Source organism: Ixodes scapularis, unplaced genomic scaffold, assembly GCF_016920785.2.
Source record: "Ixodes scapularis isolate PalLabHiFi unplaced genomic scaffold, ASM1692078v2 PGA_scaffold7__128_contigs__length_106722199, whole genome shotgun sequence".
Lineage (NCBI taxonomy): Eukaryota > Metazoa > Arthropoda > Arachnida > Ixodida > Ixodidae > Ixodes > Ixodes scapularis.
In genome coordinates this window covers 92,894,165-93,182,522 of record NW_024609882.1, presented here as the reverse complement: position 1 = coordinate 93,182,522, position 288,358 = coordinate 92,894,165, and the positions used below count along the sequence as shown (strand labels likewise).

Sequence of the window (288,358 nt, the reverse complement as noted above, 5' to 3'; positions counted from 1 at the left end):
GCGCCTCGTCCAGTGGTAGAAGACCCTCTAATAATAGCTGTTCCGAATGGCACACTGCTGGTAGCTGCCGGGAATTTCGCATTACGCCTATTTTGCGAGGGAGGCTGCATAAAGAAATCCTATCTCTTCTAAACATAAATGCCATCGGTTTAAAAGAAAAAAAAAAAGTAAAGCAGCTGCACACCTTACGGCAGATCACCCTGTAAATATTGAGACTGGAATGACGTGTCACCTGGAAGGAAGCGTGCTATGCGACACTGAGCATGTTATTTCACATCCTTCAGTTATGGTTAAAGTCACGTCGCATTTTCTTTTGAAACGTTCCTGTCTTCTGAAAAAAGCCATTTGCTAGGCTCGCTTTGTGTATTACGTTGATAAAACAAGACAAAGTGATCCGCGTGGGAACTTTTGGTTTCATTATTTCATTTCATTTATTAATCCCTTAAATTCCCAGGTGGGGCCTTACATAAAGGGGGAGCAACAGTCTTTACACGATTCAGGTACACCAGTACAAACAAGAAAAACAAACAAAGAATAAAACCAAGAGGGCTGCAGGCCCTAAAACGTGGCAAGTGCTTCTCTAAATTTTCAGATATCCGATATTCTTACTATCGAGTCTGGTAATTTATTACAGTTATTAATAGAACGCTGCAGACAAGAAAATTGAAATATATTTGTCCTAGGAATGAATAAACGAAGCTTACAGGAGATATCTAAGCGACGGGAGGTGTGAGGTGCAGGAATGCACTATAAAGATCTCTGCAAAGGAAAACGGTAGTAAAATGTATGTAGAATGGTTAAGGCGGATATTGTCCGGCGTGCTTTGAGAGAGGGGAGACCAAGTTGAGTTTTGAGTGGAATGTCGCTAGCCGTGAAGTTATAATTTCGGTAATTTCTGTAAATACCACTCGGTTTTGAACTGCCTGTAACATCTCTTCTTAAATAGGGAACGCAAATTGTTAACGTACATAAAATATCGCAAAAGACCCAGCACGGTTTTTTTTAGGTACTCCGAATTAAACTACTATAAAAGACGAGCAAGTATTATTAAGGGCGACGTACTGTGTTCGGTTTAAAAGTAAATTAGCCCTATCGAGTTTATCAAAGTCTCTTCAATTTTAAGCGAACGCAATGTATCCCCAAGCATGCTTCACCACGTAGTATATATTTTGTTTTTATTACTTTCCGATGGAGCCTCTATTTACTGTTTCCTCGTAAATTTTAATCGGAACAGAATATGGAGAAGAAGTACAACATCAATCTCGAGACATTCATTGCAGATTATGCGGTAAGTTTGAATATAGTAGTATATGGCTCGTGGCAATAACACAATTGACAACATTTCTTTCCTCCGGAATGTTTGAAATATAAAGGTGCTTACCATTATACAATTGTATGACGAATTGCTGGGCACTTGTGTTGGATACGTGAAACGTTCTTGCCTCACAAACGCTAGTAACCACCAGGCATTACTTCTCGAGCTTTGACTCCAGGCTCTCCACTAATCTCCGCCGCATTGACTCATAGTCTGATTCACACCGTGACTTTCCCGTCGGGTCGGCTTGTGTCCAAAAAGTATGGGGAATGACGGGTAGCGCGTAAGCTGACTTTAGGTGTAGGTCGTTAAATCTGACGGGGAAACTTGCTTTTGCTTTTTAGGTCGCGTGACGTCCGGGCCTCAATTTTTTCGCAGCGGACAAAGTCAATTTGTGTATAGGTCACGTATAACGTCATTTTCCCCGCTAAAATTTTATGGGTAAACTGAGTTTGTGTTGAGCTCACGTAATGTCAATTTCCCCGCTAAAGCAGGCGGGGAACTGAATTTTCGTGTGCGTCACGCGACCACGTAGAGTGACGTTTAATTTTTTCGCTAAATCGAGCGGGGAAATATTGTTTTGTGTATAGGTCACGTGACATGAAGCCATGTGAAGTAATTTCCCTGCTAAATATAGCGGAGAATATTACTTCGCATGGTAATGTCATGTGACGTCACAGGCTACGGCTTCGCAAAATGCAGCTTCACGAAATCTGACTTTACGAAATCTGGTGTCACGTAATCTGCAGCAACTAGCCAAAAAACATTTCACGTTCGTATATGAAACAAATTTCAGAGCGGAATTTACCTAGGACTATATGGGAGAGCAGATTTATGCTGAGCCTAAGTCACCCGGAATTTTCGAAAAACGAAGTAGGCACAGTTGGACAAGTTACAAGATCGATTGATCGGTTACAAACATGTATTAAAGCGCAGCTCTTGGTGCCCGTTTGCGGTTTGAGCGGCGTCGCCGTCGGCGTAACTGCGCGTTCCATTATTGGACGTTTCCCATATTGACCTCACACGTGACGTCACGCGTGACGTCCCGAGGGTCATGAGTAATTTCATTAGGGTGACATTGCTTGTGACGTTACCCCCGTGATGTCACAAGGCGCCTAAACTTGGCGGAAAATATCCGCTAAATTTAGCAGTCAGATTTTCTTGCTAAATTTAGCGGCAAATGTTTCCGCTAAATTTAGCGAAATATTTTCCCGCTAGGTTTAGCAGAACATTTTCCTGCTAAATTTGGCGGAAAATTTTTCCGACAATTTCCGGCGGGACATTTCCCCACCAAAATGAGCGGGGAAATTTTTCCGCCAAATTTTGTGGGCAATTGTTTCCGCTAAATTTAGCGTGAAAAATTTTCCACCAAATTTAGCAGGGAAAGATTCCCATTAAACCTAGCGGGGACATTTTTTCGCCAAACTTACCGAGGACATTTGCAAGCAAAATTTAGCGGGGGAATTTACCGGGAAATTGTTCGTGGTTGGTCTCCTCCGTACCCTTCCCTCCTCCTCCTCAAGAGCAACACTCTAATTCGGCATTACAAAGATTTGTAAACGTCTTTCATTTTTTTTTTTTTTCATAAAAATTAGGTTATTTTTTTATGAGTTATGTGCCCTGAGACGAAGGGCTGAGGTTGTAAGGTGGGGTGAAATGCAGTAAGGCACTATTAAATGAATGAATACATTCTGAACTTCCTGATGAACTCCACCCTGAAATCAAGGAATGGCGTTCGGTGTTCTTCGCCTCTCAAGTGAGCCTGGCTTCTAGTTTCGTCGGTTTCCTCCCATACAGTTTTCCGGTGTTCTTCGAGGCCTTTCCACGCCCATAGCAAGTGGCTTAAGACTGCCGTCTTATATTCTGTGCGTGTCTTGTAGACTGATTCTAAATTTTTCAGTAGCACAAGGCTGCTATTTGGGCCGGCGCCACTGCTATCATGTTCTAATTTTTCTCCTGTCAGTTAGGTCCGGGATTTCCCCTTACTGATGCTAGTATGATGCCCAGCCAGCTGCTCTAGAGCGCCGAAGTTCTTTGCTAACGAAACAGTAAACATCTGGTCAATTTCACATTTCTTCCGACCTTCGGCGTATTCGCATGCCACATAACAACCGCCGACGAGTGATTTCGCGACTCCGGGTTTCTACTGCACTTCTGCCGTTGCAAGCAAGCCGTCGCTGACGGGATCATAACTTAAATTGGACAGGTGGAACAATTTGACGACTCTGTAAGTGATTGGACGTCCTACAAAGAGCGATACTCATGTTTGCCGTGAGCAAACTTTTAGACGCTGATAAAATGCATGCGTTTCTCAGACTCATCGGGCAAAAGACTTACGGGTTGCTGAAGGCCTTAAAGGCCCCGCATGTGCCATCGCCGAAAATGTGGAGCTGACTCAAGTTTATAGGAAGCATCTTACGCCATGACTGCCCGTCATCAGAGAACGCGCGAAATTTAACCGCCGTTTGCAGCCTGGACAACGAATCGATTTCGGAGTTCGTGGCGGAACTTCGAAGTCCTCCGACTTTCGAGCGTTTTTGTAGAAAAAGCTGCGCGACTGTTTCGTGTGCAGTGTGTTCCGTAACGACAATCAGCGTTGCTTGTTCGCAGAAGACAAAACGATCACTTTTCAAGAAGTAGTTGGACAGCCCTTAGCACAAGAAGCGGCATCTCAACACACGCATGACGCGCATGCGCCTGGCGCGAGTCGGGCGAGCGGTACGAGTGGCGAAGTTCTCAAGGTGTGAGCGGAATCTTCGACAAAAAGCTAAGCCTACTGCACAGCAGTGTTTTCGCTCCAGCTCACCGAAGCATCTTGCCGATGCATGCCCACACGTCCCGGCTATGTGTGCTTGCTGCGGAGAAAAAGGTCACCTGAATTGAGTGAGTCGTGGCAGGCAGCAGAAAAAGCAGTGTCGCGGCACGAAAACGGAAAAGCATTTGCTAATGCAACATGCCGGCGCTGGTTTACACATCGTTCGTCCTTCGACACGGTCACCTATAATGGTCGGCGTTGTCGTGCTAACTGTGCCTCTACGCCTAAAACTAAGCAAGCGTGTGACAGTCTCCGTTATTTTCCGCCAACATTAAAAGCACCTGTTTGCGTCATCCTCAATGAAGCCGACAGCGCTTCGCCTGCAGACTTGCACCGACGAGGTGAAAACATGGTGCGTCCTCCAAGTGCGTGTTGACCACAACGACCAGAAACAGCTTCTTTCTCGATACGTCCTGAACCAGCGTGCCCTTTCTCTAATGGGGCTCGAGTGTCAGCGGCACATAAAACATGAACTGGAGCGTCAATTGCGGCGTGCACAAAATTTACAACTATGGCCCTAGCGCTTCCAAGTTTGTAGTGCCGGTAAAGTTCAAATGTCTGCTGAGGCAGAACAAGCACATCTTCAAGAACGAGTTGGGAACGATTCGAGTTGAGAAGTCTTCCTTGGTGATTAAAGATCCCCGTCCGAAGTTTCCGAAAGCAAAACGTCGCTTTTCTGCTACATTCCGCGGTCTAAGCGGAGCTCAAGAAGCAGGAAAAGCTCGAAATCATTGCACAGTTCGCCACCAGCGAGTTTTTCGTGCCACTAGTACCGGTTCTCAAAAAAAGGCTGCTCGATACGCCTTTGCGGCGAGCACAAGACCACGTTGATTCTTGTTCTCGTCACCGACTAGACTGTGGCGTGCGCCGCTGGACCCCCTTCTCAAAGATATAATACATCTCGGTAGGGCCTGTAATCGAGTCGAAATGGCTCAAGTCTCCAAGTCCTTCCTCCCGATGAACACTCACAAGAGCCATTTCAGAGCGAATCGTTTGCCGTTAGAAGTGGCGTGGGTGCCAGCCCTTTTCCAGCGCGTTATGGACAACATGCTGAATGACTTCTTCGATGTAGCGTACTCTTTTGATGACATTTTGGTTACGCAGAACGCTTCAGAATCATGGAAGCGGTGCTCCGTAGGTTGTCCTAGTGCGGCGTGCGCTTGAAGCGCAATAAATACGTTTTATTCAGCGAGAGCCTCCAGTGTTTCTCCCACATCATCAGTGCGGAAGGTGTGAAGCCAAAGACGGAGAAGCTTAAAGCATTTCTGAATGCGCCAGCACCAACTAACGTAGCGCAGGTTCGTTTCTTACTCAGTCTGATCAACTACTACGGCAAGTTTACACCTCAGCTTCCAACCCTGGCGCACCCCTTCTACATACTTTGCCAGGACGTCAGTTAGTCATGGGGCTCTGCTTGCCAGGAAGGGTTTGAGAACATTGAGATTATCCTCTCATCTTCTCCTGCGTTGGTTCACTACTACCCAAACGCACCCATGCAGTTTGCATGAAACGTGTCGTCCTAGGGTGTCGGCGCGGTTCTGCCACATGTGGCAAACTGGCAAAAGACGACACGATGAGGTCAGTTACGTAAGCTGCTCGCACAGTCACTCAGGCCGAGAAAAGTACAGCCCAATCCAGAAAGAAGCTCTAGCCTTGTAGTACGATGTAAAGAAGTTCCACGTCTATGTCTACGGCCCCACCTTAACTTTGGTCACCGACCATATGCCCTTTCAGATAATTTTTGGTTCAAAGAGTGGCATAATGGCCATTGCTTCTGCTAAGCTACAGCTTTGAGCGGTCTCCCTTCCCGTTTACAAATACGTCTGCTCCACCGGACGTCCGCGAAAGAAGTATCGTGGATTGCATCCCGCGCGTTGCAGTTCCTTCTACAGCTGGAGGAGAGCTGGACAGTGAAGGTTTCTGCACACTGCGGCTGGCTTACATGCCCGTGACGGGCCAAAATATTGCAAGGCACACAGCACGTGATCCTATTTCAAGTCTGGTGCTCGACCTCACGAAAAAAAGGATGGCACTCCCACGCCAACGACGACGAGCTCAAGCTACTCTTTTACAGACGTCAAGAACTGACGGTGCATGAAGGACTCCCGATGTGTGGCATGCGTATGGTGGTGCCACCGAAGCTGCGGCCCTTGTCATCGCAGAGCTACATGGCGGACACCCAGGCATTGTTCGAAGGAAAGAACTGACCCTTAGTTTCGTCTGGTGGCCATCCGTTGACAAAGACTTCGCGAGTCAGGTGAAGTTCTGTCAAATATGTCAGCACCGACGCGCTTTGCCTTGCACGCTCCTTTCACCCTTGGGCGTGGCCATCTAAACCATGGCAACGAGTCTACCTGGACTTTGCGGGCTTTTTTTCCGTTACCCCATATTTCTAGTTGCAGTCGATGCGCACTCCGAGGTGCCTGAAGTGTGCATTATGACGTAAATGACAACTGTAAGTGGTGTTGCTCAACTACAGGAGGCCTTTAAGAGGAATGGACTGCCTGAAACCATTCCCAGCGACAATGGCGCCTAATTCAAAAGAATCTCTTTTGTTCTTCAAACTCTAATGCACACGTCAAGTCTTGACTTTGCCATATCATCTTAAAAGCAACGGTTTGTAAAACGCATCGTGCAGTCTCTGAAGAACGCTCTTCGAAAAACTTTGGCGACCGAGTCTGCTTTTCACAGTTTAGCAAAGTTTTTGTCTGTCTACCACACCGCCCCATGCGACAATACAAGAGACTTTTGCATTCTTTTTGATGGGGAGATCCCTCGGGACGCTCCCAGATTCCATGACGCTTTTGCAGGGAGCAACAATTTTAAGGCACCAGCTCCATCTTTGCGCTCGTAGGGGAGAAATATACGTCGTTTACCTTGAGAACGAATGCGTCTTGGCGCGCAACTGCAGACGAGAATCCAAGTGGTTGCGTCCAACTGTCCTGGAAAGAACAGAACCTACACTGTAAAGATCATCACACCACACAAGGCCCACCTCTGAAGGCGACACCACGACCACCTTTTTCCAGCTGCCACTACCAGAATGTGCGCTACACCAGATGTGGAGCAGGACGTGTATTCTACATTTGTACCAGCTTTTGGGAAGAATTCAATTCCGGTATCGGCAACGAATGTTCAACAGCGCCGTACATTGGGAGCGTTCGCTAAATGGGAAGAGCAAGGACCGCCGCCAGCACCGAATATTCCCCCTGCGGTTACAGTGTAAACTAAAAGTGCGACACGGCATCGACCAGTCAGCAGACCTCGACGTCACAGTATTGGAAACGACATTTAAATCGTGCAATAGAAGATTCCAATCATGCAGTAGCGATGAGCGCAACTACGGAGTTTGCTTGGGTTTGAAGCGCACGTTCGTTTATCCTATCATTGAATGTGGACGTGACAAAAACCTAACATGCGCCAAGATTTTAGTCACCAACTGTTATACCATTTTATTCTAGCGACGCTAAAACGGCTTAAATAACCGAATTGCATTTTTAGAGCTCACGACCCCCGCTAGGGGCTGTTTGGCGGCCTGTGGTAGGCCTCGAGATGCTCTCCTTTCCAAACCAATGCATGGCCACACTCTACCTATTCACGGGTCTGATCCTAGAGCCTCAACAGCGCCAGAAGCGGCGACAACGCCTCAAGTGGTGAGAAATCCACAAGCGGTAAAGACGCCTCAAACGCCAATGAGGGCAAAAGCAAGCTCTAAAAGGCCTGCCGCCGCCACGCTACACAGAGAGTTCCCGAGACCGCCCTACATATTCCTTCTAGACTAACTATTTTGAAATAAGGGAGGGGGAAAGGAGTTTTTTGTTCTGATTTTTCTCCTGCCGGCTAATTTCGGGTTTTCGCAACGACGATGCTGAATGAAGTCCAGCCAGCTGCTGCGCCGCGCAGAAGTTTTTAGGTAACGAACAATCAAGCACATTGTCAAGTTCATCTTGCTTCGAGCCTTCCGCGTACTTTCATGCCACATAACGACTGCCGTACCTGTCCTAACACTCATGAATACTTTGATTTCCCATCACAAGATTCACGAGTGGACTCGCCGAACCGCTGAGTCCACTCGTTCCGCAGAATTTCTGCGTGTCCCTGAATCAACTCTAGAGGCAAAACGATGTCTTTCGGTTTTAAGTTTATGGGGATCGCTTTGATTTATTTTTGTTTTTGCAGTTATGTTTTTTGTTTGCTTTTTCTACACGCTGGGGTGGCCTCTTGAGAGTTAGAAAATATTCCGCCTCGTTGTGGCCCTTTCGTGCGCGCTTGTACGTCTCTAGGTACTGCCATGGTTGCTCTTAGCTTTGACTGGCACAGAATTTCTCAAGCAGTATCGAGGCGCCTTCGCTTCTTTCCTTGGGGTCGACCCAAGCAGTGACCGTGATATTGCCGCGCGCAGACTTTCAGAAGGTTCTCGTTTATTTTTGCTGCGAACATAACTTCTATCGTTTATCCCTGCTTTTGTTGTTCTAGAAAATTCGTGTTCATTCTCGCCCCGACCGCGCTACGCTCCAACCTTCCCCGCCGAATCTTCGAGATAGTGACTCACTCTAGATAAGAGGCCGCCCGCGACCTTGTCCAGTCAGTCTCGCATTAGCGTTCGATCCTGCTGTTTCGCCGCCATCGACGCCTGCGACGCTATCCTTTTTCTGTTCTGTTATTTGGGCACAAGTTCACCTCATTAAACGTTTAGTTTGTTTAGTTATTCCTCGCCTCATAATTTGTCATTCGTGACATTTTGGTGGAGCTGCGGGGTGCCGCATTCTATGCCCGTGAAGCGTACCCCCCCGAAGACATCCCGGCCAAGTGAGGTGCTCAGCCCCGGAAGGCTACCCTTCGCAGAAGACGCCGACGCCCGAGCAAGCCGCCGTACCAAAGTCCAACTCCCGGGATCCGGACCCCTGCACCAGAAGCCGAAGAAGAACATCCCTACGATTACCACCCCGCCCGTCGTCGTCCTGCCCGTCGCTCCGCGGACGCCTATCCCCTTCCTCGGCGAGACCTACGAGGACGTCGAAGACTGGATCAACCAGTACGAGCGCGTGGATCGCCATAACGGGTGGAGTGACGAACAGCGCCTGCAGAACCTCTAATTCTCGCTTGAACGAACTGCAAGGCGCTGGTTCTAAAACCACGAAGCTTCCTTGACTTCATGGGAGCTTTGCAAGAACGAGCTGACGCGCACGTTCGCCAGTCAACACCGAAGATAGAGGGCCGAAGATTTGCTGCAATCCAGGACCCAGCCCCAATGAGAGCGTCACGAGTTTCGTAGAAGACGTCCTGCGCCTGAGCTCCCGCGCCGACCCTCAGGCCACCGAGGAAAAGAAGCTGCGTATTCTAATGCACGGCGTGAAGGACGACATTTTCGGTGGGCTCGTATGCAACCCAACGACGACCATTCAAGGATTTGTAACCGACGCGACGAACATCGAGCGTGCTCTGCAAGCCCGTGCCAGCCACTACCAGAAGCTACCCGGCGTCAGCGTGGTTCCGCCGTCCGCTTGCGACCTTGGCTCCAGCATCCCAGGCATTCGCGAGATCATTCGCGACGTCGTCCGGGAGGAGCTCCGAAAGCTGCTACCCGCCGCTGACCGACCAGCTTCGCTCTCCATCGCTGAGGTCGTGCGGGAAGAGGTCCAGAGAGCCATTCAACTAGAGGCTCCCATCAGCGCAGCAGTCCCCGAAGACTCCGCGCTAACTTACGCCGCAGTGGCCCGACGGCCACCGCCTCCTCCTCGAGCCTATGTCGCGCCACCCCGACGTCAGTCTCCTGCGCCGCAGAACAACCGACGCCGCGACGACCAGCTCCAGTACGCCAGCCAGGAGCCCCGTGCACCCCGGAAGACCGATGTGTGGCGAGCGCCCGACAGACGCCCTCTGTGCTTCCACTGCGGGAAAGCAGACCACACCTACCGCCGATGCCCATACCGTCGACTCGGGCTGCGCGGGTTCCACCCAAACGACCCGCGCCCTGGTATGGTGAATGCCCTCGGGAGATCGACGAGTACCTGCGACGACCTCAGTCTCCCGAGCCTGCGTCCCGCCGAGAGTTCGGTCGCCTTCGCCACGACGTCCAGCTTCGCCGATGCACCGACCCCGACGTGAAAGCCTGTCACCCCTCGCTCCTTGCCGGGGAAACTAGGCGCGGCAACCCCTAGAGGTGGAGTTGCCGAAGACGACCGACGCCAAGATCCTCCACGAACGTCGGAGGGCCCCCACTCAAACGCCTCCAGAGATCGAAACGACGCCCCTGCAACGGTGTCCAATAACCTAACCGTCGTCATCGACGGCCACGACGCATCAGCGCTCGTGGGCACCGGAGCACAGTACTCAGTCTTGAGTGGGAGGCTCTCCCGCCGCCTTCGAAAAATCACAACGCCGTGGGATGGACTTCAAATACGAACCGCCGGATGGCACCTCATCACAACGGTCGGGAGATGCACTGCTGGCGTCGAGATCCACGGTGAGACGTGCCCTGTCAAGTTCGTCATTCTGCAAGACTGTTCGAGGGACGTAATCCTCGGAATGGACTTTCTCTGCGAGTATGGCGCCGTCATCGACCTCGAAGCAAACTGGCTGACGCATCGAAAACCTGCTCCACCACAAAAAGACCCCAAAGCGACGTCATCCAAGGTACGAGTCCTCGCAAAACACGTGAACCTACCGCCGCGGTCAAGTGTTTTCGTACCCGTCGGGGTCGATGAGACTTTCTGTGGCGACGTTTTGCTCAAAGGAAGCCTCCAGTTGCTTCTAGGAAGAGGAATCGGCATCGCAAGAGGCGTCGCGGAGCTTCAAGACGGACAGACTGTCGCACTCGTAACGAACTTCCGACAGGACGCCCAGCCCCTTACGAAAGGCACCGCCGTTGGGTAACGCCGAGGAACTCCCGCACTCAGCCGCATTCGCCGAAATATTAGAAGACCTCTCTTCGTGGCCACCCAAGACAACACCGCCTTCGCAGTTTGACATCGACGCTACCCTGCCTACCCCACAACGACAACTCAGTGACCTTCTCGCCGAGTTCAATGAGTGCTTCTTTACGTCGTTGAAGGTGCGGCAAACGACCGTTGCGAAACACCGAATTGTCACTGAGGACAACGCGCTTCCTGTACATCGGTCGCCGTACCGTGTCTCTGTCAAAGAAAGAGAAGTCATCCAGTAGCAGGTCCAACAAATGCTCGATGACGACATTGTCCAGCCCTCAAGCAGTCCGTGAACTTCACCGGTAGTCCTGGTGAAAAAAAAAAAGACGGGACTCTTCGGTTCTGCGTGGACTATCGCCGACTACACGCCGTAACTAAAAAGGACGTCTACCCGCTGCCACGCATCGACGACACTCTGGACCGGCTGCGCCATGCACGATACTTTCTCCTCGACCGCGCTATGCTCCAACCTTCCCCGCCGAATCTTCGAGATAGTGACTCACTCTAGATAAGAGGCCGCCCGCTAGCTTGTCGAGTAAGTCTCGCCTTAGCGTTCGATCTTGCTGTTTCGCCGCCATCGACGCCTGCGACGCTATCCTTTTTCTGTTCTGTTATTTGGGCACAAGTTCGCCTCATTAAACGTTTCGTTTGTTTAGTTATTCTTCGCCTCATCATTTGTCATTCGTGACAATATTTTGCTTCTAAGTTGCGTCTGCGAATTGGAATTTGTCTTCAAATGGGCGTTCATTGCATTATCTGGCGTGTTTTGTGCTGTCTAAGCTCTGTGTGCTTGATTGTGGGCATCGGGCATGGGCCAATCACCAAAAATGCTTGTCTTGCCACTGTAGCTTGAGTCCTTCAGTGGACATCTGCCCTCTGCCTCGTAGCCCATAATTTTGACCAGTCCTCTGCTGTAGTTCGTTCGCTCGAGTCTTTGGAAGTGCGCTATACTCAGCGCCACCACCCGGTCTTGAACATGCTTGATTCCGGCGTTTTATTTTGAAGCCTTTTAACCCCGTATAGCTGGGTAGTCTGGTGACGAGCATCATGATTTGGTGATTTTCTCCTTCTATACGCTTTCATACCGTCCTCTTTAGTTTGAGTCAATTACAGTTATGTAGTTCCTTTGCCATTTGTAATGCATTAGTCAATATCCGCATGCCTTCCTTGTCCGCTCCCCATAACTTGTTGGTCACCTTTCGAAGTATCTTTAGAGTCAGCTCCCGCGATTTCTTCGGTTATGGTATTCACTTTGTACTTTGGGCCGATTACTCTGCTTGCGCCTGCCGTCTAGTGGCGAGCGATTTAACCTTTGTTTATGCCCCACGATGTTGTCGGCTTAACTTGCAGTGAGCGAAGTAGGCTGCTTCGAATTACCTCTTTTGAGAGCGGGTTTTCGTTTCGCAAGTGGTCTACGGCTCCTCTCTGACGTGGCACAAGGAATAGCGAAGATAAGTCGTGAAGTGTGTGAAAGTGGCGGGGTTACAGTTGTCTCCGTTGAACACCGCCGTGTTAAAAACGAGAGGACTGAGTAAGTGCGTTCGAAGGGTTAAGTTTTCTTAACTTCGCGGAAAGCTGACTTCGCCAATATGTACAGTTCGTGAAAAGATCGGGTTAATTTCCTTTGCATGTGTGCGAAGCTGCTGACTCCTTTGTTTAGATAGCTGCTTGCATGCATGTGGGACTGCCTGTAGCGCGAGGTATTTGCCTGTCTGAAATCTATGCTATTTGTTGTTCAATCGTTGCAGCGTTCAGTGTGAATGCCGACAATAAACGTAGCGTCCTTGTTAAGCCTTATTGCGCTCGATTTAAGGCCATCACAAAGGGATGAAGACGGGAAAGGAATTTTTATCTCCTGATCTCAGGGACGAACGTTTCTTTCTGTATAAACATAAGCTACACAATCGTTTTGTTTTTTCGGAAGGAGTATATATATCATTTTTTTCCTGGGAGTAGTTATCGTCCTAGATTGCTGTCGTTGGCTTACGTCGTTAATATTCGGTGTAGGTTCTCGTCCTAGGTCATCGGCGTAGGTCGGCGTTGCAGGTCGGCGTCGTCCGTCACAGCTCGCTGTTGTTTGACGCGGCTTGTCGAGGTCGCTTCTCATTGACGCTCATTATTCTCGTCTTTGGATCTTACAGACTTAGCAGCCCTCACCAAAGGTGCTAGTCGTCTTCTTAATGGGAGCATTTGACTTTGCGAAATGTTACCCCGCACTTCCACAAGAATGTCACAAATAAAGAAGGAGTTGAGCACCCGCTGCCGCTGTTTTTACAAGCGCGGCAAATTGAGGAATGTTTCGTACGACAACAAACGATGACAACCGAGTATGAGATTGAACTCTTTACAAGAGTACAAAATTATAAGGGAAAAAAAGCGAGTAAAGCCTGAATCAAACCCCATTCCTATAACTGGTAGCCGTGCCCATCAACAATTCCGAATATTTAAAAAGCCAGACTCCTGAAGCATAGTATTTAGGGAGTGACTTCTGTAAAATATTCTGTCCGCATCTTTCGCGTGTAAAAACGATGGTATTTTTATGTCTTGGGCTTAGAACTTGAACTATAGTATTTAGTGAGTGACTTGTGTAAAGGGTTCTGTTAGCACCTTTCCCGTATAAAAAAGATAGTATTTTTATGTCTAGGGCTTAGGACTTGAACTATAGTATTTATGGAGTGACTTGTGTAAAGGATTCTGTCCACATCTTTCGCGTATAAAAACTATGGTCTCTTTATGTCTTGGGCTTAGAATCGAAAGGCTGCCATAAAACTTGCATGATTGGTTAGAAATGCTCACTTGCTCAACTGAAAGTACAAGCACAGATAAATGTATAAAGCAGTACAATGGTCTAAGCAAAAAAATAAAAAGGCAATCTATTTATTAAAATATTCGCTTCTTAATTGTGGAAAAACTACAACAGTGTTTGTTTCTGAATTAGGGGTTTTCTTGGTAAAACAAAATCTAACTGAGGCGCAATGGGGACTTAAGCTGTTGTATGATATTCGTCGATTTCTTTAATTCACAGAACTGCTCAAGCCGATTCAGCACCAGGGATGTTCGATATTTCCTGCACGCCATAAATTGGGTCAAAGACTTCATCCGCGGTTAAAGTAAAAATACGTTTTGGACAAAGCAATGAACTCCTCAAGGTAAGATTCTTGCGTGTGGAGGCTAAATTTGTGCTTAATCTGTGCAGCAGAGCCTTGTTTCGTGACCATTTCCCTACCACGGGAAGAAACGCAATAGCCATAGTCCCAACAATATTTATTCATTTGGCAAAGCCAATTTAAAGACTGAAGTATCAGTTACGAAATACCTAATGACAGGAAGTGTAAATTTCGCAATGTGCGTGGAGTTGAAAAATAAATGATTAGTGTTAGGATTCTTTCCAGATCGGCCCAACGTCCAAGAATATTGTGTGTTGCCGCTCTTGCGCGTACGTAAGAAAAATAAAACAACTTCAGACACCTAAGCACTTCTTATGAGTTGTGAATACGAAAGTAAGAATGTCGTTCTTCCGTTCCCTTAGTTCGTCTGTGGCGTACTGGCGTGGACGACCACGTTTAGCTACTGCAGAGGTTGCGGCCGACGGCCAAGCGCGCGCTCTCGTGAAGTGGCCACGCCGCGCTGAGCTCGGCCGTGCAGCCTCTCCGGAGTCTGCCCGGGCGGGTAGACTCCGCGGTGCCATGGTAAGGGCTTCTCTGGTGGCGGTCCTTGGAAATATGCCCCGCGGCATCCAATGGGATCATTGTTCCTTGAAACTATGCCGCGCGCCAGCCAATGGGAGCCTATGCATCACAGCGCCGCTACAGACGACAGGCTGGACTTCATTGGGATAGGGCAGGGTGTAAGGTAGACAGGTGTGGAAACGAGAGCCAAATGAGCGACCGGATTGTGTCCCTCTCGGTTTTCTCTTTTTTTGTGGCGCCATCTATGTGGAGCACCGCGAACTCTCACTCCGGGTGGGCGAACGGTGGCGACCGGCTAAACTGATGGAGAAGGTTTCTCGTGAATTTTTAATAACGGACTGTTGTGCAGTCGGTTTATTTTGCGCACTCTCCCCATAAAGTTCCATGCAAACTCGATTCCAATTTTTTTCTTCTCGCCGCAATGTCATCTGTCGCAAATCGGGGGTACCCGCAAGCAGACGAGTACACAATCCGGTCACGGCGCTGCGGTAGGTTTCTATGGGCCGTTTCCCCACCTGTCTATCTTACACCCTGGGATAGGGCGGTTTACGTGCCGTTCGGCGCGGCTTCAAGAGCTGATAACGACGGTTTGCTCCATAAGACAGTCAACGCTTTCGAATTAAAATTTATCGGCGGGTTTTATTTTATTATGTCTGGTACGCATCTCTGATTGGTGTGTTTGCCGCGTCCTAATGCGTGGTCTCTTGATTTCCACCTGATGACGGTATCCAAGGGTCATTCTGTCGCCGGCTGCGGTAGTTGCGAATTCATAGAAGTGGTGGTGAACGTCGCAAATAATCCCTGGAGAAGGGGAAGAAGATGGATAATGGACAAACAGAAATCTCCAACGATGGGAGATTTGCGTTTGTCCTTTGTCTCTCATGTTCCCCTTCTCCAGAGTTTTTTGCGCCATTCTTCTTCAGCTCGCTTGCACCTTTGCATTTAGTTGCATTATAATCATAGTGGTGAACGTGGCTGACGCCTGCCCTTGGCCCATTTGCTTGTCGGCCCTCAACTACATTTCCCTATAGGCGGAAATTTTAGGTCACCTGACCGGGCAGAGTAGGAACGACGGGGAAATATGGCAGTGACCCTCCAAGCAAAACTCACTCGCTTTCGAGCGAATATGTCGAAGTCGCTGTATGCTTGTTAGCAATGAATGGGGCAGGAGGTTTTCGTTTTGCCTTGCCTCATAGAAATAGCAAAGAATAAGCATTGATCTTACCCCATTTTTGTAAATCGTGTTTTGATTCTGGCCATTCCTAAACCTAAAAAAACACGGTAGCGATGAAGAACTATTTCTTTAAGAGAAAATTCATGACTTTTATTTTTTTGCTTTGCAGCATCATTGATTTTATATAATTTCCGGAGGTGTTCCCTAAGTGTGTAGTAACGTTATTATAATGTATAACTATAAATTGGAAATTATAATGAAAATAAAATGTTTAAGTAACATACTTATCATTGAAAACCTTTACATTGAATTACCTAACAGAAGCACGGTGTTGTTCGTCGCTGTTCCCATAGAAACGTAGAAAAAAAATTCACGGCTTACACGACATGCGCAATAGGCAGAGAAAGTTATGCTACACAAAACGCTTCGTTGGAACGGGGAAAACACCGTGAATAAAATTATTTACGTTCTAAAGGAGCAGACAGTCCAACAAGTCATGAAGTATGCGATAATGTTTGGAACAAAGAACGCTCTACAGTAAAACTAGACGCAATGTTGACAGCACGCTAAATGTCTCGCCAAATTTTGAGCGTAACTTCACGCCGTTAGCAAAGACTATTCTTACCATAGCACTGCGGCTGAATAATGAGTGATTGCAAGCTCTCGTAGCTTTATTTTAACCAAGCGCCCAGAACACAGATGGAGCAGTCGAGGCTCTAGAGAGCTCGCTTTAAGATATCAAGAGCACGCCGTACATCGTCAACCTGCCAAACCGTTGCCGACGTCCGGCTTTCCAACGAGTCCAACGAGACGACCTGGCCGACCGGCTATCACCGTGCACAACCCAGCACCAATTAACAGGCAAGGAGAGCAACGGAGCGTTCGATAGATGTAACCAAGTGACCGCGGACACCACTCACACTCCGGTTACTCGACGCGACTCGACCCAACACTTGGACAAATATCTTTCTCAGAAAGGTGAATATGTATTTTGTTTTTACTTGTCATTAAGCCTTATTTATAGACAGTAACTAACTGCGGCTAAAGGTTCAAACACTCCTTAAACAAAAAGGTCGATGTCATCAAGAAGCATATTAAACACTTTGAACTTCAAGCATTCAATGCAAGTTGAAGTTTTAAACGTTTAATCGTGCGTGGAAGTTGCATTCAAAGTGGAAGCGGTTCTAGCGTTGGAGCTCGAACACTCGATGCTCAAAATGTACCAGATTGGCTGGCAGAAGAAATCTTTAGAGACTTCTCCGTGTGATTTTAAGGCTTAAAGTAAGCAAAATGCTCCGCCTTTCCCTCTTCTGATTTTGGATGTGTCAGATTTGCTTCAGTTGCCAGGTGGAGTGCAGGTATCGGCCGCTCTGGGTATCGGCGAACGCGGTTGCTCTGGGCGAAAAACGGCAAGCAAGGTTGTTTTTGTTTTTGCATTCACTGGTGTTATCCTTCCCATTATGTGCAAGTCCATTTTTTAACCAGATAGTTCTTGTACAAAGCGGATATTCGCAAGTGTTTCTTGGCGCGGGAGTACAACCGGATGTGTCGGCATCTGTGGTGACTTCTCGTGGCCTTGTGTGATCGCCCCATGAGCGAACGCCAGAGCAGAGTTTCTGTTGCTACCTTACAGTAGAGTCTTCTCAAGAGGCATTTTAAGTTAGCTCATGGTGACAGGGACTTTAGTTACGTTTGTGGCTAACCCAGGTAGTTTGAGAAATCGATGCTTTAGCATCGAGAAAATATTGTCTCTTTTATTAACGATTTTAACGAAAATTAAGATCTATTTTTAATGTTCGAGAGAAGTTAAATTCTCTAATTTCTATGGTTATTTGAGAAGAACCGAATTTTCTGGTGTTATAAGTCGCGGTTACTTTCCCAAATGTTCTGTCGGTACGCTTTATTCAACGACGCGCTCTATACGTGTTTTTTTCTTCAAGTATGAGCTTTAATTCTGTAAATTTGTCATGGCGTTTATATTTCCGCGCGCGGAGCTAGCCAAGTAGACAGCACGTCCGTGGCCGAATATTTATCGTGCATGGCTTTCAAGCAAAAAGCCGAGGTTCGATGGATGCACCTTTTTGTTATTTCTATGTTCTGATGTATTCGAGAGTTCTGTCGCTTATTTTAGGTCATATTAGTCTACGCGCCGTGCATTCTACACCGATTGTTCCAGAAGCTCACGTGTGTACATAAGAAACTTCGGGTGGCGAACCGGGGTCCCTCTTTCGCCCAATGCTACCGTTAAGCCCTCATCGACGCCTGCGACATCTGTTAACTTCCATTCAATCTTATTTTAGTTGCTCTAGTTATTCGCCACCTCATCATTTATCATTTGTGACATCATGGTAAAGATGCGGGGTAACGCATGCGATGAAGCGCAACCCTCCGATACCTCGCAGCGCAAGCCCAGTCCCCGGCTCGCGAAGACCTATTGAGGAGAAGACCCGATCAAGTCACCGCACCCAAGGCGGACAAGGCTTTTAGCACCCAAGACCAAGCAGCCAACGAGGCCGACGATTGCCAGCCCAGTCCCCGGCCAACGTCGTATACCCACCCGTCGCACCCCGGACACCGACATCTTTCCACGGGGAAGCCCTCGAGGACATCGAGGATTGGCTGCATCACTATGAACGTGTGGCCTGCCACAACGGGTAGTCAGCTCAGCAGTGCTTAGAGGACATCCCCAGACAACAGCCGACATCTTCAGGTAGTCCTCAAAAAGTACAAACGTCCTCACGGTTTTCAAGACGTCCTCAGGACATCCCGATAATGTCAGTCGCTAGATCATCCTAGAAGCGTCCTTCTGAGGACTTATTGAGGACAAAGGATACATAGTTAGAGGTAATATAAACGTCCTCAATACACCCTTCCCGAAATTCAGTCTGGCCACTTTGATCACTATCATCATCTGTGGGACGGCATCGGTGTCCTACCAATGGCGGCCTATCTAGTGACTGATAAAGGAAGACGTTCAAGATGCTCCTAAGCAGATGATGCGAGGCCTGTACTTTCGGGGGGGGGGGGGGGGGGGGGTTAGTACAACACGACGTAGGAATGGAACACAAGAGCTACGTGAGCGTTCATTTCTAACTTAGATTCAGTCAATTTGTGGGCGGCACACAATCGGCTTTCAGCCCCTTTGGTGGATAGAAATTTATCGAGGCATCTGTGTGGGTTGGACCTTTGTTCTGCAAGTTCTTGATCATCATCGAACTGAAAGTGGTCAAGAAAGAACTCGCATTGAACAATTCCTCGTGTGCCCTCTACTTGCGAAAGTGACGGTGTCCGATGAAATGCAAGTTCAATACCGCCATTGGTATGGCAAAAGCTAAACTCCTATTGGCGACGTGAGCGATCGAAAGCGTCGCTGTGGTCGGCCCACCACAATTGGCCGAATGCTGACTATGACGTCAGGAACGGATGTTTGATCGACGGAAATAAGAGTAATGCAAGAACTTTAATTTCGACAGTGTTGGCAGTGTTGCTTTGAGAGCGCAATGATTTCAGGCTTGCACCATGCCTATTACAAACACCAGCGAACTTGTTGTTCACAAGGTGATGACGTCACGAAAGGTAACCAAACGAGGGCGCCACCGAAACATCTCGCCGCTAATACGAACCACCAGATGGCACTGAATTTCGGAAAGGGTCTATTTGATTGCGTTTTTTTTAATAAATAAATGAAATGCGGTAGTATACACAGTTCGGAAAGTAAACATATTCGACAGATATCTGCCTGGTTGGGTGAGAGTTAAAGTCTGAAAATATATCTCCAACCAAAAAATGAAAGGCAACCCGACGTTTCAAAACCAACACGGTTTCTTCTTCAGGGGTGACTGAAGGCGCGCGGACACAGCAGCAGCTCCCAAACTCTTCGTCTTCAAAAAAGGAAAGAAAAGAAAGAAAGAGAAAAGGAAAAATTAAAAAAGAGAAGTTAGGAAATTGGAAAAATTGTAAAATAACTTGTTAGTTATGAAGATGGTCATCTCTTCAGCTTTTCCGTCAGGTCACGGAGGCCATGTGCGTACACAGAGGGCAGAGCGCCCAGCGACCTGTTTAGGTTTCCTGGGGTGTGCTGGATGTGCCACGATTCCAAGAAAACTCTTCTTCGAAAATTGGGCTCTGTGTCCACCACGTGCGCGTTCGCGAAGTCAATGCGATGGTCTAGGGTATCGCAATGTTCGGCGATGGCGCTGCGCTCACTGTCAAACTAGAGTGCCTTCATACACACGCGCGCCTTTGCTTGAGTTGTGACATCTCAGCCATTTTTCCGCTCAATTGTTTTTCATGCCTTTTGAAGTGCGCGCAATCCGGTGTCACTCAGCTCGAGCGCGTGGCTTTGGCTAATGCATAGACGCCATTTTACCGCCCAGGTCATGCAGCGAGTGCGCGAGAGCGTCACGCGCTGGCATATTCAGTGCAACAATGGATGTCTTCACCCTGAGACAGACAGACATGCAGGCACCCTATGTCAAACTTCCGCACGTCGTTCTTGTGTTGGCGGATACGCTCGGGAAAGTTCTTCGTCTCGCCGATGTAGGTTGCGGGGCACTCTGCGCAAGGAATGGTGTAAACCACGCCCTGTGCTTTTTCCTTTGGTGGACGGTCTTTCGGTCTTGGCATAAACCTTCCCAGTGTGGACGTGGGCTTGTGGGCCACTAGAATACCTTGCTTTCCCAGTACTCGTGCGAGCGCTTCGCTGGTTCCCTTTACGTAGGGAACGCTTATGCGCGCGACTCGATGGGGCTGTCGTTCTTCTACTGGCATCTTGTTTTGTCTGGCGAGACCTTGCCGTCGGGCGATGCGCTCAATAAAGCTGCTAGAGTAACCATTTTTCTTTAGGTCTTCAATTATGGTCTTCTTCTCCTTCTTTCTATCGGTTTCCGACGAGCAGATAGTCGTTGCACTACGCAGCAGGGTCGAAACCACTGAGGCCTTATGACTCGTTGGATGGTTGGAGACAAAATCGAGGTAGCGTCCGGTGTGTGTTGGTTTTCGGTACACTGCGAACGTCAGATCTTGTCCTCGTCGGTTCACCAGCACATCAAGGAACGGCAAGGTGCCGTCCGTCTCATATTCTACGGTAAATTTAATGGCCGGCTCGATAGGGTTGAGGTGCGCCAAAAAATTATTCACGTCCCGTTCCTTGAGAATGCAGAAGCAATCATCTACATAGTGCATGAATACTTTGGGGCTGTTGGGAAAAGACCTCAGCGCTTTTTGCTCGATTGCCTCCATCGTGAGGTTCGCCGTTGTGACCGAGATGGCCGCACCCATTGCAGTGCCACTGACCTGTTTGAAAAGCTCCCCTTTGAAGGTGAAGTATGTGCTGCCGAGACAAAACTCGAGCAGACGGCACAGCTCCTCCACAGTGAGGTTGGTTCTTGTGGTCAAGGAGCTGTCTTTTTCGAGGGCTTCGCGGGCTGCAGCAAATGCAAGGGGAACTGGGACACTGGTGAAGAGAGACACCACGTCGAAAGACACCATGGTGTCACCATCGCTGAGATGTATTTGCGAGGCGCGTTCCACGAAGTGGCCAGCATTTTCTTCATGGGTCGACGTGTTTCCGACAAGGGGAGCCAAAGTCCGGTGAAGATAACTGGATAGCGCCCGAAGCGGTGACGTTGTAAAGTCCACAATAGGTCGTAGAGGCACGTTGGGTTTGTGGATCTTTGGAAGGCCGTAAAAACCTGGAGCGGAGCCATTCCTGCAAATAAGTTGCAAGTAAAGGCTCTTTGACTGAGGGTATTTCTTGAAAATCTCTGCCAGGATTTTGTTCAAGTTCCTCTGAACCTGTGGCGTCGGATCTTTCTTGAGCTTTACAAAAGCATGGCTTCCAAGAAGATCCCGTACCTTTTCCTCGTATACCTCCCGATCCAGGACGACGGTCGACTTCCCTTTGTCAGTCGGCAGAAGCACAATCTCCGTATCTTCACGAAGTTTCCGAAGCGCTGTAACTTCCTCGGCCGGCAGGTTGAGTCGTTGCCGTTGTGGGAGCTTGGAAAGGATGCCCACCGCTTTAAGCCGCACTCCATCCCGGATGCTAGGGTCTAAGCGCATAATTTCATCCTCCACAGCCGCGACCATTTTTGGAAGAGGCGGCCGTTCCGTGGTCATGTTGAATCCGTGGCCTTTTGCCAAGACCGCAATCTCGCATGGCGAGAGCTGTCGAGAGGAGAGGTTCTTGACAAAGTTTGTGTCATTGGTGCCTCGACTTTTTTTTACGGCCTTCCAAAGATCCACAAACCCAACGTGCCTCTACGACCTATTGTGGACTTTACAACGTCACCGCTTCGGGCGCTATCCAGTTATCTTCACCGGACTTTGGCTCCCCTTGTCGGAAACACGTCGACCCATGTAGAAAATGCTGGCCACTTCGTGGAACGCGCCTCGCAAATACATCTCAGCGATGGTGACACCATGGTGTCTTTCGACGTGGTGTCTCTCTTCACCAGTGTCCCAGTTCCCCTTGCAGTTGCTGCAGCCCGCGAAGCCCTCGAAAAAGACAGCTCCTTGACCACAAGAACCAACCTCACTGTGGAGGAGCTGTGCCGTCTGCTCGAGTTTTGTCTCGGCAGCACATACTTCATCTTCAAAGGGGAGCTTTTCAAACAGGTCAGTGGCACTGCAATGGGTGCGGCCATCTCGGTCACGACGGCGAACCTCACGATGGAGGCAATCGAGCAAAAAGCACTGAGGTCTTTTCCCAACAGCCCCAAAGTATTCATGCGCTATGTAGATGATTGCTTCTGCATTCTCAAGGAACGGGACGTGAATAATTTTTTGGCGCACCTCAACCCTATCGAGCCGGCCATTAAATTTACCGTAGAATATGAGACGGATGGCACCTTGCCGTTCCTTGATGTGCTGGTGAACCGACGAGGACAAGATCTGACGTTTGCGGTGTACCGAAAACCAACACACACCGGACGCTACCTCGATTTTGTCTCCAACCATCCAACGAGTCATAAGGCCTCAGTGGTTTCGACCCTGCTGCGTAGGGCAACGACTATCTGCTCGTCGGAAACCGATAGAAAGAAGGAGAAGAAGACCATAATTGAAGACCTAAAGAAAAATGGTTACTCTAGCAGCTTTATTGAGCGCATCGCCCGACGGCAAGGTCTCGCCAGACAAAACCAGATGCCAGGAGAAGAACGACAGCCCCATTGAGTCGCGCGCATAAGCGTTCCCTACGTAAAGGGAACCAGCGAAGCGCTCGCACGAGTACTGGGAAAGCAAGGTATTCTGGTGGCCCACAAGCCCACGTCCACACTGGGAAGGTTTATGCCAAAACCGAAAGACCGTCCACCAAAGGAAAAAGCACAGGGCGTGGTTTACACCATTCCTTGCGCAGAGTGCCCCGCAACCTACATCGGCGAGACGAAGAACTTTCCTGAGCGTATCCGCCAACACAAGAACGACGTGCGGAAGTTTGACAGTGAGCGCAGCGCCATCGCCGAACATTGCGATACCCTAGACCATCGCATTGACTTCGCGAACGCACACGTGGTGGACACAGAGCCCAGTTTTCGAAGAAGACTTTTCTTGGAATCGTGGCACATCCAGCACACCCCAGGAAACCTAAACAGGTCGCTGGGCGCTCCGCCCTCTGTGTACGCACATGGCCTCCGTGACCTGACGGAAAAGCTGAAGAGATGACCATCTTTATAACTAACAAGTTATTTTACAATTTTTCCAATTTCCTAACTTCTCTTTTTTAATTTTTCCTTTTCTCTTTCTTTCTTTTCTTTCCTTTTTTGAAGACGAAGAGGTTGGGAGCTTCTGCTGTGTCCGCGCGCCTTCAGTCACCCCTGAAGAAGAAACCGTGTTGGTTTTGAAACGTCGGGTTGCCTTTCATTTTTCGGTTGGAGATTTATTTTCAGATTTTATATACAGTTCATATTTACTGCTAAAATAAATTTCGCAAACAAAATATTACATGTAGTAGTGCAAGTTTAGGACATCTTTTAACTATAGTTTTGATCATACAATTCTTTAATAAAACCAGAACGCGCTACAATTATTATTAGTTTTGTATTTGCGCAGTATTTCGGAATTCAGTTATATTAGCAACGTTCAATTTAGGTGGCGTAAGCTACTGCCTACTACAAGGCGTACCGTTATTGCAATCATCTATTGATCCGAAAGACCCAAGCAAGCTAAGCCAAGCCAGAACAGAAACGGAAATAGCCTCGAGGTTGGAGCTGATGGCGGCGCGGTCGTAATGGCGCGTGCGTTGGTTCGAGCGGCGGGAATTTAAGACGCCGTGTCGAACGGACGTGTTATATTCTCCGAAGTTTTTCAGCATGGAGAAGAGACTGTCACGCAAGCAGGTATACGCACGACCCCCGACTAGGAGATGGATGTCGCCGGGCCGGCGAGAAGCCAAATCCAGAACAAGGGCAATGCCGAAGCAAGTAAGTTGAGCGCAAATACGCATGGTCAAGAAGGAGCGGACATTGAGGACGCCGTAGCGGAATTGAGGACGGCTCTGGGTAACACCCCAAGGGCCGTTTTAATAATCGCACTGCTCAAGAAATTGCTGGAGGTAGACGGCAAAACACAAGAGAACAAAGCCAAGAAAAAGACGTGCAAGAACAATAGCTCGGGCCCGACCGGGGACACTCCGGCGAACGGCGACACTCCGGCGAACGGCGGGAATCGCCAAAGCCCCATGGACGTTGTTTCCGGGAAGGTGGAAGCTTCCAGAACGCTGGAAAAGGAGAGGAACGTCGATCGAGCCACCGGCAGTGGATTAGATTCCAGTTCTACACCTACTTCAGAAGAGATGGAGGCGAAAACAATAACCGGCCAAGCAGCTCCGACCACCTGCGGGGACCGGCAGTTGGACGAAGCGCCGAGGAGCGATAAAAGCAGCAACGACTCATTTGCATGGCATCAAGTAACTTACAAGGAAGCGTCGAAGAGGCCGCGGGTGGACACTGAGACGAAGCACCAGCAAAAAGCCAAGCAGCAACCCAAAAGGTATGTGGAATTGAAGGTTCGACCGGCCAAGATGTCGCTCAAACCCCACATTCAATCTGTCAAAGCTCAGTGTGTGGCCTTATTGCCCCATGGAAATCAAGCCGTGATCACTTTTCACCACATCAAAAAAGCTAATGTCATTTCGGTCCGGACAGACTCGGAAGGCATAGCTAGACAGATCCTGGGAATCAAGGTGATCAAAATTAACGACCACGAAAGAATTGACGTGCAATTCTTCCGCACGTACGGGAGCAACTACACAAAAGGGATAATCTACGACATTCTATCCCAAAAATCAAGACGATAATGACAACGTTCTGAACACTGAACTAGTTTCTGAGAAGATCACCATTGTGGCAGCGCATCGGTTGGGAAAAACCAACACTGCGGTCATTACTTTTGATGGCAACACGCTTCCCAGGTCGATATTCTACGGCAATTTCTACAAAAAGGTCTATCCCCACAGACCCAAAGCTGTGGTGTCCGACAATTGCCAGAAGATAAGCCATAAAGCTGACATCTGCTACGACCCAGAGGTATGTGGAAGGTGTGAAAGAAGGAACGAAGAGGACATCGCAGACCAGCAAGCGGGCCCCAAGGAGTGTGAAGAAGTGAGCCTATTTTACCAGGAGTGCAGGAAGACGGGTCACATGACCAGCAGCAAGGCATGCCTGACCAAGGTTGCGGCAAACAAGAAGATGCGTGAGGATCAAGCAAAATACACACTTCAAAACAAAGCCAGCCAGAACACGCAAGCATGGGACGAGGAACGTGCCACCAAGGTTCCAGTAACGCCTAGCGAAAGGGTTTGGGCAGAAAAGGTGGCACATGGCCAAGCGCCAAAGCCGTCCAAGACCAGCGGCGCATACGGCGGCGGTGCAAAATGTGGTCGCATAGAAGCGAAACTAGACAAGATGATCATGCAGTGGGAGAACTTCATAACAACCCACAAGTCCTTTTTCCCTGCAGAATCACGCTAAGAGTTCTGCAGTGGAAATGCCAGGGGCTGCGCAAGAGGGCGGCAGAGCTCAGAGCTCGACTTCTCGACATACCATCAGAACGCCCAGATATCCTACTTCTGCAGGAGACTAACACGACAGAGATTGCATTACCAGGATTCGAGGCGAACTCGTGCCCATTAATCACTAACAGAAGGTTTGGGAAGTATCCCACAGTCAGAGCAATGGTCTATGTGAGCACAGACTTACCACGCTGCCAAATCGACACCACGCAATTTTGCACCGACGACCAAGAAGTTGTTGCCATCAAGATTTCCTGGCAACAGAAGTATACAACGATGGCTTCTGTCTATTATAGGCCGCTGCCCTCAAAGAAGCAACGCCAACTAAAGAACGGTTGGATCGCTCACCTGCACGATGTGTACCCTAGAAACCATAAAGTGTACGGAGGAGATTTCAACCTACATCATCCAATGGGGGGGTACCACAATAAAAGCAATGGAGTAGAAGATGTGATTGAGGATATGACGACATATCAGCTACACCTGGCCAACTCGAAAGGAGCGAAGACGAGGATTGGCACAACAGGACAAAAGGACACCACACCGGACCTCACGTGGGTGGACAACCCATACCCACAATACCAGAAATGGAAATGCCTCGAAGACATCTGGGGAAGCGACCATCTCCCGATCGTTTTCGAATTTTCGGTCAAGAGGAAGCCTGAAGAAGAGAAAAAGAAATGACAGACAAGACGATACATTGGGACAAGTACCGAGAAAAGCTGGAAGAGTCTGACCTGGAAGATGCCCCCTTCGAGGCCCGGTCAAGGAAGGCGATCGAGGCGGCGACCATCTGTAGCACTGTGGACAAGGACGCCCCCACCCCAGACTTGCACCTCCTAAAGCTCTGGGCAACACGACTGCAGGCCGTACAAAAGTACAGGAAATGGACGAGAACACCGGAAAACAGAAGGAACATCACCCGAGCGACGGTAGAAGCAAAGGTGTACGCAGAAAAGTTGGGTATGACGAGGTGGCTCGACCACTGAACTTCACTCTCAGAAAAGACATCAATAGAACGTTTGTGGGCGACGATCCGAGCAATGCTGGGCAAAAATGAGACGACCAGAGTGACGCAATCCTTAGCACTAAAGATGGACAAGCCCGAGAAGGACCTGGCGGAAATGGCGGGAGAGCTCTTTTTTCCGCAGCCTCCACCGGACGCCACCGATGGGTTTAAACCATACATGATTGAGATGCTCGCCCCAGACCGAGGAATGGACAGCCCGTTCACGCCAGGGGAACTGAAAGCGGCGCTTCGTGTCGGAAAAGCCCATACAGCACCGTAGCCAGACAAAGTTACAATCACGATGTTAAGGAATCTGCCAGATCAATCAAAAGAGGAATATCTGAAAGAAATCAACAACGTCTGGGCGACAGGAAAGCTTCCGGAGGAATTGAAACATTCCAGCGTGGTACCCATTTCCAAACCAGGAAAAGACAAGCGATCCATCATCAACTATCGCCCCATACCCTTGACATCTTGCATATGCAAGGTAACGGAAAGTATGGTTCTGAAGCGGATCGAGTGGTTCCTTGAAACAACAGGAGGTTTCCACGCTACGCAGACGGGCTTTAGGCCGGGGCTCGGAACGCAGGAAAGCTTCATGCTCATTTCGAAGGATATTATCAAGAAAAAAAAAAGGATTATTAGAACAATCGTCGCTATTGACGTAAAAAAGCCTTCAACTCGGTACCACATGCCGCAGTCATAGGCGAAGCTCAATCACTGGGAATCTCCGGGAGACCCTTAAACTTCATTCGAAGCTTTCTCGAGGGCCGCACATACTCGGTTCGCTGCGGACGAGAGCAAGGTGGGAAGAGGACGAACAAAATTGGTGTCCCACAGGGCTCTGTGATTTCAACAATGCTCTTTAACATAGTGATGGCAGCCTTACCGCACCAACTTGAACAGATCGAAGGACTGGGTCTAACGGTTTTGCCGATGACGTGACTATTTGGACACAAACCGGAGACCTGTATCAACCACAAGAAACGCTACAAGCAGGCTTGGACGTCATCGAGAATCACCTGCGGAAGGTGGGACTCAGTGCGGCACCGTAGAAGACCAAGTATGTGGTCCTAGCCCCTTTTAAGGAGAGGACAATAAAGATTGGAGAGAAAATGACCCTGGTGCTGGCTGGGAAAATGATTTTCCCGTCTCGAGAGGTCAAAGTGCTTGGTCTGGTCTTCGAGGAGACTGGTACAGAGGACATCTGGCTTCGACCAACAAGCAGACATTGCCACTCGGCGCTGGGAGTCATCCGAAGACTATGCAGCGTCAGAGGGGGAGCGACTATAGAGGTGGCCAAGAACATGGTCAAGGCACTCGTGACATCGCGGGTTTGCTATGGCGCGAGACACTACAATTTAACCAAAGTTCACTGGAAAAGACTCGAGACACTCAATAGGCATGCATGAGAGTGATTACGGGCCTACCCTTTTTTACTAAAAAGATAGAATTAGAGAAATGGGCGCAGCTCAACACTTTACAGGACACGGTGCAGGCCGGGGTCGTGGCGCACGAAGAAAGACTTCAACACACAAAGCAAGGAAGACAGATCCTGGGGCTGCTAGGCAACAACCTACAAGACCTACCAAACCTGCCGGAATGGCTTCCGCCGTGGGAAGACATGGCAGACATCACCGAAAGGGGGCCTCTTAGAGATAAGAAAGGGGACGAAAAAAGGAACGAGCGGATCGCCAAGGCACACCGGAAGATGGTGGAGCACTGGACCGACCCGAGCGAGATTATGGCAGTAATCACAGACCACGCAAGAGATGACACACCGACGTCCGCTGGGGCAGCGGCGTTTCTCGCCCCGCTGCGGGGGTCACGGAATGCTGCCAACTACCCGCAAGAACCACGATCAAGGGAGGAAAGGTCGAAGCCGTCCTCCTGGCTTTGAACCTCTTCGCGCATCAACGGCAAGACCTACGCCCGAGGGAACTCAGGCTCTTCACAGACTCCAAACAGACAGTACGAGAGCTTTAGAAAGCCTCCAGCGCAAGCAGGAAAGTCAAGGAAATTAAGAAAACGGCAGCCGAACTACGTCAACTTGGCACCACCATCAAGATAGGTTGGATCCCTGGCCATGCAGGGATCCCCTGCAATGAAAAGGTGCATCAGCAAGCTCGCGCGGCGCTCGTTTCTTTCCGCGAGCGAGGGGGAGCACCCACATCCTCACAACCACACGACCACGGATACGCCGCACCCGTTAATGGGAAGACGTTATGTGATGACGAAGAATATGATCGTGACGAGGAGAGGTTCCTAATCAAGGAGAGGTACAAGACAAGATTGTGGGAACGCCTGCCCCAGACGCTTGACCTTCTACCGAGAGGGATAGGAAGAAGGGACAAGGTCCTTCTCACCCGTGTCATGGCAGGCGCCACCCGCTCTCCGGCACGCATGGCCGCATGGAGCAAAGGAAGACGCTCCATCAGGTGCAACAAATGCACGAACAACATAAAAGGAGGCATGACTCATCTCTTATGGGAATGCCCCTGCTATCAACAAATTCGGACCAAGTTCAAACCCATATATGCCCAGAACCTGGATGACTGGGTTCACCCAAAGAAGTCATCTGACAAAGAAAACGGCCAGCTTAGTCTCCTAAACTTCGTGCTAGAAGCGAAGCTGGAGGTACATACGTAGATTCTTTTCTCTCTCATACTCTTTCCTAGTGCCACATGCCCAGACGCAGATTTCACTCGGCATATTCCCCTCACCTTCACCTTTTATTTGTGGCAATAGAAGCGCCTTTTGAATCTATAACCTCGAGGTTGATGATGGCTTGATAATGTGGATGCTTGGGCTAGCTGGTAATTCATGCTTGGCAGGAACAGCGCGAATACAATCGCACTCACAGGCACAGAAGAAGGAAACCCGCAGCTCTCACTCGCAGCGCTGACTATCAACTCAATGATATATTTCTTCTTCCTCAAATCGTCATCTTCGCTGTTAATAAGACCATTTTAAATTTTAAACACGAGAAACAGAATACACAATAAATATTATTAAATAAATAATAAATAAATGAGTCAATGACAACTAAAAATAAATAAAACTAAAAAGGTTTAAAAAGATTAAATTCATTTTTTTTATTATAATTTTTTTCTAAAAAAAATATTTATTTTATTTTTATTATTTTTATTTTATGCTATTTATTTTAGTTGACAATCATTTATTTACTTATTTATTATTTACTTATTAATGTTTATTGGCTATTTGGTTTCCGGTCTTCAAAAATTTTAAATGTTCTCATTAACGGTGCAGGAGAAGAAGATGGCGACTTCAGGAAGAAGAAATATATAACTGAGTTTATCTTCGGATGAAATAAAAAGAACGCTTCTGGTATGAAGTATTCTCAATCTGGTTAAATTTCCTAACCTTTATTTATTATGAGCGTCCATGTGATCAAATTATTTCTTTTTAGCTGCATCAGTTCACTGACCTTGGTGGCAGATTCATAAGGTCTGGGGGGCTATGTTGCAAGTTTTGGACTCCCAGGAGACTAGGGAGAAGGAAGTGACATAGGTGTGAATGAACGTATCAACGTTGCAAAAGTATCTTCTGCAGATATCGTCATCAGCGACTCCACCAATCAACATCCAAAGAGCGTTGTTCACGTCACTTCCATCTCCCTAGTCTCCTGGGAGTCCAAAACGTGCAACATAGCCCCCCTGCTACCGGGAACATAATAGCGGTCCTGCTTAGCCAGAAAGTGGCTGTCAATTTCAGCTGGGTAGGCCAGAAAGGCAAAGGAAAGTTTCGGGATCTCAATGGGGCAGACATCATTTGCAGTAAAACAGTTTTGTTTGTCGTGCGCGAGTCATCTAAGTTATTCACTAAACTAGTTATGTAAAATCTTGCACCAGGGCCTTGTCGGGTTCAGTACTAACGTTAAATGCAGATTGCATTGAATATTATTGCCGTGACGGTAAAATTAAGGAAGACTGATTTTACATGAAGACTGACAAACTTACTTGACTCGGGAGTGGGAGAATGATACTATTTATTAAGCTCGAGCTTTGAGAATTGCTCGAGTGGCCGTATTTCTTCGAGCTCCGCTGAATAAGCTTCAATGCACCAATTCTGGGAGTCATTTGTGATGTAAAAATGGCTCCTTGACTTTCCGGAACATCACGAGAATACGCCAAGTGAGTTTTCTTGCGAAGAAATCCAATTTTCTTCGAAACCTTCAAATCTGAGAACGGCAGGCCAGCCGAACGGTAAGCCCAACGTTGGGCTTAGCGTGGCATGGCGTCGCCAAGCCCCACGGTCTTGGTACCAACCCAGCCCGCTATCGCAACCTCCGAAGCCCAGCAGGGAACTGTAATCATCCAGACCCTCTCTGAATCCAACTCTAACGTGGGGGCGAATATTTTCGCTGAGCACCGGTACATGAATCCGGCTACTACACGACACTCTATCGCCAAACCTACCCGGCGACGCGCTGCCACCGACGTTGCTTCACTGAATGAAGATGACGACAATGTCTCTAGCAAGAGATCGAGAAGACCCAGCGGAACCAGTACATGCTCAAACCTGTCTGACTTGTCGGAGCTCCAAGCTGGAACCAACATGGACACCTACGAAACGAGTAATGGGCCCGAAGATACGAACGATGGCTGTGAGCAGACGTGGCAAGAAGTCCATTATGGAAAAAAGAAGCAAAGGGCAAATAAGAATCTTTCCAATTTTCTTACTGCCGCGGCTATGGACCCCAACAGCGACCAACTAGAGGAACGCTTCAATTTCGTCTTCCACTCGAAGGAACCGTACGATCTCGGAAGCATTCTAGCAGCATCTCGACAAAGAAACTTTCTAACGAAACTAGGCCTAAACCTGGCTGCATGCCAGAAAACAGAGCTACCGTCATTCCGCGTGAACAAGGCAGCCAACACAATTACCGTAACGGTACGAGACCGAAAACACGTTGCACTACTACTCAAGGTAACGTCGATCAAAGCGCCTGAGAAAGCAGTTGAGGTCGTCGGACACGAAACGCCACCAAGGGACACGTGCAGTAGAGTAGCACATGGAATAGACCCGCATGAGACATCGAAACAGCTAGGAGAAGCTCTTTCAAGCCGATCCCACGAAATCATACAAGCTAGGCCTCTCGGCGGTCGAGGCCTCGCCCTTGTCACGTTCGTGGGCAAACGACCACCGAGAAGCATTGTGTATCATGGCCTCCTCATACGAGTCACACTCTACAAACCAACAACCATGATGTGCCAGAGGTGTCAAGGCCTCGGACACAAGGAAAACGTATGCACGCGCAAACCCCGATGCAGGGATTTCGGCTGTAGTTTTCTAGAAGGACACGTGTGCGAAGGGCAATATTGCACCAACTGCAAAGCATCAACCCACTTGGCCGCAGACCCAACCTGCCCCACACGCCAGCGTGTCAATTTGATACTTCAGGCGAGAGCACAAGGAGGAGAAGCCAGGGGAAGCAAGGAAAAAGGAGGAAGCACCTCAAACACGCAGAAACCGCCGAGGGTAACGCTCGAAGACTACTTGACACTGAAGCAACCAGGCATTCTCTCAAACAATGAGAGAACTAAGAGCGACGCCTACCACGGAGCACACACCGCTGAAGAAAAGTCTAGAAGCCAGTCGCGTCAAAAACTTGACGGAACCAATTCTCGTTACCGTTCACCATCTCTGCGGCGCAACAACCACCGAGGCCCCAGCTATGCACACACGGGCCGCAGAGACGGAAACAGGGGTTACTACGCTAACGACGAAGCAGAAATCAAGGCCTGGCAGAAGGAACTCCACGCCATGGAAGCGGAAGACAAATCAGACAGCAATCCTGAAAGAAATGAAAGCAGATCTCCTTAAATTTGAGAGGAAGATCGAAGAGGACAAACAAAAACGACAAGCCCGCAAGGCAACTATTGCCAGGCGTCTCAAGGAAGCAATGGAAACCCGCGAGGCAATCCAAGATACGAATCAACAAGAACGGGAGCAAACCCGTCGAGAAGCCTCGCAGGAACAGCGAGTAATCTCCACCAGGGAGCCCACTCCACCAAAGCAAGCGGCACTAAAGAATCAGATAAACTGGCAACAGATGTTCTTCAGTTTCAACAACAGATCCAACAACAGATGAACCAACAAATGCAGCAAACGCAACAACAGATGAACCAACAAATGCAGCAAACGCAACAACAGATGCAGCAACAAATGAAACGAACACAGCAACAAATGCAGCAGTTCCAGCAAACAATCCTCCAGAATCTTGGACCAGCACCTACGACAAGCCAGGCCATGCCCGAACATGAGTGCTAACCACGATCGGACGGGCTCGTTGCGAATCCTACAATGGAATTGTCGCAGCCTCCCACGACCCAAGTCCGAACTACTCGTGCATATCAAAAATCATAAGTTTGATATCCTCCTGCTACAAGAAACTAGAACAAACGACATCGAACTATCAGGGTACTTGAAGTTCTGAAATCCCTCCATCAAACGACAGAATCTCACAACTGCACATATCGGACCTGGGGAATGGGAAGTCAGGGCACAAGTCAACCTATTTGTAAGCAAGAACCTGCCATGCATTCAGCTGGATACATCCCAGTGGTGTTTAGACTCCCAAGAGATTTCTGCAGTAAGAATTGCTCTCCACACTACCAAGAGACGACTTGTTGCAGCGTCAGCATATACATGGCCTGGCACTCAATAGAACTTTGAATGGATCACCCACTTAAAGAATGAATACCTGGATGACTCCCTCACTCTGGGTGGAGACCTTAACACCAAACTCGAAGACTCGAACAATAACTAGCTTAAAGGGCAACTCCGCTTCCTTTCCAGTAGTGCAAAACTATACAGTTCTCTTTGTTCTACAAAACCCCCATGGCAAATATTACGACGAAATTCCGCCTAGAAGTTCATTAAAATCGCTGTCAAAGTTTGACAAGCACGAATCCGCTGGTTTTGGATGAGACGTGCGGGCCAGACAACACTGCCCGGCTGCATTTCCGCTTCCTCCAAATTCCTTCTCCCGGCACGTCCGCGACGTCATCAAGCATGTACAGCTTCTTTTTTTCTTTCAATTTTGTTTTCTTTCCCGGGGAGAGCACGGGTGGCGCCAGCGCCGTGAAAGACGTGAGTGACGCGCTCGGCCGGCCCGGCGCTCGACTATTGATACTACTGATAAGCCGTTCGCCTCGTTGAGCGCGGCCTTGTGTTACATCGCATACTTTTGAACACCAAGTAAAAGGAGGAGAGGGAAGCTGCTTTTGTAAGAATTTTGAGTGACAGGTTAATGTTCTATAATCTTCTGGGAGGAGAATAGCGACGCCTGGTGCTAATCCAGGAGGCACAAAGGAGGATCCTGATAAGAGGGAAGCTCCTTCTTCCCCTTGTATATCACGTGGGTGTACATGCTTAGTGATGCCGAATATACAATGTTGTCCGGCTTTGCCACCGTTTCGGTTTCGGTTTGTGATCATGGCTAAAGTAAAATTACACGAAAAATATTTTATTTTTCGCGAAACAAAGGATTGGGGATTGTTTTTGAGTGCTTCAAAAAGCAAAATGGGCCACTATCTCAAAAATTTTGAAATTAAGCGGAGTTGCCCTTTAACCAGAAAACCAGAAGACTCCTTGAAATCATAGAGCACAATGAACTCGAACTGGTAAGCGACACTACCAAAGCAACGAGGCATGCTACAGCAAGCAATCAAACTGACTCCATCATCGACGTCACTTTAGCAACCCCAGCCACAGCCCGCAAGCTCAGCTGGGACACGATGCGAGATGCGTTGGGTAGTGATCACTTCCCGATAATTAATGACGCGGCAATCGGAAACAACAACCTCAAACCCAAACGTCCCACTCAAACCATAATCTGGGACAAGTTTAAAGAGAACTTACAAGAGCAAAGGGAAGACCTGCAGCCACACCAGGTCACCGCACTGCTAACGGCAGCAACCCACCTGGCCACTGAAGTAAGGGAAGTCAGGGATGACACACCTGAACCACTACCACCTCCTGGCCCTTTGGGACAAGAGAACCAGAGCTCTGGAAAAGTACCGTAAAGGAAAACTAAAGAAACATCTCGACAAAGTCAACCAACTAACTGAGGAGGCTAGAAAATATTCATGACTACTAGCCACCGAACGATGGTTGGATTGCTGCGAAACCTTCAACAAGAACACCAGCATTGGGGATGTATGGAGAACGTTCAACTCTATGCTGGGCAAACGAAAGGGAGTCAGCCCCATCCCAGTAATAGCCCTTCTCTCCAACGAAGCAACAGAGGACATCCGAGACAAACTGGGGGAAACTTTCTTCCCGCAACCTACCACTAAACCAAAAGCCGGGATATATCTACCCAAGCATGCAGGACCATCAGAAAAACCTCAAGACCTCCCTTTTACTGAGTGGGAACTTGGAGCTGCGATTCACCGCTGCCGAACCAAAAGTGCACCAGGCCACGATGGCATTAGGGTCTCAATGCTTAGAAATGCACCCCATACAACCAAACTCGTCATCCTAAAATGGTTCAACGACATATGGGAATCAGGGCAGCTGCCCGAAGAATGGAAGCTCTCCCTCGTCACTCCCATAACCAAGCCAGGGAATCCAGCGAGGGACCCCAAAAACGTACGACCAATTTCGCTTACATCAATCATGGGTAAGCTCCTTGAACGTATGGTGCTTGCCAGAATCCAATACAACGCAGAAAATCTAGGCATCTTCCATCCCACGCAAACAGGTTTTAGGGAAAATCTCAGCACTCATGACAGCTTATCTATGATCTATAAAGACGTCGTAGACATGCACCCAGCCAAGAAACAAATGCGAGTGATTGCACCCGTAGATATCAAAAAGGTCTTTAAAACTGTCCCCCACGAGTCCATGATAGACAAGATGGAACAACAGGGTCTTGACGGAAAACAACTCGACTTTGTCAAATCCTTCCTCACGGGACGCACCTACAAGATTACAGCTAGTTGTGGCAAAGACGGCAGGGAAGGACGCACACACGAAAACAACATTGGCGTTCCGCAGAGAGCCGTATTATCCCTAGCTACATTCAATATAGTAATGGCACCGCTCTTATGCAAACTGTATGAAATTCCCCACCTCAAAGGGACTGCGTACACAGACGATGTGACCATAAGGACACACGAAGGGAACCCCGAACTGCAAGCAGCAGCTCTGCAAAGAGGACTCAACACCATCGAATAATATCTTAATGAAGTAGGAATGTACCCTTCACCTGAAAAACCAAAGTACACAATATGTGGAAGGAATCAGAACAACAAAAACCCAGGGCTTACCTTTGTTGGAAACCCAATCCACCGAGAAGACTCCATAAAAATTTTAGGAGTAAACTTTGGATACTCGCCAAAGAACACCACAGCCTGGATCACTGAAACACTTAAAAAATGTAAACAAGACATTAATTTGGTTAAGCGCATCTCACCCAAGATGGGCGGCGCGGGGGAAAAGACTGCAAAGAAGCTGGTCATGTCAGTGCTATTCTCAAAAATTACTTATGCGGCGGGATTTTATCCCCTCACCCGGCGACATCACAACCGACTCAAGACCTTGCTAAATGAAGCAAGAAGAACTATCCTCGGACTCCCGAAACACACCCGGAGTGAAGAGCTGGCCCAGTGTTTCTTCATCCCGGATATCGCTGATCTGATCCAGCAGCAGAAAGACGTTCAAGCCTCTCGCCTACAACATACAAACGGAGGCAGGATGATTGCGAAATTCATGGGCGTACAAATCCAGGCAGATCCTCCAATCCCCAAAAGACCTTCTCCATGGGAACTCATCGATGTGACAGAAGGCTCCAAACCCCTACGTAAGAACATGGATGCAGATAGACACAAGAAACGCCGGGAACATTACGCAAGACAACACAAGAAAGACCTAGCACAGATACTAACGACCCCTAACAACATGGTGGCTTAAGCCCAACCTGCAGTGGCCACCACAGGTTGGGCCACTGCAGTCACCTACGTCAAGAAACACGCAACCTGGAGAGTTACCCAAGGCGATCTCCTAGGCCATCACGCACCAGAATATGCGGAGTACAAGGCTGTCCTGTAGGCCATTGAAGGTGCTACACTCTACTTAGGAACTGACCAGCAGCAAGTTCTCTATACAGACTCCCAAGAAGTGGTTAGAGTACTTAGACAACACAAGTACTCTGCAAGTCCCACCATAAAAGCTATATTTGACTCCGCAATCTGACTATACCGGAACAAGGGGGCCAGGATCAGCGTCAGGAGGGTCGCCGGACTTGAGGGAATACCCGGCAACGAGCTTGCACACGAAGCCGCGCAGCAGGCGATGAGCAACCTCACGCAACCGTCCCTGCAGCCCCGGCCTTCGAACGTCAGCCCGTCACACCCGCAACCGAGCGATTGCAACGACACTCCTCATGAGGACCAGGGTACATACGACCCCGTTGAAGAACTGCGCATAGACCAACGAACAAGGAAACGCCTCCTAGAAAGATCCTGGTCCCCAGAGGAACACCTTATCCCGAAGGACACATTTCGAAGAAAAGAAATGGTGCTGCTACGGCGCATTCGCACTGGCGGAGTGGTGACTCCTAACCTCCAATACAAATTCGAACTTTATGCCCTCAAGAAAGATACCCTTACGCAGTACCACCCGACCCCCGGTGCACACTTTGCAGGGAGGAGGAATCGCGGCACAGTTTGCACCACATACACTGGGACTGTGAAGGGCTCAAAACTTACAGGTGCCTCATCATCGACCGGCCGAGCAATCTCCGGGACTGGACGCACCCGGCGGGTGATTCCCAACGAAAGACTCGGGTGCTGAGATCACTATTAGAGTATATCTCTACAGGCGGCCTGACCTCCTGCATTTAAACCCCCTTCCCCGATTTCCCCAAAAGACGACGCCAGACCACAAGGTCACCACGTTGCGATGAGTTCGGTCATCGGAGTTATTTTGCAATAAACGTTTTCATCCATCCATCAATTTTTATAAATAGATGAAACGTTTGCTCTGTTGGTGAGAGAGGCATGTATAGTTGTGCGTTAGCACTGAGGGAAATAACTTTCTGGAACATCTATTTTTATTTACATTAATTGTGATTTTTTTCTAGACCATCTTAGCTTTCTGCTTTGCATCACAAATCAATGTTTCAGGGGCAGTGGAAGCAAATGTTGAGTGTGCAAACAAAGCTAACGTGGAGGCCATCGTCAAAGTGTGGCTGCGCCACGCTGGAGAGAAACTGAATAAGCTGCAGTCAAAAGCCGGAGAAGTTCGACATGCTGGTAAGTTTCTCACATTACCTGTTATTATTAGTGCTTATGGAATTGATTTTTTTTCTAGATCCCGCTGACTATTCGGACTAGTGGTTTTCTTCTCTCCTCTTCAGAATTTATTCAGCTTTCTTCCCTGTTTTCCTTGCCCTATGTTCTTAGCCTTTCACTGACTAGTAATCTAGAATTAGTGTGTGAATTTCACTTTAAAACAGTACAGGACAATGAATTTCTTCCTGCAGGCAGCTCTTGCAGGCATGTTCAAGTTCAAAATCGAGTTCGAGAAAACCGAGAAACAATAAAAATAAAAGCATCCTAACAGCTCAGTGAATAGCTGCACCTGCAGTGCATTGTCCTAAAAATGTACTAGAAAAATCCTTGGCTGCCCTTCTGAGGAAGTTCTGAGGATATCCTGAGGCTGGACAATAGGACGTTTTCATGATGTTTCCAGTATCATTTGAGGACATCCTCAGGAGATCATAATATCCTCGAAAGGTTGTCCTGAGGACATCCTGGAGATGTCCAGGTGTTGTCTGGGAGATCTATTTCTCGCTGGAAAGGCGAGGCACTGGTTAAACAATCGCAATTCTTTCTTACCTTCGTGGGAGGTGTATAAGCAAGGCCCAAAGAAGACGTTTGACAGCCAATACCGACGCCACAGGGCCGAAGACCTGTTTTGAACAAGTATCCAAGCCCAAAATGAGAGCATGATTATTATGTTGCAGCCCTGGTCGCCGGCATAGCGAATACGAAGAAGAGATGCGTACGCCGCGAGCTTCAAACCCAAAAAGATGCTCTACATACAAAATGAGAATGTTGCCGACACAACATATTCCTCCCTAAAAACAACAAACCAAGAAACTAAATAAAAAAAAAGTAAAAAAGGAACAGTGTAACAGATAGTAAAAAACAGTAATATAGTTAGTTCATTACAAAGTCTCTCTGGCAGGCAGGCTTTGTCCTCAGCAGAGGTGCTCTCGTTGTGCTTGTTTTGATCTGGGCCGAAGCTACCTCTGACCCCGAACAAGCCACTGAGGTCTCGGATGCCGTCGGTAGCGTTGAAGCCGAAACGGACTCCATCTCCGCGGTCTCGGTTGTCGCCGAGGCAGCCACGGGACCAGTCTCTGGGATCTCGGTTACAGCCGCATCAGCCGGCTCTAGCGTTGACGCCGCTTGCTGTGATGCTGTCGACAGGCGCTTCCCCTCTTCTCCACAAACGGAAAGCTTTGACGCATTCCAAGTCCGGTTGTCGCTGAGGATGTAAGAACTTGGGCCATGTGTACCAGTAATAAGCATTGGGCGCGTATAGTGCGATGTCCGTTTCTTCAGTATGTTTAGCTTGCGAACCCTGACAAAATCGCCCGGCTTGAAAGTGGGCGCTCTTGCTTCCCTCTTGGAGTCCGTGTAGCGCTTGCTGTAAGCCTGCCACTGCTGTACTCGCGCTCTGAGGTCAGCTAATTCAGAGCTAGGGTTCACAAAGAACTTTGATGACGGGAACCCCACAATGTCCAGCCTCGACCGATTAACTCGACCATGCAGGAGAAGAGCAGGCGGCACCACCGTTGTGGCATGAGGTGTGCACCTGTAAACGCCCAGGTACTCCAGGACGGCCACTTCAAGAGGCGGGTGCTCCAGTGCTGCCACCTGGATGAACCCCTTGAAGACCTTGTTAAACCGCTCCACCTGTCCGTTGCACTGTGGGTAATAAACCGACGAGCAGTGGTGAGAAATTCCTCGTTCTTTCAGGAAGTCTTCAAAGGCTGCCGACTTGAACTGCGACCCATGGTACGTCAGAATTTCATCTGGGTAGCCTTCTCTGCTAAACGTAGCACATAAATATTTAATCACCGTCTGTGTTGTCACAACTGATGTGAAGCATACCTCTGGCCACTTTGAGTAAAAGTCTACCAATGTAATGGCATACTCGTGTCCACTCCCAGTTCTGCTGAATGGCCCAACAATATCCACAGCCAGTTTCTGCCAGGCCCGTTCAGGAAGCGGAATTGGCTGAAGCGGTGCTGTGACGGGTTTGGCAGATTTGTCTGCAGACTGGCATTCACAGCAGTTCCTGATGACTTGCTCAACCTGTTGGTCGAGACCCGGCCACCAATATCGCTCGCGCAACCTTTGCTTGGCCCTGACAATGCAAGGATGGGTCTCGTGCACCAGTCAATCATGGTGGCCATCAGCGACGCTGGGATGACCAGTCGTTCTCCTCGCAGCAGCAAGTTGTCCACCACTGCCAACTCGTCTCTCACTCGAAAGAATGGAAGTAACTTGGAAGCCAAGCTTTTCTTGTCTGGCCACCTGGTTGAAATGTACGGCATGACAAGTTGTAATGTCTCATCCTTCTGTACAGCCTGTTGTAGTTCATGCTTTGTGATACAAGATGACACGAATGATACAATTTCTTCCTCTGCTTCATGACCGGTAGGTAATGGCAACCTCGACAGAGCGTCTGCTACGTTGTTGTCGCTTCCTCGGTGATATGCAACTTCGAAGTTGTAATAAAGAAGGCGAAATGACCACCTTGAGATCCTCAGTGGACTTCGGCCATTCCCTTGAGAGGATAGGAGAGTTACTAGCGCTTGATGATCCGTGCGTAGCTTGAACCGCCGTCCCCAGAGAAACACGTGCCAATGCTCGCACGCCCACACTCAGGCAAGGGCCTCCTTCTTTCCTACGCAGTACTTCCGTTCAGCCGGCATGAGTGTTGGTGAGGCAAACGCCACTGTTCTAAAGTCATCGCCAACACCCTGCTGAAGCACAGCACCAAGCCCATGCATGGATGCATCTGCAGTGAGAACTACCGGTGGTGCAGGATCAAACATCTTAATAGCACAGCATGTAGAGAGCGATGTCTTGACTTGCTCGAAACCTTGTTCTGCTTCTTTGTTCCATATAAATGGGACCTCTTGACGCAACAACTTCCTTAGGGGCTCTGCTACTTCTGCATAATTTGGTAAAAATCTTGCGTAGTATCCGACAAGTCCCAAGAACGACCGCAAAGCAGCTGCATCTTGTGGTACTGGAGCTTTAGCCACCGCTTCTACTTTGGAGTGAAGAGGGTTTAGTCCTTCTGCACTCACGGTGTGTCCGAGGAAGCCGAGCCCTTGCACGTTGAACTCGTTCTGGTTAAACTGAAGTCCAGCAGCAGAAATTCGATGTAGAACTTCCTGCGAATTTCGCCTGTGCTCTGCTTCGGACTTGCCGAATATGATCACGTCGTCAATGTAACATAGCACCCCCTTACAGCCATCCAGGATCGTGGTCATCATTCTCTGAAACGCCACCAGAGTTGACGCCAAACCAAAGCATACTCTTCGAAAAAGAAAAAGTCCGTCATGAGTGACGAATGTCGTCAGCTCCCGGCTGTCTGCTGTCAGTTCAACTTGGTGATAGGCCGAGGCCAAATCTAGCTTCGAGAAGTGAGTCGACCCTGCAAGTCTGTGAAAAAGCTCCTCTGTATGTGGGAGTGGGAATTCATCCACTAAAATGGCCTTGGTTGCCTCGCGCAAATCTACGTACAGCTTGATAGTGCCGTCCTTTTTCTTTACGACCACGATTGGAGATATCCACTCAGAAGCTTCGACCCGTTCAATGATTCCAATTCGCTCCAATCGGCGCAGTTCCCACGGATACGGTGTCCCGCAATGCTAAAGGCAGCCGCCGCAATTTTGCCGCCACGGGCTTAACTGTTTCCCGCCTCGTGACCTGGTGAGCGAAGCCCTTCACCAGACCCAGCTTGTCGGTGAATAAGTGTGAGAATTGTTTTTCATGTCAGCAGGTAGCGGGTTCTCATCGGTTCGCGTGCGCAGACATTGCAAGGTTCCTCCTTCAATCTGAAGCTGTAAATTGCAGATTGCATCTAGTCCCATGATGGTCGTCCCCTTCGTCACCACATAAAATAGTACGCAAGTCGAACGCTCCTTGTAGCGAACGTTGGCGAGGAATCGTCCCTTCACTTGGATCATGCAGCCCGAATAGTCCAGCAGGTTGGCAGACGGCGGTGCCATAGCCAGTCGCTCGCGGAACCATTGCCGATAAATGTCATCGGTGATGATTGACACTGAAGAGCTTGTGTCTACCAGAAAGCGCAGACTCACTGTCTCTACTTCCAGATCGGCGTAGGTGCCACGTTGTTCGCTGTCCGTTTTCACCTAAGAAGTACGACGTCACAATTCGTAGACTCGCTGATTTCTTTCACGTCCAGGCCCTGCGTCGTGGTGTTTTTACAAACCTTCTCGAAGTGCCCGATCTTTTTGCATTTCCGGCACATAGCTCGTCGCGCTTTGCAGCTCACTGAACTTGCCAGCGTGACTTGCCGACTCACAACGGTAACAACGACGCTCCGTCACCTCCTCTTCATTTTTTAGAGCGCAGCTCTTAGGGGCCCGTTTCCGGCTTGAGCGGCGTCGGCGTCGCCGTCGCCGTCGGCGTAACCGCGCGGTGCATTATGGGAAATGTCCCATAATGCACTGCGCGAGCCCCCCACCGGGGTCACGTGACCTCGTGGGGGCACGTGACCCCCCGAAGTCACGTGACTCCCCTGAGGTCACGTGACCTCGAGGGGGGTCACGTGACCCCCGAGGTCACGTGACCCCCGCCGATGTCGCGTGACCCCCGGTGACGTCATCGTCACTGATGACGTCACCGGCATCCACATCGTCATCGTCATCATCACTGATGACGTCAGTAGTGACGTCACTGATGACGTCACCGGCATCCACATCGTCATCGTCATCATCACTGATGACGTCACCGGCATTCGCATCGTCATCGTCATCATCACTGATGACGTTACCGACATCCGCATCGTCATCGTCATCATCACTGATGACGTCATCAGTGAAGTCACTGATGTCGTCACCGGCATCCGCATCGTCATCGTCATCATTGATGACGTCACCGACATTTGCATCGTCATCGTCATCATCACTGGTGAAGTCATCAGTGACGTCACTAATGACGTCATCGGTATCCGCATCGTCATCGTCACTGATGACGTCATCAGTGACGTCAGTGATGACATCTTCGGCATTGGGGGGGTCACGTGACCCCAAGGTCACGTTACCCCCCCCCCCCTGGTTAGTTGAACCCCCCCCCCCAGTACCCTTTTATCCTCCTCCTCAAGAGCTGCGCTCTAATTCGGCGTTACATGGAGTTGTAAGCGGCTTTCACTTTTTTTATACTTTGCAGTAACGCGATGCACCGCCCCCTCAGCTGCAAATTCTTTCAGATTCCGCTGGGTGTCCTCGTAATGCGTTGCCATTGATACGGCCTTTTCTAGTGTCAGCAGTGCCCCTTCAAACAGCAGACGTTCCCGAAGTCTGCCAGATGAAATGCCTGATAGGAGCGGGTCCCGAATCATCACGTCGGGGGTGCTATCGTACTCGCATTTGGCGGCTATCTCGCGCAAGCTCGTGATGTATTCTTCCATCGGCTCGCCTGGCTGCTGTAATCTCTGCTTGAATCGATGTCGCTCAACGAGTACGTTAGTTGTGGCCGCAAAAATCCTCCTAAAGCGGTATCCACACGAAGGAGAACTCCGCGGACGGATGTCGTGACGTCAACAATCCGGGAAACTCCGCCTCCGGCTCCGCCGCGTGCACCTGCCGAGCTTTCGTGCTGACAGCACGAAGCCTCCACGCCTCCGCCACGGAGGAGAACGGCGCCTCGAAGTGTCAAAAAGGAATGACGTATGTCCCACGTGATGCGCGCTCCGCGGAGGAAAGGGACGGATTTCTCCTTCGTGTGGATACCCCTTTATGAGCTTCAGCGTAGTAGTGAACTCGTCCGTGGTATCCCTACTGGCAGGCTTGCTTTCTACCGTCGCACCCGCAGTCGCAAACTTGCCTTCCGCCTCAGTGGTCGGCTGCTGCTGAGGTGGTGTCGACGTGGCCACGACGTTGTACTGCCGTTGTCCCTCCACTCCAAGACAGTGCAGCAGGATGGCTGCACGCTGCGACGCCTTGAACTCGTCCGCGCCATAAGCCTCAAGAAACCTGAGGAACGTTTGTTCCCATTGCGGCCATGGAACCGGAGGCTGGCCTGGCATTTGCAGAAACGGCAGCGGCGGTGTGAGCCCGAAGTTCATGGTGACTTTTTATGGTTTTTCTCCTCATCGCCAATATTATGTTGCAGCCCTGGTCGCCAGAATAGCGACCACGAAGAAGAGATGCGAACGAGCTTGTTCGAGCTTGTTCGCATCACTCGTTCGAAGCTCGAGCGAGTGATGCGAACTCGTTCGTTCGAAGCTCGAAAGAGTTGTTCGAGCTTCGAACACAAAATCTGATCTTTATCGTGATGTGTATGCTCTATATACAAAATTACAATGTTGCCGACACAACAATGATCCAGCTTCGTCGAGGCTGTTTTTCGCCCGAGCGCCCACACCGACCCTCACGCTACCGAGGAGAAGAAGCTGCACCACCTGATGAGGTGTGTGAAGAGCGAAATATTTGGAGGTATCAACCGCAATTCCCCGACAACAGTCGACGGGTTTGTCACGGAGGCGACCATTATACGCGACTCCAGCAAAACGAATGGCACCTAGCGGGAAAACACTGAACTGGCCGGAACAGGTCCCTTCGCGATTTCTGCTCGTCTCCTCTGGCTTCCGTGTTTACATGATGTCGGTGGCTTGCGCGACAGAACAGTTCTACCGGTGACTGTGTCGTAACCGTAGTATCGCCTTGTGACCTAGGTTGCTCTGCACGCGACCTATGGAACCGCGTGAGCCAGACATCCTGCGTTTCTCAACGTTCATCAGCACCGTGGAAGGACAGTGGGCAGTCCTTTCCTCGTTTCATTGAAGAAATTCAAGCCTCTGAAAGTTCGCTTACCCCAAAACAACGCCGCAGGTTTGAAACGTGGAAGATTAAACGCGGGGTAATCAATTTTGAGCCCAATGTTCACTTGCTGGTGCCCCAGCGTTGTGCATTGAGCTGGCACATGGCACGGCACGACCTGGGGGGCTATGTTGCGCTTTTTGCACTCCCAGGAGACTAGGGAGAGGGAAGTGACGTCAACGACACAGCAAACGCAGATTGGATGTTGACAGAAGAAAACAAAATCAACATCCAATCTACGTTTGCTGTGTCGTTGACGTCACTTCCCTCTCCCTGGTCTCCTGGGAGTGCAAAAAGCGCAACATAGCCCCCCTGGATTCGACCGCCACATTTGCCCTATAGTGACGTCCACTATAGGTCGCTCGAGTCGCGAAAAGAACGCGTTATACTAGCACGTGCCAGGAGTCGCGAATAGAACGCGCCATACTAGCAGCGCCATACTAGCACTACCAGCGAATTTCCGGCGTCACTGCCCTTTCGTCTCCTAGTTCAAGCTGCAACACACCGGGTAATCGCGATATTACCAGGGACGCCCTCCGGGAGGAAGTGAAGAAGCTCCTACCTGACGCCGCAAGCACAGCTTTGCCGTCGATCGCCGATGTTGTCTTTGAAAAAGCTCAGCAAGCACTGCAGCCGGAGGCTCTCGTCAACGCCGCTCCAAAACCACCGGCCCCGAGCTACGCGGTCATACCCCGTCGCCCGCAGCTCCCGTCTTCCCGGCAGCACTTGGCGCAACGGCTCGAAGACCTTTCGCCAGAATACACATACCCACCAGGAGCAACGTGGGTTTCGAAAGACCGACGTGTGTACGGCGGCAGACTGACGCTCAATATTCTTCCATTACAGAGAGGCTGGCCATCTCTATCGCCGTTGCAGCTACCACCAGCTTGGGCTCCAAGGCTTTAAGCCAATCGATTTACGCTCAATATACACTCTAAGAAAAAAAGGGTGTAGGCGGGTGCATCAGGCGCTCATGCACCCTACTCCGTTGTCCAGCCAGTGTGCTTGTACACCGACAATGAGCATCCCCCTCTCACTTAAAAACCTCTAGGTGTACCGATGCACCGCCACGCTAGCCACGCGCCCCGATCAGCTTGTGCTTGGATTCCCCCACAGAGGGCATTTTTTGGGTTGGGCAGTTTCTTAGGAAGTATGTAGCTATCCTGTTCCCTCGGTATTGACAGTAGAGTGGACGCTATACTTGTTTTAGGCCAATCGGGTCTCCGGGTGGGATCACGTCACTACAGTCTCCAATCTAGAGATAATGCATAGCACGGCACCTGCCTGAAGGCCAAGGCCACGGATCGCATCCACTGCACTATTTAACTTTGGGTCGAACTTTCAAGAGGATATAAGCGACAAATCCTTTCATTGTTGGGTTGCCCTGAAGATAAGCCTTTGCGAGGGCGCCCCCTTTTGGCCTTGAAGGAGCTGCAATTTTCATACTCATTTCTTTTTTTTCTCTCTCCCTAAGCTGAAAGCATGGAAGAAGGCGCGCAGTTGCCGGACCAATGAACCGGAGGCGTTTTTTATTCCTCGACTCCTGTCTGAGCGCGGATAACGGCAGGACCGTGATCATGTGGTAAAGGTTTCAGGGATGACGTAGTAGCTTTTTTCGACCTCGGAATGTCTGCTTCCCGGCCTAGTTGCTTGTGTGCTGTGCTGCGACTGGCGAGACTGCCGTAGATTTCGCCCGCGACAACGTGTTCGAGTGTACAAGATTTTCAGTGTTTGAAAAGTCCTACGCGTATATCGGTAACAGGGGATTTCTTCAAAAAAGCCCAAGGAATTCATGTGATGTGTTTAGTGTTCGGTTCGGCAAATTACTGCTTCTGCCGCATCGTGTTTAATCTTCACGGACCCCTTTCTTTTCGTTTTTGTTTGTGTGGTTCAGCAGTGCCCGTGTCGACATATACAGGGTGAAACAAGGAGACGCCAGGCTCTTTAAATCGACCGGAAAATTCGGTTTCTTAACCTACCGCGCTACGATTTTGTGCAGCGTTGCCCACAGATGGTGAATTTTTTTTTCGTAAAATTTGCGAAGAGCGCACTTACCTGAGGAAAAAGTAAAGAAAGAAAAAGGCTTAGCTTCTATGAAAACGCGGCGACGCCACCGGTCTGCAAACAACACGGCGCCGTTTCGCACGGGACACAAGAGATGGCGCAACGAACGCCGCCAACGAATGAGCATACGGCGCCGAGAGCAGGCCTTTTTAGCAGACGATCTTTTCGACTCAAAAGCGGCACTCATTTCGCAGGCGGCGACAGTCGCAGAAACAAAAAAGCCAGGCGCGGTAACAGCAAGGAACTGCTGTTTCTTGTCTGCTAAAGGTGTATTCACACGCAGGACTTTGTCCGCGGACAAGTTCCTACGAAAGGCGTGACCTCACCTTTTTGGGGCTATAAAATCGGCCATTGTTCTTGCGAAAACAGCAGGCAAAACCAAGGGACATGTCCACGGACCCGAAGAACGTGTCCTCGGACCTGATATATCTTCCGTATCACGTGGACTAACGTCACAGAATATGTCCGCGGACCTGCCGGACCATGATTATAGGGGTTTTGAAAGCGATATAATTCTAACTTTTTTCGAGTCCGCTGTGGTCCTCGGACAAGACCGGGAACCGATTGCGTAGAAGTGCTCGTGGTACACTTCGTTGCACGAGCGGTTTTCTTTTTTATTTTATATGTCTCTCACGGTTCTCGTGCACGGATGGACCTTTGCTCATTTTCCTGTACGATTAGTACGCACGAGCTACAGCTGTGGAAGATGCTCGAGGATTCCTGCGCACAGTGAAAAGAGTAGCCGAAAAGAAAAAGAAAGAAAACGACTGGAAATTGTTTTCAATTCGAACATGGAGGCCAACAAGGCTTCACGAGTTGTTGTGGCTTGTGCTCTCATGATGGCGGATGAGGAAGTTGCGGAAGCACCTAATATCGACGCAAAAAACCATGGATTAAAACATGGATGTCCAAGAAGAAACTCGGTATCCAGAATCTACTCTATCAAGAACTTCTGGAGAGCGACCCCGTAGAGTACCGCCGCTTGCTGCGCGTTGACTCCAACCAGTTTGCTGACATTCTCTCGTCAATTGCGTCATGCATCCAAAAACTCGACACTGAAATGCGTCCAGCCATCCCAACCAAAGACAAACTTCAACTGACGCTGCGGTTTCTTGCCTCAGGTGTGTGGTTGTTCTTCTTACTTTTGTCCTTGTTTTAGCATATTTGAGAGCTACGCTCGACTTAGCCGTGTTTCTTGTTTTCTTGCGAAAGTCAACATTCCCTAAGCAGGCAGTTCCGCATTAGCCACAGCGCCGTCAACGGGTTCCTCGTTGAAACTTGTGACGCCATTTACAAAATGCTGGGACCAAAATATCTGGTGTCCCCGCGGACGAAACATGAGTGGCTTGCGGTAATGAAGAACTTTTACGAAAGACGGCAGTTTCCGCAATGTATTGGAGCGCTGGACGGAAAACATGTCACAATTATCAAACCTCCAAACTCTGGATCTGTGTACATTAATTACAAGAAGACCTTCAGTATCGTGCTTTTTGCTCTTGTGGACGCAGACAGCAGGTTTTTGTACATAGATGTTGGCGCACCTGGGTCTGATGGAGATGGAGGCATTTGGAGGACGACACCACTGCGGAATGCCATCGAGAACGGAACAGCCGATCTCAGGACCTGGACCGGTCGGCGTCCCATCTGTCATCGTGGGAGACGACGCCTTCCCCTTGTCTACAAACTTAATGAAGCCGTACACTGGTACGAATTTGGAGGAAGAAAAGGTTATATTTAACTACAGGTGTGTTGCCTACATCGTGTCATTTCTAAACACCGTTTTCCTTATCGTTTTATTTTATTTTTTTATTTCAGATTAAGCCGAGCCAGACGGGTAGTAGAAAATGCGTTTGGCATTCGGCAAACCGTTTTAGGTTTTTGCACGCGACTATCGATGCCGAACCAGGAAGGGTCACCTCATTCATCAAGGCGGCGTGTGTGCTGCACAACTATTTGCGAGCTGCACCTGTCCTTTTTAAAGCGTCGAGGGAGGACCACCAGCGAAGAAGGACAATCTACTTCGGGCTACGAAGTTGCAAAGGGCGCTCCGGGGCAAGAGCTCTAGAAGGCGCCATCGCGTGGCAGAGGGAAGAGGCGGGCCTTAATCTGCGGATAAATAACAAAATGTAACCTTATCTGCATGTTGAGACAAGTGCAGAAACAAAGATACCATTTCATGAGCTGTATATTGCTACATCCTTTACTTAACAATCGTTCATGCATGTGATGGCACTTTGACCACCAAAACTTTTTGTGGTATGCTCTAATTGTTCAACTTTATGTAAATAAACTTGAAAGAATCTTCAGTGTTTTCTTATTTTTTATTTCGTCATGCTATAATATTGGTTCGCAATCTAACACACTCGCCCACCCCAACAAAAGCAGCCGTCAGCTCCTAATGGAATAAGTACGAAAGGCAAAGGATACAAGCATTTGTTTGTTTTCAAGTATTCCGTTTACTTATCAGTGCGAAATACTAATTTTGGTTTAACATTTTTTTTATTTTAAATAGGGTTCGTTGAATTACATTTGTTCTCGATGTCGGTCTAGGTAACGCTTGACGAGTTCCAATACCTCTATCTGACACCCAATAAAATTGGTTCCGTTCAGGCTTCTCATGTGGCCAGCCACTACTCTTCCAAAATTATCAGCGTCGTCGCCACTTTTTTCAGTTGCAAAACTTTCGGCAATTTTAGTGAAAGCAACCGTGCGCTCTTTCCACCCAGAGCTGGAGCAGTCATCTGCTTTCTTTTTTTCCGTCATCGCACTTTGAGCGCTTCACAGGAGTGCCAGACGCTTCCACTCTGGGACTCGTTGTTCCGCGGTGTGTGTGTGTGGAATGCGTGCCAACGACGGGTTCCCTCATCTCGGTCGTAACAGACGCCAATTCTGTCTCAATGTCCATCTGGAAAGGTAAAAGAAATACGGATGCGTTATTGTAGAGGAACTATATGTAAAGTACCGCTTGCGCGGCAGAATATCGCAAGTGTCGGCCATTTACTGTTCAGAGCAATGAGGGAGAGATAAAGAGAAAGAGAGATAGTTTTAGTAGTGAAGGGAGGACGGCGATGGGTTACGTGACCAAGCGTAGATGTCACCACTGTAGTATTGTGGGAGAAGCGAGAGTTGTTTTTTATATAGACGCAGCAGGTCGGACCCATCGAAGGCTCACCGGCGGTTGGCCGTTTCACTTGCAAAATTTAATAAAAAAAAGCTTACTCAATAAAGGACCCTGTACACTGCATTTAAGGTCAAAACTGTTGCGTAGCCCTGAAATTTGAATGAAACTGCCTTGCGGCCAGGACCCGGCCCGCGAGCCACCGGTTGTCAAACCCTAGGATAGTGTCTCGCAGCTTCATCCAGAGACTATCAGCTCTTTAAGAAACCGTGATTAACACGAGTGAACGAAACAAAATTCTGAAGCCTGAACGAAAAAGAAAATGCTGAAGCGTGTAGAGCAAAGCCAGAACTCGAATGTCAGCCAAGCTAATAGGATTCAGTGACCTCCATCAACGAACGCTCGACAACGTTTTGTTCGATAGGTTTAAAAAATTAAGTTAAACGAATGGGTCAACCCGCCAAACGTTACTCACTCCACTGGGATCATTGTGTTGGTAAGATTCGTTGCACTCCCGGGAAAGGACAGGTTTGCTCCGATCCAAGAACAGGAGACTGCGGTAGAACCTCCATCTACCGTTGTACGTGTCCTCCGCAGCTTGGCCGCTCTTCGTTTTCATGATCTTTTCCTTCTCCCGTCTGTAGATGCGTCGCTTATTTTGAAAAAAGCTCCTCACTCCCTCTGAAATATCAGACAACAGTAAGCGGTCAAATACAACTCGGGGTCGACACCCACCTTCCGTGTAAGGCCCATACTGGGAGTAGCGCCGTTGCATTTCATTGGCAATTTGTTTCCAGAGCTCTGATTTTATGCCGTTGTTGCGGTACTGGTCGTTTTGAAGGCACCAAAGCTGTGGAAGCTCTTCTACGAGTGCGATTAAACACAGCGTCGCTTCATCTCTGAGATCCTTCATCGTTGTCGTCTTCAATGCCAGGTTCATCAGACGCTGGCGGGATTGGAATCGACCGTCACGTGCGTTGCGTGGCCGTTTTCTTGTAGCTTGGAACGCAGCAAAGCACCACCAAGGCTCTGGCGCGAGATGGGAGCGTTGGGAAATACAAATCCTGAACAGATATCTCGTGCAGCGAAGGCAGCGAGAAAGGTACGAGCTCGGACTCGCAGTTCTCGCCTCGGTCCACGGCAATCATGCAGTATTAATTCGTATGTCCTCGGACTTGCACAAGTCCGCGGACTAGTCCGTTGTGACATCGAAGCCACGTGATACGCATATTTCAGAGGTCCGCGGACATGGTTCCCGAAATTTGTCCGCCGTGTGAATACACCTTAAAGGGCCGGCTCTCGGCGTCGTCTGCTCGTTCGTTGGCGGCAGTTGGCGTCGCGACCGCTTGCGCCATCTCTTGTCTCGCGTGCGAAACGGCGCCGTGTTGTTTGCAGACCGGGTGCGTCCCCGCGTTTCCATAGGAGCCAAGCCTTTTTCTTTCTTTACTTTGTCCCCAGGTAAGTTCGCTCTTTGCAAATTTTACAAAAAAAAATGCACCATCTGTGGGCGGCGCTGCACGAAGTCGTAGCGCGATAGGTTAAGAAACCGAATTTTCCGGTCAATTTAAAGAGCCTGGCGTCTCCTTGTTTCACCCTGTATATCGGATTACATATTTCAAGTCCGGTATTTTCATCGTAAGTGCACTGCAACCTACTCCTTTGGAACAATTGACCTTTCCGTTCCGGATTACCTCTAGAATTAGGCAGTGTCTATTTTCTAGCAGCCGGGAGAATAATTACCCCGAACTTCTATCGGTAGTCGCTTGCCATTAGCTGTCTACAATCATGTAACAACTGCAGGTGGAATACTGACTTTCTTATTCTCCTGGCATTTTGTGAAAACACGTTTTTGTTGATACACGTTTTGAAGACACGTTTCATCGACATTAACGTTTCATCGTCACTCGTTACGCAAAAGAACGCGGTAGGGACTTTTTGTCGCGCGTGTATCTCTGAGGCGCGTGCTCACCGACCCAGCCCACCCGTTCGCGCCGCTTCGTGGCGACAGTCTGTGGCGGCACATCATAAAAATGTTAACCCACCTGTCCCACCCATACACGTCACTTCGCGGATACGTTCTGGGAAGGCTCATTACAAGAAAAGAAAGGAGAGAAGCTAATATAGAAAAGCTAATCTGAGCTGTCGATGAAACGTCGTTCGATGATAATGGCGGGATTTTTATTTATTTCCATGAAATAAATAATTATTTCATGGAAATAATTCTACCGACTGCTGGCAGAATGGACACTACCTAAGACTCACCCCCGGTTCTTGATTGCTAAGTAATCGTTTCAGTTCTGTAACAGCTTCTTCGTACCTTTCCACATCACGGATTGCTTGCAAGTTTGTACTTGTTTACGGAATAGGCTGTCTAATAAACGTCTATGAGATTTGACAACAATCCCGTGTGTCCGTTTACCTGCCTTTTTGCAACCACCGGGGCGCATACATTTTTTACTGTTTTCCTGTCTTAAATAGGTTTATAAAGTTATGAAACGGGTGCATAAAGTGGTGTGACCATGAACCTTTGAATCGGGTGCATCTGTGTTGTCTTCGAATTCAGTGAGTGTAGAAAGAGGTGTAACAGTACACTATTGAACAGGGAGCTCCTGTGTTCCCTTCGGGAGCAGTAGGTGTAGAAAGGGGAGTAATGTACACTATTGAGCGGGGTGCATCTGTGTTGCTTTTGAGTGAGGTGGGTGTATGAAGCGGTGCAATGGTACACCATCGAATGGGGTGCATCTGTGTTCCGTTTCATTTCATTGGGTGTAGAAACAGGTGTAGCCGTACACCATTGAATGGGGGGGGGAGTGCACCTGTGTTCCCTTCGAGTGAGATTTCTGTAGAAAAAGGTGTACATGTGCACCACACCAACGGGCGTACACGTACTCCCATATTTGGGGTGCACATTTATTCCCCCGAAGGGTGTAGTATATGTGACAAGCACTTACACCCCCTATGGGTGTACCCAATGACACCCTTTTTTTTTTTTTTTAGTGGACGTCGAGCGACCTCGGGACATCGACGAATACATACTCCAGTCGCCATCTCCGGGACCGTTTCACCGACGCGGTTTCCGCTCACCGTCACCCGACCGCCCCGAGTCACCTCTTCGCAGATTTTACCATAGATCTTGACTCGCGAAATGCACCTTCCCATGGGCGCGATCAGATGTCCTCCGGCACTTCGAATTTCCGGACCAACCGACGGCGTAGTAACCTCCTGAAGGCTGCGTGAGAGCTTCTCACTAATAACGGAGAAGTCCGCGACGGTATCCATGAGTGCTGATGAGTTGTGACCGTCGATGATGACATTGAGGGTGTTCGGCTTTCGCGACAACATTTTCTTGACCGATGGTCAAGAAAATTTTGTCGCGAAGCAATTTATGACTCGATCTATTAGGGAAACCTACAGAAAAATAACCACTCAGACTCAAAAATGGGCCTAACAAAGTTTTATTCCCTTCGTCCTAAGTGGGTTCAAAAACGCCCAGTTCACGAAGAATTTGTATGTGTGTACTGCGCTAACTTCGCACTGTGCTTCACTGCTCCAAAGAATGCAACAGGGCGGATTATGTCTTTTGAAGATGTCCATGAACTCTTCCTCTGCAAGTCCCCTTCGCAAGACTGCTTCTTGCTAGAATGTGAAGTCTGTTCGAAGAGGAATTGCGCATCTCTGGCTAAGCTAGGACTCGAACTCGAAGACGAACTGGAGCTTGCTTTGTGGGAGTGCGGTGGCGACTTGATAAAAAAAAATATTTGGACGCCACGACTTTTTTAACGAGTTTTAGAAGTGGACAAAAAAAATACGTTCCCCACTTCTTCATCAGACGCGCCCAGCGAAGAGCCATATGGCTCGAGAAAGCACATGTGAATTCACGCGCCGTCGTCTTGCACTTTGATTTTGCTGCAAACAGGGTAGCTAAACTCGTGGAGCAAAACATTCTTCGGTTTTTGACGTAGTGGGGGGAGTGACCAAAAGAACGCCGCAAAGTTTCCTCCTCCCTGCGCGCGCTCAACTTCGCAACTTTTGACGAAAACTCCCCCGCGATCCCTAGGCGGTGCACGAGACAGCGCGGGGAGGCGAGCGTTCACGCCGCTTGCTGTACGTTGTCTTTCAGCTCTCTAGTGCGACAATCCCGTCATGCCTCGCCCAGGCAAAAAGCGAGAGCAGACGACGAGAGTTCGTCTGCTACGATACGGCATTCGCACAGCGGAACTGAAAGAAAAAGTTGGTTTTCTGCTCGAAATCGCGTCCCGCGGGCCGCAAACTCAAACGCGAGCTTGAATTGTAAGCGTCTGCTATTTCCCGAAGGGAGGAATTGGCGTCCCTTGTTTTATTTGCAAAATTTGAGTCGTTTTGTAGCCGTACAGACGCTGAAACCTACCAGTGTGTAATGAAAGGCCCAGGACAACCACAGAGGCCGCGAGATCTAGCATCATTTGTGTATGGGTGAAAAGTGGAACATTTTTCGACAAAGCTCCCACAGAAGAAACCTGTGACGCATTCACTCAGCGTCCGGGAAGTCTAAACATGGAGACGTTGCCCGAGACTCAAGCAAAGTCATATTTGAACGGTAGCTATCTTGCCCCGTCATATTTTGTTTTGAGAAAGCTCTCGTTCTCAATGTCCTCACCAGGGAAATAAAAAGTCTCACGAAACGTATTGCTAGATGTTCCAAAGAACTAGAGTTAAGCCGTATCCTTTCAGTGGTTCACTCATAATACTATGCTTAAAACGAAGCAAGCTCTTGCGCGTAGAGTGCCATCAATTTTCTCAAGTGTACCTGTTTTGTAGTCACCTGGTTTCGGAAACGTACGCCGTCTGTAGATATCTCTGACAGCCGACTTGCTTAATTGGAGGTCATCGCAAATGTAAGTTTCACGTTGCAGCAACCAACGTTTATAGATAAAGGATGGCAGCGACTGCACTCTCGCATTCCCACCCATCACATCGAACGAAAAGGCGCTAGTTTCGGTTTGAGGTCGGTACTTTTCTACAACATCTATGGCGACAGCATCAGTCTGCACTCGGTGCATTCGGCAAGTTCGTTCGGGGCCTGTTCTCCGTGCAGCACTCCGCGGGTGTAATGCATTAGAGCTCTCACAGTGCAAGTCTGGATCGCGAATCGGGAGCCCGTCACTGGCCTCACCGGCGGCCATTGCTTGACGACAGGCAATACGTTCTCCCTTCGTTTTCGTCCTTGTTGTTTTGGCCAATTATACCATGAGGCAATACACGCAAGTCTAAGGGAGAAACACGCAGAAATTCGAAGCTTGTACGCGGTGCTCGAGGGCGAGCATTTTATGACGTGCTGCGATGATTATGTCGGGTTCTTGAAGATCAAATAGACATTCGTCAAGCGTTTGAACATCGATTAAAAAAAAAAAATCGGCCGGAGCACCATTGACTTTACCGACGTCGCTTGCTTCGGTTGCTAAATAAATGGCACGTTCAGCGACTGAACGGCACGCTCCGAGTTTCAGTTTGTCACGGAAGCCCTCACAGCAGTTCAAAGAGAAGGCTTTCACCATGAAGTACTCTGTACAAGCGCTTAAAACGATGCGAATGTCCTTAGTAAAGATCTTCTAACTTATCGTTTGCTGAGCTTTGATGACTCCACAATAACTCTCGGTAGCCATTGTCTCATTAAACACATCACAGTTAACGCCCAACAAAGTCGCCCTCGACCCTCAACCACACATTTAGTCGCCCTCGACCCTCAACCACACATTTAGTTAAAAGAGATTGGTATTCTAACGCGTTTAATATTCTTGCCCACAATATTAACTGTTATTTGCGGAAACACGATAGAAGTTTCGTGGTAGAGAACAACCTACTGACGTAATAAAATTGAGTTTTCCCGTTTCTCCTATAGCATGCATAAGATCGTGTCAAGCGATGACTGCCGGTGGTGCCGCTCGACCCCAGCAATACAGGCCCCTATCCGCGATCTAGCCTCCTAAGAAATCAGTGGTGCCAGTGCTATTAGACATAAATCGTTTATTTGCATCGGTACACCCATACCTGCCAGATCTTGGGACGATGATGCAAAACCGTACATCCGGCGAATTTTGAAGCCGGTTTTCGGCCGAAATTGCCTCGACACTCGCCAAGAAGCAACGTGCTGTTTCGACGACTCGTTTGTATAATTTATTTGTTCAGTCATATTATTCGGTCCCGGGCCACTGTGTACACCCCGAAAAAGAAAGGTACTGTGGTAATAGACCTTGACGAGAAGCAGGCACGTAGTCAGAATTTTGTTTAAGGGAGGGGGGGGGGGGGGGGGGGGGGGGGCGGCGGGCGTTGATGACAAGGTGCTCTATGAGGGGGAGGGGGGGAGAGGAGGCCCCAGCAAAATGGAAGATTTCGGGGGGGTGGGGGCCGGGCCTTATGCCCCCCCCCCCCCCCCTGGCTACGTGCCTGACAAGAAGGGGTATTGTAGTTTTACATCTTTATAAAAAGGTGTAGTGCATTATCGCACGTTTTAAGAAACGTGTTTAAAAAATCACACATTTTTAAAGGTGTGAGGTTTACATTTTTTTATAGCGTCTATTGCTACACTTATTAGGGTGTTAGTTATGGGACACCCCACTTAAATGTATAGCCTGACGAGAAGGGGTGTTGTAGTTTTACATCTTTATAAAAAGGTGTAGTGCATTATCACACGTTTTAAGAAACGTGTTTAAATATCACACATTTTTAAAGGTGTGAGGTTTACATTTCTTTTATAAGGTCCATCGCTACACTTATTAGGGTGTTAGTTATGGGACACCCCACTTACATGTATAAAGGTGTGAAAATTTTTAATGTGGATATACCTCTAACGGAAGAAAATCTCTTTCATGTGATTACATCGCGTGCCGATGAAACGATCTGTCGATGACACGTCATTCGATGAACTGATTTGACCGTCAATGAGTGACGACTGCAAGTAGAATTTCGGGTAAATAATTCTGCTGGCTGCCGGGAGACTCGACCCTACCCAAGAATTACCCCGGTGCTTGTTTGTTTCCCAACATTCTGAATTGTATACCAGCTTATTAGTACCTCTTCGGATATTACAGGAAAAAAAAAACGACAGCTGCCGCAAAAACTCTGACAGCCCGGCTTACAGTCATGTGGAAGACTGACAGGTGCTCGTCAGTCGCCACCATGCCTTGAAAGCTACCGGTTCCGGAGAACCGGAGCGCGCAGAGAACTTGTTGTTCCACGGTCATGGTAGACGGGAATGTCCGCCGCCTCGAAGTCCGGGCGCCGAACGAAGCTCGTCGCAGAGTCAACGCACAACGACTTTTCGATAGCCGGTGCTGTCGCCGAAAGTCGTCGTCGAAGAGTTGAAAGGCGTCCCCGGTGGTTTCAGGAGCGACGCCGACGGTGGCGGAAGATAAGCTCGGCCGCAGCGTACGGCATTGCCATGTTGACAAAGTTTAACTTCGCCTCGATCCGAAGCGAAGATCTCGAGCTCAAACCACGGCTCTCGCAAAGTTCGGAAACGTCACTTTGACGTCAGCGACAACTTCGACAAACGAAGTTTCTTTTTTACACAAACTTCGGAGGGATTTCGAGCGGCAGCAGGTCGCCTAGGGACAATCTGCAAAGCATTAATTTTGGCTTGGCGTAGGGATGTAGGGGCAAATGGGCGCTACGTCATCGGCGAAGCCGTTCAATCAGCGGGCTCCTCGCGCCCCTCACGCGCCGCACGCGCCCCTCGATGAACTTTGCTACATTCTGCCTCTCTCAAAGAAATGAGCGTTCAAATGATTGACACCTCGCTCGGCGCTACGTCAGCGTCGCGAGAGTCCAATTAGCGCGTTCCGCAAACTTCGGGCACAAAGTTGTGCTTGACGAGTTTAGCGACCCTGGAGTGTCGTGATCTTGCGCGCGGTGCAAGGAGATCACTGGAAGAGCAAGATGGCTTCAATTTTTACCTGCGTGGCTACGACCGAACAGGGATCGTTAAACTTCGGCGTAGTGAGCGACCACATCGTCCATGACTCGTCCCATGCGCTTTTTGCGCTCAACGTCGTCGAACGGCGGCTGGAGGAAGTATTGCCTATTTTCACGCAACTCGTTCACACTTCAGACGGTGCTCCAAGCCACTTCAAAAACAGGCGACAGATGTGCGAATTCAAGAAAATGAATGTCGTCACCAAGTGGATATTTTCCGCATCAGGGCACGGGAAAAGCTCGTGTGATGGAGTGGGCGGCGTGCTCAAGCACCAGGCATCCATGTATAACTTGACAACTACAGAATCATACTCCATAACGAACGCGCAAAGCTCCGTTGATGCACTCAGACCGAAAGTCAAAGGAATTGTTCTAATCTCAATTGCCGAAGAGATGCTCACGCGTTTCCGGGAGCTCAAGAAAAAAGATGTGAAAAGGTAAACCCACCAAGGGGCATCTGATCGTCACACGTGTGGAGGAAGACAATGGAGGAAGGTGCCTTGAACGTTGCCCTCGTAAAGATTTGCGAGAGCCCAGAGTGGCTGCCTACCCGTGTCAAGGAATACACGTACCGCTTTGCGTCCCGTAATTCAAACGATCATCAGGGAGTGCGTGCCGGCATGTTCAAAACTGCAACCATGGACTACGTGAACCCTACACAGTAGGAAAACTGATTCACAGTTACGTCGAACTAGTAAAAAAATACAGTGCCTTCGGAAAATGTGACATCGGTGTTTCTGTGTTTTTTACAAGGTTCTGTGCGCGCGTTTCTACATTACTGAGGTGCAAGAACTGTGCAGTCAACCGCCCGCGATCTCCAAGATGTGAGGAGAACAAAACCCGGCGCATATTTCCAGAAAATTTATGTACAAGATTTGAATGGTGTGAAAATTTATCATTCATTCGTAATAGGCTGGATAACGGGTAGCCACCATCGTTTATTTTAAACTTCTATATAGAAATAATTTTTGAAATGTTGCGTGGCCTTTTGATTTGTGTATACTTGTTACTCATTGCTTTCTAGTGTGCTTGCTTATGTGGTTTCTACCTTATTTCAAGTTTTAAATTACAATGAATATCACAAGTTCGCCTACTTCACGTTCTTTTTTGAACACTTAAACAAAAATAAAAATATATCTCCGAAATCGTAGAGGCGCGCAGTGATGATAAGGTTGCTGTATTTTAGTCAGATGAGCACGCATTTCACACGATTGAGGCTCAAATAGAGGACATACAACCAAAATATTATATTTCTAGATTGTTTTTCCTTTAGTCGACTAAAAGAATTTAAAAAACAAAAATTTACGAAAATGGGGTTTTTGAGAAAATCGACCTCAAACTTTCAACATTTGTTATTACTTACGAAGTTTGAGTGAAGGTAGCGGAATGGTTATTCAACAAATCATAATGATATTATTCTATCTATAATGGACTTGCTTTGGGCTTTCAATAGAGCCAAAAAACGAAAATTTACCTTAAGTACAGACAAAGTAATGACCTGTCAAACTTGACCAAAAATCAACCTGAGAGACGAGTTCGACATTTTATTTAGAAAACAATACTGTTTCTAAAAATATTTGAATACGTAAAGGTATCTTTATAGTACTTATTAAATTAGGAGAAAAGTTAAAAGAGTGTAGAAAAAACACTAGCGTCAGCAGAGGGTGTCAAACACGCGACCTGCGACGGCAGGCAAAAACACTAGTTTCTGCCACTGCGGCTTCTAGGCTTCGTAACTCGAGAACAAAAAATCTGGGGAATATGCAGTTTGCGCCCTCCTTCATTTGAGAAATGCCCCCAAAACATAATTTTTTTTTGTCAAAATTAAAAATTAGACCCTTTTAGCCTGCCCGATTTGAGATGAAAACACCAAGGTCTAAACAGTTCGCGACAGAGCAGATCAATGGTACAAAAGCTTCATAACACCGAATCTAATGCTGAGGAAGTCGCACTTTTGAGTCATGATAATCGGCACTTGCGTCTGCTCTGCGCGAAGCACGAAGATGGAGACACCCACAAGAATACCGGGAACAAAAGGCCTATACTCTAAGCTAGAGCCACTAAATGAGCTTATTTAGTGGCACTACATTCGCGATTCCAGCGTCCTATAGGGGGCGCCACTATCGGGCAAATAGGGCGGTCGAATCCAGGGGGGCTATGTTGCGCTTTTTGCACTCCCAGGATACTTGGAAGAGGGAAGTGACGTCAACAACGCAGCAAATGCAGATTGGATGTTGATTTTGTTTTCTTCTGTCAACATCCAATCTGCATTTGCTCTAGTCGTTGATGTCACTTCCCTCTTCCAAGTATCCTGGGAGTGCAAAAAGCGCAACATAGCACCCCAGGTTGTGCCGTGCCATGCGCCAGCTCAACGCACAAAGCTGGGGCAGCAGCAAGTAAGCATTGGACTCAAAATTGGTTGCCCCGCGTTTTATCTTCCACGTTTCGAACCTGCGGCAATGTGTTGGGGTAAGCGAACATCCAGAGGCTTGACCTTCTCGAGAAAATGAGGAAAGGACTGCCCACTGTCCTTCCACGGGGCTGATGAACGTTGAGAACCGCAAAATGTCTGGCTCACGCGGTTACGTAGGTCGCGTGCAGAGCAACCTGAGAACAAGGCGGTACTACGGTTACGGCACAGTCACCGCTAGAACTGTCGCGCAAACCACCGACAGCATGGAAACACGGAAGCCAGAAGAGTCGAGCAGAAATCGCGAAGGGACCTGTTCCGGCCAGTTCAGTGATTTCCAGGGCCGTTCGTTTTGCTGGAGTCGCGAATAGGTGGTGTTGGATGAGCGTCCTGGCGATGATCGTTTGACACTGCTTGATTGTCTAGATCTGTTCGCAGTGTTGGCTTCCGTCAGACTTAAAGTGAAAACAAGTATAGACCTTTCCATCACATATCACTCAAACGAAAAATGGTGAGGCACTGTGGTGTGGGAGGATAAGCAGCGTCATTTATACCGCGCAACAAAGCCATAGAGCACGCTCAGAAGCCATTCCATGGCCTAGCAGTCAAAGATGGCAGCGCGAAAGGGCAGATTTTTGGAAAGGGTTTATTAGAATAATTAAATATTTTAAACTAGCGTTTTCACGTCATCGGGGCGATATCGACCACATTGGCCGACCGGGCACGAGTGCTGCGTAACCGTTCGTGTGCGCAATGTGTCCAAGCAGAGCGTCAAACTAGTTTCACCGTGAGGCTCGGGCCTAATCTACCTTTTTTGGGAAAACGCGGGTTCGAGGAACTTGAGAAGAAAACGCGAGTGCATACCACGAGAGCTGGCAAGAGCCTCTCGCTTCAAAGCCTGTCAAGGTCGCTCGTGAATCCATGGAACGCAAACGTCTCTTTTCTCTGAAACCATGACTTCAAAAGAGGCGCATTGCTGAACGGGAACAATCAGGGTGAGGACGTTTAATAGAAAAGGAGGTAGTTCAAAGGCCTTGATCATTCTACGCACCAAAGACGCGTTATCACATAAAACAAAAAAGATTATCCTATTTTTTATGCACCCCAAAAGTAAGTTTTTGCAGGTTTTGGTTGTTAAATAAAGAAACGATGCTTTTGGGGGGATTTGCAACGTGTACGTCTTCATACAATAACGTAAATTTAATTGAAGATGCACCTCCATATATTTTTAGCTCAATCGATAAAAGGGGAAATTAGTTAAGTTGAGCAAGAAGTCGGACTTTTTTTACGGCGGTTCTTAAAGTGAATAGAAGTTTAGGTGGTGCTGACTAAGCATCGTACTGACAGCTTCACAAACCAAACGAACTGTCAATCACTTACGAGTCAAAATAGTAGCAAAAATAAATTGGGGTGTATGTTTATTCAGCCTAGAACTTAGTCTACCTCAACGGGCGACCTGTCCCTCAGCTGTAGATGGGAGCTTTAGCCAGTGCTGTACCACCACTAGCCTGGGGTCCTTAACGTACACCACGCAGTAGCGATACACGACCGCACGCCAGTACGATTCTCATACAGATTGAAACGGGCAGGGATGGGGATAGAACCCAGGATCCCTGGGTTCAGCAGCGCGAACTTTCGCTCTACGTGCTTCGAGCTGCTGCGCCACCCATCCCCTGAATGAGTAGCAACGAATACCACAGTGAGCGTTCGGCGAATCTGGCGACGCTCTTGGTTCCACTGGTGAATCCCGAATACAAACACAGATATCTTGTATTAATGCATTTTATTATACAAATGGTGGTTCATTTTTTCGGCTAAGAAAGAGCATAAGCTTCCCAAAGACTCATGTGCACCTCATCCCTTTCTTTTCTGATATACTCCCGCAAACACAAATTACATTTTCGATTGTTTGTCGTAATGGAGTCATGAATTTAGTTATTGGGAGGACAAAATAGCACACAAATTGTGCGCTGTACTTTGACATGTATACTTTATGATTTGTTAACTACCTGAAACGTCAAATCTTGTCTGCTATCCAGGGAATAGAGGAAAGCAGCCGACAGTGTTACCCTAACTTTTGCCTATTCGAGCTCACAGACACTGCACGGTAATGGCCTGACAAATCTGGGCCGTTATGCAGGTCGTCACGCCCAAAATTAAAAGACACTGTTTTTTTGTGTTTTTTGTGTTTTTTTTTTCATTGTCCGCGATTTGAGCGCTGTTTGCGGCCATTGCGTTTAATCAACTGGCACGAAACATAAGAGTAATTAAATATTTAAAAAAATGAGAGAGCGATTTTTTTTCTTGATTCTTCATTTTGGGGTATTTTTTTAGGTTTTCTTTACGATACAATTTTTGCAGCTGCTTAATTGGCTGAATCGGTTTGTAGCGCCGGCTGCGATTGTTCTTTATGTGAAACGGAGCATGGCAGTAATTATTTTTTTTCTTTCCTAGTAAATATATTTAGGCGTTTTGATTCAAAGAATTAACGATTCAATCAACTAATTTGGTGGGGCCCTTATTACACCAACCCTCCCCCTTCCAAATAGATCGCGCAAACAGCCACCGACATATTTCGACGGGATGACGAGGTGCCTAGGTCGGACGACAGCTAGGCGGTGGACGCGAACGACGACTGCGACGACACCGTCGACCTCGTCTTGGCGAAGTGCAGGAAGACTTCCGTCAGGCTTACGTCGCTGACAAGGTACTCCTGGAGCGTGCCGTCGGACCGAAGTTCTTCTAGGCCGGTGAAGAGGACGTGCCAGGCCTGACCGGGCACGTGGAATCGGAGGAGGGAGTTGGCGTGCCGACGCCGCAGGGCGGATCCGGGGAAGCGAGCGGTCATGGCCGCCGTCAGGGACTCCACGTCGACGAGGCCGCGCACCAGGACAGTGGCACCGGCGCCGAAGGAGGCCTTGAGCTCCGGCGTGGAGCCCAAGCAGACGAAGCGGCCGCCCGCCAGGATGGCCAAGCGGGAGCACAAGGCTTCACATTCTCGCATGCTGTAACCACAAACAAAAAAAAAAAAAATAATAATACGGGTTACTTAATATTTACATTTTTTGTATTCGTATTTTGCTCACTTGTATTTCCTAGGCCTAGACCAGCAAGGCGATATGGGAAAACACCTCCGTCCCTGGGACTCTCGAAATTGTACAGCCGCGGATGATATGAAGAAGCCTACGGTGAACCAACACTACCTTGACAGAAGGCCATCACACTGTCATCGCAGTCAGATCGATCGAGGTCTGAGATAGGGCACGAGTGGTGCGTCAGTGTTCGGCTGGGGCGCCTGTCCAATCAGAGCTTCAAAGGTTCGGCTCGGGCCCAATAGCCGAATTATCGCGATCCGACTCTGATGACGTCTCATGAAGGGAGAGAAGGCCATGTGGAGGCTCTTATTATTTTAGGTGTTGTTGGCTGAGGACGTGGCTTAGGGGGCCTGCACCACTATCTATATAAGAAAGAAGCTCAACGCTCGTCGATGCTTCAGCGGCTGTTACAGTTTTTGTCGTCAGTCCTTTGCTTGACTATCTGTCACTGAGTTAATGGCAATTTTAGTGCCAGTTTTAGGGGCGTTTCTTGACCAAAAGTAAAATCAATTATGGGTGAAACTTCCGGTTCGGCAGCAATCAGTTTTATGGCGTGTGATTATAGGGCCGCGGAATAAATGAGGATATACGGTGTTTATTAAAGTGATCGCTTTCAGAAGCTCGTGTCGCCAAAAAAAAACCGGCGTCGGCAGGACGGGAAAATCCAGGATTGGTCGATAGGGTCATGACGTCAGACCCACATGACCTCGCGCGAGAATTCCAAACAACCCACGGACTCACGTGAAACGCGATGTAACGTGTGGAATGAAAGGGATTAAAACACATGTATTTCGTATTGAAGGTCGCCGCATATCTTAAATAACTTCACATTATAAACCTTAAAAAAAAAGTTAAAATTCTAGGCGGAGGCGGGTTCCGACTTTACGAATCTGAGGTTTCGAGTTAAATACGCTACTGACTAGGCCAAGCATTCACTCTTTTTTTTTTCCTTATTGCCTGTATTGACAAGAATGAACCTCACCCAAAACTCGCACAAAGAAATTATATTGAAAGACGTCGGCCTCACATTGCAGACGCGAGTAGATCAAAATCTCTTCAGCTGCGCTAATTCATAAAAAATAGGCATCCAATCGGCAAGTTCATGTACGCATAGTGTGATGTTTGGGCTGTTGATATGTCTTTTGGGTAAGTGTGTGGCGCTGTGATTTAGGACACTCTTCACACTGCAGGTGAGCTGCACTCCTGTTATCATTACATTTCGCTTCACGTTCACCCTTTCAAGGGAGACTTTCTTGTAAATCCGTGGTTAACATTTTTTTTTGCTCTTTCGTATAAGTGTTTAAATAAAGGTCTGTGGCCAAGATCACTTTTTTTTCTGCAAAGCACTATGCTTCGTTTTTCTTTACGATAGACCGCAGAGAACCCTACGAGCTATCGGAGCCAATCCGATGCCGCGTGAGCGTCACGTCGACGTTGGGGCGAACGCGGCGAACCACGAGGCGCGTGGTCACGTGATAGGTTCACATGTGCTGGATTAGCTGCTACGACTTGTAGCGTCCGTTGCGGTTCATCATAAGCTGAAACGGATTACAAAAAGATACCAGGGTGGTAAATATGCTTTCCATCGCCCAGCACTTGCTCAAAAAATAGTGAACTCATTTTAATGATGAGGAGAAAAACTGCAGGAGCTGAAGATCACTTTTCTGCAAGTCAACGTACTTTCTTCTTTCTCGAAGCTATCTAAAAAAAATATATTTGTTTCCGTCAAGAACTGATGCTTCGAAGGCTGCGTGGGAGAGAGTTGCATCTAGGAAACGGCGACAATACTTTCCCCTTCGACTAACGCGGAGAAAGTTACTTGCGGCACATGTGCTTTCAAATTATCTAGATTCATTCGTTTGCTCAGAGCGACTTATTGGTAAGTTAGAAGGTTAAATACATTATGAAGCTCTAGTCATCAGCATTTACCGGAAACCAGCCTCATAAATACAAGGGCCTGAGTACGCTGTGAGTGGGAATGTTTCGGAAAAGTGCAGCTTTATTTTTGCACCGCCCGAAGAGAACAGAATATTTTTTTCTTGTTTGGCATGTCTTCCGCTAGATGGCGGCACTGTACAATGGCGAGAATTTGTTTTCCCTTGAGCCCAATACAGATCAGGCGTGGGTGGGAAGTCGATATCCCACAGCTCATGAAAGGGGTTAAATACCCCGGGTCAAAAGTCATACCACACTGGTCATATATTTCATCTTGAGGTGAGTCAACTCTCACTGTCTAAATATTCAGACACACCAATCAACTACTCGACGAGGATTCTCTGTGCCATTTTCCCGTTCCTGTGGCGAACTTTATCGCTTACAGCTTAGCCGCCTTTTTCTATGATCACATTGGGCCACTGGTATTTTATTTACGCTTTCTTCGCGTTTAAAAGACCACCGTATAAATGCAGACGCATGTCATCGATTTATTCGCAACTGCACACGAGATGTTCGTAAGTGGACAGCAACAACATGAATTGAAACACAGTCTCAAGCTCTTATGGTGGCTTGAACACAGGGTCCCTAAACTCGTCGAGCACAAAGCTGGGACAGAAGTTCGCGGAGCGTGTTGATTGGGCTCTCGCTACAATATCGTCACGCGGGACAAGATGTCAATCATCCAAACTTTCTTGGTGCTCAAATTCAAGCGAGATTAAGAACACAATGTCACAGCGAGCTTCATCAGAGCGCGTGCGAGCAACACTGTGTAGAGTGCCTTCATACTCACGCGCGCTTTTGCTTGAGTGGTGACATCTCAGCCATTTTTACGCCCAATCGTGTTTTTTTTTTTTTTTTTTTTATGCATTTGAAGTGCGCGCGATCCAGTGTCACTAAACTCGAGGGCGTAGATCTGGCTAATGCACAGGCGTCATTTCACTGCCCAAGTCACGCACCGAGTGCGCGAGTGCGTCACGCGCTGGCACATTCAGGGCAACAATGCATGTCTCCACCCTGAGATAGACAGACATGAAGGCACCCTAACACCGTGGGGCCAGCCGATTGAATGGCTTCACTGATGACGACGGGCCAACGTGTCCCTACATCCCTAGGCCGCGTTAAAGGTAACGCTGTCTAGATTGTCCTTAGGCGGCCTGTGATTACAGTGAACTTTCTCGTCGCAAGATCGCCGTTTGCGGAAGTTATCAGTGACGACAAAGTGACGTTTCACAACTTTGGGAACGAGTTATTTGAAGGCAAAATCTTCGCTTCAGAATCGAGGCGAAGATTAAACTTTGTGATACTGTGGACCCGCGCGCGGTGTACCCGGTTTTAGAGCTCATGTTCCGCCACTGTTGACAGCGTTACCTGGCCCACCGAGAGGCGATGTGGGTAGTGACGTCGGGAGAGTTTGAGAGATGAGAGAGCTATGCGGCTGGGGTTGGGGGCAAGAAAAGAACCGAGGGAAGGAACATAAAAAGGGGTACGACCAGCACACACACACACATAAACAAACCAAAAATTTCGGGTCAGGGCGTGTTGTAGAAAATGTTCGGGAGGGAGAGGGAGAGAGGGGGAGGGGAGGTAATGGTAGTAAAGAAGGGGGCCATCCCTTCCGCTGAAGTTTTTATTGTACTTTTCTGAAATGTCTGGGCACTATATAGGTCGTTATGATCTAAGGCTGAGGATCTAAGGCGTCGTTGTCGCAGTCGTCCTAGAAGTCGTCCCACCATAGCACAACTTCGCTGGTCTTCCTTCTTCGCCAAAATAGAAAGGCTGAAAGTTTTTTTTTTTTTTTTTAATGCTTCGTTTATGCCCACAAGGCAGTAAAACAGCAAAGAAATCAACAGAAGAAAAACTCAGACGACAACCCTCCGCGGCTAATTCACACAAGAGCGTTGGCTTAAATTGCGCTATGAGTCACCCAGACATTCGTGCTTCCGATTTCGCGTGCATATCTACTCCTCACATTTTTACCATTCGTAAGATACGAAGCAATAGACCGATCTCACCAGCTAGTTTGAGTACGCCACCGCTGCCGCCATGCATCGTGGGAGCTGTAGTCTTTCTGCACGCGCGACAACCCTGCTGGAGGTCTGCGCGAGCAAAGCAGGAGGTGGCATGAGCTGTCTCGTGAACTGGCGTCTGCTTCCTATGAACTACAGTTATGGCGGTGTCGCACATGCGTGGAACGCTTGGTGAGATCGGTCTATTGGAATAGAAAGCACTGCTATCGGAATCATATTCAGACACAGCCGTTCGCTCAAGCATCGTTCGTGCTGAACTAAGCTCAATCGAAGCAGCCTGCTTGGCTGCGAGGCGAAGTGCGAGACGCGAAAAAGACCAGTGAAATGCACCCATCTCACAAAGTTTGCCTCCTGCACGGACATCGAATTCTTTCTTTTTATAAAAACAAGCCCAGCACTCGTCCCCTTCTCAGTAGCGTTATTGCGTGACCAGGAGCGGAATAGACTTGTACCGTTTGCTGACCTCTTTCTACACCCCAAGGCACAGCAAGCAGGCGTGTTGGAGCCGCGGAATACCAAACATTTGTATGCGATTCCCCACAAATACGTGTGTCACGACGCTGACTCAGAAGAAATTCGAAACTTTGCAGCAGAAGCTGGCCGTCCACAAATCCGTGACTCATGGTGGCGATTAGAAACAGTGGCGAAGATAGCGATGGCGTACATTTCACGTGACTCCTGTCGTCCAATGCTACCGCAGGAAATAAAACCATACCCGGCTGGAGTGATACTGTTTTCTGAAAAGCATTAAGAAATGTGAATTTGTACTCTGACAGGGTATTCAGTAACAATGGTGGTTCCCTTGCTGCTGATCGCATACATTTTGCAGTATACATTTTGCTCCATCCAATTTGTTTTTCTCTGTAGAATAAAGTCGAAATGACCACCAGCGAGATGCCAAGACGTCACATGCAAGCCATGAATACGTCGATCTTAATTACGTCACATTAGCTGCTAATCTATTGGCCTTGCTGTGAGATGCAAGCTGTACATTCTACAGCTTGCATCTCGCACCATCGAATTTTTTTCGTTTTTGTCTAGAGCTAAAGTGTTTGGCAAGGTGAGAATGGCAGGGAAGCCTGTCTGTTGTCCCGCCCCCAGGGCGAGCTTCCTCAGTGAAGAAATAAAATGGCCTCGAAAAAATGACCCTAAACTAACGGGTCCGGAAGGAAAACGCCCCAGACAAAAATGATTTTCCAAAGTGTTATCCCAGGTGCCAGGTAGGAAAAATGGCCGCAAGGGGTAAGAGAAATATTTCCCAGGACCCCATTTTGAAATGGGATATAGACACTTTACACACGCGCCAAATTACAGCCGCCATTGCTGACCTTCTCTTGTCTTACCGAGATGCCGAGCAACTGAAACGGTACTTGACGATCCTCTACAAAGGCCGATGCTCTAGAAAATGACACAGTTGAGTCTAATATGGCAATAACCTGGCCCGCTATGGTAATGATGAAGTGAAATAAACGAAATAAGAGGAAACAAAAACTGAAGGTCAGTTATGGCGGCGTCCATGCGGAGCTGCTGCAAAGCGTCTATAATAACCTAGCAAATCTTCTTATCACAGGAAACGAAGTGAGGTTTGAAGTGCAGTTTTTTGTTCGAAAAACAAAAAAAAACCGAGAGGTGAACCTTAACATACTGCCGTGTACAATTTAATACACGCAGAAACGTTAGGATCAAGTGGTATAGCCGACTGCGGGCAGAAAGCCCTTAATAGGTACTATCAGAGGCTCGGCGCCACCTTTAGGCTTTTCCACCGTCCCTGCCGCCCGCCGCAGTACGAAGCCCTCTCCCCGCGCTATGTATGTATGTATGTATGTATGTATGCATGTATGTATGTGTGTGTGTGTGTGTGTGTGCGTGTGCGTGCGTGTGTGTGTGTGTGTGTGTGTATGTTTGAGAATAAGTTACGAGTATTAGGCGCAAGATTGTTTTCAGGAGTTTCACTAAGAATCTCTTTTTATAAAAAAATAGCTTCATTTCAGCACCAAAGTAGGTCGACTCACGCACTTTTTTTTAGTCGTGCGTTAACTTGCCTGACAACCTGATTGCGACTGTTCGCACACGGACGATTTGTGGGATATATTAAGCAGGCCGTCAGCTTCTGTGTGAGAGTTTGTCTTCATTTGGCATTCGCAGCTGCGGGTCTACAGAATGCGAGGAGTTCTTCACCAGGGTTTTAAAGTACCTAGGTACAAGTAACTGTAAATCGGTGTCTAGGTACTTTTGTTGCACCTGAGGTACAAACCTAGGTACTTTAATTTCTCAGTATCTGTATCTGTATCTTAGGTACATTTTCCAGTAACTTGTAACTAAGTGAAGTTACTTTTTACAGGTACTTTCTATTCACTTCGTCAAAATCGTAGAAAATACAATATAACATATAACTGAAAATAAATTATAATTACAGTCGTAAAGCACGTGGTGTTTCCACTCAATAAATCAAACTCAAATTTTGCACTTCACAAAACTGAACATGTTTGTGAAGAAAAAAAATTGGGTGTACGATTAACCCTCGCCTTTAAGAGTTGAAGGCGATAGGGTTATCGGGCCCCGTTCGCATGGCCTTCTCAATCGCTTCTCATGCTCTTGGGTCACACAACGACCTAGTTTTTATGATACAACACTCCCGGCGCCATTGAGGAGCTTTTGCCAGTGCTTTGGATGCCATTTTACCCCGCAAGGTTTATTTATGTGTTTGCTCGGCACGCGCTAACAACACTCGATGCGATAATGCCTTCACCCTGACACAAACAGACATCGAGGCACTCTAATGACGTCAGGATCGCAGTGCCATTCCCAAGCCCTCCGTTGCCTAGTCGGTATCATGTCTGGCTCGCAGCCGAAGGGTCGTGGGTGCAATCCTGCGTAAATTCTTCAAATGTTTCTTTAAGGCAAAAGAATCAGTTTATTAAGTGGGATCATTTGAAACATGCTGCGACCATTAATTCGTATGTCTCTAACCACCTTCATTCCACGCGTGACGTCACGCTTCACATGAGCGTTGTGGGTTGTTTGAAATTTCCGCGCGAAGTCATGTGGCTGTGACGTCACGACCCTATCGACCATTCAGGAATTTTCCGTCACGCCACCGACACCACCGACATCCGACGGATTTTCTGTGACACGAGCTCCTAAACGCGCTCGCGTTACAATATTCTCTTCCTTCCTAAAAACGAAAGAAAAAACGTGAAAGCTTGAAGACTTTCGCGCGTCGTTGCGTTGCGAAGGTTAGGTGCGTGTGCACTCGACTCTTCGTTTCTCCATGCGGCCGACGTCTTCAGGGCTCGCGATGGCTTCGATGCCAGTGCTGGCGCTGAAGGGCAAGCCACGTCAACAAGCGAGTTTGAGCGGGACGTCTTAAACAGTCGAAGCTGTGTCCTCGGTGAGCCAATTGGATCGTGAGAGTAAGGCACGTGAGGACTCCACTCCGATCTGGACATCTGTGCAGCGCCGTCACGTGCCTCGCTCCAGTGACCTTATTGGCCCCCCGGGCCCTTCTGTTTTGCCATGTGCCAACTTCTACCGAGTTGGAGGCTCCTCCGGTGGCTGTTTCTCGCCGACTGTACAGTACACCAAACTTGCTCCGACAAGAAGTCTGGACTGTTTCAAGCACATGCCGCTGCTGAAAAGCGTCTTCTTAAAATTCAAGACAGGGCTTCCAGCGGCGGTGAAGCGCGTTTTTAGCATAGGAGGAACAATTGCTACCAAACTGCGATCGAAGATGTAGGATGAACATTTCGAAGAGTCCTGATTCTGAGGTCAAATCGAGCACTCAAGTGAAAAATGGCAAAGTCTTCGAAGGCTCTGGTGAGCGTTTTGCGTTACTTCTCCCATTGACACCAATAAAGCACGTTTATCAAACTTGTTTTTGTTTACATCTCAGTATACAAAGGATTTATTCCAATAATAATGTGACAAATTTGAGAAAAATACTTTACGTGAAAATAAAAAAAGTACCTTTGAAGTAACTCTACCTGTACCTAGGTACATTTTTAAGCAAGTAGCTAGATACGCACCTAGGTACATTTTCGTATGAGTAACTGTAACTGTATCTTAGGTACATTTTTGAAGTAACTTTTACAACCCTGTTCTTCACGCAGTGCGCCTTGACCCAGCGTGTGCAGACCCGAATCGCACAGTTCTATGATGGGGGTGTTGAACGCTTAATCTTGGTACCCCGTTGCTTAACCTTAGGAATATTGCAGATATGATTCCACGCGCACACACACAAAAAACAAATAATCATAAAATTAAATCTATTATATAAATGCGTATTCGTTTCCTTGGAAATATCACTGAATCGTAGCTCAAAACATCATTATAAGGAGTCCATGTGATACAGCACGAAGTTACGATAGTATTTTGATTGCAGGTAAAAAATAAAGACTGCATGAATATCTACACTAGCATACTCACACGAGCGTAAAAGGAAATGACCGTTGTGTCGCCGCGGTGCAAACGCGCGAAATATAACGTATTAAAAGAAAAACAAACTATTCCACGAAAACCCAGAACATTTTCCTTTTATAATAACAATAATAATAATACTGACAAATAAATTCAGTACTTGCACATATTTACTTTGTTATTCTGTGCGGTTATTTTTTTTTTCTTAGGTATCAGGATTACTATCAATATCGCAGCACTGATTGGGAGCTCGCGTCAGTCTAATGGCTGATGTTCTCTCTTTCGAGAATTATGTAAAACAAGCTACAGTCTTCCAGTGGAATGCTAGAGGGCTACGTTCTCGTCTTTCTGACTTCAGGCAGTTTATTTTCAAATATAAGTTCCCAATTTTAGCAGTTAGCGAGTCACGTGTTCCGCCAGATTTTAGACTTTCTGAATATCAAGTTTTTCAATCAAATCGAGACTCTGGCACTAGTCGGGTTTTACAGCGCAACTCTTCGGCGTCCGTTTCCAGCATGAGCGGCGTCGGCGTCGGCGTCGCCGTCGCCGTAACTGTAAGGTCACGTGACCCCCAGGTCACGTGACCCCCTGGTCATTAGACCCCCAGGTCACGTGACCTGTGGGGCCACGGACGGAGGAGGGGTCTACCCTTCCCTCCTCCTCCTCAAGAGCTGCGCTCCAATTCGGCGTTACAGGGAGTTCTAAACGGTTTTCATTTTTTTGTTTTTTCGCTCATGTAGGCTGTTTACACCCGATTGAAGGCTGATGCAAAGTGCAGAAGCGCTAGGCAATGTAACATCTGCGTTTCGCTGATGAATCATAAAGACAACGGTGCTAAAACGCAAAGGCGAACGCTTGCTTACTTTACGCTGTGTCGTTATTATCACGCGACTCTCACATTTCGAGAAACATTCTCGAGATGTAGACGAATGGATAAAAGCGGGCTCTTCTTGGCTGCTAACCTGAACCTGTTGGCGAGTTTAACAGTCGCGCTTGCTCGCTTCCCAACAGAATGGGTTCGCGCAGCGCAGCGGGAGAGGCTTTTGTGTTTGTAGCCAATACTGCAAGCCACCACATTTATGAGCACTCACCATATTCTATTGCGACTAAGCATCAAATTTAACTCTCTGTGACCGCGCTACCAGAAGGATCACATTAAAATGCCGCTGACATTTATTTATACATTTTCTCTGAAGGGCCGATGAGTATATATGCTCAAGTATGTAATATATTTGTTAGTATAATTATTGCGATTATAAAAGGAAAATGTTTCGGCTTTCCGCAGAATAGTGTTTACTTTAATACGTTATATTTTGCGTATTTGCACCGCGGCGACACGCCGGTCATTTCCTTTTACGCTTTTGTGCCTGGCATACGCTTGAGTGATATGCTATACTTTGTTTCACCTTATGATGTACCGTAGCGAAGGCTAGAAGCGCGAGCTCATAGCGTCGGCAGCTGTCCTTAATGCACGAGAGCCTGTGCCGACGAGATGTACCCTAGAGCAAGGAGCTCGAGCCTGTATAGCCTTTCCTGCGGTACCTCATAAGGTGAAGTAGAGTATAGTGTAGATCTTCAGGGTAGTTTTTCTTATTGCTCCTACGTTTCAGGGCTACTATGAATGTCATTCACCAACTCGCCTGCGTTTTTTTTTTTTGTTGTTTTTTTATTTACTATCTGAGTGATGGTGACTGGACATCGCCGTTGTTCTGTGCGAGTGAAGCTGCGATGCTAGCCAACATCAAGCTCCGAAAAAAATCACATAAAATAATAGATGCTCGCTCATGTTAAATACAGATATCATGAGCCCTTTATGACATTGTGGAAAGTGTCATATATATAAAAAAGGTTAAGGAGCCCAGTAAAAGCACACAACACTAACGCGCGGGTGCATTTTTTAGGAGCCTGAATAGAACACGAAAAATCCAAGGCTATTTAAACGTTGGCTATTATACCTTTAACTTGAAAAGAAAACACTACAATTCGAATCTTTAGATCGGTTTTCATTTTATTTGCTCGTTGAATACGTAGCGGGACAACAGAGCAGTCGTACGGACGCTGCGCGTCGCTTTCACACGCCCCAAACGGCCACAGCGCTTTGCCAGTCGCCTCAAAGATGGCGTCGGAAGGAAGGTTGGCACAACGTCCGACAGATGGCGGGCAAATCTGAATAAGGTCTATTGTCGTCCCAGCGGCTTAGTTCTGGCAGAAGTTTTTGAAAGGGCGTTGCAATTCAATAAACGCTGACTTGCTTTTTTTCTTGAGAGAAGCACCGACTTGGTCCCGGGCCATCTTTATGACTACGGTTGATCTTTCTGAGCATTATGCGTTGATGGCCTTCCAGCTGCTGGATACCTCATGACTGCGAGCGGCAATGTTTTGAAACCTTTTATTCTACGGTCCATGCATGCCAGTAAAAGTGCATTCCCATGTTGTTGCTGTTGATTATTTATTACAAAAAAAACTACAGCACTTTTAGCCAAATGTGTTGGGGGAAATCTGCGAAGTCAATGCGTGCCATTTCAAATCCGCGGGAATAACTCTTGGATCTACTTTTTTTAAACCACATGTTCCTGGACCTTTTTCTGTTGGGGGGCGTGGGACATTTTTCGGGGTGGCATTTATCCCGAAACCTTAGCTTCCTACCTTAGAAAGCGTCTCGGCGTCTCGTGCACCTCGAGGGCAAGCATTCAGTCAACACACGGCGGAAAGCACAGACCTTGTGCCAGAACCGAGTTTATCTAATAAATATTGGTCTCAGCTAACGGGTCTTTTATACTGCTAGAGACTCTACGTACCAGTGTGAGGACAGCAGAATCGCCAAGTCAAGGTGCTGCTTGGAGGCGATCAGGATCCTCCAGATGCGGCGTCTTGACGGCGGGTCCACGGCAGCCGTGGGTTCGTCAAGCAGCACCACGCTGGGGTTGCCCACAAAGGCCACGGCCAGGGACAGTTTACGGCGCGTGCCGCCACTGCCCACGAAAAGCACCACCAAATTCGGAAACCGTCAGTAGCTACATTTTAGCCATCACGATGCCTCAAATCTTTGTTGCCATTCATCTGAAGCTTTAGCTCAAATCGTCCTCCAGAAATGTTAAAACACTCCATGACAAAAAAAAAGAAAGAAAAGATATCGTCCGAATTTAGGGATTCCGCTTTTCAAGCCTGAAAAGTCGTATTTTTGACGTTTAACCATCGTCAATTGCGCCCGCTTTTCACTAAGCACTGAACCCTAGTACCGTTAAAGGATCATGCTTTCGCTACAATACGTGCACATAATCATGTAAAATATCATGTCATGTAAAATATCATATCATGTAAAATAAGTTCAACTTTATTAGAGACTTGTGTTTGTCCGTTCTTTCTTTTTCCTAGTCTCGGGGTGTTTCTACAATGTTCAACAAGAACCAGCTCGTTTGCGCTCTAACCTTCTGTCAGTTATAATCACTCGAGTAGGTATATACCGACAACAATTGTGTCAATCAAAGCTAGCACAAGGGAAAAGGTGTCGGCTTGTAGCGAGCTGCAGTACAGACTTACCGATAAACATACTATTACAGTATATAAGTCACAGTGGACTTCAATAAAGTCTGTTCTTCCGAGGGACGTCATGAGAGGAGAACAACATGTGCCGCTGCTTTTTCGTCTTCATCTGGATGTTTCGGTTGCTACAAACTTACTAAGCAAGAAGCTAACTGCTTGATTTTCACGAGAAGACATGGTTGTTGTTGTTCCTTCAGTAAAAGAAAACACGGTTGGTGATGTTTCTTTACTAAAAGAAAACAAGCCGTGTTTAATACTATAGTTTGTTGCGACATTCCGTGAAGCCCTGATCTTAGATATCAACTCTAAAACACACTCTGCGTTAGAAAAACCTTAAGCTCTAGAGCTATGACACAATGCCATACACATCATGTCCAGCCAGTGGTGATCCGAGACATTGGTTTTAGGGAAGGGGGCGAGCGAAGTCAACTGGCCACTTCCTGTGAACAAGAGCGCTCCCGTATTCTTCAAACAAATGTTCAAGAAAGCGAACGAAAAAATGTTGGCTGGGGGGGGGGGCGCCTCTCCCCCTCCCTCCCGCGTTTTGGATTGCTACTGACCTTGGCCCGCCTGCCCTCATAGAGCAAGGGCATCAACTCATGTTTCTGGCCCAGATGCAACAACAGCAAGGTGGATTGACATCACCTCCTTTCCTCATGCATGCATCTACAAACATCGGACAGAAACATCGACCTCCAGAAGTGGACTAAACTCACTTCTCAAGTGCTCCAGGAAAACTCGCTTCCTAAAAACCTCCTGGACTATGTCCACGAGGCCAAAGACCGGTGCCTTTATAAGACCCTTCATCCCTTCCTCGTGTAGCCGGCGTCAAGACCGTGGCGTACCTTATGTTTTTTCCAAACCCCTTCCTTTATCTTAAGACATGATCACCCTACTCATACATTGTCCCAAGCACACGGTGCCCGATGCAGACAAGATGGCGAAATTATCTGCGAAACATGTTAGCTTCACACGTATGTAACCTTCGAACATTTCTGCGGACAGTTTTCGTATGATTAATGTGACAGCACCGACCTTCAATGAAGGAATGGGCTCGAGAGAGTGTCCGCAGCCTGTCTCTTGTGCAATGTACTGGAAGTCTGACCGCCTCGTTATGCCCCGCACAAATTCGCTCGACTGATCACGCCCACCCGGTGACTGGTCCACAAACTGCAGAAAACAGCATCCCCAGCGAGAACGACGGCACTCACCTGTACGTCCCAATGGTGACGTCCGCGTACTCGAGCATGTCCACGAAGTGAAGCGTCTGGTGGATGACGACGGCCAGGTTCTGCTCACGGACGCCCCTGAGCCGCGCGAACAACGCCAGCATCTCCCGTCCCGTGAGCAGGTCCAAGGCCACGTCCGTCTGCGGACAGTAGCTGATCCGAGCCTGGTACTGGAAGCCAGGACGCCCACATCAATTGGGACACTCTAATGTCCTGTACTTCGCTCCACATTAAGTCCAACCGCAGAATCGCTGCCAACGCTGCGATTTAATTCAGCTGTTCAAACAGCGCCAATATAGCATCGCCACGGCGTTCGTCGTTCTTACGTGTTTGCTATCACCCGCTAAACCACTCCCGCACAAAATATTTTATAGCAAATTGTTCGGCAATTTTGTTGCACACGTGAATCGTTCCAGCATCACAAACTTTTGGCGATACTCTAAGTCTCAAACGCCAGACGACTACTTTCACGGCGCTCTTCTTCAGATGGTTTAGTGCATACCATGTGCACACTTCGTGGTTAATCCTAGACTGGAGAGATACTACCGATAATCGGGCTATCGAACCTGGCGACCTTCCAGAGCCTTCCATAATCTCAAGCTCCTCTCCCTCAGTGCACACAGGTGATGGAGCTCCTCCTCACCTATCCCTCTGGTCACTTGACCTCCCCGTTAAACTATCAGCGTCGATTACTTCACTCCTCCTCTGCCATTCGTCAACCAATCAGTGTCGAGCCTCACGGCCACGCTTTTATCCAGGCTTCACTTTTGGGCTTCACGAAATCCGAACACCTCGTCCAAGAACGTTTCACGTTAAAAAAGCCCAGGACCATGGCGAATTTTATGTGCGTGAATGGTTTAGCCGGTAATAGTGCACGCACATAGACAACGAGCACACTGACGAGACGCTTTTCGCGTTGCCAGATTACATCCACCGGTTCAGCTGCAGCGTTGGCTGCAGCCGAACTTAGAATGTGAAACGGAGTTTTTGAGCCAACATTTTTTGGTGGCGCCTTCTTATGGGTCCCGTCACGACAAGAATTCTCCTCGCCGTGACGTCTATAGTCGTAATCTTGAATACTTTCATCGGTTGCGAGCTACAAGTTCGGCGCTATGTGTAAAAATCAGAACGAAAGCTTGGACTCTTGTCGTTCTTAGACCAACAACGTCACAGTTGACACTCTGACACAGCGCTGATTTTGGTCGATGAAAAAAAAAACTCATATAATTCAAGATGTCACAATGAGCGTTCCAACAAGCGCGAATTGCGACCAAACGACGTTTTTAGTCGCGCACGTCGCTAAGACTCCGACTTGAGTGACAAACAGCAACAACCGACAGCGACAAACCTCAAGCACGGAAACTTATACCCATCTTAAATACTCGACTCGACGTACTGTATTTAAAATACGTTTGGTAGTATTTTGGTATCTTGCAAATACATTCTGTCTAAAGTACTTGCTGCTCTGTCTCCCTTACATTTCTCACTATCTTGTACTTAGTATCTTAAGTACATTTTTTAACCATTTGAAAAAAATTTCCCCGGAACACTTTATGGAGCTAGGGATCGTCAAACTCCAGGGCAAATCTGAACCGATTGCAAAGTTTGAGTCAAGCGACCGAACACAGAACAGGAAACAAGGCATGAGCAAAACGCAGTCTCCAAATTCCAAAAACCAAACGGATAGCCACAAATACGCCCGAATCTATGTGTCCTCTTGTGTTTTTTCTTTCTTTTTTTTTTTTTTTAAGCGAGCAAAGTGCTGGGGACGCCATCCGGATTGAACACTCTTACCAAACCTTATTTCTGAAGCTAGAGTGGTTTCGTCAGGGGAGGATTGTGACGCAAACGCTTGGTACGATCAAAATGAACCGTTTACGGAAATAGCCGTTCAGAAGGTTCTGGTATCACAATTCGCTGACACGTTTTCATGCGATTAGGGACACTCCCTCGGCCAAGAAAGCTAGATCCTTCTGGCTTTATTGAGCTGCAGTGGCCTAGAGTGGTCTTTCCCAAAGCTCCTTGTGTGCCTATAGTTCTTTTCGGCTGACCAGAGGGCGCGCCTGAGCAATACTGGTGGCGCCACGCCCTGGCGCAAAACCGCCCTCCATAGCAGTACGGTTTCGATTGAAATGGCGACGAACAAATTGAATTCTGCTGTGGCCGCGTTTCAATATTCTTGTGGCTTTCTGTCTCTATTGCAGCTTTCTGTCTCTTGAAACACGGTGATTATTATTAGAAAGGCGAACCACCGCAAGAAAGGTTGCGCCAGGCCTCTGGGGTGGAGGCGATAACCCAGACATACCAACAATTGTCATTCATATTAAAAATAGCGCAAAAGAGACAGGACAAAAAGACGAAGAAGCACACAAAACAAGCCTGTCCTGTGTGCTTCTTCGCCTTTCTGTCCCGTCTCTTTTGCGCTATTTTTAATATGAATGTCCACTACCAACTTGCCCAGCAGACCAAGCTTGAACAATTGTCGACAGCGAAGTGCGTCTCGCAAGTGCAAGACAGCGTCGCCTATGACATCGGCCTCAAGATAAAGGCTGTATTTTTTTATCGTGTCGCTCGCTCTTGCAAGTCAGAGCTACTCGGACAATGATGACGACGCTATAGTGTTCAAAATGTCTTTTCGCGCACAGCTGCGTTGTCGCGCACATTGCTTTAACTCGGACAAGCGCACTTAGAAAGTCGGAGTTACCGAGTGCTGGAAGTATGCTGCGGCGGTTTTAATTGACGCGAATGAAGCCAGTGATGCGTCATGCACTGCTAGACCGCAGCACAAGGTCAAGCTGTGCAAAAAAAAAACGAAGCGGAACGCAAGTACGGCCACAGCTCATCTGTTTCCAGGCATTTTGAGCAGGTCGAACAAAAAAATTAAGACTTTTACTACACGCCGCGACACTTTTTTTGTGTGTTTTTTCACAAGTGTACCGCTGCTGTCAAAGAGGTAAGTCAGATCGTGACTCACGCACGTGCGTCAGTACGTTTTTAGTAAAAAAGTGATCGCCTATAGACTTACATTTGAGCCATCACTCTTGTCGTCTTTTTTAGCTTTTGGTGTGACCCAGAAGGATGATTTTTAACCCAGTTGCGGGTGAGTAAATATAGGTTTTTTTATGTGATTTTTTTTCTTGTTTAAGCGTAATTATGCTTTTTGTATCTAGAGCCTCTGGACCATAAAAGGACGTTTAATATTACTACTTTCTCTCTGTGAAAAAATTGTAATCCATTTTAAATTTCAGTCATACATTTTCAGTAGAAGAACTTGATACATTTTCAGATATTTAACTTTGTAAGCGGTCCTGTCCCGGTCTTCTTTATGCTGTTTTTCTTTTATACATCTAACATTGCCAACACTTTGTAATGTGTCGACCAAGGAATGTTTTAGTGTCTAATTCTTTAGAGTTCCTTGGAAAGTAATTATACCTGTTGTAAGCTAACTACATAATTTGATTAATATATAGAAACACAGCTAGAGTACAGCCGTCAACTTTTTTCATTCGTGCTTTTGAATCAGTACGCAAATAGGGGCTACGATTATCTGCCTCATTAGAACTTATGTAATTTGCCGCTTTCTTGCTTTATCTTCTAAGCATCGGGGAAGAAAATTGGCGGGTATGCAAAGGGAGCTTAATTCTGAAATATGAAGTTGCTTTCTTTCATTTTTAAAAATGTTAACTAAATACTCGGCTTTCGTTTGTCGACCGCCACGGGGAACCATCGTAGCCACCACATTAGGGACTTATCGTAGAACGTCAGCTGCGGATTGCGGGTCCTACGGGCGCGAGCTCAGTCCGCCCTCGAACTGACGGCTCCCACAAGCAACGCAGAAATACTCTTGCATGGTCTTGCGAGTGACCTACGAGAAGTTCCCATTAACGTGACAAGAAAGCGTAGCTGCACTACTGAATCATGCAACAAGATACATAAAGAATAATTAAAACTGTCCGCCGCACAAATGGCGATTCATGCTTCTGGAGATTTTTCTTGAGTCACCTCCCAGGAACCGAATAAAACATTTCGAGAGACATATATTTACCTTTCTTTTAATACGATGCTGTGGCATTTGACAACACAGCACCTGGTGCCCTGCCCTTTTGCATTCGGTACATTAGTTTACAAAGCGCGAGGCCAGCACGACAAGCGCTTCTGCTCCTTGAACTGCTAACAAGTGTGGGCGCGCCTTGCCAAGGGAGGAGCGGCGCTGCGTATGCCCGGCGAAACTTCAACCCCACAGCCCCTATTGTAGCTTAACTTTGGCCCCCAAAATCTTTCAAAACCGTTTCTATTATCTGGGAGACTCTTGCGTAGAATGTGTCCAAAGTTCCTGCGTAATTTTTGTAAAGAGAGACCACTTGCCCTGCTCCTGCGAGTCACAAGGTCGGCGTCCTCGATGAACGCGTTGCCAGACGTGGGTATCAGGTCTCCAGCGAGCATGCGGAAGGTGGTCGTCTTGCCGGCGCCGTTCACTCCCAGCAGACCGAAGCATTCGTGTTTGCGCAGCGCAAAGGAGAGACCGCGCACAGCCTCGACGTCGCCGTAGTTCTTGCTCAGGTTGCTCACAAGCAGCGCAGCTTGGAGCTGCCAAGAGCGATGCCAACTTCAAAATTCACGATCTCCTAAAGCTCGAATTCCATCACTAATCTACAAGCCAAAAAACTGTGGGAGAGAAGGAGACAAGAGTGCGCGGGGACGCGCACTTTGGTCTCCTTAATACCTAAAGCTAGATGCCTTTTCCTCCAGAACTCGAGAACCAAACGGCGGACGCTCGCTTCCCGCGTTTTAAAACGTTTTACCCGTGCGTTGGAGACAATGGCTGCCTTTTTTTTTCACTGCCCACGTCGAATGCATTCTAAGGCGAAATTTATACGCCCGACTCCAGCGTTTCGCGTTTTAACGCGTTCAACGAGTGCAGTGAAGACAGAGGCAGCTAGGGCTTTAGGTCTGCCCACTAATCCTTCCAATCAGAGCTCGGTGTTCTGGCGTCGGGGAGCGCTCCCCTCTCCTTCTCTACCTGAGTTTCTCGCCGCATAGAAAACAGACTCTGCGCCTCTACCCCCTCCAATCGTCATCGCTGGTGAAGCCAAGCAGCGCCGCCTACCTTGCGTCAGCATCGTGAGCATTGCACGCGGCGGCGCCAAGACGGGCGCGCCGGCCGCTTTGCGGCGGCTTTCGTCGAGCTTTCGAGTGTTTGTCGCTTGGGGCTCGTCCGAGATTCATGAACGATCACGTAATGAGCAGGCCTTGTCTTCAAGGCGGCATTGGTTTCGTAGGCTGGAACCCACTAAAAAATATTGAGCCTCAGAGTAACGACCTTTCAGCCATCTTGGTGCTTAAAGTCGTTGTTGGCAGTTTTCTGATGCCTCCAGCTGAAATCGCAGAAAACATGTTTTTCCGTAGCGCCGAAATGATAAACCCCTCAGCGAAAAAAGAAAGCAATATCACCTGGAGTACCTGCAGCTGTGTTTTAAGCTTAGAAAGCCGCATTTACGAATTTCGACTATCGTCATTGGCGTCCACTCTGCGCTGAGCAACAAAATGGCGCCGCGCTTTAGACTGCAGGTGAAGGTAATGCCGATAATCTAAGCGTAGCTTTTTAGTGGCTCTGCAGGCTATGCGGAGTGCAAGTTCGTCTGCTTCTTGTGTAAGGGTTGCAGTGACGTCAGAACGCCGAGCTCTGGTTGGCTCAGATTGGAAAGATAGTGGGTAGAGCTCAAGGCAGCTAGCATTGAGGTTTATCCACTGTCTCTCCGTCATAGCCAAGCAGAGATCTGCGTTTTGAAGTCAGGACAATCCCAGCGCAAGGAGTAGACAACCTTGCCCCCCGGATTGGAACCCTAGTTGACATTATCCTCGCCGTTTTGACATTACTGCCTAGAAGATGACGCCGAACACCCCCCCCCCCCCCCCCCCCGAACCAAACGTCATCACTAGTGGATCCACATATCTTGCGTTGTAAGACGCGTGCTGCAGAGTGTCACAACGTGTGCGACCAGCCCCCAGTCGCATGTTTGCGGCTGGGGGCTGGTCGGGGAATCAATAACGATGATGTCATCGCACGCCTTGCCTCTAGCTGGAACGGGTCTAAGTCACCTGTTCGAGGTGTCCGTCGTAGAGGAGTCTCCGTACTCTGGAGCGCTCCTGAACCACCCCTCCGTGCTCCTGTCCGCCTCCTCGCGTTTGTGCCCGTCGGCTGGCCCACCGTGTTAGGTCCGAGTCAAGCAGAATGACCAGCAACAGGGCCATGGTGCCCACGATGAACATCAAGGCCACGTCACGGCCACTGCTCATTTGGTGCCAGGACAGGTACGACTTGTCCAGTATGCAGTCCTTGCACTTCTCTGGGGCACCGCAGGTAACGCGAGACATTTTTACCACGCGCGCAATACATCAAGTTTTTTATTTCAGTCTGGAATCTTTGATCACTATCGTCATCTAGGTGCATGGCAACTGTGAAAATAATTGCGGCATTCTTGAGGTAGTTTAAGGCGGAAGTTGATCATACAACAAGCGGAACGTGCGTGAGGCGTGCACGTTTTCAGTCGTTAGTACCACATGACGCTTGAAATAGATACAACGGTTGTGATATGGTTAATTTCAAAGTGTGCCCGGTCCAATCAATGTCTCGACACAATTTTGGTTATAAAGCCATTTGATGACAGAAATTTAATCAAGGGAAAGGCCTGTGAGTCACCATTCGTTTGTTTTTTTTTTAAAGTAGAACATTCTTTTGAGCAACCAGGTGGTACTGAATTTTAAAAGGGGTTTATCAGATGACGAGAGTCTTAGACACGTCGCTACCCTATTGGAAAACCCCAATATAAACAGCGTATTATGGATATTGGTAAACAATATATTTTTATTGTATTGCAATACAATATAGACAGTGTATTGGAAAACATTACATTTATTGTATTGTATTACAATAAGGATTTGTTATGGGATTCCAATATCCATAATACGCTGAAAATATTGGAATCCAATACCGTATAAACCCTTATTGGATCTCCATGTGTCGTATGGGGATCCAATAAGGGTTTATGATTCCAATATACTCAGCGTATTATGGATATTGGAATCCAATATATTATATCGGCTACCAATAAAACTATAAACGAGTGGGAATATTGCCGCGCCCAGGGCTGAGAAAGCAACGCTCAGTCACGGACCTCCAGAAAGTTCTCGTTTATTCATGTACCGCATGTAACTTTTCTCATTTATTCCTGCTTTTGTTGGTTCTTCGTGGACTAGGCGTCGGACTTGGACTGCGGGCCCTCGGAGGGGTACGCGGCAGGGGCATGCGGTACCCCGCACCTCCACCAAAATGTCACGGGTGGTGACCAAAAGAAACAATAAATACACAGAAAGAAATAGACGTTTAATGTGGCGAACTTGTGCCAAAAATAAAAGGAAATAGAAAAATAACAACAGAGCGTCGCGGGCGTCGAAGGCGGCGAAGCAGCAAGGTCGAACGCTGAGGCGAAACTGACTCGACAAGGTCGCGGGCGGCCTCTTATCTAGAGTGCGTCGCTATCTCGAAGATTCGGCGAAAGCGGCTCGAGCGTCGCGTGATCGGGCGAGAATGAACACGCACTTTCTAGAAAACAAAAGCAGGAATAAATGAGAGAAGTTACATGCGGTACATGAATAAACGAGAACTTTCTGGAGGTCCGTGACTGAGCGTTGCTTTCTCAGCCCTGGGCGCGGCACGGCAACGAAAGCACTTCCGAGATCCGGTTCAGTCGTCGCACCCAAGGCCTACACCCGGAATTCGGACCTCTGCCGCCCAAGACTAAGCAGCCAACGAGACCAACGATGGACAGCCAGTCGTCGCAGAACCCGTCCACCGCCAGCGTCGTCGTCCTGCCCGTCGCACCCCGGACTCCGACGCCTTTCCACGGGGAGATCCACGAAGACATCGAAGACTGGCTGCGACACTACGAACGTGTAGCCCGCCACAACGGATGGACGACTGAGCAGTGCCTCCACAACCTTTACTTCTCGCTTGAAGGCACTGCGAGGCACTGGTTTGAAAACCACGAAGCCTCCTTCCCCACATGGGAGTCCTGCGTCGCCGAACTCAAACGAACATTCATTAACCACCATCGTCGCCAGCGAGCAGAGGACCTGCTTCAAACAAGGGTGCAGGGCCCCAATGAAAGCCTGACCAGCTTTGTAGAGGATGTTCTGCGTCTAAGTGCCCGAGCAGACCCGGAGGCCGCTGAGGAAAAGAAACTTCGAATCCTCATGCGTGGCGTCAAGGCAGAAATTTTTGGAGGCCTGGTTCGCAATCCCCCGACGACCGTCGATGCATTTGTGAGTGAAGCCACGAACATCGAGCGCGCACTGACGGCCCGAGCAAGCCACTACCACCGACTCGCCGGCGCGCCTACTTCTCCAACCGTCGCAGCTACACTTCCGGACCTGAGCACCACCGGTGTCGACAGCCTTCGGGATATCGTCCGGGATATCGTCCGGGAAGAGCTCCGGAAGATTCTACCTGCTGCAGATCGCCCAGCCTCACTCTCACTCGCCGACGTCGTCCGAGAGGAAGTTCACCGAGCTTTCCATCCCGAGGTTGCCGTCACCGCAGCAGCACAGCAGGAGCCAGCCGTAAGCTACGCCGAAATGCTCCGCCGAGCACCATCAGCACCGCGTCCGTACATGGCGCCTCCCGGACGTGTGCTTCCAGAGCCGCAGCATTCCCGACGCCAGGAAGATCGGGCACACGTTCGTCCAGAACAAGTTGCGCCAAGGAAGACCGACGTGTGGAGGACGGCTGATCGACGCCCGTTGGGCTACCACTGCGGGGAAGCCGACCATATCTACCGACGATGCCCCTACCGCCAGCTCGGCCTACGAGGGTTCGCGCCCAACGACCCTCGACCACGTCTTGGAGAGCGACCTCGGGACATCGAGGACTACCTCCGCCGATCTTCAACTCCTGAGTCGTCTCCCCGCCGAGTATTCCGTTCGCCATCTCCCCGACGCTCGCCGTCGCCCTTCCGCCGGTCTCGCCGAGACAGCCTGTCACCCATTGCGTCCCGTCGGGAAAACTAGGCGCGGCAATGCCGGGAGGTGGTGTTGCCGAAGACGAACGATGCCAAGATCCTCCAAGATCGTCGGAGCTCTCCCACTCTAACGCCGCAACGCCCCGAAACGACGTTTCTGCAACAGTGTCGAATAACCTCAACGTTATCATCGACGGCCACGACGCGACAGCACTCGTCGACACCGGAGCGGATTACTCCGTTTTGAGTGGGAGACTCTCTCGTCGCCTTCGGAAAGTTACGACGTCGTGGGATGGACCACAGATACGAACCGCCGGCGGACACCTCATCACGCCTGTCGGCAGGTGCACTGCTCGCGTTGAGATCCATGGTGAAACCTGCCCTGTCAAGTTCGTCGTTCTGCAAGACTGTTCGAGAGACGTCATTCTCGGAATGGACTTTTTGTGTGAATACGGCGCCATCATCGACCTTGGGGAGAACAAGCTGACGCTTCGGAAACCTGTTCCCTCGGCGGAAGATCCCAAAGCGACGTTAGCTGCAGTGCGAGTCCTTACCAGCCACGTAAACCTGCCGCCGCTGTCCAGTGTCTTTGTCCCCGTCGGGACCGACGAAGCCACCTGCGGGATAGCACTGTTGGAAGGAAGCGTCCAACTTCTCCTTGGACGAGGGATTGGTATTGCAAGAGGCGTAACCGAGCTCCAGGACGGGCGTACCGTAGCCCTTGTCACCAACTTCCGGCAAGAGTCGCAGCACCTTACAAAGGGTACAGCTGTGGGCTACGTCGAGGAAATTCAGGACTCGGCCGCCATCGCCGTGATCTCAAAAGACGCCTCTCCGACGCACCACAAGGGAACCACGCCGTCAAAGCTCGACATCGACCCATCCCTCCCAGGCCCACAACGACGACAGCTGACTGACGTTCTCGCTGAGTTCAGTGAGTGCTTCGCCACATCGTCAAGGCTACGCCAAACAGCGGTTGCGAAGCATCGAATTGTTACTGATGATGACGTGCCCCCTATTCATCAGTCGCCGTACCGAGTTTCGGTGAAGGAGAGGGAAACCATCCAGAAACAAGTTCAAGAAATGCTCGACGACGATATTATTCAGCCTTCAAGCAGTCCGTGGGCCTCTCCAGTCGTGCTGGTGAAGAAGAAAGACGGAACCCTTAGGTTCTGCGTGGACTACAGGCGGCTGAACGCTGTTACAAAGAAAGATGTCTATCCGCTTCCCCGCATAGATGACACCCTCGACCGTTTACGCCACACCCGGTACTTTTCGTCGATGGACTTGAAGAGTGGCTACTGGCAGATTGAGGTCGATGAACGGGACCGCGGGAAGACTGCCTTTGTCACGCCCGATGGACTTTACGAGTTCAAGGTGATGCCCTTCGGACTCTGTACGGCGCCGGCGACTTTCCAGCGGGTCATGGATACTGTACTAACGGGACTGAAGTGGCAGAGCTGCCTCGTTTACCTGGATGACGTCGTCGTTTTTTCGCACGACTTCGACGAGCACTTGAAACGGCTTAGGGCCGTGCTCCAAGCCATCAAGACCGCAGGGCTCACACTCAAGCCAACGAAGTGCCGCTTCGCCTACGCCGAACTTAAGTTCCTTGGTCATGTCGTTAGTAGCGAAGGAGTACGCCCTGACCCCGCGAAGACATCCGCCGTAGCCGAATTCCCTCGACCATCGGACAAGAAGGCCATCCGCAGATTCCTGGGGCTGTGCGCGTACTACAGGCGCTTCGTTCAAGATTTCGCAAAAATTTCGGCGCCCCTCACACATCTTACGAAAGACGCCGTGAAGTTTCACTGGGCAGAAGAACAAGAACGGGCGTTCGACGAACTGAAACAAAGACTTCAGACACCTCCGATCCTCGGACATTTCGACCAGCACGCCGAAACCGAAATTCACACGGACGCAAGCAACTCCGGCCTTGGTGCGGTATTGGTACAGCTACAGGAAGGCACGGAGCGAGTTATTGCCTACGCAAGTCGGACACTGTCAAAAGCGGAGAAAAATTACTCCACGACGGAAAAAGAATGTCTCGCGGTTGTATGGGCGATCACAAAGTTTCGTCCGTACATATACGGGAACCCGTTCCGGGTGGTCACAGACCACCACTCGCTCTGTTGGCTTGCAAACCTCAAAGACCCTTCAGGACGCCTGGCTCGATGGAGTCTTCGACTGCAAGAATTTGACATGACCGTAGTCTACAAGTCAGGACGGAAACATAGCGACGCCGACTGCTTGTCCAGAGCCCCCGTCGAAACGCCAGACTGTACCGACGTGGATGATGACGAGTGTTTCCTAGGTGCCGTGGACACCAACGACATGGCAGGACTTCAACGAGACGATCCGGAGCTCCGCGCCCTGATTGAGCATCTAGAAGGACGAGGAAGTACCGTTTCTCGTGTCTTTTCACGGGTCCTGCCGACCTTCGCTATTCGAAGAGGTGTACTTTATAAGAAAAATTTTGGAACCAGTAATTCGTCGTGGCTTCTGGTAGTCCCCACCAGCCTTCGAGAAGAGATTCTTCAAGCCTGCCACGACGACCCAACTTCAGGACACCTCGGTTACAGCCGAACACTAGCCCGAATACGTGAAAAATACTACTGGCCCAAGCTGCCGAAAACCGTCCATCTCTACACGCGATCGTGCCATGAGTGCCAGCGACGCAAGAAACCGCCGTCAAAGCCAGCAGGTCGCCTTCAGCCGATTCCCCCTCCAACCAAACCGTTCCAGCAAATTGGAATGGATTTGCTGGGCCCTTTTCCACCGTCGACCCTGGGAAACCGCTGGATAATCGTCGCCACAGATTATCTTACGCGTTACGCCGAGGCGAAAGCCCTTCCTTCGGGGACTGCTGTCGAAGTCGCGAAGTTCTTCATCGAGTCCATCGTCCTCCGGCATGGCGCCCCCGAAGTCCTGATCACAGACCGAGGGTCATCGTTCATGGCGCAGTTAACCCAGGAGATCCTTCGTCTAAGCCAGACGGACCACCGTCGGACAACTGCATACCATCCGCAGACAAACGGGTTGACGGAGCGGCTCAACAAGACCATCGCCGACATGATCTCCATGTACGTCGACGTGGAGCACAAGACGTGGGACGAGGTATTGCCATACGTCACATTTGCCTACAATACGGCCGTACAAGAGACCACAAGAGTGACGCCCTTCCAGCTGGTGTATGGCCGGAAGGTGACGACTATGCTAGACTCTATGTTGCCGCACGATCCAGTCGACGACGGAAGCGATGACGCCCAGGTGGTTGCTCAACGGGCAGAAGAGGTCCGCCAACTGGCAAGACTACGAATTCAAGACCAGCAACATGTCGACGCCGGCCGATACAATCTTCGCCGGCGTGACGCCCACTATCGACCCGGAGACCGGGTATGGGTGTGGACACCAATACGGCGCCGCGGTCTCAGCGAGAAGCTTCTCAAGCGCTACTTTGGACCCTACAAGGTGCTTCGCCGTCTCGGGGACTTAAACTACGAAGTCCTTCCCGACGGAACCCGCCCATCTGCAAGACGTCAGCCGCGACCCGAGGTAGTGCACGTCGTCCGGCTGAAGCCGTATTACGAACGATAGGACTCTCCACTCTCGTCGACGAGTGAACTGTGGACTGTGAACTCCGGCTAGCAATTCTGCTGTCCTTTTGTTTTTTTGTTTTCCGTTTTTGTGCTGCATCGGGACGATGCACTTTTAAAGGGGGGGGGGATAATGCCGCGCCCAGGGCTGAGAAAGCAACGCTCAGTCACGGACCTCCAGAAAGTTCTCGTTTATTCATGTACCGCATGTAACTTCTCTCATTTATTCCTGCTTTTGTTTTCTAGAAAGTGCGTGTTCATTCTCGCCCGATCACGCGACGCTCGAGCCGCTTTCGCCGAATCTTCGAGATAGCGACGCACTCTAGATAAGAGGCCGCCCGCGACCTTGTCGAGTCAGTTTCGCCTCAGCGTTCGACCTTGCTGCTTCGCCGCCTTCGACGCCCGCGACGCTCTGTTGTTATTTTTCTATTTCCTTTTATTTTTGGCACAAGTTCGCCACATTAAACGTCTATTTCTTTCTGTGTATTTATTGTTTCTTTTGGTCACCACCCGTGACAATATCACGTTCAGCGCAACATTTCTCTGCAACGCAGTCTCTTCTTGTGTGTATTTCTGAGTGATAAATTAAAAAAATGTTGCTGTTGTGAAATTTTGAATAAAGAAGCAAAACATTGGACTTATCCATACCAAATATATTTAACATATTCCTGAACTGGAGGATCTGGCATTTACTGCGAAAGAAAGTTAATTGTTTAGGACTCTCATTCAAAAACTTGATGTTTGAAAACAGAATGTGAAATCCTCACCTTAATGAAAACAGCACATGCTAGCTGTAGCCATATAGAAACTGCAAAATAAAAATTTGTGATTAGTTCGCGACAAGTAGCAATCCTTCACCAAGCGGGTAGATTCAAAATTACGTCTGCGTTTGATTGTGGAAAAATAAGCTTCAATGCCACTGCCACAGGTCATTCTGAGCTCGGTCAATTAAATATATATATCCAATCGTCTGGCTTCACTATTCCTGCTTCGCACCTAACTAGAGTATCTGGAATGCTCACCTTTGAGGAAAAACGAACTGGTGCTTGCTTGCTTGTAGGCCGTGGAAACTGGAAGAGAGATTTGCGGTTAGTTGCGTCCAAGTAGCAGTTACTTTGGGTAGCCACATAAAGTACACTAAGTCTGAAAGATTCAAAATTACATGCGCGGGACATAGATGTCCTCTTGCGACGTAACTGGGCACGTGTCAATGTCGCCTGCTTGTATTACAGAAAACTAAGCTTCAATGCAGGAGCTCCCAGTCGTTCTGAGCTCCGTCAATTAAAAATGCTGTACCGGTCGTATGGCTTCAGTATTCCTGCTTCGGGAATCTGGAATTCTCACTTTTGAAGAAAAGCAAACTGGGACCTGCTGGCTCTTAGGCTGTAGAAACTGCCAGAAAGATTTGCGATTAGCTGCGTCCAAGTATCAATTTCTTTGACCAGCCACCTACAGCACACTAAGCCGGATAAATTCAAAATTACATGTGCGTGACATAATATGCCTCTTGTGACAAAACTGGGCACACGTTTTGTCGCCTACAGCAACACTGAAGCCAGACAGACAAGCGGTACGGCACCTTTAATTGACGGACCTCAGAACGAGTAGGGACGCTTTCACTGAAGCTTGTTTTGCTGCAATACAGACGTGTATTGCAGCAAAACAAGCTTCAGTGAAAGCGTCCCCAGTCGTTTTGTCAATTAAATATGCCGTACCGCTTGTCTGGCTTCAGTATTGCTGCTTCAGAGAAATCTAGAAAATATAGAATCCTCACCTTTGAACGAGAACGAACTGGCGCCGGCTGGCTTGTGGGCCATGGAAACTGCAAGAGAGGTTTGCGATTAGTTACGTCCAAGTAACAATTTTTTTGGGTAGCCACCTACAGCACACTCAAAATTACATGCACGGGACACAGATGCCTCATGCGACGGAACTCCCTTCGTCCTTGTTTTCTGTTAACTCTGCTCACCTTCACCACTCGCCTCCAATTTCTGCGCTACTTCTTTAATCTCGATTCCCTGGTTCCCAAAGGCCATGCCATGGCTTGCGCCAGTCACGGATCTGTCAGCTCTGCGACTGGCGCTATTGTGGCAAAGACGCCACAGCACCTGGCGCTTGATGTGCTTTTTCAATATTTTGAGCACGGCTCAAAACAGGTGGATGGGTGTCTGGTATGCCCTTTGCTTATTTGCGGATCGTTCCGAATCAGAGGGTAGGCGCTTCTGCGACCTGGCCGCATGCTCGGTATTTTACAATAGTTGAAACCGAACTCTGCAGGAATCTTGAAACATAACAAACATAATGTGCACGCCAAAAGGCATAGCAAATGAAGCACCCACCATCTATCTATTTTCGTTTCTTGTCCGCAAGAAGCTGTCGTATATGTAGCCTCCCTTGCTTAAGCCGTTCCTCCCTAGTGTCCCGGTTGGGTCTCGTCCTGATGAATCGTCGGTGGAGACCTGAGGAGCGGTCAACATCAGATTAGACCTTTTTGAGACAGAACCATATACTTGCTGAGAGGAAGTACACCCAAACAAATCTCAGGCATGACATTTATTGTGCGTTTTAAATTGAGACGAATGATGTAAAATGAGACGTCAATACTGACGCACCCCTTTTGCGAACCCAAAATTTTGAAGGCCTTGTCCCGCTCGCTAGGGGGACAAGGCACATGAATCCCGGCATGTGGATGAAATTTTTACCTTAACATCCCGACTCAATGCCCATCCCTGAATATTCGACCACCACACTTTTAGAAAAAAAAAATATTTTTTTTAGAAAACACCGAGTCATCTACCACCTTTACAAACGCCTGAACCAAGCATACTCGTACCGTGGCTTGTTTGCTCAGTGCCGCTCCCGAGTTAATTCGGGCCGACAATGTTGTGTTTTTTTTTCAAATGGAACCCACATTCTTAGTTTTGGTTTGTCTTGTAGAAGCAGGTGGATACTTTTATAAAGCTTCCTCCCTATGCGCTTCCGAGTCAACATTTTTGCAATGACCAACCCCCGGGCTTTGATTTTGCGCTCCTTGATGAATGCTGAAACTCATATAGGCGGGCAATAGCTTGCCTTGAAAATACTTGCTTTTGGTGGCCGAGAACAAACTCGTGTTCCTGATTGGCACCCACTTGCTGCCAAAAATTGCTGCACATATTCTAAAGATTAGTCTAACACAGATGCTTTGGCCGGACAGAGACACAAAAGCATGAAACAAGGCCACTATACAGACAGGTAGAGTGTCTGTGAGGAATGAAACAAACAACTCAGATAGGCATCAATCACTCACCTTGAAAACACTTGCCATGCGCGGCAAAAAACAAACTTCTGGCCTTGATTGGCTGGTTCTTGCCACCAAGACCTGCATGTGTAAGAAAGAACCCGGTCTTAATTAAACTTGGGTGCTTTTGCAGAAGAGAGACAACAAAATACTAGTGCAAGACCACTACACATAGGTTATGGCATTCAAGAGGAATGAAATACAAAACTCATATAGGCGGGCAATAGCTCACCTTGAAAATACCTGCTCTCGGTGGCCGAAAACAAACTCGTGTTCCTGATTGGAGGACATTTGCTGCGAAGAATACCTGTAGATATCCTAAACAACCCAGTCTTAGTGTAACACAGATGCTTTGGCCGGACAGAATACAAAAGTCTGATACAAACCACAAAAAGCAGGAAATAGTGTCTGCGAGAGATGAAAAAAGACCCAAGTGGAGAGGCTCGTTCTGTTTCACGTTAGTCAAATAGTGTAGCTCATTTTGCTAAAACGATGCATATTTGCTAAAAAAAGTATCTATATTTTGCCCCATTTAGCAGAGTTTACTGCCAAGGGTACCTGCACACCAGAATAAGACAGAATTAGTCCGTTTTTTTTTCTTCTTTTGATGAGCGACAACAGAATCCTAAACAGGTGATGAAACAAAATATGAACCCAGCAAGACAGGCTAGTTTGCCTTGATGCAAGCACAGTGCCTCGGCCAACCAAATGAGGTTCTATTCTTTATCACTTGTCATATTTGGTGGGAATAGTAAAGTAAATGAAAATAAGGCAACCTCTCTTCTAGCCGACAGCTGCAAACAAAATTCATATACCTCGATGAACGACCTGGAAATAAAATTGGGTGGTGACCAAGTGGTTTAAGGTGTCAAATTTCAAACTTACAGAATGTAGTTTTGGTTTAAATCCTCCTGGTGTATATTTTTATCCTTATAACTATATTTACATTGTTTTTTTGTATTTTTGAGGCACAAGTACTTAATTTATACGCTAATTCACCTTAAGGAGCGTTTTAATTACACTCCATGCCTTTCTAGTGCTCGTAATTGATTCTTGGTGAAAGCGGTCTTACATTTTTCCTTTCTTGCTGTCGCTGCTGCTTGCTTTCTCACCTTTAGAATGCTGACAACTCGACACAAAAGTAATGAAAAATGTGTTTAAAATGTCATGAAGATCAGCATTTCCAAGCTGTACCCCTGCTTCATGCCCCGACCATGCCACCATACCATAGCTGAGTGCAGTGACAAATGATCCCAGGTTTGTCACCCGACCGTTTTTTGGGCTTACGGTGTGGCGCGACTCATGAAGCACCTATGCTTCGCGATGGAGCCAGTGAGCGAGGTGTGACACACTAGAGCTGTGCAAGCCACAGCTTTACAGCCTGCAAAGCGTGGGAAGATCCCTCTCCCTTTGTAGAGCTGGCATTAGCTCACCGAGAAGCTATTGCAAGCACTAGAAAGCCACAGAGTGTGAATAAAAGCGCTTCTGAAAATAAATTAGTGTGTAAATTATGCATCTATATCTTAAAACTTAAAAAAAGTATATATGTATATATATATATATATATATATATATCTATTTAAATACTAAAAAAGGCAAAAAAGAAAAAAAATGTTTCCACGTGGGCTTGCACCCAGAGCTCCACGGCCCTTGAATTCAGTTCCCTAAAGCCCGCTTCAGACAGAACAATTTCGCCCAGCAACTTCATGTCGCAACACCAGCAACACGGGCCGCCCGCGTTCACATGCAGCAACCAAATTGCTACGACTTGCCATCATCATCATGAAATTTTATTTTTCTTACAGTATTTAGACGCACAGTTATATCCTAAAAACATGTTTTTATATCTTTAAATTGCACTGAGAATACTAACTCATCTTTTTGAAACAGTTTATTTTCAAAAATGATCCATTTCAAACCTGAACTAAGTCCTCGGTTCTCATCATCATGACCATAGTGGTGTCACATGAAAATATTGCATTCCTGATTGGCTGCTGCCGCTTCAAACATCTCCGAGTAGTCAAAGTTGCTCGTCCGCTTCGAGCCGGACCCAATCTCAGCAATTCGTGTCGATCTAGGGAAAACTAGGGAACTACCCGCCAGCAGCCCCAAAATTGCTGGAAAGGTTGCCCCGTCTGAAGCGATCCTATACTCTGTTTCATACATAGAGTGCAACGCAGTCAAAGCTAGCGCACCGGTTTGCATTGCTGACCGTGCCTACGTTCGCCCCATAAGATAGTGCGTCCCCTGCAAAAAAATTTTTAAAAGTCGGAAAATGTGTCTTCTCGGGGCTAGTAACTGATAGTGGCGTTATGATTTCAACGGAGCACAAATGTTTTTCAAGAAAAAGGAAAAGATAATGTAAACCACCTTAAATTGTTTTCGTGTTCATCCGTGTGGCAGCCGCTGTGGGTTTTCGGGTTGTGTGGCACTGGCTGGTTTTGAGAAGATGGCGTCTTATGCAGCAAGCTCAAGTACCTCTCCTGCTCGGATGTTTTCGAAGATTCGTTGTGCGAAAATCTTGAAAGAGTGCAAGCAGATGATCGCCAATGAGTACGGGAGTATAAGAACACATTCCCCGGAGAATTCGGTCGTGAAGTCCTGGAGACGGCCAGTAACGACACTGGAGTGTGCCCTGTACTGTCGCGAAGTGCAAGGCGCAGTGCCCATCTGGCAAGGTGGCGTCCCCGAAGCAAAGACCTCACAACGTGAAAGTTTCGAGCACGGGGACCGTCAAGCATGACGAGTTCACACAGAACGCCATTCGCCTGAAGGTGCATCGCAAGTGCTCCGAGAGAAAGATTCCTACCCTTGACAGCTATTTCAAAATAAACTGTACAGGCCACAACTATTGTCGATTAACGTTTTATTATAAATTTTGGGACAAGGCCCCTATCAGGGCGATTCCTCATTCCACGCTGCACGAAAGAAAATATAACTCGGTGCTGGAGGCAAATAACACTTGCAAAGCGGCAGACCAGATGGTAGAAATCTGGCCTCTCGGCGACTTATAAATAAAAATCAAGAAGGAGGAACTAAAATATGCACTTCGTCAATGTGCACAATCTTGCCCAAAAAGTATGTCTAAAAAAGAAAAAAAAAAACCAAAAACCTTTGCGCGTAAAATGGGTTCAAACCACGGCCACCGAGACGTCAATATCGCCAGAGCAGCGCCTTCTACCACTCGTCCACGAAACGCGCGGAATAACTTTTTCTATTTTTTCATGCGCACCACTTTAGCACCTTTGACAGCGTTGCACGCTAAGTATGAAACAGAGTATAAGACACCCTATTGTCTGGTACAGAGACCATTTATGAAAGCTTGGGTTTTTAAACGATGTACTACACATTTCACAAAAAGAAAAAAAAAAACATTGGGTGTTTAAACGTTGTACTACCCCTTTTTCAATAGAAAAAAGCAACAATAAAAAAAAAACACATTTCAGAAGAAAAAGTTAAGGAAACGGAATGTACCATTATGTTCAGTGAAGTTTGGTGACAAGACTCGGGACTCGAGCAGGAATGCAGTTATCCTTGGTGTGACCCCATGAGACTGTCTTGCTGCCTTTGCTGGAATTTATCTAACTGAAGTACCTGTACGAAAAGTAGAACACATGTGCAAAACACTCATTATTCACAAGAAAATTTGTCAATGTCCAAAATGACCCATGAAGAAAATTATGCGAGGAATTTTCAGGCTGCGTTGGCCGAGTCACCTCTCGTGGCCAATGTTTCATAGAAACTTTAATTGTAGTGAACAGTTATAGGGTATTTTACGAACAAAGTGCAATTTGGTTTTGTAGGAAACTATAACACACAAAACGACACTTGAATACAGTATGTTGAGGTACCTCTAAACAAACTCCAGGGTTTCATGGTGCCTCCTTCAGACACCTGATGTTGAACATGAAATATGTGCACCAAGGAGTGAGCAAACAGCGACTTCAGATTTGTCTCTAACACCAGCGACATGTCGACAAGAAGTGCAACGTGTAGAAGGTCGTCTAGAAGTGTGCCAAGATGAAAAAGCAAGATGTAATGATATCAGAATAAGATCACACCAACGAGGCACCATTGTGGTGAGACAATCCACGATGTAGAGACAGTAATCGGGAGTCAACCGACGTACGGCCGCGATTTACTTTGCGGCGACTAAAATGAAACATGGCAAAAAAAAATTGAAAATTAGAAAACGCGTTTTTTTTTTTACATTAATTGTTGAGCGAAGCCGGTAGCAGAGCAGTTGGGCGGCGTCCCGAAAATCTGACAGACTCGCTAGCTTTTCTCAACTTTGTACGGCGATAGTCGGCACCACAGATGAATGGTCGGCACTCTTAGTCTACCAGGGAAGAAAAAAGTACGAGCTCAGAGCCCAGCGTCGATCGCGACTTTCGTAAAGAGAAGCTCCGGTAACACTTCGGCGACTCGTGAGCGTTAAACAACGCCTCTTCGAACGAGCCCACGAATCCAACACGTCGAACGGTTTGCGCCGGTAAGCACGCTGGGAGCCAGGGGGCTGGAGGTTGAATATCCGAAAGAGACGAGGCGCTGGTTTCTACTTCTATTTCGCACATGAGATAACAAGCCGAGTGATAGCTAGCCGAGTGTAAACACTGACTGAAGTTACATCAGAGTACACGCAGTCGAAATGACGTCTGCAACAGAGGACAGCCAGACGCTTTCAGCAGGGGACGCATGCGTTCAAATAAGCTGCGATTTCAAAACATCATGTATCCCTTCTGTCCTTCAATGTTCACTTTGATCTGTGTATACTAAAGCAGTCAATGCTGCAAGTAATAAAGTCGTCTATACGTACCTTTCGAAGCGATTGAAAGTGCGTTGGTTTCACTTGGAATCCACAAGCAAAATGCGCGACGAACTTGACGAGCCGTTATCCGTCGGTCCCGCCATCGCCGCTGTCTCGCTGTCTCGCCGGGTTGGCGCGGTGCGCGGTCGCGGTCGCTGCGCAATGGCGTAATCTCGGCGGCTTGGCTAGGCTTGGCTGAATCGGCGGATTCGGCCACTCGCGGCTCGCTCGGCTCGCCTCCCTTTGGAATTCGAACTGCCTCGAAACTCGAGCGCTCGAGCTTTCGCGCGCGCGGGTTCACGATGGAAACTTTTCTCATAAAACGAGTCTGTAACGTATCGTTTGATGGCACAAATGCACGTATTTTTCCCGTCGTTTTTTACAGTGTGTGAATCTTGCGAAACAGGCGACGAAGAGTGGTGGGTGAAATGTGCTCGTGTGTGGTTGTGGATTTTGTGTACGACGTAGGATTACCCAGAAAGGTGGGTCAATATCGATAAATGTGCGGGTAAGAAGCACGTGACCTGTCAAGCCCATTAATCCTCATTATTTTATCGTGCGAACTGACATTGTCACGTATCGCGTTCGATTTGGGTTTCAACATCGGTAACCAAACTTTTGTTGCATTAAAACTGCAATAAACATTTGTTTGAAAACGATCACTCCAATGAGCACGTCGTTATTGGGCTTTCTCATTGAAAGGTAGGTCGCGGGTGTCCCAGCTAGTTATTCTGAATGGTTTGGTGGTTGTCTAGCATTTCAAGCGCTCGAGGCTCTGTGTACCGAGTGCCGTACGTACACTTGCGCTTTCGATCAATGTGAATGTGTTTGCAACGCGGAACGTTTGTGTTCTGTGTGCATCCACCTCCAATATCGTTCTCTCTCGTATTGCCGTATGGTAACTCCTGCTGTTCTACGATATCATTCACGCGATGTCGTATATGTGGGCGTACCGATATCCACATGTTGCTTCACGGGCGATCAATACTGTGTTACGTATCCTCTTAGTCCGCGGTATATGCCGACGTAATTCATTTTGGTAACTTGGAATTCGTTCTGAGATTTATCCACGCGATATTGTATTCTCCTTTGGGCCCGTGATCGACGACCGATATTTATATATCGTGTGGCCGCACAGTATGTCCATGTCGGTCACCAATATGCACGCGGGGTCGTATTCTATTCCAATAACCGTAAGTTCTGTCGGGATATTGTGCTTCAATATCGTGTTGTATACCAATAACCGCAAGTTATATCGGGATATTGTGCTCCAATATCCTGTTGTATACCAATAACCACATATTATATCGGGATATTGTGCTCCGATATGAATTCCCATCGTGCGTATTGGGTTAATCGGATAACAATAAGTTTTTATTGGTTTCCATCAACTTCATTGGAATACAGTATTTCCAATAAGCCGAGTTCATATTGGCCTTTTTCAATAGGGTAGATTGACCCCTGTGAAAGATACTTCGAGTGACCGATAGACTTTCAAGGAAATCCCAGAAGTCTTCGAGGTGAGGGAAATTGCGGGGCCGTTCAGGTGTACGCTCACGCATAATCGAACGCTTCGTGTATCCTACAAGCGGTACGATTCCTTCTTTTCACTTATTAAGAGTACAGAACACACACAAAATAAAGCGAACACAAAAGGAGGTCACCACACGCTTTTCTGATTTCCTTCTGCACTATCTGCGTCACAAGATTGCATATTAAACCAACGTCAACTCCGTATCGGTTCCTGTACAATCTCACGTGCCGGACATCGGAGTCACAGTGCGTCATGCAGACGGCACGGGTGCAACATCTTTCCCGGAAGGTCTATTACATTTAGGAATAGGTGAAAAGTACTTACCCAACAAATATACACTAATGTTTTACGGAAAATATTATGGTGAGCTGTCACCGAATATGGACGTCCCTGGTCAGCAACGAAACCACAAAAAAAGCTATAGCTACCTACAGTATAATCTATGTCTCCAAGGCTATAGAATCTCGACATTCTGGACCCGTTTGCTCGAAGCGCTAACCGCGCCTAAAGTTAGCCGCAGTACCTAGGAGAGGGATTTTGAAAACACGTGACTGGCTGCGGATGCCGGGAAAAATGGTGGTGCACAGGTGAGTGAGCGCCGCTCGCTTTGGAACGAATACGTCGTAGTAGCTGTAATATCGGGCGCGTTAGTCAGCAATGAACGGTGCAAGAGGCTTATTCGCTTCCTTACCTCACTTACATCGCAAGGCATAAGCAATGACCTCGCCTAATTTTTTAGATAGTCTTCGATTCTGGCCACTCCTAAGCCTAAATGAACGCAATGATTGTCGGCATGGCAACGTCTTTCGAAAGTAGATTGCCTTGACTCAATCGGCCGGGTATTGATAGCCCACAAAAGCAGACAGCGTCCCAATAGACCTTTCTCTAAATTTCCCAAGCCCCGAGATGCATGCTACGAGTGCAGTTACACGCGTTGCACGTGCTGGCGTCTGTAGCAGTAATTGTTTTGAAGCAGAAAGTCTGAAACAATTTTTGCCTTGCACGCGCGTTCGTCAAAGCCTTATCATGATTATTTACTTCAATTTTTTTCTAAGAAGAAGGCCAGCACGCGCGGACCGTAGAATTACACTTCCAGCGTTCTCTTCGATGCTTGGGTAATTTAGAAAAAGGTCTATTGGGACGCTGTCTGCTTTTGAGTGCTATCAATACCCGGCCGGTTGAGTCAAGGCAATCCACTTTCCAAAGACGTTGCCATGCCGACAATTATCGCGTTCATTTCGGCTTAGGAATGTCCAGCATCGAAATGCTATCTAAAAAATGCGGCGAGGTCATTGCTCATGCTCGGCGATTTAAGTGAGGTAAGGCAAAGCGAAAGCCTCCTGTACCGTTCGTTGGTGAGTGAGCGCCGCTGACTCACCGGGGCACCGCCATGTTTCCCCGCATCCCTACGGAGCCAGTCACGTGATTTCAAAATCCCTCTCCTAGGCACTGCGGCTAACTTTAGCCGCGGTTAGCGCTTCGAGCAAAGGGACCCAGATTTTAATAGCCGGCTATAGAATATGTGTCTAGAAAGCTATAGACTCGCGACTTTTCAATTTCCTTCAGCAAGCTATTCGCAACTTTCAGCGATGGTGGTACCACGGTGTGAGAATCGCGATCCCTAGCTCCTGTATGATCGGCTTTGCAATAGAGGTGCTTGTCAACTCCTTCCTGACGTGAAAAAAATAAACTAAGGCTCTAATACTGCTCGCATATAGCAAAACTACAATTGCTCACGCGTCGCACATCCAGTCTCGTACTGCTGTTCGACTACAATCATCCAGATGACAGTCATTTTCATAGGTACCAGTGCGCCCCCTATAGGTCGTGAAAGTTGCGAATAGAAAAATGCATGTCTTTAATGCTATAGATTCGCGAGTATTCAATCTGGTTTAGCCGCTATGATTTAGTTGGTTCTAGAGTGATGTATGTCTCTAAATATATAGGCACGCGACAACTGAATTTTCTGTAGCCGACTCAGTGGTGTTTTATGTCACCAAATCTATAAGCCTCTGACCTTTCAGTATGCTTCAGCCGGCTCGCAACCATTAATTTTTAGGCATGTATGTTTGTCAAGCTATAGGCTCGCAACCATTAATTTTTACAGCGGAGCTGCTAAGGGCTAGGTTCCCGAGGATCGTGTCTGGTACCAAACAAATGTCGACACAAACTCTGGACAGCTACCGCCATCTATCAGCAACGGCGGCAACCAGACAACCGGCATGCTGGCCTCGCTCATAGATAGCGGCAACATTTCCAGCCTTTCCACTCCTAGATGTCGTCCTCGAGGTCATCATAGAAGTCGTCCTTGAGGTCGTCCTAGACGTCGTCCTTGAGGTCGTCCTTGAGGTTGTCCTCAGGATCGTCCTAGGAGTCATCCTTGAGGTCGTCCTAGAGGTCGTCCCAGACGTTGTCCTTGGGGTCGCCCTAGAAGTCGTCTTTGAGGTCGTCCTTAAGGTCGTCCTAGAAGTCGTTTTCGAAATCGTCCTAAACGTTGTCCTCAAAGTCGTCCTTAAAATTGTCCGTGAGGTCGTCCTTGAAATCGTCCTAGACGTCGTCCCTGAGGTTGTCCGAAACATAGTCCTTGAGGTCGTCCTAGTCGTCGTCCCTGAGGTCGTCCTCGAGGTAGTCCTAAAAGCCATTCTTAAGGTCGCCCTTGACGTCATCCTTGAGGACATCCTAAACGTCGTCGTCTGGGCGTCGTCCTTGAGGTTGTCCAAGAAGTTCTTCTTGAGGTCGTCCCATCATAGTACAGCTTCGCTGGTCTTCCTTGTTCACCAGAGTGGAAAGGCTCAAAGTTTTCTTCAGCCGTCTCAATGGTGTTTCATGTCGCTGAGGCCGTAAACCCGCAACCTTAGCATCGCAGAGGTAGGAAAGTGGAAGAGAATCCTTCATGCGCTCGCTCGCCGAGAGAATTTTTTTAGCCAGTTTTATAGGGCGTGCGTCACCGGTGATATAGACCCGCGATCACAAAAGCGTCCTTAGCTGCCTATACTTCAACTCAGCTCTGTTACGTCACGGCGCGGGGGTAGCGCGTCGGGCGCACTTCCGGTATGGGGCTGTGGGCGGAAGTCACCACACGGACATGCATTCTTGTGTTGTTTTGGAAGAAACCGGACAAAAACCTGCCTCTTCGTCAAAACACCGCGACTGCGGCTGTACCAAAAAAGTCGGGAAGAGTTTGAAGGTCAAATTTCATGTTTTCTGCCTGATCGGTTTCTCCGAGAACGTTGATAGGTGCCGTGAAAAATAAAAACCAGACGCTGTCGGACCATGATTGTTTATGCGGGAAGCACTTTGGATTAAACTCACGGATACTTGCAGTCTTCAGATTTATTTGTATTGTTCCAAAATTAATACGGGAAAATCGCAAAGTTGAACTCACGGATACTTGCCGTCTTCAGATTTATTTGTATTGTTCCAAAATGAACACTGGAAAATCGCCAAGTTGTACGGGGCAGCTGCGGACTGCGTTTAGTGCGTCCCAATAGCAAACGGCTACATGATCGTTCAAACTGCCGTCTGCTCTTTCCAACTTGTCTGCTTTTTGTCGTCTGCTCCTTCAAACGACAGCGGCCCGTAGACAAAACTTTGACCCGGTAATTGCGATGGGAACTACGTTCAGGCCTCAGAAGTCTTTTAGGTTTGAAGGTAGGTTAAGGTAAGTAGGCTCGGTGTAAACAGTAGATACAAGGAGATATTGAGCATAGTTACCAGTGGCCATCACCGACTGTATTTTGCCTGATTCACTTGGTCTGATAGTGCTTGCGATTTGCTATATCGGTGTCGACCGTCTCAGCCACGGTTCACGCTTTTGCAGCACAAGCGACATCGCGACTGAAAGTAGCGAGCAGAATCTCATCATGGGAATCAGGCTTTAGCACCCATTGTGCGGCGTTGTCACGAAATGAATCGCCGTATGTCACAATATTCACGCCAAGTTTTGCGGTGTAACGAGCCTCGTTGATTTCGCTGAGGCCGCTACTGTAGTCAGACATTGCCAGGAAGACGTGGAATCAACAATTCCAGAGCGAAAAAGAGCACGGGGGCCCCCCCTCACCGACGCCGAAAACATCCGCTTCCCATGGTTTGTTTATGGACGACGACGAGCTTCTTGCCCACACCCCATGGCACATGCGCGGCGCCGGCGGCGTCCGCAAGGGGCGCAACGGTTTGTTTGTAAACATCGGTTGGTCTATAGACCTACTTCAGTTTTGCCGGCTCCTCTCTTTGCATTGCCTTACCTCAGTGTTAACATCATCTCAATCTTACGTTTTTTTTTTAATTATAATTATTATTTTTCATCTATTCCAGAGAATTTCTATTGTTTGTAAGTATATGTATCTCGTAGCGTTAACACCGTCTGCTCCGTCCGTGTACCTGCCGTGTTTGTTGCCCGTTATTATGTATTTCTTCCTGTGTGCTGTATTTTTTTTATATATTTAATGTTTTTGAATATAATTCGTCGTCCTCGATGCGGGCATCAACAAACATACAGCCGCTGCTTACGCCAATACGGAGATGAGCTCTACTCTTCCAACGGCAACCTATCGCGCTCTTAACACGTCTGTTAAACTCAAATTCAATTACGAGTAGGCTGTGTTCAATGTCCGTGCACATGTCAACAGTCTAGGATGTGCAGCAACCTAGTAATCGCGAAGCGAGAGCCGACTGCGCCTCAATCTTGTCGACCGCGCTCGCTCTGCTGAGATACAAGCGTGGGACTCAGGATTATCGTTAACTTGCTCAAGACGCAGGACGCTTCTTTGTCGTCACGGATCCTTTGCCCTTCGAACGGTTGCGAAGCCGTTCCAGCACCGTGCGGAAACGCAGCGTCTTTCAACAACCGTTCCCGCTGCATCGCAACGTTCCGTCAGCGAGCGGCAGCGGTTCATCGTCGTGAAGGGTTCATGTTCGCGGGGGTTCGTGTTCCCGGGGGTTCCTAAAATGCTCGAATTCAAGTCGCTTCAATGAACCGCCGGCGCTCGCAGACTGCCAACAGGGGCCAGAAAGTTTGCGATGCTGCGCGGACGGTTACTGACAGGTACTGCTGCCTAGGCTACGCCGAGCACTGGAACGTTTTTGCACTCGCGTTCGCTGAGCAAAGGATTTGCAACCACAAAGCACCGTTCTGCATAATTAGCAAGCTAACCCTGCTCGAGAATCTCACGCTCACATTTTCGTAGTGCGAACACGTTCAGCCAGATCGAGGCACAAAGATTGCTGCGTCGTTGCTCTGCCTATACTAAAGACACGTGTACTTATATTCAAAACAGCTCTCTGGAGAATCCATGCGCATCAAATGGACGAGTCTATAGCGCCATAGAGTGTCGTGACAACAATAGTTATTGCCTCGGCAGGGACTTAAGCAGCGATATAATGTCTGTTAACGCCCGCATCAAGAACGACGAAATATATCGGGTATTCGTGAAAAATCCGAACCCAGCTTTTCGCACCGCAAAAATCAACTAAACATTGCGGGGAGTTACAACTTCGTCAAAACATAGTCCCAGCCGTTCGAGCAAGATGCCAACGTTTCAGCACCCACTGTTATCTTCTTCAAAGGTTATAAGTGATTTTTTTAAACGTTTGATGGAAAAATGGCGGCCGACGGAGCTTTCGAATACATGGAGATCTTGTAACTTTTGAATAAAATAACAGTCGGTGCTGAAACTTTGGAATCGTGCTCGAACAGATGGGTCTATGTTCTAAGGGAGTTTGAGCTTTCCGCGATGCCTAGTTTATTTCTGCGGTGAAAAACGCTGGGTTCGGATTTTTCACAAACCCCCATTACTTAAAGATACCTGTAAAGAGTTCAAAAAATATCTGATGAGTAATATTAGGAACGCACAATTACCTCTCCATTCTAATAAATATCTAATAAATATTGTTATATTCCACTTCACCTTATGTTGTACGGCAGCGAAGTCTAGAAGCGCGAGCTCATAGCGTTGGGAGCTGCCCTTGGTGCACGAGAGCTTGTGCCGCCAAGATGTGCCCTAGAGCAAGGAGCTCGCGCTTCTAGCCTTTCCTGCCGTACAACACAAAATGAAACAGAGTATAGGCACGCACATTTCGTCGCGCGTGTATCTTTGAGGCACGTGCCCAACGACCCAGCCCAACCGTTCGCGCCTCTTCGTGGCGCCAGTCTGCGGCGGCTCATTACAAAACTGTTCACCCGCCTGGCCCAGCGTACACGCCGCTTCGCGGCGACAGTCTGGGGCTGTTCATTACAAACAAAAAGGTAATCTGAGCTGTCTATAAAACATCGCGTGTCAGTGAATCGATTCTATTGACGAAACGTCTTTCGATGAACTGATTGCACCGCCACTAAGTTGCCACTGCCATTAAAATTTCGAGGACAAAATTCTGCCGGCTGCCAGGAGAATAGACACTACCCGAGAATTACCCCGGCTCTTGATTGCTTTGTAATATACTCAGTTGTATAACAGTGCGGACATCGCACAAGTTCAGTTTCAGATCTTTTTCCAAGTTCGTGGTGGTAACAAGTCATGGTACAGAGAAAAATGAATGCAGCAGCTCTTCGAAGTTCGATTAGACATCCGGTCCTAGTTGGGTCGAAATCATTGCTTCAGTGACTACAAGATGCTATTCGTGCACGGCATCACCGTAGTCACTGAAGCAATGATTTCGATGTAACTTTGACCGGATATCCAATCTAACTTTGAAGGCTTGCTGCATGAATGTTTCTTTTCAATATCTCTTACTGAAACTTAGAAATATTAATATCCATCCCTCAGTCGTCAGATCGATCTCCGAATTCCTCACAAATTGCACCCAGTACTCATCTATTAACAACACCAAATCTACCACCTGCACAGTAACGTCTGGCGTCCCCCAGGGACCCCTGGGGCCCTCAAGGAAAATAAATGATGATGATGATGATGATCTCCTATTACGACCACGCGCAAAGAAACAAGCCCGAAACAAAACGTATGTGACGTCCACAACAGCTCTGCATTACCTCTTCACATATCACAGATTGCTTAGTTTGTACCTGTCTACGGAGTAGGCTGTGTATAATAAACTTCTAGATTTCAAAACAATCCCTTGTGTCTGTTTACCTGCCGTTTGGCAAACACCTGGGCGACTACATTTTTTAAGGGTTTTCTTGATGTTTCAAATTAAATTGTCAAGTTTGAAACTTGTTTGAGATGCTCAACCTTCTTTTTTATACCCAGGTACAAAGTCGGCGCTTTAATTTATTAAGATGTGCAGTGACAATAAATAATTTGTTTCACATTTCATACGGTTTGCGGTAAAAAGAAAAAGCAATAGGCAGCTATAGCACAATGGAAAAGAGTACCAAAGAATGAGCTACAGAATAAGCTGTAGCAGACAATATAGAGGGAAATAGGCGGCAAAAGAAACAATAGGAAAAGCTATAGGCAGCTATAGCACAAAGGGTAACGAGAATCATACGAGGAACCATATAAAAAGATAAAGCGGGCCATACAGAGGGCGATAAGCGGCTAAAGAAACCGTTAACATAGCCATAGGCTGCTATAGCACGCTGGCTAGAAAGATTCATCGAGTAAGCCATAGAGCTATCTATAGCAGACCATACAAGACGATATAGATGACTGAAGAGACCATGGGAAAGTCATGGGCAGCTATAAAACTCTGAATAAAGTGAACCATGTAGTAAGACATAGAAATATCTATTAGAGATCATGCAAGGAACTATAGAAGGCTAAAGAAACTATAAGGAAAGTCATAGGCAGCCATAGCATCCTGGCTAAGGAGAGCCAAAGGTTAAGCAATCAAAATCTTTAGAGCAGATTATACGAAAAGCTATAGATGACAAAGGAAAACATTAAAAAACAGTTAACAACTATAGCACGCTGGCTAAAGAGACCCATAGAGAAAGCCATAAAAGCTTTTATAGCAGACCATGCAAAATGCTATTGAGGACTAAAGAAACCATGGGAAAAAACCGTAAGCAGCTATACATGCTTTGTACCTGACGTCATCCCGTCAGCTCTCCATCTACCACCAGAGAAGAGGAAAAGGAGGAACTCTCATCTCACCGGAACTCTATTTTGTATATCCCAGATGTGCCCAGACGCCGCTATTTCCCCTCATAAAAATTATGGAAGATTAACCCGTCACTCTAAATTCGTACAAAAGCAGCTTCCCACTCTTTCTCTTTCGTGGTGGTCCAAAATGGGTGATGTGACGTCAATGCAAAGCATGCATAGCACGCTGGCTGAAGATGCCCAGAGAGAAAGCTCTAGAAATCTTGATAGCAGAACAAACAAAAAGCTATAGATGGCTAGCAACATCGTAAGAAAAGCCACAGGCGGCTATATATATATATGTATATATATATATATATATATATTTTATACATATATATATAAAGGTTTATTTTATGAGCCTCTTAGGAAAGGGTGCTATAGCACCCTTTCCAATAAAGGTCCATAAAATAAACCTTTAGAACTGCAATAGGTATTCATTGGAAAAGCTATAGATCGTTGAAGCTAACCATGTATAGAGCATAAAAAGCTATACACATTCATAGGGAACACCATAAAAAAGCTATGGGAAGCGATTGAAGCGGCTATAGTTCATTAAGCCATTTTTAAAGCCGGCATTACAAAAATATTTTTAGAGCCGACCATGAACCATTTTTGCATGGGGTTATTGCTTTGCCACGCAGTGCAATTCAAGCAATGAGCTGCCGTGCTTTTGTACAGTTCAAAGTCAGATCAGACCAGTGCATGAGCACTGCTGAAACGCCACGAAAAGTTGTCCCCGGGTATAAAAGGTAAGGATGTGCGAATAGTGGTCGGAATGAAACAGCACTACGTCATTCATAGCCATCAAAGGTCACGAGAGTGGCACAACAATCGGTTTTATCAACAGAGATGGACGACACTGATCAATTCCACATGAAACATATTCGCAAACACCTAATAAAAAATCGGGTATCTACATAAAAGCTGAGTGCAAGGAGGGCCAATCGTACACACTAAGACATCTACGCGTCTTCATTTCTGCAATTGACGGGAAGATGCAGTTGCTGCGATTAGCAAACCGAATAAGGGGTATTTACACGAGGGAGAAATCCCGGGGATTTCTCCCCGGCACGCGCGTATCACGAGATGAAAACGCGAGGCTTTTGCACATCGCACAGCCTGACGTTTTCGTCCTGGGATGCGCGTGCCGGGGAGAAATCCCCGGAATTTCTCCCTCGTGTGAATACCCCTATAGTGACACCCTACACCGTTTCACTCAAAAACACAACCGGTGCCTTAGGCAGGGCTGCCAACGAGAAGGAAATTTTCAAGATTGCTAATAGTCAGATCTATGTGGGAATGAAAAAAAAAAAAAAAAACTTGCTTGTCTGAGGGAACTTTTGGGCACCGTATATATATGTAATTTTATAGGTCGATTATGATTTTTTCCACTTAACATCAAATTTAAACGGCTTTGGCTATATTTCGATTATTTTCTGCAGCCGTTTGGCGGTTTGTGGTGCGAACATCTGGCGACACTAAAGAGTACTAGTCTAGGTGGTATAAGATGCCTCTTGTTCGAAAGGGTACAGCCATTAGCATCTATCTATACATCCAACGTTTTTAGTCAAAATCAGTTTTCATCGTCCCCTGAAAACTATGAAGGAAGGTGCCAGCCGAGTCGAAGATTCTGTGGCCGCTGTGCTTTTTCGAAAGATAAAAAGCTGGTGTACAAGAATAAATACTGTAATGTCTGAGGATACAGACATACTATGATTAATATTAATTCATGAAGTGCCCTCGTGTTTCGTGTATTCGAGTTTGAGAACTCTCGCTTGTGTTGGTTATGTTTTGAACTGACTATTATAAAATGCGCTAATGAAATCAATAAAGCAGTATCATGTTTGGATGAGGTGAATAACATCTAAGCCAAAGATAGGCTTTCATTCGTCAGTTTGAATCTTCCGGTAACACTTCAAACCTCGCCTGATTTCCTTTGGCCACGGTTTTTGGCGCGATAAACTAATTTATTCCGAAACATACGCGAGGCGTAAAGGCTATGCCTAGGGCAAGTCATCTGCTTCTTGCGCAAGGGTTGCGGTGACGTCAGAACGACGCCGAGCTATGATTGGCTTTGGTTTTAAGGAAAGTGGGTGGACCTCAATGGCTGGACGCCTTGAGGTCTATCCAATCTTTTTTTTTTCAATCAGCGCAATCTTGCGCAACCCTTGCGCAAGAAGCAAACGAAATTTTTTCTCGGCATGTACCATATTTCGCATAGCAAAAATAGAAGTGATACGGAAAACAACGAATATTTAGTATTCAATAATTATTTGGGCAAGTGAGGGAAATTTCAGCACGAATTTGGGAATTTCAGGCCTCAGCTGGGGAAATCTTGACTTGCCGTGTTGGCAGCCCTGGCCATAGGGCAGGTCGGGTAGCTACGGAAAATATTTATGGACCTTCTTATTGAAACAAGGCGCTTAGCAGATTGCGATGATTGCTCCACAGCCTCAACACGTTAGCGCGCAAACGCGAATTTTCTCTTTTGTCGTTTTACCCTAAAACTGCCTGCGTGCATACTTTGTTTGCAGAGCACGTGACCAACATTGGAGATCAAGGGCGCAAATCCAGCAAACGACGTTAAACATCCCGTATGCTCGTTAAAAAAAAGCGTGGCGTTTCGTTTTTGTAGCGTGAGCTACGCTGGTCGAGTTTGAGCAGTTTCGCGTGGCCCCTGGAGAGCCGTGCTGCTCATGCGCGAGAAGCAGTGACGTCACACGGCGCACAGCTGGTGCGCCGGAGCCGCCGCCGCGCGCGCCTCGCCGGTCTGCGCGTTCCAGAGGAGTGACGTCATAACCGCGGCAAACGCACTGGCGCCGCCGCGTGCCCAGCTGTGCGCCTCCGTTGCGCACTAGCCAAGTCTGACGCTGCACCGGCGCCGCTTGATAGCGCATCTCATTTTCTACGCATGCGCAGAGGTATCAGTGGGGGTATACATATAGCGGGGCGTTTGCCAATGTGGTATAGCCATGGAGAAGGGGAGCGAAATTCCTGCTCAGCGGCGCAGAAAAGCGGAGAAGCTTAACTCACTGGATCCCGAAGTAGTTGCCTGGCAATTAGCGGTTGAGCGTACGAAGAACGAACTGAAGGCTAAACGTGCTGCGGAGACACCGGAGCAAAGAGAGGAACGTCTAGCAAAGCGGCGTCGCCAGGAGGCTGAGCAACGTGCCCGACCGCTCACGCTACGTATAGGGAGTATTCACTAGACGCCATATTTGTGGGTGCTGTTTAGAGCGCATGCTCAGAACGAGCTCACATCAATAGGCTGCTAAGGCCGGCACTCTTGAGGGTGCGGAATGCATGTTGCAAGAGAACTGTGGAAGCTCGCCATCAGCACGCGCTGATCATTCGGGCACACAGCTATGGTCGCCAGTGAATACTCCCTATATCCTGGCATAGCCGAGCTAAGCCACTGCGATTTTTTTATTGTCCGCGAGCGGACCGCGCTGTCGAACCAAATCAATTCTTTATTTTCACTACGCGCTACGTATATATAGCTGTGATTGGCCCGCGATCTGCTCCGCAGCAGAGTAGATGCGCAGATAGTTTTTTTAGGGCCTAATAACTTATTACGTTTTCAAGGGACGGCAAGGGTCTTCCATGTTTCTTTCTATTTAGATGCATTTTAATCGAAGTTAGTGAGCATTTGGAGTTTTTATTGACGGCTATTTCGACCTCCAACTTCAAAATATGGGTAGGTGTCACAAAGATAGTTGAACAAAGGACAGGAGGAAATGTAATTTTGGTGACTCGACAGGTAGTTTGATGCGAATAGTTTAATTTGCTTGCTTTATTTTATCTACAGATTAACCAGAAAGAAGTTTTATAAAATACGCAAATGTAACTACAAATCACCGCCACGTTCCGATCTTAGAATTCGTAACGGGACTGCATTCCTTGTGAACCATTGGGACTTGTAGCGGGCAGACCTTCAGAGCTTGAGAAGCAACATAGAACGAGCTTTCGTTCCTCGTGTACAGGAACAAAGGCAACACTGCATGGAGCTAGCGCAGATCTTGTCTTTAACTTTCTCAAGCTTAGTACTGGAGCTCGTCAGACCTAATATTCCTGTGTACATTGAACAAAATGAGTCGCGACTGTGTGACAACCAGGGCTCTTAGATAAAAGGTGCGCTTCGCGCTTCTTGTAGGTACCGACATTTTTTTAAAGCTCCTACCGCGCAGTGGTGTAGTGTTTTAAAAAGCAAATGGCGACGCACAGCAACAAAATAAGCTAAGATTTCATCATGGCATCCCAAGATATGCTTTGTCACCCGTGTTGGCTGGGGTCTTTAAGGTGTATTACTACTGCGTGATGCAGGTTAAAGAGCCCAGGCTACTCTCAAAATAATGCCTACGCGTCTATTTACGCCAAGAACACTCAAAGATCCAATCTTTGCGATCTACGAAATCAGCTCAGCGAATGATGAGGCGGAACATCTGTTTAGACCTCAAAATTCAGTCTGTGCTGTGGCATTAAGCATGAATCTTCGCATTGCGTAATGTCGCAGCGCATACTTTATTTTTAGGTTTAAACGGATGTTCCGTTTCATCATTCGATGAGTTGATTTCGTAGACCGCAGAGATTGGCTCTTTGAGTGTTCTGCGGGTTCGTAGACGCGCAGGCGTTTTGTAGGCTGCAGCCGTAGTACCGCAGTGGTTACATTTTTCATCTACAACGTAAACTAGTGTCGCAACACCTAAATGACAGATTAAACTTACGCCGCATAGACACGAACACTGAATTACTTTTAGTTTCTTTTTTGCTGATGCTAGTTGCCAAAGAGAGTATCAGTCGGCTTTAGGAAAGCCGGGTTACTTTACTAACCTGGGCAGCACTCCTTGAAGCGGTTCAGGTGGTCAGGCACGCTGATGAAGCTGCTGTCGTGGCAGAACAGGAGGCGGTCGAACGTCGACATGTATTCGCACATCACCCGCTCCTGCGAATTCTGAGGCAAACAACGTCGCGCATTAATGGCGGCACGTCATCGCGGCGTTGTTATACGCACGGCTTACTCCAAGAGATACTGGGCAAGCTAACGCCAACAGCTTCAAAATGTGAGGAAACGTATGCCGCCACGTTATAATATGTACAAAACCCATCGATGACACCCGTGCAATGGCTGCGCGTATAATGTTATACATAGTTCTAGATAGACGCGATGATTGACGGCAAAGTTATCGGCTACTAAACCCACCTGATGCCTAGTCGCCTCAATCAACTCACACCTCCGGTTGGGATGAAAAATAAACGTATGAAGTCGGTGCCTATACACAACCGACACAGTTGCTCCACTCAGAACAGGAAGGCGGTCGCAAGCCGACATGTATTTGCACGCCACCCGCTTCTGCGACTTCTGAGGCTCCACGCAACAGCGAGGAGTTATGATCCGTTTCCCATTAAATCCCACCGCAACCAACGCTGCAATCCGATGGCGCACAGAACCGTTTATACTGAGAGAGTTTGACCAATGGGCGGAGCTTGTTGCGCGCTAGAACCAGCAGATTTTGCGATAACACAAAGTGGTGTCATTCCTTTGTCTCTTTCATTCCTGAGAAATCGCAAAGAGCTCCTATGAGTCAGAGCCACAAAATGGCGAGTGGAAGTAGTCATCTCCCGGTTGTGAGACTATGCTGCTCTGGTTGCCAGAATGTCAAAATCTCCTTAAGAAGGCAGACTCTCTCAGTATGAAACGACTTTGATGGCGCCGATCAAGCAGCGACAGAAGTGTAACGTCGTAGCACTCGTCATATTTGCGCATTTCTTATCGCCGGCTATAGACCAATCACGCACAGTGAATGCGCCTTGATCCTGCACCTTTTTTTTCTGCACGATTGGTCTGTAGAGACCGGTTATAACGAAGTCGGTTATAAGGAAATAGCGGATACAGCGAAGTGATCCCGATTTCCCATCCTCTTTGCACTTCGTTAGCCGAAGTCAGTTATAACGAAATAATGGATATAGCGAGGTGATTCCAGATTCCCGTTGACTTCGCTATAACCGATCTCCACAGTAATCTGTGATTACAAACGGACAAAAACCGCCAGCACAGTGACGATGCACTTTGGGCGCAACACGATTGGCGCCATCGGATCGTGGCGTTAGATGCATTTGTCGCACTGACAAATCCATCATCAATATTTGTTTTTATTTTTGTCGCATACGACTGTAAATGATGCCTAGAAAGCGATCTAGTCGTTTAACCCCAGAATGGTGCATTTTTTAGGTAAACAAAATACATATATTCAAAATGGTGAATATTTTGCCTTTTTTTCTGAAAGTGAAATGGAAGTCAGCATTGAGTTCCTCAAGGCAAACGTTAAGTTCCTGAAAGAGATTGCGTCGATGGAAGCTGGCAGGTACCAATGTCGGTGTTTCTGCGTATGGTGCGTGCCTCGCCTGCTTACTAAAGCGACCAACATTCTCGTGCTGGGCTGTGCGTGAGTAAAAACGCTGGAGCGGTCTGCGCACCAACACGCCGCTCTCACGTCACGCAGTTGCGGTGGCGCTGCTGTCGACGCGCCGCATGCGCAAATGTGTCACTTGACGCGGATCTGGTTCCTGCGTAGCGCCGCAGTGCCCACACGTAGCGTATGAAAACGCGGACCTCTTTGTAAACAGCATGTAAGCGCTGATCTCTATTGCATAGGCTGGACCGCGGATCGGGAGCCCGACGGTGGCACCACCGGCGTCCATCGCTCGACACCACGCAATGCATGCGGGCCTATATGAGGAATAAATAAAAAATAAAATTTTTAGAGCTTGTGTCGATTGTCTCGTAAAAAAACACTTTTATTAGGTTTTTCGGGAATAGTACGTAAAAATGTTAAATCGCCAGTGACTGCTGAGAAGGCTATTAAATTACACAAACAGCGTGCCAACCTCTGTCGTCTGTTGCCATTGACGGAAGTCGTCTGCTCCACTGTTCCCATAAAGATTCCAAAACCTCCGTTTTTGCTTAAACATTTCTCGCAACACAAACACGGTTTCTAGTAAGAATTTCCTTTTTTTAAGAAAAGTTACTAGAGCTATTTAGCGAGTAAGATTAGATTTGTCATTATATATCGTCTGACTTAATTCGGAAACCAGAATAATGCCTCAAGCTTAATATGCAACCTTCCATAAGTAAAAATACGAAGCTAATTATGGCATCGAACCAAGCCTTTCTGGCTCTTTGCATAACGGAGTGGCTACTACTGGCTTCTCGTGGGGCCCGTGGAGTAAGTCAACGAAGGATCGAGAAGTATTTTTCTCCTAAACCTTATGTGTAAGATGCGTCAACATCACAACATAAAAATGCATCATCATTCTTAGAAAACTTCGTCGAAGTTTGGTCGTCCAATGCATATATCATACAATTTTAAAAAATCTAACTTTTTCACTTTTTTTATAGCGTTCAACGCATTTCCTGGTGTGAAACAATGGCGGCTGGTGGTGCCACTCGACTCTAGCAAAGCAAGCGCCTAACCGCTATCCAGCCTACTACAGTAGACATCAGTGAGTCCAGGTCTCAGCTCATCGTCTGGTATAAACAATAGTTTTGACGGTGTGAAAGGAACTTGGTAAACGCTCCATGTCATCACGTGCTTATGTCAGAAAGGTTGCCCTATGTCTCCGCTTCTTTTATTTTTTAAAGGGCTCGTAAATAATATGGGCACCTGGTCGATTAACCTAACAATTAATCGATTACTGCTTTAATTGGTATTTATCTTTTAAAGCGCAGTTCTTAGACGCCCGTTTCCGGCCTGAGCGACGTCGCTGTCGGCGTAACCGCGCGATGCATTATGCGTAACTTTTCCCGCTAAATTTAGCGGAAATTTACCCGTTAAATTTAGCGGGGAAAATTTCACTTCTTACGGTAAAATTCCCTTCTTACGGTAGAATGCATAAATGGCGAGGTTTTGCAACGGAGTCGGTGTGTTTCGGGTACGCGCGTTGAGGCCCGAAAAATTTTGCGGTAAACCCGTTCAATCTAGCGGCAAGACAGTCTCAGGACATTATGACGTTAAAGTGTCACGTGACGTCATAGCAGATAATGTTACAATTTTCCCGCAATATTTAGTAGAGAAATCATTCCGCTATGTCTGACGGGAAAGTTTACGGTCGAAATTTAGGGGGGGAATTTCTTCACTACACTTAGCATAATTTAGTGTTGAGTGACATCATGGTACCACGTGATGTCATAGTGTTAGGTGATAATATGGTGTCAGGCGAAGTCACAGTGAAACGTGAACACTGAACGTTGAAACGTGAACATTTTACGAAAGTCAGGCAGCGAAATTTAGACACGGCATTGTAACTTTGCGCAGCAGTGCGTAGCGTCTCGGCTTTAACCGAAGTTAATTCGCAGAACCGGGCAAGAAAGGAATTCTCACTTTCTTGAGTATCAAAGGCCCCTGAAGGACGTTTCATTCACACGGGGAGAGCTTGCTCGGCAAGGAGTGGAAGACCACCACAACAAAACTCCTTACATGGGAATTACAATTAAGCGTTTTCTCTTTCTCATTGACTTACGTTACTAGCGAAACAGTCTTGGAGAGTCTGGCGAAAGGAGATAACCTCTGATGAAACCTAAGATCGAACTTTCAACAGTGGCTATCGCCACACATTCATACAAACACTAGCCAGCACTCTGGAAGCAAAGCCCGAGTGGATGGACTCGGTGTACTTGGAGGCAATTGGAGAGGCCCCAGGTGAGCGCGAAGCTGGGGATCAATCGGAAGGCAGTGAGCGCCAGGTCCAAGCCGGGGTTCTCGCTGCTGCTGTTATTCGTGGGAGGATCCAGCAGGGGCAGGGTGTACAATAGCGTCATGGCGGTATTCAGCACCAAACCTGCAATCAAAGCAGCAGCGGTCTAAAACGGAACAAATCAAATCAAACTTTGATTTGATTTAGATTTACTTTGAAGTGAGAGGATTTTCATTAAGAAATTGCCCCTCCCCACCCCCCTCAGCCGGCGGTTGAGGGTGGGGTGTGGAAATTTTCTTTAAAAGTGTTCCAGCCTTATCCCCCGAGGGCACTTCTTTTTATTAAAACAAGGGCGTATGTGACACATGTCTGTTTTTTCTTTTTTAGAAAAAATGCCTTGTTCTTTGTAAACTATGAATTACAATTGGCTGTGTCCTCAGATCCGTCCGTAAGGTTATATCACTTTGCAACCCCCCCCCCCCCCTCTCCATTCCGTCCCTCCCAACCGCCAAGCCTGAACCACAAATCCGCCCCTGAACCAAAGCTTCGAGGAATCGCACAAAGTATTACCTTACACTGTATCTTAGAGAAACGCCCTGAACATGCGTATTCGACTGGTTTTGTTTGCCACGTCCTCAGATGGGATCCCTCAATTTCTTTCTAATGATGTCTCGAACGTGCCCTACTGTTGCTTGCCGCAATACTGGTGGTTCCACCGCAGCAGAGTTAGACGCGGCAGACGCCTGCTCTGCCTCAGGTCGCTCTCGAGCGTGACAGCCCCCGAATATTTCAGCAGCCAGGAGTTGGGGACGCCGCGACGACAGCGCCACTCGAGTTTGTTCCTACTTTTTCCAAAAGTTGTACGACCAGCCGCCAGAATCGCGACATACTACATCGTGAAAAGCCCGATCTCCTGGCGTAATTTCTTGCCACTTCAGAATCACTTTCAATACGTGGGAAAGAAAGGACGACAAGCACACTAAGGCACCATGGTGCTGAGGGCGCTGTCCCTCCCGCGAAAGAGTTTCAAACACCGCGTGCCCGGGGGCAGCCGCCAGACTCGTACCGGCCACGATGCTCAGGCTGGCGATGGCCACGTATCCCGTGGAAGGCCTGTCGCACACCAGTGACGTCACGTAGGCCAATGGGATGGAGGCCCAACCGTACACCAGCATCAGCAAAAACACGAACCCTGCAGTACCAGATTAGCGCAGCGCAGTTGTTGCGCCCGCTGCCAATATCCTGCGTCGCTAACTGAGCGGCCCCTAAGATAAGCAAAAACGTAACAAAACTCATACTTTTGAAATTATAAGTTTACATAATTTTAAAGCGCGACTCTATTTGTGGGCCTTAATTTTATGTTTCTATTGGGAGTGGAGAGCGTCCCGGGAAGGATAATATAAATAATAGGAAGAACACAAAACACAGGGATGGTTGAAAAATCTCCTGCCCGTCCCTGCGTTTTGCGTTCTTTCTATTATATATATATATATATACGTATATATATATATATATATATATATATATATATATATATATATATATATATATATATATATATATATATATATATATATATATATTTCATGCGGAATGAAGTCATGAATCAAGGACGAGACAGAAATGACGATTCTACTGATCAGCTGCTCCCCCGCGTTGTAAACTCGGCAACTGAAAGGTGCTCGTTAGCAGATAAACGACTCCAGAATTATGAACGTCTCAAGTATGTTGCTTTGTTCTCGTCAACATTTCACTTCAAGTATAACAACAACCAACAATTACTCCATTTAGTTTCTAAAGCAACCTCCGCTAAAGCTGTTTGAAGCGGATGCGTTGTTGTTTCCCCGAACTGCATTCAAAACACCAGTTTCCGCACCCTCTTCATATCCATCAAAAAAAAAAATATAACTTGCAGCCTTTCCACACTGGTGAAGAAGGAAGACCAGCGAAGCTATACTATGGTGGGATGACCTCAAGCACGACTTCTTAAACGGCCTCAAGGACGACTTCTAGGAGCACCTCGAGGACGACTTCTAGGACGACGCCTAGAAAAGTTCAGCCTTTTCACTCTGGTGAAAACCAAAGACGGAAGGCCCTGGAAACTTGACGCCGTCAATAAACGACGGCGGCAACCAGACCACCGGCAAGCCGTTTGTCTTGTTGCCGCCGTCACTCATAGATGGCGGTAGCTGTCCAGAGTTTTGTGTCGACATTTACTTGGCGACGGACACCAAACTGGCGAAACTAGCCCTTAACAGCTCCGCTGTAAAAAAAAATAGAGAAAAACTAGGGCCTTGCTGCAGGGAGCTTGTCGTCCGTCGTTTACCGAGAGTCGCTGAATCCGAGTAGAGGCCGTGCCAGTCGAACACGACGAAAGGCAGGAGAAGCACCGCCGAACAGACGGCATGCACCACTATGTCCACAAGGAGGGCGGAGCCCCAGAAGGCAGCCGAAGTCGCCCCGGCGAGCAGTTGGAGCAGCTTCACGTTTCTCACTCGCTCCTGCAAAGAGCCGAGGCAAGTTCGCATCTTTCTGCCAGGCCGTGTTGGAAGAAGTGACAACGATAGCTGTTGTGGCGCGTATTCTTTTAGTCTCATTCCACACAAGTCGCGCTCGCACTACGAATGCATCCCACAAGACAGTCTTCAGTCACAGTCTGAGACATGTTTCTTTCTTGCATGAAAGTCCTGTCACATTGTTCATACAACAACTGTCTGCAGACATGTCCGAATTATGTATAGAGGAAACATACTTCAAAAATATGCTTGAGGCGTGTCCGCAGATACCTCTGCATTCATGTCTGCGGAGAAACTCTGTCTTTTTTTGTATTTTCTCAAATAGTAAAGCTAATACGTCGTTTTTGACAGTTATAATTATTAAATAGCGTGTCTCTGTTCAATCTTAATCAATTATAATGTGCATCGTGTTGAGCTAAGCAAGGGTTTTCTTTGCGTTTGAAATGGGAGGAAAGCAACTGTGTAGCACAATCTCAGTTCGCTTTGATTCAGTTATAAGTGGTACTTCGTGTCAGCTCACGATTTATCGCAACGGTCGTTACGATCCATGTTAGCAAGTTCAGCCCCCCGCGCGTAGCTCATCACTTCGCATTCCGCGCCTTGATCCACCAATTGGAAAAGTCGCGTGACAAGCTCTGCGCTACACGGAGACACGTATCTTCCGTTCTAACAGATATCATGACCTGCAACGATAATCTCTTTTTCTTTTTAATGCGAAAGCATTAACTGTTCCATGGGGCGAGCCTTTGAAGCCGCGCCAAACGGCATTTTAAATCCTTGCTCCTAGCGGAGCCAGCTCCCAGCTGTGAAACCACAGGAAAAGTCTTGCCAAATGGCACCTAGTTTCCCCGATGCCAAAGGAGCGGAGTAAAGCTGAAGGATTTCGGTTTCGATCACATTGGCTGGCGCGCGTCGACGAGGCTCCCATTGGCCGCTGCGCGTCCGTTTCAACGACTGCCACCCCATGGCGCTGCGTGTCCGTCAGCGCGACTGTAACACGAAACGTTGAAGGTCAGAGCGGCCCTGAGAAGAGGAGAGGGCGCGCTCTGGACGCGTCGACGCAAATACGCTGCAGACGAATTAAGGAAGCGGAAGAATGGCGTGCATGCTTTCGCATACACAACTCATATAAAGTGCTTAGGTGTACCTTGAGCCTTTTTCTGAACTCTGCCATCTTTGTCTCTCAGGCTGTGGAACGGATTCTGAGCTTTCCTCAGTAACTTTCTACTGCGAACTATTTCTGGAACGCTGCGCGTCCATTGACAGTCTAGCGACCCGGCATTTCTCGCCTTGGCGATAAGAGCCGAATCGGCGCATAGCGGCCGCTGTGGTCCGTCTCACATTTGAGTCCGACTGCAGCCGACGCCGAAATGCAACGGAGCCAGTCACGTAAACGGAGTGCAAGTTCGTCTGCTTCTTTCACGGCGGTTCCGATGATGTCAGAACGCCGAGCTCTTATTGGCTGATCGAAAAGAAATAGTGAGTATTTCTGGAGGCATCTACGTCTGCTCATTACCATTTCGATCGAAGCTAATCATTGCTTGGCGTCGTTCTGACGTCACCGGAACTCGTGCGCCAAAAGCAGACGACTTGCTCTCCGCACAGCTCCTAAAGTGCATCGTCATGGCGCTCGTCGTCTGTACGTTGGTCATCACCAGCGAAACGAATGAGGTATAAATACGAAGCGCCGTATCATGGGGAATGCCCTGCGTGTGATCCATTCAAACGATGATAACAGACGCAAAAAGACGATGATCTCCATGAAGACGCAGTATTGGCGCCACGTGATCGCCTCCATCGGATCAGAGCGTCAACTGCGGTTGTACCGAGGTGGGAATGGAGTACAACGGCCCTTGCCCCGCAGTTAGAACAGGTCGTGTAACTTTAGTCACTGATAACGTAAGGGCGTGGCAACATCCCGACGACATTATTAACGCTTCGCAGCCAACGAGACAGCAGCATTGGCCAGTAAGACAGCCCAAGAACCCATCGCGAAGCAAGACGCGTGAAGATGAGATGTCACGCCCTTCGTTCGTATGTTCAGCCCTCAGTGACTCCAGGGGACCTAAACTCTCCAAACACAAAGTTGGAACAAAACGTTCCTAGAGCGCGCCGATTGGACATCGGCGAAAACTAAAAGAGCTACGTCATCGTCTGGATAGGCCAATCGGTGCGCTCCATCAACTTCGGCCCCAACTTTATTTTTGGCGAGTACAGAGGCCCAGGCCATAAAGGTCGTTCGAGTATAGGTAGACCGGCAGCACCCACCTGCACTGGGAACAGGACGTAGGCGGCTGCGAGGAAGGCCAGCCCGACGGGAACGAACACGCCGCACGTCAGCCTGGTTATGAGGACCACCAGCGGCGTCGGCTCGGGTCCCGGTCTCTCCTTGGGCAGAGGGTGGTTGGCCACGCGCATGTGCCAGCCCGGGAGGAAGGCCCACGTTGCGCACGTCAGCGAGACTGCGGCCGACTGAGGCGAGAACCCGCTGTGCCACGCGGTCACCTGCACCAACGCCGATCCAGTGATTTCTTTTTTTTTTTTTTTTTGCTTTTCCTCAAATGGTTTTTTCCTCAACTGATTTTCCTCAAAATTTGCTCAACACAGCGATAGACACGGCTGTACCAGTCCCCCAGTAATGTGTGCAACGAAGAAAGAAATTGCAGAGTTATTGAATTTTTTTTATTTTGTTCTCATTGTGTTTCTCAGACCAAGAGCCCCGCCTGGCGACACTGAAGTGTGACGAAAGAAATGGTACAAAGTGGGTAGAAAAACACGTTTCCTAGCAATTACAAGATGTCCATTGGTGGGAGAAGAATGACTGGAAGCTCATTCACTGAGAAGCACGAAAAAACGCTCAGGATGCTCTGTTTACAACGACCCGCACGACCTGAACGTTTATAGCATTTGCACGTCATAACACTGGTGAGCGCGCGGAAATTTGAATGTAGGTTTCGTCATCATCTTCATTTACCATTTTCTCAATAGCTATTTTGAATTTTGAGACAATGAATAGCATACCGGGAAGAGTAAATCAGGGCATCCAGAAGATGCAATTTGTTTGGGAAGTTCGAAAAACTGCAAAATTACCCTTTAAAAATACTTCAACGGAATTTGAAATATACCCAGCATGTTCAGAAATAGGCTGAATTTGTTCCACAATACCCGTAACTGGCAATCGCACGTTTGTATTTTCGGTTTGATGGCTTTATTTTTTGTTATAAATGGCCCACTCTAGCAAGTGCTCGGAGAGCAGCAGCCAGCGGAGGGCACGTCACATCCGGCGCAATCGTGATGTAGTCTGGGTCAGGATAAGCAAAGCTGCGGTGAGGCTGATGTCGTCAGGATGCTCTAGCCGTTCCAGCCACCAAGTGGTCGAAGCTTGCCAACGATCGTGTACCGAAACTAACCGCAGAGCTGCTTTTGTGTGAATTTCAGTGAGGCGTTAATCTGTTTATAATCTTGTAGATGGAGAATAGCGACGTCTGGGGACACACAAAAGAGAGTCCCGTTGAGTGGGGAGTTTCTCTTTCCGCTTTTCTCTTGTTCTGGCCATAGAGCTGTCAGGATGACGCGAGACTAATATCGTCACTACCTGTCAAGGTTTCTAGACGGGCATTTCAAACGAAGCTTCACCGACATCAACCAGGAGCTCTCTGCTAATCGCTTCAACTAACCGCAGAGCTGCTTTTGTGTGAATTTCAGTGACGCGTTAATCTGTTTATAATCTTGTAGATGGAGAATAGCGACGTCTGGGGACACACAAAAGAGAGTCCCGTTGAGTGGGGAGTTTCTCCCTCCGCTTTTCTCTTGTTCTGGCCATAGAGCTGTCAGGATGACGCGAGACTAATATCGTCACTACCTGTCAAGCTTCCTAGACGGGCATTACAAACGAAGCTTCACCGACATCAACCAGGAGCTCTCTGCTAATCGCTTCAACTAACCGCAGAGCTGCTTTTGTGTGAATTTCAGTGACGCGTTAATCTGTTTATAATCTTGTAGATGGAGAATAGCGACGTCTGGGGACACAAAAAAGAGAGTCCCGTTGAGTGGGGAGTTTCTCCCTCCACTTTTCTCTTGTTCTGGCCATAGAGCTGTCGGGATGACGTGAGACTAATATCGTCACTACCTGTCAAGGTTCCTAGACGGGCATTACAAACGAAGCTTCACCGACATCAACCAGGAGCTCTCTGCTAATCGCTTCAACTAACCGCAGAGCTCCTTTTGTGTGAATTTCAGTGACGCGTTAATCTGTTTATAATCTTCTAGATGGAGAATAGCGACGTCTGGGGACACACAAAAGAGAGTCCCGTTGAGTGAGGAGTTTCTCCCTCCGCTTTTCTCTTGATCTGGCCATAGAGCTGTCGGGATGACGCGAGACTAATATCGTCACTACCTGTCAAGGTTCCTAGACGGGCATTACAAACGAAGCTTCACCGACATCAACCAGGAGCTCTCTGCTAATCACTTCAACTAACCGCAGAGCTGCATTTGTGTGAATTTCAGTGACGCGTTAATCTGTTTATAATCTTGTAGATGGAGAATAGCGACGTCTGGGGACACACAAAAGAGAGTCCCGTTGAGTGGGGAGTTTCTCCCTCCGCTTTTTTCTTGTTCTGGCCATAGAGCTGTCGGGATGACGCGAGACTAATATCGTCACTACCTCTCAAGGTTCCTAGACGGGCATTACAAACGAAGCTTCACCGACATCAACCAGGAGCTCTCTGCTAATCGCTTCAACTAACCGCAGAGCTGCTTTTGTGTGAATTTCAGTGACGCGTTAATCTGTTTATAATCTTCTAGATGGAGAATAGCGACGTCTGGGGACACACAAAAGAGAGTCCCGTTGAGTGGGGAGTTTCTCCCTCCGCTTTTCTCTTGATCTGGCCATAGAGCTGTCGGGATGACGCGAGACTAATATCGTCACTACCTGTCAAGGTTCCTAGACGGGCATTACAAACGAAGCTTCACCGACATCAACCAGGAGCTCTCTGCTGATCGCTTCAACTAACCGCAGAGCTGCTTTTGTGTGAATTTCAGTGACCCGTTAATCTGTTTATAATTTTGTAGATGGAAAATAGCGACGTCTGGGAACACACTAAAGAGAGTCCCGTTGAGTGAGGAGTTCCTCCCTCCGCTTTTCTCTTGTTGTGGCCATAGAGCTGTCGGGATGACGCGAGACTAATATCGTCACTACCTGTCAAGGTTCCTAGACGGGCATTACAAACGAAGCTTCAGCGACATCAACCAGGAGCTCTCTGCTAATCGCTTCAACTAACCGCAGAGCTGCTTTTGTGTGAATTTCAGTGACGCGTTAATCTGTTTATAATCTTGTAGATGGAGAATAGCGACGTCTAAGGACACACAAAAGAGAGTCCCGTTGAGTGGGGAGTTTCTCCATCCGCTTTTCTCTTGTTCTGGCCATAGAGCTGTCGGGATGACGTGAGACTAATATCGTCACTACCTGTCAAGGTTCCTAGACGGGCATTACAAACGAAGCTTCACCGACATCAACCAGGAGCTCTCTGCTAATCGCTTCAACTAACCGCAGAGCTCCTTTTGTGTGAATTTCAGTGACGCGTTAATCTGTTTATAATCTTCTAGATGGAGAATAGCGACGTCTGGGGACACACAAAAGAGAGTCCCGTTGAGTGGGGAGTTTCTCCCTCCGCTTTTCTCTTGATCTGGCCATAGAGCTGTCGGGATGACGCGAGACTAATATCGTCACTACCTGTCAAGGTTCCTAGACGGGCATTACAAACGAAGCTTCACCGACATCAACCAGGAGCTCTCTGCTAATCACTTCAACTAACCGCAGAGCTGCATTTGTGTGAATTTCAGTGACGCGTTAATCTGTTTATAATCTTGTAGATGGAGAATAGCGACGTCTGGGGACACACAAAAGAGAGTCCCGTTGAGTGGGGAGTTTCTCCCTCCGCTTTTTTCTTGTTCTGGCCATAGAGCTGTCGGGATGACGCGAGACTAATATCGTCACTACCTCTCAAGGTTCCTAGACGGGCATTACAAACGAAGCTTCACCGACATCAACCAGGAGCTCTCTGCTAATCGCTTCAACTAACCGCAGAGCTGCTTTTGTGTGAATTTCAGTGACGCGTTAATCTGTTTATAATCTTCTAGATGGAGAATAGCGACGTCTGGGGACACACAAAAGAGAGTCCCGTTGAGTGGGGAGTTTCTCCCTCCGCTTTTCTCTTGATCTGGCCATAGAGCTGTCGGGATGACGCGAGACTAATATCGTCACTACCTGTCAAGGTTCCTAGACGGGCATTACAAACGAAGCTTCAGCGACATCAACCAGGAGCTCTCTGCTAATCGCTTCAACTAACCGCAGAGCTGCTTTTGTGTGAATTTCAGTGACGCGTTAATCTGTTTATAATCTTCTAGATGGAGAATAGCGACGTCTGGGGACACACAAAAGAGAGTCCCGTTGAGTGGGGAGTTTCTCCCTCCGCTTTTCTCTTGATCTGGCCATAGAGCTGTCGGGATGACGCGAGACTAATATCGTCACTACCTCTCAAGGTTCCTAGACGGGCATTACAAACGAAGCTTCACCGACATCAACCAGGAGCTCTCTGCTAATCACTTCAACTAACCGCAGAGCTGCATTTGTGTGAATTTCAGTGACGCGTTAATCTGTTTATAATCTTCTAGATGGAGAATAGCGACGTCTGGGGACACACAAAACAGAGTCCCGTTGAGTGGGGAGTTTCTCCCTCCGCTTTTCTCTTGATCTGGCCATAGAGCTGTCGGGATGACGCGAGACTAATATCGTCACTACCTGTCAAGGTTCCTAGACGGGCATTACAAACGAAGCTTCAGCGACATCAACCAGGAGCTCTCTGCTAATCGCTTCAACTAACCGCAGAGCTGCTTTTGTGTGAATTTCAGTGACGCGTTAATCTGTTTATAATCTTGTAGATGGAGAATAGCGACGTCTGGGGACACACAAAAGAGAGTCCCGTTGAGTGGGGAGTTTCTCCCTCCGCTTTTCTCTTGTTCTGGCCATAGAGCTGTCGGGATGACGCGAGACTAATATCGTCACTACCTCTCAAGGTTCCTAGACGGGCATTACAAACGAAGCTTCACCGACATCAACCAGGAGCTCTCTGCTAATCGCTTCAACTAACCGCAGAGCTGCTTTTATGTGAATTTCAGTGACGCGTTAATCTGTTTATAATTTTGTAGATGGAGAATAGCGACGTCTGGGGACACACAAAAGAGAGTCCCGTTGAGTGGGGAGTTTCTCCCTCCGCTTTTTTCTTGTTCTGGCCATAGAGCTGTCGGGATGACGCGAGACTAATAACGTCACTACCTGTCAAGGTTCCTAGACGGGTATTACAAACGAAGCTTCAGCGACATCAACCAGGAGCTCTCTGCTAACCGCTTCAACTAACCGCAGAGCTGCTTTTGTGTGAATTTCAGTGACGCGTTAATCTGTTTATAATCTTGTAGATGGAGAATAGCGACGTCTGGGGACACACAAAAGAGAGTCCCGTTGAGTGGGGAGTTTCTCCCTCCGCTTTTCTCTTGTTCTGGCCATAGAGCTGTCGGGATGACGCGAGACTAATATCGTCACTACCTGTCAAGGTTCCTAGACGGGCATTACAAACGAAGCTTCACCGACATCAACTAGGAGCTCTCTGCTGATCGCTTCAACTAACCGCAGAGCTGCTTTTGTGTGAATTTCAGTGACGCGTTAATCTGTTTATAATTTTGTAGATGGAGAATAGCGACGTCTGGGGACACACAAAAGAGAGTCCCGTTGAGTGGGGAGTTTCTCCCTCCGCTTTTTTCTTGTTCTGGCCATAGAGCTGTCAGAATGACGCGAGACTAATATCGTCACTACCTGTCAAGGTTCCTAGACGGGCATTACAAACGAAGCTTCACCGACATCAACCAGGAGCTCTCTGCTAATCGCTTCAACAAACCGCAGAGCTGCTTTTGTGTGAATTTCAGTGACGCGTTAATCTGTTTATAATCTTGTAGATGGAGAATAGCAACGTCTGGGGACACAAAAAAGAGAGTCCCGTTGAGTGGGGAGTTTCTCCCTCCGCTTTTCTCTTGTTCTGGCCATAGAGCTGTCAGGATGACGCGAGACTAATATCGTCACTACCTGTCAAGTTTCCTACACGGGCATTACAAACGAAGCTTCAGCGACATCAACCAGGAGCTCTCTGCTAATCGCTTCAGCTAACCGCAGAACTGCTTTTGTGTGAATTTCAGTGACGCGTTAATCTGTTTATAATCTTGTAGATGGAGAATAGCGACGTCTGGGGACACACAAAAGAGAGTCCCGTTGAGTGGGGAGTTTCTCCCTCCGCTTTTCTCTTGTTCTGGCCATAGAGCTGTCGGGATGACGCGAGACTAATATCGTCACTACATGTCAAGGTTCCTAGACGGGCATTACAAACGAAGCTTCACCGACATCAACCAGGAGCTCTCTGCTAATCGCTTCAACTAACCGCAGAGCTCCTTTTGTGTGAATTTCAGTGACGCGTTAATCTGTTTATAATCTTCTAGATGGAGAATAGCGACGTCTGGGGACACACAAAAGAGAGTCCCGTTGAGTGGGGAGTTTCTCCCTCCGCTTTTCTCTTGATCTGGCCATAGAGCTGTCAGGATGACGCGAGACTAATATCGTCACTACCTGTCAAGGTTCCTAGACGGGCATTACAAACGAAGCTTCACCGACATCAACCAGGAGCTCTCTGCTAATCGCTTCAACTAACCGCAGAGCTGCATTTGTGTGAATTTCAGTGACGCGTAAATCTGTTTATAATTTTGTAGATGGAAAATAGCGACGTCTGGGAACACACTAAAGAGAGTCCCGTTGAGTGAGGAGTTCCTCCCTCCGCTTTTCTCTTGTTGTGGCCATAGAGCTGTCGGGATGACGCGAGACTAATATCGTCACTACCTGTCAAGGTTCCTAGACGGGCATTACAAACGAAGCTTCAGCGACATCAACCAGGAGCTCTCTGCTAATCGCTTCAACTAACCGCAGAGCTGCTTTTGTGTGAATTTCAGTGACGCGTTAATCTGTTTATAATCTTGTAGATGGAGAATAGCGACGTCTAAGGACACACAAAAGAGAGTCCCGTTGAGTGGGGAGTTTCTCCATCCGCTTTTCTCTTGTTCTGGCCATAGAGCTGTCGGGATGACGTGAGACTAATATCGTCACTACCTGTCAAGGTTCCTAGACGGGCATTACAAACGAAGCTTCACCGACATCAACCAGGAGCTCTCTGCTAATCGCTTCAACTAACCGCAGAGCTCCTTTTGTGTGAATTTCAGTGACGCGTTAATCTGTTTATAATCTTCTAGATGGAGAATAGCGACGTCTGGGGACACACAAAAGAGAGTCCCGTTGAGTGGGGAGTTTCTCCCTCCGCTTTTCTCTTGATCTGGCCATAGAGCTGTCGGGATGACGCGAGACTAATATCGTCACTACCTGTCAAGGTTCCTAGACGGGCATTACAAACGAAGCTTCACCGACATCAACCAGGAGCTCTCTGCTAATCACTTCAACTAACCGCAGAGCTGCATTTGTGTGAATTTCAGTGACGCGTTAATCTGTTTATAATCTTGTAGATGGAGAATAGCGACGTCTGGGGACACACAAAAGAGAGTCCCGTTGAGTGGGGAGTTTCTCCCTCCGCTTTTTTCTTGTTCTGGCCATAGAGCTGTCGGGATGACGCGAGACTAATATCGTCACTACCTCTCAAGGTTCCTAGACGGGCATTACAAACGAAGCTTCACCGACATCAACCAGGAGCTCTCTGCTAATCGCTTCAACTAACCGCAGAGCTGCTTTTGTGTGAATTTCAGTGACGCGTTAATCTGTTTATAATCTTCTAGATGGAGAATAGCGACGTCTGGGGACACACAAAAGAGAGTCCCGTTGAGTGGGGAGTTTCTCCCTCCGCTTTTCTCTTGATCTGGCCATAGAGCTGTCGGGATGACGCGAGACTAATATCGTCACTACCTGTCAAGGTTCCTAGACGGGCATTACAAACGAAGCTTCAGCGACATCAACCAGGAGCTCTCTGCTAATCGCTTCAACTAACCGCAGAGCTGCTTTTGTGTGAATTTCAGTGACGCGTTAATCTGTTTATAATCTTCTAGATGGAGAATAGCGACGTCTGGGGACACACAAAAGAGAGTCCCGTTGAGTGGGGAGTTTCTCCCTCCGCTTTTCTCTTGATCTGGCCATAGAGCTGTCGGGATGACGCGAGACTAATATCGTCACTACCTCTCAAGGTTCCTAGACGGGCATTACAAACGAAGCTTCACCGACATCAACCAGGAGCTCTCTGCTAATCACTTCAACTAACCGCAGAGCTGCATTTGTGTGAATTTCAGTGACGCGTTAATCTGTTTATAATCTTCTAGATGGAGAATAGCGACGTCTGGGGACACACAAAAGAGAGTCCCGTTGAGTGGGGAGTTTCTCCCTCCGCTTTTCTCTTGATCTGGCCATAGAGCTGTCGGGATGACGCGAGACTAATATCGTCACTACCTGTCAAGGTTCCTAGACGGGCATTACAAACGAAGCTTCAGCGACATCAACCAGGAGCTCTCTGCTAATCGCTTCAACTAACCGCAGAGCTGCTTTTGTGTGAATTTCAGTGACGCGTTAATCTGTTTATAATCTTGTAGATGGAGAATAGCGACGTCTGGGGACACACAAAAGAGAGTCCCGTTGAGTGGGGAGTTTCTCCCTCCGCTTTTCTCTTGTTCTGGCCATAGAGCTGTCGGGATGACGCGAGACTAATATCGTCACTACCTCTCAAGGTTCCTAGACGGGCATTACAAACGAAGCTTCACCGACATCAACCAGGAGCTCTCTGCTAATCGCTTCAACTAACCGCAGAGCTGCTTTTATGTGAATTTCAGTGACGCGTTAATCTGTTTATAATTTTGTAGATGGAGAATAGCGACGTCTGGGGACACACAAAAGAGAGTCCCGTTGAGTGGGGAGTTTCTCCCTCCGCTTTTTTCTTGTTCTGGCCATAGAGCTGTCGGGATGACGCGAGACTAATAACGTCACTACCTGTCAAGGTTCCTAGACGGGTATTACAAACGAAGCTTCAGCGACATCAACCAGGAGCTCTCTGCTAACCGCTTCAACTAACCGCAGAGCTGCTTTTGTGTGAATTTCAGTGACGCGTTAATCTGTTTATAATCTTGTAGATGGAGAATAGCGACGTCTGGGGACACACAAAAGAGAGTCCCGTTGAGTGGGGAGTTTCTCCCTCCGCTTTTCTCTTGTTCTGGCCATAGAGCTGTCGGGATGACGCGAGACTAATATCGTCACTACCTGTCAAGGTTCCTAGACGGGCATTACAAACGAAGCTTCACCGACATCAACTAGGAGCTCTCTGCTGATCGCTTCAACTAACCGCAGAGCTGCTTTTGTGTGAATTTCAGTGACGCGTTAATCTGTTTATAATTTTGTAGATGGAGAATAGCGACGTCTGGGGACACACAAAAGAGAGTCCCGTTGAGTGGGGAGTTTCTCCCTCCGCTTTTTTCTTGTTCTGGCCATAGAGCTGTCAGAATGACGCGAGACTAATATCGTCACTACCTGTCAAGGTTCCTAGACGGGCATTACAAACGAAGCTTCACCGACATCAACCAGGAGCTCTCTGCTAATCGCTTCAACAAACCGCAGAGCTGCTTTTGTGTGAATTTCAGTGACGCGTTAATCTGTTTATAATCTTGTAGATGGAGAATAGCAACGTCTGGGGACACAAAAAAGAGAGTCCCGTTGAGTGGGGAGTTTCTCCCTCCGCTTTTCTCTTGTTCTGGCCATAGAGCTGTCAGGATGACGCGAGACTAATATCGTCACTACCTGTCAAGTTTCCTACACGGGCATTACAAACGAAGCTTCAGCGACATCAACCAGGAGCTCTCTGCTAATCGCTTCAGCTAACCGCAGAGCTGCTTTTGTGTGAATTTCAGTGACGCGTTAATCTGTTTATAATCTTGTAGATGGAGAATAGCGACGTCTGGGGACACACAAAAGAGAGTCCCGTTGAGTGGGGAGTTTCTCCCTCCGCTTTTCTCTTGTTCTGGCCATAGAGCTGTCGGGATGACGCGAGACTAATATCGTCACTACATGTCAAGGTTCCTAGACGGGCATTACAAACGAAGCTTCACCGACATCAACCAGGAGCTCTCTGCTAATCGCTTCAACTAACCGCAGAGCTCCTTTTGTGTGAATTTCAGTGACGCGTTAATCTGTTTATAATCTTCTAGATGGAGAATAGCGACGTCTGGGGACACACAAAAGAGAGTCCCGTTGAGTGGGGAGTTTCTCCCTCCGCTTTTCTCTTGATCTGGCCATAGAGCTGTCAGGATGACGCGAGACTAATATCGTCACTACCTGTCAAGGTTCCTAGACGGGCATTACAAACGAAGCTTCACCGACATCAACCAGGAGCTCTCTGCTAATCGCTTCAACTAACCGCAGAGCTGCATTTGTGTGAATTTCAGTGACGCGTAAATCTGTTTATAATCTTGTAGATGGAGAATAGCGACGTCTGGGGACACACAAAAGAGAGTCCCGTTGAGTGGGGAGTTTCTCCCTCCGCTTTTTTCTTGTTCTGGCCATAGAGCTGTCGGGATGACGCGAGACTAATATCGTCACTACCTGTCAAGGTTCCTAGACGGGCATTACAAACGAAGCTTCAGCGACATCAACCAGCAGCTCTCTGCTAATCGCTTCAACTAACCGCAGTGCTGCTTTTGTGTGAATTTCAGTGACGCGTTAATCTGTTTATAATCTTGTAGATGGAGAATAGCGACGTCTGGGGACACACAAAAGAGAGTCCCGTTAAGTGGGGAGTTTTCCCTCCGCTTTTCTCTTGTTCTGGCCATAGAGCTGTCGGGATGACCCGAGACTAATATCGTCACTACCTGTCAAGGTTCCTAGACGCGCATTACAATCGAAGCTTCAGCGACATCAACCAGGAGCTCTCTGCTAATCGCTTCAACTAACCGCAGAGCTGCTTTTATGTGAATTTCAGTGACGCGTTAATCTGATTATAATCTTGTAGATGGAGAATAGCGACGTCTGGGGACACACAAAAGAGAGTCCCGTTGAGTGGGGAGTTTCTCCCTCCGCTTTTCTCTTGTTCTGGCCATAGAGCTGTCGGGATGACGCGAGACTAATATCGTCACTACCTGTCAAGGTTCCTAGACGGGCATTACAAACGAAGCTTCACCGACATCAACCAGGAGCTCTCTGCTAATCGCTTTAACTAACCGCAGAGCTGCTTTTATGTGAATTTCAGTGACGCGTTAATCTGTTTATAATCTTGTAGATGGAGAATAGCGACATCTGGGGACACACAAAAGAGAGTCCCGTTGAGTGGGGAGATTCTCCCTCCGCTTTTCTCTTGTTCTGGCCATAGAGCTGTCGGGATGACGCGAGACTAATATCGTCACTACCTCTCAAGGTTCCTAGACGGGCATTACAAACGAAGCTACAGCGACATCAACCAGGAGCTCTCTGCTAATCGCTTCAACTAACCGCAGAGCTGCTTTTATGTGAATTTCAGTGACGCGTTAATCTGTTTATAATCTTGTAGATGGAGAATAGCGACGTCTGGGGACACACAAAAGAGAGTCCCGTTGAGTGGGGAGTTTCTCCCTCCGCTTTTTTCTTGTTCTGGCCATAGAGCTGTCGGGACGACGCGAGACTAATATCGTCACTACCTCTCAAGGTTCCTAGACGGGCATTACAAACGAAGCTACAGCGACATCAATCAGGAGCTCTCTGCTAATCGCTTCAACTAACCGCAGAGCTGCTTCTATGTGAATTTCAGTGACGCGTTAATCTGTTTATAATCTTGTAGATGGAGAATAGCGACGTCTGGGGACACACAAAAGAGAGTCCCGTTGAGTGGGGAGTTTCTCCCTCCGCTTTTCTCTTGTTCTGGCCATAGAGCTGTCGGGATGACGCGAGACTAATATCGTCACTACCTGTCAAGGTTCCTAGACGGGCATTACAAACGAAGCTTCAGCGACATCAACCAGGAGCTCTCTGCTAATCGCTTCAACTAACCGCAGAGCTGCTTTTATGTGAATTTCAGTGACGCGTTAATCTGTTTATAATCTTGTAGATGGAGAATAGCGACGTCTGGGGACACACAAAAGAGAGTCCCGTTGAGTGGGGAGTTTCTCCCTCCGCTTTTCTCTTGTTCTGGCCATAGAGCTGTCGGGATGACGCGAGATTAATATTGTCACTACCTGTCAAGGTTCCTAGACGCGCATTACAATCGAAGCTTCAGCGACATCAACCAGGAGCTCTCTGCTAATCGCTTCAACTAACCGCAGAGCTGCTTTTGTGTGAATTTCAGTGACGCGTTAATCTGTTTATAATCTTGTAGATGGAGAATAGCGACGTCTGGGGACACACAAAAGAGAGTACCGTTGAGTGGGGAGTTTCTCCCTCCGCTTTTCTCTTGTTCTGGCCATAGAGCTGTCGGGATGACGCGAGACTAATATCGTCACTACCTGTCAAGGTTCCTAGACGGGCATTACAAACGAAGCTTCCCCGACATCAACCAGGAGCTCTCTGCTAATCGCTTCAACTAACCGCAGAGCTGCTTTTGTGTGAATTTCAGTGACGCGTTAATCTGTTTATAATCTTGTAGATGGAGAATAGCGACGTCTGTGGTCACACAAAAGAGAGTCCCGTTGAGTGGGGAGTTTCTCCCTCCGCTTTTCTCTTGTTCTGGCCATAGAGCTGTCGGGATGACGCGAGACTAATATCGTCACTACCTGTCAAGGTTCCTAGACGGGCATTACAAACGAAGCTTCAGCGACATCAACCAGGAGCTCTCTGCTAATCGCTTCAACTAACCGCAGAGCTGCTTTTATGTGAATTTCAGTGACGCGTTAATCTGTTTATAATCTTGTAGATGGAGAATAGCGACGTCTGGGGACACACAAAAAAGAGTCCCGTTGAGTGGGGAGTTTCTCCCTCCGCTTTTCTCTTGTTCGGGCCATAGAGCTGTCGGGATGACGCGAGACAAATTTCGTCACTACCTGTCAAGGTTCCTAGACGGACATTACAAACGAAGCTTCACCGACATCAACCAGGAGCTCTCTGCTAATCGCTTCAACTAACCGCAGAGCTGCTTTTGTGTGAATTTCAGTGACGCGTTAATCTGTTTATAATCTTGTAGATGGAGAATAGCGACGTCTGGGGACACAAAAAAGAGAGTCCCGTTGAGTGGGGAGTTTCTCCCTCCGCTTTTCTCTTGTTCTGGCCATAGAGCTGTCGGGATGACGCGAGACTAATATCGTCACTACCTGTCAAGGTTCCTAGACGGGCATTACAAACGAAGCTTCACCGACATCAACCAGGAGCTCTCTGCTAATCGCTTCAACTAACCGCAGAGCTGCTTTTGTGTGAATTTCAGTGACGCTTTAATCTGTTTATAATCTTCTAGATGGAGAATAGCGACGTCTGGGGACACACAAAAGAGAGTCCCGTTTAGTGGGGAGTTTCTCCCTCCGCTTTTCTCTTGATCTGGCCATAGAGCTGTCAGGATGACGCGAGACTAATATCGTCACTACCTGTCAAGGTTCCTAGACGGGCATTACAAACGAAGCTTCACCGACATCAACCAGGAGCTCTCTGCTAATCGCTTCAACTAACCGCAGAGCTGCTTTTGTGTGAATTTCAGTGACGCGTTAATCTGTTTATAATCTTGTAGATGGAGAATAGCGACGTCTGGGGACACAAAAAAGAGAGTCCCGCTGAGTGGGGAGTTTCTCCCTCCGCTTTTCTCTTGTTGTGGCCATAGAGCTGTCGGGATGACGCGAGACTAATATCGTCACTACCTGTCAAGGTTCCTAGACGGGCATTACAAACGAAGCTTCAGCGACATCAACCAGGAGCTCTCTGCTAATCGCTTCAACTAACCGCAGAGCTGCTTTTGTGTGAATTTCAGTGACGCGTTAATCTGTTTATAATCTTGTAGATGGAGAATAGCGACGTCTGGGGACACACAAAAGAGAGTCCCGTTGAGTGGGGAGTTTCTCCCTCCGCTTTTCTCTTGTTCTGGCCATAGAGCTGTCGGGATGACGCGAGACTAATATCGTCACTACCTCTCAAGGTTCCTAGACGGGCATTACAAACGAAGCTTCACCGACATCAACCAGGAGCTCTCTGCTAATCGCTTCAACTAACCGCAGAGCTGCTTTTGTGTGAATTTCAGTGACGCTTTAATCTGTTTATAATCTTCTAGATGGAGAATAGCGACGTCTGGGGACACACAAAAGAGAGTCCCGTTTAGTGGGGAGTTTCTCCCTCCGCTTTTCTCTTGATCTGGCCATAGAGCTGTCAGGATGACGCGAGACTAATATCGTCACTACCTGTCAAGGTTCCTAGACGGGCATTACAAACGAAGCTTCACCGACATCAACCAGGAGCTCTCTGCTAATCGCTTCAACTAACCGCAGAGCTGCTTTTGTGTGAATTTCAGTGACGCGTTAATCTGTTTATAATCTTGTAGATGGAGAATAGCGACGTCTGGGGACACAAAAAAGAGAGTCCCGCTGAGTGGGGAGTTTCTCCCTCCGCTTTTCTCTTGTTGTGGCCATAGAGCTGTCGGGATGACGCGAGACTAATATCGTCACTACCTGTCAAGGTTCCTAGACGGGCATTACAAACGAAGCTTCAGCGACATCAACCAGGAGCTCTCTGCTAATCGCTTCAACTAACCGCAGAGCTGCTTTTGTGTGAATTTCAGTGACGCGTTAATCTGTTTATAATCTTGTAGATGGAGAATAGCGACGTCTGGGGACACACAAAAGAGAGTCCCGTTGAGTGGGGAGTTTCTCCCTCCGCTTTTCTCTTGTTCTGGCCATAGAGCTGTCGGGATGACGCGAGACTAATATCGTCACTACCTCTCAAGGTTCCTAGACGGGCATTACAAACGAAGCTTCACCGACATCAACCAGGAGCTCTCTGCTAATCGCTTCAACTAACCGCAGAGCTGCTTTTATGTGAATTTCAGTGACGCGTTAATCTGTTTATAATTTTGTAGATGGAGAATAGCGACGTCTGGGGACACACAAAAGAGAGTCCCGTTGAGTGGGGAGTTTCTCCCTCCGCTTTTTTCTTGTTCTGGCCATAGAGCTGTCGGGATGACGCGAGACTAATAACGTCACTACCTGTCAAGGTTCCTAGACGGGTATTACAAACGAAGCTTCAGCGACATCAACCAGGAGCTCTCTGCTAACCGCTTCAACTAACCGCAGAGCTGCTTTTGTGTGAATTTCAGTGACGCGTTAATCTGTTTATAATCTTGTAGATGGAGAATAGCGACGTCTGGGGACACACAAAAGAGAGTCCCGTTGAGTGGGGAGTTTCTCCCTCCGCTTTTCTCTTGTTCTGGCCATAGAGCTGTCGGGATGACGCGAGACTAATATCGTCACTACCTGTCAAGGTTCCTAGACGGGCATTACAAACGAAGCTTCACCGACATCAACTAGGAGCTCTCTGCTGATCGCTTCAACTAACCGCAGAGCTGCTTTTGTGTGAATTTCAGTGACGCGTTAATCTGTTTATAATTTTGTAGATGGAGAATAGCGACGTCTGGGGACACACAAAAGAGAGTCCCGTTGAGTGGGGAGTTTCTCCCTCCGCTTTTTTCTTGTTCTGGCCATAGAGCTGTCAGAATGACGCGAGACTAATATCGTCACTACCTGTCAAGGTTCCTAGACGGGCATTACAAACGAAGCTTCACCGACATCAACCAGGAGCTCTCTGCTAATCGCTTCAACAAACCGCAGAGCTGCTTTTGTGTGAATTTCAGTGACGCGTTAATCTGTTTATAATCTTGTAGATGGAGAATAGCAACGTCTGGGGACACAAAAAAGAGAGTCCCGTTGAGTGGGGAGTTTCTCCCTCCGCTTTTCTCTTGTTCTGGCCATAGAGCTGTCAGGATGACGCGAGACTAATATCGTCACTACCTGTCAAGTTTCCTACACGGGCATTACAAACGAAGCTTCAGCGACATCAACCAGGAGCTCTCTGCTAATCGCTTCAGCTAACCGCAGAGCTGCTTTTGTGTGAATTTCAGTGACGCGTTAATCTGTTTATAATCTTGTAGATGGAGAATAGCGACGTCTGGGGACACACAAAAGAGAGTCCCGTTGAGTGGGGAGTTTCTCCCTCCGCTTTTCTCTTGTTCTGGCCATAGAGCTGTCGGGATGACGCGAGACTAATATCGTCACTACCTGTCAAGGTTCCTAGACGGGCATTACAAACGAAGCTTCACCGACATCAACCAGGAGCTCTCTGCTAATCGCTTCAACTAACCGCAGAGCTCCTTTTGTGTGAATTTCAGTGACGCGTTAATCTGTTTATAATCTTCTAGATGGAGAATAGCGACGTCTGGGGACACACAAAAGAGAGTCCCGTTGAGTGGGGAGTTTCTCCCTCCGCTTTTCTCTTGATCTGGCCATAGAGCTGTCAGGATGACGCGAGACTAATATCGTCACTACCTGTCAAGGTTCCTAGACGGGCATTACAAACGAAGCTTCACCGACATCAACCAGGAGCTCTCTGCTAATCGCTTCAACTAACCGCAGAGCTGCATTTGTGTGAATTTCAGTGACGCGTAAATCTGTTTATAATCTTGTAGATGGAGAATAGCGACGTCTGGGGACACACAAAAGAGAGTCCCGTTGAGTGGGGAGTTTCTCCCTCCGCTTTTTTCTTGTTCTGGCCATAGAGCTGTCGGGATGACGCGAGACTAATATCGTCACTACCTGTCAAGGTTCCTAGACGGGCATTACAAACGAAGCTTCAGCGACATCAACCAGGAGCTCTCTGCTAATCGCTTCAACTAACCGCAGTGCTGCTTTTGTGTGAATTTCAGTGACGCGTTAATCTGTTTATAATCTTCTAGATGGAGAATAGCGACGTCTGGGGACACACAAAAGAGAGTCCCGTTGAGTGGGGAGTTTCTCCCTCCGCTTTTCTCTTGATCTGGCCATAGAGCTGTCAGGATGACGCGAGACTAATATCGTCACTACCTGTCAAGGTTCCTAGACGGGCATTACAAACGAAGCTTCACCGACATCAACCAGGAGCTCTCTGCTAATCGCTTCAACTAACCGCAGAGCTGCATTTGTGTGAATTTCAGTGACGCGTAAATCTGTTTATAATCTTGTAGATGGAGAATAGCGACGTCTGGGGACACACAAAAGAGAGTCCCGTTGAGTGGGGAGTTTCTCCCTCCGCTTTTTTCTTGTTCTGGCCATAGAGCTGTCGGGATGACGCGAGACTAATATCGTCACTACCTGTCAAGGTTCCTAGACGGGCATTACAAACGAAGCTTCAGCGACATCAACCAGGAGCTCTCTGCTAATCGCTTCAACTAACCGCAGTGCTGCTTTTGTGTGAATTTCAGTGACGCGTTAATCTGTTTATAATCTTGTAGATGGAGAATAGCGACGTCTGGGGACACACAAAAGAGAGTCCCGTTAAGTGGGGAGTTTTCCCTCCGCTTTTCTCTTGTTCTGGCCATAGAGCTGTCGGGATGACCCGAGACTAATATCGTCACTACCTGTCAAGGTTCCTAGACGCGCATTACAATCGAAGCTTCAGCGACATCAACCAGGAGCTCTCTGCTAATCGCTTCAACTAACCGCAGAGCTGCTTTTATGTGAATTTCAGTGACGCGTTAATCTGATTATAATCTTGTAGATGGAGAATAGCGACGTCTGGGGACACACAAAAGAGAGTCCCGTTGAGTGGGGAGTTTCTCCCCCTCGCTTTTCTCTTGTTCTGGCCATAGAGCTGTCGGGATGACGCGAGACTAATATCGTCACTACCTGTCAAGGTTCCTAGACGGGCATTACAAACGAAGCTTCACCGACATCAACCAGGAGCTCTCTGCTAATCGCTTCAACTAACCGCAGAGCTGCTTTTATGTGAATTTCAGTGACGCGTTAATCTGTTTATAATCTTGTAGATGGAGAATAGCGACGTCTGGGGACACACAAAAGAGAGTCCCGTTGAGTGGGGAGATTCTCCCTCCGCTTTTCTCTTGTTCTGGCCATAGAGCTGTCGGGATGACGCGAGACTAATATCGTCACTACCTCTCAAGGTTCCTAGACGGGCATTACAAACGAAGCTACAGCGACATCAACCAGGAGCTCTCTGCTAATCGCTTCAACTAACCGCTGAGCTGCTTTTATGTGAATTTCAGTGACGCGTTAATCTGTTTATAATCTTGTAGATGGAGAATAGCGACGTCTGGGGACACACAAAAGAGAGTCCCGTTGAGTGGGGAGTTTCTCCCTCCGCTTTTTTCTTGTTCTGGCCATAGAGCTGTCGGGACGACGCGAGACTAATATCGTCACTACCTCTCAAGGTTCCTAGACGGGCATTACAAACGAAGCTACAGCGACATCAATCAGGAGCTCTCTGCTAATCGCTTCAACTAACCGCAGAGCTGCTTCTATGTGAATTTCAGTGACGCGTTAATCTGTTTATAATCTTGTAGATGGAGAATAGCGACGTCTGGGGACACACAAAAGAGAGTCCCGTTGAGTGGGGAGTTTCTCCCTCCGCTTTTTTCTTGTTCTGGCCATAGAGCTGTCGGGATGACGCGAGACTAATATCGTCACTACCTGTCAAGGTTCCTAGACGGGCATTACAAACGAAGCTTCAGCGACATCAACCAGGAGCTCTCTGCTAATCGCTTCAACTAACCGCAGAGCTGCTTTTATGTGAATTTCAGTGACGCGTTAATCTGTTTATAATCTTGTAGATGGAGAATAGCGACGTCTGGGGACACACAAAAGAGAGTCCCGTTGAGTGGGGAGTTTCTCCCTCCGCTTTTCTCTTGTTCTGGCCATAGAGCTGTCGGGATGACGCGAGATTAATATCGTCACTACCTGTCAAGGTTCCTAGACGCGCATTACAATCGAAGCTTCAGCGACATCAACCAGGAGCTCTCTGCTAATCGCTTCAACTAACCGCAGAGCTGCTTTTGTGTGAATTTCAGTGACGCGTTAATCTGTTTATAATCTTGTAGATGGAGAATAGCGACGTCTGGGGACACACAAAAGAGAGTCCCGTTGAGTGGGGAGTTTCTCCCTCCGCTTTTCTCTTGTTCTGGCCATAGAGCTGTCGGGATGACGCGAGACTAATATCGTCACTACCTGTCAAGGTTCCTAGACGGGCATTACAAACGAAGCTTCCCCGACATCAACCAGGAGCTCTCTGCTAATCGCTTCAACTAACCGCAGAGCTGCTTTTGTGTGAATTTCAGTGACGCGTTAATCTGTTTATAATCTTGTAGATGGAGAATAGCGACGTCTGTGGTCACACAAAAGAGAGTCCCGTTGAGTGGGGAGTTTCTCCCTCCGCTTTTCTCTTGTTCTGGCCATAGAGCTGTCGGGATGACGCGAGACTAATATCGTCACTACCTGTCAAGGTTCCTAGACGGGCATTACAAACGAAGCTTCAGCGACATCAACCAGGAGCTCTCTGCTAATCGCTTCAACTAACCGCAGAGCTGCTTTTATGTGAATTTCAGTGACGCGTTAATCTGTTTATAATCTTGTAGATGGAGAATAGCGACGTCTGGGGACACACAAAAAAGAGTCCCGTTGAGTGGGGAGTTTCTCCCTCCGCTTTTCTCTTGTTCGGGCCATAGAGCTGTCGGGATGACGCGAGACAAATTTCGTCACTACCTGTCAAGGTTCCTAGACGGACATTACAAACGAAGCTTCACCGACATCAACCAGGAGCTCTCTGCTAATCGCTTCAACTAACCGCAGAGCTGCTTTTGTGTGAATTTCAGTGACGCGTTAATCTGTTTATAATCTTGTAGATGGAGAATAGCGACGTCTGGGGACACAAAAAAGAGAGTCCCGTTGAGTGGGGAGTTTCTCCCTCCGCTTTTCTCTTGTTCTGGCCATAGAGCTGTCGGGATGACGCGAGACTAATATCGTCACTACCTGTCAAGGTTCCTAGACGGGCATTACAAACGAAGCTTCACCGACATCAACCAGGAGCTCTCTGCTAATCGCTTCAACTAACCGCAGAGCTGTTTTTGTGTGAATTTCAGTGAGGCTTTAATCTGTTTATAATCTTCTAGATGGAGAATAGCGACGTCTGGGGACACACAAAAGAGAGTCCCGTTGAGTGGGGAGTTTCTCCCTCCGCTTTTCTCTTGATCTGGCCATAGAGCTGTCAGGATGACGCGAGACTAATATCGTCACTACCTGTCAAGGTTCCTAGACGGGCATTACAAACGAAGCTTCACCGACATCAACCAGGAGCTCTCTGCTAATCGCTTCAACTAACCGCAGAGCTGCTTTTGTGTGAATTTCAGTGACGCGTTAATCTGTTTATAATCTTGTAGATGGAGAATAGCGACGTCTGGGGACACACAAAAGAGAGTCCCGTTGAGTGGGGAGTTTCTCCCTCCGCTTTTCTCTTGATCTGGCCATAGAGCTGTCAGGATGACGCGAGACTAATATCGTCACTACCTGTCAAGGTTCCTAGACGGGCATTACAAACGAAGCTTCACCGACATCAACCAGGAGCTCTCTGCTAATCGCTTCAACTAACCGCAGAGCTGCTTTTGTGTGAATTTCAGTGACGCTTTAATCTGTTTATAATCTTCTAGATGGAGAATAGCGACGTCTGGGGACACACAAAAGAGAGTCCCGTTGAGTGGGGAGTTTCTCCCTCCGCTTTTCTCTTGATCTGGCCATAGAGCTGTCAGGATGACGCGAGACTAATATCGTCACTACCTGTCAAGGTTCCTAGACGGGCATTACAAACGAAGCTTCACCGACATCAACCAGGAGCTCTCTGCTAATCGCTTCAACTAACCGCAGAGCTGCTTTTGTGTGAATTTCAGTGACGCGTTAATCTGTTTATAATCTTGTAGATGGAGAATAGCGACGTCTGGGGACACACAAAAGAGAGTCCCGTTGAGTGGGGAGTTTCTCCCTCCGCTTTTCTCTTGTTCTGGCCATAGAGCTGTCGGGATGACGCGAGACTAATATCGTCACTACCTGTCAAGGTTCCTAGACGGGCATTACAAACGAAGCTTCACCGACATCAACCAGGAGCTCTCTGCTAATCGCTTCAACTAACCGCAGAGCTGCTTTTGTGTGAATTTCAGTGACGCGTTAATCTGTTTATAATCTTGTAGATGGAGAATAGCGACGTCTGGGGACACAAAAAAGAGAGTCCCGTTGAGTGGGGAGTTTCTCCCTCCGCTTTTCTCTTGTTCTGGCCATAGAGCTGTCGGGATGACGCGAGACTAATATCGTCACTACCTGTCAAGGTTCCTAGACGGGCATTACAAACGAAGCTTCACCGACATCAACCAGGAGCTCTCTGCTAATCGCTTCAACTAACCGCAGAGCTGTTTTTGTGTGAATTTCAGTGAGGCTTTAATCTGTTTATAATCTTCTAGATGGAGAATAGCGACGTCTGGGGACACACAAAAGAGAGTCCCGTTGAGTGGGGAGTTTCTCCCTCCGCTTTTCTCTTGATCTGGCCATAGAGCTGTCAGGATGACGCGAGACTAATATCGTCACTACCTGTCAAGGTTCCTAGACGGGCATTACAAACGAAGCTTCACCGACATCAACCAGGAGCTCTCTGCTAATCGCTTCAACTAACCGCAGAGCTGCTTTTGTGTGAATTTCAGTGACGCGTTAATCTGTTTATAATCTTGTAGATGGAGAATAGCGACGTCTGGGGACACACAAAAGAGAGTCCCGTTGAGTGGGGAGTTTCTCCCTCCGCTTTTCTCTTGATCTGGCCATAGAGCTGTCAGGATGACGCGAGACTAATATCGTCACTACCTGTCAAGGTTCCTAGACGGGCATTACAAACGAAGCTTCACCGACATCAACCAGGAGCTCTCTGCTAATCGCTTCAACTAACCGCAGAGCTGCTTTTGTGTGAATTTCAGTGACGCTTTAATCTGTTTATAATCTTCTAGATGGAGAATAGCGACGTCTGGGGACACACAAAAGAGAGTCCCGTTGAGTGGGGAGTTTCTCCCTCCGCTTTTCTCTTGATCTGGCCATAGAGCTGTCAGGATGACGCGAGACTAATATCGTCACTACCTGTCAAGGTTCCTAGACGGGCATTACAAACGAAGCTTCACCGACATCAACCAGGAGCTCTCTGCTAATCGCTTCAACTAACCGCAGAGCTGCTTTTGTGTGAATTTCAGTGACGCGTTAATCTGTTTATAATCTTGTAGATGGAGAATAGCGACGTCTGGGGACACACAAAAGAGAGTCCCGTTGAGTGGGGAGTTTCTCCCTCCGCTTTTCTCTTGTTCTGGCCATAGAGCTGTCGGGATGACGCGAGACTAATATCGTCACTACCTGTCAAGGTTCCTAGACGGGCATTACAAACGAAGCTTCACCGACATCAACCAGGAGCTCTCTGCTAATCGCTTCAACTAACCGCAGAGCTGCTTTTGTGTGAATTTCAGTGACGCGTTAATCTGTTTATAATCTTGTAGATGGAGAATAGCGACGTCTGGGGACACAAAAAAGAGAGTCCCGTTGAGTGGGGAGTTTCTCCCTCCGCTTTTCTCTTGTTCTGGCCATAGAGCTGTCGGGATGACGCGAGACTAATATCGTCACTACCTGTCAAGGTTCCTAGACGGGCATTACAAACGAAGCTTCACCGACATCAACCAGGAGCTCTCTGCTAATCGCTTCAACTAACCGCAGAGCTGCTTTTGTGTGAATTTCAGTGACGCTTTAATCTGTTTATAATCTTCTAGATGGAGAATAGCGACGTCTGGGGACACACAAAAGAGAGTCCCGTTGAGTGGGGAGTTTCTCCCTCCGCTTTTCTCTTGATCTGGCCATAGAGCTGTCAGGATGACGCGAGACTAATATCGTCACTACCTGTCAAGGTTCCTAGACGGGCATTACAAACGAAGCTTCACCGACATCAACCAGGAGCTCTCTGCTAATCGCTTCAACAAACCGCAGAGCTGCTTTTGTGTGAATTTCAGTGACGCGTTAATCTGTTTATAATCTTGTAGATGGAGAATAGCAACGTCTGGGGACACAAAAAAGAGAGTCCCGTTGAGTGGGGAGTTTCTCCCTCCGCTTTTCTCTTGTTCTGGCCATAGAGCTGTCAGGATGACGCGAGACTAATATCGTCACTACCTGTCAAGTTTCCTACACGGGCATTACAAACGAAGCTTCAGCGACATCAACCAGGAGCTCTCTGCTAATCGCTTCAGCTAACCGCAGAGCTGCTTTTGTGTGAATTTCAGTGACGCGTTAATCTGTTTATAATCTTGTAGATGGAGAATAGCGACGTCTGGGGACACACAAAAGAGAGTCCCGTTGAGTGGGGAGTTTCTCCCTCCGCTTTTCTCTTGTTCTGGCCATAGAGCTGTCGGGATGACGCGAGACTAATATCGTCACTACCTGTCAAGGTTCCTAGACGGGCATTACAAACGAAGCTTCACCGACATCAACCAGGAGCTCTCTGCTAATCGCTTCAACTAACTGCAGAGCTACTTTTGTGTGAATTTCAGTGACGCGTTAATCTGTTTATAATCTTCTAGATGGAGAATAGCGACGTCTGGGGACACACAAAAGAGAGTCCCGTTGAGTGGGGAGTTTCTCCCTCCGCTTTTCTCTTGATCTGGCCATAGAGCTGTCAGGATGACGCGAGACTAATATCGTCACTACCTGTCAAGGTTCCTAGACGGGCATTACAAACGAAGCTTCACCGACATCAACCAGGAGCTCTCTGCTAATCGCTTCAACTAACCGCAGAGCTGCATTTGTGTGAATTTCAGTGACGCGTAAATCTGTTTATAATCTTGTAGATGGAGAATAGCGACGTCTGGGGACACACAAAAGAGAGTCCCGTTGAGTGGGGAGTTTCTCCCTCCGCTTTTTTCTTGTTCTGGCCATAGAGCTGTCGGGATGACGCGAGACTAATATCGTCACTACCTGTCAAGGTTCCTAGACGGGCATTACAAACGAAGCTTCAGCGACATCAACCAGGAGCTCTCTGCTAATCGCTTCAACTAACCGCAGTGCTGCTTTTGTGTGAATTTCAGTGACGCGTTAATCTGTTTATAATCTTGTAGATGGAGAATAGCGACGTCTGGGGACACACAAAAGAGAGTCCCGTTAAGTGGGGAGTTTTCCCTCCGCTTTTCTCTTGTTCTGGCCATAGAGCTGTCGGGATGACCCGAGACTAATATCGTCACTACCTGTCAAGGTTCCTAGACGCGCATTACAATCGAAGCTTAAGCGACATCAACCAGGAGCTCTCTGCTAATCGCTTCAACTAACCGCAGAGCTGCTTTTATGTGAATTTCAGTGACGCGTTAATCTGATTATAATCTTGTAGATGGAGAATAGCGACGTCTGGGGACACACAAAAGAGAGTCCCGTTGAGTGGGGAGTTTCTCCCTCCGCTTTTCTCTTGTTCTGGCCATAGAGCTGTCGGGATGACGCGAGACTAATATCGTCACTACCTGTCAAGGTTCCTAGACGGGCATTACAAACGAAGCTTCACCGACATCAACCAGGAGCTCTCTGCTAATCGCTTCAACTAACCGCAGAGCTGCTTTTATGTGAATTTCAGTGACGCGTTAATCTGTTTATAATCTTGTAGATGGAGAATAGCGACGTCTGGGGACACACAAAAGAGAGTCCCGTTGAGTGGGGAGATTCTCCCTCCGCTTTTCTCTTGTTCTGGCCATAGAGCTGTCGGGATGACGCGAGACTAATATCGTCACTACCTCTCAAGGTTCCTAGACGGGCATTACAAACGAAGCTACAGCGACATCAACCAGGAGCTCTCTGCTAATCGCTTCAACTAACCGCAGAGCTGCTTTTATGTGAATTTCAGTGACGCGTTAATCTGTTTATAATCTTGTAGATGGAGAATAGCGACGTCTGGGGACACACAAAAGAGAGTCCCGTTGAGTGGGGAGTTTCTCCCTCCGCTTTTTTCTTGTTCTGGCCATAGAGCTGTCGGGACGACGCGAGACTAATATCGTCACTACCTCTCAAGGTTCCTAGACGGGCATTACAAACGAAGCTACAGCGACATCAATCAGGAGCTCTCTGCTAATCGCTTCAACTAACCGCAGAGCTGCTTCTATGTGAATTTCAGTGACGCGTTAATCTGTTTATAATCTTGTAGATGGAGAATAGCGACGTCTGGGGACACACAAAAGAGAGTCCCGTTGAGTGGGGAGTTTCTCCCTCCGCTTTTTTCTTGTTCTGGCCATAGAGCTGTCGGGATGACGCGAGACTAATATCGTCACTACCTGTCAAGGTTCCTAGACGGGCATTACAAACGAAGCTTCAGCGACATCAACCAGGAGCTCTCTGCTAATCGCTTCAACTAACCGCAGAGCTGCTTTTATGTGAATTTCAGTGACGCGTTAATCTGTTTATAATCTTGTAGATGGAGAATAGCGACGTCTGGGGACACACAAAAGAGAGTCCCGTTGAGTGGGGAGTTTCTCCCTCCGCTTTTCTCTTGTTCTGGCCATAGAGCTGTCGGGATGACGCGAGATTAATATCGTCACTACCTGTCAAGGTTCCTAGACGCGCATTACAATCGAAGCTTCAGCGACATCAACCAGGAGCTCTCTGCTAATCGCTTCAACTAACCGCAGAGCTGCTTTTGTGTGAATTTCAGTGACGCGTTAATCTGTTTATAATCTTGTAGATGGAGAATAGCGACGTCTGGGGACACACAAAAGAGAGTCCCGTTGAGTGGGGAGTTTCTCCCTCCGCTTTTCTCTTGTTCTGGCCATAGAGCTGTCGGGATGACGCGAGACTAATATCGTCACTACCTGTCAAGGTTCCTAGACGGGCATTACAAACGAAGCTTCCCCGACATCAACCAAGAGCTCTCTGCTAATCGCTTCAACTAACCGCAGAGCTGCTTTTGTGTGAATTTCAGTGACGCGTTTATCTGTTTATAATCTTGTAGATGGAGAATAGCGACGTCTGTGGTCACACAAAAGAGAGTCCCGTTGAGTGGGGAGTTTCTCCCTCCGCTTTTCTCTTGTTCTGGCCATAGAGCTGTCGGGATGACGCGAGACTAATATCGTCACTACCTGTCAAGGTTCCTAGACGGGCATTACAAACGAAGCTTCAGCGACATCAACCAGGAGCTCTCTGCTAATCGCTTCAACTAACCGCAGAGCTGCTTTTATGTGAATTTCAGTGACGCGTTAATCTGTTTATAATCTTGTAGATGGAGAATAGCGACGTCTGGGGACACACAAAAAAGAGTCCCGTTGAGTGGGGAGTTTCTCCCTCCGCTTTTCTCTTGTTCGGGCCATAGAGCTGTCGGGATGACGCGAGACAAATTTCGTCACTACCTGTCAAGGTTCCTAGACGGACATTACAAACGAAGCTTCACCGACATCAACCAGGAGCTCTCTGCTAATCGCTTCAACTAACCGCAGAGCTGCTTTTGTGTGAATTTCAGTGACGCGTTAATCTGTTTATAATCTTGTAGATGGAGAATAGCGACGTCTGGGGACACAAAAAAGAGAGTCCCGTTGAGTGGGGAGTTTCTCCCTCCGCTTTTCTCTTGTTCTGGCCATAGAGCTGTCGGGATGACGCGAGACTAATATCGTCACTACCTGTCAAGGTTCCTAGACGGGCATTACAAACGAAGCTTCACCGACATCAACCAGGAGCTCTCTGCTAATCGCTTCAACTAACCGCAGAGCTGTTTTTGTGTGAATTTCAGTGACGCTTTAATCTGTTTATAATCTTCTAGATGGAGAATAGCGACGTCTGGGGACACACAAAAGAGAGTCCCGTTGAGTGGGGAGTTTCTCCCTCCGCTTTTCTCTTGATCTGGCCATAGAGCTGTCAGGATGACGCGAGACTAATATCGTCACTACCTGTCAAGGTTCCTAGACGGGCATTACAAACGAAGCTTCACCGACATCAACCAGGAGCTCTCTGCTAATCGCTTCAACTAACCGCAGAGCTGCTTTTGTGTGAATTTCAGTGACGCGTTAATCTGTTTATAATCTTGTAGATGGAGAATAGCGACGTCTGGGGACACACAAAAGAGAGTCCCGTTGAGTGGGGAGTTTCTCCCTCCGCTTTTCTCTTGATCTGGCCATAGAGCTGTCAGGATGACGCGAGACTAATATCGTCACTACCTGTCAAGGTTCCTAGACGGGCATTACAAACGAAGCTTCACCGACATCAACCAGGAGCTCTCTGCTAATCGCTTCAACTAACCGCAGAGCTGCTTTTGTGTGAATTTCAGTGACGCTTTAATCTGTTTATAATCTTCTAGATGGAGAATAGCGACGTCTGGGGACACACAAAAGAGAGTCCCGTTGAGTGGGGAGTTTCTCCCTCCGCTTTTCTCTTGATCTGGCCATAGAGCTGTCAGGATGACGCGAGACTAATATCGTCACTACCTGTCAAGGTTCCTAGACGGGCATTACAAACGAAGCTTCACCGACATCAACCAGGAGCTCTCTGCTAATCGCTTCAACTAACCGCAGAGCTGCTTTTGTGTGAATTTCAGTGACGCGTTAATCTGTTTATAATCTTGTAGATGGAGAATAGCGACGTCTGGGGACACACAAAAGAGAGTCCCGTTGAGTGGGGAGTTTCTCCCTCCGCTTTTCTCTTGTTCTGGCCATAGAGCTGTCGGGATGACGCGAGACTAATATCGTCACTACCTGTCAAGGTTCCTAGACGGGCATTACAAACGAAGCTTCACCGACATCAACCAGGAGCTCTCTGCTAATCGCTTCAACTAACCGCAGAGCTGCTTTTGTGTGAATTTCAGTGACGCGTTAATCTGTTTATAATCTTGTAGATGGAGAATAGCGACGTCTGAGGACACAAAAAAGAGAGTCCCATTGAGTGGGGAGTTTCTCCCTCCGCTTTTCTCTTGTTCTGGCCATAGAGCTGTCGGGATGACGCGAGACTAATATCGTCACTACCTGTCAAGGTTCCTAGACGGGCATTACAAACGAAGCTTCACCGACATCAACCAGGAGCTCTCTGCTAATCGCTTCAACTAACCGCAGAGCTGCTTTTGTGTGAATTTCAGTGACGCTTTAATCTGTTTATAATCTTCTAGATGGAGAATAGCGACGTCTGGGGACACACAAAAGAGAGTCCCGTTGAGTGGGGAGTTTCTCCCTCCGCTTTTCTCTTGATCTGGCCATAGAGCTGTCGGGATGACGCGAGACTAATATCGTCACTACCTGTCAAGGTTCCTAGACGGGCATTACAAACGAAGCTTCACCGACATCAACCAGGAGCTCTCTGCTAATCGCTTCAACTAACCGCAGAGCTGCTTTTGTGTGAATTTCAGTGACGCGTTAATCTGTTTATAATCTTGTAGATGGAGAATAGCGACGTCTGGGGACACACAAAAGAGAGTCCCGTTGAGTGGGGAGTTTCTCCCTCCGCTTTTCTCTTGATCTGGCCATAGAGCTGTCAGGATGACGCGAGACTAATATCGTCACTACCTGTCAAGGTTCCTAGACGGGCATTACAAACGAAGCTTCACCGACATCAACCAGGAGCTCTCTGCTAATCGCTTCAACTAACCGCAGAGCTGCTTTTGTGTGAATTTCAGTGACGCTTTAATCTGTTTATAATCTTCTAGATGGAGAATAGCGACGTCTGGGGACACACAAAAGAGAGTCCCGTTGAGTGGGGAGTTTCTCCCTCCGCTTTTCTCTTGATCTGGCCATAGAGCTGTCAGGATGACGCGAGACTAATATCGTCACTACCTGTCAAGGTTCCTAGACGGGCATTACAAACGAAGCTTCACCGACATCAACCAGGAGCTCTCTGCTAATCGCTTCAACTAACCGCAGAGCTGCTTTTGTGTGAATTTCAGTGACGCGTTAATCTGTTTATAATCTTGTAGATGGAGAATAGCGACGTCTGGGGACACACAAAAGAGAGTCCCGTTGAGTGGGGAGTTTCTCCCTCCGCTTTTCTCTTGTTCTGGCCATAGAGCTGTCGGGATGACGCGAGACTAATATCGTCACTACCTGTCAAGGTTCCTAGACGGGCATTACAAACGAAGCTTCACCGGCATCAACCAGGAGCTCTCTGCTAATCGCTTCAACTAACCGCAGAGCTGCTTTTGTGTGAATTTCAGTGACGCTTTAATCTGTTTATAATCTTCTAGATGGAGAATAGCGACGTCTGGGGACACACAAAAGAGAGTCCCGTTGAGTGGGGAGTTTCTCCCTCCGCTTTTCTCTTGATCTGGCCATAGAGCTGTCAGGATGACGCGAGACTAATATCGTCACTACCTGTCAAGGTTCCTAGACGGGCATTACAAACGAAGCTTCACCGACATCAACCAGGAGCTCTCTGCTAATCGCTTCAACTAACCGCAGAGCTGCATTTGTGTGAATTTCAGTGACGCGTTAATCTGTTTATAATCTTGTAGATGGAGAATAGCGACGTCTGGGGACACACAAAAGAGAGTCCCGTTGAGTGGAGAGTTTCTCCCTCCGCATTTCTCTTGTTCTGGCCATAGAGCTGTCTGGATGACGCGAGACTAATATCGTCACAACCTGTCAAGGTTCCTAGACGGGCATTACAAACGAAGCTTCACCGACATCAACCAGGAGCTCTCTGCTAATCGCTTCAACTAACCGCAGAGCTGCTTTTGTGTGAATTTCAGTGATGCCTTAATCTGTTTATAATCTTGTAGATGGAGAATAGCGACGTCTGGGGACACACAAAAGAGAGTCTCGTTGAGTGGGGAGTTTCTCCCTCCGCTTTTCTCTTGTTCTGGCCATAGAGCTGTCGGGATGACGCGAGACTAATATCGTCACTACCTGTCAAGGTTCCTAGACGGGCATTACAAACGAAGCTTCACCGACCTCAACCAGGAGCTCTCTGCTAATCGCTTCAACTAACCGCAGAGCTGCTTTTCTGTGAATTTCAGTGACGCGTTAATCTGTTTATAATCTTGTAGATGGAGAATAGCGACGTCTGGGGACACACAAAAGAGAGTCCCGTTGAGTGGGGAGTTTCTCCCTCCGCTTTTCTCTTGTTCTGGCCATAGAGCTGTCAGGATGACGCGAGACTAATATCGTCAGTACCTGTCAAGGTTCCTAGACGGGCATTACAAACGAAGCTTCACCGACATCAACCAGGAGCTCTCTGCTAATCGCTTCAACTAACCGCAGAGCTGCTTTTGTGTGAATTTCAGTGACGCGTTAATCTGTTTATAATCTTGTAGATGGAGAATAGCGACGTCTGGGGACACACAAAAGAGAGTCCCGTTGAGTGGGGAGTTTCTCCCTCCGCTTTTCTCTTGTTCTGGCCATAGAGCTGTCAGGATGACGCGAGACTAATATCGTCACTACCTGTCAAGTTTCCTACACGGGCATTACAAACGAAGCTTCACCGACATCAACCAGGAGCTCTCTGCTAATCGCTTCAACTAACCGCAGAGCTGCTTTTGTGTGAATTTCAGTGACGCGTTAATCTGTTTATAATCTTGTAGATGGAGAGTAGCGACGTCTGGGGACACACAAAAGAGAGTCCCGTTGAGTGGGGAGTTTCTCCCTCCGCTTTTCTCTTGTTCTGGCCATAGAGCTGTCAGGATGACGCGAGACTAATATCGTCACTACCTGTCAAGCTTCCTAGACGGGCATTACAAACGAAGCTTCACCGACATCAACCAGGAGCTCTCTGCTAATCGCTTCAACTAACCGCAGAGCTGCTTTTGTGTGAATTTCAGTGACGCGTTAATCTGTTTATAATCTTGTAGATGGAGAATAGCGACGTCTGGGGACACAAAAAAGAGAGTCCCGTTGAGTGGGGAGTTTCTCCCTCCGCTTTTCTCTTGATCTGGCCATAGAGCTGTCGGGATGACGCGAGACTAATATCGTCACTACCTGTCAAGCTTCCTAGACGGGCATTACAAACGAAGCTTCACCGACATCAACCAGGAGCTCTCTGCTAATCGCTTCAACTAACCGCAGAGCTGCTTTTGTGTGAATTTCAGTGACGCGTTAATCTGTTTATAATCTTGTAGATGGAGAATAGCGACGTCTGGGGACACAAAAAAGAGAGTCCCGTTGAGTGGGGAGTTTCTCCCTCCGCTTTTCTCTTGTTCTGGCCATAGAGCTGTCAGGATGACGCGAGACTAATATCGTCACTACCTGTCAAGCTTCCTAGACGGGCATTACAAACGAAGCTTCACCGACATCAACCAGGAGCTCTCTGCTAATCGCTTCAACTAACCGCAGAGCTGCTTTTGTGTGAATTTCAGTGACGCGTTAATCTGTTTATAATCTTGTAGATGGAGAATAGCGACGTCTGGGGACACACAAAAGAGAGTCCCGTTGAGTGGGGAGTTTCTCCCTCCGCTTTTCTCTTGATCTGGCCATAGAGCTGTCGGGATGACGCGAGACTAATATCGTCACTACCTGTCAAGGTTCCTAGACGGGCATTACAAACGAAGCTTCACCGACATCAACCAGGAGCTCTCTGCTAATCGCTTCAACTAACCGCAGAGCTGCTTTTGTGTGAATTTCAGTGACGCGTTAATCTGTTTATAATCTTCTAGATGGAGAATAGCGACGTCTAAGGACACACAAAAGAGAGTCCCGTTGAGTGGGGAGTTTCTCCCTCCGCATTTCTCTTGTTCTGGCCATAGAGCTGTCGGGATGACGCGAGACTAATATCGTCACTACCTGTCAAGGTTCCTAGACGGGCATTACAAACGAAGCTTCACCGACATCAACCAGGAGCTCTCTGCTAATCGCTTCAACTTATTTATTTATTTATTTATTTATTTATTTCAATACCCTCAGGGCCAACGGCATTACAGAGGGGAGTGGGTTGTATTCAACAAGAAAAATTATACAATGAATAGCTTAAAGGCAAAGCACAAATTAGTTATGAACAATACAAGTTAGAAATAGCAGTTTTAAACAAATCATCCGCCTGGATTATGGCGATGGAGGTGGGAAGGCGGTTCCAATCCAAAGACGTTTTGGGAATGAAAGATTGTTGAAATGTGTTTGTGCTACATAGTGGTACACCTACTTTATGAGGATGATCAAGACGGGATGAAACATAGAAAGGTGGTGTGAGGAGACGTTGACGGAGGAATGAGTTAGTGTGAAATACTTTATGGAAGAGAGACAAACGGGCTACCTTTCGGCGTGAGGCAAGACTAGGCAAGGATAAGTTAGACTTCATAGAGGTGACACTTGCAGTGCGTTGATAATTACTGAGGATAAAACGAGCGGAACGATTTTGAACAGCTTCTAGGGGGTTAACCAAATTTAAAAGGCTCGGGTCCCAGATAGACGACGCGTATTCAAGCTTTGAGCGCACAAGTGTTTTATAAAGAGTTAATTTCAGAGAGGAGGGAGCTAAGGAAAAATTACGTCTTAAATAGCCAAGCATGCGATTAGCATTACTAATAACGTAACCAATATGTATTTTCCAGGAAAGATCAGATGTTATGTGTACACCCAGGTACTTGTAAGACGATACAGAAAGTAAAGGAACATTGTTAAGACAGTAGCAGGGAGAAACAGAATGATTACGAGACACTCTCATTACTTTGCACTTAGTTGTGTTAAGCGCCATATGCCAAGTTTCACACCAATGAAGAATAACGTCAATGTCTGTCTTGAGTTTGATAACATCTGAATCATCAATAATTTCACGGTGAATGACACAATCATCCGCAAAAAGGTTGATTGAGGAAGAAATGTTATTCGGCAGGTCATTAATGAAGATTAAAAACAGAAGTGGGCCTAGTACAGAACCCTGAGGCACGCCGGAGGTCACTGACGCGAGAGGAGATGTATGGTTATTTGCCGTAACAAACTGGAATCGGTTAGTAAGAAAGCACTGGACCCAAGCCATAACGTTAGCATCAATGTGAAGGTTATTTAGTTTCAACAAAAGCAACTCATGTGAGACTTTATCGAACGCCTTCGAGAAATCCAAAAATACGCAGTCGATCTGGGACCCTCTATCAAGAACAGAATGCAAGTCGTTAGTAAATAATAAAAGCTGGGTCTCGCAGGAAAATGATTTTCGGAATCCATGTTGAGAGGCGTTGAAAAACATGTTAGACTCCAAAAAATTAACAAGCTGAGAATAAATGACATGTTCAAGTATCTTACATGGTATGCTAGTGAGAGAAATTGGTCTATAGTTGTTAGGGGAATGTTTATCACCTCCTTTGTGCAATGGAACCACCTTCCCAACTTTCCAATCGTCTGGGAGGACTCCGAGATCTAGCGATTGGGTGAATATTTTTGACAGTATGATGGAAGAATATACACTTGTGTTTTTTAAAAATTTGGAGTTAATATTATCGACACCAGCACTGGATGATAGTTTAAGATTATCGATTATTCGAACAATGCCAATGGGATCAATTTCGAAATGTTCCATAGGCATGAAGCTGCACTGAGGTAATGAAAAAGGTAACATGTTACATGCACTGGAAAAAGATTACGTCTTACGTAATCTTTTTTACGTAATCTTTTTTAATCTTACGTAACCGCAGAGCTGCTTTTGTGTGAATTTCAGTGACGCGTTAATCTGTTTATAATCTTGTAGATGGAGAATAGCGACGTCTGGGGACACACAAAAGAGAGTCCCGTTGAGTGGGGAGTTTCTCCCTCCGCTTTTCTCTTGTTCTGGCCATAGAGCTGTCGGGATGACGCGAGACTAATATCGTCACTACCTGTCAAGGTTCCTAGACGGGCATTACAAACGAAGCTTCACCGACATCAACCAGGAGCTCTCTGCTAATCGCTTCAACTAACCGCAGAGCTGCTTTTGTGTGAATTTCAGTGACGCGTTAATCTGTTTATAATCTTCTAGATGGAGAATAGCGACGTCTGGGGACACACAAAAGAGAGTCCCGTTGAGTGGGGAGTTTCTCCCTCCGCTTTTCTCTTGATCTGGCCATAGAGCTGTCAGGATGACGCGAGACTAATATCGTCACTACCTGTCAAGGTTCCTAGACGGGCATTACAAACGAAGCTTCACCGACATCAACCAGGAGCTCTCTGCTAATCGCTTCAACTAACCGCAGAGCTGCATTTGTGTGAATTTCAGTGACGCGTTAATCTGTTTATAATCTTGTAGATGGAGAATAGCGACGTCTGGGGACACACAAAAGAGAGTCCCGTTGAGTGGGGAGTCTCTCCCTCCGCTTTTTTCTTGTTCTGGCCATAGAGCTGTCGGGATGACGCGAGACTAATATCGTCACTACCTGTCAAGGTTCCTTGACGGGCTTTACAAACGAAGCTTCAGCGACATCAACAAGGAGCTCTCTGCTAACCGCTTCAACTAACCGCAGAGCTGCTTTTGTGTGAATTTCAGTGACGCGTTAATCTGTTTATAATCTTGTAGATGGAGAATAGCGACGTCTGGGGACACACAAAAGAGAGTCCCGTTGAGTGGGGAGTTTCTCCCTCCGCTTTTCTCTTGTTCTGGCCATAGAGCTGTCGGGATGACGCGAGACTAATATCGTCACTACCTGTCAAGGTTCCTAGACGGGCATTACAAACGAAGCTTCACCGACATCAACCAGGAGCTCTCTGCTAATCGCTTCAACTAACCACAGAGCTGCTTTTGTGTGAATTTCAGTGACGCGTTAATCTGTTTATAATCTTGTAGATGGAGAATAGCGACGTCTGGGGACACACAAAAGAGAGTCCCGTTGAGTGGGGAGTTTCTCCCTCCGCTTTTCTCTTGTTCTGGCCATAGAGCTGTCGGGATGACGCGAGACTAATATCGTCACTATCTGTCAAGGTTCCTAGACGGGCATTACAAACGAAGCTTCACCGACATCAACCAGGAGCTCTCTGCTAATCGCTTCAACTTACCGCAGAGCTGCTTTTGTGTGAATTTCAGTGACGCGTTAATCTGTTTATAATCTTGTAGATGGAGAATAGCGACGTCTGGGGACACACAAAAGAGAGTCCCGTTGAGTGGGGAGTTTCTCCCTCCGCATTTCTCTTGTTCTGGCCATAGAGCTGTCGGGATGACGCGAGACTAATATCGTCACTACCTGTCAAGGTTCCTAGACGGGCATTACAAACGAAGCTTCACCGACATCAACCAGGAGCTCTCTGCTAATCGCTTCAACTTACCGCAGAGCTGCTTTTGTGTGAATTTCAGTGACGCGTTAATCTGTTTATAATCTTGTAGATGGAGAATAGCGACGTCTGGGGACACACAAAAGAGAGTCCCGTTGAGTGGGGAGTTTCTCCCTCCGCTTTTCTCTTGTTCTGGCCATAGAGCTGTCGGGATGACGCGAGACTAATATCGTCACTACCTGTCAAGGGTCCTAGACGGGCATTACAAACGAAGCTTCACCGACATCAATCAGGAGCTCTCTGCTGATCGCTTCAACTAACCGCAGAGCTGCTTTTGTGTGAATTTCAGTGACGCGTTAATCTGTTTATAATTTTGTAGATGGAGAATAGCGACGTCTGGGGACACACAAAAGAGAGTCCCGTTGAGTGGGGAGTTCCTCCCTCCGCTTTTTTCTTGTTCTGGCCATAGAGCTGTCGGGATGACGCGAGACTAATATCGTCACTACCTGTCAAGGTTCCTAGACGGGCATTACAAACGAAGCTTCAGCGACATCAACCAGGAGCTCTCTGCTAATCGCTTCAACTAACCGCAGAGCTGCTTTTGTGTGAATTTCAGTGACGCGTTAATCTGTTTATAATCTTGTAGATGGAGAATAGCGACGTCTAAGGACACACAAAAGAGAGTCCCGTTGAGTGGGGAGTTTCTCCATCCGCTTTTCTCTTGTTCTGGCCATAGAGCTGTCGGGATGACGTGAGACTAATATCGTCACTACCTGTCAAGGTTCCTAGACGGGCATTACAAACGAAGCTTCACCGACATCAACCAGGAGCTCTCTGCTAATCGCTTCAACTAACCGCAGAGCTCCTTTTGTGTGAATTTCAGTGACGCGTTAATCTGTTTATAATCTTCTACATGGAGAATAGCGACGTCTGGGGACACACAAAAGAGAGTCCCGTTGAGTGGGGAGTTTCTCCCTCCGCTTTTCTCTTGATCTGGCCATAGAGCTGTCGGGATGACGCGAGACTAATATCGTCACTACCTGTCAAGGTTCCTTGACGGGCTTTACAAACGAAGCTTCAGCGACATCAACCAGGAGCTCTCTGCTGATCGCTTCAACTAACCGCAGAGCTGCTTTTGTGTGAATTTCAGTGACCCGTTAATCTGTTTATAATTTTGTAGATGGAGAATAGCGACGTCTGGGGACACACTAGAGAGAGTCCCGTTGAGTGAGGAGTTCCTCCCTCCGCTTTTCTCTTGTTGTGGCCATAGAGCTGTCGGGATGACGCGAGACTAATATCGTCACTACCTGTCAAGGTTCCTAGACGGGCATTACAAACGAAGCTTCAGCGACATCAACCAGGAGCTCTCTGCTAATCGCTTCAACTAACCGCAGAGCTGCTTTTGTGTGAATTTCAGTGACGCGTTAATCTGTTTATAATCTTGTAGATGGAGAATAGCGACGTCTAAGGACACACAAAAGAGAGTCCCGTTGAGTGGGGAGTGTCTCCATCCGCTTTTCTCTTGTTCTGGCCATAGAGCTGTCGGGATGACGTGAGACTAATATCGTCACTACCTGTCAAGGTTCCTAGACGGGCATTACAAACGAAGCTTCACCGACATCAACCAGGAGCTCTCTGCTAATCGCTTCAACTAACCGCAGAGCTCCTTTTGTGTGAATTTCAGTGACGCGTTAATCTGTTTATAATCTTCTACATGGAGAATAGCGACGTCTGGGGACACACAAAAGAGAGTCCCGTTGAGTGGGGAGTTTCTCCCTCCGCTTTTCTCTTGATCTGGCCATAGAGCTGTCGGGATGACGCGAGACTAATATCGTCACTACCTGTCAAGGTTCCTAGACGGGCATTACAAACGAAGCTTCACCGACATCAACCAGGAGCTCTCTGCTAATCGCTTCAACTAACCGCCGAGCTGCTTTTGTGTGAATTTCAGTGACGCGTTAATCTGTTTATAATCTTCTAGATGGAGAATAGCGACGTCTGGGGACACACAAAAGAGAGTCCCGTTGAGTGGGGAGTCTCTCCCTCCGCTTTTTTCTTGTTCTGGCCATAGAGCTGTCGGGATGACGCGAGACTACTATCGTCACTACCTGTCAAGGTTCCTTGACGGGCTTTACAAACGAAGCTTCAGCGACATCAACCAGGAGCTCTCTGCTAACCGCTTCAACTAACCGCAGAGCTGCTTTTGTGTGAATTTCAGTGACGCGTTAATCTGTTTATAATCTTGTAGATGGAGAATAGCGACGTCTGGGGACACACAAAAGAGAGTCCCGTTGAGTGGGGAGTTTCTCCCTCCGCTTTTCTCTTGTTCTGGCCATAGAGCTGTCGGGATGACGCGAGACTAATATCGTCACTACCTGTCAAGGTTCCTAGACGGGCATTACAAACGAAGCTTCAGCGACATCAACCAGGAGCTCTCTGCTAATCGCTTCAACTAACCGCAGAAGCTTCAGCGACATCAACCAGGAGCTCTCTGCTAACCGCTTCAACTTACCGCAGAGCTGCTTTTGTGTGGATTTCAGTGACGCGTTAATCTGTTTATAATCTTGTAGATGGAGAATAGCGACGTCTGGGGACACACAAAAGAGAGTCCCGTTGAGTGGGGAGTTTCTCCCTCCGCTTTTCTCTTGTTCTGGCCATAGAGCTGTCGGGATGACGCGAGACTAATATCGTCACTATCTGTCAAGGTTCCTAGACGGGCATTACAAACGAAGCCTCACCGACATCAACCAGGAGCTCTCTGCTAATCGCTTCAACTAACCGCAGAGCTGCTTTTGTGTGAATTTCACTGACGCGTTAATCTGTTTATAATCTTGTAGATGGAGAATAGCGACGTCTGGGGACACACAAAAGAGAGTCCCGTTGAGTGGGGAGTTTCTCCCTCCGCATTTCTCTTGTTCTGGCCAAAGAGCTGTCGGGATGACGCGAGACTAATATCGTCACTACCTGTCAAGGGTCCTAGACGGGCATTACAAACGAAGCTTCACCGACATCAACCAGGAGCTCTCTGCTGATCGCTTCAACTAACCGCAGAGCTGCTTTTGTGTGAATTTCAGTGACGCGTTAATCTGTTTATAATCTTGTAGATGGAGAATAGCGACGTCTGGGGACACACAAAAGAGAGTCCCGTTGAGTGGGGAGTTTCTCCCTCCGCTTTTCTCTTGTTCTGGCCATAGAGCTGTCGGGATGACGCGAGACTAATATCGTCACTACCTGTCAAGGGTCCTAGACGGGCATTACAAACGAAGCTTCACCGACATCAACCAGGAGCTCTCTGCTGATCGCTTCAACTAACCGCAGAGCTGCTTTTGTGTGAATTTCACTGACGCGTTAATCTGTTTATAATCTTGTAGATGGAGAATAGCGACGTCTGGGGACACACAAAAGAGAGTCCCGTTGAGTGGGGAGTTTCTCCCTCCGCATTTCTCTTGTTCTGGCCAAAGAGCTGTCGGGATGACGCGAGACTAATATCGTCACTACCTGTCAAGGTTCCTAGACGGGCATTACAAACGAAGCTTCAGCGACATCAACCAGGAGCTCTCTGCTAATCGCTTCAACTAACCGCAGAAGCTTCAGCGACATCAACCAGGAGCTCTCTGCTAACCGCTTCAACTTACCGCAGAGCTGCTTTTGTGTGGATTTCAGTGACGCGTTAATCTGTTTATAATCTTGTAGATGGAGAATAGCGACGTCTGGGGACACACAAAAGAGAGTCCCGTTGAGTGGGGAGTTTCTCCCTCCGCTTTTCTCTTGTTCTGGCCATAGAGCTGTCGGGATGACGCGAGACTAATATCGTCACTATCTGTCAAGGTTCCTAGACGGGCATTACAAACGAAGCCTCACCGACATCAACCAGGAGCTCTCTGCTAATCGCTTCAACTAACCGCAGAGCTGCTTTTGTGTGGATTTCAGTGACGCGTTAATCTGTTTATAATCTTGTAGATGGAGAATAGCGACGTCTGGGGACACACAAAAGAGAGTCCCGTTGAGTGGGGAGTTTCTCCCTCCGCTTTTTTCTTGTTCTGGCCATAGAGCTGTCAGGATGACGCGAGACTAATATCGTCACTACCTGTCAAGGGTCCTAGACGGGCATTACAAACGAAGCTTCACCGACATCAACCAGGAGCTCTCTGCTGATCGCTTCAACTAACCGCAGAGCTGCTTTTGTGTGAATTTCAGTGACGCGTTAATCTGTTTATAATCTTGTAGATGGAGAATAGCGACGTCTGGGGACACACAAAAGAGAGTCCCGTTGAGTGGGGAGTTTCTCCCTCCGCTTTTCTCTTGTTCTGGCCAAAGAGCTGTCGGGATGACGCGAGACTAATATCGTCACTACCTGTCAAGGGTCCTAGACGGGCATTACAAACGAAGCTTCAGCGACATCAACCAGGAGCTCTCTGCTAATCGCTTCAACTAACCGCAGAAGCTTCAGCGACATCAACCAGGAGCTCTCTGCTAACCGCTTCAACTTACCGCAGAGCTGCTTTTGTGTGAATTTCAGTGACGCGTTAATCTGTTTATAATCTTGTAGATGGAGAATAGCGACGTCTGGGGACACACAAAAGAGAGTCCCGTTGAGTGGGGAGTTTCTCCCTCCGCTTTTCTCTTGTTCTGGCCATAGAGCTGTCGGGATGACGCGAGACTAATATCGTCACTATCTGTCAAGGTTCCTAGACGGGCATTACAAACGAAGCCTCACCGACATCAACCAGGAGCTCTCTGCTAATCGCTTCAACTAACCGCAGAGCTGCTTTTGTGTGAATTTCAGTGACGCGTTAATCTGTTTATAATCTTGTAGATGGAGAATAGCGACGTCTGGGGACACACAAAAGAGAGTCCCGTTGAGTGGGGAGTTTCTCCCTCCGCATTTCTCTTGTTCTGGCCAAAGAGCTGTCGGGATGACGCGAGACTAATATCGTCACTACCTGTCAAGGGTCCTAGACGGGCATTACAAACGAAGCTTCACCGACATCAACCAGGAGCTCTCTGCTAATCGCTTCAACTAACCGCAGAGCTGCTTTTGTGTGAATTTCAGTGACGCGTTAATCTGTTTATAATCTTGTAGATGGAGAATAGCGACGTCTGGGGACACACAAAAGAGAGTCCCGTTGAGTGGGGAGTTTCTCCCTCCGCATTTCTCTTGTTCTGGCCAAAGAGCTGTCGGGATGACGCGAGACTAATATCGTCACTACCTGTCAAGGGTCCTAGACGGGCATTACAAACGAAGCTTCACCGACATCAACCAGGAGCTCTCTGCTGATCGCTTCAACTAACCGCAGAGCTGCTTTTGTGTGAATTTCAGTGACGCGTTAATCTGTTTATAATTTTGTACATGGAGAATAGCGACGTCTGGGGACACACAAAAGAGAGTCCCGTTGAGTGGGGAGTTTCACCCTCCGCTTTTTTCTTGTTCTGGCCAAAGAGCTGTCGGGATGACGCGAGACTAATATCGTCACTACCTGTCAAGGGTCCTAGACGGGCATTACAAACGAAGCTTCACCGACATCAACCAGGAGCTCTCTGCTAATCGCTTCAACTAACCGCAGAAGCTTCACCGACATCAACCAGGAGCTCTCTGCTAATCGCTTCAACTAACCGCAGAGCTCCTTTTGTGTGAATTTCAGTGACGCGTTAATCTGTTTATAATCTTCTAGATGGAGAATAGCGACGTCTGGGGACACACAAAGGAGAGTCCCGTTGAGTGGGGAGTTTCTCCCTCCGCTTTTCTCTTGATCTGGCCATAGAGCTGTCGGGATGACGCGAGACTAATATCGTCACTACCTGTCAAGGTTCCTAGACGGGCATTACAAACGAAGCTTCACCGACATCAACCAGGAGCTCTCTGCTAATCGCTTCAACTAACCGCAGAGCTGCTTTTGTGTGAATTTCAGTGATGCGTTAATCGGTTTATAATCTTGTAGATGGAGAATAGCGACGTCTGGGGACACACAAAAGAGTGTCCCGTTGAGTGGGGAGTTTCTCCCTCCGCTTTTCTCTTGTTCTGGCCATAGAGCTGTCAGGATGACGCGAGACTAATATCGTCACTACCTGTCAAGGTTCCTAGACGGGCATTACAAACGAAGCTTCCCCGACATCAACCAGGAGCTCTCTGCTAATCACTTCAACTAACCGCAGAGCTGCATTTGTGTGAATTTCAGTGACGCGTTAATCTGTTTATAATCTTGTAGATGGAGAATAGCGACGTCTGGGGACACACAAAAGAGAGTCCCGTTGAGTGGGGAGTTTCTCCCTCCGCTTTTCTCTTGTTCTGGCCATAGAGCTGTCAGGATGACGCGAGACTAATATCGTCAGTACCTGTCAAGGTTCCTAGACGGGCATTACAAACGAAGCTTCACCGACATCAACCAGGAGCTCTCTGCTCATCGCTTCAACTAACCGCAGAGCTGCTTTTGTGTGAATTTCAGTGACGCGTTAATCTGTTTATAATCTTGTAGATGGAGAATAGCGACGTCTGGGGACACACAAAAGAGAGTCCCGTTGAGTGGGGAGTTTCTCCCTCCGCTTTTCTCTTGTTCTGGCCATAGAGCTGTCAGGATGACGCGAGACTAATATCGTCACTACCTGTCAAGTTTCCTACACGGGCATTACAAACGAAGCTTCACCGACATCAACCAGGAGCTCTCTGCTAATCGCTTCAACTAACCGCAGAGCTGCTTTTGTGTGAATTTCAGTGACGCGTTAATCTGTTTATAATCTTGTAGATGGAGAATAGCGACGTCTGGGGACACACAAAAGAGAGTCCCGTTGAGTGGGGAGTTTCTCCCTCCGCTTTTCTCTTGTTCTGGCCATAGAGCTGTCAGGATGACGCGAGACTAATATCGTCACTACCTGTCAAGCTTCCTAGACGGGCATTACAAACGAAGCTTCACCGACATCAACCAGGAGCTCTCTGCTAATCGCTTCAACTAACCGCAGAGCTGCTTTTGTGTGAATTTCAGTGACGCGTTAATCTGTTTATAATCTTGTAGATGGAGAATAGCGACGTCTGGGGACACAAAAAAGAGAGTCCCGTTGAGTGGGGAGTTTCTCCCTCCACTTTTCTCTTGTTCTGGCCATAGAGCTGTCAGGATGACGCGAGACTAATATCGTCACTACCTGTCAAGTTTCCTACACGGGCATTACAAACGAAGCTTCAGCGACATCAACCAGGAGCTCTCTGCTAATCGCTTCAACTAACCGCAGAGCTGCTTTTGTGTGAATTTCAGTGACGCGTCAATCTGTTTATAATCTTGTAGATGGAGAATAGCGACGTCTGGGGACACACAAAAGAGAGTCCCGTTGAGTGGGGAGTTTCTCCCTCCGCTTTTCTCTTGATCTGGCCATAGAGCTGTCGGGATGACGCGAGACTAATATCGTCACTACCTGTCAAGGTTCCTAGACGGGCATTACAAACGAAGCTTCACCGACATCAACCAGGAACTCTCTGCTAATCGCTTCAACTAACCGCCGAGCTGCTTTTGTGTGAATTTCAGTGACGCGTTAATCTGTTTATAATCTTCTAGATGGAGAATAGCGACGTCTGGGGACACACAAAAGAGAGTCCCGTTGAGTGGGGAGTTTCTCCCTCCGCTTTTCTCTTGATCTGGCCATAGAGCTGTCAGGATGACGCGAGACTAATATCGTCACTACCTGTCAAGGTTCCTAGACGGGCATTACAAACGAAGCTTCACCGACATCAACCAGGAGCTCTCTGCTAATCGCTTCAACTAACCGCAGAGCTGCATTTGTGTGAATTTCAGTGACGCGTTAATCTGTTTATAATCTTGTAGATGGAGAATAGCGACGTCTGGGGACACACAAAAGAGAGTCCCGTTGAGTGGGGAGTCTCTCCCTCCGCTTTTTTCTTGTTCTGGCCATAGAGCTGTCGGGATGACGCGAGACTAATATCGTCACTACCTGTCAAGGTTCCTAGACGGGCATTACAAACGAAGCTTCAGCGACATCAACCAGGAGCTCTCTGCTAATCGCTTCAACTAACCGCAGAGCTGCTTTTGTGTGAATTTCAGTGACGCGTTAATCTGATTATAATCTAGTAGATGGAGAATAGCGGCGTCTGGGGACACACAAAAGAGAGTCCCGTTGAGTGGGGAGTTTCTCCCTCCGCTTTTCTCTTGTTCCGGCCATAGAGCTGTCGGGATGACGCGAGACTAATATCCTCACTACCTGTCAAGGTTCCTAGACGGGCATTACAAACGAAGCTTCAGCGACATCAACCAGGAGCTCTCTGCTAATCGCTTCAACTAACCGCAGAGCTGCTTTTGTGTGAATTTCAGTGACACGTTAATCTGTTTATATTCTTGAAGATGGAGAATAGCGGCGTCTGGGGACACACAAAAGAGAGTCCCGTTGAGTGGGGAGTTTCTCCCTCCGCTTTTCTCTTGTTCTGGCCATGGAGCTGTCGGGATGACGCGAGACTAATATCGTCACTACCTCTCAAGGTTCCTAGACGGGCATTACAAACGAAGCTTCAGCGACATCAACCAGGAGCTCTCTGCTAATCGCTTCAACTAACCGCAGAGCTGCTTTTGTGTGAATTTCAGTGACGCGTTAATCTGTTTATAATCTTGTAGATGGAGAATAGCGGCGTCTGGGGACACACAAAAGAGAGTCCCGTTGAGTGGGGAGTTTCTCCCTCCGCTTTTCTCTTGTTCCGGCCATAGAGCTGTCGGGATGACGCGAGACTAATATCGTCACTACCTGTCAAGGTTCCTAGACGGGCATTACAAACGAAGCTTCAGCGAAATCAACCAGGAGCTCTCTGCTAATCGCTTCAACTAACCGCAGAGCTGCTTTTGTGTGAATTTCAGTGACGCGTTAATCTGTTTATAATCTTGAAGATGGAGAATAGCGGCGTCTGGGGACACACAAAAGAGAGTCCCGTTGAGTGGGGAGTTTCTCCCTCCGCTTTTCTCTTGTTCTGGCCATAGAGCTGTCGGGTTGACGCGAGACTAATATCGTCACTACCTGTCAAGGTTCCTAGACGGGCATTACAAACGAAGCTTCAGCGACATCAACCAGGAGCTCTCTGCTAATCGCTTCAACTAACCGCAGAGCTGCTTTTGTGTGAATTTCAGTGACGCGTTAATCTGTTTATAATCTTGTAGAGGCAGAATAGCGACGTCTGGGGACACACAAAAGAGAGTCCCGTTGAGTGGGGAGTTTCTCCCTCCGCTTTTCTCTTGTTCTGGCCATAGAGCTGTCGGGATGACGCGAGACTAATATCGTCACTACCTGCCAAGGTTCCTAGACGGGCATTACAAACGAAGCTTCAGCGACATCAACCAGGAGCTCTCTGCTAATCGCTTCAACTAACCGCAGAGCTGCTTTTGTGTGAATTTCAGTGACGCGTTAATCTGTTTATAATCTTGTAAATGGAGAATAGCGACGTCTGCGGACACACAAAAGAGAGTCCCGTTGAGTGGGGAGTTTCTTCCTCCGCTTTTCTCTTGTTCTGGCCATAGAGCTGTCGGGATGACGCGAGACTAATATCGTCACTACCTGTCAAGGTTCCTAGACGGGCATTACAAACGAAGCTTCAGCGACATCAACCAGGAGCTCTCTGCTTATCGCTTCAACTAACCGCAGAGCTGCTTTTGTGTGAATTTCAGTGACGCGTTAATCTGTTTATAATCTTGTAGATGGAGAATAGCGGCGTCTGGGGACACACAAAAGAGAGTCCCGTTGAGTGGGGAGTTTCTCCCTCCGCTTTTCTCTTGTTCCGGCCATAGAGCTGTCGGGATGACGCGAGACTAATATCGTCACTACCTGTCAAGGTTCCTAGACGGGCATTACAAACGAAGCTTCACCGACATCAACCAGGAGCTCTCTGCTAATCGCTTCAACTAACCGCAGAGCTGCTTTTGTGTGAATTTCAGTGACGCGTTAATCTGTTTATAATCTTGTAGATGGAGAATAGCGACGTCTGGGGACACACAAAAGAGAGTCCCGTTGAGTGGGGAGTTTCTCCCTCCGCTTTTCTCTTGTTCTGGCCATAGAGCTGTCAGGATGACGCGAGACTAATATCGTCACTACCTGTCAAGTTTCCTACACGGGCATTACAAACGAAGCTTCAGCGACATCAACCAGGAGCTCTCTGCTAATCGCTTCAACTAACCGCAGAAGCTTCAGCGACATCAACCAGGAGCTCTCTGCTAACCGCTTCAACTTACCGCAGAGCTGCTTTTGTGTGAATTTCAGTGACGCGTTAATCTGTTTATAATCATGTAGATGGAGAATAGCGACGTCTGGGGACACACAAAAGAGAGTCCCGTTGAGTGGGGAGTTTCTCCCTCCGCTTTTCTCTTGTTCTGGCCATAGAGCTGTCGGGATGACGCGAGACTAATATCGTCACTATCTGTCAAGGTTCCTAGACGGGCATTACAAACGAAGCCTCACCGACATCAACCAGGAGCTCTCTGCTAATCGCTTCAACTAACCGCAGAGCTGCTTTTGTGTGAATTTCAGTGACGCGTTAATCTGTTTATAATCTTGTAGATGGAGAATAGCGACGTCTGGGGACACACAAAAGAGAGTCCCGTTGAGTGGGGAGTTTCTCCCTCCGCATTTCTCTTGTTCTGGCCAAAGAGCTGTCGGGATGACGCGAGACTAATATCGTCACTACCTGTCAAGGGTCCTAGACGGGCATTACAAACGAAGCTTCACCGACATCAACCAGGAGCTCTCTGCTAATCGCTTCAACTAACCGCAGAGCTGCATTTGTGTGAATTTCAGTGACGCGTTAATCTGTTTATAATCTTGTAGATGGAGAATAGCGACGTCTGGGGACACACAAAAGAGAGTCCCGTTGAGTGGGGAGTCTCTCCCTCCGCTTTTTTCTTGTTCTGGCCATAGAGCTGTCGGGATGACGCGAGACTAATATCGTCACTACCTGTCAAGGTTCCTAGACGGGCATTACAAACGAAGCTTCAGCGACATCAACCAGGAGCTCTCTGCTAATCGCTTCAACTAACCGCAGAGCTGCTTTTGTGTGAATTTCAGTGACGCGTTAATCTGATTATAATCTAGTAGATGGAGAATAGCGGCGTCTGGGGACACACAAAAGAGAGTCCCGTTGAGTGGGGAGTTTCTCCCTCCGCTTTTCTCTTGTTCCGGCCATAGAGCTGTCGGGATGACGCGAGACTAATATCCTCACTACCTGTCAAGGTTCCTAGACGGGCATTACAAACGAAGCTTCAGCGACATCAACCAGGAGCTCTCTGCTAATCGCTTCAACTAACCGCAGAGCTGCTTTTGTGTGAATTTCAGTGACACGTTAATCTGTTTATATTCTTGAAGATGGAGAATAGCGGCGTCTGGGGACACACAAAAGAGAGTCCCGTTGAGTGGGGAGTTTCTCCCTCCGCTTTTCTCTTGTTCTGGCCATGGAGCTGTCGGGATGACGCGAGACTAATATCGTCACTACCTCTCAAGGTTCCTAGACGGGCATTACAAACGAAGCTTCAGCGACATCAACCAGGAGCTCTCTGCTAATCGCTTCAACTAACCGCAGAGCTGCTTTTGTGTGAATTTCAGTGACGCGTTAATCTGTTTATAATCTTGTAGATGGAGAATAGCGGCGTCTGGGGACACACAAAAGAGAGTCCCGTTGAGTGGGGAGTTTCTCCCTCCGCTTTTCTCTTGTTCCGGCCATAGAGCTGTCGGGATGACGCGAGACTAATATCGTCACTACCTGTCAAGGTTCCTAGACGGGCATTACAAACGAAGCTTCAGCGAAATCAACCAGGAGCTCTCTGCTAATCGCTTCAACTAACCGCAGAGCTGCTTTTGTGTGAATTTCAGTGACGCGTTAATCTGTTTATAATCTTGAAGATGGAGAATAGCGGCGTCTGGGGACACACAAAAGAGAGTCCCGTTGAGTGGGGAGTTTCTCCCTCCGCTTTTCTCTTGTTCTGGCCATAGAGCTGTCGGGTTGACGCGAGACTAATATCGTCACTACCTGTCAAGGTTCCTAGACGGGCATTACAAACGAAGCTTCAGCGACATCAACCAGGAGCTCTCTGCTAATCGCTTCAACTAACCGCAGAGCTGCTTTTGTGTGAATTTCAGTGACGCGTTAATCTGTTTATAATCTTGTAGAGGCAGAATAGCGACGTCTGGGGACACACAAAAGAGAGTCCCGTTGAGTGGGGAGTTTCTCCCTCCGCTTTTCTCTTGTTCTGGCCATAGAGCTGTCGGGATGACGCGAGACTAATATCGTCACTACCTGCCAAGGTTCCTAGACGGGCATTACAAACGAAGCTTCAGCGACATCAACCAGGAGCTCTCTGCTAATCGCTTCAACTAACCGCAGAGCTGCTTTTGTGTGAATTTCAGTGACGCGTTAATCTGTTTATAATCTTGTAAATGGAGAATAGCGACGTCTGCGGACACACAAAAGAGAGTCCCGTTGAGTGGGGAGTTTCTTCCTCCGCTTTTCTCTTGTTCTGGCCATAGAGCTGTCGGGATGACGCGAGACTAATATCGTCACTACCTGTCAAGGTTCCTAGACGGGCATTACAAACGAAGCTTCAGCGACATCAACCAGGAGCTCTCTGCTTATCGCTTCAACTAACCGCAGAGCTGCTTTTGTGTGAATTTCAGTGACGCGTTAATCTGTTTATAATCTTGTAGATGGAGAATAGCGGCGTCTGGGGACACACAAAAGAGAGTCCCGTTGAGTGGGGAGTTTCTCCCTCCGCTTTTCTCTTGTTCCGGCCATAGAGCTGTCGGGATGACGCGAGACTAATATCGTCACTACCTGTCAAGGTTCCTAGACGGGCATTACAAACGAAGCTTCACCGACATCAACCAGGAGCTCTCTGCTAATCGCTTCAACTAACCGCAGAGCTGCTTTTGTGTGAATTTCAGTGACGCGTTAATCTGTTTATAATCTTGTAGATGGAGAATAGCGACGTCTGGGGACACACAAAAGAGAGTCCCGTTGAGTGGGGAGTTTCTCCCTCCGCTTTTCTCTTGTTCTGGCCATAGAGCTGTCAGGATGACGCGAGACTAATATCGTCACTACCTGTCAAGTTTCCTACACGGGCATTACAAACGAAGCTTCAGCGACATCAACCAGGAGCTCTCTGCTAATCGCTTCAACTAACCGCAGAAGCTTCAGCGACATCAACCAGGAGCTCTCTGCTAACCGCTTCAACTTACCGCAGAGCTGCTTTTGTGTGAATTTCAGTGACGCGTTAATCTGTTTATAATCATGTAGATGGAGAATAGCGACGTCTGGGGACACACAAAAGAGAGTCCCGTTGAGTGGGGAGTTTCTCCCTCCGCTTTTCTCTTGTTCTGGCCATAGAGCTGTCGGGATGACGCGAGACTAATATCGTCACTATCTGTCAAGGTTCCTAGACGGGCATTACAAACGAAGCCTCACCGACATCAACCAGGAGCTCTCTGCTAATCGCTTCAACTAACCGCAGAGCTGCTTTTGTGTGAATTTCAGTGACGCGTTAATCTGTTTATAATCTTGTAGATGGAGAATAGCGACGTCTGGGGACACACAAAAGAGAGTCCCGTTGAGTGGGGAGTTTCTCCCTCCGCATTTCTCTTGTTCTGGCCAAAGAGCTGTCGGGATGACGCGAGACTAATATCGTCACTACCTGTCAAGGGTCCTAGACGGGCATTACAAACGAAGCTTCACCGACATCAACCAGGAGCTCTCTGCTGATCGCTTCAACTAACCGCAGAGCTGCTTTTGTGTGAATTTCAGTGACGCGTTAATCTGTTTATAATTTTGTACATGGAGAATAGCGACGTCTGGGGACACACAAAAGAGAGTCCCGTTGAGTGGGGAGTTTCACCCTCCGCTTTTTTCTTATTCTGGCCAAAGAGCTGTCGGGATGACGCGAGACTAATATCGTCACTACCTGTCAAGGGTCCTAGACGGGCATTACAAACGAAGCTTCACCGACATCAACCAGGAGCTCTCTGCTAATCGCTTCAACTAACCGCAGAAGCTTCACCGACATCAACCAGGAGCTCTCTGCTAATCGCTTCAACTAACCGCAGAGCTCCTTTTGTGTGAATTTCAGTGACGCGTTAATCTGTTTATAATCTTCTAGATGGAGAATAGCGACGTCTGGGGACACACAAAGGAGAGTCCCGTTGAGTGGGGAGTTTCTCCCTCCGCTTTTCTCTTGATCTGGCCATAGAGCTGTCGGGATGACGCGAGACTAATATCGTCACTACCTGTCAAGGTTCCTAGACGGGCATTACAAACGAAGCTTCACCGACATCAACCAGGAGCTCTCTGCTAATCGCTTCAACTAACCGCAGAGCTGCTTTTGTGTGAATTTCAGTGATGCGTTAATCGGTTTATAATCTTGTAGATGGAGAATAGCGACGTCTGGGGACACACAAAAGAGTGTCCCGTTGAGTGGGGAGTTTCTCCCTCCGCTTTTCTCTTGTTCTGGCCATAGAGCTGTCAGGATGACGCGAGACTAATATCGTCACTACCTGTCAAGGTTCCTAGACGGGCATTACAAACGAAGCTTCCCCGACATCAACCAGGAGCTCTCTGCTAATCACTTCAACTAACCGCAGAGCTGCATTTGTGTGAATTTCAGTGACGCGTTAATCTGTTTATAATCTTGTAGATGGAGAATAGCGACGTCTGGGGACACACAAAAGAGAGTCCCGTTGAGTGGGGAGTTTCTCCCTCCGCTTTTCTCTTGTTCTGGCCATAGAGCTGTCAGGATGACGCGAGACTAATATCGTCAGTACCTGTCAAGGTTCCTAGACGGGCATTACAAACGAAGCTTCACCGACATCAACCAGGAGCTCTCTGCTCATCGCTTCAACTAACCGCAGAGCTGCTTTTGTGTGAATTTCACTGACGCGTTAATCTGTTTATAATCTTGTAGATGGAGAATAGCGACGTCTGGGGACACACAAAAGAGAGTCCCGTTGAGTGGGGAGTTTCTCCTTCCGCTTTTCTCTTGTTCTGGCCATAGAGCTGTCAGGATGACGCGAGACTAATATCGTCACTACCTGTCAAGTTTCCTACACGGGCATTACAAACGAAGCTTCACCGACATCAACCAGGAGCTCTCTGCTAATCGCTTCAACTAACCGCAGAGCTGCTTTTGTGTGAATTTCAGTGACGCGTTAATCTGTTTATAATCTTGTAGATGGAGAATAGCGACGTCTGGGGACACACAAAAGAGAGTCCCGTTGAGTGGGGAGTTTCTCCCTCCGCTTTTCTCTTGTTCTGGCCATAGAGCTGTCAGGATGACGCGAGACTAATATCGTCACTACCTGTCAAGCTTCCTAGACGGGCATTACAAACGAAGCTTCACCGACATCAACCAGGAGCTCTCTGCTAATCGCTTCAACTAACCGCAGAGCTGCTTTTGTGTGAATTTCAGTGACGCGTTAATCTGTTTATAATCTTGTAGATGGAGAATAGCGACGTCTGGGGACACAAAAAAGAGAGTCCCGTTGAGTGGGGAGTTTCTCCCTCCACTTTTCTCTTGTTTTGGCCATAGAGCTGTCAGGATGACGCGAGACTAATATCGTCACTACCTGTCAAGTTTCCTACACGGGCATTACAAACGAAGCTTCAGCGACATCAACCAGGAGCTCTCTGCTAATCGCTTCAACTAACCGCAGAGCTGCTTTTGTGTGAATTTCAGTGACGCGTCAATCTGTTTATAATCTTGTAGATGGAGAATAGCGACGTCTGGGGACACACAAAAGAGAGTCCCGTTGAGTGGGGAGTTTCTCCCTCCGCTTTTCTCTCGATCTGGCCATAGAGCTGTCGGGATGACGCGAGACTAATATCGTCACTACCTGTCAAGGTTCCTAGACGGGCATTACAAACGAAGCTTCACCGACATCAACCAGGAGCTCTCTGCTAATCGATTCAACTAACCGCCGAGCTGCTTTTGTGTGAATTTCAGTGACGCGTTAATCTGTTTATAATCTTCTAGATGGAGAATAGCGACGTCTGGGGACACACAAAAGAGAGTCCCGTTGAGTGGGGAGTTTCTCCCTCCGCTTTTCTCTTGATCTGGCCATAGAGCTGTCAGGATGACGCGAGACTAATATCGTCACTACCTGTCAAGGTTCCTAGACGGGCATTACAAACGAAGCTTCACCGACATCAACCAGGAGCTCTCTGCTAATCGCTTCAACTAATCGCAGAGCTGCATTTGTGTGAATTTCAGTGACGCGTTAATCTGTTTATAATCTTGTAGATGGAGAATAGCGACGTCTGGGGACACACAAAAGAGAGTCCCGTTGAGTGGGGAGTCTCTCCCTCCGCTTTTTTCTTGTTCTGGCCATAGAGCTGTCGGGATGACGCGAGACTAATATCGTCACTACCTGTCAAGGTTCCTAGACGGGCATTACAAACGAAGCTTCAGCGACATCAACCAGGAGCTCTCTGCTAATCGCTTCAACTAACCGCAGAGCTGCTTTTGTGTGAATTTCAGTGACGCGTTAATCTGATTATAATCTAGTAGATGGAGAATAGCGGCGTCTGGGGACACACAAAAGAGAGTCCCGTTGAGTGGGGAGTTTCTCCCTCCGCTTTTCTCTTGTTCCGGCCATAGAGCTGTCGGGATGACGCGAGACTAATATCCTCACTACCTGTCAAGGTTCCTAGACGGGCATTACAAACGAAGCTTCAGCGACATCAACCAGGAGCTCTCTGCTAATCGCTTCAACTAACCGCAGAGCTGCTTTTGTGTGAATTTCAGTGACACGTTAATCTGTTTATATTCTTGAAGATGGAGAATAGCGGCGTCTGGGGACACACTAAAGAGAGTCCCGTTGAGTGGGGAGTTTCTCCCTCCGCTTTTCTCTTGTTCTGGCCATAGAGCTGTCGGGTTGACGCGAGACTAATATCGTCACTACCTGTCAAGGTTCCTATACGGGCATTACAAACGAAGCTTCAGCGACATCAACCAGGAGCTCTCTGCTAATCGCTTCAACTAACCGCAGAGCTGCTTTTGTGTGAATTTCAGTGACGCGTTAATCTGTTTATAATCTTGTAGAGGCAGAATAGCGACGTCTGGGGACACACAAAAGAGAGTCCCGTTGAGTGGGGAGTTTCTCCCTCCGCTTTTCTCTTGTTCTGGCCATAGAGCTGTCGGGATGACGCGAGACTAATATCGTCACTACCTGCCAAGGTTCCTAGACGGGCATTACAAACGAAGCTTCAGCGACATCAACCAGGAGCTCTCTGCTAATCGCTTCAACTAACCGCAGAGCTGCTTTTGTGTGAATTTCAGTGACGCGTTAATCTGTTTATAATCTGTAGATGGAGAATAGCGACGTCTGCGGACACACAAAAGAGAGTCCCGTTGAGTGGGGAGTTTCTTCCTCCGCTTTTCTCTTGTTCTGGCCATAGAGCTGTCGGGATGACGCGAGACTAATATCGTCACTACCTGTCAAGGTTCCTAGACGGGCATTACAAACGAAGCTTCAGCGACATCAACCAGGAGCTCTCTGCTTATCGCTTCAACTAACCGCAGAGCTGCTTTTGTGTGAATTTCAGTGACGCGTTAATCTGTTTATAATCTTGTAGATGGAGAATAGCGGCGTCTGGGGACACACAAAAGAGAGTCCCGTTGAGTGGGGAGTTTCTCCCTCCGCTTTTCTCTTGTTCCGGCCATAGAGCTGTCGGGATGACGCGAGACTAATATCGTCACTACCTGTCAAGGTTCCTAGACGGGCATTACAAACGAAGCTTCACCGACATCAACCAGGAGCTCTCTGCTAATCGCTTCAACTAACCGCAGAGCTGCTTTTGTGTGAATTTCAGTGACGCGTTAATCTGTTTATAATCTTGTAGATGGAGAATAGCGACGTCTGGGGACACACAAAAGAGAGTCCCGTTGAGTGGGGAGTTTCTCCCTCCGCTTTTCTCTTGTTCTGGCCATAGAGCTGTCAGGATGACGCGAGACTAATATCGTCACTACCTGTCAAGTTTCCTACACGGGCATTACAAACGAAGCTTCACCGACATCAACCAGGAGCTCTCTGCTAATCGCTTCAACTAACCGCAGAGCTGCTTTTGTGTGAATTTCAGTGACGCGTTAATCTGTTTATAATCTTGTAGATGGAGAATAGCGACGTCTGGGGACACACAAAATAGAGTCCCGTTGAGTGGGGAGTTTCTCCCTCCGCTTTTCTCTTGTTCTGGCCATAGAGCTGTCAGGATGACGCGAGACTAATATCGTCACTACCTGTCAAGCTTCCTAGACGGGCATTACAAACGAAGTTTCACCGACATCAACCAGGAGCTATCTGCTAATCGCTTCAACTAACCGCAGAGCTGCTTTTGTGTGAATTTCAGTGACGCGTTAATCTGTTTATAATCTTGTAGATGGAGAATAGCGACGTCTGGGGACACAAAAAAGAGAGTCCCGTTGAGTGGGGAGTTTCTCTCTCCACTTTTCTCTTGTTCTGGCCATAGAGCTGTCAGGATGACGCGAGACTAATATCGTCACTACCTGTCAAGTTTCCTACACGGGCATTACAAACGAAGCTTCAGCGACATCAACCAGGAGCTCTCTGCTAATCGCTTCAACTAACCGCAGAGCTGCTTTTGTGTGAATTTCAGTGACGCGTCAATCTGTTTATAATCTTGTAGATGGAGAATAGCGACGTCTGGGGACACACAAAAGAGAGTCCCGTTGAGTGGGGAGTTTCTCCCTCCGCTTTTCTCTTGATCTGGCCATAGAGCTGTCGGGATGACGCGAGACTAATATCGTCACTACCTGTCAAGGTTCCTAGACGGGCATTACAAACGAAGCTTCACCGACATCAACCAGGAGCTCTCTGCTAATCGCTTCAACTAACCGCCGAGCTGCTTTTGTGTGAATTTCAGTGACGCGTTAATCTGTTTATAATCTTCTAGATGGAGAATAGCGACGTCTGGGGACACACAAAAGAGAGTCCCGTTGAGTGGGGAGTTTCTCCCTCCGCTTTTCTCTTGATCTGGCCATAGAGCTGTCAGGATGACGCGAGACTAATATCGTCACTACCTGTCAAGGTTCCTAGACGGGCATTACAAACGAAGCTTCGCCGACATCAACCAGGAGCTCTCTGCAAATCGCTTCAACTAACCGCAGAGCTGCATTTGTGTGAATTTCAGTGACGCGTTAATCTGTTTATAATCTTGTAGATGGAGAATAGCGACGTCTGGGGACACACAAAAGAGAGTCCCGTTGAGTGGGGAGTCTCTCCCTCCGCTTTTTTCTTGTTCTGGCCATAGAGCTGTCGGGATGACGCGAGACTAATATCGTCACTACCTGTCAAGGTTCCTTGACGGGCTTTACAAACGAAGCTTCAGCGACATCAACCAGGAGCTCTCTGCTAATCGCTTCAACTAACCGCAGAGCTGCTTTTGTGTGAATTTCAGTGACGCGTTAATCTGTTTATAATCTTGTAGATGGAGAATAGCGACGTCTGCGGACACACAAAAGAGAGTCCCGTTGAGTGGGGAGTTTCTCCCTCCGCTTTTCTCTTTCTGGCCATAGAGCTGTCGGGATGACGCGAGACTAATATCGTCACTACCTGTCAAGGTTCTTAGACGGGCATTACAAACGAAGCTTCAGCAACATCAACCAGGAGCTCTCTGCTAATCGCTTCAACTAACCGCAGAGCTGCTTTTGTGTGAATTTCAGTGACGCGTTAATCTGTTTATAATCTTGTAGATGGAGAATAGCGACGTCTGGGGACACACAAAAGAGAGTCCCGTTGAGTGGGGAGTGTCTCCCTCCGCCTTTCTCTTGTTCTGGCCATAGAGCTGTCGGGATGACGCGAGACTAATATCGTCACTACCTGTCAAGGTTCCTAGACGGGCATTACAAACGAAGCTTCAGCGACATCAACCAGGAGCTCTCTGCTAATCGCTTCAACTAACCGCAGAGCTGCTTTTGTGTGAATTTCAGTGACGCGTTAATCTGTTTATAATATTGTAGATGGAGAATAGCGACGTCTGCGGACACACAAAAGAGAGTCCCGTTGAGTGGGGAGTTTCTTCCTCCGCTTTTCTCTTTTTCTGGCCATAGAGCTGTCGGGATGACGCGAGACTAATATCGTCACTACCTGTCAAGGTTCCTAGACGGGCATTACAAACGAAGCTTCAGCGACATCAACCAGGAGCTCTCTGCTAATCGCTTCAACTAACCGCAGAGCTGCTTTTGTGTGAATTTCAGTGACGCGTTAATCTGATTATAATCTAGTAGATGGAGAATAGCGGCGTCTGGGGACACACAAAAGAGAGTCCCGTTGAGTGGGGAGTTTCCCCCTCCGCTTTTCTCTTGTTCCGGCCATAGAGCTGTCGGGATGACGCGAGACTAATATCCTCACTACCTGTCAAGGTTCCTAGACGGGCATTACAAACGAAGCTTCAGCGACATCAACCAGGAGCTCTCTGCTAATCGCTTCAACTAACCGCAGAGCTGCTTTTGTGTGAATTTCAGTGACACGTTAATCTGTTTATATTCTTGTAGATGGAGAATAGCGGCGTCTGGGGACACACAAAAGAGAGTCCCGTTGAGTGGGGAGTTTCTCCCTCCGCTTTTCTCTTGTTCTGGCCATAGAGCTGTCGGGATGACGCGAGACTAATATCGTCACTACCTCTCAAGGTTCCTAGACGGGCATTACAAACGAAGCTTCAGCGACATCAACCAGGAGCTCTCTGCTAATCGCTTCAACTAACCGCAGAGCTGCTTTTGTGTGAATTTCAGTGACGCGTTAATCTGTTTATAATCTTGTAGATGGAGAATAGCGGCGTCTGGGGACACACAAAAGAGAGTCCCGTTGAGTGGGGAGTTTCTCCCTCCGCTTTTCTCTTGTTCCGGCCATAGAGCTGTCGGGATGACGCGAGACTAATATCGTCACTACCTGTCAAGGTTCCTAGACGGGCATTACAAACGAAGCTTCAGCGACATCAACCAGGAGCTCTCTGCTAATCGCTTCAACTAACCGCAGAGCTGCTTTTGTGTGAATTTCAGTGACGCGTTAATCTGTTTATAATCTTGAAGATGGAGAATAGCGGCGTCTGGGGACACACAAAAGAGAGTCCCGTTGAGTGGGGAGTTTCTCCCTCCGCTTTTCTCTTGTTCTGGCCATAGAGCTGTCGGGTTGACGCGAGACTAATATCGTCACTACCTGTCAAGGTTCCTAGACGGGCATTACAAACGAAGCTTCAGCGACATCAACCAGGAGCTCTCTGCTAATCGCTTCAACTAACCGCAGAGCTGCTTTTGTGTGAATTTCAGTGACGCGTTAATCTGTTTATAATCTTGTAGAGGCAGAATAGCGACGTCTGGGGACACACAAAAGAGAGTCCCGTTGAGTGGGGAGTTTCTCCCTCCGCTTTTCTCTTGTTCTGGCCATAGAGCTGTCGGGATGACGCGAGACTAATATCGTCACTACCTGCCAAGGTTCCTAGACGGGCATTACAAACGAAGCTTCAGCGACATCAACCAGGAGCTCTCTGCTAATCGCTTCAACTAACCGCAGAGCTGCTTTTGTGTGAATTTCAGTGACGCGTTAATCTGTTTATAATCTTGTAGATGGAGAATAGCGACGTCTGCGGACACACAAAAGAGAGTCCCGTTGAGTGGGGAGTTTCTTCCTCCGCTTTTCTCTTGTTCTGGCCATAGAGCTGTCGGGATGACGCGAGACTAATATCGTCACTACCTGTCAAGGTTCCTAGACGGGCATTACAAACGAAGCTTCAGCGACATCAACCAGGAGCTCTCTGCTTATCGCTTCAACTAACCGCAGAGCTGCTTTTGTGTGAATTTCAGTGACGCGTTAATCTGTTTATAATCTTGTAGATGGAGAATAGCGGCGTCTGGGGACACACAAAAGAGAGTCCCGTTGAGTGGGGAGTTTCTCCCTCCGCTTTTCTCTTGTTCCGGCCATAGAGCTGTCGGGATGACGCGAGACTAATATCGTCACTACCTGTCAAGGTTCCTAGACGGGCATTACAAACGAAGCTTCAGCGACATCAACCAGGAGCTCCCTGCTAATCGCTTCAACTAACCGCAGAGCTGCTTTTGTGTGAATTTCAGTGACGCGTTAATCTGTTTATAATCTTGTAGATGGAGAATAGCGGCGTCTGGGGACACACAAAAGAGAGTCCCGTTGAGTGGGGAGTTTCTCCCTCCGCTTTTCTCTTGTTCTGGCCATAGAGCTGTCGGGATGACGCGAGACTAATATCGTCACTACCTCTCAAGGTTCCTAAACGGGCATTACAAACGAAGCTTCAGCGACATCAACCAGGAGCTCTCTGCTAATCGCTTCAACTAACCGCAGAGCTGCTTTTGTGTGAATTTCAGTGACGCGTTAATCTGTTTATAATCTTGTAGATGGAGAATAGCGGCGTCTGGGGACACACAAAAGAGAGTCCCGTTGAGTGGGGAGTTTCTCCCTCCGCTTTTCTCTTGTTCTGGCCATAGAGCTGTCGGGATGACGCGAGACTAATATCGTCACTACCTGTCAAGGTTCCTAGACGGGCATTACAAACGAAGCTTCAGCGACATCAACCAGGAGCTCTCTGCTAACCGCTTCAACTAACCGCAGAGCTGCTTTTGTGTGAATTTCAGTGACGCGTTAATCTGATTATAATCTTGTACATGGAGAATAGCGGCGTCTGGGGACACACAAAAGAGAGTCCCGTTGAGTGGGGAGTTTCTCCCTCCGCTTTTCTCTTGTTCCGGCCATAGAGCTGTCGGGATGACGCGAGACTAATATCGTCACTACCTGTCAAGGTTCCTAGACGGGCATTACAAACGAAGCTTCAGCGACATCAACCAGGAGCTCTCTGCTAATCGCTTCAACTAACCGCAGAGCTGCTTTTGTGTGAATTTCAGTGACGCGTTAATCTGTTTATAATCTTGTAGATGGAGAATAGCGGCGTCTGGGGACACACAAAAGAGAGTCCCGTTGAGTGGGGAGTTTCTCCCTCCGCTTTTCTCTTGTTCTGGCCATAGAGCTGTCGGGATGACGCGAGACTAATATCTTCACTACCTCTCAAGGTTCCTAGACGGGCATTACAAACGAAGCTTCAGCGACATCAACCAGGAGCTCTCTGCTAATCGCTTCAACTAACCGCAGAGCTGCTTTTGTGTGAATTTCAGTGACGCGTTAATCTGTTTATAATCTTGTAGATGGAGAATAGCGGCGTCTGGGGAGACACAAAAGAGAGTCCCGTTGAGTGGGGAGTTTCTCCCTCCTCTTTTCTCTTGTTCCGGCCATAGAGCTGTCGGGATGACGCGAGACTAATATCGTCACTACCTGTCAAGGTTCCTAGACGGGCATTACAAACGAAGCTTCAGCGACATCAACCAGGAGCTCTCTGCTAATCGCTTCAACTAACCGCAGAGCTGCTTTTGTGTGAATTTCAGTGACGCGTTAATCTGTTTATAATCTTGTAGAGGGAGAATAGCGACGTCTGGGGACACACAAAAGAGAGTCCCGTTGAGTGGGGAGTTTCTCCCTCCGCTTTTCTCTTGTTCTGGCCATAGAGCTGTCGGGATGACGCGAGACTAATATCGTCACTACCTGTCAAGGTTCCTAGACGGGCATTACAAACGAAGCTTCAGCGACATCAACCAGGAGCTCTCTGCTAATCGCTTCAACTAACCGCAGAGCTGCTTTTGTGTGAATTTCAGTGACGCGTTAATCTGTTTATAATCTTGTAGATGGAGAATAGCGACGTCTGGGGACACACAAAAGAAAGTCCCGTTGAGTGGGGAGTTTCTCCCTCCGCTTTTCTCTTGTTCTGGCCATAGAGCTGTCGGGATGACGCGAGACTAATATCGTCACTACCTGTCAAGGTTCCTAGACGGGCATTACAAACGAAGCTTCAGCGACATCAACCAGGAGCTCTCTGCTAATCGCTTCAACTAACCGCAGAGCTGCTTTTGTGTGAATTTCAGTGACGCGTTAATCTGTTTATAATCTTGTAGATGGAGAATAGCGACGTCTGCGGACACACAAAGAGAGTCCCGTTGAGTGGGGAGTTTCTCCCTCCGCTTTTCTCTTGTTCTGGCCATAGAGCTGTCGGGATGACGCGAGACTAATATCGTCACTACCTGTCAAGGTTCCTAGACGGGCATTACAAACGAAGCTTCAGCGACATCAACCAGGAGCTCTCTGCTAATCGCTTCAACTAACCGCAGAGCTGCTTTTGTGTGAATTTCAGTGACGCGTTAATCTGTTTATAATCTTGTAGATGGAGAATAGCGACGTCTGGGGACACACAAAAGAGAGTCCCGTTGAGTGGGGAGTTTCTCCCTCCGCTTTTCTCTTGTTCTGGCCATAGAGCTGTCGGGATGACGCGAGACTAATATCGTCACTACCTGTCAAGGTTCCTAGACGGGCGTTACAAACGAAGCTTCAGCGACATCAACCAGGAGCTCTCTGCTAATCGCTTCAACTAACCGCAGAGCTGCTTTTGTGTGAATTTCAGTGACGCGTTAATCTGTTTATAATCTTGTAGATGGAGAATAGCGACGTCTGCGGACACACAAAAGAGAGTCCCGTTGAGTGGGGAGTTTCTTCCTCCGCTTTTCTCTTTTTCTGGCAATAGAGCTGTCGGGATGACGCGAGACTAATATCGTCACTACCTGTCAAGGTTCCTAGACGGGCATTACAAACGAAGCTTCAGCGACATCAACCAGGAGCTCTCTGCTTATCGCTTCAACTAACCGCAGAGCTGCTTTTGTGTGAATTTCAGTGACGCGTTAATCTGTTTATAATCTTGTAGATGGAGAATAGCGGCGTCTGGGGACACACAAAAGAGAGTCCCGTTGAGTGGGGAGTTTCTCCCTCCGCTTTTCTCTTGTTCCGGCCATAGAGCTGTCGGGATGACGCGAGACTAATATCGTCACTACCTGTCAAGGTTCCTAGACGGGCATTACAAACGAAGCTTCAGCGACATCAACCAGGAGCTCTCTGCTAATCGCTTCAACTAACCGCAGAGCTGCTTTTGTGTGAATTTCAGTGACGCGTTAATCTGTTTATAATCTTGTAGATGGAGAATAGCGGCGTCTGGGGACACACAAATGAGAGTCCCGTTAAGTGGGGAGTTTCTCCCTCCGCTTTTCTCTTGTTCTGGCCATAGAGCTGTCGGGATGACGCGAGACTAATATCGTCACTACCTGTCAAGGTTCCTAGACGGGCATTACAAACGAAGCTTCAGCGACATCAACCAGGAGCTCTCTGCTAATCGCTTCAACTAACCGCAGAGCTGCTTTTGTGTGAATTTCAGTGACGCGTTAATCTGTTTATAATCTTGTAGATGGAGAATAGCGGCGTCTGGGGACACACAAAAGAGAGTCCCGTTGAGTGGGGAGTTTCTCCCTCCGCTTTTCTCTTGTTCTGGCCATAGAGCTGTCGGGATGATGCGAGACTAATATCGTCACTACCTGTCAAGGTTCCTAGACGGACATTACAAACGAAGCTTCAGCGACATCAACCAGGAGCTCTCTGCTAACCGCTTCAACTAACCGCAGAGCTGCTTTTGTGTGAATTTCAGTGACGCGTTAATCTGTTTATAATCTTGTAGATGGAGAATAGCGACGTCTGGGGACACACAAAAGAGAGTCCCGTCGAGTGGGGAGTTTCTCCCTCCGCTTTTTTCTTGTTCTGGCCATAGAGCTGTCGGGATGACGCGAGACTAATATCGTCACTACCTGTCAAGGTTCCTAGACGGGCATTACAAACGAAGCTTCACCGACATCAACCAGGAGCTCTTCGCTAATCGGTTCATTCGTTTTCGAATTCCTTTTCCTGACTTTTTAACAAGATATTGGTGTGCCCAATGTGATACTGCCCCTTTGACCACATATAGACCAAAAAATAAGCGCCGAAATTTCGTTGTAAGATCCCTTTAAAAGCCATTTGTTCGTGAAATGCTCATCTGCTATTCGGAATACTGAGGTTTTGCGACAAAAATACACAAGCGTAAGAAGTGAAAGGCAACACCGAAAAAAAAAAGTTTTACCCTTTTTTTTTTTTTTTTTTTTTTTTCTACAGTGAAGTAGATAAAGGTTTGTTTCCCCGGTTTCGAGTCCGCGGACCAATAAATCTCGAAACAACCCTCCGAACAGCTACCGCCATCTAAGCGACGGCGGCAACCAGACAACCGGCCTACCGGTGGTCTGGTTGCCGCCATCGCTCATAGATGGCAACACATAGTGCAGCTCCATTTGTCTTACTTCTCCACAAAAGTGGAAAGACTGGAAGTTCTGGGTGTTTTTGGCGTACAACCTCAGTATGCATCAGAACCAAATAGCCCAATTTGAAGTCTTAACTCCATTTATTTATTTTAAAACGTGCCCCTTTATACCTTATCCTGTGTCACCTGTCACTTTTTGTCACTGTGTTTCTCTCAACGAAGGACCTCCGCATGCATCAAAACCAGCTAACCCAACGTGCACTCCTAGTGGTATTATGAAGTTTTCTAGACAGTGTTTCCCAGTCCGCTACGCTTTCCGCAACAAAAACGCCGTTACTGCACAAGCGCGATACTAGTTTTGTCTAGAGTGTTCCGAATCTCGTAGTGAGCTGCGCAAACGTTGCAGCACGTCGGAAATTATCTAAGGCCCGATTATCCGCCTTATCTCACGATGTACCGCAACCAACACAACGCACCATCGGAACTAATCTATGTCGGGGAGCATATCATCTGACCTTCCTGTTGAGTGGGCCGACCCGCAGAGCGTGAAGTCACGTGGCGTGCAAGGAACGCTTGAAAAACATGGCTGTAATTTTTTCTTCTCGTTTTTTTATGCGGTATATTATGGGGTTAAATGGAGTATAGATGATACAGAGGCTACTGAGCACAAAGGAAATATGCATTATGATCGCCGCAGGTTCTGAATTTGCGGTTTCGGCAATTTACTTCCTCAGACGCGAAGAGTCAATGAACATCTAACAAATGGTGTCCTCCGTAAAAAAAAAAAAAGCGAGGAAGATTTTTTTCGGCATTGTTGTGTTTTTTGAGAACCCAGACATTATTTTTTTAATAATTATTAAGAACCTGTTTTACACGCAGCGTCATCGTTTTCTCATTATTATGCTTATTATTATTTATGGCCAACATGTCTGATTAGCTCCAAACCGCTAAGAAAATCAAAACTATACTTCGCTTCAAATTAAACGGCAACACCGGCTAATTCTAAGTAAGTTGACGTAATGACTGATTAAATATCCCGATGTGGAATTAAAAGTTTCTACGGCATTACTTTAAAAAGAAAGTGTGATATTTTTCGCGCAATCTTTATATAAAGCTCTTCACAAACCGAAACCGCTCCTGCGGCATCACCTACATCTATTACCACGTGGTACATATCGTGACGTCACGCACCGGGTGACTGAGCGCAGCTCGGCGCAAGGGCGAAAGTGTCGTCTGCCACGATCGGCAGTCTGCTACACCCGACGATGTTTGTACTACCGCGGCCGCAGCTTGTGTTTTACAAGACAGAAGAAGGAAAGTTTTCCCAAGGGATTGTTTTCAAAATATTGGTAGAAGGTCAAGTTCAGTGACATATTGAGCATGTGAATATGTCACGACGGTTTCGTAGAAGTATGCCGTGCTCAATGTCGCAAACGGTATCTCTTGCACGCTACCGCGGACGCTGCCTGCAATGACACACGCTCGCAAGGGAGCACCAAGGCCCATTCGCCTTCCGCGATTCACGTGGTCAACGATACTATCGTTGACCAAAATACTATCACGATACAAATGTATCGCGATAGTATTTTGTGGATACTTTTAAGTATCTGTATTTTTGTATTGGGATACATTTAAAAACTTTATATGTATCTCATCAGTGAAATACAATGGACCTTTTGTAGAAATACGCGGTGCGCATGCGCGGAGTATTTGATGCGCCTGGGTTCGAGAGTATCTAGTTCTAAACAAACCGCCATCTTGCTTTTCTCGCCTTTGCGCGCGTTGGAGACCATCGAGAGTCAAGTTTTGATGTTGCGAACAAGGTGAACGCGAGTCATCGTACTGACGACGCCCGTTCTAGATTATGGCGTGCACCGCAATCATGCCGGTGAACTGTGTAGCCTTCGGCTGTCACAACTATTATCGCCCGGGTTGTGGAAGTAGCTTTTTTCGCTTCCCGTGTGCTAAGCTTCATCCTGTTAAGCGGGCAGCCTGGATTCGTGGCGTCAGGGGAGTTGACAAGTTCGACCCCTCAAAGAACTGGAAGCCGAGTCAGCTGTTCAGACTATGTAGCGCCCATTTTATTACAGGTAAGTTGACTTTTAATTTTTGCAAGCGATAGAGCTTTGCGAAGTGCGGCGATGATCACATCTCTTCGATTGCAGGGAAGCTGGCGTTACACAAGGCACACCCGGACTATGTCCCTACACTGTTTACCTACTCGCGTCCGCGGCCGTCAGCCCTCGGTCGGTTTCAACACTGGCCCTCCAGATCATCTCTTTTTCTTCGTCTAACGGCAAAATAAACACTTATAAAAACCTTTTAGCCTAGTATTCAACGGGGTGTGGCAGACCGCAATCTTCTCCTTTTTCTTCGATGGCCAAGGCCTCCAGCACTTCACGCGCGAAAGGGTTCTTGTTCCTATGAACGGCGGTTATGCCGGTGAGCTCGGCATCGCATCCACAGGTCCGGCAATGAGCTGACAAATGTCCTGCTGATGTGCTTCTCACCGAGGCTGCGTGCTCCCTTGCTCTATTATTTATACATCGGCCAGTTTGGCCGATGTATAAATACGAGCAGCGAAAGAAAACTAAGAGGAGCAAAAAGAAAACGAACCGGTAGCACACAAGAAGCCTAACGTGGACGTTGTTTTCTCTACAAATACTCTCCAACGCAGTGCGCCTCAGGTTCGCCCCATAGGTGGCAGCACATATTCGCTAAAAGGTCCATTATAGTGTATCGCTTGCATCGCATTACTTTGCCAGACTTTAGCATATTGTTACATTTCTTGCTGAATTTACGGTAAATTTAGAAAATAAAAGCGACTGCTTGGGGCAAGTTCCTTCGGAATTCATCATATGAACCCGTCCTATAACATAATCTATCTCAGTCACCGACACTAGAAAAATAAAAACTGTGGTTTACAAAAGGTTCAGGGCTAGAATAACAAAATCAGCTCCTTTCACAAAGCGCTCAACGCTTTCCAATTAAGCAGAGCGAACGCTGTAAAGGAATGGAGTGGAGAAAAGGTACGGCGCTGTTGTGCAATCTCCCCACACTATGGGTGACTCGGATAAGAAAACAGTTTGAGATGCGCCCTCACGGCAAAACAGGGTTCATTTCATGCAGACGCCTTTTTATCAAGTATGGCATGCAATCTTTACTGTTCAGTAACTATGTAGTTCACAGGAGGTGGCATGTCTTTTTTTTTAGCGGCATTATTTATAAATTTAGAATTCAGGCTAAGGGGAAGTCCATAAAATGACACAAAAAGAGGAGCACATGCATAAATTAAGCATTGCATTCGCCATGAACTACCTCCCTACGTAGCACAGTTCGTGAGCAAAGGTTTTTTTATAAGTATTTGTCTCTGTATACCGGATTATATTTTCGCCGTTTGCGCATAAGTATCTTAAAGATGTGCATAAGTATCTTGGAGATATACCTTAGCATAAAAGACAAATGTATCACAGTATCTGTATTTTGTGCTTTAAAATGCATATAACTCAGTATTTGCATTTCCGAATACTTTTTCTGCCCAGACCTGGCCCTGAGCGTGACGTGGGTACACAGGTTGGGCTGCATCGACACGGAGGTATTGACTACGCGTGGTTGGCTTCGCCTCGCTCAGCCCACTAGGATTGGCAGATTTTTGTAATTTCGTGCACTTCACGCTTGGTTTACCAGTTTCATTTTCTTTTCGGCAGAATTAGATCAAAATATTTGGTGTGTGGTCTTTTTGGGCGATACGAAAACGAATAGCATAGTTTTTTTAATACGTAAAATCAACCTGAGTTCCCCTTTAAGTCCATATGCTGCTGCGGGGCAATTTTATGAATCAAGCAGCGTCAAAAGCAAAAGTCACTAGGGACTTGTTTTTTGTTTAGGATTAAATCACCGATGGTAGAACACGCACAGTAACATGACAAACACCATGATGGTGGCTGTGCTTTGTAATCAGTTTGATTAGTACCATCAGATCCTAGGATGAGCTGCGTCTGCGCATAAAAGAATCGAATTATACTCTTAAGTTTTAAACTAGCGTGCCGTATAAAAGCACTTGGTTTCACTAGTAGGTGCCGTAAGACCACAAATCTTGGGACGGATACAGAGAGAGGGTGATTCGCCTACGCACCTCAATAACGTCGTCAACGTCGTTTTCTTTGGTGCCCCGGATGACCGCCTGCTGAAGTACCTGCGTCCGGTTCCGCTTCTTGAATTGGGCCCCGATGAAGTAATGGTTGCGGTACAGCTGGTAGTTTTCGCGGGCTTGTGCCTCCAGCCAAGTCTTTGGGTCAATGCCGCCATCAAGATGCTCCACTTTTGCGCCTCCTTCGGACTCCAGCAGTCTTTGACACAAAGCATAAATTATTTTTTCATTATACTTTTACGTGCTCTAGTCACCTATTATTCTGTTAAATTAGCTTGACTGCTAAACCCGGACACTAAATGTAATGTTCGCGTTATAATATGCGTTAAATGATTTACAGTGACTCGTTACTTAAAGTGCGTAGCATTTATAGGGCCAGCCTTAGCGCACTCGTGCCCACGGATGTAGTTTCTATTGTGCGTGCAGCATGGAGCGTGCAGCGCGGAAAGTGAAGTCGCCATTTGCACGCGGCGTGCAGTTGGCGACTACTCTTGGAGCGAGTACTTTCCTCGGTGTGGTCTCGGCAGCAGCAAAGTGGAGCACATGCACTTTGAAGGCTGTAGCTCGCGGGCTTTGTGTATTACCGAAACGTAGCAGGGACGCGGCTGCAAAACGAGAGCGCAGGGCCTAACAGCGACAGGAAACAAGTTGCCGTTACACAGCGGCCAACTTGTCCTTCAAACAGGGCGGCGCTATACATGCCTTGCAAGTGACGTCAGGTTAGAAAAGGGGCGGCGCCCCTTGCCATGTTGGTGGTTGACTGGCACCGCGCGTATGCCCATGGCACGGCGTTGCGCACCGCTCGCGGCCCTCACGAGTACAGAAATGCGTCGCCTTTCCAACAAAGGTACGTAATTCCAAGTTCAAACACCGTGTTCACGCAAATCTACTATGCTGTTGAGGGAGTATGCGCAGAAGTGGCCAGCGTCGGTGCGATCGCGCTATGAGGAAAAAGTGTTGATGTGCGGCGGCAAAGATCCACTTTCGCTGTCAGTTGACGAGACCGTGACCGATACAAGCGCTTATCCCAAAGTAGAAGAGTGCGACGTGAAGGACTATCTTGTCGGCAAGACAAGCTTTATTACGCGGGAGCAGTTCAAGGCACACAAGTCACTGGAATCGCACAATTATTTGACGAGTGGGGTGGTTCAAGAGTGCGACGTGAAGGACTATCTTGTCGGCAAGACAAGCTTTATTACGCGGGAGCAGTTCAAGGCACACAAGTCACTGGAATCGCACAATTATTTGACAAGTGGGTGGGTTCAAGAGCCGCGACTGAAAGTCCTTCCAAACAACGATGTTGTCGTGATTGGCAAGGTAAAAGACTTCCAATCTAACCATAACGAAATTTCATGTTCCGGGTTGTTCGTGAAAGATCTGTCAGGCGTTCACTGTAGGTTGTAGGGTAACTTGGGCATTCCGTAAAACAAGGGGGCGGGGGCAGCGGCGGCGGCGGCGGGACCACAAAGGTGGCTAGTTCTGTGCACGTAAGCAGACGTTCAGATGCGCGAGTAGGTTCGACCGGTACATCGGGAGCCACTCTTTGCACATTAAAACGTCTGCATACAGTATCTATGTTAAAAGGTCGCTAAATGTAGTGAAATCTTCCTCTTTAATATTTTGTAGGTGAACCACTCCCAAAGTACAAGGGAAACAAACTTGCATGCAGCCATGGATACTAGTGAAGCAGGACGGTGAAGTTGTTGTTGCCCATTGCACCTGTATGGCTCGTCTCTGGGAGGCCTGCTCTCACATTGGTGCAATCTTATTCTACCTTCAAGTGGCGGTGAAGCACAGAGACTCGCTAACTTGCACTGACAAAAAGAATGAGTGGCTTCCAGCATACTGCAACAAACTAACATGCGTTCCAATAGCGAAAGTTGACTTCTCATCTGCAGTAGCTAAGAAAAGGCGAATGGATGAGGGAAAGCCATCAAACACTCTAGCACTGCGCGGACAAAGAACGGCCCCATTGAGACCGACCGACGAACAGTGGAACATATTTTTGGACGACGCTCAAGCATCAAATTTAAGGCCAGCCTTTCTTTCGCATGTTGATGGCTATGCAGAGTCCTACGTACCGACAGCTGCAAAGTACAAGTCCGCCCTTCTGTGCACTTTGTTTAAGGACTGCGCAGCACCATCATGGGAAGAAGTCTCCGAGGAATGCGACAAGTTGGCAAGCATCATCAGAGTTGAACGAGAGGTATGATCCGTGGAAATGTGATGATGGCGACGTTTTCCTAATTTTTCTCTTTTTGTGCAGGTTCTTCACCTTATTGAGAAAGAAACCAGAGCCCAGTCTTCATGTAGGAAATTGTTTTCATTTCGTGCCGGTAGGGTGACCGCATCATGCGCGAAAGCGGCCTGCTCCACATCTATCGAAGACCCCTACCAAGCCTGGTGCAGAAGATATGTTATCCTAGTAAACACATCTTCACCACAGTAGCGACAACTTGGGGCATCGACAATGAACCCCAATCAAGGGCACAGTGTGTTGAAGCAATGACTAGTCGGCATTCAAATTTCAAGTGTTGCGATTCAGGCGTGCACATCAGCTTCGATCACCAGTTCCTCGCAGCTACACCTGACGGAGTCGTGAGTTGCGATTGCTGTGGTGCAGGCGTACTCGAGGTGAAGTGCCCGTATAGCCTGCGAGAGTGTACTGTCATAGAGCTCACTTCTTGGAACAGCAGTAGTATCACTTTGCCCGATGGAGATGTCCTTCAACTAAAACGAAAACATGCACATTTTGGCAAATACAAATGCAGATGTTTGTGTGCTAGGTGAAGTATTCAGACTACGTTGTCTAGACGACGAAGGAGATCTTTATTGAAGAAATCTTTCTAGACAATGACTTTTGTGCCACAATGTTGCTGAAAAACACGCACTTCTTGAAGCGCGTGCTGTTGCCAGAGCTGCGATACAGGTATACATCACAACCTGTACAGAAACAGACATACGAGAATGTGGGAGACGAGGACGTCTACTGTCTCTGTGATGGGCCAGAGTATGGCAAGATGGTAATGTGTGATAATCCGCAATGCATACGAAAAAGGTATCACTTTGCATGCATCGGCATGAAGAAAGCACCACAAGGCCAATGACTGTGCAAAGAGTACAAATAAAGAGAAGCACCACGAGGTCAATGGCTGTACAAAGATATAAAATAAAGAAAATTGTGTTCAAATGAAAGAAGCAAAATGTTGTCTATTTAGACCTCATAATTAGGTTTCCCCTCTCAAAGAAATTTTTTCTACTAATTCAGGGGCATTTGTTTTCTGTCCATATACTGTGCTCATTCTCGATGTGGCATTGATAGAAACTTCTGCTGTAAATGAACTTCCATCTCTATAAAGCATTTTAGGAGAAAAGTATACCTAATAAACACACCTTTTTATTGCAAAATGGGTAAATGGAAACAATTTAGAGACTATGCAATAATTACTCACCACAAAAATTAAAATATTGCATCATGACACTCCTAGCAATCACAAAGGTGTCCCATGGTGCACATCAAGGAGCAATTACTTAAGCTTGTTGAGAACAATCACAATAAACAGCACGCTGTCAATAACTCGTGTGCTATATACGGCACTCGTTGCAGCTTGAAAAACGAGCAAAAACAAAAAATGCACATACCTTGTTCACTCTTAACTTAGGAAAACATAGCATAGAAAACTGGACAATGCAGTTCCTGACAAAAGAAAAAAAGACAATCTTGCAGACAGTTTAGTGAAGACAATGTTCCAAGACGCACACAAGCAGAGTTAATGAAATTGTACAACAGAGCTGCAAGCACTCGTCAAAGCACAACAAACAAAAACTATCTTGTCCAGTGTGGTTGCATCATCCTCATGAACTGCAGAGAGCATGTCTACAGGCACGATACTCTTGGTTATCATATACTTGTTCCTGAGGAGTCCTATAACTCTTTCTACGTGAATGCGCACATTGGCCAGCTTCCTTGTGGCCTCCACATTCCAAGGCGCTAGCTGGGCTTGTCCCCTGGTGAATGCATCTTGAGTCGAGCAGAGCAGAGGCCAACAGGCTCCGCAATGGTGAAGCCTCTGTCAGCAATGACCAACTCGCCAGGCTGCAGGTTACCCAGAATCCCGCAGCTTTCAGTGATGAGCTTGTCGCTCGAGCGGCCGCACCACCCCCTAGAAATATAAGTTACTGTTCCTTGAGGAGCAATTCCAATTTAGGTATTTCACCGTATTCTGGTGTTCATATTGGCTCCATGCGAGGCACCGGGCAAGATGAGAGGTTGGACGCTCGATGAAAATCTCAAAGCAGTCAAGGATGACTGCGACGTCAGTACTGAAGGCAACACGGAAGCACATCGGCATGCTGTGAACGAGCTGCTCTCTTGTCGGCCACCTGACCAGTTTTTCCAGGCCGAAGTACAGGCCGTCTATCCACTTCATCACAATCCTTGAGACGGTGGCTTCGGAGACGTCAAACCTGGGATGACAGAAAGGAGGAGGAAGTATAAAAAATAAAGACTGAGTGGTCAATACAGACGAAAAAAGAAACATTAATAGCCTTTGGAGATTGAGACAGGCCAATACAGGTTGTAACACACAATGTAAACTGTGCATGTTTTCTGACAGATAAACAAAATACAATACCTGAATGCCAAGTCCCGGAGAGGTACATTCAGCCGGAGCCGGATCAGTGTCACCACAAACTCCTGGAACTGAGGCAAGGCGTTAATGGGGCTGTGCCTCACCAGTTCCTTCACGAGTGTAAAAACACCATTCAAAAGTTTGCAGTTTGGTAGTCCCGTATAGAACTTGGTTAGTTCGTCGCTCCTCAGGAAGGCAGCATAAGTTAGGCACCGTGCGTTCAGGCTTTCCCGCAGGGAATAGACCTCCACCCGAAGTCGGTTGACCTCCTGGTTTAGGCGATGGGCAATTTCCCGCGAGCCGTCATCTGCCTGTGTTCCGGGAGAATAATGATTTGTTACCCAGACTGTTACACAAAGGTTTGGTAGCACAAGTTTGTGGGTGCTATGGTAGTTCGAAACATGTCACCAGGTTGCCGGCAGGCTATCATTTATGGCCATCTCCATGAGGTGGCCAAGGGCACTGAGACACGAGAGGGGCACTCCGCCTTTTTGAAAAGCCAGCATTAAAAGGTATGTGCAAGGGCTTTTTGGGTCATGGCACGCGACAATAACGCCAATTAATGACTACGCGCTCCACGGGTCTGTCCTGTCATTCTCCGAGGCAGACAGCAATAAAATCAATCCAATACCACTCCACATTCGACACCAGCGTCAGATTTTCCTTGCGGCTACCTGGCTCAGAGAACGACACACCGCACTGGTTCAACACTTAGTCATGGCAATCATTCATGGCATGCTGCAACCGAAAAAGCTCCTCGCTTACTTTTTCGCTGGCCTTCCATGAAAGGTGGAGCGCCCCTCGGGTGACTGAATGCCCTTGGCCCCTTTCAAATGTGGTGGTCACAAATAATTAACATGCGAGCAACCTGGTCGGATGTTTCATACAACCAGAGTGGCCACAAGCTTAATTTCTAACCAGAAGCATACCTCTAGTAATCGTTATCTGCTCAACTTGACTTCGGTCGTCCGGTAGAGCAGCGTTCCCAACCTGTTGAGTTTCGATGTCCTCAGCTGGAGGGCCATCCTCAGCGGGAGGGCCGTCCTCAGCAGGAGAGCCATTCTCGGTGGGAGGGCCATCCTCGGCGGGAAGGCCATCCTCGGCGGGAGGGACATCCTCAGCGGAAGGGGGGCAGTCTTGAGCAGCTGAAGGGCAGGCGTATGCAGCACAAGTTAGAATTCCAGAGCTGCTAGCTGCTGGCAGGTCATCAAAAAGTAAATCGGAACCAGTTAACAGGAATTATAAAAGAGGGCGAATTTGAGCACTATCTTAGGAAAGTGAGGTGGCGACATACCTTGCAGAGCCCTCTTGTTTGCAGCGCTTCTCGCCTTGCAACGGTTGTACCTGTTTGCGGAGTAAACAGAAGCATTGTACTTCATGCTAATCTTCTTTTAACTGGGACCCATCCTTTTCCCTCACAGTATGTTACGTACCTGTCATTTTTGTCAAAGACCTTTCTCTTGTACCCCAAATTCAGACTGGGGCCCAGTCACGATGGTCGATATCGAACAATGCTGATGGTTTGCCTAAAATTTCAGAACAAATAATTTTTACATGATTGAAGCCAAAATGTTAAATTTGTCGTTAGATCTTTAAACAGTGTGAGGTTAGCCTGCCAGAGATTTTGGTGACGCTGCTTATGCGCAGCACATAAGCCATTTATCCAGTGCAGGACTGCTAGCCTGGGGTGTTTAACGTGCACTACGCAGTACTGATACACGACCGCACGCCCGCACGACGCTTGTTTCCATATCGCAACGGGTAGATGAGTACCGTCCCGGCGTGCGGTCGATCCTCACCCCTGCCTGTTTCGGTCTGGATGAGCATCGTTCGCCGTAGTTTTGCATCACTGGAGTGCGGGCCCTGTGGTCGCGTTCCCAATCCGAACTCAATGTGACGGCACAAGACGGCGACGAGCGACGAGATTTGCCGTCGCTGTCTCGTCGCTCGTTTCTAGACTTCCGGAACCCATCGCCCGTCACTGCTGCTCATCACGACTTGCATGTGGTTTCGAAGGACTGAGCGGCAGCGGGTCCTGTCGCGTCGCATCGCTGCGTCGCTCGGGGGAATCGCTCATATGTAGTTTATATTCGCTCTTCCGTAACCGGCGGTGTCGATGCAAAGCTTGCACGAACATAAACACGTTAGAAAAGGTCCATTACTCACCGCTAACGAAATGTATTCTGAAAACTCGATAGTGTGTGGCCGCATCATCGAAGTCGTCTCGCTTCAGCCTCCCCCGCCACTCGCGCCTTCGTTCCCCCGACAGACGCTCTGCCTCGGGGCCCTCTGATGTCACTATCGCCGGTATACAGTAGAAACCGCCCTTCAAGTTACCGGTGTCATTTTTCTTTTTTTTTTTTTTTTTTTTTTTTTGTTACCCGAGCGGTTATTGCAGCCGAACGCGGCGCAGTTCATCATGGCTAAATGGCGGTCAACTCGACCACCTCAACCACCAGGATGGCCGTGACCTGTGTGTGACGTCAACCTATGACGTACTTGCAAGGCGTGTATAGGGATGGGCGCCCTGGGTGGTCGCCCAGGGCGTCATCAAAAGTAAGACGCCGTCGCGCCCCTTTGAAACTTTTTTTTTATTTATTTGGATACAGCGCCGGACCAACTGCCGTTCGTTTTTGGAAAGCGGTTCTCGTCTGACAAAACGTTCGTGAAGGGCCACTATTCACATGTTCACTAACAGCTGGAAGCTGAGACTGCAGTAGGAGCTACGTGCCCCCCGAACCAATAAGCCGCCTCCCTCTTATCACTTGAGCCGGTTCTCTGCGGCCGATGGGCGGGAGTGTGATGGCGTGGCGAAAGAGAGACGTATGACTTGTCCATGGAAGACGTAGCTCTGTCCGCAGTCTCAGCTTAGGGAGAACGAAATATCGATAAGGGTGCATTAAAAAAACAAGGGGGGGGGGGGGGGGGCACGGCCGGAGTTCGCCCAGGACACTTGATGGCGTTAGGCCGGCCCTGCTTTCAAGTGCCACTTCATGGACAATCCATTCGGTGCTGCGTGCAATGTGCGCGACAGACTGTGGCTTCGGGAGGACATGAGTAAAGGCGTTCCAGTTTCGATGCATTTAGAACACCTTTAAGAAATGCCAAAGAAACGACCAATTTTTGTATTTGGCTGGTGTGACCTAGTGCCTGAAGCACATGTTTTCGTGTAAACATCATATAACCGACGTAAGTTCTTCATAGTCCTCTTCATGTTTCATAAATAATATAAGGCGTCTAAGGCTCTGTGTCTTAGTAAATAGTTTTAATCTCCCGTTGGTGGAAGCCCTTTCTAGGCGTGCGCTCGCATAGCACCGCCACAAGGGGTCATGGAAAAACATTGCCTTTATCATGGGTAGTTCGTTACATTCAAGTGTTCAGGATTTGAAGAAATCAATTGGTCGTGTTCCGATTTGAATCAATCCCAGCATATTGGGTTGCGAGGATTAACCACTCGCCAACACGCAACTTTGGGATCGGCGTAAACATTGCCCCATCCAATGTGGTTCTTTTCATGCCAGGAAAATTTTGTTTGTCATGTTCATGGCGAGTCTTGGACATATTTTCATCACACAGAACCAACAAGCAGCATCAACGTCAAAAATACTCTGTCTGTCTTATGTGAAAAAAAAAAACTGTTAGATCGAGTATAAAAGATTGACGAATAGTGATCATCGACCTTTGCCTTTAAGGTCCTACAATGCATGTAATGCAATATTTCAGAAATTATTGTTTAAATTTGTTCAGAAGACATTGTGCAGTCGTTCGGGAAGTGAAGGATATAGTATTATTATTTGTGACCTGACCTCTTGGTATCACGTGGCATCAAAACCTGGAAACGTGACATCATGGCGTCATGTGACCTGACGGCATTTGACGTCTAGGTCATGGCAAACCACAGCGAAGCCACACCAGCCAAGAACAATTCTATCACCAAAAAAAATCAAGATTCAACTGTGCTCCCGTCAAAAATTTCTCAAACTTTGCTGGAATTGAGATCAGGTAGGTCCCTTTGTTGCATAGTGCCGCCACCTCTGACGCAGAAATTACTACAATGGTAACGTGCGTTTCAAGCTGTGCCTAACGTTGAAAATGGTCAGAAAAATTGATCATTTTCTCTCTGGTGTCATCAGGGATTGCAGAGAAACACCAGTAGTACAACGAATAAGCCGTGAGCCATCTCCGGGCGTTAAGCGGATTCGAGTCTCCATAGAAAACCTTCAAATCACTCTGGTCCTAGATTCGGGTTCCACAAAAAAGTCTCGTGAATGAAGCCATTTGCGAAACACTTCAGCTGACATTTTTAAACTTTTCTCATAAACTAGAAGGAGCAAGTGGGCAGACACTTGAGTATAGTGGAGAAGTGGGCGTCGAAGTCAGAGCGGACAGACAGTCATTCGACTTTATGGTTGTTCCAGACTTAGAAGGAGACCTTGGCTTGCTTGGATAATACATTTTACGCTTGCCAGGGCATTTATCGAATGGAGCACAGTTCCTCAGTTGAAGTCTAAGAACCACTCAAGGTATATACGACTGCCGCACAAGCGACACTGCCTCTTTCCAAGAAGGTGATCGAAATAATGTTGGGGGTCCCTACCAGCCAGGGCAAACAGCGAGGCATTCTGTATTACAAGCACTGAATCAGTGATTGAATGTTGCTCGCTGGAACTAAAGCCACTCAATGTGTTTACGCTTACCTTGCAAGTAGCGTCAAATGCATCAGTGCATGAGGCCGGTGCCTCGAGCGGCCTTTGGAAGCAAATATCGACGCATCCCTGAATTCAGCGCTCCTTGAAAACGAATGGCGTTAGAGCACCCGCTCGTGACACGTGTCTTCCGCTTTTCCACGACAATGGCAAGCGGTTCTTGAAAGCGTAATTTTGTAAAGATAACTTAGTTGGACTGCAGGTTACGTTCATCGACGCAGAAACAGTATAATAAAAAAACTTAAATAAACTCTTATCTTTGTCCATGTAAAATCCCTGCGTCCTTGGACATAGCAGAAAAAGTAGCTCCTGTCGAAACTTATCACGTATCTACATATCAATGGAAATCAGCCAGGCACGTAGCCCCCCGGTGGGGGGGGGGGGGGGGGGGGTTCATGGGCCTCGCTCTTTCCCGAAATCTTCCATTTTGCTGGGACCTCCTCTCCCGCCCTAGGCATCCACCCGCAGGGCGCAGCATTCCCCCTTCCGAGATCGCGACCGGCGAGGCCCTTCCCCGCGTCCTCGGTCGCAACGGGATGGAGGTGGCTCATAAGCCCGTGTCAACAATCGGTCATCGCCTCCCCTTCCCGAAGGATTGGCCCCCCAAAGAAAGGGCCCAAGGCTTGGTCTACCGCATACCATATAAAGATGCCCGGCCTCATACGTTGGCGAAAGAAGGCACTTCGCAGAGAGGCTTACGCGACACAAATATGATGTCCAGAAGAAAGATATGGAGGCAAGCGCCCTCACGGAGTACGCAGAAGCAGCCGGCCAAACAGTCGACTTCGAGGAAGGCACCGTGCTGGCCTTGGAGAGGAATTGGCGAAAGCGGCTCTTCCTTGGGTCTTGGTTCATCCAACACACAAAGGGGAACGCGAATTGTTCTTCGGGCTCCCTGCCCAGCAGCTACGTCTCGGGACTGCGTGACGTGAGCAAAGCTCCCAGATCCGTATGACGCGTGTCTTTTTCGTCACTCACCCGTGAACAAGGGACCGAACTGGTCCCGAAAAGTTAGGTAAATGTTTATTAAATTTGTGCTTAGAGCTCCTATTTTTCGCTTCGTGTCTATTTCTAACCAGGCAGAGGGCTGCCGAACGTTTACCTTCAGGTCTACACACTTATTTGCAGAAATGAAAATGCAGAACTCAACATTGAACGTGATTAATCACGCATACATAGTTCACGCAACAAAGACAAATACACGAAACAATACAGCCGCGTAAAATTGTAAGAGTAAAGTAGACGTACACAGGGTGTTTCACGAAAAGTGGACAAGTTCGATATTTCGAAAACTACGCGTCACAAAAAAAAAGGCCTGTGTCTTTTTGGTCTAGGGCCAGGGGCCTATTTAGAAAAATTATTAGAGTCCGGTATAATTAGATTGTTAATTATTTTCGCGTGCTTAACTTGTTTTAACATCGTGTTTAAGGGCTTGGTTTCAGCTGGAGATTTGCTGAGCATCACTGAAAAACACTAAATCAATAAATTGCAGAACGATAAAAGGCACACGCAGAATTCAATGACTTTTTGAAAAACCGCACGATTTCGACGGGTTTTTAAGTTTCGGTTTGCACTCGGAGCGCTTCTCGGTACCAACGGCACCGCACTCCGTGGAGAAATAGTGCAACCAACCTCTGCTGCGCTACAGTGGCACTGTGGCTGCGCTGCGCGAGGACAGTTCAGCACAGGTTGGTTGCACTATTCCTCTATGGAGGGCGGTGCAGTCGGTGCCGAGAAGCGCTCCGATCGCAAACCGAAACTTAAAAACCCGTCGAAATCGTGCGGTTTTCAGAAAGCCGTAAAATGCTGTGCGTGCCGTCCATTGTTCTGCAATTTGTTGATTTAGTGTTTTTTGATGAATTGATGCTCATCACGATCTAACTGAAGCCATGCCCGTAAACTCAATATTTAAAAAAATTAATTGCGCGAAAGTATTTAACAACTTAATTATCCCGAACTTTAATAATTTTTCTAAGTAAGCCCCTGGCCTTGGACGAAAACGACACAAGCCCTTTTTTGGTGCAATGCGTAGTTTTCGCAATATCGAATTTGTCCACCTTTCGTGAAACACACTGTGTATAAAATTGACCAACGCAAATGAAATGAAGGGAGTAAATGAAATAGGAAATTGACACTTTTAGAATTGCAAATGTAGCTTGATATAAGCATCAGAAGAACAATTCTCAAAGACCACTCAAAGATTGTTAGCAATAAGCAACCCCCCCCCCCCCCTCCCTTTTTCCTCAAACTTGTCTACTCCTAATGCGTAATGCGGCGTTTCCTCAGAAATGGCGGCGGCCGGATTCCAAAGGCGAAAGTATGGGGACCAGAAAGATGCCTAAAAGATGAGGTAGAGATAACAGTAAATCATTTTTTTCGAATTTCGCTTTAAAGGCCTCATCTCGCTCAAGGTTGATACGTCACGTCGCGTAAAAACCTGAAAGTAGGCCGCCATGTCCCGAAAAGCAAGCCATGAAAGTTCGTGCTATTTAGCTACATACTATACCAAGGGGGTGTTGAACCTGGTCACGAACGTTCTCTTCTATGTTTTCCATAAACAAAGAAGGTGGAAGGACTTCACGAATTTCATGGAGGTCAATTTGGAGCGCATATAGGGATCCGACGGACCTACGAGAAAATCCAAAGTAAATATTTGAGACCTAGATTGTACCTGGTTGTTCAACTGTTTGTCAAAGGTTGTGACTTTTGTCACCGCCTGAAGATGACTACGACGTGCCCTTACAAAATCCAGCAGTCAGTTGAAGTGGATGTGCCATTTCACACAGTCGAACCCCACATAATTCGACCGTTCCAGGTATCGCAAAGCTACAAGTTCGTAATGGTAGCAATAAACTATCTCGCGAAATTCGTTGAGGCGAAGGTTGCTCGTAACATCGAAGCTTCCACGGTGCGTAGTTCAGAGAGAGGAGAATAATCCCCAAGCACAGGTGTCCCACAGTGCTGGTTGCAGATAAGGGCACACAAATGACTTTCAGATCAACATCCTGTCTCAAATACCGTGGTATACGCCTCGCAACAACTACGGCACATCACCTGGCTGCCAACGGCCTCGTTGAGCGAGCCAACAAAACATTGAAACAGATTATGCCAATCACCACCTTTTCTGGAGAGAAGTGGGTTGATGTTCTACCTTGTGTGGTATTTTGCTTCAACACCGGATACCAAAACACGGTTCTAACTTCCCCCTTTTACCTGCTATATGTTCGTGATCCTGTTTTTTTCCTTGTATCAATACAAGAGAAAGGAGCTGCAAAAACTGCAAGCAAGCTCAAAATACGGGGTGCTCGTGCGCGAGCACTTCAACGAAGTACGCAGGTTGGCTGCGCGACATATCAACTTGGTTCAGGAGAAACAGGAAAAAAAAGTGAAAGCCGTTTACAACTCCCTGTAACACCGAATTAGAGCGCAGCTCTTGAGGAGGAGGAGGGAAGGGTACGGGGGGGTGAAGTAACCTGGGGGGGGGGGTCACGTGGCCTTGGGCGGTCACGTGACGATGCCGATGATGTCATCAGTGACGTCACTGATGACGTCATCCGTGATGATGACGATGACGATGCGGATGTCGGTGACGTCATCAGTGACGTCACTGATGACGTAATCCGTGATGATGACGATGACGATGCGGATGCCGGTGACGTCATCAGTGACGTAACTGATGACGTCATCAGTGATGATGACGATGACGATGCGGATGCCGGTGACGTCATCAGTGACGATGACGTCATCGGGGAGGTCACGTGACCTCGGCGGGGGGGGTCAGGTGACTTCGGGGGTCACGTGACTTTGGGTGTCACGTGACCTTGGGTGTCACGTGACCCTGGGGGAGGGGTCACGTGACCTTGGGGGCCACGTGACCTTGGAATGACCTTGGGGGTCGCGTGACCTTGAGGTGACCTTGGTTACGCCGACGCCGCTCAAGCCGGGTACGGGCCCCTAAGAGCTGCGCTCTAAAAAAACAATTTCACAAACGTCGAACTGACATGACGTTAAAACGAGACCAGTCGTTGTTGTTGAAGCCCCTGCAAGCGGGTCTCAAGAAACGGCCGGTATACACCGGACTTCATCGTGCTGACGCCAAACTCTAACCGGTGAACACTGATATAGAGTTCAGTGACGGTTTAGGACGGAACGTCATGCGTGTCGATAAATTGAAAACGCGTCTGGGATTTGTCGAGGAATTGTTTCTTTCCTTGAACTGCTGAGTAGAAAAAGATGCATCTGAGTCTTATAGTTAGCGCGCGGTAGTATTTGTAATTTATGTGTGCCATGGGTGACTCGCTGGGATATATCGTGCTTTGTGTGCACATAACTGTATCATAATGCTGTTTTCTTCGCGTGGTGTATACATCGGGTCGATGTCTTTTTTAGCAGTGGCATGTAAAGGAGGCGTGCGATCGGGTAAAAGAGAAGATATGGCATGAAAATTTGAACCAGCATTCCCATGCCTCAACAAAGTCGGAATAACATATTTTGATGACCCATTAATGATCGTCACACTGAGTTTTGGCGTTTTGGTTAAAACTCATTCGACGCTTAAAAACCCTACTTTCACAAATCGTTTCCCCATCACGAAAGATAAATTAACATCGCCCTACATCAGGACAAACAGACCGTCCTGCAACCTGCCGTCCCAAATATAACTTCGAGTGAAGGCGACCACAGTACGCTTCAGGTCACATATGCCACCAAGAGAACGCCCACCTGGCGTAAGCGTTGCCGATCCCGCCTTGGATGCTGTCGTCAGCCGCGTAGAAAGCGAAGCTATTGCCGTAAAGCAGAGCGAGGTCGTATTGCAGCAGCCCTGAATAGTTGAGCGCCCTCGAAATGTGGGTCTGGTTGATCCACACGAACAGAGAGAGGACCTATAAAAAAAATGTATGTTCCGACCAGATAAAAACACGCTCATTTACCCGAAAACTAAATTCAGAAACCGTTTACTCACTTAAATTGCAACCAAACTGTTATACTTAATAGCTAATCCGTTAAATAAACGAGATAACTTACCCAGTAATAAAATATTAGGCCGGTCCCTACAACCTACTCCCTTTAAAAATAACTTTCTTGCCGATGACAGAAGATGCGAATATTTTCTGAACCAAGCCGGTACACTTTCTCACAAACATCATTTTGTCATGCATAAAAGTTGCTAACAAAGTGCAAGCAGCTCGCCTGTCTTGAAGTAACGTTTCTTGAATGTCTTAAGGCCCGTTCACACTCTTGCGACCGAGTTAGACCGAAAGAGACCAAACCGGTTTTTAAGCCTCTTGCGACTTCTTAGGACCAGCTCCGCTGCATCGCATCCGGTCCTAAGAAGTCGCAAAAGGCTTAAAAACCGGTCTGGTCTCTCTCGATCGAAGTCGGTCGCAAGAGTGCGAACGGGCCTTTAGTCGCATTCGATTGTTAGTGTTGATAGACCCATCTTTCCAAGCGTTTGGCGCATGTGTAAAGCCGCCAAAACTTTAGTTAGCAGGACACAAGCCACCATAGCGGCAGCGCCCGAGACACTGTGTTTCGCCTCGGGCTCCGCATGAGCAGACTTTCAGCTAGGTTGTCGCACTTACAAAAAGGCTCCCTTAACGCCTTGCGGCATCGGCAGTGTAGCCAAACTGGACTGGGAGATTTCTCTATTTGTGGGAAAATTGTTGACAGGCTAGTCTTTATTTTGACACATACATTAAATGTTCACACTTTAAAAAGGTAATTGCCGGTTCACCCTTCGGTATTTCGAGAGGAACCGGCTATGACAAGCATCCACCCTTACAAAAACAGGTCTCAACATTCTTTTTAATTTCTTCAGACTTCTTATTGACTTTTCGGGATCCTATTGACTTTCTTTATAAACGCACTTTCTTTTGATTATTGTCAAAAAACTTTCAAAAGAAAAAATAACGACTTTTTTTTGTAGACTTATTTATACACAAATTAAAAAGAAATCCTAATGACGTTTTTCTATAGGTTATTTTCTAAAAAAATTCAAAAGGAAAATATAATGAAATTTTTTTGTAGACTTATTTATACAAAAATTAAAAAGAAATTGTAATGACGTTTTTCTATAGGTTATTTTCTAAAAAAATTCAAAAGGAAAATATAATGAAATTTTTTTGCAGACTTATTTATAAAAAAAATTAAAAGAAGTTGTAATGACGTTTTTCTATAGGTTATTTTCTAAAAAAATTCAAAAGGAAAATATAATGAAATTTTTTTGTAGACTTATTTATAAAAAAATTAAAAGAAGTTGTAATGACGTTTTCCTGTAGGTTATTTTTCAAAAAAAATTCAAAAGGAAAAAATAATGTCATTTTTTGTAGAACAATTTAAAAAAAATTAAAAAGTTGTAATTGCTTTTTGAAAGTTATTTTCAAAAAAAGTTTAAAAAAATTATCAACATTATTTTTTTATTTTATAAGAGAAAAAAAAATTTAATCTTTTACTATTCTATTAAAAAATATTGAGGACATTTTTTTATTTGGGAGAAATTTTTGAAGAATAACAGGTCACATTTTTTGAAAATATTGAAAGGGAAAATACATTTTCTATAGGTTTTTCTCTGTTGGCATATTTGTAAGAGTTCTAAAAATGATAGTAAGTTGTTTTGCACTTTTTCGTTTAATCTAGGATTTTTTTTTTTAGAATCAGACAAAAGCAAATGACCTTTTTCATTCCCTTTCCTGTTTCTATTTAATAAAACATTCCGCAAGCACAACCCTCTTAACATATGTTGAAAAATGGCTTCAACTTGACATCTGTACATAGTAAAATTCTTATTTTTATGGCAGTGCATTTTTGTTACGTCAGACATAACAAAAATAATATTAAAGTTACGTCCGACATAACATAAAAGTTTGCTGTGCCTAGCGTTAAGTCGGGACGGATACTTGCAAATGCATCTCACAGCTATGTTTCATCCTGTGCGGCTTGAATATATGCATGTGCCAGAATTATATAGATTGATGACATACTAGAGTAGTTTCGTGAGAATTCAGAAAGCATCACACACTCTGCATGCTATTCGGAGTTTGAAATGGAACACTGGTGACACAATCTGAAGAGGTGTACACGTTTTGTTCCTAGATTTGTTCTCAGTGTGTATGTGGGAATATATGTATATAAAAGTGCCAATGATTTATACTTACTGTAATTAGCAGAAGTGAAATTTCGCAGCGGCTTTAATTAACCTTCCTACAAACTCTATTCTGTGTGTGCACAGTTATACAAAACTATGAAATATAAAACCTAACTTCTCGGTTTTATCAACAGGTACTATTAAAAAAATGTACCATGATACAATGCAACAAAAGTCAAGAAGAACAAATAGTGATCCTTTATTCACAGGGCAAAGCTTGCTCAGGATAATGCCGCATTACTCTATGGTGAAACACAAAATACAACATGGTATGAAAATTGCTTTACTAGTTGCATGCACATGGAGAAACGACAGAACAATATTGCAATGGACACTCCATCTTTTAAGTAACAATATCAATCACGCTTGGCAGCCACAAGAAACTTGTCAACCTTTATGTGAAGATGAATTAGTGTTTCTATGCAGGAGCTGTCTCTTGATAGTCACCATGCAATCCAATAATAATAAAACATTCGTCTATATACACCAAATCATTGTTTATAAACACGTATGCATTTGCCCAGAGGAGCTGTGGGCACTGCACTTGTGCAAGAACTTGTTTTTTAAAGAGTGAAAGATCCTGTACATGCTCCAACAGTCCGTGCACCTGCCTTGACATGATGCCAGATACAAGTTAGTCTATAAAACAGCAGAACTGTCACATGTCAATTTGCACTGTAAGCTTCCTAATGCCATCTAACAATCTCTCAAAAGAAGGAAAATGGTGTAAATATCTAAGCCACAACATGCATTGTGACTTGTGGCAAGACAGAAAATGAATGCTCTTTGGAATCATTTATAAACATGATACACAAATATACTCTCAATCCAACACTCCTGTGCATTCATACTATCCAATAAAAGTCACGTTGGCTCTCTTCGTAGCAAATACTATAAACCAATGGTTGTAAACCGACATATGAACATCTCCAGTTTACCGAGATGGTTGGTGGCCTACTCACACTTCCACACGACTTAAGACGAGATTAGCCTACCCAAAACCCAGATTGGAAATAGGTGCATACTCTCATCACTGCCTCAAGAAAATATCATTTCACACAAAGTGCATAAGCTGCACAAAGTAGTTTTTGCAAGGTATGGGTGTCAGAGAAAAAAAAGTTTTTTTTTTCATTTAAAATGTGTTCCATTTTGATACAATCTAAATCCTAACTCATTGTAAATGCATATAACCATACGGTCACTATGTAAAAGAAAAAAAATAGGTAATGGCAAGGAGCCACTTTTTTTATATGGTTCTTGAGGTGACTACGAATCCAGAAAGACCGACATTGCATGTGGCACCATCGTGAGAAGGGAAAGAACCAGAACAAAAAGAAACAAAAGAACACTAATGGCTATATTCATGCGCAACAACAAAACAATGACTCTGTGGGAAGTTCGACTGAGTGGTCAAAAAAAAAGAGGGCACAAAGCTAGTAAGTGTTTCCAGGGCCATGGATAATCAATACCATAGCTGCCTAGGTAGAGCCCGGGTCAGTTGGTCATAGAAGATCAGGGATGGCCATACTCACACTGCCCAAGAGCGGCAAGCAAAATTGTTAATTTGTAAAGGGGAGGAGGTAATTTTGTCACAAAGGGCAGGCGAAGATTCGGCAAAGATCACTAAAGAACTGATAGCTCAATAGTTTAATGTGGAGAACTTGTGCCAGAAACAAATAAAAAACGGAGCGTCGGGAAAGCAGAAAAAAAGCAAGCATCAAGGTGCCGACGGGACGGCAGGCTCGAGTGAGACTGACTCGGCAAGGCTGACCGTTTCCCTACTGCGACGAGCAACATGCTTGAACATGTTTTTTTAACTATGCTTTCACTCACGAGCATGCACACAGAGCCGAATTGCTCAAAGTGTTGCACTCGCATCCTGCAGCTGCTGACATAAAAGGCCTAGAGTCGCAACCGCGATTCACTTGCCATATTTATCATTAATAGCCCAAAACAGTGTCGCCGTACAATGCTTCGCTGAGAGGTATACACTGCATCCTAACTTGCTTTGCTTTGCTCGCCTATGTGGTGAAAAGAAGTTACACTGCAGCATTTACTAGCCAAAGCAACAAACGAAAGCCTGGAATTAGAGAGGATTTAACCGGTAAAACTACGCTGCACGAACCATGGCACCCATGGACCATGAACCAGGTGGTTCATGGGCGCCATAATGCGGCTGCTGTGGGCCAGCTACGTCAGAATTGTGACAATGTTGCCTGGTCTCCAAATGCAAATGAGTAACATTAAAAAATTAATTTCTTGAAATAGTAAAGCTCTAAAAATTCTGAAAGTTGGTATGTATATTGAGCAACCTATCAGGGTTTCATATCAAGAGTCACCCGACTTAACTAATTTTCATGTAATGGCCCCTTTAAAGGGATACTTCAACGAAATTTGAAATATTCTCGTCGTGTTTAAAAATAGGTTGAATATGATCCACAATATCCGTAAATGACAATCGCACGTTTGTATTTTGAGCCTGGTGGCTGTATTTTTGATATAAACGGCCCACTCTGGCAAGCGCTCGGAGAAGGCCCAGCGGAGACCACGTGACATCCAACGCAATCGTGACGTAGGTCGTCCCAAGACGAGCAAAGCTACGGCTAGGCTGACGTCGAGAGGATGGCCTAGTCGTTCCAGCCACCGAAGCGGCTGCTTTTGTGTGAATTTTGAGTGACGGGTTAATCTTCTGTAATCTTGTAGGGGGACAATAGCGACTTCTGCGACATACAAAAAGCATTCCCGGGGAGAGGGGAGTTCCTGCTGCCCCACTTCTCTCGTCGTGGCCGGAGGCGAGACAACCTCCGTCAATAGCTGTCAAGGTTCCTAGACGGGCATTACAAGCGAGGCGTTAGCGACATCCACCAGGTGCTCTTTGCTAATCGTTTAATTCGTTTTAAAATTCCTTTTCGTGACTTTTTTAACAAGATATTGGTGTGTTCGATGTGATGCTGCTCCTTTGAGCACATATAGACCAAAAAATGAGCGCCGAAATTTCGTTGTAGTATCCCTTTAAGAACAGGACAGGTGCATCGGCAATGAGATCACACCTTAAGGAAGGAGCACTAAAAGGGAAGTTTTAATGCAAAAGCATTAACTGCCTCATGGAAAGAGCCGACGTCTTCAGTTTGAAGCGCGAAAACGGCACATTAAATTCTTTCTTTCATTAAATCTTATGTCCGCGAGGCAGCGGCTCCACCGCTCCACGCCCAAGGTCAGCGCGCTGTACGCCGGAGACCAAAGAAGGGAACGAAGAGCGGCATACGTGCTTTCGCATTCACAACTCATAAGAAGTACTTAGGTGCACCTCGAGGCTTTTGTATTTATGCTCCTTCCTCACTGCAAGCTTTCAGACAGACTCAAGCACATAGGTATCATTCACAACGCATAGACAGGTGCGAGAAGAATTGCAAAGAACTACGCACTTCTGAACCGATGCAGCGTCCTTTTCGATTATTGCATTAGTGTGTTGCACTTCAACAAACTGTACTAGAGAAAGAGCTCCAAAAGAGCTGAGAACAAAGTCCTTTACTTTCAGTTGTTCTAAACGCAGGGTCACATTTTTGACACAGCTACATGACGTGTGCCCCCGCTTGCACCAAGCAACAATGGCAACTAGCTGCCCGAATATGCCCCCTACAAACACGTAGGAATTCTTCCTACGGGACTTGTCCAGTGCTTTGACACAGTACGTGAAGGCACCAATTCTAACCTTCTTGAAAAGGACTTTGTCTCCTTCGGGTTGACCCTTTCCTTGGAAGATTACGGCACCATTCTTTACCACATGCTTCCTCAAGTTGTAGCCTTTCATCAGTGACCTGAGCAGTACCGCGATCTGGTCATCAGCACTGCGGTTGGAGGCGACTGCCCACAGTTTCGGAAGACTTCGGATTATTGAAAACTTATCAATAATCTGACATTGAACATATCTTGTCCCATTTACAAGTCGTACAAGTTTCCCATTCATTGACTCAAAGGGATATGCGGAGTACCCCCAGAGGGGTCCCCACAGTCTCACACTATCTATCAAGTGGAGGAGTAAGTGCGTGTTGTAAGTCATGTTGACTTGACCATAGAGTTCCTCGAACTCTTTGAGGAATGCGGTCATTGCTCTTTTCACCTGTGGAAGGCTGTCAAGTGGAACTGAGCGACTCAAGAAGAAGTGCATGATACGCACAAACTTCAGCCAGTTGTCGAAGTACTTTTTCGGGAGGAACCCCTTCAGGACCACAGGAGAATAAAAAAGCATCCAGCTGCGCCATTCCGACGACTTCCAGAACTTCATGTCCTTCAGAGATCTGGGAAGTCGGGAGATCTCCCAGATTGGCCGCAGCGCTTTTAGTTTCATGTCTATTTCAGACATGAAACTACCCAGGTGGTAGTGCTGCCCACTCCGACCTTTGAACCACATAAAGGCCGTGGATCTCACGAACCCGGAGCACACAGCGTGCATGTAATCAACAACGAAACCTGAGGCAAAGTTGAAAAATGCCAATCCGAAAAGAATGCTTGCATCCTTAACACCATGGCTTGGTGCACCTTGCTTCTCCGCCTTCTCAGAATGATGGAGAAACGACTCATGAGACCGTGTTGTGCCAACGACCGCAGGGTACACTCTTACATGGCCTCGACCTTTCTCCACGACCTCTCCTTCGGCCTCACACCAGCCGCACCCAAAAGCCCCATTAAACTGAGTCATGTTCATGAGCATACAGCGTGCAACAGTATCTACTGTACATGGCCCTGGAAACACTCTAGATACTTTTTGTGTGCCAGAAGCATCAGTCCAAGGAACACCCACAGAAGACAGTTCATTCATAACCTCCACAAATGGCTCCAAAAAACAGTTCATGTCTGGCTTTTTAGGGCCAAACCACAAACCTGCTAGCAGCAGGTTCTGCACGCGTTCGTGAAATGGCAGCTCATTCACTTGCAGAAGCAAAGGCCAAATGCTGTAATTCGAAGACTCGAAAAGCGGAACACCATCGGTATTCCACGTTACGCTGAGATCCCCCTCTTTCAGCGGAAGGCTGTGGTAGGCAGAGCTTTGTGTGATGTCCTGCACATCATACTCCAACGTTCCTGGAGTGCTCAGGCTCCCACTCAACAAAATGTCCCGAACCTGGGACTTAAGGTCCAAAAAAACAAAATAAGCACCCTTCGACACAAGATCATCTGCTCTATAAACAGTACTACAGACTGAGCAGGATACTTCTAAGAGAGATGCAGTCACTTTCCCCAGATTACATACGCATTGGGGGCAGTATAAATACATTGCCTTACTGGCTTCGTCCCCAGCAAAATGCTTAAAAAATAAAAACTTCGACCTGGGAAAAACTGTTCCCTCCGGAAGATGGGAGTCCACAAGCTTCAGAAGGCTCTCGGTTGATTCCTTCGAAGAGTCGTACCGCAGGCTGTGGCTCATCACCATTATCAGGCTTTCCGCTCTCGTCAGCTTGGCCCCTTGATACAGTGGTTCATCCTGTGAATTGTGTAGATGAATTAGAAAGACATCAATCTACAAAAATTGTGTACTTCTGAGTTTAGGGCTGAAAACAAAAGCAAGTTCTTTGCAGGACCAAGAACACTGTAGTGTTGTTCATTTCGAGTTAAAGGGATGCTGAACTGAAATCTGAATTCCACAAAACACGGCGGCAAAAGCGTGCAACAGGATGCTACAAACACCAAAACATCACTCATTCAGCGATATCTCAAATGGATGACTGTATTTTTTAAGAAAAAAGGAGGTGCACTTGACAGATATGTTTACGTCTCGTTTCTACGAGAAGGAGACGGAACGGCCTCGCGTCTTCTTCGCCTCGCCGCCTTGAGGGGGCGAAGCGAAGAGAGGAGGAAACGAGATATCTTGATGTCACGCAGTTTATCGGCCTCGCTCAATCGCGACCTCTTTTTCCAAAAATACGGCCGTCCATTCGAGATATAGCCTTATGAGTAGTGTTGTAGGGATTGTAGTGTCCCGCCTACATTTCCTGCATTTTTAAATCCAAATTCCAGGTTTTGCCCCTCATGTTATGGTTTGAGACCTGAAGCATGGCTACATTTCACATCAAGATTTCTGTACACAGAGTTAAGGCTGCACGACATAGTTCGTATAGCATTACCCAACGTGAAAAGAGTAAAGCTATACGCACTACATAGTGCACCTCGACCAGAAATGGTTATACTCACTACGCGAAGAGCTCACGCCATTTGGGTCACTCTTTCCAGGCGGCGCGTGTATCAACGGGAGACGTGTTACGGCAGCCCCCTGCCTGTGTTCACGCCGCTTGGCGGCGAGTGTGCGGCTGCTAATTACAAAACTATTAACCCACATGCCCCTTCCCCCCATACACGACACTGCGCGGCGTTCAGCCAGCAACCCGAGCCCCACTGTCCCCGATCGTACCTCCCGAAAGGGAGTCCCATACCATTTAATTCAGCAAAATTTCCTCAACGTTTCCTTTTTTTTTTTTTTTCAGTGTTAATTGTAAAAAAGAAATGTCGTAAATATTGCCAATTGCTTAACAAACATAAACGTCCTAGAAGAAAAGAAAAACAAAAAAGAGGAAGTTTACACAGGGGTTCGAACCCCATCGAATAGGGCACCGCTGCTTACAAAACAGACGCCTTACCACTAAGCCACGCCACCGCGTCGATAGTTTGTTGTAACCATTCTTGTTATACGAGTTTCGGGTAGTCCGTATAGCACTTTCCAGCCGGGGTGCACGACGTAATGCGTACAGCTCTACTCAATGTGAAAAGCGAGGTATATTACCGTTTCCCTTTTGGCCCCTGCCTCTTCTGAACTCGGGGGGTCGTCTTCGCCTTCGGACGAGGGCGACTCCGACACCGGATCTTCCGTGAAACGTTCATTTGCTACGCTTCTTTGACCAGACGTTGAGGCTACACTTGCATTTTCTTCGTCCAGAACGGTCATCGATGCGCTCCCGGGACTGTCCACTTGTGGAATGCCAGGACTCAGCTCCGAGTCGGAGAGTTCGCTGTCACTGGATGTGAGCACAAGCGCTTCCCGTTTTCTTTTTTCTGCTTCTTTTCGAAGTCGATGCTTCGTGCGGGTCGGCACTTCGGAAGAAGGGTCACACAGGTACTGCTTATACGGCCGTCTTTTCCCCATGCTGCGCTCAACCTCATACAGAGGCGTCCACGATCAAAAACAGAAGATAGGGATGTGACAGTGATGTACCAACACTACGCCACTACGCTATAGTCAAAACGATCAAACCCGATTATCGAGCGGTATCCCACACGAACACCAAACCGCCGTGAACCACTAAACCGACCGAACCGGATCGAAGCGCACGCAATAGCGGTCAGGGACTGGATTGGATATAAACTACCTACTCACTGGCTTGCACAATAATTGGTAAACTTTATAGTTCGACATATTTAATTACTTACAATTCTTTCATGCTTAATAATGTAAAACTTATTTTAATAAACCGAAACATTTATGTAAATGTAATTCCCCATCGTGTAAAACAGCGAATGTCTATGCCTCTGCTGGCAACAATGTGTTCTGTTTTCAAGTCAACACGTTGTTCGTAGTCTCGTCGTCTCGTAGTGCAGGCGTGCAGGCTTGGAGAGAACATGTCACATATTTTAGTCCGATGGCTGTCGGAGGAGAAATGGGATGTGTACCCTACACGTGTCCTTGTGGACACAGAGCTAGGGCTACGTCTGATGGCGGAGCCCAGCGCCATCAAGGACCTGCGGGGTTCTGTTGTCTTGGTGAGATGGAGCGCGGAAGAGCCGCCTGCAGAGGCGATGTTGATTGAAGCAGGTAAGTGAATGAACATGCACGTGGTTTTCCTCTGACGTCGCTAATGTCTCTAATATTTTGTGCACCGCCTAATGTTATTTTATCCCAAAACTGAATTATCTGTCGCCGGTGTTGAATGACACGAACACCATTGCTCGGAGAACCTTCGTTTCGAAGTCCGCGGCAAGAAAGTTCGACAAGGGTTGTCCCTCGCCATCAATAACATTTCTCCAAGGTCGCGTTGTCATTTCCTGCTTTCAAATCATACAAGTGACGGGAACCGGACGTTTAGGTACGCTGTCTTTCTGGCGCCGCAGGTTTCGGTGCGTGGCTATTCTGGGCTCCGCTGACCTTCCTTCTACAAAGTCATGTGGTGTTTCTGTACCCTAATCTGGATGACTTGGTATAAGCCCTTTGTGCATGCTGCCCAGTGATCTCTATGACAATTGCTGGATCGCGCTTCCCCGCTTCAGAGCCCTGTATAGAGAGTTTCGTCAATGGGAGGCGCGGGGAGTCAGGGCGTGTGCCAGATGTAGAAAGTGGGCTTGACATGCTCTCTTGGCCAACCAGAAGCCTAAAAGAATCCCCTGGCTGGCTAGCGAGAAACTGTTTAATCAAAGGTTCGTATATAGTTTTAATAAGCGCGTAAGAGTGAAATTTAGTAACTCTTCATGGTTGAAAATAGGGTGCACGTGATGTTTCGATCATGATCATTCAGAAAGATGTAAGAAATGAATGTGCCGCTCAACTCTGTTTTGCTCAGACAGTGTGACCACTCGGATGGCAGATTCCCGGCCCTCGGCGCCTGACGTACGGATTATGTCAATCGTTCCGCTAGTCACGCTCTTCCACCATAATTTTCGAAGACCGTAATTGAAACACCTCATGCGCCATATTTTCGTCGCCAAGAGTTACTCCGATGCACTTATTAAGTTAGTTTCTTGCTACCACCGCCAGGGTTTTTTTCTGACTTCTGGTTGGCCACAATCGACTTTGTGAAGACGTCCTGGAACACGCCCAGCCCTCTTTCGGCCAATGGCACCTCCTCGTTTTGTCTTTTACACTTCTCAACGAATGGCCAAACTCTCTGCATATACGCCTCTGCCCCACTTGGTCGCTGCAGCGCGAGTGAAGCCACCGGACCACCATCTTGCTCATAGGCAAATTGCGGTTTTGCTAGCGTTGCAGAGGCTGGCGGGAGCGTGCTAAAGACACGTTTTCTGCTCGTTCGTCGTCATTCGCCGAAGAACTTTTTAAGGCCCTGTGTAAGCGTTGAGACTTGCAGTTCAGGACACGTGGAAATATTTACGAAAGTGCAGTGCCGCAGGAAAAAGGCTCAACTCGTCGAAAGCAAGTTTTGCCGGTCTCGCAGCATCATCAAAGCTTCCTTTGCACGCAGAAGTGCTGCGTCTCTGTGCCTTCGCTCGCTTGGATACCAATCAAGAATCGACGCCGTGTGGATGTGTTTTGGGAGTTCAATGTGCGTGGAGCTGTATGTGCCTTGGAAGCAGCGTTTTACTTTACTCTGGCAACTGTATTTCTAGCTTACGGCACTCGCGGTCGAGAAATGAGCTTGATCCAGTGTCCAGTGGCGACGGAAAAGGGGGGGAGGGGGGGTATGGTACGTCTTTTTTTAAGTCGTTAGGCGGTTTACAGAATACCGCGCACACAGCTCCTCATCAGTCGTCTGGGGCTCATTATCAACAATTGCTTGGGACATCAACTTTGAGCACGGCTCACCTAAATGTGATTGGTTAACCGATTACCTAGCCTCAAAGATTTTCAGTCTCGTCGTCTTGTACTTTTGCCATCGAAAACCATTCTTGCTCCACAGCATTGCTCTATTTGTGCCGCCATGTGATCCATTAGAGTAGATTTGGAACATAGCCATGGTTAATAGTGCATAAGAGCAGCCATACAGATTGTTTTCCCCCCTTTATTGATAACAAATTGCCGGAACAGCTGGACGATCAAGAACTCTATGGCTGATATATGATACAAAGACAGTTACGTGCGACGCATTTTCAGAACTTTGCCACGGCACTGATTCTTGATTGGTATCCAAGCGTGTAAAGGCACAGAGATGCAGTGTTTCAGCGTGCCAAGGAAGCTTTGATCTTGCCACAAAGCCGGTGAAACATGCTTTCTACAAGTTCTGCCGTTTTCCTGCGGCACTGCGCTTTCGTAAAATTTTTCACATGTTCTCAACGGCAAGTCTCAATGCATACGCAGGGTCTTAAAAACCTTCTTCGGCCAAACATGATGAACAAGTAGACGTGTCTTCAGCACGCTGCCGCCAGCTTCTGCAACACAATTTGTCTACGAGCAAGATGGCCGTTCGGTGGCTTCACTCGCGGGAGCGGGAAGCACAATCCAGCAATTGTCATAGAGATCAGTGACTCTGCTTCATAAGGGTATATAGATTTTAAACTTAATCTTGGTTAGCATTGATAGGTTGCAGACGAGCTGGTAATGAATCGACACCTTGTAGACCCTGAGATGGGGAAATATAAAAAAACGGACGAAGGAAAACTTTTGTTTTACAAAGTGAGCTATCCTTTGTCTTTTGTTTAGTCATGATATATGTTTTACCTTTTTGTTGTGATGTTTTGATTCTTTTAAATTTTGACTGTCAGTCCTTTCTATACATGGCTTGCATGTACATCAGTTGGCCAGACACAATGAGGAAAAGGGCTCGTGAGAGCATAGCCTCTACCGTGTTAATCTTGCCATCAGAAAGGAGGGCCTTGGGGTACTCAGGGGGGGGGGGGGGGGGGGAAGGGAAGGGAAGGGAGGGAGGGTGCATGAGAGCATAGCTTCCTCTGCGCTAACGAGGCACATTTCACCACCAGAAAGGAGGGGTGGATTGACGTCACGTGCAAGCCATGTATAGTTGTTAAAAGCCTACGCGTAAAACTTGAACAAGTAGAGATACAGTCATGGTAAAAATAAATAGGGACAAGGGAGCTGCAACTGAACTACCGAAGGTTCTACCTTTACAATCTATTTTAATATGAGGGTGAACAGGCTACAATCTTTGATTGCCATTACCTGAGCGTGAGTCGCGCCAATGGGAATGAAGGCGAGAAAGTGCGCATGCGCAGAGAAAAGAAACTCATGGCCTTTATTTCTGTTGTCGTGACTTGTACAAGCTTGTAATAGATATAAAAGAAGCTAGCTTGTCCACCCTCATATTGGAGGCCATTGTTAGTTTGAAGCGACAAGTTTGTTGTTTGTTTGAAGCGACATCTGCTGCTGTTAGAGCTGCAAATTTTATTGTTAAATTTTGCCAGGTCACTCGATTGACTTCATCCTAATTCCATCTAGAAAGGGGCATCATCATGTATTAATCCGCTGGTACTGCAGCTTGCATGGTACGAATCAAAATAACACTATCTTCAGTTATGCAGTCAGATCTTAATACAGCGACCACATGCTAGCATAGGGCACATTGTACTGCGAATTACAATAGTATTTTGTGCTTCTTTTCCCACACAATCATTAGAAACATGGTTGCTTTTGTTTATGAGGAACAAAAATTATGGAGTCTCACCATCTACCAAGGAGGTAAATGTAGCATTGCCCAGATTAAACCAGAGGCGGGGTTCATAACATGGCACAAAGCACCGATTGTCTTGCTGAAGCTGCTAGAAATGCTGCTAGAAGGTCCTGGAGGTTCCAGACAGCAGGCACTCTGTACGTTCCTATTTCTTTTAGCCATGACTACAGTCACCGGCCATACAAGCTCTAGCAGCAGAATGACAACTGGAGCAGTAAAACTGTCGCATGCAGCGAGTCAAGCGTGGTTGTGCTTTGGGAGCTGGGCTATTGGAACCGACCCGTTTTGCAATCGGTGTGGAAGCGGAGCTTTTATCTGCACTCCCAGCTTTTTAAATTGGAATCTACAGGATGGCCGATTAAATTTCTGCCTTCGGGTGTTGGTACAAAGTACAAATTCACCATTTGTCAAACTGCCCAATATTGAACCAACAGCGCACTGGGATGTCCTAGCCCCTCAAGGATGGGGTTAGTTCCCTGTAGAGCATGTGTAGTAGATATGTGAAAGCTCGCTTCGTGGTGGAACCATTTCCCGCCACTTTATTAACTGGGGATAATGACAAAAGGAAGACATTTGTAGCAGTGCAGGCAACTCCTTTACAGTAAGCATAAAATTGTGCTGAAAACAGGAGACTGTTCGCATTTTGGTCACTGATATGTCTTTGTGTATACATACTCTAAACGACTAAAGTTTCGTGAGGACCTACTTTTTGCCAATTTCATGACTTGAGCAATATTGCAACAAATGGGAGATGGGAATATGTCGCCCTTTAGATACCAATACATTGCATATCATTCTCATTTGTGGAATTTTGTGCTCAATAAATATTCCTGGATCCGGCAGTTTGCCAGATTCACCAAAAATTGAGCCCATGAAAACAAAGTCGCTTGCAGTAATCATTTTACATGCCAAATTGGTGCAAGATTAATTTCAGTCATCCTTTTTACCCTGTAGGGCAGCACAGTTCTCTTGAAAAAAAGAGGACTCGGCTTGCTGACCAGGCCGACACTGCATCGTCCCAGCGGACGCCTGTGAGTTCCATTCTATTGGGGCATTGCCCTGCTTTCTTATGTTGTGCAACTAAATAAGAAGTTGCGACAGGGTGGTTTTAGAAAATATCTGAATTCCCTGTAAGCAGTTGGCGACCATCCTCGTAAACCTTTACTGCCATTTACACTGTTTATTTGCATCTGAGTAATCCTTCATTAGTGCAGCTTTTGGTGTCAATATTGCTTCTGAGCACGTCTCCAACTGGTGTGTTTTCCACATTCTTATTTGTGGTCTCCTGTTTTCCTCTTAATGACATTATCAATGGCGCATTATTAGCCAGCCGCAATCCTGGCGGTGTTGCAGTAGCAGAGGTGGTGCTGGCAGGTGCTTGTTCTACTGTAGCTATCTCTGCAGTCAGTGGACCCCACAGCACTCACAAGTTGAGATACTGCAGCAGCAGCAATAATGGCGTCTGCTCGCTTTCTCACCAGCATCTCTTAAACCAACCGCCACAGCCGAAATGTCCAACTAAATGTCCTGCAGTCTTTCGTGACATGATTTGTTGCAACTTCGGGACCACTTGATGCGCAGGCAATGTAGGACAGTAAACACACCAGTCAGAAATGGTATTCAGGCACCATGGCAGGTAGTTTTAGAATAAGGTATGCAAATCCAAAGAAATAGCATCGTCGCCACTGTGCAGATGGAGGAGCTCCAGGCAGACAACGCTGCCCTCAAGAAGGGAAACGCAACCCTCGAGGAGGAAAATGCTGCCCTCCGGGTGGAAAACGAGAGACTTCAGCTTGCTGTCCGAGAGCTTGAAGCAGTGATTGGTATGTATAGTACGAACCTCTGTTAGAGGAACATGCAAACAAGTAGCCAGCGTGTGGCCAGCACTCCGTGCAGCGCCGGCTGCCAGACCCCACAGCTGCTCAGCGCAGACGCAGTGAGTGCCGGGGGCGCTGCGTGCGGCCTGTTGCCTGCTACTGGAGCTTGTTGTGCCTGCACCAGGCTGCCCCTCGCCTCAGCAACCATCATGGCGTGGAGTGTCAGCCATGCTGTCGTGTATTCCCTCCAAAAGTGGGCCGCTCTGTACAGTGCTGTCCACTGTTGAGGGGAAGGGGAACACTGACACAAGGCATTGCATGCCATTATGCTTGCTGGGTTGAGGGGACCTTAGCACAGGTGCAGTAAGCTCCAGTAGCAGACAACGGGCCACACACAGCATCTTTGGTGCTCACTATGTCTGTGCTAATCCAGCTGAGCAAACGTAGGGAGCACTGTAGCATACTACGACTGATACACACTATCTCTGCACCAAACACCCAGTTCCTTAATTTTTTATAGCACAGCTCCTAGGTGCCCATTCTTGCATATAGCGGTGTCGGTGTTGGCATCACTACCGCCACCAAATAACGCCCCCACCGTACCCTCAACCTCCTCTCTTGTCCACCCTCAAAAAGAGTGGTCTATATTTGTAAACATATATATTTCTCTCTCGAATCCTTTGCCATGGTATATTGCAAAATCAAAAGACCCCAAAAGCTCGCTCTAATTTCGCATTACAGAGAAGCATAACTGTCTTTCATTTTTATTTTCTTTTATCTAATTATAGCCACTGAAAGTTCTCGGGGCACTAAAATCCCTAGGTCCGCTTCAGATCCTTCTCTTGGCACTGGATTCAGTGACTGCAATATGGTGGCCTGGTGCGAGCGGCGAGCGATGGGAGCCCTCTAACGTCACTAGAGCTTCGTGCTCAGTTGTTGCACGAGCCGCAGAATTTATGGAATGAGCCTTTGACGAGCCTCAAAGTAACGAAAGTGTCTCGTGTGGCTATCTGCGGAAGTGTCTCATGTGGCTATCTGGTGGAGCCTGGCAGAGCCTAGTCACACTCAGTGCTTAGCCAACCGCTTTTAGGGCTCACATTGCCCTGACGGTGCGCACCACAAATTAGTTTCTACAACGCCTACACAAACATAAATTAGTTAATACTGCAGGTTAAGCTAGTTGGTAAAACATGATTCACATACCAGTCACTCAAAAAAATCAAGCATACGAAAAAAAGTAATTTTTTCGTATGCTTGAATTTTTTTAGTGATTGACTACCTGTGCGTGAATCATGCCGCAAATTGTCTGGCTCAGCTACAGAGTAGAAGCTTTGCAACTGAACATGAAGTGCTTCTGATGACATTAGATTTGTCCTTCATCCGAGTTGTATGCGCTCTCCACAGGCATTCAGGGGAACAGTGGCTGAGAGGGCTAGTGCATCTCAGTTTGGAGCATGTGGAGCAAAAGCTCGTGATGCAGAACCCAGGGATCCTGGGTTCGATCCCCACTCCTGCCTGTTTGGATCTGGATGAGCATCGTACCGGCACGCGTTCGTGTAATCAGTACTGCGTGATGCATGTTAAAGACCCTAGGCTAGCAGTTGTACCGCACTGGCTAAATTGCTCATTTACAGTGTTCAACAATGTTGCCAAACCCAGGCAGACTAAACTTACGCTGTATAAACAACATTGACCAATTACTTTACACGGGCATTCGTCACCGCTTTGAATGTGCTCTTTGTGCACATCAAAGTTCATTTTGAGTGGTTGCATGACCAAGATCTCACTCGTTCGCTTTCCTTGGCTGTAGGACAACCAAGGCCCGGCTTGGCCTTCTTTTCTAGGCCTAGTGTCTGGAGCATGACAAAACCAGGAAGGTGGAGGATGTGGAAATTCCCCTTTCACTAACGACAGGCTATGGGGTACTTACTCACTGTAAAATACTCCTGAAAACGATCAACACGTCTGTCACCTTCTGGCCAGCCCTAGACCACTGGCTGTCTAGGGCTTTTATGCTTTTTTTTTTCTTTTTGCTTTGTTGGTGTATTGGGTTAGCTGTACAGAGAGCTCAAATTTTAGCTCTAGGGAATGCTTTGGAATGTAGTCCTCTGGGAAAATTCAATTGCACGGTCTCGTGTAATTGAAGTGTTGCTACTGTTTCTTTAAAATAAGATGCAGTGGTGATAATAATTGCACTTTAACAAATGAGGATAACATATACTTTAACAAGTTGTGCTCTGAGTACCTTATTCTTCTTAGATCTTTATAAGGTTTTGAGAGCTTCACAATCCCAGGAGTAAAGGATACCACACATTGTATACGGGTTAGCTCTTTCTGTACCTTGTGCGTTACACCCAATGTGCTGAAATGCTGTTAGTTACCCCCTTGCACTCCCTACCGTCTCTATTTATGACGGCAAGCAAATCTTTTCTGGCTCTTCATCACGGGGGTTCCCTGCACATCCTTTATGTTGCTTGCTGATTGACGTTTATTTATTTTTTTTTCTGTGCTCATGACATTCTTATGTGTGCCAGAGGACACATTTTGGTACACTTGCACACTGTATACATATTACTTCCACAGTCTTGCAGTGTATTCACAATGTGATGCGGATAGACATGCAAAGTCTGCTGCACATGAAGGCATCATAAAGGTGACAGGGAAGTGAAAAAAATGTGTTTCTTGCAAACATTACCCGCGTAACAAAATCCTGCACCACGGCCCATAAGATTGGTGCATTATGTCTAGGATTTATGAACTAAAGAATGTCCTATTCCAGTCATGTCTGATATCATTTCAGATGCCACGGGGATGGTAAAGCGGCTTCATCGCATGCTACGGGCACAAGAAGCCGACCAGGTGCGGCAAGCTGGTCAGGCAGCTGCAGCAGCTCTAGTACCGGCAGCCATGGTAAGCTTTAGTCTCTCGTAACTTTGCAGTATGAGTGTTAATTACTGCATTGCTACATTCTTCATGCCAGGATATCCTGTTTGTTCCATCTTCATAGTTGTCTTGTTGATGTAAAGGGCTCCACCGAACAAAAATTCCCCTGCAATTGGAGCCGGTGCAATTGTGCTTATATTGTCACGGGTGGTGAGTCGTGACCAATAAACAAGAAATAAACAGAAATAAATAAACGTTTAATGTGGCGAACTTGTGCCAAAAATAAAGAAGGAAACAGAAGAAAGCAGAGCGTCGCGGGCGTCGAAGTCGGCGTGTCAGCAGAATCGAGCGCTGGGGCGAGACTGACTCGACAAGGTCGCGGGCGGCCTCTTATCTAGAGTGCGTCGCTATCTCGAAGATTCGGCGAAAGGGGCTCGAGCGTCGCGTGATCGGGGCGAGAATGAACACGCACTTTCTAGAAAACAAAAGCAGGAATAAATGATAGAAGCTAGAAGCGGTACATGAATAAACGGGAACTTTCTGGAGGTCCGTGACCGAGCGTTGCTTTCTCAGCCCTGCGCGCGGCATTACTCCCCCCTTTAAAAGTGCATCGCCCCGATGCAGTGTGAAACAAAACAAAAGCAGGAATAAATGATAGAAGCTAGAAGCGGTACATGAATAAACGGGAACTTTCTGGAGGTCCGTGACCGAGCGTTGCTTTCTCAGCCCTGCGCGTGGCAATATGTGGCTTACACACAACACACTTCTGTCTTACATGGTGGTGTCGAAAGCCTGCCATTTATGCAGCGGAAGCTACGCTCGTCTCCTGGCCAATGCTCCTTTCCTGTTTGTAGAACTAATACAGTAAAGGCTACAACAGAAAGGGTCCCAAGTTACAACCTATTGGTGAGGAGATTGAACTATACGCCCGTCCGTCAAAACAAACGGTGGCTGTGTAGCAAATATCTCCGCTCCATGTTATGCTGCGTCGCTCTTGCGCTAGCTTAAATTTGCTTGCACTACTGCGCATTTTACTGGCCAATTCCACAGGTAACGTGTGGGGTTGGGAAGAAGCTTATATCACTAGCTTGTTCACAAAAAGAAAACCGCGTTTTGAGTGCATGAATAAAGGTCCGGAAAATCTTGACGCTTCATGACACTGAGTATAGTCGCAGAGTCCAGCGTGACTTTTGCGGTAGCTTACAAAATAGAGAATTTGCGACAGATACAAGCCATGTTTGCACATTACGGTTCGCAATGGCTGGCTTTTGTAACTCAACATGGTTAATTCAGAATAATTTTAAGAAGCTTCCAAAGGAATCGTGTGATCGATTCAATAAGTTGTGAAAACTAGAGGACTTAATATAGGCATATTGTCTTTCGGCGATCTAGTATTAATCATTGACTCTAATAACCTATTTTCTTAAAGATTGTTTGTACTCTAATATATCTTATTTTCTAATGTCGTAAAGGGCAAAGCCCACAATGCCCTTCTGCTAGTTTCCAAATATTCAAATGTAACTGAAAGCCTTGTCTCTTTTTTTTTAACTTGTTCCAGGTAGTGTGCTGCTTTAACCTTTCGCAATCTATCACCAGCACTAGCGTGACATTCACACAGGCTTTCAGCTTTCTGCAGTGTGTAGTTTATTTATGCGGGTCAGTAGAGTCTGTTCTGCTGACCTTAGCCGTTTTCCAAAAAATGAATATAGTAGAAAACACGCAAGACAGTGTCCGAAATGAAATAGACGAATGAAGCGTCGACATTTGTTGACACTATAAAGTATGTCGGATGGCATTCAGAAATTTTTATGGGTCATGTGCGTGAAAAGCTTGCGCACCTTTGTCATCCTAGGCTGATGTGTTACTTTAATAATTTCCTTTCTCTCTTCTTCACCAGACCGACATCGGATGTGGTGTACTGGTGGAGTCGTCGACGCTACAAGTGCTCCGCAAGGCCGCCAAGTCTTCTGGCTGTAAATTCGCTCGAAGCCTTGTAAAGGTACTTTTTCCAAATGACTCATGGAAGGAAAAGTCCCTCCATGGGCGTAGAAGTAATGCGCACAAGGACATTGATGCAAAAGAAGCCCTGGACCCGACCATCGTAAAGGCCATACTAGGTATGTTCTGTTTCCATCTTGTCGTGAATTTTTATTTTGTGAGGATTGTCCGCTAACCTGCTAGTATATGTACCGTATTTACTCGAAAATAAGTCCAGCATGAATAAAGGGCAAGCTCCTAAAAATTGAATTTGACAAGAATAGCAAATAACAAACAAACTTTTAAGAGAAGAGCAGAGGAAACATTGAACACAGCACACCATTATTAGCCGCATGCTCGGCTAAATCTCAATACTCTGTGCCATAAGCTCCATCATAATCGGAACATTCAGAAAATTACTCTTCCTTCAATGGTTCGCTGGTGTGTTTGGGTCGGGGTTCGCAATAGGTAAAATGGCGTCCCACTGGTTCTGCCATGCTCTAATCAGCTTCTTACTGTTGTCAAACCCTCAGCAAACAGTATCACGCGAAGCTCAATGTCTACAGTCTAACTCATCCAGTCCAGCGTCGTCGTAACTCGACAGCAAATGCAAAACGCCGCTGAGAAATAGCGCCACCTGCCGAAGAAGGAAGCAAAACAAATGAATGAAACGGTGCGGCAGCAGATAGTTTTGTATGTGACCTCTCTTCCTAGCGGAGAGGTGGCACTACTCTGCATCGCATTGACACTCCCAAGGCACCTAGTCGAGCCGCTCTGGATCTTGATTATAAGTCTACCCATATTTTTGGGTAGCATTTCCCGGAAAAAGAAAGTCTACCTACAGGGTGATTTAAGGAGACGCCAGGCCCTTTAAATCGACCGCAAAATTCGGTTTATTAACCTATCATGCTACAACTTTGTGCAGCATTGCCCACAGATGGTGCATTTTTTTTGTAAAATTTGCAAAGAACGAACTTACCTGAGGAAAAAGTAAAGAAAGAAAAAGGCTTAGCTCCTTTGGAAACTCAGGAACGCCACCGGTCTTCAAACAACACGGCGCCGTTTTACACGGGAGCCAAGAGATGGCGCAACAAACGAGCATACGGCGCCGAGAGCTGTCGTCTTTAGCAGACAATCTTTTCGACTCAAAAGCGGCGCCCGTTCCGCAGGCGGCGACAGTCACAAAAACAGGCGCGTTAACAACAAGGAACTGCAGTTCCTTGTCTGCTAAAGACGCCGGCTCTCGGCGTCGTATGCTCGTTCGTTGGCGGCAGTTGGCGTCGCGACCGCTTGTGCCATCTCTTGTCTCCCGTGCGAAACAGTGCCGTGTTGTTTGAAGACCGGTGGCGTCGCTGCGTTTCCATAGGAGCTAAGCCTTTTTCTTTCTTTACTCTTTCCTCAGATAAGTTCGCTCTTTGCAAATTTCACACAAAAAAAAATGCACCATCTGTGGGCAATGCCGAACAAAGTCGTAGCGCGATAGGTTAAGGAACCGAATTTTGCGGTCGATTTTAAGAGCCTGGCGTCTCCTTGATTCACCCTGTATGTTCAAATAAATATGGTATGTATATATCAATGGTTACTTCATGTCTTTTAATCTTGTGCAACACAACATGACTTCAGCTATGAGGAAGCAACCTCATAATGCCTGCTAGTGCTCTCTACTGTGCTATTAACTTCTGACAGTGAAATTGGGGATTGAACTTGAATAGTATGTCAAATTTCTGAGCTCATTGAACTGATTCTGACATTTCCGCACTGCCAGTGACTACTCAGGGCGCACCAGTACGATGCGGCAAAGCTTCAGCCCCTGGCACAGGGGACGCTACTACAAATGCTTGTCATTAGTAGAGGAGCTGTATCTCTATACGGCGAGGAAGTCGTCTGCTTATGCGGAGAGGGTAGAGGTGTCAAGGAGTGACATCACGACGCCACACCTGATATGAGGATGCTAACATGGGTTAACATCGCTCTGTTGTCTGCTGGTCGTAGCAGTGGCTGCTCTGCCTTGGCTGTCAGAGGTCCACCAATTCTGTATGAACCAGGACTCGCCCTTCATCAAACAGAAGAAATAGCTCAAAGGTTAAGTTAAGCACGGGTAAGTTGTCACTCCTTTGTTTTTAGCTGCATATTACTCCGGGAATCCCCACACGTCAAATGAGTTGCTTAAAGAGAAGCAGTAAAAGACTGGGGACTGGAGATATGGCGGCTGGAAACAATTCGACCCTTTGATCGGTGCCACTTTTCTGTGCAGATCAATGCTCCTACTGCTCTGTCGCTGCTTCTTCATACGTTTGCACTGCATGTACACATTGAGTAGGCTAACTGTTTTTTCGAGTGTCCCTTAGCCGGATAGAGAAACATGATTGAACAAGAGGCGACTGAGTGTATGCCTCGCTTCGACCTGCAACACAAGCTGCAATATTCACACTGCCATGTTGTTTCCAGCCACCACACCTCCAGTTCTCCGCCGTTTGCTGCTTCTCTTTGCACAACTCATTTAATGTGATGGGATTCACGAAGCTAATATGCAGATGAAATCATAGGGACAGCTTACCCACACCGAGGGAGAGAGCTGCCGTAGCCTGCCCCACTTTGGGTGTTGTTGACACAGCTGTGCCGAAGACCCATCTTGGAACCCCCTGCGAGGGCGTGTAAAGGGCAATCCCCTTTGGTTGGACCAAAGTAACCTTGGAGCTATTTCCTCTCCCATTTTACTAAGGGCGAGTCCTAGTTCATACAGAATAGGTGGATCTTGGACAGCCAAGGCAGGGCAGCCACTACTACTGCCAGCAGACAACAGAGCTATGTTTCCCCAGGTTAGCATCCTCATATCAGCGCGGCGGCGTGACGTCACTGTTGACATCTCCTGTACCCTCTCTGCGAGAAGCAGACGGCTTGGTCGCCGTATACTCTATCTTAGCATTTCTCTCCTCGGACTGCACCCTATTTCCTCTTTGTTCTTTCAGTTTTGTATGGATTGTTCACTCTAGTAGTCTGCCTTTGTGTTCTTCAAGGGGCAGCAGAGACATCTTGTGCATTGATGCTGTTATCTCCGCATGTCAAAACTCATCTGGGGTTAGATTTTGCTCATTGGTGTCGACTGTAGTTGAACGGTTGGACAATATTTAACCGAGGCTTTTTCACCTATAGCCAGATGGTAAGAATTGCGCCTGCTTGTTCCAAGCGCTCATTTGTTCATCGGTCACCGTCAGTTTGTTTGACTGCAAAGTAGATTGAAAGCTGCTAATGAAGCTGATGTTATGTCTTAAGTAATGCATATTCCTTTCTTTTCAGGGTACACCTGCATGGAATTTGATGTGCAATTGACTGCACTCACAAACAGCCTCTCCTCAATGCTGGCGCGGGGCGTGTGAAAGTGTGTGAAATAAAGTCATTTGGATCATTTCATTTACTGTTTAGTGCCTTAGCAACCCCAATGCTGCACAAAGCAAGATGGCTTTAGCTAGCACAGCTAGCTTTTCAACTGTCTAAAGCCTAATTAATTTGCAACTAAAATAGTTTGTTTCAGATTATCAAAATATATGTCAAAAAAAGTTCTAAAAATACTTTTAAGAATTTTTTGAAAATTTATAAAATAATTAAAAATAAGTTTATACTGCGAACGAAACAAAAATTACGTTAAAAAAGAATTCAACAGAAATTTTGTTAAAATATTTCAACAGAAGTTCCGTCAAAAAGAATTCAACAGAAGTTCTGTCAAAAAGAATTCAACAGAAATTCCGTCAAAAGGAATTCAACAGAAATTCCGTCAAAAAGAATTCAACAGAAATTCTGTTGAAATAATTCAACAGAAGTTCAGTCAAAAGGAATTCAACAGAAATTCTGTTGAAATAATTCAACAGAAGTTCAGTCAAAAGGAATTCAACAAAATTTTTGTAAGAAGGAATTCTAAAAAATTTAAGTGGCCAATTTTAACTAGGAATTCAATAAGATGTCAAAATAAACTCTGAAAAAATTAAAAAGAGTTTAAAAAGAAATTCAATAGGATTCCAGAAATTTTTCAACAGAAATTCAAAAGAATTTAACTACAGATTTTTGTAAGGGCAGGCTGACCTCTCTGACTTGTTATCATCGACGCCGATCGATCAACTTGCGAAACGGAAAAGGTGCTTTCAGGGTTGCTTCCCGAGCCCAAAGAATACGCACCGCGAGCGGTAGGAAGATCATGAGGACCGGCAGCTTGAAGTCCCTCCGACCATAGTGGAACCTCTTGAGGAGCAGTGCCCCGACCCGCTGCCTGAACTGTGGTCGGACGCCCCCGGAACAGTCCTTGTTCGCGTCCACCAGGGCGCACGGACAGTCCGGCAACTCGGGCGTGCCTCCGTCACTGCGGTCTGGGTCGTCAGATCCTTGCTCGACCCTGCCCCGATATATCACTAAGTCAGTCCACGAAATGAGCTATAGTCTGCAGGCCAAAAACATTTTAGTATTGGTGCTTAAAATTATTATAGGCCATCTGCCAAATTCCTCACTGCCATCGTCATGCCAGTCGGAGCCGCCATATTGGAGGGGTTTTACGTTTATCTGAGGACAAGGCGCATCTGTATTCAACTCGGTCTTCGGATATTATTGGAACGTAAGTGTACATCCATGGGTTGCTATTCAATTTCGGTGTAACAAAGGAAAAAAGGACGGCCGCGAGATTCTAGGAAAGAAATTGTCTGCAACGACGTCGCGAGACTCGTCACTAAAGAAATAAACTGGGCCATCCACGAGGGCGAACGGTTTTTATAAAAGACGTTGTGTGATGGGACTAAACTGGCAGTACGTGATCATACTTTAGAATTTTAGATTCACAACTCCAACTCTACCGGAGCCTATCTGTCATGCGAACTATTGGTACGGAAACCACCCAATATGGCGGAAGTTTAATATTTGATTATAAGTACACGAGAATTCACCTCTTTCAATCTGGAATCGCAAAAAAAAAAAATTTTTTTTTCGCTGCCCAGAAAAACAAAAGTCAGCGACAGAGCAATACAATATTGCCTGAGCTTTCAATCACCATATCTACAGCTCAAGAAGGCGTATTTCTGATTAACACGCACTACAGCGCACTAGTGCAAAAGTACGCTCACACCGTAGACTCATTCCTTACAGCGTACCACAGCGCACTACTGCGAAAGTACCTCCCACCGTACACTCATTCCTTACACAAGAAAAAAAAAAAAGAAAACAAAGCAAACGCGCTGCGCGGTTCCTTAGCTTGTCATTTCCTTTTATGTTTTTGTGATTCAGATTTGTGTACGGGTGTCGGTGTAGTTTGAAAGTTAGGGTACTCTGTGTAGTGGGCAAGGAAATCATTGGAATTGTGAAAGAGGTCTAGGACATGTATATAAAGCGATGGTTGTTCAATAAATATGAAACTGTGTTGCAAACTTCGTTGTTCTTGTCGTTTTTTTTTTTTTTTATTGTTCTTTCGTTTAAGATATCATTCACCAGCTCGCCTCCGTTTTCTACCTTTCTTCAAAGTAAGTCTGTTGACTTCTTTTACTAAAAAGTGGGCCAATATTCAAAAGAAAGTAAACCGAAAAGCTAGAGAAAGTCAGATGAAAAGCTGTTGACATTTTATATCGTTCGATTACTTTTTCAACAGCATTTCAGCAGAAAAGCACCACATTTTTTTAAGGGGATCCTGGTTAAGCGGTTCGCGTGGACGATTCTGGCCTTTACCATGTCATTTAGAAGCATCTAAAACTGAATGCGCCCCATCACAATACGTCATAGAAGGCTGCTTTCTAAAAACAACGAACACCTATGTCTGAAGATTGTTTCACCAAAATCAAGAGTATCAAAATATGGGCCAAGTATGAAAACGAATTTAATTGGCCAGAAGTGGCAAAGCCTCGTCGCCGACGGGAAAATAAACTGTCAAGCATGTATACAAAAACGTTCTGCCAAAAATCAAACGCGAAAACGTGTTTCTCGCTGTTTTTTATTTCTTTACAGAGAGATTTACAAAAGCAATACTCAAGTTGAACTGGTTCCGTTAAAACCATGTTTATAGTATCTGTAGGGTGTATTTCCAGATGTCTTAGTTTTTTTTAAGATTTTGTGTGGAACTATCTATTGTTCAAACATTCACCCGAGTTTCGGAACATAATTTTTGCGGCTATCTGGTCTGCCCTTTATGTTTTTTCACCGAGTGCAATACCTGTTACAAGCCCTAGCGAAAATCAAATACCATTTTTTTACCATGCCGAAGCAGCGGATAGACACAAAACCCAGACTAAATATACCAAAAAGCTGCCGCTAATAAGCGGTGATTCCCACTGTAAGAAGACTTTACGGCGAGCAAGCTCGCCTGCTTCTCGCGCAGTGGGCACAGCGACGCCCCAGCACCGAGCTCTGATTGGGAGAAGGACATGGTGGCTAGTTACATAGGCGTAACATCACAGCAGCGAGATCTGATGGGAAGATATGTAGTGGGTAGGCACGATGGCAGATGCTCGCCTGCTCCTTTCGCAGAGGGTGTTTTGGCGTCAAGGCGTTGAAACAACAAGCACCGGTGTTGCGTCATCTTCGGGTCGTAGGAATGGCTACGTTTTTATGACGACCAACTACTACCGGACGAGCTATAACAAACGACAAATATATGGCCAACGTGTTTGTTATCGTTACTGAAACGCAGGGAGAGTTTCAAGCATCTCATCATCGGTCCGCGGTCAATAAGACTGCTTCATTAACCGATCAGAAGGCCTAACGAGAAATCGCCGAGCAGAAAGCGAGAAGCAATGCCTTGTGCTTCCTGTCAGCGAGTATACCCACCAAAGATAGTGAAGTCTGCTGGGTGTTGCTTTATCGCCCACGTGATCACCCCTTCTCACCTTTTTGCGCCTCCACCTCTCATACGCCCAGAGACTACCCACTGTTTCACGCCTCCTCTGTCAAGGCATAAGTGACGCGTGTTGATGGACTTGCTCGGCTTATATACCTTTTCCACAAGGGCGCAGCCATCTTGAATGTCGTAGCATGTGCTATGCGTTAAAACATCGTTTTGGTTTCTCCACGCCGCTGGAAGGGGTTCACAAAGAATGCGTTAATGTAACACTTTTTTTTTGTCTCACGTATATTTTCTTGCATATTCCAGGTTGAAATATCTTATTATTTGTTCGTCCCATGTACAAAATATGGAACCCACGTGCCTGAGAATGAAAGGAAACGAAACACGTTTATGTGCGAGCCTACAAGGCGGCGGTTACCTTCTGAGCACGTCTTCGAGGGCCCCCACGGACACCGAGATGGTTTCCAGGAGGAGGGAGTCGCGGTTTTTGTCCAGCCTTTTGAGCAGCCGGATCAGGACCTCCGTGTCGGGATTTCCCACGTTCACGTTGAGTGTCTGGTGGTCATAGGCTTCGACACTCGCACGAGGGACGTGATCTCGCACCAACTGAGTGAGGGCCTTGGCCTGGCTGAAGTTCTTCACTGATGCTTTTATCCAGTATCCCGTGCCTACAGCAAGAAGAACAAGTTACGTGGTGTCAGCATATGCCGGGTTCCTCTAAAGCTTTTTTTACCATATTTTTTATTTGTTTACTTTTATACTTTTGAAGCCCGGAGGCTCTACAGAGAGGAGTAGATGGTACAGATGAAACTGATGGCAAGCTTCTTGAAATATGTAGAGTCATGGATGCACACTATCAGGTCGGGAGTTAGTTGCAATCGTTAAATGTTCTTGGAATAAAGGAGTCAAAATAGATGTTTGTATGACATGTTGGCGTGCCAACCTTACTCTGGCGATCATTGCGAGGTGACACATAGGATGCGTGAAAAGCAGTTGATATTTGAAAACTGGGTTAGCATATTAGATTTTATAAAAAGAGACAAATACGAAGATATGTACTGCTTAAAGCGAACGTAGGTAAGTCCATGGTTGTTTTCCTTGAGTAAACGCTAGCAGTACGGGAATAATTAGGAAGCATAAAACGGACTGCTTTGTTCTGATCTGATTCAGTAATGTTTAATAACGTTAACATGTCGTGAATCTCGAACGAAAGCAAAATGTTCAAGCTTTATCCCGAATAAGGCTCTATGTAATTGTAGTTATACCGGAAGATTAGCGGAAAGGAAGTGGCGGCGCCAAGATCTAAGCGTATGCTTAGCATTGTTAAGTACGAAGTCGACGTGCATGCTCCAGGACTACCAAGATACTTGTATAAAGCAACAGAAGCTAACGGTATATTATTAAGGATGTTCATGGCAGGGTCGGTACCTTTAAGAAGACGGAAGACACGCATGCTTTTACATTCAGTATCGTTAAGCTTCATTACCGAATCAGCGCACCTAATGAAAACTACGTCCAGGTTCGACTGTAGTATAGCAAAATCAGGGAAGTTAGTTATTACGTAATACAGTAAACAGCCAATCACGACCAGTTTAATGGACGACACAGTTTGCGTTGGAAGGTTGTTGATGTAGATTGCAATCAAGAGAGGAACCTGGACAGATCTCTGTGGTACAGCAGGCGTCATAGAGTAGTATAAAAACAATGCTCATTGACAGAAACATATTGTGAGCGGTTAGACAAGAATCATTTATCGAAACCCAAAAGTTTAGCATCGATATAAAGTTTACTCAGTTTAAACACAAGTAGGTAGTGCGAGACAGAGTCGAAAGCCTTGTCAAAATTTAAGAAAAAGCCGTCAACTATAAGTTTAGCATTAAAAGCACGAAACGGGTCATTAGTGGATGATACGAGCTGTGTTTCACAAGAAAACATCTTTTCGAACCCGTGTTGATAATTAGTGAAAAAGAATTGGACTCAAGAAAGGCAACAACTTGAAAGTAAATGATACGTTCAAGTAATTTACATGGAACACTAGTCAATTATACCGGTCTGTAGTTCAATGGGGAGTGAGCATAACTTAATTTCTGCAGGAGAATTACCTTCCCTGCCTTCCAATCGTTGGGCATAGCGCAACATTGTAAAGACTGACAAAAGTTTCAAAAAGGATCAAATATATGCAGTGCGGATGGTCTTCCCAACGAAAAGGTTGTGCAAACTGCTTGACGTGTATCACGAGCCCGTGGTAGGCAGTAACTAAGAGAACAAAAAGAAAGCACCAGTGATTAACATAACGGCCATCAAAAAAAGCATTCTTATAATGCTACCGTTTTAGTAAGTACCACGTTTTTTATTTGACCTATGTAAACTCTAATCCATTCTACTGGACATGTAAACGTCATTACTATTATTTTCGATTCATAGAAACCTATTGTATTTCATGCAACACGCATAAACAGTATTAATAAAATACAAAAAACAAATGATGACGTGATGTTCGTTTTTGCTCTGGCGCAAAACTGCACCTCTAGAAGGCGTCCATCGTGAACACTAACCGGCTAATTTATTAAAAAATCATGTACACCAACGCGCGGCTGTGACGTCACGACGCTGCGGTGGCGCTGGTGGCGGCGCGGCGCATGTGCACATGCTTTGCTATGCGCTAATCTCGCTTTGGGAACACGCAGTGCCCACACCTGGTATGAACAAATACGGACTTGTTTCTAAACAAGGTGTAAGTATGCATACCATAGGTCGCTCTGAGAAACATTGGCGATCCGCAGCAACGTAGCCTTCCCTCGGCCATGACAGCGATGCGGTCTCCCAGGGTGTCGGCCTCTTCCATGCTGTGCGTCGTCACCAGCATGGTCTTGTCCTCGTGGAAGCGGAGTACGCACTCCCACAACGCCCCTTTGCACTCCGGGTCTGCTCCAGACGTCGGTTCGTCCAGGACTACCGTCTGAAAAAAAAAAAAAAAGTAAAGTCGATGTATCTAACGTATATGTCATCTGGCACGTCCCGGCGACTGATCGAGTATAAAATCAATCTTCTTTGGGGTTCTCTAACGTGTAACCAAAGTCACAAGGGGTATTGGTGCCCTATAGCGTGTTAACACGCTGTAACTCGAAGCACGTAGAGTGAAACCTTGAACTGCAGAACCCAGGAATCCTGAGCAAAAAATATTCAAAGCCTGTGCACTAGTATTTAATAGCGGAGCTGTTAAGGGCTAGTTTACCCAGTATCATGTCCGCGGACAAACAAATGTTGACACAAAACTCTGGTCAGCTACCGCCATCTATAAGCGACGACGGCAACCGGACAATCGGTTTGCCGGCTGTCTGGTTGCCGCCTTCGCTCATAGATGGCGGCAACCTTTCCAACCTTTCCACTCTGGTTTTCGCCCGAGTAAAAAGGCTGAATTTCTCTAAACGTCGTCCTAGAAGTCGTCCTTGAGGTCGTTCAAAACTTAGTCTTTGAGGTCTTCCTAGACGTCGTCGTCGAGGTCGTCCTTGAGGTCGTCCAAGAAGTCGTTCTTGAGGTTTTCCTAGACGTCGTCCTCTAGGCGTCGTCCGAGACATCGTTCGCTTGTCCTCCATCTTCACGTCAAGTGTAAGGGCTCTGCTTTTTTTTTTTACTTCATCGCGGCTACATCGAGCAAAGACACACATTGGATGTGAAAGCTACGTCAGCGTTGGGCTGGGCCTCGTGTTCAATCAACACGTTGAAGGACGTTCCGCGTTGGGCTCCGTTTCAATTGCCAAGTTGGCTCCGTCCGACTGTGATGATGTTTCATTGACGTAGAGGAGTATGTTTGCCAGGCCTTGATTATTCCAGGTGGTGTTGCCTCATTCCCCAGCCCTGCCCGTTCCTATCTGGGTGAGAATCGTACCGGTGTGCCGTCGTGCATCAGTGCGGCGTGATGGACGTTAAAGACACAGGGATAGCGGATGGTACTGCACTGGCTAAATTTCTCATCTACAGCTAAGTCACCAGTCACACCCTGAGGCTGACTAGCCTCCCGCTGTATAAGCATACATGAGACAGAATTAATAAAATCGGAAATAAACGGCGCCCACACCAGCCTCAAGCGCAGGAAGGGCTTGAGGCTGGTTCATATTGTTCGGATATTTGCCACGACTGCACCCCACATTGGGTCACAATCCACTCAACTCGTGCGGTTCTCAGTTACTATGAAAATGCGTACAGTAATGTCGAGACCGGTTATAACGAAGTCGGTTATAACGAAATAGCGGCTACAGCGAAGCAATCACGATTTCCCATTCCCTTTTGCGCTTCGTTATAACCGAAAAGGGTATACCGAAATAGCGGATATAGCGAAGTGATTTCTGATTCCCGTTGACTTCGTTACTACCGGTCTCGATAGCAGCATCTCGTTCGTAACCAATCGTAAGCGGTCATAACACAGTCGGTCATTATCAAAGGCCGATGTCTGCATTCGGGTGCAATCTTTAGTTGTATCCACGGAAAGCTCGACTGTGGTTCGAACCAATACAAATTTGCAGCTGGGCTTCGCAGCTGCCTCGATTGCCGAAGAAAGCCTTTTAGAAAATTTTATTTGATTCTAATAATACCAAACTTTCACTATGGTTTGCATTATTTTCCGGATTAAATTCACTTAACTATTCAGAGGCAATAAGAATTTAAAACAATTTATTGAAAATAAGGATCTCCGATCAAAAATAAAAGTACACAAGCGAGCTGTACAGTAAACATAACAATCTAAACTCTCATATAATTATTGACTGCAATCAACAGAAAAACCCTAGCCTTGGGTTGAAAAGGATATCTGTGCTGAGACGCTGACACGCTCAGCATTACACAACAACACCCGATGGCACTTTCTTGGCCAGAAGCTCTTAAATGTGTAATGTGCACGATGTTGCAGGACAGAGCTAGGCGCTTTTCAGACTTAAACTGTTACGAGAACGTCACGCGTGACCTGGTAAATCTGCTGAAGTTTGAGGTTTCAGCATCGCCAGCCACGTCCACTAGATTCACGTGGTGCATCTCGAACTTTGGTGGCAATCGCAATATGTCAGCGCCGCAGCAAGGCTCCTTCGCGGGTGGAGCCTCACTCCCATTGGCTGATGTAAGCCGTTATGTGACCATGGCGACTACCAATGACGTTCTCGCTGGAAGTCGCAGTACCTAAACGATTGCACCGACATTTCCCGGCACAAAATCATAACATACGTACGACAGGACCAAAGTGTTTCCGGGTAATGTACAGGGCCTCAAAAAAAACATTCACATATTGTTTTTTGTTTTTAGAGCACAGCTGTTAGGGGCCCGTTCCCGGCTTGAGCGGCGTCGGCGTCGCCGTCGCCGTCGGCGTAACCAGTCACCCCAAGGTCATCCCAAGGTCACGTGACCCCCAAGGTGTGACCCCCAGAGGTCACGTGACCGTCCCAGGGTCACGTGACCTTGGGGTGACTTTGGGATGACCTTGGGGGTCACGCGACCCCCAAAGTCACGTGACCCCCGAGGTCACGTGACCCACCCTGAAGTCACGTGACACGCCCCCACCCCCCCGAGGTCACGTGACCACCCCCAGGGTCACGTGACCTCCCCGATGACGTCATCGTCACTGATGACGTCACCGGCATCCGCATCGTCATCGTCATCATCACTGATGACATCATCAGTGACGTCACTGATTACCTCACCGGCATCCGCATCGTCATCGTCATCATCGCTGATGGCGTCATCAGTGACGTCACTGATGACGTCACTGGCATCCGCATCGTCATCGTCATCATCACGGATGCCGTCATCAGTGACGTCACTGATGACATCACCGGCATCCGCATCGTCATCGTGATCATCACAGATGACGTCATCAGTGACGTCACTGATGACGTCACCGACATCCGCATCGTCATCGTCATCATCGCTGATGACGTCATCGGAGTCCGCATCGTCATCGTCACTGATTATGTCATCAGTGACGTCACTGATGACATCATCGGCATCGTCACGTGACCCCCAAGGTCACGTGACCCCTCCAGGTCACTTCATCCCCCCAGTACCCTTCCCTCCTCCTCCTCCTCAAGAGCTGCGCTCTAATTCGGTGTTACAGGGAGTTGTAAACGGCTTTCACTTTTTTTTATTGCAAAATTAAATTATTCATCGCCGAATGCTCATTATCCGCCCAGATGTAGTCCTAGAGCTCCAAACCAGCTGTAGAAGTTACATAACTAACATATATCTATACCAAAAGAAAGTTACCAGTGATTTTTTTAGAGCGCAGCTCTTAGGCCCCCGTTTACGGCTTGAGCGGCGTCGCCGTCGCCGTCGCTGTCGCCGTCAGCGTAACCAAGGTCACCCCAAGGTCATCCCAAAGTCACGTGACCCCCAGGTCACGTGACCCCTTCCAAGGTCGCGTGACCTCTTCCAAGGTCACTTCAACGTCACGTGACCCCCAGGTCACCCAAGGTCACGTGACCCCGAGGTCACGTGACCCCTCCCAAGGTCACCTCGAGGTCACGTGACCCCCACGTGACCTCCCAGGGTCACTTGACCCCCCAAGGTCACGTGACCACCCAAGGTCACGTGACCCCCCTCCCCGAGGTCACGTGACCCCCCGAAGTCACGCGACCCCCCCCCCGAGGTCACGTGACCCCCTCCCCCCGAGTTCAGGTGACCCCCGGAACATATTAAAGAATGAGGGGAGGAGGAGGAGGAGGAGGAGGAGGAGGGGTCTGCCCTCCCCTCAGTACTCTTCCCTCTTCCTCCTCAAGAGCTGCGCTCCAATTCGGCGTTACAGCGAGTTGTAAACGGCTTTCACTTTTTTCCCCTTTTCTTATGGTCTGTTGGAAAATGTTGACCGATACGGAGCCCTCGAGTTCATGCAGCTGAATGCCGCCAGTTACAGAAAACAGGCGAAAACTGACACCATTTTCCCATTGAAGGTTTTATAAAATTACCTTCATAACATTTGAATAAGATAAAGGTTAGTTTGGAACATTTGGCATCTGGTTCAGATTTCCAGCTTTAGATTTGGGCAGAAAATGACCGTTCGAAGATGTCGGGTTTATTTTTGAACCAAAAAAAATAATATTTTCTTCTTTTGCGTGGGGATATTGAACTTTTTTTAGGCTTGATAATCCACAGGATTTCACACAGCCAGTAAATAAGTTACGTTTTGATGTCGGCCAACGTTACTAGAACCACTCAGTTGGGAAACTGCCACTGCTCTGAAAAAGTGGCCCCAATCTGTCCACCAGAACCGAGCTAATGGCGAACACAACGCCGCCATTTCTCCCGCAGCGGCCACTCGAGGAACTGCACGTTCCTTTTATTTTGGCTTTAATCGGCCATTTTGGCGCCGAAACAGATACAGCGGAAGAGGTTACAGGGGTGCCACCTCCGTCTCCATAGCGGACGCGCCGCGAAATTCTACCCGAAGTTAAAATGCACCTAGGTCGGGACGCACTGCCTGAAAGGACCGCTGAGGCATGATTGTATAAAAACAATATTAATTGTTCCGCAAAACCTTGCAAACTAAGATTATAAAAACATCACGCGCCCTTCATTTTGTTCTAAACTCCAAAAAAATGCATACAAAAAGAGTCTTTTCCGTTTGTTTTTACGCAAAAACAGACTTTCTAAAAGCTCAAGGTGGCGGCAGTACAGACAAACGATAAAGAGTGGCGCTGTTGTCGTATTTAGCTTGGTCTCGGTGGACGCCAGCGGCCCAGGTTTCGACGGCGAGTTTCCCCAGTGTTCTAGTAACGTTGATGTCGGCACTCCATTCCCCCATGTTCCTGTGGGCGCCGCCATTTTGTGTTTTGTGCAGAGCGGCCGCAAATCGCGCATTACGATGCGAAAATTCTACTTCGAGCTTTTTAGACACTGTCAGGAAGCTCAGTTGATAGCATTTTGATTTGTCGGGGAATGTCAATATTTCTGGATGACAAAAAAGCGTTCCCTACGATTTAAGGCAAAGCTTCATGTAACGAACAACCGTAGTTTTAATTGCCAAAATGGCTAAAGTGTTGTTACTCTGAAGCCTGGCTTCTTTGGTGGCTCTAGGCTCCCCCTGTTGATCGCAGAGGTTGGCTTCCCGCGCTTTTCCACCAAGGTAGGTTTCAGTAAATACACTTTGTTCACCCTTAAGCTGAGACTACAGCTAAAACAACAAGCGCGAGCTAGACCGCGCTCCTGGCCTTGAGAAATATATTTCTAGCTCCAGCGCTGGTTCTGCGGAAGAACGCTTCAAAGCAGCGAATTCGAGCTCTCGTGCTTCTGGCGGTGGCTGCAGTCTGAGCTTAAGGGTGAACGGAGTATTGGGGGTATTCATTGGACGCCATGCTTGGGAGCGATATTTAGGGCACACGCTCAGAGCGAGCTCAAGGTAATAGCCTACTAAGACCGGCAATCTTGATGGTTGCATAATGCCCATTGCAAAAGAACTGCGGAAGCCCTCCCTCAGCACGCGGTCAGCAGTCGCGTACAGAGCTTTGGCAGCCAGTGAATACCTCCTATAAACACTTTTCTTTGTGTGACAGCAAGAGGTTGCTGTTATGGGCCCGTTTGCTCGAAGCTGTTACCTAACCGCGGTTAACCGGATTTCCGTACGAGGGGGAATTTCGGGTCACGTGACCGGCAGAGTAAGGGCGGCGGGGAAACACGGCGGTGCACCGGTGAGCGAGCGCCGCTCGCTTTGGAACTAATACGTCGTAGTAGCTGCAGAGGCGGGCGCGTTAGTCAGCAATGATTTGTGCAGGAGGTTTTCGCGTTGCCTTACCTCACTTAAAACGCAAAACATGAGCAATGACCTCGCCGCATTTTTTAGATAAACTTTCGACTCTGGCCATTCCTAAGCCTAAATGAACGCGATAGTTGTCGGCATAGTAACGTCTTTGGGAAGTGGATTGCCTTGACTCAATCGGCCGGGTATTGATAGCACACGAGAGCAGACAGCGTGCCAATAGACCTTTTGTTAAATTTCCCAAGCACCGAGGTGCATGCTAGGAGTGTAGTTACACGCGCTGCACCTGCTGGCGTCTGCAGTAATAACTGTTCTGAAGCAAAAAGCCTAAAACAAATTTTGCCGTGCACGCGCGTTCGTCAAAGATTTATTATGATTATTTACTTCGAATATTTTATAAAGGGAAGGCCTGCGCGCGCGGATAGTAGAATTACACTTTCAGCGTTCTTTTCGATGCTTGGGTAATTTACCAATCGGTCTATTTTCACTGGAGCCGAATAAACAGGTTTTTCAATTTATGACGGTGTTATTTACAGTTGTTACATGCTGGCCAACCATGCTGCCGGTGTACCACCCGCCTTTCACTGCTCACTTCTTTCTCATCGTTTCTAGGACTGAACTTCGTCGTCCTCTTTCGAACTCGGAAGGAAATTTCTACCAGGCTTTTCTTCACTTCATACAGCCAAATATTCGGAAGATTTCCAAACAAGGGTTAATTTAGTTTTACCTTGCCGATTATTTGTACCTCGAGCAATAAAAATTGTTTCTTAAGCTCAAATGTATGCCGCGCTGCGTCGCGAAAACAAGGCAACGGGCATTTTTTGGGTCCCCCCATTGCGGGAACTTTTCCACGGAAGCCATGTATATTCGCTACAGCCAGTAGGCAACACCAGCTGCCACCTCATAATAAAACATGGAGCTGTCGCTCATCCAGCCCTCGTCAAGCTTGGCAGGTACTTGTAAATACCTAGTAGGGAAGGGCGATTAACTTTTAAGCCCGGTTAAAGTTAACCGGCTTCGAGCAAACGGGCCATGATGTGCGCCCTAAAGTCCCTTGATGTGTTTGTGTTTGTCTTGCAAATATCGTCAAATGCGCCGGTGCATGAGGACCGTGTCTCAAGCGGCCCTAGAAAGCAAATGGCGGCGCAGCACTGAAATGAGCGGTCCTTGGAAGCAAATGACTTCGGAACACCCGCTCGTTGCGCTTGTCTCGCGGGTTTCCACAGCAATGCATGGCGGTACTTGTAAGCGTGAATTTTATCGAGGGACTTTAAGTGCGCCACAGCTCACCAACGGGTCCCCGACAATGGCGATTCCCAGCTGCAGCTTCCGCTTCATGCCCCACGAAAGAGAACTGGCCAGAGCGTCGCGCTTGGCGTCCAGGGAGAAGGCTACGAGGATGTCGTCGATCTTGGTGTTCGCCAGAGCCCATTCGTTGCGACGGACCTGAACGAGCGGAGGCGACTTTGAGAATGGAGCTTTTTCAGGAAGAGTTCTCTGCGTGCGTGGGCCTTCCTCACGCAACGGCGAAGACTCAAACTCTGGTACCTGGAACGCGTCTTCGACTTCTGTGTTTACCGCATCCTTAAAAAGTGGTCCCTTGATTTCCGTCTTTCAAGTCCATACTAGTGCCATGCCGTTGCCTGCCGTGGTCCGGACGGTGTGGTAGACACCTGTTTTGCTGCCGGTCGCTTCTGAGCCTGACAGCCCGTTCTTCACGAGCCAGGAGTTGGAACACCGCAATAAGAGAAAACACTCGCTTTCACTCAAACATTTTTCCGATATTTCTACGCCGAACCGCGAAGATCGAAACATTTTCGACAGCACGACTCGCCGGATTCCTTGACGACACTTGTGGCCACTTGGGGACCATTTTTGATGTATGGGTTGGTTGAGAGTTTAAGTACACCAGTCGAAGAAGCGTCCCAGGCACAGTGTCTGAACTACCAACGCGTCAATACCGATCCTAAAGGTGCTCTGACAAGGTTTTTGAGATTGCCTAAGAATGGCGATAACTCACTATGATGGCTCTAAGCATCCTAGAAATCCCAAAATTATGGCGATACGCGGCTATTTTTCCTGTTAAGAAAGCAATCAAAAATCGCATCACACCGAGGTCCTCTCCGGTGATTGGAGGAGCATGTTCCAAATCCAGGACCACTTTCAGCCAATAATACCAAGCCAAGGATCCTCGCCCCTCCGACCGGTGGAATTGCGCAGTCATATCTCGAATGCGCGAGGGTCGTTGCCCATACAGCCCGGACTATGGTTTGTCTCATCCAACGATGGACTAAAGGCCACAGCCACAGGCCGCCCAGGTCCAATCCCGTTCCACGCTATACTATGACACGCTTAACATTGATAAGGGGTGGATGAATAATGCTCGAATCCAAAAGCGCCGCATCATTTCGATAGCTTCGAACCTGCAAAGAGCCTATATGTCATGGCTTCCTTTGCGACGTAAAATTGTTGAGTGACTCAGTGCTCCTCGATTCGAACCACTGTCCACCCGTCCCCTAATCAGTGATTCGAGATGCGGGCACCGGTACGTGCATCGAAGCAAAATACCGCACAATTTCTAAGTGGCTCGTGATTGGATCTGGCGGTTCGTAGCTTTTGCCTTTAGTCCATCGTAGGGTAAGACGAAGTATATGATTCAACCAAGGAGGCGCGCGCTTGAGCTCTCGAGCGCTCGAGAGTTGACGACTGGACACATCACTCCCGCGGAAGAAAAAGAAAAAACGAACATAATGCGCTGTTTTTGAGACTGTTATTGTAGTATTATGCTCCCTCCGGAAAAAATTAACATGTCCTGACTAATCTTAGTTGCTTTTATCATCTGCAAACGCCTACAAATTTTATAGTAACAGTGTTTGTAATATGAAAGAAATGTCGCGTTTGCATTGGTGACACGTCGTCCTGGCTGCCGGAACAATGCTCCTCCCATTGCCGGAGATGACCTCGCTGTGTTCGATCTTGTACTGCTATTTTATTAAAGAAATCGGCCGCGCACAGCGATGATTTATGGATTTCGCAAAGTGAGTTATCTCCTGTTGAGGTCGACCTTGCATTCCGCACAGCGAACATCGAGCGGACGTCAAGACGGTTGGCATGCGATCCGAGCCCTTTTCGCACGTTCCACCTGTCTGACATGGAACCGAAGAAGCGTTCCTCTCAGGCCTCGGTTCAAGTGCATGGGAACAGACGTTACCGTCAGTGTGTTTTGTCCACGGCGCCTACGGCGTCTGCCTCCCGCGGAGGTATCTCCATTCTTCAAGAACGCCGGACAGTATCCGATCCTGGACGAATGTGCCGTGTGTCGTGTGCGCGTCTCCTGCATGTAAGCCAATCCTCCACTAGACGGCTTTAGTTCGGAGACTTAAAGACCAAGCATGAACGCCGAGAGGAGGTTGCCATGGAGCGGCAGCTCCAGAATCTTGTATTTTATTATAGAAGGACCTGTCCGGCTGCCGCTTGCGTGTGCTCCATTTGCCATTAAGCTACTACTCATATCCATGTAAATAAACTCGTTTATCCGTTCTTTTTCTTAGTCTCCCGCCCCCACTTCGGACTACGAGACCTCGGCGGTGGGGAATGGACACCGGCATGGGCCCTCCTGCCTCCGGACGAGCAACACCAAACCCCACTTTGAGCATACGATTTTTAGATCTCAGAAACAACATCATCATCATGAAACGATATTGGGTTGGAATGATCGTCACTTTAGCAGATGTGTACCGGTCCTAGTCGGGCCCAAGTATACTGGCACAGATCGGCCCTAACTCAGTAGTTTTTTTTGTTGTTGTTTTTTTTTACGGTAAAATTCCGAGGATAAAAGTGGACTATTTCTTTCAGTCATGCCTTCGCAAACCTTGATGACATAATTGTGGGATCGAAAACACCTACGTGACGACAGTCGAGCGCGGCTCATCGACTGGACACGAGAACTGCGTGAGCAGTCGACTTCGGCTCGTAACAAGCAATGCCTCGCCGGACACTCGGGCAGTGGCTCGTGTGCAACCACTGCAGTGATGGGAATAGACGAGCTCTAACAATGCCTTAAACTCAGCCCGCGTTTTTTTTTTTTTTTTTACTTTTTTTTTTTTTATTTTGCTTATTCCAGCCCGTAGGTATGAGTAACGTTGGCGGCATAGGACAGGCAACAGGCCACGTAGCCGCTTGTTCTGGCTCTAAGGCAAGCTCATTCAGTTATTAACGTTGGGGATTAATTCTAAATAGTATTTAACGCAAGTAGAGAAAAACTTTCATGACCCATTTAAGGCTGTTTGTTCATAGACTTGTGTCCGTTACGTCGAAAGCAACCAAAGCGACAGATCCTTCCTCAACACCGGAACAAGCGTAGCTCATGAATTCCCGAAACTCTTTTCTACATTGCATGGTACGTTGCATGCGGTGAACGCCTTTCCCGGTCACTTCGTCGGTTCTGTCATTTTAGTCGCCCTGAACCCCAGCCAGAAAACTATCTGAACCCAGGTTCACTCTTGCGAAAAGCTGCAGATGCTCCAGGACCGTGAGCCCCGGAAAGAGGATGTTCTCCTGCGGGCAGAAGCCCATGGAGCGTCTCGCCGAGTCCGTGTCCGTGGCCACGTCGTGCCCACCCACGATGACGGTGCCCTCGGTGGCCTGCTCCAGGCCCGTGATTAGGCGCAGCAGAGTCGTCTTGCCGGCGCCGTTGCGGCCCAGCAGCACCGTCACGTCGCCCGGGTACGCCTGGAGGCTTACGTGCCGCACGGCCACCAGTCGGCTGTACGCCTGGAAGACAGGGCTACCGTTAATTTCGGTGAGTTAAACAAGCAGAATGATGAGTTGGGCTAGTAGGTTCATCACACAGTAAAAGTGCTTTGAGTTGTCTTCGTCTTTACTGTGTCTCTGTCCTTCGGTGGAGTTGGTGAGTTAAGAAAAACTTGCCCACTGTAAAAAGCCATACGCACCCATGCGACCCATAACTAGGGTGTGTACTTTCCGGTGTTTATTTGTGAGAAAAATCGGCGGATGTTTTTCAGTGTTTATTTATTTTCAAAACACCGGTGTATTTCGGTGGAACGTCTCACGACGAGGCTAAAATCGGTGAATATCGGTGAAAAAAAGCGACTGATCACAGACAGAGAGTTCCAATTTTATTCACATAGTTCATACACTTCTTCTCTAGGAAGCAACTATTTCTAACACTTGGTTATCATAGTAGATGCAAGTATACTTTCATGCTTGCATCTACACGCAAGGAACGTGCTGCCGTCATAGCAGCACGTTCCTTGCGGTTCGCAACCCGCAATTATGAAAACGCACGCTCCTGTACGACACGAACGTTGGCAGTGACTTCCAGGAACCACAGCAACCTTTGAATACATGGCTTTCACCAACATCACTTGGCCAGACACAATGAAGAAAAGGCACGTGAGAGCCTACCCTCCACTGTGTTAATTTGTCCACAAAAGGGAGCCATGGGAGGCACAATAGGGGAAAGGCGTATGAGAGCTTAGCTTCCACTGCGTTCACTAGACGCTTTTGACCCCCAGAAAAGAGGGCGGACTGACGCCACCTGCAAGCCATGTATAAACACTGGAAGAATGCAGGATCCACGAGATAACACGTTTGACGAACCTCTACGGGGAAAGGGTTTCGCTAGGTCGGAAACTAGCAACGACCGGTGTTTTTCGGTTTTAACCAGGGCAAAAATATCCAACCACCGGTGTTTTTCGGTTTTAACCGATTTTATATTTTCGTCACCGACGGATGCTTATCGGTGTTTTTCGGTTAAAACCGGAGAATGCACACCCTGGGCCATAACCCATAACACCATGACGAAGTGCCCACACGAGGAAAAATTATAAAATGAAGTAGTTTTATTAGCGGACTGTGATTGAAGAATATCTCGATCCTGTTTATTTTGGGCATATTACGCACATCAAACACGCCAAATATTATTATAATGCAATTAAATGCAAAGGTGCAAACGAGCTACAGGTGCCAGCATGGATTCAATTTTCCAAGACCGTCGTCACGCCAAATATTGTTGTTGTTGTTAGCTGAATTTATTTATATAAAATGTCGCCAGTTGTCAAATTAGTGAAGAGAATTGGAAGAAAACAATGTCCTTTACGTGCCATTTGACAGAGAGTGTAGGCTGAAACGCCAGGGCCAGTTGTGAAATTGGCCTGTGCTTTCTTCATTGCAAAGACGCGTGTAATATGCCATATGGTTTTATCATATAGTACTACGGTATATCGGTCGAATGGGTGTATTTCTTTATTCTTTTTTTTTTTAATAGGGCTGTTACTCGATTCTAATTATTGCATTTTACGGACCATGCGGACCTCGGAGACGTACGGACCTCGGTCCATACATGTTTAAATTTAGAATTCACGCTGTGCAGACAAACTACAGGTGCCAACAGCATGGATTCAATTTTCCAAGATCGTTCATTGTGACCATGACGTTACGGATTTTGTGAGGATCCCCAGGTGGCGGGTTCGAATCCCGACCGAGGTGCCCGCAATATGACGGAGCCTTATTGCGGAGAAGGCGCCGTGTAACCGAGCTTTCGGTTGCATGTCAAAAGATTCCCAGGGGATCGAAATTAATCGTCAGTCCTCCGCTGGGGCGTGCCAGATGCCCGTCGTTGGTTTGGCACGTAAAAAACCCCAAATTTGATTTGACGGATTTTGTGATCTTGTGAATGACAATTTGCGTTAATGGGAATTTCTGTGTGACTTGTGCTTGCTTGTGCATTAATAAGGCTGGTAATATTCAACGTATCTTGTGTACGAGAATCCTTTACGAGCGAAGTACGCACTAGACGTGTAATGCATCGGGTGCAGACTAGGGAAAACTTATTTTTTGTTCAGCTGATATTTGCCCCTTCAAGCTATAAAAATGCGGTATATATTAGCCTGCATAATTTGTGCATCAACCAGTGTATCAAAATCTAGTAACACTGTAAAATTATATGTATAAAAGACATGGTCTTTTCACAAAACTTAAGCGAAAAAAAGAAGAATTCCAAATTCCATGTAGCATCGCTGTTTGTTAATGACGTGATTAGAGTGGATCAATAGAGAAAGAAAACGACAAAACCCTGAGGTCATCGCAAGCTATTCTCGTTAATGTTAAAAGCCGATGCAACATTTCTTTTCTTATTTTTTTAGTAAGTTATGTTTACAATATTTTTTTCTGATGTTTAAAAGCCATAAAACACGCGTTGGTTCGTTTATTTATTTATTTATTTTCACGCAATGGAAGTTGAGAAAAGAAGTCGAAAACAATTGGCATCATTCGCCCCTTCAACTTACAGCCAGAACAAGCGGCCATGTGATGTAGAACCGATTATGTGCGCCAATCTTTATTTTAGCCACGCGATGGGGTTGGCAAAACACGGGACAAGCGCTGAGTCCAACACGTTGTTGTGGTTCGGCTTTTCCGATCATCGCAGTGATTAAGGAATGAGCCATGGACTACCGGAATGCATGTCGAGGCATTGATTAGTGCTCAATCAGTGCTCCTGTTCACTGTGGGAGCCGCATTCAAATCTTGTCACCGCGGGGATCGCAAAGCTGGATGACGAAATCCTGGGGATTGCAAAACTTGATGACGGCATCTTGGTGTTCGCAGTGTGGAGAACACCAAAAATGCAATGTGCACAACCTCGTCCCCAAATTTTGCGGAGAGACGGGAAAACAACGTCGGCTTATATCCTTGAAAGTTAGCATTGACAAAGAAGACACTTTGTCAGTGGCGTTGCCTGCCAGAATACCTGGGTCCAGCAGGTGCCAGTAAAAACTTGTGTAAACTGACCAACCTTCCTACCCAATATCGTTTCACGACCTCTGTAAAGGGACCGTGAAGTTATTTTTCCATTTATTCTTATTTAGCTTTTCTTCTCAAATCGAAAGCGAAATTAAAATTCAACTGGTTGTGACACAGTGTTTCACCGGATGTGATGACTTCAAGCTGCCATCGAGCTTTTTCAGCATGCACACCATGGAACATGTCATTAACAAGTGATGACAAGGGCTGGCATTGCACTCATATGTCACAAACGGGAATCCAAATATTCGTCGACGGATCGATTGTTGACGTCCTTATACGTCTAAGTGATGCATTGCTCGTGTCCAATGCGTGAGCTGGACTTGGCTGACGTGCTTGGGCACCGCGGATACATCACACAGAAAAGGCGGACAGCTTTCTAAGGAAAGGAGGTAAGAAGGAGTCCGCTACATTTTCACATTTCCGAACTGAAAAGCAGGCTTTTCGCTTTCTACTCTGTGTACTAGTTTTCTTGTGACCCACCCAACAATTAGCGGTTAGTAAAACTCCAATCCAAAATCCTTTGTCACAACCCAAAATTGATTTCATGGTATCTTTAAGGACACACGATTTGTTTCCCCGTTATAAAACTTTGGACGACCCGCAGATTTAATGGTTTAATGGTGTTTCAGGCGAAGGTATGAGCTGTCACGAGGTACGCAAGGCTCGTTCAAATAATCATTTATGTAAAGAAAAAGAATACGAGACCCAATTGAATCCAGGCAATTTGTATTGAGAAGAAAATGAAAAAGGGTGTCTAATAAAAAAGGAACATGAAGATAAACCGAATCGAGGGATATGTACACAAGGCAATATTCACTTGAGTTCCGGTCTTTTCCGTTGGCGGAAGATGCTCAAGGTGTTGCGGATGTAGTTGCCGGGTTCTGGATCGTGGTTACCAAGTTCTCGATGATGGTAACGGGAGCCTGGATTCCGGACGCCGAAATTCCCAATGCCGATCGCTGGGCTAACCCGGACCTGGTCGGCACCACGCTGATGGATGCTTTGGCCACGGCGAAGGGATCTCGGGACCGGGTTTCTTGGTGTCCTCTCACCGACGGAGCTCCGGCAGCCTTCCTGTTGCCTTGCTTCAGCCCGCAACTCGCTGACTGGTTCTGGTTTGGGTCATGGCACCCAAGCGCCCAGGCCCGGCAGTTCGTCGCGATGGCTGCACTCCGACGACCGTTCGACGATCTCTCTCACTTCTTTTTTCTTTTTTCTCCCCCCTCGCGCAGCTCTCAGCTTTTTCTTCTTCTTTCATGAATCGACCATGACATGAGCTATAATCACGCGCTCAATACATGGCTCGCACGTTGCGTCATGGCCCCGCGCTGGTGGTAATTTTGGGTCATTCTTACTTGTTCTTCCCACGAGAAACGAATTGGCAGGTGCGAAATAGAGGCTCGAGAAGGTACGCGCTCAACCTCCAGACCACCTCGATGGCTGCTGATATGATGTCAGTGCATGTCATGTATAGCATTAGGAGGATCAGGCGCACATTTTCAGCCAGTCCAGGCTCCAGATGTCGATGTCACTGCTTTACTAATGCCTTCAAGATGACGTCACTAAACGCTCCTATTTGCCAGCGATCGGCGCTCCATTCGAAAAAGCATTTAGCTTTCTTCTTTCTCTCGAAGGCCCATTTAAGGAATAATACTTTGTAGCGTCAAATGGTTTACTAAAAGATACAAATAAAAGGGCGTCCTTACTGGACACTACGTTTTCCGCTCACGGCAAAAAGCCGTATTCGCGTCCCGTAGGCGTGCAAACCGCTAGGTAATTGTTTCGTGTGCCCATATGGGGAGCGTATACGGTTTTTGTTTTGCGTGTGAGAACTCGTGTCCAGTGTGTACAGGCCTCGGCGAGCCCTGAAGTGTTGCAAAACGTATTCGCTATTAACACGAAGGTAATTGATGTCCACCAATTCATTGGCTCCCAGATGATCGAAAAATGCCAGAATCTGAAGCTGTTTGTATAAGAAAAATCAGAAAGATATTTTTGTTCTTTCCGATTTCGTTTGGTCCACAAAAAGAAAAACACGGCGTTTTCTGTACCAAATCTGTAGCGCTTGACTCGGACATTCCGTCCAGTCACACCGTCCTTCCACATTCAGTGACGCCAGAGGGATAATTCTAGTTTACATAAAATGCGATGGAAACATCCCTAAAATATTTAAAATATTTCAATGCACGTTGCAAAAGAACCCTGGAAGCTCGCCATCAGCACGCGCTCAGCAGTCGCGCGCAGCTATGGCCGCCAGTGAATACTTCCTATAGAAATGTTTTATTTCTGTATTTTTGTGTTTAATCAGCTGTTTTTCCTTCAAGATGTTTTGAGTGCTTATTTTTTCCTGCTTCTGTTCCTTTATATAACAATGTTCTCCAGCGTGTAACCCACATTTTGTCTGTTCCTGTATATACTGTTTTGGATTGTTTGTTGTTTTTTTTTTTGTTGTTTTTTCCGCAGGTACTCCCCCCCCCCCCCCCCTCCCCCTTGTGTGATACCCGTAAGGGCCTTCAAGGTTTAAAAATGATGATGATGGATAACTTCCCTTTGTCAATCCTTTGCTTTATTTATCACGTTTCCGAGTACAACTAGCATGGGCTTAAATAACAGTTTTTATTTGTAATTTAATTATTTAATACTAAATAATGATTAATAAATTAATAATTTAAATTATTACGATATAAACGTAGTTTATTTAAAGAGACCATGAAATGATTTTAAAATCGAATTTCACCCACCGCACGTCGTAAAAGCTGTGAAAAGAAACACAAAAACACAAAAATAGGGAGCCCAAAAAAAATTATTTGCTATAGAACTTTTAAAAGAAAACTGGACTCTTTTGCGCCTTCTTTCCTTCGAAAGCTCTCCGTCGTTTTACTGCGATGCATCGGCGGAAACGGAGCACGTCAGCCAAATCCACGTCGCCTATTGGGTAAGAGCCTACCTCACCAGCACCTCGATCGTAAACAATAAATAACCGGCGAATGTTTCCTAAAAGCTTTGTTAAATAATATTGAGATTCACATTTTGTAGCATAATTAGAGATGTGACGAAAATTTTCAAATTTGATAATGCTGAGAGCCAAGCGCCATCTATTGTGTGGTAAACAAAGCAGGGGCGGTAGGGCCGACGGGCCGACAGCGTTGGTGGCGTTGGCGTTGGGCTCAGTTACTTGGCCCCGACCTTCAAGGAACGTTTATTTTTCTACGTGTTCTTCTCGTGCGTCCCAACTTCAATAAGCAAGAAAAAAGGAACTTGAAACAGACCACGACGAACAAGATGGCTGCATCCACAAACACCCGAGAAAAGCCAGAACGGCCACGAATTCACCGACCCGCGACCAAACCAGCTCGGCAGATTGGCCTAGCTGGCACTCCGAAGCAAGCACTCTGACTCCGGCGTAGCGTTGCTTCGACGGTTCTTGGCCAAGACCGTCTGCCCACGACCGGCTGGCGTGCTGAATGGAACATGCCCGCGCGACCCTTGTGGACCCTTCCCGTATTTTGATCGCTGACCTCAATTTTAGATTAAGGGGCGAGGTCAATCTTTTCCCCTTGTTTTCCGAGGCAGTGTTGACGAACACTCTCGACGAAAAGGGACTTTGCACACTACTGACATGGGCCGATTTTTACCAACAATGACAGTTGGGTTGACTTCTTCACCGGAAGACTCGCCGGACTTCCCAACAGGCATACCCGCGTATGGGACTAGTCCCTAGCTGTCGCTGTAGCGCAACATATGTAATTGAATCTCGCTCAGCTGCGATGTGTCCATGGCTATCGCGGCGATGAGAGGCGCCGATTCAGAAAATACATCGGTGACATCCGCGCCATCAGTGCAGTAAAACCTACCGGCACACCGCCAACTCGCCGCCACTAACTGCCGCTAACGCTCCCATTCTCCTACTGCCGAGAGAACTTCCGGTTCCTGTACCAGAGTACGCCACGACCGTCAAAATTACGCCGCAGCTTGTTTTTTGGTCAGTTGGAGAGAAAGAAAAAGTCGATATATCATTAATTTTTTTTTGTGTAGAAGTTAATAAACCGAGACGAAAACGGATGCCTGTTCGGCAATCAGTGAACATTGACGGTTTAATGTAAAAGTTATCTGGCAAAAGTAAAAAGGTCACTTCATGGTCCCTTTAATTTACAGGCTACCTCAAAAAGTCGTCAACATTGTGTTTAAATTGGTTTCTACACATTTTCTTTGGATCATTAACCCTTTGAGTGCCACACATGCACATACATCAACACGCTGTTTACAAACAAGCCCACTTTTTCCACACCATGTGTGCTCAATGCGGCGACTGCGCACAAACCAGATTCGCGCCAGATGAGGCATTTGCGCATGCGCAGTTCCGACAGCAGCCCCACTGCACTGACGCGAAGTCAGTTGGCGTATTCGCGGGCGCGCTTCCGTGCAGGTTTAAGTTTTCATATTTCCATACATTTTACCCTCTTCACGACAGTTACAAGAGTAGAATCCAAAAAAAAAACATATTTTACATTGCCATACACAACAAATAATTTAGTACAACTACGCGAGTACATGTTGTAACATTGAAATTGGCACACATTCTTTAGCATGTTCACGGGAGAAAACTGATCGGCAGACATGTAAAGCTAAGGTTCCATGCCTGTTCGACTCTCCAGCCCTTTCTGGAAGGCGGCAACATGTTCTATGAAGAAAGGTAAAAAAACGCAGGCGAGCTGGTGAATGACGTCTATAGCAACCCTGAGTCGCAGGAACAATACAAAAACGGACAGAACAACGAAGTTTTTAACACAGCTCTGTTAGATAGTCTTTGTTGTTCTGCCCGTTTTTTTTTGTTTTTTTTTATTGTTCCTACGTCCCAGGTTTACTATGGATAACATGTTCTATGTTCTAAATATTACACGGCAGCTTGTTTCGTTATTTTACAGTTCTAACAAAAAAAAAGAGCACTCATAAGTGTCATTGTTTAGTCATTGGATTTCAAAGTTTTTATAGTGTACAACTAGCATATGCCAAGTTAGTGGGCGTGGTAGCAGGTATTGGGAGGTGTTTATGTTAGGCTGGTTTCGAGAAAGCCTACAAAGAAGTTTCAATCTCGTAATTTCTCCACAGAAAACAATGATCGTAGTTTAAGTTCCTGCAACATGGAAGCAACTGACTCAATTCGACCGTACCTTGAAATAATAAAACGGAAAGCCTTTTTTTTTAACTTATAGATTTGGTTACTTTTATACGGGTTTCACACAGCACATGCCTATTCCAGCCTTTTTAGACTTGTATGTGTAGAAAGTTTTGCACTGTACGGAGCGTGTTTTAAGTTGCGCTTCAAAAACCATAACTTTTTCATACATAACCTTACAATACTAATTATCATTGCGAGGTTTCCACTTTAGATCGGAAGCTATTGTAACTCCTAAATACTTTAACTGGTCTGCTGTTGTTTAAAAATATATTTTTCAGTTTATAAACATGATTTTTTTTTTCTTTTTTGTTACTCTGACGAATACAAATTTTTCTGGGATGAGTTCCACTTCCCATCTCCGGCGCCAATTATTTATTAAAACAAGGGAATAATTTAGGTTCTCCTGATGTATTTTACTGTGTACCACAGCGAGCAGTCTTCTATGAATAACCTATCCGCAACATAGGTACTTGATGAACTCCGGACGGAACACCACAAACAGGCGACGCAGCGTCATCAAGTGCTACAAACTGTGTCGTGCGTTCAAGGCATGCCTTTATTCATTCAGTGATGTTATCATTAATTTTGTAGCTACACGGGTTCCTGATAAGGGCATCATTGGACACTCGGTCAAACGCACTTGAGAGGTCTAAACAAATCGCATCTATTTTTTTTTTTCTTTCGTTTGATGAGCTTGACAAATGGGGAAACGTTTAGAGTAACTGCGTTATTCTGAACATGCCTCGTCGATATTCATAATGGTTCTTATGAAAAATGTTCGAGCGCTCGAAGGAGTCGTAAAGGCTTTTAAAAGTAATATCCTCAGAAAGTTTGCAGGATGTTCATGTTATCAAAATCGCCCTATAGTTTTTTACATTTTGTTTATCTCCTGATTTATGAACCGGAACAACCCTGGCACACAACCCGTCCGCAGGAACGCTGTGTTGTTCCAAAGGCTCCCGTTATATTATGGTAAAAAATCTTACAACCCATTTTGCATATCGCCTCGAAAATTCATTAGGAATAGTATTATCCGAACCAGGTACATTTTTGGGATCAAGATTAATGGTGAGAGTACTCCCTGTTCGTTAATGGTAACGTCCGGTATAGATTTTAATCTATACCGTGGAGAGTGGTTACTCTCCATAAATAAATCTGCCGTGATATTTGCAGCAACAAAAAAGAGCCGAAATATTCGTTGAACTAACTGGCTTTAGTCTTTCTGGTTTTAAGTATTATTACCACCTTCAGTAACATGTCACATTATGTATTTTGATGGTGCAAGGTAACTTCAGTATTTCTGGGCTGCTGTTTCCAAAAACTGAGGTAAAGTGCAAAAAAAAAATAGTGGTTTCTGGACACTTTTAACTTTTTCCTTAATTATTCTGAAAGGCGGGAAATGCCATTGTCGTTTGCATCTCTCCTGCCGTCGTCTTACTTTACGCCGTATTTGAATTATCCCCCTCGCACACCATGGCTGTTTCTTATATATTTTTTGTTTTCATTTTGATTCTTTGTTTGTTTGTTATTATTGTTGTTGTGCTTTTTTTGTTTTTTTTTGTTTGTTTGTTTGTTTTTTTTGTTGTTGTTTTTTTTGGGGGGGGGGAGGGGGACACAAATCGTTCTATGCAGCTGTGACAATGTTTTTTTTTTTTTTTTTTAGACTGGCAGCACGAGCCATTACGTCACTTGCGCCATCAGATCCAGATAACAGCAATCCTAAATGGTCCAAGATGTCGACTTGGCCAGAATTGTTCAAGTCATGCACATAAACAACCGCACGCTTCGGGGCGTACAATGACGACACAATATTTAAAGTCATCAACACTAGATTGGGGTCGGATATAACCTCCGTTACAGACACAATACTGTCAACCGAATTTCTACTGAAAACAATTCAGTCTATAGGGCGGGAAAGTTTTCCAAAACACATCCTTGGCACATCGGAACGCAAGGAAGAGCACACTAATCAAAGGGCAACAAAGAAAACGTGCAGGGAGCGCGCGATGACGCGGCAGCAAAGTGAGCGCCGTCATAGGTTGAGGTCAGGGATGAACAAAAGCACGCGGGTGTGTTTGGGGGGTAAACAAAGGCATGTGGTGCTCAAGGAGCAGACGAACTTCCACGCAGAATACTTCGTTCTGCATTTTAAGTCCAGACGCGGCCCACGCTACGAGCTCATGATGACCGATCAGACAGCGTCAAAAGCACACCATTATGGTGTTCGTCTTGTTCATGTACGTGTTCTGTACTCACCGAACCAATCATAAACAAAAAAGACAGGATGACTTGCGCTATTCACGCTGCTGGATTGGTCCCATTAGCCGTAGCGTCGGCTGCGTCTGGACATAAACTGAAACCAACGTCACTAGATTACCTCAGTTGTGGAACTCCCGGGGAAGGGAGTTCCTCAACTCCCCACTCCCTTCAGTCCGCCTCCCGTCGTTTGAAGCGCCATCTAGATTTTCGTTTCATAACTGTGTGTCATAGAGTATGGTGGAATGTCATTTAGACGCGGTGCTTCGAAATGTCCATATGTACGTACGAAATGTACGTATTACTGCAGTTACCATAGCAGCCGTTCGGCGCGTCGAACGACGGAAGGCGAGTCGTGGTGAGTGAGAAGGGGGGGGGGGGGGGGGGGGGGAGAGCGGGGGCGGTTGCGTTTGGCCGAGCAGGACTCCAGGCCACGGCGAGAAGACGACATGGAAGCAGGGCAGACGGACTTTTTAATCCAGGCAAGCTCGCCGATAGACGAAAGCCGGCGGTGGCGCGACCGACTTTCATCAGCTGCGCTCATGCAAGAACAAATGAAAGAAAATGTGAAATGCCGAAGATATCACTTTTGGCGCGGCGACTATCAACATTCTCGCCATCTTGCTGCGCTCACAACGCAACAACTTCTCCCCCACGGAAGAACAGGGGGGAGGGGGGGGGGGTCGAGTTTTTGGCCCGAATCCCCGGCAAAATCCGTGGATTGTGTTTCCGACCGTCTCACGATGTCACGATGCAGGTAGAGGTATGTTGTGACGCTGAGGCAGTGTCCAGGGGTCGACGATGACACCGCACTGGAGAGGCAGTTGTTCCTGCAGAGTCGGTCCGTGCTTTGAAGGCGTTGAGTTTTGCCGGCCGACACACGATAGAGGTCCAGGTATGTCGGGACGCTGAGAAAGGGGTCGACGATGGCACCGCACTAGAGAGGCGTCTGGTCCCTGTGGGAGCTGGTCCGTGCTTTCGAAGGAGTGGAGCCTGACGTCAAGATGTCTGGGCAACGGAAGGGAAGGCGAACCCAGAAACTCCACAAACAGCGGCCAAGCGAAGGCAGGCCCGCCCTCTGGCACGCAGAGTGCTGTACACAAAGTAATGCTACAAGCACCTATGGCGACCAGAAAGAGAGCCCCCTTCGGCACTGGCAGAAACGTATTATTAAAAAAAAAGACAATCTGCCCTCTCTCTCATGCCATTCCTCGCCTAGACAGAGAAAGCCCTGCTCAAGCCGTCTGCATTAGTGTGCACTGTACAGGGATCCTTTTCTGTGCTTAACAGTGAACGCGCACGGTTGCAGACTTAGACTCCAACGAAGCGATCTACCATTTTTGTTCGACATCCGTTGGAGCCACGTTAGCGGCCGGTGGTCTGTGATGAAAACAAATAGCGATCCCGACAAATAATATGAAAGTTTTTCGACCGCCCACACTAGGCAAGCGCACTCTTTTTCGATTGTGTTGTACGCCTGCCCTCGAGCGCTCAATTTCCTGCTCACGTACAGGATCGGGTGCTCTCCCCCGTCTGCGCTTTCTTGGCTCAGGACCAGGGTGTCGAACCGGAACCGAACCGAACCGAACCGAAAACCGGAACCGAACCGGTATTTTTTTCCGGAACTGAACCCGAACCCGAACCGTTATATTGTTATCGCGATGAACCCGAACCGGAACTGAACCGGAAAGAAAAAATAACGGTTACCGGCTCATGTCAAAAAGGTTCGGCCACGCGCTGTTGACAATGAATGTGCTATCAATGCCATTTGTTATTTAAGTGCCGTACACTGACACACACCTCGCTTACATATTTTTCTTCTCCACTCAGTCTTAGGAATATAAACGCTGCATCCATGAATCTTGACAAACGCTGCATCCATAAATCTTGACATAGGAACCAGTATTGCGCTGGTCGTGGCTTGCACGGAAAAAAGAGAATTGGAAAGCTGTGCAAAAAGAACGCGTCACGGGATTTTATTTTTCTACAACCTCGTAAATCCTAAATGCTGCTGTGTGCTCATTTCATAACACGTTTCTAGAACGCGCGAGTTCTTAAAGCTTCCATCGGAATGAGAAAAGAAAAGGCTGTGGAGTTTGATAATAATGCATCCGGTTTCGTATAGGCACTTAGAAGCTAACATATTTGTGGGACAGCGAACTCTTCTATTTTAATATTTATCCTATTACGTCCTTCTGGCGTTGCGTTCGGTGAAGTGTTTTTCATATTCCGTATCTTGTTTAATGAAAACTTCTTTAAGGGTCTAATTTGAGTTACCGAAGGCTAGTTCAAATAAAGAAAGCTGTATTTTCTCCCCACTGTTCCTTCAATTGCTTACACGCCGAGGTGGCGGGATAGTTAGCGAGTTCTACTTGTAAGTGGGTTTGTAAGGAGGTCACGGATTTTACAGCTACTGCGTCGGACCCAAGTAGATGAAGTCCGCATGCGTAAACGTCGGTGAGGTAACCTTTGAGTGCACATAAAGAAACCATTCCTGGTAGAAATCCCTGAGCCTTACACTACAATATATCCCGTTTCGTATGTGCTGATTTCAGATGTTTTATTTGTAATTTATTTTGATGTTGCAATTTGTCATTTATAATTTCCGAACCGGTTCGCGAACCAGTTCAGCGCCCCGAACCGGTTCGCGAACCGGTTCGCGGATCGAATTAATCGAACCGGAACTGAACCGGAACAAAATAAATTCACCTGAACCTGAACCGTAACTGAACCCGTATTTTTTTTCGGTTCGACACACTGCTCAGGATTACCCCCAGCCCCTTTTCGCTGACGTCACACTCCACAAGGAAAGGTTTCGAGTGGTCCGGGCTTGCCAAGAGGGGTTTACTCATCAAGGTGCTTTTAAGGGCGTCAAAATATGCCTGTTTCTTTGTCCCACTTTACACGATTAGGCGCGTTCTTTTTCAGCGCATCAGTAAGCGGACTAGCCAGCTCGGAGAACCACTTCATGCAGTGTTGGTAATACCCAATTATGCACAAAAATGTACGAATCTGAGTTTTTGTTTCTGGACGTGGAAACTCCTTGATCGCCAGTACCTTTACTTTCAACCGGCTTTGGTGGCCTTCATTTAAAAAAAAAAAAAAAGGTATCAGCTTACACCCTTTTGTTCCATATAATGGAACTTCATTTCGACGTACAGCGCTTTATAGTCGAACAGACGGCACAAAATTTTTCCAGGGGCTTGATAACGGTGCGATATATTTTATTACATTGTTAAAGTACGTATCAAACACCAAAGAAAGAAAACATGGAGCTTTTGCAGTACGGCCAAGAAAACTCCGATAATCTTTTTCGTAGTCAATAATACGTACATTAGCTATCTTAATAAGTTGCACCACACGGCTATCAAGCCCCTCGTAAACTTTGGGGCTGCCTGTTCGATTATGGGGCGCTGTACGTCGAATTGAAGTTTTGGGGTGTATTATATGGGACAAGGGGTGTCATAATACACCTCTTTTTCTGAGAGTGTTGGCCTACTGTGTGTCCGAGGTAATCTACCTCTCAGCGACAAAACCTGCACTTCTGTACTTTCAAAGTTAGTCCCGCCTGGCGAAGTCTCGAAAATACTCCTCTTAGATGGTCCAAGTGTTCGGACCAGGTGTCAACAAATATTACAATTCCGTCGAAATAGGGTAGAGCAAAACTTTCCAACCCTGCAAGGACTTCGTTCATCAACCTAGACAAGGCGAAAAAAGCAATTTTAAGGCTGAAGCTAAGGACCAAAGGCCGAAAAGTGCCAAAAGGGGTGACGAACACGGCAAGCTTACTTGCACGTTCGGTGAGCGGTACTTGCCAAGATTCACGAACAAGATCTAGAGTGGATATTACCTTTGCTTGGCACACTTTTTCTAGGCAGGCTTCAACGTGCGGAATGGGAAAACCCCCCGTGGCCGTCACACCATTTAAGTTACGGTAGCCAACGCAAGGCCATGGTTTCTTGCCGTTAACTTCCACGATTATCAGCGGAGATACAAAGTCACCCTCGCCTGGCTCAATTAGCTGAAGAGCGAGCATCTGTTCAACAGCTTCCTTCATCAGTTTTTCCTGTCGAAGCGAGTACCAGTAAGCTTTGCACCTCTTGGTGTTACTCGAAGTCAACTCTGTGTCATGAGTCATTAAACTAGTTCGATCTGTGACTTTCGAAAACAATTCCTGATACTCGGTTGTTAAGTTTAGCAAGTCTGGGTGAACCGTGGTTGCCAGGATCTCCCCTGGAGTGAAGGAGGTTAAATCTCGTGGGATCTCTGGAAGGCTAGCTGCTACTTCCTCAGGTTCGTTTAGCAGGACGCCTACAATGTGAATTCGTTCTACGTACGGTTTCATTAAATTACAGCGGTAGATCCTCACTTCCTTCCTACGACCAGGCAACTTAACGACGTAGTTTGTGTCCGACAGTTTTTGCAGTACCGTCCCAGGACGTTCTCAATGAACTTCAAGTTTGTTTGCCCTTGCAGTTCACAGCATAAACACTTTTTGCCCTCACGAAAACTGCGAACACTGCTGTTTTTGTCATAGCGTTGTTTTGCTCTGGTCTGTGCTTCGAGCATGTTGGCTTCCACGAGAAGCTGCGTGTCATACATGCGTTCAAGCAAGTTGCATACGTACTCAACTACTGTCTGGTCGTCCTCCTGTCCTTTCCAGTTTTCTCGGAGGAGTCTAAGCGGTGACCGTAATGCTCGCCCAACATTTTATCAATGTGGAATCACTCTTCTGCTCTGCAGTCAAGGTTGCCCTATCTATTGCAGCGAGCGCCTTAAAATCACTTCTCGTCGGAAGGATGAACGTCAATTCACCGTCCACTTTTTCCTCGTCACGGTCTGGCTCATCTAAAGCGCGACGCTCATCACTTTCGACGGGATGGTGGCGTAATCGTCTGCTCTGGTGTGTGAAGCTACAGCCTGCTCTACACTTTCTTCGCAGATTTTCTTTGTCATCGATCTCGTGACAAACATGGCCGGGTTCATGTCAAGCGTTATCTCTGACTTAAGCAGTTCCTTTCCGGTTCTGTGGGACAAAGGGTACGGGCATCTCGGCATGACGTTGTCAGGAACTGCTGCCTCGGTTTCCACTTCTTCAAAGGTGCCTTTCGGGATTACTTTCGCAACAGGTAGGCTGGCACTGGCAGTACCTCCTTCCAGGGCCTGCCTCAGGCACACGTAGTCGCCTGTGAAGTCGCCCTCGGTCACTAAAGGAGGGTGCACGACGTCGTACGTCACGCCGGTGTCCCGTGAGACCTTGCAAGTCTTACCGTTTACGTCCATGTCGTGAAGGTATGGACCTAACAAGTCTTCGTCCTTCTCGCGAACGAGCTGCACTGGGGAGACCTTTGGGACACGGCATCCAGCAGCCACGTGCTTTGGTTTTTGGCACCGGAAGCATACTATTGGTTTCCGTACTTCGAACGACTTCTTCAGGCGTGTTTCGGGGGACTCGTCTTTAGGAACTTGCTTGTTCGCGTTCATTTCCGATGTGCGCAATGCTTTAGTTCCCCCAGACGAAGCCCCCGGAGGCCGGTCAGTCTTCCCTAGGTCGCAACTTGATCCCTTCTTTGCACAGTACTCATCTGCATATTCTGCTGCCTTGCGTACTGTTCCTACGTCCGGTCGATCCTGAACCCATTCTCTGAGCTTTTCAGGCAACGTGCGATAGAACTGCTCTAAGCAAAATTGCTCAAACATCTTCGCTTTGTACTGATACGCCTGAGCTCCCTTGAGCCAGTTTTCCAGAAAACTAACTTGCTTATGTTCGAACTCAGAATAGCTCTCTCGTGGGCCTTTCGTGGCTTCTCGAAATTTCAAACGGAAAGCTTCGGGTGACAACTTATATTTTCTCAACACAGCACCCTTCACTACTGTGTAATTTTCGGCCTCTTCTGGCGGTAACCTTGACAGTACATCAGCTGCTTCGGCCGGCAACACGCTTAGAAGCGTCTAAGGCCAAGATGACTCTTCCAAACCCATCCTGACACATGTGTGTTCGAAGTTGGTTAAGAAGCATCCCAGTTCGCTCCCAAAAGGAAAGGGCTGAAGAAAAGTTCTCATGTCATAGTTAACTGCTTTCGCGACTCCAAAAGCGCTCATTTCTGAAGTCAGCTTTAGCTGCTCGAGTTGCAGTTGTTTCAGTTGTTCGTGTCTTTCTTCCTCTAGGCGTCATTTCTTTGCCTCATCGACAGCTTCGGCAATTTCGTCATGCCCGGCTTCGCAGCCCAATTTTTTTTTCTCACTATGTCTGGCTTTCGCATTGCCCTGCTTACATCCAAACCGAGCTCTTCAGCTACAACTAACAGCTCCACTTTAAGCAGGCAATCCCAATCCATTTCTGCCAGGTACACTGTCAAAGTCTCGTTTCTGTCGTCTTTCCTATTTTTGCTACAACACGAAAATTACCACACTCGGCGTACCAGATAAAGCAAGAGCCAAAACCTCACAAACCGCTGCAGTAGCGCTCCCGTAGATCCGCCATCCCACCGCTGCCACCAGCTGTTGCGTTTGGCCGAGCAGGACTCCAGGCCACGGCGAGAAGACGACACGGAAGCAGGGCAGACGGACTTTTTAATTCAGGCAAGCCGAAGAACAATACCGGCGGCGGAGCGACCGACTTTTATCGGCTGCGGCCAAGAACAAATGAAAGAAAAAGTGCGATGCCGAAGATATCGCTTTTGGCCCGGCGGCTATCAACATTCTCGCGGTCTTGCTGCGCTCACACGTGACAACGCCAACAGGGGGTACTGCTCGTGTAAGCAGCGTCTATAAGCAGTTCCGCAACTTAGCTAGTCTAATAACGTTGGCTAAAACAAAGAATTTAGTATTTATTTTATTTTATTTATTTATTTGTACTTTTCCGATGCCCCTGAACAGCCCGGGGGCCTACATAAGGGTGCGTCGTTTACACATGCATGCAGTTATGGAATTCTTAAAGATCTATCAGTGAGATGGTGGACTTTAGCATCAGAAGGTCTATGTGACCGTTGGGTTTAATGGTAAAAAGGACAAAACCCTCGTCTTCCCCTTTCTAAAGTCTCGATCAGTACTTCAATTCCTCGTGCCTTCTTCTTTCATCTCTTCGACTTCCTCAACATCCTCCCGAGCAAGCAAAGGTGAATGGATTTCAAGTAGATGCAGCTTTTGAACTGGTCTTCGATAAACGTTTCCATCTTTGTCTCTGACGAGACATGCTCTAACGCACCCATCCGTTCCAGCGTAGACATCTGTAACTCGGGCGAGCTTCCCAAAATATCTTGCACATTTTTTGTCCTCTAACAGGACTACGTCATCAACTCTCAACGAAGCAGCCTTGACATTTGGGTACTGATGAGCCGATCGCAGTTGCACGATATATTCTTTACTCCACCGATTCCAAAAGTGGTTCATAATCAGTTGTCTATACCTCAGCCTCCGAGTGGATTCCCTGTGAGTCATGGTTTTGGGAAGCTGAGAGTATGAGCCGACTTCTGGAAGAACAATAAGGCTTTGTCCAATCAGAAAATGAGCTGGACTGACAGGTGTCGGCTCCTTGAGGTCGGAGTAAACGTATGTTAATGGTCGGGAATTAATAATTCCTTCTGCTTCTACAAGCACCGTTGCTAGCTCTTCAAACTTGAGACTGCTTCTTCCCAAAACTTTCCTTAAAACTACCTTTACTGAGCGAACTAACCTCTCCCACCATCCTCCCCACCAGGGAGCGCTTTCAACAATAAATTTCCATCTAATTCTTCGTTCAGCGAGGTATGACGATAAGTCCGGATGACTCAGGGAGCTCCAAATTACCCTTAGGTCAGCCGACGCCCTCTTGAAGGAAGTAGCATTGTCCGAGTATATTGTACTTGGTATTCCTCTTCGGGAAATGAACCTTCGAAATGCGAGAAGAAACGCTTCCGTGGAGAGGTTGCTCGAGAGCTCCAGATGGACAGCTCTTGTTGTCGCTCACGTAAACAAGACAATATACGCCTTAGAGCTGCTAGTTCCTGCACTCGCTGCCTTCACATATAAAGGTCCTGCGAAGTCAATGCCCGAGATCTCAAACGGCTTTGTAACATTCACTCGTTCCGCTGGAAGGGGAGCGAACGGCACAAGTGTAGGCTTCGTGCGAAACCTCGAACATAGAAGACAGTTTCCGATAGTCTTCTTAATTACCTGTCGTGCTCGAGGTATCCAAAATCGCAGTCGGAGGGTGGCCATGGTGCTAGATACTCCTTCATGGCCGACTTGATAATGAGCATCCATAATAATCAGCTCAGTCAGACGATGATCGTTCGGTAATAAGATCGGCTGTGTCACGGAGCAAGGGGCGTTGAATTGTTGCAGCCGTCCCGTTACCTTGAGCTTATTATCATGGTCCAGAAATGGGTGCAGATCCGAAAGAGGAGAGGCCGGCTCAATGTCCTGATTGCTAGAAAGCAACTGAATCTCCCTTGAGAAGGCTTGTCCTTGAGCTTGCTTTATCCAATATCGTTCTGCTGCAGCATATTCTACGGCCTCCGGTTTGCCGACTTGTCGATTTTCTTTAGAACTGCTGTTACGCGCAAACCTCATCACCCAGGCGGTTATTCTAAGCACCTTCTGATACCCGCTGTACTTCTTTAGATCAAAAAGTGCGGCCGTTTCTTGACCTTCTGTTTGCAGGTACACCTGGGTCGGTTTCAACTCATTTGTTTCGAGCTCATTGAGTTCCCCTAATTGAGGTGGGGTTTCCGGCCAGTCATCTGCTCCAGAAGTGAGCCATTTCGGCCCTTCCCACCACAGACAGCTATCGCGAAGAATCGATGGAGATTCTCCTCTTGTCAGCAGCTCTGCTGGGTTAGTCTTTCCCGGGCAATGTCTCCATTTCTCTGGCACGCTCTTAGTTTGAATTTCTAGAACGCGGTGTTTGACAAATGGCTTCCACTTGCTCGCCGGACCTCTTATCCAACTTAGCACAACTGTCGAGTCAGTCCACATGGTGTACGTTTCTTTAAGCTCTGTGTACGTACAACCTAGGTATTCCAGCAGCCTTGTTCCTATTGTGGCTCCCATGAGCTCCAATCGTGGCAAAGACAATACCTTAAGAGGCGCCACTCTTGATTTTGCGGTAACTAAGGTAGTCCCAACGTGCCCGCTGTTATCTTCGATTCTTAGATAGGCGCATGCTCCATATGCCTGTGTGCTGGCGTCCACGAATATGTGCAACTGGACTTCTTTAAACGGTCTTTTTTCTCCATTCTTAATGTGCCTTGGCACATGTACTGCGTAGATGTTAGGAATATCTCTGCACCAGTTGGACCATTCGACATATAGTTCCTCAGGTATTTCTTCATCCCAGTTCACTCCCAGTTTCCATAGTTTCTGGAAGAGGAGCTTAGCTCGTATAGTGAAAGGGGCAATGAATCCCATGGGATCAAATATTCTTGACGCAGCTTGCAGAATGAAACGCTTGGTATCCACTTTTGTCTGAAGGAACGATGTAAGAGAGTCCACCGAAAACTTGAAACTGTCACTGTCCTTGTCCCAAATCATTCCCAGCACCTTGGAGATTCTGGACAGCTTAAGGTTCCTGTCTGCCGGTACCGCATCTGCTTCCGCTTCTTTCATTATGTGCTGCACGTGCTTGTCGTTGGAGGCCCATTTTCTCAAGTTCATGCCCGCATCCTTCATGATAGAGTTAGACGTCTCGTAAAGCGTAATCGCTTCTTCGACCGTGTCGGCACCCATCAAAATGTCATCGACATAAAAAAAGCTCCTCATCTTTTCAGCAATGTTCTTTGTAACTGCCACATTTTTTAGGTGGTGTTGAATTGTCGCAGACAATAGAAAAGGACTGGAGGATACCCCGAAAGGGACTCTGGTCATTCGCCATTCCTGTAAGCTTTCTAAATCAAATGGCCCGGTGGGCTCATTGGCAAACCACAGGAATCTGACCGCATCACGGTCTTTTTGACTGATTTTTATCTGAAGGAAAGCCTTTTCAATGTCAGCTGTCAAGGCGATCGCATACCATCTGAACCGAAGAAGGATCTGGAGGATGTCTGGATTCAGGTTTGGTCCCTTTTCCAGGCAGTCATTGAGAGACTTGCATCCTTTTGCATGTGACGAAGCGTCGAAGACGACTCGTAGCTTTGTGGTTGTAGACTCTTCCCGGACAACTTCTCGGTGTGGCATGTAATAGATGCGTTTCTTGTTATCACCTTCCAAGTCGGTTGGTACCACTTCCGCATGACCTAACTTTATGTACTGACGGATGGTGGTGTCGTACCGATGAAGTAAACCCTCTTTGGATGAAAGTCGTCTGAGAAGCGAACGCAAGCGTGAGACTGCTATGTCTCGATTGTTCTGCAAGGGCTCTGTGCAATCCTCCTTCCAAGGAAACGCTACTTCGTACCGTTGGCCATCTTTGACTATGTTTTCTTCAAAATATGCGCAGAGGCTTAGATTGTCGTCCGCAGCTTCCTTAGCCGAAATTTCCATGGCATCCAGCTCCCAGAAGGCTTTTAGTAATTCGGATGTAATTTCATCCTCTGTCAAAGTTTGGGTGTTCAGTACACACACCATCAATGTCGATGCGGACGTCAAGATTCCTTTTGGTATAGACGGTCCCTGCAAAGTCCAACCTATTTTCGTGTTGACTGCCACCAGCCCCTCGCTTTCCTTACATCTCACGACCTCTCCTGTGAGGATTTTCCAAACTTGGTCGGATCCAATAAGTAAGCTAATTCCCGGCGTAACTTGCACTTCTGGAACTACTGTGTCATCTGCTAGATTTCTATTTCGCAGGCGTAAGAACTCTACAAAGCTGTCCTCAGAAATTTGCGCTGCAATGTCCTGGCAAATAACCGGAATGGTTACCGCTTCGATTAAGCACTCGCTATCGTCAAATTGACTCTTGAGGCGGACCTCCACTACATTGCTATGTTCAAGCTCCTTGCTGGTAGTGCTGCCAAACGTGTTCAGTTTAAGCTTCGTCTTCCGCAGAATCTTGAGATTCAATCGCTGCGCCAAGTCTTCTTGAATAAATGATCGCTGACTGCCTCCGTGCAGAATTCCCCTTATATATCGGCCGGTGTCCTTGTTGATGACCCATGCTTTAAATGTCTGTAGGTGGACTCGATCTCCGATTGTCCGTTGACACGAGTCATCTCTCTTTTCATACGGCTTAGACGAAGACACACAGGCGACTGCTCCTTCTTTTGTTCGTGTGTATGACGGGTCACACATAGTGACGGCATGTCGATCACCGCATGATGAGCAGATCAGTCTTTTTCGGCAATCCCTAGCACGATGCCCTTTTGTAGTACACCGGAAACATCTCCCATCTCTTCCTAACATCTTTTTCTTGTTGTATAGCGTCTCCTGAGCGTCGCCAATTTGTGTCTCGTGCTTCTTCGAGTGACAAAAAAGGCATTCCCCTGGCGCTGAAGGTGCCGCACTATGGAGCGCTGATGCCGCCGGCTGGGACTGGTCCTTCGTTTCGTCTGTTTGCTCCTTGCCTCGAGCTGCGGGGTGGCCGCTTCGCTCTCTGCTTTCTACTTCGATGCGGAGGAAACTGAGAATCTCATTGAGATTCGAAGCGGCAGTGGATGTCTCTGATGCGGAACCGTCGCCCTGCATCAAATTTGCGTTGCTTGAGAGCTTGTAGTTGACTTGCCGATGATATTGCACGACGATGTCATATGGCATTGCTTTCATCAGAATGTCGCTGAGCATTGCCGCAAAACTTGCAGTTGGAACATCTAGGGCGTTGAGGCAACGTATGTTCAGCTGCGTTGTATCATAAAGCTTGCGAAGACCCCGGGTGTCAACCGAAGATCGAATCTGAGGAAGGTTTCGCAGTGCTGATAGGTGCTCCTGCTCTATTCTTTTGGGATCTCCGAAGCGCTGTTTCAGGAGTTCAATAGCATCTGCGTAGCACCGCTCGGTCGTCGGTAACCCGGCAATTGCCGATGCTGCATCGCCTGCGAGGTAGCGTCGTAAATAATGGAACTTGTCAGTTGTAGACAATGCCCGACTTGAGTGGATTGTTCCATCAAATTGCTCCCAGAAAGCGCGCCAATGGCTGATGTCGCCTTTAAAAATGGTTATGTCCAGTTTCGGCAGTCTTGGACCACTCTCTGGGGTGATACTTTCAGAAGCGCCTTGTAATGGGGCCGTTGTAGGAGGAACAGGGTTTCGTCTGGTGATCTCCAGGTGTTCGATCTTGTATCGCAGCTCTGCGAGAACCCTGATGGCGTGGTCTTGGTATTCGGCTACCGAAGCGTACTCATTTTCCAGCTCCGTCGTTGGCAATAGTGGCTCCAGCTCCTCGTTGATGCGGTCTAGCTCGATGTTGCTGGCAGACAGCCGATCCCTGACCGCGTGGAGCCTGCCTAAGTCTGTCTGTGGATCATTCAAGATCGTGTCGGCGTCGTTAATCAGCCGCGTGTTCTGGACTCGTCAAGCTGAACGCTTGGCTTTCAACCGATCCATGGCAATTTGTGAGTTCAGTGGTCAGCTGATGCCGTTTCCAACCTTGTAGATCTCTAAGCCTGAGAGCTTGTCTTCGCGTTGCTTCTCCCGGTCGTAATGCTTCCGTCGTTTCGATCTTTGTGATCAATAAGATTTCCGTTTCACTTGCCTTCGCAACGTCTTGTTGAGCACGATACGATGACTTGAAGCTCTCTCCCGGGTTTCGGCACCATATGGAATTCTTAAAGATCTATCAGTGAGATGGTGGACTTTGGCATCAGAAGGTCTATGTGACCGTTGGGTTTAATGGTAAAAAGAACAACACCCTCATTTTAGCGGAAAACAAACAGCGCAAGGACAAGCACAGAGTAGAAGGTGGTAGACACACACAGCGCTGACTTACAACTGAGCTTTATTGGCACTGACAACCTGTATACATACACAATTTGCCCGGCCCAAAAGCCTTGGCCACGGCCGCGGGCTACCCGTTGCGCCTCTTAACGGCAGTCGCAGAAACTCTACTAAAGAGAAGACGGATTGAGAATGCTGAACAAGTTAACAGGAAAAACAGAAACATCACAGTACTACCGTACCTACACAAAATATCCCATAATCTGAAAAAAGTGGGACGCCGAGCTGGTGTTCACGTGGTCTTTTCGGCTCCAGACAAGCTATCTATGATGTGCAAAAAAGTGAACTCTCATGTAATAGAGAGACAGGTGTGCGCCAAGAAACACCAAAGCCAGTTTGTTACATGCGTTGCGGGTGTTGTCTACTCTATTCCCCTGTCCTGTGGCCGGAGATACATAGGGCAGACAGGACGTTGTCTTAATGAGCGTTTAAGAGAGCATCGTTATAATGTGTCTCAGGTTGTGTCGGGGCACCTTGGGGTGCATTGCCGCGATTGCGGATGTACTCCGTTTTTTGAACGATGCACGGTCATCAGAAAACAAAAAGATAAACTGACACGTGAGATTATAGAAGCCCGCGCCATTGGACAATCAGGCTCTGAATGTGTTAGTGCCCCGTCACTTGCCTTGACGGAAAAGGAGTGTATTTTTCTACTCAGATCGGAGAGCAACGGCGCCTGCAGATGACTCTAGGAACTCGTGTAGTCCTCCTCTTGTGTTTCTTTTCTTGGCTTTTGGGCCGGGCAAATTGTGTATTTATACAGGTTGTCAGTGCCAATAAAGCTCAGTTGTAAGTCAGCGCTGTGTGTGTCTACCACCTTCTACTCTGTCCTTGTCCTTGCGCTGTTTGTTTTCCGCTAATATGAATGACCAACTAGCCCAATCGTCAACACTACTGAACACCCTCATCTTCCTCTTTCTAAAGTTCCGATCAATACTTCAATTCCTCGTGCCTTCTTTCTTCTCTTCGACTTCCTCAACAGCAGTGTTGCATAAATGGCAGGCACACAAAAAAGCAGGCATATTATAAAGAAAATGAAAACTTGATATATAAATGTAAAACCGGAAAGGGCATGAACTTAAAGATAACACTTTTTGCTACAAGACATACGAATAAAGACAACTTATAAAAGCATTAGCAGAGACTGCATACTCAAACTCTCCCGCAAAAAGATATCTACATCGGGTGTGTCTATCACAGTTCACAAGTTAAAACCATACTGTATACGTTCGATGGGTATTAAGCTTTTTTGCTCAAAACAACCGAAAACACGATGGGAGCGAGGAACGAGTCCCGAACCTTCAGTCAGTATTTCCTGATCGGGTAGCCTCGTTTACAATCTGTGTTAGATACAAGCCAAACATCAAAACAAGAGGGGATTCAGATTGTTCCACGTCTCTGTTACCGACTTCGAGGGTGCTTCAACTTATTTAGGGTAACTTAAAATCGCAAGAAATAATAAGATTATCCTCATCAATAAAGTTAGTGACGGCAAAATTGTAACTTATTTACAACATGAATGACAGACGGTCAGATAGGTCTGTAGATTGCTCCTCTTACATATCTCTTGCCTCAGAACGTAATTTTACACCATACACTCTCTGTATCTTGAACATCACCCATCACAAGACACCTGATCGACTTCTTCAAGCAACTCCTCCCCCCTCGTATTGGGCGGTCTTTACGCAGCACAATAAGTGGCTAAGCCGGGGGTAGCAGAATCAGAACCCATTTTTTTCATTGCACTTTTTATAAAAACCTTTATGTATTATTTACCATGCCTAGCAGTGGCGTTTTGGAGAATGAGTCACGAGGTTGTCTCCAGAAAGAACCCAGGAACGTTGGTACCGTGCCTTGTACCTCCAGTTCATCTTTCAGCTGCTGTAGAGGCTAACTTCTACAATATCTGGTCAGAAAATCTGATAGTGCCTCGGAGGTGTTACATTGCTGGGTAGGGGGCGGCGGTGATTAGGGGCTGTTCTGAACCCAGTGCCAGCCATAGTTTTTTTCTAATTTATTTAATTGGCTCGCCGTTTTTAGGACTCTCACATAGCCCGACTCGAGCAACACGTCGAGAGCGGCCTCAACTTCCTCGATGTGTGAGATCGGTTGCACCAAGTCGGTTGCACCAAGTTGCACGTAAACTTAAAAAAAGATCATAACTTGAAACTTTTATCATTATCATATTTTAAACGGTCTAAAGAGGCATAACAATTTTTTACTGGCTCTGCATCCTTTGCATGCCTTTCATCAGGGCCATCCTACATATAGGACACTAGGCACATACACTACTAAAGAGCGCTGCGATACACCTTGAAGCATTTGACGTGGATACCAACATCGCACTTCTCGCATTGAGTGGTCGTTTTCTCATGACACTGAGCAGACCTTGTTTGCCTTCCTTGTGGAATGACAAAATGATCCGTGGGGTTTCAGCGGCTTTGTCTGCAGAGCAAACTGTCGACCGGGATGGTTGCAGTCATATTTATTGAGGTAGAACACCGCAATTGACCTACGTACTGTGAGGTGCTCAGCGTTCTCCTTCGCTTCCTTGTGTAGCTGCAGCACGTTGTTCACTGAAGCGTCCAGAAGATAGGTAAAGAGGCAACGGTACCACTTCTTTCCTTTGAACGATGTGCGATACTTAGCAATGTTTTGATCAAAACAATCTACGCCACCAATGTACGCATTGTACTTTTCAATCAAGAAGGGCTGCTTCGCCTGAACATTGCAACCTTTTCCCCGTAAATAGCCTTTCACTTGCTGTTCAGGCTGAATGCCATGATCATTGGAGACGACTGTCACAGTGCTGTTATCTTTCCAGCGGCAAATAATGATTTCATAAATAACGTTCACTCTGTAGTCAAGCACTCCTCTATTCTTGTCTCATGTATTTTTGTGAGAGCAAAGGGCATTTTTCAATTCTGTTTTTTCCAGCGGTCCCTGTGCGTTTTACCCACATTCATGACAGCTTTCGCACAAGCTTTAGGCTCGTGAAAAAGTTATGAAAAACACATGAAGACTGCAGTGAAGCTTGGTCTTGAGTCGCTTGACCATTTCAGTCACAACAGATCCAGCCAGACCAAGGACCTTTCTTCTATAAATGTCGACTCCAAATGTGGTTGGTAGGGCTTCGTGGATATCCCAGTGGCGTGCATATGAGCCGTCCGTGGACGGACGCTCCGGAGAATTCTAATCCTTCTGATTTCTTGGATTTTTTTTTAGTTGTTTAGGGGTCAAAACGTGTGTACAAAGTTGGTGCAACATAGACGAGTGACGCACGGCCAAAAAGAGCAATTGTTTTACGTAAAATAAATACGCAACTCAATCATTTAATTTCTTTCGGAAACATATAATTGATTGCCTTGATTAAAGCAAAATACGAACTGAAAAGCCACGACCTTTACCGCAGAAGAAAAAGTGACTGAAGCGTTAAAAAGTTAGAATAAACTCTAACTGATCACAAGTAATCAATTACTTGTAGCTCGTTACGCACAAGTTCGCACGACAGTCACACTTTGTATGACGAGAGTCGTTTGTATTGTCGTGTACCTACGACGAGCTCTGAAAGGCTCAACGCACTCTGCACATTATGTGCCTTCTGACATAGTCCCTACGATCAAATACAATAATATTTTGAAAATAGGCGTAAAAGGGTGGTCGGCTACGGCATCTGACATTTTGTTGCTTTTTTGTGGTATTCTTTTTTTTTTTTTGTCAGGATTAGACATCTATACGTATTCATTCAACTACTCTACTCAGGTTTCTGCAGTTTAACTACTTTTTGAGTAACTCGGTAACTTACAATTATATATTGATTTCCGGTAATTAGTTCAGTTTACTGTAAATACCTTTTCAGAGCAACTTTTAGTCGGGTTAAAATTTACTTGCGCAATTTAGTGGTAGGTTTGCTTGTCAATACATATTACGCGCAAGAAATACTAAAATGTCGGAAGATCAGCTGATATACGCAAAACGGGAGAGGACTTCAAATCAACAAAATTCGGACAGAAAGCTACCTTTTCAGGGCCCGGTAAGCTTCTCCGTCGTTCTCAATGGCTCAGTGTGTAATTAAGTGAGGCTGATTAACCGCTGAGTTAACGCCAAAGACTGACGTTATTTGTGTCCCTTAGCTCCCGGAGACCAACAAGAGCTTGTTTCCAGGAGCCCTCCTTCTCTGCTACGGTACGAAGTCTCCCCAATTACAGGAGATTATCAAACATACATTACATCCTCAGCCTAAAAGGCAACAAAATGTAGCACCAGCTCCAAAGCTCGTGTGGAGCTCCTAGTTTTGTGCTGTACTTGAAGAATCGCGTGCCAAAGAACAACACACAAGCAACCACTTTACGTTGCCCTTTTCTCTCGACACTCAGACTATGCAAGTTGACCAAGGTTCCGAGATCGTTCGAGAAACTGTAAATACTCCTCCAACCTCTTTTGTCATATAAAAAATAATAAACGTGGAAGCTGTTTGCGACACCAAGCTCAGATAGTGCAAACATTTCGAAGTAGAAATTGTACAGCCACAATACGTCATCTATAAAAAAAGAAAAACATATTAGGCAGTCAGAAGCATAACCTTCACACAAGAACTCGGAGCGAAAATATCTTCTTCGAGCTAAGAGAGCTTTTTTTTTTTTTTTTAATGATATCAGAAAATGACTGTCTTTATATTATGCTAGCTGAATTTCACCTATAGATAAAAATCTCTTTAATTTCTTGCTATCATAAGAAAATATAAAAAAGTATATCCAAGAGTAATTTGCTACTTTATTACGGTATATTGAAGTTTCCTCAATTTGTTTCCAATATACTCATTTTACTGCATTCAAATTACTTTTCAAGTCGATACTCAGTAACTTAACAACTTTTTTTCAGTAACTTGTACATTTCTGGTCAGGATAGCACTTTATTTTCTTAATAGTTATCTTGTACTTGTTGACTGCTAACTTCTCTTACTCCATTTTTAGCCTTCGTTCAGAACGCTAAAAGAAAAACACATGATTCATTTCAAAAATATGCACCAATAACTGATCAAGACAATAGGTGATACCCAACCCCTGACTTCACCAGTCTTCTACCAAGAAAGAAAAGTATGATGACATAGCGGTCACAGCTTTACTGAAACGAGACGGATACAAGTGTAGCCTAAACGTAAAATTGAGCCCAGTCCAAAACAAATAACAAAAAGAAAAAAACCGTTCCGACACCGGAGATCGAATCCGGGCCTCCTGGGTGAGAGCCAGGTATCCTAACCACTAGACCATGCCGGAGGACGGAGATGCATTGCCTTGCGAGTGATCACATAAACATAAATGTGACCTTCTTCGTTGCTTCATGGTATTGTTTTTCGTAAAAAGGCGTAGTGGGGTGCCAGGGCCGCAGCGTGTGAGGCATTTTCTTAGTTTATACCGTGACACTGCAATGAATCTTCAGAAAACTAAATCAAATAACTCTAAAACAGTACCTACAAAAATAGAAATTCGCCCACGAAAGTAGAATACACAAAAACAACATAACGAAATTCCGGATTTTTTTTAAATTGATAAAAGGATATTTATTGCATTCTAATCGATTTATTTGATTTAAATCAAATGTATTTGATTTAAAATATGTTTTATACATATTAAATTTATTTTATTTATATAAAGTTTATCTGATTAAAATCAGATTTATTTGACTTAAACCGCTGAAGCTAGAAAATTGTGATTCTTTACCACTAGATGTATTTCTCAACATGGCAAATTGCTTGATCAAGTCGTCCATTCACTGATAACGACGCGGAAGAAATTACTGCAACTGCAAAGTGCAAGAGCAAAACAACTTAATTTCTTTAGCTAGTTAAAATATTTTTTTTCCTTTCGCGTTCTTATTTTGTTGCAGTACGATGTTACGTATTTGACAAACATGGTGAAAGGTAGAAATCGAGCTCAACGTTCCGATTTTTGCAGATCACGTATATTTTCTCGTGTTTAGCCTGATATAACTTCTCGCTCGATGATTCTTTGGTTTAAATACCAAAGCAACATATGAAAGACAAACGCTAAATAAAAATTATTTTCGGGATTCCCTTCCCGAGAGTGCTTTGATCTGAATTATCGTGGTGAAACTGGTTCGATATAAATTACGAGTTAAATCATATTGGTTTTATTCTACACCTTCGACTAGGGTGCTCACCTTGGTGACGTTGTAAAGCGCGATGCCCGGAAGTGCCCTCTTCTCCTGCGCCTCCACGAGGACGTCGGTGTCTGGCGAGTCCGAGCAAGCTTCCGTCTTCATAGAGTGAAAAGAAGGCGGCTGCCAGTAGCGCCACTGCGGGAGTGCCCGATATTAACTTTGGAAGATGCTTATAGCAGCCCCGGTTATAACCACAAGCCGACTAATTTTAGATTCTTCCTTCATTACAAGGCGTTGTCGCTAACTATCGTTACTGCTCGGTCCTTGGACATAACACTGGAAGGATTAACGCCGGCTAGAGTCCCAAACCCACTGATCTCACAATCTTCGGTAGCCTGTACCGTCACTGCAAGGAATGCCGCTTACAGCCGCAAACTGTCCCATTTAACACATTTTTAGAGCGCTGCTCTTAGGCGCCCGTATGGGACTTGAGCGGCGTCGGCTTCGCCGTCGCCGTCACCGTCGGCGTAACCGCCCGCTGCATTATGGGTAAAGTTTACCCAGGGAACCCGAGGTCCTCCTGAAAGACCTCGGGTTCCTTCGGGAGGACCTTGAGAGGACCTCGGGTTCCTTCGGGAAAACATCGGGAGGACCTCGAGTTCCTTCGGGAGGACCTCGGGAGGACCTCGGGTTCCTTCGGGAGCACCTCGGGGAGGGGGGGTCATGTGACCCCCCCTCCACGAGGTCACGTGACCCCCGAGGTCAAGTCTCCCCTCCCCCAGGTCACGTGATCACCCCCCCCTCCCCCGAGAACACGAAACCCTCAGTATCCTGCCCTCCTCCTCCTCAAGAGCTGCGCTCTAATTCGGCGTTACAGGGAGTTGTAAACGGCTTTCATTTTTTTCTCGTATTCTGACCGAACTCCGCTGGCAGTACCATCACTTCAGAAGCCTCGGGATTAATATTATAAGATACTGGTAGTAATACCAGTTACAGTACTATAACAACTAATTTAACATTCTGCCCAATTGCCGGAGAACTCGGCTGCCAATACGGGCACTTCAGAAGCGTTCGCACTTAATATTAGGGAGTTTTCGCAGACCGCGTTTCCCCCTCCGCCAAGCCCTCCGCAACGAAGAAGCCGCTTCTGCGCCTGCGCGCCCATGGCCTTGACTGTAGAGTTCCGGGTATCCTAGCGGGTTGCGCAGAGCATTGCGGGACGACGACAACCATCTACGAAAAACTCCCTATTGTCAACCGTTACAGTAACATCCGTTAGACCCTTCTAAACTGACGTACCCCCACAGCCCCCTCTTCGTTACGAGAAGAAAGTTCGAATATAGCCACATAAGCGTCGCCTTTCAATCAAGCGCAGGATGAAGGAAAAATATCAAAGTGATTAAAATAGACATTTCAATCCCGATCTAGATGATGACTCAAATCACATTTAATTTCCTGGCATGTAATAAAACCCTTCCTGAAAAAAAAAAAAGAAGTTATATCGAAAATTAAACATAAGGAAGATACATAGAAAGGGGGGACGGACAACGAAGACTTCCAACTAGCAACAACATTTATTGACCCGAAATTTGCATATATAGGTGAAGGAGGGGAGGGTGAAAGACGCTACACTGAAAAGTGGGAAAGCCTATGGACGGGGACCCGAAGTTGTTGTGACTGTGGCGCATGGCGAAGGCCTCCATGATCTCTCGTCCGTATCTTGAGGCGTGACCTCCAATCCTGGTGGTCGAGGGAAGGTCGGCCGAACAGGGTTCGCTGCACTCAGAGGTGTGTTTGGCAATCGGGTGGTAACTAATCTCCGAAATGTCGGAGGCGGCTTTCTTGATCTCGTTTGCATGTTCCCTCACCCGATCGTTTAGGCATCGGCCCGTCTGTCCGATGTATTTAACACCGCCGGACATGGGAATCAAATACACGCACTCTTTGCAGCAGGTTACATAATTGGTCTGTTGCTTTTTCTGGCACGGGGGCGCCGGACCGGGGTTATTGACCTATCTACAAATACAAGCTAATTTGAACTTGCAGGAAAATACAACGTTGGTGTTGAAGCCGAGCGCGATAGATTTCAGGCGATTTGAGGTGTTGTGTATGTAGGAGATGCATGCGAAGCGTGACTTAGGAGGGAGGGGTTTGGACTTCTGCCCCGCGTCAAGTCTTTTGATTGTTGTTTCAATCAGGTCTCTCGGGTATCCTGCCTTGATGAGGCAACTAATCTGCTTGGATAGGCTGGGGGCAGAAAGGTGGTGACAGGACTCAACCATTACCCTGTCTATGTATATTCCTCATGTTTAATTACTGTTACCAACACGCTCGTTTTGTACCTATATTGAAAAATGTGTACGTTTTTATTCTGATTCAAGGTCCAAGTGGTTTGCGTGAGTTGTTTCCGTAACAACCCTAATTATCTTCATGTAGGTACGGTTGAGCTCTAGACATCGAAAGCAAGACAAAATCAATCATCTCCAGCGTCAGGGGTGTTGCACAGGAAGCGTGTGCTTATTGTTCTAAAACTGGAACCGTCACGGCGGTTTTAAGCAAATTTCGATAACGTAAGAAAGAGTGAAGGCGCGTATTATGGGGTAAAGCACAGTATCGACCTGACCCTATTTCCTGAGTTAAGGTTAATAATGACCGACCGAAAACTTACTTTCAAGGTTCTAACTTCCTGGTATGGTCCTTTAAAAGTACGCCATCGCAGTGATATGATACGAACTTTCGGTAGACGCTGAAGCGAGTCAACCGTACGCTCAAGCGCAAGGCATCCCGTTTACTCCACGTTTGTTTAATCGCCGCTTGGTAATATCAACAAATATTACAGTCAAACCCGACTATATCGAACCCATTTATATCGAATCATCTCTTATATCGAACAATGTTTGTGCACAGTAATGTTACAGTGATAATATATAGCAAAAACTACGGTTACATGGAACAAAAATAGCAGCCGCAACCGATAAATCGGATTGCCAAGAGCGCCGTTTTGCTCTGCAGGCTGGCTTTTCCCCAACGCGAGCGGCTGCATGGGAGTAAAACTAACTTGCAAAACATGCTAAATTTTTTTTTTTTTTTTTTCAGGTGATTGCGTTGATTGTTTGGAGAAAAAAAAAGATCGAGGTACACAAAAGCACTTCTTACGAGTTCTGAATGCGCAATCATGCAAGCCGCTCGTCCGCTCCCTTTGTCGTCTGCCTCGTACGTTTCGTCGCCGCCCGGCGCGTGTGCTCCCCTTGTGACACGCAGTGCCATGGGGTGAGCGGTCGTGGAAACGGCCGAGCGCAGCGGCCAATGGGAGCCCCGTCGACGCGCGCCAGCCAATGGAACCGAAGAAAACTATCTGCCGTTTTCGCGCTTCAGACTGATGATATCGCATTAAAAATCTCTTTTGCGGAGGGAGCGGGGAGAGAACGCTCCGTGCTCCCTGTCCCGCGACCGCCCTAAAGAAAAAAAAAAGTCCGCTTGCTCTGCTAGCTAGCTTTTTCCCAACGCAGCCGCCGCCTTCTGGGAAAGCCAACTTGCAGAGCAAAACGGCGCTCTGCATGAGAAGGTTCTTCTGTTCGGACGTGCTCCGTGCTCCCAGCATAGTTCGGCGCTAAAGCGCGAATATAGAAGGTAATGACCTCAGCATTTTGGAGCCCGTCGATAGCGTGGAAAAATATTGTTATCACGGATGCAATGAAGAAAAAGCAGCAGAAGATGCAAGACTATTTCATTGTGTAGTAAGTCAGCAGAAAGTGGATTTTCGAGAGTCAAATTCTATAAAACTATTATATCGAATTACCCGCTATATCAAACTAATAGACTTTTTTTTCCGAGTTTGATATAAACTGGTTTGAGTGTATTCGGGGATTTATGAAGAAGCTTCAAGTTTCTCGCGGTTCGCGTCCGAGGAACGACTCCGACAGACATAGTGAATCTAATATGGGACTCTGCTCCAGGTCCCCTAATAATCGGCGTGTATTTTTCGGAATTAATATACTGGTGCGAAACTGGTTTCAAAGTATTAAGGGAATCAACATCACGGAACTCCGGATGCATTTTTGGTTAATGATTGGTTTTCCGTCAAACGCCTCAGAACAGAGAATCTGTTCAAGGTTTCCCGTCAAACTCGTGGTTCCGTCACATGCTAACGTGCCGTCAGGTCACGTTACGTGGTAGCGTGCCATGAAGTCCCAGGCCTACGTAACGTGGTGTCAGCTTACCTGAACATGTCACCGTGTGACGTGACACCGTGACGCTACTTTTTAAAGATAAATCGTCGAACATCACATGGCCATATCTCAGTTCCGTCAAGTCACGTGACCACACCACCGCGTCACGTGATACTGTGCCGCCAAGCAATGAAAGGTCAAAGGTCACATGTCCACATCCCGTGAACATAACAATAATGTCGTGATCAGGTCATAAAACCACGCCACCGCGTCAGGTGATACTCTAAGGTTAAGTAATCAAAAGTCGACCCTTAAAGGTCGCGTGACCATATCCCTTGGCGTCAATTCACGTGACCATACCGCAGCTGTGAGCACCAGGTTACGTGACCATGTACAGTGCTAATCACACTTGCCTATAACGCGCGAGCGTGCGGATTCTCCGGGGAGCGCTAGACTGGTGGCATTCGCGGAAACTAAGCTAGTCACGTGGCGCAACATGGAACGGCCCGCTCGAGGGGTGTCCTGCTCACACTATCAGCTGGAGGCGAACGCGGAAGTCTGCTCGCAGGCTTTGTTTAGAAAAATCATTGCTCGAACAATAAACACACTAAAGCATGAAGGCGTATCGAAAATGTCGTCATCAAAAAAAAAAAATATATATATATAATATATATATATATATATATATATATATATATATATATATATATATATATATATATATATATATATATCATGAAACACTTTTATAGCTTATCAAGCTGGTATAAGGCTTCATACTATGCAAAACACAAAAGTATATCAATGGACCGGATTCAACAGGATTGCACATAGTATCGAGAGAATCCTACAAAAGCACTGATCGCCGTAATGACACCGCGTTCGCCGCCAGCTGATAGTATGGGCAGGGCCCCCTCGAGCAGGCCGTTCCATGTTGCGCCAAGTGACTAGCTTAGTTTCCGCGAATGCCACCAGTCTAGCGCTCCCCGGAGAAAGCCGCACACTCGCGCGTTATAGACAAGTGTGATTAGCACTGTACCTGCCAGCAGGTCACGTGGCCGCGGCAACGTGTTACGTCACATAACGTGATCAGAGGGGAACTGCCGAAGGTCAAATGTCATGTACCACGTCCTGTGGCGTCCACCACGTCACCGTGTCACTGGTGTCAGGTCACGTAGCCCAGTCACCGTGTCACGTGGTAACGCAACGTCAAGTGGTCAAGAGCCGGGGGTCAAGCAAGTCCATGTTGTCTCAGATGTACGCTTCTGCGTACATCGCCCTTTTGTTGTTTACAAAGATTAATCGCTCTTTGCGTCCCAAGCGACTTGCAGTCGCTCCGTCCTTGCAAGCCTGTCGGGGTCGCGTATGTCACCAGTGCTGGAAAGCACAAATGCTGCACGGAAAACTAATTTGGAGATTTAGCGGGGGCCTTTCGGAGGAGACAGGTTAGTTTACAAGAATATTCAAAAACTTTAAACTGATCTCGCGCTTTTTTTTTTTTTTGCCTTTACCTGGAGAATTGGTGGTTAAATATTACATTCAAATTACAAGTATAACCAGCGATACTAAGGTGGGCTTTGTTCATTCTTTTTGTAAACCAGAAGTTCGCTGGGACGTCTAACACTGGAGCACAGCCTGGTGACGTTTGCAAAGAAAAGGGTCGCTTGCAAGTGTCGCAGTTGCTGGGTGCTGACGGATATTTCTACTTACAGCTTTCTTCGAACCACAACTTCTGCATGTGAAAGTAACACGGCGAACCGAGCGCCCGCGGCGCATACAATACTCGTATGGCCACAAATGGCATCACATGCAAGCTATGTATGGAACCACCCGCCGTAATAAAAGGGAAGCGGGTTTTCATTTAGCGGCCGGTCACCTTGAAGCAGAAGAGAGGTTCCTTGGGTATGCCGTACTGCCAGGGCCAGACGTTGTCCAGGTACCAGACGAAGAGCGCGTAGATCAGGCAGTAGACGGACACCACGACGACCATGTGCAGCAGCGTCACGTTGTCGTACGGAGAGCCCGGCAGGTGCAGGTTGTTCCAGCGGGAACCGCCGCCTGCACATGGGGCACAGGCCGGCACCCGTCCCATCCCTGGCTCCACTGTCACTTTTAAGAACTCATTTTTCCCCGTGGCTCTATTAGAATAGAATAATCTGCCAGACCATAAAGAGCACATCAGTGACCCTGATCTTTTTTAAACATGCTGTATCATCGTCAATTATTGTATAAAGAGTGTCATGGGGGGGTTATGTGTGGCCACCGCTTGGCCACAATTTATTATTATGTTGTTTTTGTTTACCATCTGCAAAAAACTTCCACTCGTATGTTTCCCTGTATTGCCTGCCCCCCCCCCCCCCTTTCCCCTTTATGTAATGCCCCTAACGGGGACCTTAAAGAGAATATGAATGAAATTAAATGAAACACAGACTAGTCAAAACTGATCGATGTTAATAAAGTAATTGCACGTCATGCCTTTAGAACTGCTCATTAGAAAAACGGGCTATGAACCATAAGCGAGTCGTGTTTATCAAAATAGGGGCCCTCCCTGTTGCGAACGCAATTTGAGGATATATAAAACGACTAAGTCATTCTTTTTTTCATAAGTTCAACCGCCGTAGAGCTATCTCAGACATTAGCGAATTTTAGTAGATCGTTCCAACGACAGCGATAATGGCACCTGAATCGCCGCCAACGCCTTTGCGTATCGTTGTCGGGTACCATTATCAGATGTGTCGAAACAATCTTCTATAACTCTATATTGTAAGCAGACATGTACAGTATTTTCCGGACCATAGTCTGCGGACTAGAAGTTCAAATATTACGCTATGCAGCATATTATTTAAACTTGACGCGCAGTCGTCTTACCATGCTACCAGGGCAAAAGCGCACGGTGTTGTCGCCCCTGTAAGCACAACAACAAAATAGCTTTGTCATTTTCCGCGCATCGAGCGCAGGCCCTTCGTGCACACGCTAAGTGACCTGATCTGCTTGCACAAGGGAAAAGAGAGATTTCTGGAATGTTTATCCCGCGAAAAAGTGCTGAGAGGTTGCATACACCACGCTTTCTTATATACAGGTTATTCCCGTAAATTGAGCCAAGGTTTGAAAATATTTGGTGCATTTTAGGAAGACGAAACCAAACGAATAAGTGTGTTCATTGTTTGAAGCAAATCAGAAGATTTTTTTTGTATTTTGCCCAATTAACTAATTAATTAAGAATAATTAATTCGCTTTTTGAAATATTCAATCTAGATCAAAAGTTCCGGAAACAAAGTTATAGTGCGTTCTTAGGAACATTCAATTTAGTGGTTTTTATCAAGAAACCTTAACACTTATTTTTATGAGCTTCGAAAAATGTATGCGAATTATGAAAAATACTTGCGAGATAACCAATGTGCACCCTGTATTGCAGCGATATCAGCCGTGGATTGAATAAACTAGGCCTGCACGCTGAATAGAGCGCCGTTGACTGGGCGCTGTGGGCGAATTCGCACTTTTTTGTGTTTTTTTTTATAACTTGGGCACTTTTTTTACGCCCGAAAAACGAAGCGTATTAGAGGTTTTTTTAATAAAAACCACTGGATTGGATGTTTCTGAAGACCCTCTACAACTTTGTCCTTGGAAATTTTGCTCTAAATTGAATACTTCAAAAGTTAATTAATTAATCTTCATTAATTTGTTAGCTGGGCTAAATACAAAAATAGCCTGACTTGCTGTAAACAGTGAATGAACTTATTCGTTTGGTTTCGTGTTCCTAAAATGTTCCAATATATTTTAAATCTTGGCTCAAGTTACGCTGTGTACAATGCAACAACCGCTGCGCGAAATGCTGGTGCATTTCTTCGGGAATCAGCGTGGCGGCAGCGGCGATTTTCCCCTCACTCATAATTTATTCTTGAGGTAGATTCTGCCGTCGTTGATAATCCTCTCAAAGCAGCCGACTTTCACAATGGTCCAGCCGCAGCTCGCGCCACTCGATGTCGACGGCAGAGGTCGACGGGACACGGTGTCGACTGGCGAACGGAAAAGCCTATAGTCTCGCAGTCGCTGTATACAGTTCCACAGCCGACGTGACGAACGGCGAACTGCAGTGGCGATCGCAGGGCTTTTCCAGTACTGGAAAAGTGTCGGTCATGAAAACAAAATCGTTCAGCCTTTCCACTCTCGTGAAGAAGGAAGACCAGCGGAGCTGTACTCGATACACTGTGTGCTTCTTCTTCGTCGTCGTCTGTTTTTCGCGCTGCTTCCTACGATGAATTCCCACCAACACGCCGCAAAACTATCCATTCTTCTATGATAGCTGGAAAGGTTGGCGCCATCTACGAGCGACGGCGGAAACCATACTGATTTTGTACTTGCCACCGTCGCTTATAGATGGCGTAGCTGTCCAGACAGGTTTCCGTCGACATACCGGACACGCTCCTGGGGAACCTAGCCGCTGTAAAAAAAGTTCTTTCTTCTGGTTCAACGTCTCTTGAGAGCCTGCCTATATAGTGCAGCAAGGATGATTTTGAAGAAGCAGGAAACTCGCTCACGTCGGAGAAGGCCAGAAAACTATATCAGCTGGAACAATGGACCTTTTCCGAGAAGCGGTCTGCGCACGCGCGAGCGCCCGATGCCAAGCGGCGGAAGTCGGAACGAAAAAACGAGAAAATTCGGAAGGAGGCTGTATATCAGCGAGTAAAACACGTAACTGCAGCATATATATAATTGTGTTACACAAAAAAAAAAAGTCGACGGAAAGGAAAACACGACGTTTGGGTGGACGCCAAGGATTCCCTTTTTAAAGTCGCGTTGGACACGCGCAGCTGCTCAGAAAGCGAAGAAATTGGTAGTGTAGCCCCCATTATCGATTGGTAGCGCAGGTAGGTCACTTCCTCGATTTTTCGTTCGTGCAGTCACCGCCTGGTGCCGTCGGTATGTGGAAAAGGTCAATTATCGGCGAAAGATTTCGGCCGTACTGAACCGCACATGTTTATCCCCAGCTGAAGATGCATATTGCGCCGATTATAACGAGAAAAAAAAGCATACGAGACAAAAATGCGCCCTTGACCTTTTAGCGTTTTTATGCGTAAAAATTAACGCTGTTGATCAATCGATGAAGTAATGTATTAAATGGTGCCGGTTAATCGAGTTAAGTTTTCCATCGTTGCCAGGTTTATATCTAAGACGACCAAGTCATCTGTCTTTGGGAGGTTATACTATAAGCACGGCAATTTCAAATATTGTAAGTACACATGCCTCGTCTTTTCCTTACAATAGTCCACAAACTACCGGGTGAAACAAGTAGACGCAAGGCTCTTTAAATCGACCGGAAAATTCGGTTTCTTAACCTATCGCGCTACGACTTTGTGCAGCGTTGCCCACAGATGGTGCATTTCTTTTTGTAAAATTTGCAAAGAGCGAACTTACCCTGAGGAAAAAGTAAAGAAAGAAAAAGGCTTAGCTCCTATGGAAACGCAGCGACGCCAGCGGTCTGCAAACAACACGGCGCCGTTTCGCACGGGAGACAAGAGATGGCGCAAGCGGTTGCGACGCCAACTGCCGCCAACGAACGAGCAGACGACGCCGAGAGCCGGCCCTTTTGCAGACAAGGAACTGCAGTTCCTTGCTGTTACCGCGCCTGTCTTTTTGTTTCTGCGACTGTCGCCGTGCGGAACGCGCGCCGCTTTTGAGTCGAAAAGATCGTCTGCTAAAAAGGCCTGCTCTCGGCGCCGTATGCTCGTCCGTTGGCGGCGTTTGTTGCGCCATCTCTTGTCTCCCGTGCGAAACGGCGCCGTGTTGTTTGTAGACCGGTGGCGTCGCTGCGTTTGCATAGGAGCTAAGCCTTTTTGTTTCTTTACTTTTTCCTCAGGTAAGTTCGTTCTTCGCAAATTTTACAAAAAAAAATTCACCATCTGTGGGCAACGCTGCACAAAGTCGTAGCGCGATAGGTTAAGAAACCGAATTTTCCGGTCGATTTAAAGAGCCTGGCGTCTCCTTGTTTCACCCTGTATACATGTTTAAAAATAAACATTCACGCGACGCCGACTGTTTAAGGGTGCGGACTATATAAAAAAATGTTTTAAGTCGGCATTTATCTTATGAACTTTAAATCGGGTAGGTATTATACACCATGTAGGCTAACGCCTTTAAAACAATTTAGACGTCCCGCAAAAAAAAAATGGTTTGTCAACGTATCGCGCTGCGATTTACGACAGAGGTGCAAGCAGGTGGTGAAGGTTTACAGCCAAGCAATAAACTTGGCTCGTTTCAAAGAAGAAAAAAACGTTTCTTCTGAGCAATCTACGCCGCCACTGCGCATATGAAGCACGAGTAGTGAGAAGTGCTGCCGACAGATGGCGCACACCGCGCCATGGGAGCGAAGCGCAGGCCGATTCTGGTTATGACAGCAAACGATTTCGCAAAAGACGCCGAATCGGCCGGCGCTTTCTCAACGCGGCGTAAGCCACCTGTCGGCAGCACTTCTCACTGTTCGTGTATCGTCTGCAAAGAGGGGGCGTCCATTACCCAAAACAAATTTCTGTATTCTTCTTCTTTTCTTCTTTCACTGCGAACTTTTAATATCTGATTTCCCCTCTGTAGTAAATCGAAATGCGATAAGTTCAGGAACCGTTTCTTGTGGGCCGTCTAAAGTCCCTTAAAAGCGTATAGTTTCCATTCTGTAGTTCGACTCAACTGTATTCTTCGTGGAGGCTGACTATGCGGAAGATCCAGTGGATGGCCACGTTGGGAAAGACAGAGCTCAGAAGCTTCTGATCGAGCGTCAGGTCGGAGTAAGCCACTGATCCGGGCACGTCCATGAAGAAGAGCGGCAACTCGTACGTCAGCATCCACAGGCAGACCGTGGCGAAGACCGCGAAAACCGCTGCGCACCAAGAGGAAGAGAAACACGCGCAACGTATCCACATCCCTGGGCGGCCCTTTACGAATTGCTCGCATTCAGATTACGCTACGGTGACGCCAATTCATATCAGCTTGGGAAAATGGCTCTTCCTGGAAGAACGAAGGACACAGGCCGTCGACGAGAATATCTATTTATTTATTTATTTACTTATTCATTTTTTATATATTCATTTATGCATTTATTTAATATATTAAGTTATTAATGTCAGAATCTATCAATGAATTATAGAATTTACCCATTTATGAAATAATTAATTCGATTGACACATACATACACCTCGCGCTGCAGGACCCGCTGATTCTGGGTTCAACCCATGGTCCAACCAAGTCCCTAACGTTTAATCCCGACTCCTGCCCATTTCGATCTGGATGAGCATCGCATACCGGCGCTTGGTCCTGTATCACTACTGCGTGGAAGTGCACGTCAAAGGCCCGAGGCTGGAGGTTTTACTGCACTAGCTCAATTTCTCCGCTGAGACACCAGACGCCCGCTGAGGCTGAGCAACTTCCGGCCTTCTAAACACACTCATTGCGCAATTTTGTTAGGTTTACGCTCCTGGCTGGCGTGATTGGTTCTTCTGCAATCTTATATCGACTAAGGCCACAATCTCGTTGGCAGCGGAGCAATAAGAAGCTTGTCGGGTCTCTCCTCGACCCCGACCCCCGCCCTGCCTTTCTTCAGCTATAAGGGACCGTATGGACCTCGTACCAGGACGTGCTGTTTGACTTAAAACGGATCGAGTTTGTGTGTTGAGAGCGTGTTCGCGGCAACAATTCGTTACCCGGCACGGAGTTCTCTCTGTCTCTCTCTCATTCTCTTCCTGCTTTCTATCTGCAATCTTCCTGGAGACTTTTTGCAAACCCACCTAAATTAAACTATACTATACTTTTGAGAACGTATCGCCGTCACAGGCTGCCGTAGTAGTTTTCGTGAGCGCGCTTTTTGAAGGGGGCGAAAGTTGTCAATCGCCGGTATGTTTTTGTTCTAACGTGTTTTTTTTTTCTTTTTTTTTCGTTTCTTGCTTTGTTTTTTTCATCAAAATTAAGTGAACCGCCGTCTTCTTTTACTAGTTATCCGAGACAGTGGCATGGGGACATTGAGATGCGACAAAACAGACGGAGGAAAAGATTTAGAAAAAGTGTGTAAACAAACAGCGCAAAAAAAAAAAAAAAACACAAAGACGAGTTCAACTGGACGGGACGAGCGCTGACTGACAAATGAAAGTTTATTGAAGAAACAAAAGTCAAAAAGCCGCCCCCCCAACAACCATTATCATTAAAATAAACGAGACACGTATGAACCAAAAGCTAACATCTTCAAGGCCAAACGTGGGATTGACAAGCTAAAAGACAAGGGAATGGCACGTTAACCTACTGAGGGGCGACGTGCTTGACACTTGGTTGTTTTCTATTTTCCTTTTAAGCTTGCAGCACCATCGGCATCCACAAACGGTGATGTGGCCGCGAGCGCGCGTGATGAAAGACATTTCATCTGAGACATCGGAGCCGCTTGACCTTTTTTTCTACACCTACCAGTCGCTGAAAACTAAGAAATTCCATTTCTTTTGAATGCAGATGAACGGACGTCTGGCTGACGCATCCATATAGGCATGAACCAGCTCGCCCGCATCGCCACCTTTATTCAGAGAGGGCGAGAAAATTATAGGGAAGGCTCTCTGCCAGGTACGAAGGCAAGCAACAAATCGAAAATATCCTTCCGGTGGTCGGGTGGCTATGTGGGGTCAATCGCAGGTAGAAACATAACGGCACGTGTGGCGCCATCTTTTAATAGCAGCGATAAACATCTTCTCCACTCGTCTACAAGGCGGGCTCTAGCGGTTCGTACAAAACATTCAAAGTGATGATCGTTGCTTCTGAGATTCTTGGAGCGCAAAGATCTCTTCTGGCCCTTCCAAACGCTGCTGGGCAAACGCTCGTTTTCCCAGCAGAAAAAGCGTTTCTTTTATTTAGTAACGCGATCTGCAAGGCTATAATGAAAGCGCAAGGCGTTTCGTCTACCCAGTCTCACAAAAAAAAAATATGGTATTTTGAAAACAAAAAGTTTAATTGAAACCCGTTATCGACTCGCCAGTCTCTTCTTGACCAAAGTGACTTGACGCGCAGTTCGTCTGCAAATAATCGGACCTACATTTCTTCTACATATTTTACGGTTCTATACGAGCAAGACGCAAATATCAACGTATGCCGCTTTCTTGAAAAAGTAACGCGTGCTGTGGTGAGAAGCAGCGAGTAGGATTCGGGCAAACGAGCGCATTATTACACTTCGGGACGCTAGCCAAGCAAGCGTGATGATGATGATGAATTGTGGCTCTGAACCTAGCACCTTATTGCGTCGAAGACAGCCGCAAACTATTCATTTCCCTGTGTACGTCTGTCTTTCAGGGCTAACGGAACGGCCGGAGAAGAGCTCTGCGCGCCAAGAACCTCAGAGGTTATGGGATGAGGAGAGACGAAAGGTTGTTCTAGAGGGTTACAAAAAATACGTATCAATTAGTATCAGGCTCCTTGTAATTGGGAAGAAACAAGACGTTCTCATTTTATGAGGGGCAAATCTGCGGATTAAAATTAAATCCGCGAAAATTCCAACTATAGGTTTTCCCGGATGTTTTCAACTTGCTATATTAAGAAAGGGGCGGTTTTCGAGGACAGTAAAGCGGTGGACATAATATTGAAGGCCAGTGAACCTGGAGAGGCGGGTTCATTCGACTCTATGCGCCGAGAAACTGAGGGAGAGGAGGAGCTGAGAGAGCGTGGGGACGTCAGAGCGCCGGGCTCTGGTTGGCGTCATTCGTGGGTAGACGGAAAGCTAGAACTGCCTTTGTCTCCACTGCATTTGTCGAACGCGTCAGAACGCGGATAGCCGGCGTCCGGCATTTGGCCGATGCAAGTCGGGCCAAAATGACCCAACACGGGCCTATCACACATTTCCGCACCGTGTCGAACAGGAAGGACGCCATGCAAGTGCGTTCAAAAACAGGTGCCGAAAATCGCCAACGTATAATACCCCTCAGGAGGGTTAACCTGCAGACGCCGACACACGAGGGTCACCGACAACCTTATAAAAGCGCAGGGCGTGGGTTTTCATCTTCAAACTTCTTACTTTGTGATTTGCTCTTCGGCATTCTTATCTGCTAATGCCTCACTCCGGAGAGATAATAAGATGTCCAGGACTCCCCACTCCCTTGCTAAAAATATTTATCCAATTTTCTATAAAATTGCTATGGTACATGGTGTAGAGGCTATCAATATTCTAAAGAAAATGTATCCACTCTTGCATCTACTCTCCATAGCTGTTTTTATGTGTACTTTATATATAACTTGCTAATTGCATAGAAGTCGTATAGAAAACAAATAGAAATTCCAACAACGTTTCTATCTCTTTTCTAACGAGAATGTAGGTCCGTCTCTCATGCGAAAAAAAAATTAATTTCAAACATTAATTTTAAGCTTGTAACAGTGCATCCATGGAAACTTTAACACAACACGTGCCGTGTGCACATACGCCGACATCGCAAATACACAAGGCAGGGAGCACTTTTTTTGTTAACGAAACTGTTTCATTTACACGTTACTTACATTTGTAATTCACTCCCAGCGGAGCAGTTAATATCAAAAAGTTACTAGAGTTATGAGCGCTCGAATCCTTTTACAAATATCAACGACACAAAGCACTTACAAAGCTATAGTGATTCGGTACTATAGGCTGATCCACAGCTATACATACCCTACTCTTGAAAGGCAATCGTTTGAACGAGGACCATCCATGAGGATAAAAAAAAAAAGATTACAAGTATGTTGCTGCTGTGGCTTTTTTTTATATATTCTAAACGAAGTATGGTTTATAAGGGTTGTAAGTGGATCTCCAACTATAAAGCATTCCAAGAGACGATAATTATTTGACAGTCGAAAAAAACAGTCTCCGCATGGAGGCACGAACTGGGTTTGACGTCGCTTGTCCACACCACATCTTATTATTCGATCGATTCTAGTCTAAAGAATTTTTATGAAAATAATGTGACAGAACTTTTATTTAGACGTGTCGATAGAAACTCTATGCCATTTGTATCGTCTAAACTTCATGGACTTCGGTCCGAAGAAAGCCTATTGAAAATTATCGATGCGACGCGACTGAATGAGAGTTAAAATGTCGATAGGATTTGTATACATGTTTGCAAGTCCGGCCTCAGGGCGCCGCCATCTTGCTCAGTTGGGATGCGATTGGGCGCGTCATACTCCGATTACGACACCTTCGGCTTATGGCCGCTCCCATTGCGCACCCCAATGGCCAAGATGGCGGCGTCCTGACACCGTACTTGCAAAAATGTATTGCCCGAAATATTTGTGTAACGGTAATCGGTCAGTGATAACAGTTGACACGAAGATCCTTCAGCTCACGTGTCTTGACGACGCAGCTGACGAGGAGGCAGAAGAGGTTGCTGTACACGGAGTAGAGGAGCATCATGGCGAGCACCAGGCTGAAGTCGCTGTGAGGCAGCACCGCGAGTGCGCAGAACATCGGCAGCTTGACCATGCTGGTGAGCAGCAGCGCCACCAGCGACATCACCAGCATGCTGCTGAGGAACATGGAGGCCCAGTAGACGGCGTCCGAGACGCCGCAAATCCGGAGCAGCTCCTGTGGCGCGTCAAAGACCGACGCGTGTCAGTGAACCAGGGCTGAGCTCCAAATCTTGCCAGTCTAAACACTGTGTGGTGAAACTTTAATGCTGCCGACAAGCTGAGTTTTTCCTCTGACGTCATCACTTTACTCGTTTTTACTTCAAACACCGTGGTAAAAAAAGTTCGGCTTCTTGCGCAGCACTGCTGATTTCCCCCTTTATGTGAAGAATTAGGATATATGTAGGTTCATTTTAGATTATATATATATATATATGGCGTTTCAGAGAACGCAGGCCAAATCGCTCCTGCGAAAACTAAGCATCGCACAGAAAAAAGGTTTATGCCGTGTTGGTGTCTTCCCAAGAGCCTATTTAGGAAAAAATATTAACGTTCAGAAATTTTTTTTTTTAAGAAATTAACTTTTTATTTGTTTATTTTAAGTCCATAGATTCAATTAGAATCTTACCGGGCATCATGAAAAACACCGATATCAACCCTTTTTAGACACGTATAACGTATGCCAAACATTTTACCATGTTTTGAAAAACCCTTCAAATTCTGACGCGTATTCCAAGGTATTGCGTATTCTGGTTTTGGATTCTTATCCAAGCGCATCTTGGCGGCAGCTGTCCTGCCCTGTAACGGCCGAAACGCACAACCAAGGCCAGACAATTCGCCAGTCTCGCACGCCCGCCCGACCGCCTCCCTTCCCTCTCTAGTAAAAAACAAAGAAGTGTAGCGCGCTTGCGTAGCCAGGCGATAAAGGGGTATTCACACGAGGGAGAAATCCCGGGGATTTCTACCCCGGCACGCGCGCGTCACGAGATGAAAACGCGAGGTTTTTGCACATCGTAAAGCCTGACGTTTTCATCGTGGGATGCGCGTGCCGGGATACCCCTTGCGCGTGCCGGGATACCCCTTGCGCGTGCCGGGATACCCCTTGCGCGTGCCGGGATACCTCGTGTGAATACCCCTTAAGGAACGCCTCGCTGTTGGAAAGAAAAATGACATTGCCCATTCCCCCTTTTTCCATTTACAACGCTTACACCACACGCACGCACGCATGGCTTTGCAAGATTCAGCTTTGACGTTTGGGCTGGCCTTGGTTCCGCAAGACATTACCATTTCAAATGCCAAAACTATCGCTTCTTCCTTGGACAAAAAAATCTAAGAACTACTTTACACGCCGTATGAACAATGCGCAAAACTTTTTTTCTTTTTTCTAGACGTGACAACGAGTATAGTGTAGTGGATTCACGCAGCGCCACCTAGTTCGTGTCCGCGTTGCTGCGAGAAAGTTTTGCGTCGTGCACGCGTCTGCCGCTTTGCGGCGTATAGTGTCTCGATGAGTGGAAACGCGTTGCTGGAATGGACAAACAAAATATGGAACGAAGGGTCACTTACTTAACACGGGAAACTTTCACATGTTTCTCCCGTATTCAAAAAAGACAAGGAACCCAATGTACCTCAGAACACACGACAGATTCCTTTACGTCTATTTTATACATGCTGATGGAGAGAATTGTACTTGGCGGAATAGACTGAACTGCCCGACAAAAAAGAACATACCACCCGACAACACACCGGCTTCCACAAACACCCAGAAACTAAAAAGAGCCTTGTTTCTCATCCACCAAGGGGCAACACTGTACATTAATATTACTAAGTAAGATTGCTCGTAGCTGCGGACATAAAGAAAGCTTCCACCAGCTTACCCCACGAATTTATTTTTAACAGCCTCAATGAAGAGATAACGAGTAACCATAGTAAAACATCTTATTTGTATTAAAAATGTCTTAATTCAACGAGCGCAAATGATGAAATAACATCATACAAGAACATATGAGAGCATTATAAGAACATATAAGAAGCTATAAAAAACATGTAAGAAGCTTCTCATAACTTAATATTACATTTTCTATGTTCTCGTATGGTTATTAATGTTCTTATAAAACTTTATATTATCATATGCGCTTGTCTGACCAACACATTTTTTATACAAATAATTTTGTTCACTAGGGAGACCTCTTAATCATCGTGAAAGGCTTTCTGAAAGAGAGGCGATATGCCATAACAATAGGGCAGCACTCGGTCAAAATAAATAACGTCGGCGTCCCTCAAGGATCGATGCTGTCACTCACCTCATTGAATATTGCCATGGGCAAAATCACTGGCCTGCAATTCACAGTACATGAAGATGATATAACCAGTTAAACGAACAGAGGGCGCCACTGGGATCAGCGATTGATTACCCAAAGGACTGAACACGACAAAAACCTACCATCAGCGGATCAGCTTGACACCCTCCCCAGAGAAAAACAGTATATGATATTTGGCAAAGGAGCACTCCAAGAGGTCAAACTCACTTTCGACAATCAACCCATTGAAAACACTAAGGGACAGCTCAATACAGGAATCATCATAAATACAAAAACACGGTGCAGCAGCATGGCAACAAAAAAATAAACAAACCTTGAAAACAGGGAACGGCACTTATAAGAATGATCTCCAGCAGACTTGCAGGTGCATGAGAAGCAGTAACC

The 288,358-nt window shown here is 47.2% G+C and overlaps 2 protein-coding genes, 1 non-coding gene and 1 pseudogene across 3 annotated transcripts; 2 read left to right on the top strand and 2 right to left on the bottom strand.

Moving 5' to 3' along the window:
• Nucleotides 1–36,387: 36,387 nt before the first annotated feature.
• LOC120847944 lies at nucleotides 36,388–37,811 on the top strand (annotated as a pseudogene).
• Nucleotides 37,812–62,369: 24,558 nt separating this feature from the next.
• LOC8040344 (retinal-specific phospholipid-transporting ATPase ABCA4) lies at nucleotides 62,370–285,631 on the bottom strand. Its single transcript, XM_029977824.3, has 20 exons — nucleotides 285,594–285,631; nucleotides 276,145–276,326; nucleotides 270,160–270,294; nucleotides 240,372–240,644; nucleotides 237,162–237,317; nucleotides 229,886–230,096; nucleotides 227,556–227,805; nucleotides 224,500–224,713; nucleotides 199,892–200,052; nucleotides 185,818–186,031; nucleotides 120,600–120,836; nucleotides 118,142–118,316; nucleotides 116,882–117,007; nucleotides 115,796–115,959; nucleotides 111,955–112,075; nucleotides 82,948–83,195; nucleotides 81,214–81,435; nucleotides 76,831–77,018; nucleotides 74,875–75,048; nucleotides 62,370–63,608 (listed from the first exon to the last, which is right to left on the bottom strand). Exons 2-20 carry the CDS (start codon nucleotides 276,256–276,258, stop codon nucleotides 63,215–63,217), a joined length of 3,777 nt encoding a protein of 1,258 aa, XP_029833684.3. The 5' UTR covers nucleotides 276,259–276,326; nucleotides 285,594–285,631; the 3' UTR covers nucleotides 62,370–63,214.
• Nucleotides 209,846–223,740, top strand: LOC120847941. The gene is made up of 6 exons (XM_040219882.3): nucleotides 209,846–210,114; nucleotides 214,607–214,683; nucleotides 215,346–215,475; nucleotides 218,270–218,379; nucleotides 220,250–220,469; nucleotides 223,627–223,740. Exons 1-6 carry the CDS (start codon nucleotides 209,922–209,924, stop codon nucleotides 223,704–223,706), a joined length of 810 nt encoding a protein of 269 aa, XP_040075816.1. The 5' UTR covers nucleotides 209,846–209,921; the 3' UTR covers nucleotides 223,707–223,740.
• On the bottom strand, nucleotides 269,184–269,255 carry Trnae-cuc. The gene has a single exon. It is a non-coding gene; the product is annotated as a tRNA-Glu (tRNA).
• Nucleotides 285,632–288,358: the final 2,727 nt, after the last annotated feature.

What these genes read in the sequence shown, in the direction of transcription:
- LOC120847941 (XM_040219882.3), top strand. Translation starts at nt 209,922, where the DNA reads ATGTCACATATTTTAGTCCGATGGCTGTCGGAGGAGAAATGGGATGTG. An exon ending in CATCGTCCCAGCGGACGCCT is followed by an intron (nt 214,684 to 215,345) that starts GTGAGTTCCATT and finishes GCCACTGTGCAG; the next exon opens with ATGGAGGAGCTCCAGGCAGA. An exon ending in CTCTAGTACCGGCAGCCATG is followed by an intron (nt 218,380 to 220,249) that starts GTAAGCTTTAGT and finishes CTTCTTCACCAG; the next exon opens with ACCGACATCGGATGTGGTGT.
- LOC8040344 (XM_029977824.3), bottom strand. Translation starts at nt 276,258, where the DNA reads ATGGTCGTCGTGGTGTCCGTCTACTGCCTGATCTACGCGCTCTTCGTC. An exon ending in CGCTTTACAACGTCACCAAG is followed by an intron (nt 240,645 to 270,159) that starts GTGAGCACCCTA and finishes CCTGTCTTCCAG; the next exon opens with GCGTACAGCCGACTGGTGGC. An exon ending in GTTTCTCAGAGCGACCTATG is followed by an intron (nt 227,806 to 229,885) that starts GTATGCATACTT and finishes TTCTTGCTGTAG; the next exon opens with GCACGGGATACTGGATAAAA.